This window comes from Mirounga angustirostris, unplaced genomic scaffold (genome assembly GCF_029215605.1).
Source record: "Mirounga angustirostris isolate CCGP_5_RB_7025 unplaced genomic scaffold, mMirAng1.0.hap1 SCAF_8, whole genome shotgun sequence".
Taxonomy (NCBI): Eukaryota; Metazoa; Chordata; class Mammalia; order Carnivora; family Phocidae; genus Mirounga; species Mirounga angustirostris.
Genome location: NW_026991716.1, coordinates 119,869,028 through 120,157,385, shown reverse-complemented (window position 1 = coordinate 120,157,385; position 288,358 = coordinate 119,869,028). Strand labels below are relative to the sequence as shown.

Genomic DNA, 288,358 nt, shown 5'->3' with positions numbered 1-288,358 from the left:
TAATAGTACTTTAAGAGTCATACTAGTTTCTTTTTAACAATTGTAAAATATTTCTCATTCTCTTTTAAATACTTCTTTTTTGAGATTTTATTTATTTGAGAGAAACAGAGAGAGAAAGAGCATGAGCAGAGAGAGGGGCAGAGGGAGAGGGAGAAGCAGACTCCCCGCTGAGCGGGGAGACCAATGCGGGGCTCGATCCCAGGACCCTGAGATCATGACCCAAGCTGAAGACAGATGCTTAACCAACTGAGCCACCCAGGTGCCCCTGAATATTTTCTTTTCAAGAGAGAATGGAGTCAAATATGGATAGTTTGTGAGATATATAAAGAAACTGCTGGTTAATTAATTGAGAATGAAATTTTAAGGAGACTTGTTTGAAAATCAAACATGACCTTCCTGAAATATCCTTCCTTGGGGATTGTCCAATCAACATTTAAAGATCAGCAGCTGGAGCTCCAGCAGCAGATACACTTTTGTCACCAGCCAGACCCCAAGACCTGAACTCCACTACTCACCTGCTTACACCCACCAGCCTTTGTCCCACATTTTTCCTTAAGCTCTTCTTTCCAGCTTATCTCTTAACTAAGGCAAAGACCTGAGGAGCATAGCATCCTGTGATAGAAACCAAAATACCCCTCAAGCAATAACGACTACCTGGATGAAGAGCTCTGGGGTCTAGACCACCGAGACCAGTTGGAGCTCAACCCCTGACTCACACCTGCACAGACAGACCATGGACTGACCCAGGGAGTGACTGATAGTTACCTTTACCTCATTATAATACTAAAATGTCCACCCAACGAGAAGCACAGGCCTCATTTACATAGCATACAATGTATGTCTAGGTGTGTTTCCTTAAGGCACATGCACATCTCTACATAAGGATGATAGGCTCCCCTATCTAAATATTCAATGAAAAAAATGAAAGTAACCCATTCACCCTTGCTTGGGGAGTCATGGCTTTGGAAGTTATGCTCTATGAGCTCTATATTCGCTGCAAATAAGGTTCCCTTTGTGCAACGACTCCACCTGGTGTAGTTTCTACCTGTGACTAACCAAGGAGTGAACTCACATTAGTTTGGTTACACTTTCAGCAGCAGCCTTCATCGACAGGTAGCAAGACCTGGCAGAATTAAACAGACCATCCTTATCATCTTTAGGTGGAATGAGATGGTATAAGATATTCTGGACTCATTAATAGAATCTGTGGGAATAATATAATACTTGACCTTGAAAAACAGTGAAACAGTCACAGTGTGCCCTTGATGCAACCCTACCTGAATGATAAAATTCATTCATTCACCCATTCATTTATTCAGCAAACACTGAGTCTGCATTCCATGCCAGATGCTGAGAAGGACAAGCTCTTTTCTGCTCTCACAAAGTTTAATGGGGGGAAACCCAATAAACAGGTAAATCAATTAAAAATTATGATTAAAAATTGAAAAATAAATGTTGTAAAGGTATAAACAGCAAGTCACTTGAAGGACTAGTAAGAGCGAAACAGCCCTGCACACAGTAAGAAGGAATTCAAGCAGAGAGAAGGCTCTGGATGAGGCTGGAGAGTAAGGAGGTCATGGCCTGGTTATACAGGACTTCTTTTCTCTTCAGCCTGAACCCCCTCTGCTACCCCGTGCCAGTTCATGTTCACCCAGGACACCTTGCGCAGGACCCAAACCAAACCCTTGCCTTACTGTCCCCTGTGGGAAAGCTCCTCTGCTCCTGTCGTGTCTGTGTGGGTGTGTGTGTGTCTGTCTTGAGTGTGTGTTTGGGGGCTTGTGTTGCTAGCGTAATTCAGGCTTTTTAATTAAGTTCACTATTTTTTTTTTTCTCTTACAGCTAGAAACTTAATTTTCAAGAAAACTGCATGGGAAATAACTCTTGAGTATTGCTTGTCTGGGAAGTCCAAACCTATTGACAGTGTGGAAGCTGCCCTCGTGAGACCTATGAATCCTCTGGTTTGCTGACTTCTGGGGGTAAGCGGGGGTCGGGTGGGGCATAGGAGTTCCATAGCAGGGGCTTAAAAGGCTGTGATGCATGTCAGCGAGTTAGGGAGCCTCTCAGGGGAACCTATGTAAAAAGTCAGCTGACGGCTCTGACGTGGGCAGGCCAGGTCCGAGGACCCACACGGGGGCCTGCGGGACCAGCCAACAGGGTCCTTGGCTTCGCACAGGATGGAAATCAAACGCAAGCCAACAGGATGTGAGAGCAGGGTTTACTGAGGATATAGACAGAGCACAGACAGGTGGAGCGTCGGGGAGACTCAGAAAGGAAAGGAACATGAGTCTCATCTTTGTTCAGGGTCTGGGATTCTTATTGAAGATGGTGGTCTGGTGTACGTGTCCCCTTAGGCATCCAGGAACCACCCAGAACAAAGAGGAGGGCCCAGGTGTCATTCCTCGGAGCCGAGAATGACTTGTATGGTCATTCTCACCTGGCCCTTCCTTAAATGGTATCTATTCTGAAGAAATCACTAATTCCTTGCCCCTTACAAGGAGGACATATACTATTTGCATTATGAGGCATGTGTAAAGTGGGGTGAGGTACAGGTCCTAGCAAGAATAGAAGCAGAAAAAGGAGAAAAAGTAGATTTTTGTGGAGTCTGTCCCTTTCCCTGTCTCAGTACACCTTTTTTTTTTTTTTTTTTAAGATTTTATTGATTTATTTGAGACAGACAGAGAGCATGAGTCGGGGGAGAGGGAGAATGAGATTCCTCAAGGGCGCCTGGGTGGCTCAGATGGTTAAGCGTCTGCCTTTGGCTCAGGTCATGATCTTAGGGTCCTGGGATCGAGTCCCGCATCGGGCTCCCTGCTCCTTGGGAGCCTGCTTCTCGCTCTGCCTCTCTCTCTCTCATGAATAAATAAATAAAATCTTAAAAAAAAAAAATACTATTAAAAAAAAAAGAAGAAGGAAAAAAAAAGAATGAGACTCCTCCCCGAGCAGGGAACCCAATGCAGGGCTGGATCCCAGGACCCGGGGATCATGACCTGAGCTGAAGGCAGACGTAACCGACTGTGCCACACAGGTGCCCCTTCAGTACACCTTTTAAGCTTTGAAGTTCTCAACTTTTTAAACCGTATCTACTTTTAAAAAACATAAAAATATCATATACTCTGTTATGGGTTGAATTGTGCCCCACACCCATATGTTGAAGTCCTAATCCTCAGTGTCTGTGGGTGTGTCCTTATTTAGAAATGGAGTCTTTGCAAATGATCAAGTTAAGATGAGGTCACTAAGGTGGACCCTAATCCAACATGACTGTATCCTTATAAAAAGGGGAAATTTGGACAGACACATGTCACACAGGAACTAGGAAGATGACATATGAAGATGAAGATGGAAGTCAGAGTGATGCATCTACAAGTCCAGAAATGCCAAAGATGGCCAGCAAACCACCAGAAACAAGGTGAGAGGCCAGGAACAGGTTCTCCCTCAAAAGGAACCAAACCTGCTGATACATCAATCTTGGACTTCTAGCCCCTAGAACTAAAATCAATGGATTTTCGTTGTTTTAAGCCATCCAGTATGTGGTACTTGGTTTTGGTAGCCCTAGCACACTAATATACCCTCTTATAAGCCTATTCAAAATTTCAAGATAAATGGAAAAGTAACTTCCTGTGAATCTATAATTATTTTAAAATAAAAACCTAAAAAATGGAAAATCATGACTAAAAGCAATAAAATATTGAATATGCTTTAAAAAATATTTTTGTAGTCCATCCATTCCCAGAGATTCTGATATTAATCATGATAAGTGGTTATCCCACCTTCACACTGCACAGTTGAGAATCACTGTTCTACTGTCTCTGAGTTATATAGGAGAAGGCTTGGGTGCTGCCAGACCTCCTCCCAGACCCAGAGGAGACCTCCATCAAGGTATGATATTGGGGGAAAGTAGTGGAATTCTATACAGTGCCCTCTCTGAAACCTCTACCTGATGATGTCCATAAAATATTTCATTAGCAGACTGGACAACTATGTCTACCCTTGGGCATGGGTATCTTGAAGACCACTAATGTAACAGAGGAATGGGAACCAGGAATATCTTTATACCATCTTGGCCCCATCCGAGCTTGTCATAGGGTGCGGGGAATTCATCTTGTCTAGGAACTAAAGTTTAGACACAGTATTAGTTTCCTAGGGAAGCTGTAACAAAGTACCATAGACTAGGTGGCTTAAAACAATACAAACAATACAAATGTATTTCCTCAAAGTTCTGGAGGCTAGAAGTCTAAAATCAAGGTGTTGGCAGAGTTGCCTCTCGTAGTCTGAAGCTTACATGGTGTTCTCCCAGTGTGACTGTGTTTATGTCCAAATATTTCCTGTGTAATAAGAACACCAATCATGTAAGATTAGGACCAACGATGATAACCTCATCTTAATCATCTGCAAAGACCCCATTTCCAAATAAGGTCATATTGACAGATATTGGGGGTTAGGACTGAAACGTATTTTGGCCAGGGGGACATAATTCAACTCATAATAGGTACCAAATTGACACTCCATACTGTGAGAGACTAAAATCAGTAAAATTCTCAGGTAAGGACCTGATCCAGCTGTTCCAACTACTCAAACGTTGGAAGAAGCTGCCATGAGGCTACTGTCTGTGGGCTCCCCCTGCTGGAAGAGTCAATGATGTAGTTAAACCTCTCTAATCTAGCTGCATTTACACCTGTGTCTCTACGTAAAATTAGCTAATAATTCTCCTTTCTTGTTCAGTCCTTGAAATCAAGGTTACATTATTCTCATAAAATGAACTGGGGGATTGTCTCTATTTCACTATTCTCTGGAATATTCTATATAAGATGGAAATTCTGTTCTGTTTCTTGAAGATTCAGTAGAATTTGCTTATAAAACCATTTTGGCCTCATGTGATTAGTTTTGTTTATAGGTAGATTTTTTTAAACTATTAATTGATATTCTCTCTCTTTCCTTCCCTCTCTCCCTGTGTGTGTGTCTGTCTGCCTCTCTCTCATTTCCTGTCTTCTTTCCAGTGAACTTAATTTTTTACATTTCCGTTTATTCTTCAACTCTTTTGGAGGTCTTACCTTATATTCCTATTACTTTACCTTTACTTCACCTTCTCTTAAATTTTATCATGCCATGGTAGGTTAGGGGGAGCTTGATATACGTAACTGCCCTTCAAATTTGAAACCCCGATGAATGACTGCATGTTACCAGAGCCTAGACATTATTACACAACTTCTGTACCCAGAACTGTTTGATGACATAAAGGCAGCATGAAACCATAAAAACTAATTATGTTGAAATTTGAGAAACTGAGGTATAAGAGGCTTGGTAAACATTGCTTTACCTTCAACAGGCAGAACTTTATTGCCTAATACAAGCATGTCTGTGAAGCACTGAGGGAGACTTGAGAAGCTCACTGAATATCTGTCTAATGTTCTGTTATGCTTAGAGTTTATGACAGTAAAATGTAACTAGTACACAGTTTATTAGTCAAAGTTCTCATTTTTTAAAAAAGATTTTATTTATTTATTTGAGAGAGAGCAAAACTGAGAGAGATCACAGAGGGAGAAAGAGCAGAGAGCCTGATGCAGGGCTCAATCCCAGGACCCTGAGATCATGACCTGAAGGCAGACGCTTAACCGACTGAGCTGCCCAGGCACCCCAAAGTCCTCATTTTCATCAAGACCTAGAATCAGTCCTCTGCAGAACTACTTTGCCTGTGGATACTTTACAAAATCTAAATTAATTACTATCTTAGACCTCATATTTGACAGTAAAAGTACTTGGAATACTGACACTCTAAAAACTGCCCCCCATCTTACATATAACTATTTCTAGTGTACCTTGTTTTTAACTCCACAAATAGACATTGCTATTTGTTTTTCAGACTGACTTAATTACAATCTTCTTCATATTTTATTTCATTTTTTATCTTGCATTTCAAATTCCTGGGGGCATGAATCTTCTTGTTTGTTGTATTTGCTGGCTCTCACCCATTGTAGCTTGTTTCCCTGTTTGTTTTGCAACTTTTCTTGTATGTCAGGGAATTTCTTTTAACAGGTTTTATTCTGTTGGAATCCCATTCAGCCCAGATTGTAGGAGAGTGCCTCCAAGGGAGTTGTGTGTTTTTCTCTTCTTTGACTTGAGACCAATTCTTATGTTAATTTCTGGATTGGGAGGTTCATGTACCACACAACAAGCAAAGAAGCAAGTTATGGCAGACATAAGAACTTAACATGTGATAAAGAAACCCTTACAAATTAGATGAGAAGAAAGGTTTTTTTTTTTAAGTAAGGCTGGAGACAAAAAGTACAATAAAGAGGGTATGCAAATTAAAACAAAACTATCTGGGGCGGGGGGGAGGTGTCCCAGGATGGAATGCAAAATATGACAAAACTATCTGACTACATTACAAATATATGAAACCACCTCACTGAAAGAAGTTGGGAGTGGGAGGTGGGGAGAATTGACCTCAAACTTTGGAAATTAATGGAGTCTATAAAACTAAAGGCAAAGGAAACTATACATAGTGCTATACTCTAGTTGATAATGTTGCTTCCCACAGAGTTTGATTCAACAACTCTGCTACTGCTGTATAGGAATACTGGATTTGAAAAATTAAGTAAATGGATGGTAAGCAGTGGGAGCCTGATTTCTGACTGCTGGAGTGAGAGGCAGCAAGGGGAGGTGGGTGCCTAGAATGATCCATGTGGTAATGGATTAACATTGGAGATCTCAGTATGCATTCTTTTTTTGTTTAGCTTCATACAGATACAGATGGTTAGAAATATGCATAGATAGATATGTATATAAATATATATATATACAGATTAGCATACACACATATATGTCCTCACACTCCACTGAGAGGTCCCAGAAGCAACAATATCCTCGTAGCAACAAATATACCTAGCACCCAGATCTTGCTTTCTAATATTATTCTCCAACAAAAGGGAAAAGGATTCCTTGGCGAAGTGACTGATTCTAAGACCAGAGCAGGAAATATAAAAGATGGGCCTGGAACATTCAGTAAAGCCATAAAGAAAAGACGTGATAACAGACACACACACACACACACACACACAGAGTGATGAAGGTATGTCAAAAAAGCACAGGAGCCAACAAAAAGAGCTCCCAATGGCCAATAATTTGTGCAAAAAAATAAAGTATTATTAGATTATAAATCGAAGTATAAAATAAATGTTCATGCGTTCATGTTAACATATGTAAATGATTTAATACAGAAATAAGTGGGGGGAGGAAGACAAATATTCCATGCAGAAAAATTCCAACTTATGTAGCCACTCCACCCTCAAGGTAGGAGCATAAAACCCCACTCCTCAGATGTGGACTTTCTTTGCATAGTGACTCCCTTCCAAAGAACACAGTATGGAAAGGGGGAAAAAAGTAACCTTATAGTAGAGAAACGTGACAAAATCTACCTCAGCGAGGTGACCAAGGTCAGCCTCAACAGTGATAAGTCATGTTAATAATATGTATTACTGATACAATGTGATGAAAGCGGCACCTTACCTTTGTAACTTTCCTCCCCAAAACCCATAACCCCAGTCTAATCATGAGAATAGTACCAGATAAATCCCAATAGGGGGACATTCTATAAAACACCTGACCAGTTCTCAAATCTGTCAATATCATCAAAAACAAGGAAATTCGAAGAAACTATAACAGCCACACAGAATATAAGGAGACAATGACTAAATGTAACATGGTATCCTGGACAGAATCCTGGAACAGAAAAAAGACATTAAGTAGAAACTAAGGAGATCTGAATAAAGTATAGATTTTCACTAATAATAATATATCAGGATTGGTTCATTAGTTTTGATGAATGTACTATATTAATATAAGATGGTAATAATAGGGGAAACTGGATATGAGGTTTATGAGAACTCTCTATACTATCTTTGCAACTTTTCTGTAAATTGAAACTTGTTCTAAAATATATAGTCAATTTTTCATAAGGTAATGCTGCAGTAAACTTCCTTTGCCAAAAAAATGCTGGGAAATCTTAAAATCTAAAAAAAAAATTATGTATGTATATATTTGCCTTCCTGCAATATTGTTCCAAAATAAAGATGATGTTAACATTTTTAGCACTTAAAAAATATGCTGGAAAATTTATTTAAAAATTTTTAAGTCAGGGTGCCTGGGTGGCTCAGTTAGTTAAGCGACTGCCTTTGGCTCAGGTCATGATCTCGGGTTCCTGGAATTGAGCCCTGAGTCTCCCTGCTCAGCAGGGAGTCTGCTTCTCCCTCTCCCTCTGCCTCCTCCTTCCTGCTCATGCTCTGTCTCTGCCTCTCTCTTTCTCTCTCAAATAAATAAATAAAATCTAAAAAATTTTTTTTAATTTTTTTTATTTTTAAAGATTTTTATTTATTTATTTGACAGAGAGAGACACAGCAAGAGAGGGAACACAAGCAGGGGGAGTGGGAGAGGGAGAAGCAGGCTCCCCGCAGAGCAGGGAGCCCGATGTGGGACTCGATCCCAGGACCCTGGGATCATGACCTGAGCTGAAGGCAGTCGCTTAACCAACTGAGCCACCCAGGTGCCCTAAAAAAATTTTTTTAAGCAAGTCCACACCTCATACCATTTACCAAACTAAAATTTAAAATTCAGTATCACAAATAGACAATTAAAAGGAAAATATGTGATAGAACTATTTTGCAATGATTATGACAAAAAGGAAATAGCCTTAATTTCTAAGTTCATAATTTTTCAAAAGAAAAACACCAAAAATCCCAAAAGACAAATAGAAGCATTAAACAGACAATTCACAAGGAAAGAAATATAATAGCTACTATATATTTAACAAAACATTTTACCTTCATCACTGAAATAATCAGTAATTGTCAAAGCATAATGCTGAGCACAAAGAATTCTTTGTACAATTCTCTTCACTTTTGTATATGTTTACAATTTTTTCATAGCATAAAGTTAGATTAAAAGTTTCACCTTAACAAAAATGATGGCATATTTTGATAGGTACCATATCTATGAAATGGCATAGAGTTTTATGTGTTTAATAAAATCCAATTGTGAGATGCTATACTAAAATATTACATTGATACTCAGCTAATGGAAATGTAGGTTTGCAAAACCTTCATGGAAAGCAGTTTCATCATAGATATATGTATGTATGTATGTCATATATATGTCATATATGAGACATATATATGTATAATATATACATAACTTTTTATTTTAATTCTAGTTAGTCAACATACAATGTTTTATTAGTTTCAGGTGTAGAACACAGTGATTCAACAATTCCATACATCACCTGGTGCTCATGACTACACAGTGCCCTCCCTAATCCCCATCACCTATTTCACCATCCCCCCACACACTTCCCCTCTGGTAACCACCAGTTTGTTCTCTATAGTTAAGAATCTGTTTCTTGGTTTCTCTCTCTCTTTTTCCCCTTTTGCTCATTTGTTTTGTTTCTTAAATTCCACATTAAGTGAGTTCATATGGTATTTGTTTTTCTCTGACTTATTTTGCTTAGCATTATACTCTCTAGCTCCATCTATGTTGTTGCCAAAGGCAAGACTTTATTCTTTTTTATGGCTGAGTAATATTCTATCTTCTTTACCCATTCATCAATCAATGGGCACCGTGGGCTGCTTCCATATCTTGGCTATTGTAAATAATGATACTATAAGCACAGGGGTGCATGTATTCCTTTTAATTAATGTTTTTGTATTCTTTGGGTAAATACCCAGTAGTGTGATTGCCGGATAGTAGGGTAGTTCTATTTTTAATTTTTTGGGGAACCCCTATACTGTTTTCGAGTGGCTGCATCAGTTTGCATTCCCACCAACAGTGCAAGAGTGTTCCTTTTCCTCCACATCCTCCCCAACACTTGCTATTGCTTGCATTTTGATTTTAGCCACTCTGACAGGTGTGAGGTGATATCTCATTGTGGTTTTGATTTGCATTTCCCTGATGGTGTGTGATATATCTTTTTTAAAGATTTTATTTATTTATTTGAGAGAGAGAGCAAGCAAAGAGGGAGAGGGAGAAGCAGAATCCCTGCTGAGCAGAGAGCCCCATGCGGGGCTCGATCCTAGGACCCTGAGATCATGACCTGAGCTGAAGGAAGACGCTTAACTGACTGAGCCACCCAGGTGCCCCATTATTTATCTTTTTAAAATAAATGTATTTGTTATGTATATTCATGCACACACACCAACTTAAAAAGTTCTTCTAGGTTAAGATTGCAGGCTGAGCACATGTTTATCACCATTTCATCCCAAATCTTATTGAATTCTATAAAAGATATATGGAAAAAATACATGAAAGAGTACTATTAGCTATCCAGAAATTTTGAAGAATTTCTGGAAGACAGAGAGCAAATAAGATCAAGTTGACAAAGAAACTGCAATAAAGACATGTAACTCAAAACAAAAATTACATCAGAGGAGGCCACCTCTCTCTAAAACCTTAGTGGAAAACTAACAGAACTCCAAACTTGTGATGAGCACTGGGTGTTATATGCTAACTAATGAATCGTTGAATACTACATCAAAAACTAATGATGTGCTATATGTTGGCTAACCAAATATAATGAAAAAGATTTTTCTAAATATTAAAAAAAAAAAAAAGAAAGAAAGAATTCCAAGCTTGGAGTAAGAAAAGGTAGTGAGCTGGAATAAATCTTGGGGCAATCATCATGGTAATTAATTAAAACCTTGGAACATCTAAGCCAGCCTCCTAAATATGTATTTCTCTTCCTTTCTTACAATTGTAATAGAATTTGGAGGAGGATCTTAAAATGATTCTGATTTTTAGCTAGAGAAAAAAATGAGTGAGATTAACTTTTAAAAATAAAAATCAGTGGTAATCTGAAGACACTAGACTTTCCAGCTATTAAAATATATCTAATGAGACTTGGCTTGGTATAAGAATAAACAGATCCCAAGAGATCAATGTACAAAAGAGCTTATCAAGAATGTCTCTGGTCGGGACGCCTGGGTGGCTCAGTCGGTTAAGCGTCTGCCTTCGGCTCAGGTCATGATCCCAGGGTCCTGGGATCGAGTCCCGCATCGGGCTCCCTGCTCCGTGGGGAGCCTGCTTCTCCCTCTGCCTCTGTCTCTCTCTCTGTCTCTCATGAATAAATAAATAAAATCTTAAAAAAAAAAAAAAGAATGTCTCTGGTCATTATGTAGACATTAAAATTCAAGTTCTTAATCTGATCATACCTTAATCTAGCCTGTGAGTTTTAACTTGTGCTTTTACTGCTTTTAGTCTTTGGCATTTAGGAATTTCTCATTCTTCCTTGTGAACACAAGAAAGCATTAAAAAATTTATCTGAGGAGCACCTGGCTGGCTCAGTTGGTAGAGCACTTGACTCTTGATCTCAGGTTCTGAGTTCGGGCCTCACAATGGGCGTGGAGTCTACTTTACATATGAAAAAAAAATGTTAAAAAAGTATTTATCTGAATCCATTCTAAGAGGTGAAAAATGAGTTTATAACTCCTTTCCCCGGGAGAGAAGCCAAACAGCCAACTGAAGATTGAATCTCCTAATTCGACTCTTAACTTTCTCAGGGAGTAAGGAGCTTGTATCCTAATTTGGGTCAGAACTTCACCTCTGAGTGACACAATCAACTGTAGCTTGAGTGACAAAGTCACATATGGGAACATGGCCGCTCCCACTATGACCTTAAAATCTAGTGAGTAAAGAAGAGACATTCCCAAAAAGGCAAGAAGTAAAACAGTGGTGCAAAGCCATTTGTAAAACTTAGAGTTAAGTTGAAATAATTGTTCGTAATGTGATTAAGAAAATAGAGCTTAATAATGATTATCAGGAAATAAAAGTCCAGATAATTGAAGTAAGAGATGGTTTTATTTGTTTGGAAGGGAGATTATATATATTAATTACTTTTTGATAGAAAAGTATAAGCTAGATCTCCTGTATTTCATGACTGCTTTATAAACAATTATTGTAAACAATTATTACATTTGCAACTTTAAAAGATAATGAGGACAAAAATGGCCCAAATCTATGATGTATTTATTTTGCTGTTAAGAATCTATATCCTAAGAAATAATTTGAAATGTCAACAGACATATGCACAAAAGGTTATTATAGTTATTTATTTAAAGCATAAAAAATTGAAAATAAGTTAAATTCCCAGCTATGGAGAAATTATTTTAAATAACTCTTGATATATTCACAGAATGTATGCTATCAAACCATTAAAAATGATGTTTACAGAGCATTGTCACTAATGAAAAAAATTCTTAGACTTAAGAAAAACTAAATATGAAATTGTATAAGCTCAAAGAAGTAAAAAAAGAGTATTGTATGATAAAAAAAAAAAAAACACATCAAAATTCTAGTTAGAGAGGCCCTCAGAGGAATAAAGAATATCAGCAATTCTTGGGGCTTGTTGGGGTTTTTATCCAAAGGAAGAAATAGGTGAGAAGTTAGCCTGCACGAAATGACACATCCAGGCACAAAATAGACAGCCGAGAATATCTCTGGCCTTACGTAGACATCAAAAGTCAGATTCTTGGGCCTGTACTAAGTCCTATAATACCTCCCCTATCTAAGGCTGTCATCGTTTTAACTTGTACATTTTCTACTCTTGGGTTAACTTTACCAAAATGACCTATTTAAGAAGTAGGAGGATGTGAAGGCTTTCAGTGTTTTGCTCATTTTTGCCCCCACTCGCTCCTGGCTTTCTCTGACTGGATGGAGCTCTACACCATCAGAAGGGATGCTCCCAACACGAGATGAGGACTGTGGTGCCATAAGAAGACCAAGGTGGTGGCAACATCTTCCCACTGCTTTTTCTCAATGATGTTGACGTGTCGGGCCAAGGCAACTGCCAGGTGCATAAATGAAAACTCAAAGGACAGATGTGTGACTTGATGAGTTTGGTAGCACAAAAGAGAACATTTGGACCACTAGTCCAGTGACTTTTCTCAAGAGGGGTTCTATGAGAAAATGAAGCCCTGCAGAAACTGATTGGAGTGACTATTCTCAATTATCCCCCAAGGACTAGTGCCATTGCAGACACAAAGTTAATTCGGTGTGTATACTGAAGGCTTTAAAGCTTGATCCTCTCATGAAATCGTAGTTGAGAGAAGTTGGGGAGAATAGCTGAAATAGACTGCACTTCTCCCAAGCAGAATGTGCTGCTTTCACTGAGCAATTCGATGTTTCAATCTGCTAAATCCTGGGCAGCCAAAATTACAGGACAAATAACCAACCTCTTTTATTATCTGGGTTATGACTTCAGGAAATCTTGTGGTCTAAAAATTTTAATGGCCCAGGTTTGTATTAGTTTGCTCAAGTGGCCATAAAAAAGGACCACAAACTGGGTGGTTTAAAGAGCAGACATTTATGGTCTCATGGTTTTGGATGCTAGAAGTCTGAAGGAAGGTGTTGGCAGGGATGGTTCCTTCTGAGCACTGGGAGGGAGGGAGCTGGTCCAGACCTCTCTCCTTGGCTTGTAGATGGCCATCTATCTTCAGGGTCACATGGCATTCTCTCTGTATGGTTATCTGTGTCCAAATTTCACCTCCTTATAATGACACCAGTCATGTTGGATTAGGGCCTACCCCAATGACCTCATTTGAATTTGATTGTCTCTGTAAAAACCCTACCTCAAAATGAGGTCACATTCTGAGAGACTGGGGGGTTGGGACTTCATATGAATTTGAGGGGGACACAAGTCAGCCCATAATAAGGTTGTATCGGCAACTATTCGATTTAACTGCTCAGTATCCGTTGTACTTTCTTCCTGAACTGAAATCTTTACAGTAATCACCATTAGTTCTACAGAGAGGGTGGCATATAATACAACCTGAACAATCAGAAAAACTACATCTCCATGGCATTATTACTGGTTCAGAGATAGGCATGTAACTCAAATCAAGCCAATTAATGTTCTCACTGGGACTTTCACTGAAACAACCAGGAAAGATTGCAGCTGCTGAGGACTGTGTAAGCCTCACTGCTGGTGGCCATCATCGGTGGCACATGGAAAGACAGTGCCTGAGAATAAAGTCAACCAACTGGGTGCATGGCACTCTGCCCAGATCATTGCTTCAGAACTGGAACATTTATTTCCCCAGTTGCTTAGAATATTGGCAAATGACGGCTCTCAGCTGAGCTGCTCTCCATGACATGCCTTCAGCCAAATAGCCATCTGGCCCAAATGACTGCATAATGTGGGGGTGAGGGTTTATAAAGGCCCAGACCCTTTCCTTCCAAGCAAAGCAGTCCTAGGGAGTCATCCAGAGCTATCCATAGAATCAGCTGCCTCCTTCTGCTCAATCCTGCACTCTTTACTCTTCTCAAACATGTTTATACCAAGAACACTCCCCCCAAAACTTCCCACATACAAATTTTTATCTCAAACCTATGATGCCAAACACAGAGGAAAGCAGTGCTACAGGACCCTGATTACCTTGTTTGAGGCCACAGATTCAACTCTCAGATCTCTTGAGTATATGAACTAATAAATTTCCTTTTTTATTGAAGCTATTGAGTTTTGGTTTCCTGTCACTTTCACCCAAAAGAGACTTGATGAATTATAACACCTTGGATACAAGTGTCAGAAATGATCTAGTGTGATCAGGAGAGGAATGCATATAAGTTCATTCAGCAGAAATTCTGGAGCGTCTACATGTCTGCCCTGTGCCAGGTTCTGTTCTAGGCTCTGGGGACACAGAAGTAGGTAATTCAACGTCTCTGCTCTCAGAAGGCTTACGTTTCAGTGGGGAGAAGAGAAAATAAGCAACTGAGAAAATAAACATTGAGGGGATTTTAAGTAAAGGCTACCCATCCAGAGTTGGCCGTGGGGGACTGGAGCGCTAAGAGATTGGCTCTACCAGATTGGATGGCGTTATATTCGAGTAGAAGAGGCCATTCCCAGGTTTGGACCTATGCTGCAATGTCTCTCTGGAGAATCATCCACAGGGACTGCTAGTAGGGGGCCTGGCAATCAACATGCTACCCCCCCGTGCTACCTTTGACCAAGGCCTAACTAGGCAATTCGGGAGACTGCTATAGCAGATTTTGACCTTCTGAGAACTTTTTCTCCATCAACTTCACCCCATTTCTGCCTTTCTCAGATCATTCTAAGTGCCTTAAGTAAATGATTTCATTTAGCACTCAAAACCACCTTGTGAGGATTACTACTTTCACTGATATAGAAGAACTTCAACTCACAGAGAGGATAAGTAATTTCTCCAAGGTCAAACCTCTACTGAGTGATCTGAGCCCAGGCAGTCTGATTCTGGAAACCTCAGTAGGCCCTTGGAAAGTCTGCATGACTTGATAATTCGTGGCCCAGGGTTCATACCCGTCAGGCTGCCTGTCAGACCTATCTCTGGGTCTGCATTTCTCAGCAAGGTCAAAAATCATGAGAAAAGGATTACCATTTACTGGGCACCTACCTTGTTCCAAATACTTGACATGGATAAGGTCATTTCATCTTAAAAAACAAACAGCCCTGCAAGGTTGCCATCACTATCCCTATTTTAGACATGAGGAGATAATGCCAGGGTAGGTAAAAAATGTGCCCACCTCTCCACCTAGTACTAGAGATGGATCTGGCTGATTCCAAAATACATGCTCTATTATGATTACAATGGCACATACTACTTCTCCAAAGAGATCGTCTTCTGGATACATTGAGGGTTAGTTGTTTACTTTGAATCAGTTTCCTCGGAACTGATTGTTATTGATGATGTTATTGAAACATCTTAACAGGATTCTTTCCTTTGGAAACTGAGGATACAAAGAAATCAACTGATAGGAAGCCAGGCTACACATGGATTTGCCAAGCTTTTAACGTGGACATACACTGGTATCAATAAAATACACAGGAGTGACTTGCCCGCAGTTACCACATGCTTTCATACTCATTTCCAGCCACAGGTCAGTGGGGACACAGCCTCAGTCCCAGTCATTGTCCTCAGCCTTTCCCTCTCCTGGGTTGTATTCTGTCTCTTGTGGTAGTCATGACTTTGCAAGATTCTCCCCGAATTCCCTTGGGCTTTTTGGCTTTCCTCAGGCAACCATGCTTACATCAATGCTTTTATACCTCCTCTCACTGCTGGTGTTCACGTCCATTCATCCATAATACTAACCCCTCCACTGAGTGCACTGACGTCTCTGTGAAGTCCCAAAGGTAGGACTCCTGGTTTCATCTGTGATTCTTTGTCCTTCATTCCACCTTCTCCAAATTGTGACTTCCCTCTGCTCAGTAGGCCCCAGAAACAATCTTCCAAGGGAAGACACCTTGGCTCTAGGACCACAACCTTTTTCTGTCTTTCTTTAGCCTCTGGTGCATTCTTATCATGAGCCTCAGTGGGCACCTGCTTTTTCCGCTGGCTGTCACTATGACTCACTCGACTTCTCAGCTCTCAGGGTTCCTGTTGTCCTCTAGAATCTTGGGTCCCTGCTCACACCTTCCTGGGAAGAGCAATTTCTACCATCCCTGTGGTTTCTGGAGGGGAGGATTAAGTCCCTAAGGAATATTTGACTCCTTTCTCTATAGTTGCTTCCTGGATCCCTTTTGAAATGATCTCTCTTCTTCCACAGCTTCAGGGCAAGGACAAAAAGATTTTTACTTAATATGCAGACCTTGCAACCAGTCCTCTAACTGCTATTCCTGCAGAAAGCCCTTTTCAATACTTAAAAAATTCTGTTACTTTTTCATGCTCTGCCCTTTGCATATGGGTTACACATTTGTCACAATATTATAAACTGTTAAATATCTTCCAATATATTTAATGTAATGACACTGTACTAAAAGAGCTGATGCTGCTCTTTAAGCATCTAAGTTAACTACAAAATATAGACTTAAACTTTGGGGCTGATAGTAAACACCATTTTCTCATTATTTTATCATGAGATATTTATAAGTGCTCTGATAATAACAGATTGATGTATACTTATTCTTAATGCTATTTCCTCCAAAAACCAACCCTTTAAAATTTTAAACACAATTCCAGTCCATTAAAATGTTACACTGTAGTTTGTAATCATTCTGTGAGAATAAAAGAAATGGTTCATGTTTAATGAGAATGTACTTTTTTATTATTATTATGTTATGTTAATCACCATACATTACATCATTAGTTTTTGATGTAGTGTTCCATGATTCATTGTTTGCGTATAACACCCAGGGCTCAATGCAGAACGTGCCCTCCTTAATACCCAATCACCAGGCTAACCCATCCCCCCACCCCCCTCCCCTCTAAAACCCTCAGCTTGTTTTTCAGAGTCCATAGTCTCTCATGGTTCATCTCCCCCTCCCATTTCCCCCCTTCATTCTTCCCCTCATGCTATCTTCTTTTTTTTTTTTTTTAAAGATTTTATTTATTTGTTTGACAGAGAGAGACACAGCGAGAGAGGAAACACAAGCAGGGGGAGGGGGAAAGGGAGAAGCAGGCTCCCCGCAGAGCAGGGAGCCCGATGCGGGACTCGATCCCAGGACCCTGGGATCATGACCTGAGCTGAAGGCAGTCGCTTAACCAACTGAGCCACCCAGGCGCCCCTGCTATCTTCTTTTTTTTTTTTTAACATATAATGTATTATTCATTTCAGAGGTACAGGTGTGTGATTCAACAGTCTTACACAATTCACAGCGCTCCCCATAGCACTATGTGCCACGTTCTGCACCAAGCACCTTATAGACATTATCTCATTTACTCCCTCAACAACTCTAAGAAGCTGGTATGATCATAATAATCTCTAAAAAGCTAGTTGAAGTTCAGAGGAGTTAAATAACTTTAACAGAGTCCCAGAACGAGGTCACAGGAGCTTGGCTCCAAAGTCCAAACCTAAGCTATCAAGTGACCTTGCCTCCCAAAACTAAGTAAGGAAAAAATGTGTGTGTGCGTGTGTGTGTTAAGAGAGAGACACAGACACACACAGAGAAACACATATAGTAAGAAGTCCTTCTTCATCTTCATGCCCTTCTACCCCAGTCGGAGTCCCCTAGCTAGAGCCTCTACTGTGAATAGCAATGTCGCTGTTGCTAACACTCAGAACATTCCATTTATTTGACCGTAGAAGGGACATATCTCTTTTCTCTTTTGTGACTACTGGAAGGAATTTGCATTTCGTTCTCTCATGAAATAACCTCCTCAAAGCTTCCTTTACTTATGACTGGTATTTGCCCACAAATGGACTCAGAGCCAAATCAATGGACAGTGCTCAACATATGAAAAGTGTGCATGATGTTCTACGGTGCTATTTTGTTTGTTGTGACATTGCAGGTTTAAAAATAGGTTGGCATTTTTTGTTACAGAGAGCCTATCATTCATTTAGTTTTATAAGATTACAAGAAAATTTCTTGAGACGCAGTACTAACAATCAGGTCTGTTGTGATTATTTAACTGTGGTCCAGGAGAAACAAAACAGTGAATGAGCCAGATAATCCCTTAAGACCACACTGTGTTCAGGGTAAGGCGCCCAGGAAGTTGAATTAAGTTTTTCCATCTTTCAGCCTACAAAATTACCATTTGGTGCATTGCAACTTCAGGGTGACAAACAGGCAACCACTTCACCCAGATTTCATTGCAAAGAGGGTTGCAGTGTTAATAATAGCATTGTTAGTGAGTCATCCTGGCCATGGCGGCAGCAAGAGCAATCTTGCTACTGTATTTATTACATGGAGATGGTGTTATTAGGGCTACAAAAACCAGACATGGCACATGCATCTCATCATCCTGCCATTTATCTGGAAAGAAGTAAATGACTCCTGTTCCGTGCCACAGTAAGTCCAGAAAGTCCTGATTTGCCCCTAGACTGATGGTAAATGATAAGGCCTCTTTAATCTCTCTCCCATTTTGCTCATCCAGGGCAGGCTCCTCAGAATTGTGTGGGCACAGTCTGTACTGCCTGCCCTTGCCTACTGATGCACACTGACATTCACAAAGATTCCTTTCAAGGGCATAAGAGGGTTCTGGAGTTTTCCAGGGCCCAAGTCTTCATAGCTCCCACCTAGCAAGAATTCATAATTCCCATTGACCAATGACCACCATGTGCTTCCCGTCCTTCTCTTTTCCAAATGATAATATTAACTGAAGTTACCCTGTTTCTTCCACTCCGTTGTATTTTGGGCCTAAGTGGAGGGAAGCACACTTTTCTATTCATTTGTGGTCAACAAGCCTAAAGATCTACCTGCAGCCTGACTGGAGAGGATTGCACATGACCCAGAGCTCTTGGATTTTGAACCAGTTGTAGTTACTGAAAGGGAGTTTGAATTGTCCCCTATAGGGAAGGAGTAAATATGTTCAGTGAGTAGAAAGAAAAGTATGCATGTGTAGAAGGCAAGTGGGGAGAACTACGGCCAAGACTGTCTACCAAATCCATTTCTCCCTTTAATGATAGAACTTCAAGTTCCAGGGAGCATAGGACTACCAAGGTATAAAATATATCTCTCAGCAGCCCACACAGTTTGTGTCATCCTATTACTAAATTTGGGGACAACAAAATGTGGATAGAAGTAATTTATGCCTCTTTAGAATGGTATCCCCCAAAAGGAAGCCATGTGTGCTCTCCTCCCCTTCCCCCTCTTTCCGCCATGTGGGAGATGAGGCGCTCTGGGAAGGAGAAGACACTTATTGGGTATGGCAGAGCCTCCCACTAGCCCTGACCTCATTAGTTCTCGAATGTTAGGTGACAGAGTTATACTGTTGTCTTATTCAGGCCACTGTATATTTAAGTTGCTTTGTTATCAAAGTTTATCTTGTATTCTAATATTTGTAGTTTACTAGACCAATGTAGAAGCAAATACAAAAGTTAATTACTAGCAGAACTGATGGCAAAATCTGACAAAACTAGAAATAAAAATTAGAAAAAAATTAAAATTAGAACCACATGCAATAATCGTCATCATTACACTGATTGTAGTGGTACAAATAATGGCATATTGTTACCAATAGTTGTAGATGTTACCACTACAACCCCTGGGGTCTTGCATTTCTGTGCATCTGTGGTCAACCCTAGGGCATCTTTATCTCCATCTCTTCCCTCTTCTCAGATTCTGGTGTCCTCATGATCTTTCCATTGACCCCTTCTCCGAACACATTAGTATAAAGGGCGAATAGAAAACAACTCACATATAGTGTGTATTTTCTCTATACCTAACGCTGTACATGATCATCATTATTTCTCAGATGAGAAAGGTGAAATTCAGAAATATTTATTAATTTCTCTTAAAGTCACTTATCTAGTAACTGTTGGGACCTGGCTGAAAATCAGTCCCTCTCACTATAAAACTTAAAGGTGTACAGTTATACAAGACTCTATTGGTGTAGTTTCAGGTGTCTCTGAGTTGGACAGAGAAGTGGGTTTCCTACATGTGTTCTGTGTGGAGCCACTGAATCGTGGTATGGAAATATTCACACACTTCTGAAAGCACATTGATACTTTCACTCCTTTGGGGGCTTTTAATGATGCCAATATAATGCAAGTGACTACGGTGGCTTTTTTCTTGCATTAATGATTAACCACTCTTGGTATTTTCCAATATATTATGAAGTCTCTTTCCTTTAGGAGTATCTAGTCCATTGCTTTCCATCCTGAAGATTTATTGAAGAAAGCATGACATCCTAATGAAATCAATATCATCGGGGTGTCTGGGTTGCTCAGTCATTAAACGTCTGCCTTTGGCTCAGGTCATGATCCCACGGTCCTGGGATCGAGCCCTGCATCGGGTTCCCTGCTCAGCGGGAGGCCCGCTTCTCCCTCTCCCACTCCCCCTGCTTGTATTCTCTTTCTCGCTGTGTCTCTCTCTGTCAAATAAATAAATAAAATCTTCAAAAAAAAAAAGAAATCAATATCATCATAGCCCAGTCTTAACAGAAACTTAACAAAACATAACAGAATATATCAGAAAATAAAATACCAGACTATATTGCTCACAATATAGGTGAGCATTATTTTGTGAAAATATTGTATTGGTATATATTATATATTTTATTTATTTATTTATTTATTTATTTATTTATTTATTTATTTATTTGACAGAGAAAGGGAGAGAGCAGAAGCAGGGAGATCAGCAGGCGGAGGGAGAAGGAGAAGCAGGCTCCCACTAAGCAGAGCCCAAAGTGGGGCTCGATCCCAGGACCGTGGGATCATGAGTTCAGCTGAAGGCCGATGCTTAACCAACGGAGCCACCCAGGTGCCCTGGGAGAGAGATTCCTAGCACCACAGACTGGGTGGTATTGGCACAGCCACGTTCTCTCTGAAGGCTCTAGAGGAGAATCCTTCATTGCCTCCTCCTAGCTTCTGGTGGTTGCTGGCGATCCTTGGTTGTTCTTGACTTGCAGCTGTATAGCTCCAAGTTCTGTCCCGGTCTTCACATGACCTTCTTTCCTGGGCTTGTGTTTGTCTCTGTATCTCTTCTGTATTTATAAGGACACCAGTCGTATATAGATGAAGGGTCCAGCCTAATCCAGCATGACCTCATCCTAACTTATTACATCTGTAACAGCCCTACTTCCTTTTTTTAAAGATTATATTTATTTATTTGACAGAGAGAGAGAGAGAGCAAGAGCAGGAACACAAGCAGGGGGAGAGGGAGAGGGAGAACAGGCTTCCCACCGAGCGGATCATGACCTGAGCCGAAGGCAGATGCTTAACGACTGAGCCACCCAGGTGCCCCACAGCCCTACTTCCAAACCAGGTCACATCCTAAAATTCCAGGTGAACATGAATTCAGAGGGGACACTATTCATCCCAGTAGAATATGTATGTGTGTGTGTGTGTGTGTGTGTACTGGGCCAATTTTTTTAAAAATGTATTTCTTCCTGTGGATCATGATCACAAATATAAAATTATCTGATCCTAGTTGGAGGGCATATGGCATCTGCTTATCACAATGCTGGCAAATACATACCGAACACCTAAGTCCTATGGGGATGCAAAGCAGAGGAGAGGAAATGATGTGTGCAGCCTAGGAAAGCGCTCAAGACAAAGCCCACTCTCACTCTTATTTGACAATAGATGTGTGGTTGTCTGGATCCGTGAGTGGAGCTCATCACAAAACTATGGAATCAATGTTTTAAATTCTTTTAATGATGGTCTTTACTATGTGTTGGTGAACATCACGAGTGGTAATTATTTTGCAGCCCCTCTAGTGATCATAATAAGCTGGGTTTGAGCTAGTCACCTGGAAACGAGTTTCTTGAGCTTTCTGATAATACTTGACGGACTTTAAGGATCAACTTAGCCATAGTGTGAAAATGAGAGACTCCAACTGTATATTATTATGAAACCCACACAACTCAGGACTAGAAATTCACTGTAAAACGTAAGTTTCAGGCATTCAATGAGCAACCCACGTATTTCTTTTTTTAAAATCTATCTCACATATCAAGTTCTCCTAAGCTAAAAAAACTTCCAATATACTGCTGGTAGAGTTAGAAATTAATTGGGAAAGAGCTAAAGGAACTATAACAAGGGGCGCCTGGGTGGCTCAGTTGGTTAAGCGACTGCCTTCGGCTCAGGTCATGATCCTGGAGTCCCTGGATCGAGTCCCGCATCGGGATCTCTGCTCGGCAGGGAGCCTGCTTCTCCCTCTGACCCTCCCCCCTCTCATGTGCTCTCTCTCTCTCTCTCTCTCTCTCTCTCATTCTCTCTGTCTCAAATAAATAAATAAAATCTTTAAAAAAAAAAAAGGAACTATAACAAAATGATAACATTACATTTTGGTGAATCAAATGGGGACTCTTCTCATAATATTCTCTACATTTTCTTGTAGTTAAAAGCATCTCTTTCTTACTCTTTTGAAGTAATCAGTTGTGCCAAAGAGTGTTATTGTGTTTATTCAGACCTGGAAGACTCAAGGGGTGGTTGCTGGGTTCCATTTTCAGAGCCCCTGACTCCCTTCCATGGACAACTGGCCAAGCTCTTCCTGACCCATTCTCTTGTTCTTGAATGGCACACACAGTCTTCAATTTCACTAGAAAACTTTGGCCTTGAGTCTCTATTGTTGGATGGCTCTACTCCAGCCATTTGTCGGTCACTCTGGTTATGCCTCATGGCCTGAGAATGTCTTCAAACTAGCCAGCCCCTAAAAGAGCTCTTCACAATACCACCACCTTCTAGAAAAAGTGTGGTGCCTGGGGGCTAACCCGGCTCTGGGGGTGGGGTAGGGCCTTAGGAGCCAGGTGTGTGTTGTGTATAGCCCACCCACGTGGGGCCTGGAGCCCAGAAGGGCCTGAAGGACCAGCTATCCTGAATGACAGTGGTCTTCAAATTACATTTTGCTCCACACCCTAAAAACCTTATGTGTTGACACAAAGATTTTCTAAAACTGTGCATCCCTTCACACATTTTAAAGCTGATTCCAGGAGTGCTTGTTATTGCAAGGTTTAATAGCTGCACAGAATAAAATTTCCAGTTTGCATCAAATATTGATACATTTGTTAACACTGTTACATCACTCTTTTAAAAGTAGCCAAAGGGATCTAAATATCCTAGCCATTTGATACCCACAAATATCTTGTTTTTAAAACATCTGAACAAGAAGTTCCTTTTAGCAGTCAGAAATTTTAGTTTGCTCCTGGCTAACTCCATTCTACTTCCTCCACATAAATTTATCCAAATGTAATATCATTCTAAGCCTCAAAGTCTTTTATAGATCACCATATTATCTTATCTGCAACATAAATGTGTATATAAATTGAACATTTTTTTGCTTTATGTGCCCATAATGCTCTAAATGTTAAAATTTTCCATCATTATACTTACTAGTACACAGCTGATCAAAACAACATCGATATGCTGACACTTTTGATAGATAATTATTAAACATAAAAGAATTTTTTTGTTGGAAATGCATCTCTTAATAAGATGGATGAGGCTGCGTTTTAAAAATTAGTTCATATATTCATCTGTGAATAGTATTATTGCTGGTATGAGAAAGATTTGGTATCTCTCTTTTCCTATTTTTCATTTTTGTAAATGTAGGGACTAAGAAATCTTGTTTAGAAATAAGTATGGGGGTAGAAAAGGTTTTGCTGAAACAAAGTCACTTAATTTTTTGAATTCTTTCTAAGTTTTATGTCAAATATCAACTACTGATTTGTCGTTAAATTATTTTCCATGTTCTATCAAATAACAACTTGATTATGCTTGCCTTCAATTTTGTTGTAAGAAAAGAATTGAAAACCACCTGGCTTGCCACCAGATTTTTATCCAGATATCAGCACTTTCACCAAGAAAGCTTTGCCAAGACTTATCAAATGACTATTAATTATATATGTTACTTTTGACTTAGAGGAATTTTCTAAAATAAAATACTCAAAAGGATTGGGAACCTAAAACTTCTTTAACAGTATATCTTTGCATAGTCATAATTAATAATAAAAATATTTTTATCTTATCACATGTTTTAAATATATTTTTGTCCAAATTTTGATGAGCTAAAGCAACAGATTGAGCTCACTGAATTTGGGGGAAATGTTCACCATCTAACCAACTGCCAAAATCAGTCATATCACATACAATCTCTTTCTTCAGAAACCTGACTTCAGTTATCAATTCAGATAAATATGTTAATATGGATTTTAAGGAATATCATGAAAATTCTTTTTTTTTTTAATCAAGAAAATTCTTGAGGGGGCACCTGGGTGGCTCAGTCATTAAGCGTCTGCCTTCGGCTCAGGTCATGATCCCAGGGTCCTGGGATCGAGCCCCACATTGGACTCCCTGCTCAGCAGGAAGCCTGTTTCTCCCTCTCCCACTCTCCCTGCTTGTGTTCCCTCTCTCGCTGTCTGTCAAATAAATAAATAAAATCTTTAAAAAAAAATAATAGTCTTTAAAAAAGAAAAGAAAATTCTTGAGAAATAAATAGGTGTAGTCCATCTTACAAAATAGATTGCTAAAAGTAGTTGAGATTATAAACATGTAGTGGTAATAGAATTAATTTCTCATTTTTGCAATAAATTATAAAACAAGTAACACATTTCTCATGACAAATCGGTAGTCAAGTGATGGAATATGACATTCTAGCTCAGTAGAAGTATGTCTTTCTCTTAAAGTAGGAGAGGAGAGGCCAAAAGGAAGAACCCTGATAAACATGCCAGCCAGTTCTGAGGAAGATCAATTTCAAACAAAGAGTGTGCTTAGGAAGTGAGAACCTGGACATTGATTCCCTGAAAACTATCTATGCTCATAGGCCCCTTGGAAAGTTTTCTCCACCTAGGAGCCCCCCAGTGTGAAGACAACTGCTATTAAGAACCAAATAACCAATCTGATTTAACACCGAAAGGAACCAGGCATATAATCAGTAACAGTTATGATGATGAGAAAGGCCAACTGCTATATATAAGACAAGGACTCCCAAAATTATCATCAGTCATGCTTTTTCATGATTTTGAGATGTCAGCTGAATAGTGCAGCTGGATGACTCACAGTCACCTCAAACACAACACATCCCTAACTGAACTCATTGTCTCTCCACTCAGGCCTGCTACTCATCGTGCATCGCCTGTCTCAGAGCATAAAACCAGCATCCACCTACATACCCGTGGAGGGGTGCCTGGCTGGCTCATTCGGTTAAGCATCTGCCTTCGGCTCAGGTCATGATCCTGGGGTCCTGGGATCTAGCTCCCTGCTCAGTGGAGAGTCTGCTTTTCCCACTCCCCCTGTTTATGCTCTCTCTGTCTCTCTCTCTGTCAAATAAGTAAATAAAATATTTTTTTAAAAATCACCTGTGAAAAACACCTCTGTTGTTCGCTCAATACCCATTTTTCACTAACAGAACCACTGTTGAGTTCAGAAAGGAAATATACCCAGTTTAAAAACTCCCTTGCAACTAAGGGTAGCTATCCAAACGAGTTCTGACTAACGCATATTATAAACACAGGGATGGGACCTCCAGGAAAGCTCTTTAACAAGGGACAGACTCAGCCTTTTGTCCTTCACCCTTCTTCTTCATCCAATCTGATCCATAGGTGTGATGTGCAGAGTAGCTCATGCTTCTTGCAGTAACAATACGATGACACCGTGAAGACTGAGGCCCATGCTAAAGTTGGTGGAGCAGAAAGCTAGGAGGACCCTCCCCCCAGCCACATCACAGCCTGCAGAACTGCAGTAGACTGCACTGTCTTCTTAGCCAAACAGCAATCTTGACATCTGAACGAACACAGAAACCTGGATCATTTTCCAATGCTCCTTTTCCCTCCCTCCCCACACCCATCTGGTGTCCAAGCCCTGATGATTTTATCTCCCTCACATCTCTATCATTCCCTTTTTCTCTGGCCCTACACCACTGCCTAGTTCAAGCCCTTGCCTTTTGGTTTGTCCATTTCCCTGAGGCAATGTTTTCTTGTTAGAGTCTCAACTTGCCACCAAAGGTTTAAATGGCCTCTGTTGGTGGGAGAATGAAGCACCAACTTCTTCAAATGAAACACGAGGTCCTAGGATATGATCTGACTCTTGCTTGCCCTGCTAGATTAATTTCTGACTTTGTCTCTTCCACTCTTCACCCCAGACAAACTGAGCGACACTAAGTTGTCCATTGTTTTCAGACCTTTTCTCTCTGCCCACTTACTTTTCAAATAACCTTCCTCCCTCATGAAGACATCATGGCAGACATCTATTCTTCTTTAACATTCAATTCATATCCCTCTTGAAGGTTTTCCCTGATTTCACCCCTCCCTTGCTAAAGCACATAAAGGACTTAATAAAATTTGATTTAATAATCACCTTATTCTTATCTGAGAAATGGGAATTTAAAATGCTACAAGCTCTATAAGATTGTAGAAAAATTGCTTTTTATATGAAATATGTATTGTATATAAGTATATAATATATAATAAATACATAAACATACATATTTTAATATGTATGTTTTATATTTATAACACATAATAGATATATTTTTGAAATCTATATATATTTAATCCAAACTATACCCTAAATTAATCCTGTTACAGCTAACATAATTGTTTACAGATTTCATAGCTTTGTCGAAGTTAGTATCATCACAAAAGCTAGTGGTAAAATGGAATTATCCCAGAACTTTCTAAAAATGCCATGCCTAGCAGTGTCATTATTTTGTATGTCTTATTAGCGTCATGGTTTATTTTGAATAGTGAAAGGTGCCTGGGTAGTTACCTGTCTCATTAATTTGGTTTATGTAGGGTCTAATCACAGCTCCATCAATATGTCAGCATTTAATAAATATTTGGGGATGATAATTGAATACTAACAATGGGAGTTGTTCATCTGATCATCTTAATACAGGCAGCATCATGACTTAGGTGTTGATTATGTACTCAGACTTGAGAAGAAAGAATGATGCCCAGCTTTATGTTTGACTATATTAAGATAAGCAGAGTCTGAAACATCTGGCCAGTCTTTGTTTCCCTATAATATGCAGTAATTGGCAACTATTTTAAAAGGTCCTCTGTACAGTGCTGGAAACCCTGGTATGATAGACACATCCAGAAAGAGGATTGGACTTGAGAAACTATTTCCTTAGTTTTGCTGGGCATTTCTTTTTAATCATCCTATAATTAACTCAATTGAAAAAAGTGGCAGGGCCTGATGCTCCAGGAATGTGATGTCAAATACATAGAGGGAAGGCATCTATCCATACCCCTCAGGACACAGTGTGCAACTGAGTCTGGGGAGATCGCTTCAGAAAGGGCTCGCCCTTACTGTTTTACCCAGAATGACCCTTTCCACCTTCTTGTCCCCAAACACAGCACCAGTTCAGTGTGTCCCCATTCTCATTCTCCCCACCAAGCACAGTCCCCTGCTTTTAATTCAGATCAAGTGTTTCCCAGGGGGCGAGATTGGCACACTGTGATTCAGGGCGCATGGAGAGGGAACTAGAAAGAAGTGGATAGAGGTAAGGAGGAGGGGGTCAGGAAGGAGTTAAAAGAGAGACTTCTTGCTAAATCCCTCCTCCCCATTTACTTCCTTTAGGAAGAGAAGTGACTATCAAAGAGAAGGGGCTAGAGAAGGAAGGGAAACTGCTCCTGGCTCACCTCCTCCACTCGTGGCCTTCAGGTCTGCATCCCAAGGCTCCTGGCACCACTATCTTAGAGCCCTGGCCCCAGCGGAGCTCACCGGTAGTGCTGGGACTCTCCTGGCCACCCCAGGCGCAGGCATGGGGGCCCTCACCAGGAGAATGGAGGCAGAGAAGACGTGCTTTCACTGAGTTGTTGGTAAGAAAACTTGCTGCCAGGATGACAGTAAGGAGAGAGACAGACAGACGGAGGAAGGAAACAGAGAAAGAAAAAGGAAGGAGAGGAGAAGAAGGGAGGGAGGGAGGGCAGATGGGTAGAAGAAAGGGAGAGAGAAGAGATGGAGACAAGAAGGAGAGGCAAGTAGACGGGCAAAGAAGGGGAGGAAGGATGGTGACCTCTCTCTCCCTGCCCTCCAAGAGGGCTTCTTCCTGCAGCCATAACGGGAGAGAATCTGGAAACTACGGTGGAGGAGGGGGAGGGCACAACAGCCTGGAGGATGTATATTCTTAGCCAGAGGAAGAGAGAAACAAAGGGCCAACTGACAGACGCCTGGTCTGTTCTGGAGCCCCCAGCAAGGAGTCACAGAGGATCTCTCTGACAAGAGCCACACTGGTAACACGACAGTGAGGCCAGCCAGGGAGGGGCTCTGGCACCTGGGGAGCATAAGCCAGGGGCTACCATTACTTGGCTCCCGAAAATTCCATTTGTATGAAGTTGAAAAACAGGCAAAACTAATTTATGGCGATTGCTGTCAGAAACCTGGTTCCTTGAGGGAGTAATATTCCCTGAGAAGGGACCTGAGGGAAACTCCTGGGGCGGCAATGTTTTATATCTTGATACCTGTGTGTGTGTGTGTGTGTGTGTGTAAAAATTCATGGAGCTGTACACATAAGACGTGTGCTTTATCAGATATTCTAGAAAAATCAAAGGCAAAATAAATCAATGTATTTTCATTTTTAAAATTAATCTGTTTAATCAAAATTTCTAAGGTAAGAGCAATTCCAGTGTTTCCCGGATATTGTAAGAACCAGGAAGGTGGGGGTCATTTCATGCAAGATGCTTGAGGAACACAGCAACCTATAACAGAAGCAATGCCTGGGGAAGGGAAGAGGGAGCCCTTGTTCCTCAAAGCGTGGTCTGGGGCCAGCAATAAGCGTATCACCTGGGAGCTTAACAGACTTCCATGTGGTTCATATGCTCCAAATGGAAAATAGAAGCCCTGATAGAGGGCGCCTGGGTGGCTCAGTTGGTTAAGCAACTGCCTTCGGCTCAGGTCATGATCCTGGGGTCCCGGGATCGAGTCCCACATCGGGCTCCCTGCTCAGCAGGGGGTCTGCTTCTCCCTCTGACCCTTCCCCCTTCTCATGCTCTCTCTCTCAAATAAATAAATAAAATCTTTAAAAAAAAAAAAAAAAGAAGCCCTTGATAGAGACAACAATAAGGCTGTTTCACGCTCTTCTTCTTTTTTTTAAGATTATTTATTTATTTATTTATTTGACAGAGAGAGAGAGAGAGAGAGAGAGCACAGGCAGAGGGAGAGGGAAAAGCAGGCTCCCCACCAAGCAGGGAGCCCGACATGGGGCTCAATCCCTCCCAGGACCCTGGGATCATGACCTGAGCCGAAGGCAGACGCTTAACGACTGAGCCACCCAGCGCCCCTAATTATAAACTTCTTGAGGACAACGTGGAGTAGTGATGAAGAGCTACTTCCTAGCTGAGTCCCTTTGGGAAGTTACTAGATTCCCTTAAGCCTCAGAATATAAAGTGAGAAGAATGGGATTATTATGATTAATACCTATTTCGTGGGTGTTGTGAAGATTAAATAAAATAATGTATGTAAAATGCTTAGAATATTGCTAAATATATAGTAAAAGAATAAGAAATGTTAGCTATTACTATCACCTTCATCCATGGTGCATGAGATGAAGGACATTTATTGATTTATTCAACAAATGTTTATTGCATGCCTACTACATGGCAGGTACTGTTTTAAGCACTGAGGATGCAACCCTGAACTAAATAGACAAAAAAAAAAAAAAAAAAAAAAACACCTTCCTTATTAAAAAATTATTTTAATCCCTGCCTTGTTGGGATTTCTGCTCTAGCATGAAAGGAGGTGATAGTGTAGCAGAAGAGAATGTGAACAGAAGGAAATGGGCCACTCTCGGGCGATCTCCTAATTGAGTCCTAGGGTGTCTGGTATCACCATGCACTGATTTTTCCTTCAGATGGGCTGTGACCACAGTTAGGAAAAGAGGTATGCCACGATATTTTCACACCTGCCCTGGAGACAGCCTACACCAGTGAAAGAGAAAATGTAGCACCTGCAAATCTCTTGCTTAAAACTCTTTTTAAAGAAATTCTTGTTCTTTTGATACTTGTGCCTCTATAAATAAGTTGGGAAGAAACATCTCCATCTGCACTTTGAACAAAGGAAAATTATGACAAGATGTCATATGGGTCCATGATTTCTCCTCCAGGGAGGTGATAACAGAGGTCATAACCCTCCCCTCTTTGCTGGAATAGGTGCCCAAAAGAGCACAATGAGGGGCATCTGGGTGGCTCAGTCGTTAAGTGTCTGCCTTCAGCTCAGGTCATGATCCCAGGGTCCTGGGATCGAGCCCCATGTCGGGCTCCCTGCTCAGCAGGGAGCCTGCTTCTCCCTCTCCCTCTGACTGCCAGTCCCCCTGCTTCTACTCTATCTCTTGCTGTGTGTCTCTCTGTCAAATAAATAAATAAAATCTTAAAAAAATAAAAGAGGGCACAATGACCTTGTGGTCACCCTCTGTCTAAAGGAGCAGCTGTCCTAGGGTTCTGGCCTCTCAAAGCCCTCCACTTTCAGCTGAGGCCTGATAGCAATGCAAATATTACCTGAACATTTAGCATTTGATTTGATGTGAGAATAAAAGAAGAAAAACCTTCTCACAGCTCACTCACTTGGTGTTCTTCAGTTTTTGTCCTATTGTACTTCAAAAGAAACCATAATCTATCCCAAAATAGAGAGTTGTCTTGAATTTTGGCAGATCCTAAAAGAGAGGCTAGGGAGTTCCTTGGGGGAGGTTTGTTTTTTTGTTTTTTGTTTTTTGTTTTTTCCTATTCTTTCCCTTTCTTCCTCTTCCAGAACACGAGTCACTGTATAAAAAGTCACTGAAAGCACTTGAACCTGTTTAGAAAATTATTCTGGGCCTCAGACCTTCATCGTCAGGCTTCTTTTCCTCCCTTCTCGTGTTGTCCCATTTATTGTTGGGTTGAGCTGAGCCTTGGTGACGGTGACACTCCTAAACAGCAGAGAGTAGTCAGGCTTGGAATATAAATAATCCAGAGGCAGCCATGCTTTTGCCTCGTTAGGGATCTAAGATTATGGGCCAGAATTCAGGATTCAAGTAGCTCCCAGTGTCAGCATCTCTGAAGTATAGGGATTGATATGTTCAACCCAGGGTCAGCTTGGAGTCACCCACATACCCAGATTTCGTGACCTCTTCTTAGAAACCCAGTGCTATAGAGGTGTTTGCTTCCTTAGCCCCAGGCTTACCAGCTCTTTGCTTGCTCCTCTTTCTGTCTGAAGCTGCTCTATCAAGCTTTGCAATCAAGTCTTGCTGAATCACGACACCTCGACACCTCGTACTTCCTAGTATTTGATAACAGAAGTGAAAGTAAGACTCTTGTCATAATGTAATATTTTCATGGGAATTTTAACTTTTAGGACATTTTCCTTAATGTCACCAACACAAAACAAGTAGCTGCCGTTTGTTAAAAGTTTTATCAAGCTATGTGTTTAAACAGTGTAGCTCAAACTTTTTGAACCATAGCACATTTAAGTAAGGGTGATGCCCCCAAGTACCAGCAAATAGTCTCATTTTCCAGTAGGAGAAAAAGTAAGTGATAAACTATCGTTTTACAAGCACATGTTGTAGATTTTATGTACACATCTTCTCTAGCATTAGATTGTTCATATGTCAAAGCCCAGTTTTAGATAAAATTGTGGGCCACAAATACCATTGCCTCAAATATGTGTCACCACAGAACAATGTTCCGCTCGTCAAAAGTTTCTGAATAACAGAAGTAAAACAAATAAATCGCCGAAGTAGCAATTAGTAAAAGTTTACTGTGCATACACCAAAGAGACAGTTTGCCAAACAGGGAGCATTCAAACCAAAACATGGAATGAACCTCAGGAATATATGGCTACGAGACTGCTAATATAATGAGAAAGCAACGATTGTTCATTTTTCACAGGGATTGGTTATACTATTAGAATCAGAATTAAAATAATATTAGGATTTTCTTAAATGATAGGGAATGGGCTAGTGGTTACCTCATATCAATTTTGAAAAACACTTTAAGTTTTGTTGTGATTTCCAGGGGCATTTGCAAGAAACGACCCAGGTCAAGCTGGTCTTGCAAAATAAGCTAAACTAAGCTTCGTTTGGATGACGAAACTGGTTTTCATCTCCTCAGCGAATTTTCAGTGCTGGTCTCGGTATATTTTTTATTTTAACACAATTAAAAAAAAAAAAAAACGAAACAAACAAGATGTTTTAACATAAAAAACAAACAAATTGGGACGCCTGGGTGGCTCAGTCTGTTAAGCGGCTGCTTTCGGCCCAGGTCATGATCCCAGGGTCCTGGGATTGAGTCCCACATCAGGCTCCTCGCTCAGCGGGGAGCCTGCTTCTCCCTCTCTGTCCCTCTGCTTGTGCTCTCTCTGTCAAATAAAATCTTTAAAAAAAAACAACAACAAATTTATAATAATGAAGCCAAATTCACAGTTTGTCATCAAGTAGCCAGAATGGGAGCAATTGGAAATCATAATCAAGGCAATAAAACACTGATGATACACCATTAAACAAAATGGCCCTTCAAACAAGCATGGGAATTCCAACTATCATTCCGCAAGTGCAATATGAGCTCTGTGGCATGTGTGCTACTGGGTGCCAACCAGACTTGTCCGTCTGTCAGTCGAAAAGTCAGAAAATTGGGGCATTTGGCTTTATGTCCTGAGTCGCCCTGCAAGCAGAGATGAATCATCACCTGGAATGCTTCAATGTGTACAACAAAGTGCGGATAACCCTAACGTCACATGACTGTGGTGGACTGACCAAGAGAGATGTGAAACTGGCCAAGTTTATTGAAAAAGCAGCTGCTTCTGTGTGATCTCTTCCAAAATGCATGTCAAACCCAGTGCACATCTTAGCCATCATGTATGTGGAAGGCAGTTCACATGAACAAATTCAGTTGTCAATTTAAGCTCCCCTTTTGAACAGTCTTTTTTTTTTTTTCTTAAGAGAGAGAGAGCACAAGCAGGGGGAGAGGCAGAGGGAGAGGGAGAAGCAGACCACCCCCGCTGAGCAGGGAGCCCGATGTGGGGCTCGATCCCAGGCCCTGGGATCATGACCTGAGCCGAAGGCAGACGTTTAATGACTGAGCCACCCGGGCGTCCCTGAACAGTCTTTTGTACAATGAGTGCTCACTTATAAAATGATTTAAACTTGAAAAAAAAAAAAAAAAACTCAGGCTACTGAGTCAACTCTAATATGCATTATGTTTGGCTTACAAATAACTACGTTTAGCAACCCTTAGTTTTCTTAGCAGGTTACTCTACTAGTAAGCATCTCTTAGCCCTATATAAAATGAAAGTCACTTGTCCTTAAGCACCAAAGAGATACTTGGCATATTTAGACCAGTTTGAGGCTCCTCAAGAGGACCCTGCAGTGGACCTCACTTTGAAAATTATGGTACTAACCTAGAATATGCAAACAGCTGTTCCTTTAGGCCATGTGTGCTGCCCACTGTATTGGTTCTACTGGTGTCTCTGCCCCATAGCCCCTGCATAAGCCCCCCTTTGTTGTTCTACTGTCTACTCTGAACTTTGTCATTCCTTCTCCCTCTCCCCAGAGGTTGGGGTCTCTCCAAAAGTCCAAACTTATTGTTATTCCAAAATAAAAGTTCTCCAAACTTTTACCCAAATCTACCATTCCCTGCTCTTGCTCTTTAATCACCTTGGGGATGTTTTACTCAACAACAGCCTCTTCAGCCAGGCCCACTTACAGTGGAAACTTCTATAGGCTGCAGCTCTCTGGGAAGATGGCAACCATCCTGTCCCCATCCTCCATTCCCCCGCAACATCGCAAGCTCTTGTGTATATAGGGCTCTAGTTCCCAAATGTGCACAAGCCTAAGACTAGATTGTTCTGGATGCATTTCAAAACTTTTCAATTTTGGCTTAGTCTTTCAAAGTCTCATTTTTATTTCTCTAATTATGAAACATATTCTAAAAATCCAGCAATGAAATGAAGGGTTTGTTATTTCATAAAATGCAGGAGCCATGTGTTACCTTTCTGTGAGAAAGTACTCATTTATCATTCAAACACTGTATAATAAAAGCTGCCAAAATGCTGATTAAAAAAAAAATGATAGCACACTGCCAAATCAAAGAACTGTAACTGCCAACCCATATTCTTTCTTATTATTTTAAGCTGTAAGTGACCATGAGACATGAGCATTCTCCTGATGCTCAGAACAACAACCAAGTTCTTCTGCTAAATTCATCATCCAGCCAGCCTTTCACTCATCCATTCATTCAACAACTATTTATTAAGCACCTATTATGTGCCAGCACTGTTCTAGGTACTGTTGATTCATCAATGAACAAAAAGACAAAGTCACCATAGGATGGACAAAGGTATGATGTGTGATGGGAATTCACCAAAAGAAAAACTATCATTTGTAAATTTGTCTCTGGATTTAGTCCTCTGACTTTCACTAAGCCTTGTTACCTCCCCTTGAAGTCTGATGCAGTGAGATCTTGACCTTGACCACTTCCCTGTTTGCATTAAGTCATCCTTGATGCTCAGGTTACTTTCACTACAGCATGAAAACAAATAGTGATAACAATTACAACTCCAATAACAATGTCCCTGCCAAGACAAATAATAGCAACAACATTTACTGAGCAATTACTATATTTTAGACATTGAATTCTCACAATAATCCTGACTTAGGTATTATTATTATTATTATTTATTATTATTATTATTATTATTATTTCTCCAATTTTACAGATGAGAAGAGATGAAGGCTGGGATTTGCCCCCCACTCCGAGCCAAGGATCAAGTTCTTTGATTTGCTGAACGCCTCCTGGCTGCAATAGTGAGTCCTGAACTCTGTGGTTGACTCCATCTCCAAAAATATCTCACCTTTATCATGGGTTCTGGGCACTAATGCTCTTTGCGTTTCTGCAGCCAGCTGTCAGCAAGATCCTTCTCTGCTGATTACAACATCTACAAACAATAAATATTGAATATATGTGTAAACTGCTTACTATTCTAATCAAATAGTGCATTCCACAAAGTTAATTTGGCACCTATTTAATGAGACACATAATTGTTATTGAGTTGTTTAATTAGGTAAAGTTGTTCCAATAAATTCTGTAATCAGTCCCTAAGTAATTATGTTATGTTTTCTACTCTCATTTTTTAATTTTGCAAGATCTCCCATTTCTTGATATGATGTGCTATTTCTACTCCTTTTCTTCTTATACTTCCTCTTCTTCTGTTTCTTCAGAACATACTCACATGAAATAAAATATGATAAGCCTAGATTGTACTCCCAGGGTCCTAAATCCCACATTTTTCAGGGATGAGCTCTTTCTGGGCTTCTCCTGGTACCCCACACCTCCTTTCCTGATCATCTCTGCCTGGATGATCTGGAAGCTGAAGGATTCAGAAACAGCAAGAATCAGGCAAAACTTGCCTGGAGAAGGGTACAGATGAATTATATGCTGGAAAATTGGCATGACAGTGACCTCCAACACAGCTGATGACAAAGTAGAGCTAAAAATGAACTCTCGTTTCCTACATCTTAGATCTGAGAGTCATAGAGCAAAAAAGATTAGAGAAAATAATTTAGGAATAAAAAAAATTGAGAGATTTTCCAGCTAAATATGGAAAATTTATCAGTTTTTAAATATTCTCTTACTCTTGAACCTATTCTTAACTGCAACAAATAAGTGAAAAAAAGCCTCAAATTCACAAGGACAAAGAGAATGTGAGAGGATACAATAGCTGATGAGCAAGATTAATAATCTTTGGAGGTTGGAAAGCAGACAGAAGAATGATAATAGATTTGAGAAAGCTGCCACCTAAGCACCTATGGATTGGGATACTGGTAGGAATTGAGCCAAGCCACTTCCACAGAGCCCTGGAAAGGCTCTGAACATGGTTCTTCCTGGGAATCCTTAAGGCAGAAATGAAATATGTAACTGAAATTAGGGAGAGAAATTGATCACCTATACACTGAGCTGGTAGGCCTTTTCCATGAACCCAGAAAACTATCCATCCTCCCCAATATATAGAGACCAAGGAAAATGGAGAGGAAGTATCTCTATACCAGAGAACCCCAGGTATGGCAGGAAGCAGAGTTGAAAACAGAAGAATAAATAAAGTTTGCTGATTGAAGAGTTGGACCCTCAGCCTATTCCCTTACTCTCTTTCCAGAATGCTGGTGCCTATGAGACACATCCAGGCAGAAAATAGCTGAATTCTTCTTGGGAGAAACCAAATGGCTTCAGGTGGGGGGAACCCTACAATGTTGATGTTTAGGATTTTTACAGTGAAAACTTGCCTACCATCTGATTACCATATAGCAAAGCTCACTAGTATAAGCTGGCAAAAACTGCCCATCATTCCAAAGACTCCTGTAATATTAATAGAGAGTCAAAGATCTAAGCTGTTTGAGGGAATACTCCAGCAAAAACACACAAAAATAGAGATACAAACAAATTGAAAAAGGACCTCAGTTGAAAGAGACAATACAGAAAGGAGAAGAAAACATCAGTGAAACCACAATTAATATCCTTAGGGAGATGAGACATGAAACAGGAGCAGAATGCTATTCTTTAAAAAAAAAAATTGGAGAGGTGCCTGGCTGGCTCAGTCTGTTGAGAGTCTGACTCTTGATTTCTGCTCAGGTCATGATCTTAGGGTTGTGAGATCGAGCCCCCCCCCCAACCCTCTACTCCCGTGGGGCTCAGTGTTCAGCAGGGAGTCTGCTTGAGTTTCTCTCCCTCTACCCCACTCCCCATTCAAGCATGCATGCCCATGGGCACGTGCTCTCTCTCTCTCTCTCTCAAATAAATAAATAGGGGTGCCTGGGTGGCATAGTCAGTTAAGCTTCTGACTCTTGGTTTCAGCTCAGGTTGTGATCTCAAGGACTGGGATCGAGCCCCATGTCCAGCTCCATGCTCAGCATGGAGTCTGCTTGGTACTCTCTCTCCTTCCCTCCCCCCGTCAAATAAATAAATAGATCTTTAAAAAAATAAAAAAACTTGGAAGTTATAAAAAAAAGAATTTTAACTGTTAGTTTTAAATAATAAAGCAAAGTAAATCTAGAAAAGAGAATGAAAAGAGACAAAAGATAGGAAGAAATCATTAGAAAATCAGAGTACCAATTCAGAAGTGCCCAACATTTGGAGTACTTGGGTGGTTTAGTCAGTTAAGTGTCTGACTCTTGATTTTGGCTCAGGTCATTATCTCAGGGTCATGGGATCAAGCCCCACATCAGGCTCCATGCTCAGCGGGGAGTCTGCTTGAGATTCTCTCCTTCTGCCCCTCTCTCCCACTCGCTTGCTCCCACTCTCTCTCTAAAATAAATAAATCTTAAAAAAAAAAAGTGCCCAACATTCAACTAAAAAGAGTTCTAGAAAGAAACAAAACAGAGGAAATGAAGGGAAAGAAATATCAAAAAAAAATAACACAAGAAAACTTCCTCAAACAAAAAAACCTAAGTTTCCAGATTGAAAGTGTCAGTCCAATGCCCAAAGTAAAAGGTAAAAAAATTATCCATACCAAGGTACAACACAGCAAAACTTTAGCTAGAAGTAAAAAGATCATAAAAGTTTCCATAATAAGGAAAGTCAAATAAAAATGATGAGGAATTAGGATGTCACCTGACTTCACAACAACAACACTGGAAGTTACAAACTACTGATGCTACTTTTCAACTTGGAGCTCCATTCTCTCTCTCTCTCTCTCTCTCGCTCTCCCCCCAGAGGGCCATGTCATCCTAGGAATTTTTGGCACTTATTGTTTGATGGGGAGGAAAGACTTAGAATGAAATCAATGAAACTGATATCACAGAAGTCAGAATGGAGAAAAAGAAAGAAACAAAACAAAACAGGATCTTGGAGACATCATTGATTTGCTTGATCAAGCCATCCCTAAAGCCCTGCCTCCCTCTAAGCATTGTGTTACATGTGCCAGGTAGTTGCTCTTTGGCCATCTATGACCTACCCCCAGAAATCACTAGCATTACTTCCACTGCATTCTACTTGTTGAAGTAGTCACAACCCTATCCAGGTTCAAGGGGAGGAAATGTAGAACTACCACTGACTCTGAGAAATGAAGATAATGAGGAGTAAACCCTGAGGCTCAAATGCAGGCTTTCTTGATATACCATATGTGCTTATTGTACTACAAAATCATCCCTAACCTGTGGGCAGAGTACCTATAAGAAGCCACAGAGCTAGCTCAAGGAGTCCAGGAGACCATAGAGCACCAAGCATTTTCTGTAAATAGATGCTATGCCTTGTATACATAATAAATGTACTATTATCTTTAAAGTACAAGCACTACTCTTATGATTAATAATATACAAACTCTTAAAACTTTTGCTGAAGTCATAGTAGCTTTTCATATTTTGTATGTTTTGCATCATGTATTTTCTTTAAAAAAAAAAAAGGATTTTATTTATTTATTTGAGAGAAAGAGTGAAAGAGAATGCACACACGCATGAGCTCCACTGAGCAGGGAACCTGATGTGGGGCTCGATCCCAGGACTCCGGGATCATAACCTGAGCCAAAGGCAGACGCTCAACTGATTGAGCCACCCAGGTGCCCCTGTATTATGTATTTTCTTAATCACGGACTCTAAAAGTACAACTAGTGTGTGAAGGAAATATTTTTATGCTTAAAAGTGGTGGCCATATCCTCCAAATTGGAAAGTACTGTCTTCACATTCTATCATAAATCACAGAGAATCTCTGAGGAAATTGTTAGAACGGGATCACATTGCTTCCGAGATCCACAGGCACATCTCAGGAAGCTCAATGCCCAGACCTTGTTATAAGCAGTACCTCTGAACTACATGTCCGCCCACCCCTGCCCACCTATTGAGCTAGTCATAACAGGACCAGGGAAGTGCAGCTGACCAAATCAATTTCTGAGCTGGCCAATGACCTATGGGGTAGACTGGCACAAGAGGTTCTGACAGCTAAGGGCAGACTGAGCTAGTCAGATTCATCCTATTAAGCACATTAATTTACACATGGAGACATACAGCACATGAGACAGCTAGCGGCAAGAACAGACACTAGTAAATCAAAGTAATGAGGGAGCAAAGTAAAAGTTAAGTAGAAGCTATGAATTAGAGAAAAGACAGAGGATGAGGAAGCTAATTGGAAGCAGGAGGAGAAGCCAATAGAAAGTGGCTCCATGAACACAGCTGAGTGGTATTAGCAGGAGAGCTGGAAGGCAGCCCAGCAGGGATTCTTCCTGAGAGCTGCCCATTGGAATCAGTCTGGGAGATGCTTCCTCATGGAAATGCTTGCACCCATCTGGATCTACTGAATCAAAATCCCTGGAGCACTGAGATGTTGAAAAACTACAGAAGCTATTCTGTCTTAGGAGTCCCTGTCTCCAGAAACCCCCCGCCTCGGCACATTTCACTGTCTTGGATTTCAGTGAGCAGCTTTATCTTCCTAATTGCCGGGTGTAAATCCTGATAGTTAATCCCTGTTAACTAGCTAAGTTTGTCCCCATTCCTTCTAACCAAAAATGCCTCACTAAAACACTCACTAAATTCTCCCTAATGCTCACTAAAAGCAAAGGAGAACTATGGAAAACAAATTTTTTTTTTTAAAGAAACCTTTTTTTTTGAGGCTGTAGAGATAAACAAAAACCACAAAAAAGGGGTTGTCATAAGGAATTGTCTTCAGGAAAAATATGGTCATTTTTGATATCAGAAAAGGCTTCTGAGGAGTGAGTTTTCTTTGAAGAGATATTTATATCTTTTGTTAAGAAAGAGGAAATTCTAAGACTATTTGATTATAAATAAATTAAAGATACATGTCTCTCTTGACTTTTTCTAGATATATGAGGCTATAAATTAATGAGTCCAATATCACATGCCACACAATAAAGTGGGCTTGTTCCTTTGCCATCACATATGTTTGTATTTTGTCTGTCAGTCCATAGGCTTTTCTCTTCTTATTGTCTGGAACCAGAGGAAGCAGCTCAGACGCCAGGGAAATATGGGATGTTGGTGTTCAATTACCACAAATTCCTCAAGTCAGGAGTTCTGTGACTTATTTCAAACCATGTCTCCAGGACACAAGGAGTGCTTGGATTTCTTATGATGAGAAATTAAGGAAATTTGCAAAAGTGGTCACTTTCATCAATTTTTTAAATTAATAGTCATTCGCTGTAAAGATGATCAGCTATAACTATAGATTGTTTTGTATAATCACAATATACAAAATAGCACTGTTAGGTAACTTACAAATTAAAGTCACTTCATAATTAGTGATACTTATCACATTATTTTATATAAGTTTTTTTTTTACAATTCTTTATAATTCACCATTTTTAAGACATGCACTTAGAATTGTTTCTTCTGTCTTAAGAGTTCAGAATAATGCCCCAATTTTTTCCAGTCTCACAATATTCCTTTCCTTCCTTACCTTAAACTACTTGCCTTTCTTTTCCTTCGTAACCACTCCCCCAGGAAAGCCCTTCTCAAACATTCTGCTGCTTTAAGACAAACTTCACTTCATCCCAGTTTCCCCCTGGAACAATTCATCATGAGTATACCTGTCTCCTATAATCATCTACCCAAAGCTTCTTCTATATTTAATAAAAAATTGTGTAAATCATTTCTTTCTCTTTGAAGACTAGAATCAGATTTTACTTATTCTTATTTTGCTTTGCTTTAATAATCCCTAATGCCTAGCACAGTGACTTGGAAAAAGTAGATGCTATGCATTTTTGTTGCATGAAGAAATGCTTGTGTACAACTGTTCATAATTTCTAACTCCCACCCACCTATAGCCAATGACACTCATTACTGAGACAATTAACTGGAATGTAGTTTATGGTCAAGAAATACTATTTTCACTGTGAAGCTGGCTTCAAAGAAATCAAATTTATGTTTTTGAATTTTTAAGGCCATGATCCAAATAAGAGAGAACTATCCAAATATGAAGTCATTACAAAGGAATTGACCATCTCAAATCTAAAGGAAAATATGTAAAACTGTATCATGGGGCGCCTGGGTGGCTCAGTCGTTGGGCGTCTGCCTTCGGCTCAGTCATGATCCCAGGGTCTTGGGATTGAGCCCTGCATCCAGCTCCCTGCTCAGTGGGAGGCCTGATTCTCCCTCTCCCACTCCCCCTGCTTGTATTCCTGCTCTCACTATCTCTCTCTGCCAAATAAATAAATAAAATCTTTAAAAAAAAAAAACAAACTATATCATGGATTTCAGTAGTAGATAAGAATGCTATGGTGTCAGTTTTCTCAAAATGACTAAACAATCACACAGATATATCTTTTCTGGGAAATTTATCAAATTCTAAATCATTATGGTTTGCAACTTTTGTTTGCAACTTTGAAACTTCATTTGATACTCAGCAAGAAGACACTAAACAAAATGACAGATTGAGTGACTAGTTCAATTTACTTCTGCAGATTTTTTTAATGAAGTCTTTGATTATATGAGGTCAGCCTCCTCTCCAAAAAGCTCTGTCAGACAGGAGTTTCCCCAATTGCTTTCCTCTAAAGCTTGCTTCAATTTCTTAGCCCAGGCTCTTACAAATCCTGTAGATTATAGGTCTTTTGTGTTTTCCAAGTGCCTGGTAATAAAAATGTCAAGTTAATGATAATAATAAAGGCAGAATTATGGTTATTGTACATACCAAAATTGAGATGAAATTAATCTTGAACCATAGTTCTCAAGCCTGTTTATACTCCTGAACCTTCACCAAGTTCCAGAACCAAATCCTCACCTGCTTACTATACATTTCCACACTAACCACCTCAAGTTCACCATGCCCAAATGAAACTCTAAAACCAGGCCTCCTGCTCCATCCAATTTCTGTCTCTGTTAACAAATTATTCTCAGTCACTGATCCCACATCTGGTGTGGCTTTTAACCAGACCTTTCCCTTTATCTTTTATTTTCTGCCATGCACTTCAAGGATTCATCCTTCAAAAGGTCGCATGTATGTATAGTGACCTTATGTTGTTCCTATATACCCAGCAACTTTTTTTTTTTAAGGGAACTACCCCTTTCCTATTTGAGGTGAGGCTGTGAAGCACAGTACCTACCCCATCCTCACTTGAAAAGAAGCTTGTGACCTAGGCCTGTTAATTCACCATACCTTATTCCTACAGCAAATGTTATTGGTCAAAGAGGTAGGTTTATGCTGCAGGTGGGGCCAGAGCTCCTCTCCCAGAATTCATAAGTAGGTGTACAAATTCTCTTTCCATTAGGGTTGCTAATCTAGGAGTATGAGAATTTGCAACTACCAGCAGGCATCTTCCTGGCTATAGGCAGGAAGCCTATTTAAAGTAGAAAGAGGGGGCACCTGGGTGGCTCAGATGGTTAAGTGTCTGCCTTCAGCTCAGATCATGTTCCCAGGGTCCTGATTTTGAGCCCCACATTGGGCTCCCTGCTTAGCAAGGAGTCTGCTTCTCCCTCTCAGAGGAAGTGAAGCGCTCCCTTACTCTCTCTGTCAAATAAATAAATAAAATCCTTAAAAAGAAATAATAAAGTAGAAAGAGAATGAGATCAAACCACAGAAGGCATCAGTGCCTATATGGAAAGCCAGAGAGTTTTGATATTGTTTGAATCCCTAGAGCCAGCCATGCCTGAAGTCCATCCCATCCTGGTACTTGCCAGTTAGATGATTCTGACCTGCCCATTTCTAGCTAGGTGAACTTGGACAAGCTATTTAACTTCTCTGTGAATCTCTTTCCTCATCTATAGAATGGGAGAAAATACTAATACCTACCTCACAGGGTTATATGAGGATCAGCATAGCAAATGCTCAATAAATGTTAGCAATGACTATGAAGTGCCAGTGAATACTATCATTGTTTAGTCTAGTTGGAATTGGGGTCTTGTCACAATTGAAAGGGCATTGATGAGAGTTTCAGCTTCTTTAAAAATGCACTTGGAGAGGAGCAAGATGGTGGAGGAGTAGGAGACCTAAATTTCATCTGGTCCCAGGAATTCAGCTAGTTAGGGATCAAACCATTCTGAACACCTATGAACTCAACAGGAGATCTAAGAAAAGAATAGCAGCAACTCTCTGAACAGAAAGGCAACCACTTTCTGGAAGGTAGGACATGCGGAGAAGTGAATCGAGGTGATAATCGGGAAGATAGATGGCAGGGGAGGAGGCCTCCATCAGCCACTACCAGCAAGTGATAGAGCCCCAGAGCACAAAATTGGAACTTTTAGAAGTCGGCTCCACTGAGGGACGTTGCTCCAGTGGCTAAGCAGGGGGGTGGAACTCTCGCTGGGATAGTGTGGTCTCAGAACCCTCGGGGTCACAGAAAGACCAGGGGTGCCTGAGTGCAGCAGAGCTCCCAGGTATGGGAGTGGGGAAGCTTGCTACAGAGACAGAGCTGAAGCGCGGGCTCTCAGCTCGGGGTTGCCATAAACCGTGATCCTCGGCACAGTTGGGCCACTGCTCCTCCAGCAGGGACCCAACAAGCGGCAGATCTGGGGAGACGCCCCTTCTTCCCCCAGACCAGCGGTGTGGGAGTGCATCGCAGGGATCTGCTGGGTTTGGAGACTCCACACGGGATCAGGTGCCAGAGATAGAAATGCTCGGTCCCAGGCCGGGTGAGCATGGAGTGCGGCCAGAGATGGGGAGATGGGAGTGACTGACTGCTTTTCTCTGGGGGCTCACTGAGGAGCAGGGTCCCGAGTTCTCGGCTCCTCTGGGGCGGAGATCGGGAGGCCGCCATTTTCACTCTCAACCTCCAAAGCTGTACCGAAAGCTTGCAGGGAAGAAAAGCTCCCCAGAGCAAACCTGACCAGATTACTTAGCCCGGCCCCTGGCAAGGGCGGCGCAGTTCCACCTCCGGCAAAGACATTTGGGAACCACAACAACAGGCCCCTCCCCCCGAAGATCAGCAAGAACAGCCGGCCAAGACCAAGTTTACCCATCAATGAGAATGGCAGAACACCAGCACTAGGGGAATTACGCACATAGAATTCATGACTTTTTTCCCTCTGATTCTTTAGTCTTTCAAAGTTAATTTTTTTTAATTTTCTTTTTTTCTTTTTCTTTTTCTATTTTTTTTTTGAATTTTTCTTTTTCCCTTTTTCAACCAATGTGTCTTATCAATCCCTTTTTAAAAAATCTTTTTTATTTTTCATTTTTAGAGTCATATTCTATCCCTTCATAGTAGTTGAACTTATTTTTGGTATATATATGTAAGTTGTCCTCTCTTAAAAATTTTGGGATACAGTTTCTTCTAGCAGACCAAAGTATGCCCTAAATCTCTAGTGTATGGCTTTGTTCTAGTCTTCTGCCTGATCACATTCTCTCCCTTTTTTTTTTTTAATTCCTCTTCTTTCTTTTTTCAACCAACTTCCTGTCTTATCAATTCCTTTTTATAAAATCTTTTATAATCTTCATCTCTACAGTCATATCCCATCCCTTCATTGTATTTACCATTATTTTTGTACATATATAAGCTTTTCTTTCTTTAAAATATTGGGAGGCCCTTCCTTCTAACACACCAAACTATGCCCAAAATCTAGTGTGTGGCACTGATCTACACACCAGCCTGATCATATTTGATCATATTCTTTTTTTTTTTTTTTATCTTTTTTTTTTTTCTTTTTTCTTTCTTTCCCTTTCTTTTCCCCTGGTTTCAGGTCTCTTCTGATTTGTTTAGTGTATATTTTTCTGGGGTCGTTGTTACCCTGTTAGCATTTTGTTCTCTCATTCATCTATTGGCCTCTGGACAAAATGACAAGATGGAAAAAAATCACCTCAAAAAAAAAGAACAAGAGGCAGTACCAATTGCCAGGGACCTAATCAATACAGACATTAGTAAGATGTCGGAACTAGAGTTCAGAGTGACGATTTTAAGATACTAGCTGGGCTTGAAAAAGGTATGGAAGGTATTAGAGAAACCCTCTTTGGAGAAATAAAAGAACTAAAATCTAAGCAAGTCAAAATCAAAAAGGCTATTAATGAGGTGCAATCAAAAATGGAGTCTCTAACTGCTAGGATAAATGAGGCAGAAGAGAGAATTAGTGATATGGAAGACCAAATGATGGAGAATAAAGAAGCTGAGAAAAAGAGAGAGAAACAACTACTGGATCACGAGGGCAGAATTCAAGAGATAAGTGATACCATAAGATGAAACAACATTAGAATAATTGGGATCCCAGAAGAAGAAGAAAGAGAGAGAGGGGCAGAAGGTATATTGGAGCAAATTATAGCAGAGAACTTCCCTAAACTGGGGAAGGAAACAGGCATCAAAATCCGGGAGGAACAGAGAAACCCCCTCAAAATCAATAAATATAGGTCAACACCCCAACATCTAATAGTAAAACTCCCAAGTCTCAGAGACAAAGAGAAAATCCTAAAAACAACTCAGGACAAGAGGTCTGTAACCTACAATGGTAAAAACATTAGATTGGCAACAGACCTATCCACAGAGACCTGGCAGGCCAGAAAGGACTGGCAGGATATATTCAGAGCACTAAATGAGAAAAATATGCAGCCAAGAATACTATATCCACCTAGGCTGTCATTGAAAATAGAGAGATTAAAAGCTTCCAGGACAAACAAAAACTAAAAGAATTTGCAAACACAAAACTAGCCCTACAGGAAATATTGAAAGGGGTCCTCTAAGCAAAGAGAGAGCCTAAAAGTAACATAGACCAGAAAGGAACACAGACAATATACAGTAACAGTCACCTTACAAGCAATACAATGGCACTAAATTCGTATATTTCAATAGTTACCCTGAATGTAAATGGGCTAAATGCCCCAATCAAAAGACACAGGCTATCAGATTGGATAAAAAAAAAAAGACCCATCGATATGCGGTCTCCAAGAGACTCATTTTAGATCCAAAGACACCTCCAGATTTAAAGTGAGGGGGTGGAAAACCATTTACCATGCTAATGGACACCAAAAGAAAGCTGACGTGGCAATCCTTACATCAGACAAATTAGATTTTAAATGAAAGACTATAATAAGAGATGAGGAAGGACACTATACCATACTTAAAGGGTCCATCCAACAAGAAGATCTAACAATTGTAAATATCTATGCCCCTAACATGGGAGCAGCCAATTATATAAGCCAATTAATAACAAAAGCAAAGAAACACATCAACAATACAATAATAATAGGGGATTTTAACACCCCCCTCACTGAAATGGACAGATCATCTAAGCAAAAGATCAATAAGGAAATAAAGACTTTAAATGACACACTGGACCAAATGCACTTCACAGATATATTTAGAACATTCCATCCCAAAGCAACAGAATATACATTCTTCTCTAGTGCACATGGAATGTTCTCCAGAATAGATCACATCCTAGGTCATAAATCAGGTCTCAGCCGGTACCAAAAGATTGGGATCATTCCCTGCCTATTTTCAGACTACAATGCTTTGAAACTAGAACTCAATCACAAGAGGAAAGTAGGAAAGAACTCAAATACATGGAGGCTAAAGACCATCCTACTAAAGAATAAATGGATCAAGCAGGAAATTAAAGAAGAATTTAAAAAATGCATGGAAACCTATGAAAATGAAAACACAACTGTTCAAAGTCCTTGGGATGCAGGAAAGGCAGTCCTAAGAGGAAACTATACAGCAATACAAGCCTTTCTCAAGAAACAAGAAAGGTCTCAAATACACAACCTAACCCTACACCTAAAGGAGCTGGAGAAAGAACAGCAAATAAAGCCTAAACCCAGCAGGAGAAGAGAAATAATAAAGATCAGAGCAGAAATCAATGAAATAGAAACCAAAAGAACAGTAGAACAGATCAACAAAACTAGGAGCTGGTTCTTTGAAAGAATTAAGATTGATAAACCCCTGGCCAGATTTATCAAAAAGAAAAAGAAATGACCCAAATAAATAAAATCATGAATGAAAGAGGAGAGATCACAACCAACACCAAAGAAATACAAACAATTATAAGAACATATTATGAGCAACTCTATGCCAGCAAATTAGATAACCTGGAAGAGATGGATGCATTCCTAGAGATGTATCAACTACCAAAACTGAACCAGGATGAAATAGAAAACCTGAACAGACCTATAACCACTAAGGAAATTGAAGCAGTCATCAAAAATCTCCCAAAAAACAAAAGCCCAGGGCCAGATGGCTTCCCAGGGGAATTCTACCAAACATTTCAAGAAGAATTAATACCTATTCTTCTGAAACTCTTCCAAAAAATAGAAACGGAAGGAAAACTTCTAAACTCATTTTATGAGGCCAGCATTACCTTGATCCCAAAACCAGACAAAGACCCCATCAAAAAGGAGAATTACAGACCAATATCCCTGATGAACAGGGATGCAAAAATTCTCACCAAAATACTAGCCAATAGGATCCAACAGTACATTAAAGGGATTATTCACCATGACCAAGTGGGATTTATCCCTGGGCTGCAAGGTTGGTTCAACATCTGCAAATCAATCAATGTGATACAATACATTAACAAAAGAAAGAACAAGAATCATATGATCCTCTCAATAGATGCAGAAAAAGCTTTTGACAAAGTACAGCATCCTTTCTTGATCAAAACTCTTCAGAGTATAGGGATAGAGGGTACATACCTCAATATCATAAGAGCCATCTATGAAAAACCTACAGCAAATATTATTCTCAATGGGGAAAAACTGAGAGCTTTCCCCCTAAGGTCAGGAACGCGGCAGGGATGTCCACTATCACCACTGCTATTCAACATAGTATTGGAAGTCCTAGCCACAGCAATCAGACAACAAAAAGAAATCAAAGGCATCCAAATTGGCAAAGAAGAAGTCAAACTCTCACTCTTTGCAGATGATATGATACTTTATGTGGAAAACCCAAAAGACTCCACCCCAAAACTGCTAGAACTCATACAGGAATTCAGTAAAGTGGCAGGATATAAAATCAATGCACAGAAGTCAGTGGCATTCCTATACACCAACAAGAAGACAGAAGAAAGAGAAATTAAGGAGTCGAACCCATTTACAGTTGCACCCAAAACCATAAGATACCTAGGCATAAATCTAACCAAAGAGACAAAGGATCTGTACTCAGAAAACTATAAAATACTCATGAAAGAAATTGAGGAAGACACAAAGAAATGGAAAAACATTCCATGCTCATGGATTGGAAGAACAAATATTGTGAAGATGTCAATGCTACCTAGAGCAATCTACACATTCAATGCAATCCCCATCAAAATACCATCCACTTTTTTCAAAGAAATGGAACAAATAATCCTAAAATTTGTATGGAACCAGAAAAGACCCTGAATAGCCAGAGGAATATTGAAAAAGAAAAGCAAAGCCAGCGGCATCACAATTCCGGACTTCAAGCTCTATTACAAAGCTGTCATCATCAAGACAGCATGGTACTGGCACAAAAACAGACACATAGATCAATGGAACAGAATAGAGAGCCCAGAAATGGACCCTCAACTCTATGGTCAACTCATCTTCGACAAAGCAGGAAAGAATGTCCAATGGAACAAAGACAGTCTCTTCAACAAATGGTGTTGGGAAAATTGGATAGCCACATGCAGAAGAATGAAACTGGACCATTTCCTTACACCACACACAAAAATAGACTCCAAATGGTTGAAAGACTTCAATGTGAGACAGGAGTCCATCCAAATCCTAAAGGAGAACACAGGCAGCAACCTCTTTGACCTCAGCCGAAGCAACTTCTTCCTAGAAACATCGCCAAAGGCAAGGGAAGCAAGGGCAAAAATGAACTATTGGGACTTCATCAAGATAAAAAGCTTTTGCAAAGCAAAGGAAACAGTCAACAAAACCAAAAGACAACCGACAGAATGGGAGAAGATATTTGCAAATGACATATCAGATAAAGGGCTAGTATCCAAAATCTATAAAGAACTCATCAAACTCAACACCCAAAGAACAAAGAATCCAATCAAGAAATGGGCAGAAGACATGAACAGACATTTTTCCAAAGAAGACATCCAAATGACCAACAGACACATGAAAAAGTGCTCAATATCGCTCAGCATCAGGGAAATCCAAATCAAAACCTCAATGAGATACCACCTCACTCCAGTCAGAATGGCTAAAATTAACAAGTCAGGAAACGACAGATGTTGGCGGGGATGCGGAGAAAGGGGAACCCTCCTCCACTGTTGGTGGGAATGCAAGCTGGTGCAGCCACTCTGGAAAACTGTATGGAGGTTCCTCAAAAAGTTGAAAATAGAGCTACCATATGATCCAGCAATTGCACTACTGGGTATTTACCCCAAAGATACAAAAGTAGGGATCTGAAGGGCTACGTGCACCCCGATGTTTATAGCAGCAATGTCCACAATAGCCAAACTGTGGAAAGAGCCAAGATGTCCATCGACAGATGAATGGATAAAGAAGAGGTGGTATATATATACAATGGGATATTATGCAGCCATCAAAAGGAATGAGATCTTGCCATTTGCAACGACGTGGATGGAACTGGAGGGTATTATGTTGAGTGAAATAAGTCAAACAGAGAAAGACATGTACCATATGATATCACTGATATGAGGAATTCTTAATCGCAGGAAACAAACTGAGTGTTGCTGGAGTGGGGGGTGGGGTGGGAGGGATGGGGTGACTGGGTGATGGACACTGGGGAGGGTATCTGCTCTGGTAAGCGCTGTGAATTGTGCAAGACTGTTGAATCTCAGATCTGTACCTCTGAAACAAATAATGCAGTATATGTTAAGAAAAAAAAAAAAAGAAGAAGAAGAAGAAGGTAGCGGGAGGGGAAGAATGAAGCGGGGGAAATCGGAGGGGTAGACGAACCATGAGAGATGATAGACTCTGAAAAACAAACTGAGGGTTCTAGAGGGGAGGGGGGTGGGAGGATGGGTTAGCCTGGTGGTGGGTATTGAGGAGGGCACATTCTGCATGGAGCACTGGGTGTTGTGCACAAACAATGAATCATGGAACACTTCATCTAAAACTAATGATGTAATGTATGGGGATTAACATAAGAATAAAATAAAAAAAAAATAAAGTAGAAAAAAAAAAAAGAGCTAGTATCCAAGATCTATAAAGAACTTATCAAACTCAACAGCCAAAGAACAAATGATCCAATCAAGAAATGGGCAAAAGACATGAACAGATATTTTTCCAGAGAAGACATCCAAATGACCAACAGACACATGAAAAAGTGCTCAACATTGCTCGGCATCAGGGAAATCGAAATCAAAACCTCAATGAGATACCACCTCACACCGGTTAGAATGGCTAAAATTAACCAGTCAGGAAACGACAGATGTTGGCAGGGATGTGGAGAAAGGGGAACCCTCCTACACTGTTGGTGGCAATGCAAGCTGGTGCAGCCACTCTGGAAAACAGTATGGAGGTTCCTCAAAAAGTTAAAAATAGAGCTGCCCTATGACCCAGCAATTGCACTACTGGGTATTTACTCCAGAGATACAAATGTAGTGATCCGAAAGGGTGTGTGCACCCCGATGTTTATAACAGCAATGTCCACAATAGCCAAACTATGGAAAGAGCTAAGATGTCCATCAACAGATGAATGGAAAAGAAGATGTGGTATATATATATATATATACAATGGAATATTATGCAGCCATCAAAAGGAATGAAATCTTGCCATTTGCAACGACGTGGATGGAGCTGGAGGGTATTATGCTGAGCGAAATAAGTCAATCAGATAAAGACATGTATCATATGACCTCACTGATATGAGGAATTCTTAATCTCAGGAAACAAACTGAGGGTTGCTGGAGTGGTGGGGGGTGGGAGGGATGGAGTGGCTGGGTGATAGACATTGGGGAGGGTATGTGTTATGATGAGTGCTGTGAATTGTGTAAGACTGATGAATAACAGACCTGTACCTCTGAAACAAATAATACATTATATGTTAAAAACAAAACGAAAAAGAAGATAGTAGGAAGGGAAAAATGAAGGTGGGGAAATCGGTGGGGGAGATGAACCATGAGAGACTATGCACTCTGAGAAACAAACTGAGGGTTCTAGAGGGGAGGGGGGTGGGGGATGGATTAGCCTGGTGATGGGTATTAAAAAGGGCACATACTGAATGGAGCACTCGGTGTTATACACAAACAATCATGGAACACTACATCAAAAACTAATGATGTAATATATGGTGATTAACATAATTAAAAAAAAATGCACTCGGAGTCCATCCTTCCTCTGCTTTTCCATTATCCCCAACCCCGTGGATTCTTGAGCAACGTTTTAGCTGACTCTTCTGACTGCGTCTTTGCCCTCTAAAGTCTTCCCTAGTCCCCAGTGCCAGAGCCACCTTCACGAAACATCACTTCATCATGCAACTTCCCTGCTCCAATTTCTGTTCAGACTCCTCTCCGTGGTTCCCCAGGGTCCACCTTATTTATCCAATCTGAATCACCTCTCTCCCTAACATTCCTGTCAATCTGAAGTCCGACCTTTCACAAGAGTGAGCCTTGCTAATTCGTGTCCCCCTGTCTTAACCTTGCCTGAGTCATCACCCTGATCCATCCCATCTTTTTCCTTGATGAATAATCAGCTCCAATCATGCAAATTCTAACTCTTCTATGATACCTTTTCCAACTACCACGGTTTTCACAGATTTTACCCTCCTTGAGATTCTGTATCATTTTCGATTCTGTACCGGAGGCTGCAACTTGCATTTATAGACATTTCTGTATTGTTTCAGGTGGACCCAACTAATCCCATTAGATAGTGAAATTTTGAGGTTACATTTCTTTTGGCATGTCCCCTAACTCAGTGGTAAGCACATAACAGACACCAAATATTTTTTTATAGGGCCCAATCATAACACATCCCTACTTTTAAAATTCTGTAGTTTTAAGGAAATTTTTTCTTCAAATTATGATAACTTTTATTGCAGTTATCTAATCTGGATGCAAAAACTTCTAAGAGGCATATAAATCTTAAGTGACAAAAAGTAAGGCAATCAGACAATTTTAACATAGTTACATGTTTTTATTACATAAACATTACAATATTCCTTGTGGGAGCTGGTCTTCAGTTTTGCCTCTTGCTTTTATGGAATGTCAAATATCTGTAGAAATTGTCTAAGAATGATTTATGAAACACCCTTGCACCCCTACCAAAAAAGCCTCAATGCCTACATTTTTCCAATCAGATTCCTGAGGGAAAAAAATAGGTTTTGTTTATTTGACAGTGTAATACATAAATTTTCTTTCAAGGTATTAAAAAAAAGACAGACTTTTAAAATAAGAGTCTCCTTTTGTTTACAAAGTTCTATAAAAATACATTAAGTATGCTTGTGTTTGTCCCTTGACTTAACATTCCAGTTGACCAGAAACAAAAAATAACAATAAACAAAGATATGCAAACCACATTAATCCTGCAGCAATATAATGTCCACATCATCATGAACACCTTGCAAAAGTAGCTCTCCTGGGTACGTAACAATCTTTCTTCGTTTTGCAGCTTTGAGAGTTCCCACCAATGCTTCAAAGAGGTTGGCACATTTGTCGTCTCGGAAGAGGACCCCAAATTTTACGCTTAACTTCCCATCAGCATCTAATTTGAGAAAATACAATGTTAGCCAATGCAAAGTCTTGCCCCCATATATGGTAGATTTATGTAATCTTTAAAAAACATCTAACTATAAGTTAACCAAGATTACAATTTAACAGTTCACACTCATAAATTCAATGTCATCTCTTGCCAGACCCAAAAGTGATGAAATAATACCATGTGCTGTACACCTCCTAGCCTTAGGATCATCTGGACCAAGACTAGGAGTGAACTAAAACCCACTTACAAAAAGTGAATGTGTTACAGTGTTATTACTGTGGACCAATTCCCCTCTGGCTACATTTTGATTTTTTTTTTAAAGATTTATTTATCAGTTTGAGTCAGAGAGAGTGTGTGCGCATGCTGCACCCACGCATGAGTGGGAGGAGAGGCAGAGGGAGAGAATCCTTCAGCAGACTACCTGCTGAATGCAGAGCCAAAGAAGTGGGGCTCCATCCCAGGACTCTGAGACCATGACCTGAGCTGAAACCAAGAGGCAGACACTTAACTGATTGAGCCAGCCAGGTACCCCTACATTTTGATTTTTTATTTGTGGTGTTGTTGAATCAATAAAAAAATAACAAATATAAGAAAAAGTTTGGGTCGGGAGCAGTGTTTCTCTAAGTGTGTTCTAAACACACTCAGAGCCCCAGGGAGGGACTGGTGACCTTAAAAATGAAGTTATTTGTATTTACCAGATCCGTAGATTATACAGATTGGAGACCAATTTTTAATATAATTGTTAAAAATTAAGGTAAGCCCTAAAAAGAAATGAACCATCAAGCTACAAAAAGACATGGTGGAACCTTAAATATGTATTACTAAGAAAAATAAGGCAATCTGAAAAGGCTATGTGCTGTATGATTCCAACCATAGGACATTCTGGAAAAAGCAAAACTATGGAAAAAGATAAAACTAAATAAAAAGATCAGTGGGTTTCAGGGCTTGGGGTAGGGGAGAGATGAATAGGCAGAACATAGAGGATTTTTAGAGCAGTGAGTATACTCTGTATGATACTATAATGATTGATACATGTCATTAAATATTATCCAATCCCATAGAATGTACAACACTAAGCGTGAACTATAAACTATGAACTGTGGTTGATGATGTATCCATGTAGATGATTAATTGTAATAAAAGTGCAATTCCACTGGGGGATGTTGATAATGGGGGAGGCTATGCAGGTGTGGGGATAGCAGGTATACAGGAAATCTCTGTACTTTCTCCTCAATTTTATTGTATTCTAAAACTGCTATAAAAAGTAAGTCTTTTTTAAAAAAATAAGATAAACAAAAGGTGGCTCTTTGATTAAAAATCAATCAACTGGAAACTTGGAGATAAGAATAATATGAAACACCTCCCCATTGTTGGTTGATTGCTTTGACCTACCTGCTAAACTCCTGACTCCCTTCGTTCAGCACTGCTCCACATTCTCCCCTCCGATAGCTGTGCCTGCTCTCAAGGACATGGCCATCACAGTGAGGGAGACTATTCCTTGGCCAAGGGTTCTTGAGTTCCCATGAGAACTTCTAACCTGAGACTTAGTATATTCCTACTGTGAGTGCAGCACTGTGCTGGGCAAGTAGAGGGAAGGATAGAATCACTTTCTAGTTTCAAAGAAATGGCTTCAGTTCCCACGAGGAAGTAAGAAATATACACATAATAAATAAAGCAATAGGACAAAGCAGTACGTGACTGGATGTCTAGTAAGTAGCCAAGACAGGACATCCTACAGTTTGGAGAAGGGTAAGATGACTCTGGGCTAGAATGGGAAGGGAAGACTTCCAGAAGGAGGCAGCACTGGTGCTGGCTTTTAAAGGGAGTGTAATATGGAGCTTTTCTTTTCTTTTTTTTTTTTTTTAAAGATTTTATTTATTTATTTGAGAGAGAGAGTGAGAAACAGCATGAGAGGGGAGAGGGTCAGAGGGAGAAGCAGGCTCCCCGCTGAGCCGGGAGCCCAATGCGGGACTCGACCCCAGGACTCTGGGATCATGACCTGAGCCGAAGGCAGTCGCTTAACCAACTAAGCCACCCAGGCGCCCTAGAGCTTTTCATTTTTTTAAAAAGTCTTATTTTAATTTGAGAGAGAGAGAGTGGGGGGGAGGGGCAGAGGGAGAGAATCTTCACGCAGACTCCCTGCTGAGTGCAGAGCCAGAAATGGGGCTTGATCCCAGGACCCATGAAATCATGATCTGAGCCAAAACCAAGAGTTGGATGCTCAACCAACTGAGCCACCCAGGTGTCCCCAGGTTACGTTTTTTAAAGGCACAAAAGGCAGAAACCTGGATATAATCTTGGAGTTCTGCCCACTCCTCCTCAATCTCATAAGTGATTCCATTTCTTTTGTATCTTCTGTTGCTCTAGCCTCTTCTCCATGGACAATTAATTTCTTGGTTTAGGCTGGAACTGATTCTCATGCGGATAACTGCAAGACTCCTTGCCATCCTCCCTTTCTGCATTTTTGTCCCCCAATACATCCTCCATATTGGTGCAGAATAAAATATGTGAAAGAAACCTTTAAGATGCAAATCGGTTTGATAGTCTTCTTTTTTTTTTAATAAACTCTACCCCCAAGTTGGGGCTTAAACTCACGACCCCGAGATCAAGAGTCACACGCTCCACAGACTAAGCCAGCAAGGCGCCCCTGATTGATACTCTTCTACTCCAATCTTTCAGTGGCTCCCTACCACCTTCAAATAGTGATGCCCTTGGCGTTCCAGATAAGACCCTTCATCCTCTGGCCCTTGCATTCCTCTCTTGCCTGGTCTCCTGCCATATCGTTCTATGCACCTTTTGATCCAGTCAAAATCAAACCACTTGCTATTACCCAAGGTGACATGAGAGATCCTGCCCTGGCAGTTTTGCCCATGTTGAGCCATCTGCCCAGCATCCCAGAGCCCTTTCTCTAGCTAATTCTTTTTCTTCAAGAATGGGCTCAAATGTCACCTTTTCTGAGAAGTGCTCTGTGATTCCCTCAGTCAAGTTAATAACTTCTTATAAAATTAAGTATATATCAAAGCACTCACCATCAATTACAGTAATAATAGTTAATATGTATTGAGTCCTTGCTATGCTCCTAGACCTGTTCAATGCATTTTATAGTAATTAAAACTCCCTTAATCCTTATTTCATGGAAGATAAGGCACAATTCATTTCAAGAAGCACCATTATTTTATGTTCCAATTAAACTGCCAATTTAATTATAGCACAACATGGATTATAAAATGCATTCTTATTTTAGAGATGTTAAAGCTTGGGGAAAAAAGTGTCTTCGAATCATTGAAATAGAGTATTATTATCCAAATAAGGAAACCAAGGCATAAAAGTGGTTAGTAATGTGCCCAAGGTCACACAGTAAGTGGCAGGGGAGCTGGGATTCATTCCTAGAGAGCCTGACTCCAGAGCCCATGCTCTTAACTACTTCCCCATATGTGCTTCTAGCTCATTTGTCTGTCTTCCTGCTACCTAAAGAGGCCCATGGGGCTGAGATGGAATTTTGTTTATTTTCATATGTCCAGCACTTGAGCACAAAGACAGCACTCAAGAAATATTTGTTGAATGAAAGAATTTAAATCTCCAAATAATCTTTATCCACTTATTTTTTTTCCACTGGATGAAAAATGAAAGACTTTAAAGAATTTCATTTTAAAAGAAATAGTAAATAGGTTAACTAACTAGAATTAAGTAAAAATTGGGCGGAAAAATAAAAGAAGTAGATAAAACTAAATTTATCAATTTCCAGCTTCACCTAATACATTATATTTAGATTAGTCTAAAAATGATTCACCTAAATCATAATTTACAAAATTATCCCAGACATAACTTACATAATTAAACATAATCTGTCCATAGATAACCTATCTCCATAGATGCTTTCCAGCTCAAGAAGTCATTTATTTCCAGGAACAGGTAAATGAAGGAGGCTTAGGGAAGCTGCAAAGTTCAAAACGTTTCATCCTTACAGAAATTATGGTAATTACTGTGTAGTCTTCTAGTTTGTAAAGCTGCTAATTCTGAAGTGCAAGTAGAATAATAACTGTTCTAGGGTAAAGGTCAGAATTTTATTTTATTTTATTTATTTATTTATTTTAAAGATTTTATTTATTTTGACAGAGAGAGACACAGCGAGAGAGGGAACACAAGTGGGGGAAGTGGGAGAGGGAGAAGCAGGCTTCCCTCTGAGAAGGGAGCCTGATGCGGGGCTCGATCCCAGGACCCTGGGATCATGACCTGAGCCGAAGGCAGACGCTTAACGACTGAGCCACCCAGGCGCCCCATAAGGTCAGAATTTTAAATGCAATTGAATCTGACCAATAAACACTAGGCTAACATGGAGGCAGATCTAGGAGAGAGGAAAATCCTACAGATCATTTGAAATACATCCTTAATATCTTTAACAATCTAAACAATAGTACTACTCCCAAGAGCATGACCTCACGGAGCTCCAAAGAAATTGGAAAGGTAGAAATGAGGAACACGGGTTTCTTTCACTACTGAAAATAAGATTCACAGGGTGCCTGGGTGGTTCAGTCAGTTCGACATCTGCCTCTCGCTCAGGTCATGATCCCCCAGGGTCCTGGGATCGAGTCCCGCATCGGGCTCTGCTCGGTGGGGAGTCTGCTTCTCCCTCTCCCTGCTTGTGCTCATGCGCTCTCTCTTTCTCTCTCTCTCAAATAAATAAAATCTTAAAAAAAAAAAAAAAGAAAAGATTCACAACAACAATGGAGAACTACTACAGGGGACATTTGATACTAATGGCTCAATGGAATTTTCCAAGTATGTCTTATTTCAAGTGATTTGTGATTCAAAAGCACACTGAGCTGTAAGAAAATTCAAGCTATAATGACAAAACAACTCTTACGAGGTACTTTTTAAAGCTGTTTTTCACTTACAATGATGTAATTTTATTTAATTTTTTTATATGATGTAATTTTAAAACTTTGAGTTCCATTATCCTAGTTGTTGCTGAATATGTCTATTGCTCTTACAATTTTCAGAATGTTCCTGAACTCCTGTATATCTTATCTGAGATGTACAAATACCTGAAGCTAAAACATAATAGTTACTTTCATTACAACTTGGAAAAGGACACTAATACTACCAATTTCACATGGCACTAATTTCACAGTAGCTGCTTGTATGTTGCTGAAGAAAAAGCTGATTTAAAAAAAAACCACGTAGGGGTGCCTGTGTGGCTCAGTCAGCTAAGTGTCTGACTCTTGATTTCAGCTCAGATCATGATCTCAGGGTCATGGGATCAAGTCCCGAGTTCAGCTCCGTGCTCAGCGGGGAGTCTGCTTGAGATTCTCTCCCTCTGTCCCTTCCCCAGCTTGTGCACTCTCTCTTTCTCTCCCCCTCTCTCTAAAATAAATCACGGGCACCTGGGTGGCCCAGTCGGTTAAGCATCTGCCTTCAGCTCAGGTCATGATCCTAGGGTCCTGGGATCGAGCCCCACATCGGGCTCCCTGCTCAGTGGGGAATCTGCTTCTCCCTCTCCCTCTGCCTGGCACTCTGCCTACTTGCGTTCTCTCTCTCTCTCTCTCTGTGTCAAATAAATAAATAAGGTCTTCAAAAAAATAAAATAAATCTTTAAAAAAACACTATGTAAAGGATATGGTTTCTTTTAGTTACATGTACATAAATACCTGGTTATACAAAACTTAAGAATTTGGAGAAAATAAAGACAATTTGAGTCCCTAGTCATTTGGAAGTTTGTAAGATGGTGGCAAGATAAAGCAGAAGAAATGAATTTTAATACTGTGACAACTAAAAATTTGAACATGATTCACTCACCATTCAATGCAGCCAGATTAAAGAAGCACAGTAATTTTCTTTCTATTAAAGGGATGATGGAATATCTCAACCATTCCTTGCATCAGAATCACAATACCCCAAAGGCTTTGTCTCCAGAAATCTCTCTATGGCTGAGGGCAGAGCTGCTATAACCATGTCCTGAAGTCCTGGGTGACCCCTTCCTAGGCTTCTACCAAAAAAGCTGGTCCTACCTGCTCTGAGGTAAACTCAGAATACTGTGGCTGTGTTAGAATACTTACTTTTTGAACCCAGACGATGAATTTCCTCCACTAAGAGGTTAATTTCGTGATCCACGTTCATTGCTGCCTGAGGGAGAAAAAAAATGCTATATTATTACCATTTCTATAATCCCACTAAGCACATCTTGCCAAATGCAAGGGCCATTTCTTTTCTTTCTTTCCTTCTTTCTTTCTTTCTTTCTTTCTTTCTTTCTTTCTTTCTTTCTTTCTTTCTTTCTTTCAGATTTTATTTATTTATTTGACAGAGAAAGAGAGTGAGAGAGCACAAGCAGGGGGAGCGGCAGGCAGAGGGAGAGGGAGAATCAGGCTCTCCGCTGAGCAGCAAGCCCGATGTGGGGCTCGATCCCAGGACCCTGTGATCATGACCTGAGCCAAAGGCAGCCACTTAACCAACTGAGCCACCCAGGCACCCCTCTTTTTTTTCCCCATGTTGCATTTGTCATTGTTAATTTACCACATCCCTCTTCCTAAAAATACTTGTGTGATGTACATGACACTGGAGTACCGCTACTTCCCCTCTGTCTTTATAATTGCCCCTTTGTGCTGACCCCACTCTTATACTACATAGGATAGTGGGGAGAAGCAGCACCCACTATTAAACTCTAAGCCCATCCTCATGATGCTCTGCTCTGCACCAAAAACACAAAGGTGAGTGACACAGGACCTGCCCTCAGGAAACTCACTGTCCAGAAGCAGAGAAAGACCTAGAATGAATAATGGCAATGTAACAGCATTCTTTGAGTGGTGGGTCCAAGGCATTATGGGACCTCAAAGGAAGAAGCCACCAAAGACTTTGTAGAGGTCACTGGAGAGATGTGGACTAGGGAGACAGTTGGCAAAGGGTGCTCTATGAGTGGGGAAGAGTGCATGCAAAAGCACAGAAGCAAAGGAGGAAAAGCATGGGCACGTTTGAGGCAGGCTCTAAGCTAGAAGCTGGAGGACCAAGATAAAGGAACACACTCCCAACCCTCCCAGAGCCTGTGGTCTAGTGGGGAAAGCAGACCAATACAGGGCAATTTTAATATTGTTAGGTGTGATGATGCCTGTGGGTCACACACAGGGCATCGGGTCCTTCCCTGGGCAGTGTCCAGTGGAGAGCTGGTGGCAAGGACCATTCATCTCAGATAAGGAAGAGGCCAGGACTAACAGGAGCTGTGACACCTACTTTGGTTCACTAGGTCTTCTCCAGCCTGGGTTCCGCACACCATCATGGCCTCCTCCACCCTCCACCCTTGAACTCTGGGCTGCAGCTACATGGAGCTTCTTTCTATTCCTCAAACGCCCCTGGCTCTCCCACCTCCAACCTTCACACATACTGTGTCTTTGACCCAGACTGTTGCTATTCTTCTTTCTCGCAGCTAACTCCCACACATCCAGTCCCAGCTTAGATATGACTACCTCCAGGAAGCCTTCCCTGAAACCTGGTGGAGGAGCCCTCCCCCATAGCATTGTGCACCCTCTCCATTTCAGATGGCTGGAATTACCAGTTTCTTGGCTTTCACCACAAGATGGAAAAGACCCTCGATGCAGGAATCTGACTGTCATGTTCATCAGTTTCTTGGCTTTCACCACAAGATGGTAAAGACCCTCGATGCAGGAATCTGACTGTCATGTTCACTGCCACCTGGCACCAAGAGTACCAACTCAATAAATACTGGGTTCAAACTGAAAGGACAAGGGCATGAAGGGGAATGAAACACCGCCTGTGGAAACTGTCACCATGGAGTTGCTGATTTGGAGCAAGAGTGTTCAGAGACAGAAAAGGGAGGTAAAGGGACGTGGCAAACACCTACAGAAGGGGGGGCGGGCAAGAAATAGGGAAAGAGCAGCTGGTTGTGGAGGAGAGAACTCCAACCATGCAGGGTCAAAGAAGTAAAGGCAGTAAAGAGAGTTTCTTTAAGAAGGCAGGAACTCAGGGGAAACAGAACATGAGAGAAAGTAGGGGCCACTGGCAGATTATGCATCAATTCAGTCTGTTTTCCAAACAAAGAAGGGACTAAAAAAGTGGGGTTGTATGAATGGTTTACTTTGGAGTGACGATTCGGAAGAAACAATTGTATCCAGACAGATTGTAACTAATTCCTGGTAACTTTGAAAAACAAGAATGAAATCTATGTTTAAGTGATATTGATTAGTACCCCAGGTTTTCTATCAGCTCATAACTAAAAGCACCACTACTACCTGCTACATCATTTGTGTGAATATTATCATTTAAGAAGTGTCTATTGCGGGGCGCCGGGGTGGCTCAGTCGTTAAGCGTCTGCCTTCAGCTCAGGTCATGATTCCAGGATCCTGGGATCGAGCCCCACATCGGGCTCCCTGCTCTGCAGGAAGCCTGCTTCTCCCTCTCCCACTCCCCCTGCTTGTGTTCCCTCTCTCGCTGTGTCTCTGTCAAATAAATAAGTAAAATCTTAAAAAAAAAAAAAAGTGTCTATTGCAGCAGTCGCTCTTTCTGCCCATGTGTCCCGTCCCCGTGCTTTAATAAAACCACCTTTTTGCACACAAAAAAAAGTGTTTATTGCAATAAAATGCAACATCTTGGGTAATGCATCTACATAAAATTCAGTATCAAAAATTATAGTTTCCAAATATTGAGAGCTTTGTGTTGGTGAAATTATATCTATAACATTATATTCAATTCGAGATAATTTGAGGGATGCTAAAAAGTTGAAATATAATCAGAAGATACAACAGAAAGATAGGCCATGAAAATAATGGTAGAAAAAACCCTGGAGATGTTAGTGTGGTGGACAGCAGTCATTTTTGCCTACCTAGCACCCATTCCCCATTCCAGCTAGAGCAGTCTAATTTTTGTTTGGGTCCCGTTTTTCCTTCCTTGTTCTAAACCAATGGAATTTGGTAGAGCCTCACCCTAAAGCCCAGGAGTGGGTCAGAGCCAGAATAATTGATCTGGGGCATAAGGTCAGTAATCCCATCCTAAACAATGAGATTCAGCCCAGGGATTTTGCCAGATCAGTAAAACAACACCCTCCCACTAGGTTCTAAGATGTAAGTTTAGAGCCCCTAATGTAAACTGTGACCATGTGAAAACAGCCTGTCAGGAATAATGTTGACATTAAGAAAAGCCCAGGCATGTTACGATCACTGAGCCTATATACGACCCTGGACTTTCCAGTTGCATGAACCAATCAATCTTTCCTGGTTTTGCTTGTGCTGGTTTGATTGAGTTTCTGTCACTTGTACTCTAAGGAATCTTGATCCATAAAGTCAGCCTAGAGAAGACCTGCGACCATTTTTTAACATTAAAGTTTCTTTTAGGTATTTATGTGATAGTGTTGTTTCATGCTGCTTTATTGGGTAGGATAGATAGATGTAATAGGAAGATTTGGGAGCCATGTAAGAAAAAAATGTCCTAACAGTCAAAACTCTCTAACAATGAATAAAGTTTGCACCTGTTACTGACAACACTGATGCAAGTAGTATGGATCTGTGAGGGTTAGTGATCACGGAAATTAGCCCAAACGGAAGGGAGAATGAAATGTCCAAGGGGACTAACGTCCTCACCAATTCTCAGGTTTTCTGATTTCCTCCCACTCTGAACATTTATCTCTTTAACACTGCCCTCCCCACAATCAGCAGGACACTTCAGACCTAGCTCTTGTTTATTAATGAGACTCAAAGAGGAAATCCCACTATTACGTAGTGTGAATACCTGCATCATATTAAGCAGATGTATGGAGATCCAATTTAAAGAAAGGAAGGCAACCGGCATTTCTTTATAATTAATTACACACGAGACTCCTTATCTATGTCCTAAGAAACCTTGCAAAGTATGTATTATTTAAACCCATTTTATAGGGGCACCGGGTGGCTCAGTTGGTTAAGCGTCTGCCTTCAGCTCGGGTCATGATCCCAGGGTCCTGGGATGGAGCCCCACATCGGGCTCCCTGCTCAGCGGGGAGTCTGCTTCTCCCTCAGCCCCTCTACCTCCACCCCTGCCCCCCACCTGTGCTCTCTCTCTCTCTCAAATGTATAAATAAAAATCTTTTTAAAAGGGGCGGGGCGCCTGGGTGGCTCAGTCAGTTAAGCGTCTGCCTTCAGCTCAGGTCATGATCTCAGGGTCCTGGGATCGAGCCCCACATTGGGACTCCTTGCTCAGCCAGGAGCCTGCTGCTCCCCCTGCTTGTGCTCTTGCTCTCTGTAAAATAAATAAATAACATCTTTAAAATAAAATCTTAAACAAAAAACATTTTATGGATGATGAAACTGGCTCAGAGGGACTCCCCACAATTAAATGCTGTTTCTACAACATCATTCTATTTTTTTCTTTTCCTCTTCATCTTCTTCCCGGTCATTATGCAAAGTGTGCTAAATATAATAGTGAGTTGTGTTTGTTTGGAATATTACATGCTGAGTGCGTACTAAGGCAGAACACTTACAAAGCAAGAAAGGCTCCCTGCCCAGACCCCTACAAGTAGGAAAACAACAGCCTTAGGAACTATTGCTAGCACACAAAATTTGGCATGATTTATTTATTTTATTATTTAGCGGGGACAAAGCGGGGGAATACTCGCTGTTACACAATCCTTGAGGCCCATCACATTCTATAAGGACAGAAGGCTGGGACCGGAGTGAGCAGCAAGATCAAGAACAATGAAGAGAGGCCATCAGCAGAGCAAGTGTGAAGGGGAAGAAAGAGATTTTCTGCGGGAGCTCCAGGCAAGGCGGTGGCAGATGTTAGTCGGGTCCTCTAACTGTGTCAGAATCTAATTAGGCATTGTGCGTGGGAATCACAAAGAAAGCGGAAGGTCGGAGGATTGGGCCGTATGCCGAAATGCTCCACCATCAAAATACACTTGAGAATATATTAAAGGACCTTTTTATAGTTTCTGTTTTGTTTAGTTTAAGTTTAGAGGCAATACATGGAGATGCCCTAATGTTCGAGGAATAAAGCCTGCTGGAGTGGGAACGCCTGGGAATCAGCAGCCAGCCCTACATCCACGCCCCGGCGCTGGCCACGTTTTTCAGCGGTGCTTCGCAATCCGGGACTAGCAGCTGGTGTGGGTCAAGGGATGACTTGGGTTCCTTCCTGCCTGCCCGCTGGCGCGCACACGCTCCATATTTGGTCATCGCCGCTCCAAGTTTGGGAGCTGGCCCGGAAGGGGTCCCAAGCTCCTGTCCCTTGCAGGCCGTCACACGGTCACCACCCGCACCAGTGCAGGTTGGGGAGCGCGGGACTCGGGGGGTGGCGGGGCCGCACGGCGGGCTCCAGGGTAGCCCCCGAGGGGAGGGCCGCGTCCCGGAAGCCTTTGTCTCTGCCAGCGCCGCCCGCCCGCGCTCCCCGGTGGCCGGTGCGCCCCGGCGAGCCGCGAAAGCCAGCGCCCCAACCGGGCGACGGAAACGGACCCCGCCCGGGGCTCCCCGAGCCCCTCGGGTCTCTCACCACCCCCGCCCGCCACCCCCACGGTCTGGAGCGTAGGGGCCGCACCCCACCGCCCGCGCCGCAGAGTCCCCGGCGCGGGGGCCACCGCAGTCCTCGGGGCCGCCTCTCCCCTCGCTCCCGGCCCTTCCCCGCCCGGCGCTGCAGAACGCGCCCCCGCGCCGCCTGCAGGGGCAAAGCCGACGAGCCGCACCGCGGAGGGAACCTTCGCGCGCAGCCAGTTTCCCCGCAGCCCCGGGCCGGCACCGTGTCACGTGAGCCGATGCGGAAGTCGGCGGGGAAGCGGGGGCGTGGGGGCGCGCCCACCCGGTCCCCGGCGCCGGGTCTCAGCCCAGTTCCGAGCACAGTCTCCACGCGCCTCGGCCCCTCCCAGCCCCATCTCCCCACCCGCAGCCCCCGATCGCGCGTCCGCCTGGCCTCCCCCGGACACCTCCGTCCGTCGTTTATACCTGCCTGTCCCCTCCCCGAGAGACCCACTCACCTACACTCACCTATCCGCCTCTTTTTCTTTTCCGAGGAAAAGCTGGTGCAGCGTCGGGCCGGACCCGGTTATCTTCTTCAACACACCGGGGAGGAAGAGACTGAGGAAGGAAGTGGCCGAGGCAGAAGAGAAAGGCTGGTGAGGAGGAGGGGGGTGGGAGGTAAGAGTTCAAGCGCTCGAGAAAGGGGCCGCCCACACTCCCAGGGACAAGCCTCTGCGGAGGAAACTCCCCGGAGGAGATGCCCGGGACGGGGGCAGACTCCAGACAGGTGGCCGGGCGCCCGAGGCTTCTAGGAATACGGACTCGAACTTCGACTGCTGCCAGCTTTCCCCTACGCCACTCGGTGCCGATGATCCCCAACCCCCGCATCTGATCCTGGGCATAGATTTCCTGCCAGGATCTCTCTCCTAACGTAAGAAATAAAGCGCCCCCAATGTGATGACTGCCGGGATCTAGAAGGAACGTAACATTGGTTCTGTGTGCCAGGAGCAGGGGTCTCCAGAAAACTACGAACATGGCAGCGGCATAGACTGATGGGCGAGGCGGGGGCGGGGGGGGGGGGGAGCATTCTTAAAATCCAACTTGTTCTATTGCAAAGAAATTTTACTAGGACAGTGCTAGTTCTTGATCCTGAGTGAATCTTCCTTCTTTTCTTCATTCATTATTTCCTACATTTAACTGCATAGTTCAATCGATGTATTTATATTCCCTTTATTTTAGTCACTGTTGTTTTACTCAGTGTCTGTTTTACTCGCGCGCCAAAGAGAGAAAGAGAGATGCGTGCTATACCCAGAATCCCTTATAAAAAGGAAACGGGGGCTCTGCTGAAATGACCCAAACTATTCCTAAGGCAAAGGTTGCACAAATAACCCAAAAGAGCACCCCCCACCGCCCCCCATGCCCCCCCAATGGCTGATTAGATCATGTGATCATGTGACCCAAGAGCACACAATCTATAAACTGGCCATCATCCTAGAAGGTGACCTGGAGCAAACAATCCTCACCAAATAGGGACTCTGATAATTAAGTAAGCCAATCAGATTCTCCCTTGGAAATTGAAAGGGGAGAGCAAAGAACGAGCTATTCCATAGAAAGGCTGAAGCTGAGAGAGGGCTTGAGGCTGGAGTAGAGAGAATGGGCCTCCCGAAAGCAAAACCCTGGAGTAAGCAGAAAGCCCCTGGGATGAAGTAGAAGGTGGGTGGGGGCAGAAATGGTAGAAGCAAACTCTAAGAGAAGCTGAGACCCAGTGATGGAATAAGAGCAACAAACACCTGCTCTCCAGGGGGATATGAGTATCCAGGTCCCTAAGGCTGCACTGGATCCGTCCACTTTCCAAACTGTATTCTAGTTACCCTTTCATAGTAAACACCCACCACTCTGGGCATCACTTTGAATGAGTCTCTGTTCCCTACCACCAAAAGATTCTGATTCAGCCTAGGTTTCCCATGTCAGATGAAGTATAAAGTGACTCTGAGATCCTTTGGGGCCTATCTTTCTCTCACAAAGTTCAGAAGTTACACTTTAATATCTTTCAAAGTCTACATAATACAAAATTATAATTCAAGAAATGAACATGTTTAGCAATTCTCCAAGCAGAACCTGGCTGTTTGGCCTGTGGCAGTGATCACAGTTCTCCATTTGGATAATATCCAATGAAATGAATAATCAGTCCATAGTGTGCTACCCCTGTTATGACTAAGTAATTAGTGTTTCGCAGTACTCTACCAATGGGCAAAAAAAGGAAACATTTCACCTAAACAAGGAAAAGTCCCTATTCATATAAAAATGGATAGAGTGTTTGAAAATAATTTGTTTATACATATGCTACACTAAGGGTAACATAATTCATGTGAATCTATAAGGAATTACAATTCAAGAAAGTTGTTTTTGATGAAAAATATTAAAATGTCAATTCATATTTTTCGTACCCAATTCCTATTCTTTCAGTTTCTTTTTTTTAAAGATTTATTTATTTATTTATTTATTTGAAAGAGAGAGAATGAGAGAGAGAGAGAGAGAGCACATCGGGGGGGAGGGTCAGAGGGAGAAGCAGACTCCCTGCTGAGCAGGGAGCCTGATGCGGGACTCGATCCCGGGACTCCAGGATCATGACCTGAGCCGAAGGCAGTCGCTTAACCAAGTGAGCCACCCAGGCGCCCCTCTTTCAGTTTCTATACAGACTTTTGCCATCTTTCCTTCTTCTCTTAGGAATGTTATCATCATGTAGCCAAACAGTGTGGAATTTTTAACTTAAAAAGCAAAAAAAAAAAAAAAAATCTTAACTTAAAAAGCAAAAAGTAAAGTTTATTAAATGGTTAAGAAGTATTTATTAAATATCAAGGATATGCCAACAACAGTGTGTCAGTATTGGCGGGTACAAAGTAGCCTACAGCATGATTTTTGTCAAAAAGAACTTTCAGTAAGGTACATAGGAAGTATTAAGACAATCCTTATCCACTTATTTAATTGCAGAATATAGACCAACACTGTCCAATAGAAATATAATCATGAGCCACATATGTAAGTTAAAATTTTTTATTAGCCACATTAAAAAAAGTAAAATTAATTTTAATAATATGTTCTAACCCAGTATATCCAAAATACTATCATTACCACCTGTAAAACTTATTAATGAGATATTATACATTCTTTGTTTTGTACTAAGCCTTTGGCATCGTCTGCAGTATATTTTACAATTACAGCACATTTCAGGTGCTCAGTAGCCTTATATGGCTGGCGGCTACTGTATTAGTCAGTGCAGCTATAGACAATTCCAGAATAAAGCATGACATACATGCTAATAATTTTACTTACTAAATTACATGATCCTGGAATAAGAAAAATTATAACATTATATTTAAAGGTTCATGACAAATTGAGGTATTCATTTTAAAAACATAATTGTCTTCTTTGTAATGAATACAAAGCAATATTTGTAAGAATGGTGGGGGTGGTGATAATGTTCTGCTTCTTGATCTGTTCACTGGTTAAACAGATGTTTTGTTTTGAGAATTCACTAAGCTGGACACTTAATTTTTTTTCTTGTGACTATGTTCTTTCTTAAAAAAAACATTAAAAAATATATAAAGAATAGAGGATCTTGACCAAGCAAGGCCTATTCCAGGAATGTAAGGATTATTCAACAACATTCAAAAATTTAGAAGTCCCCTAGGGCTAAGAGTCTTTAAGTTTTATCTTACTCTGTAAAGTGAGATTCCTCAGTTGGATCTGTCATTCTAGTTCAAATTGTCATCACCTTGTGCTCATGTTAGTGTTAAAGATGGCAGTACTATTAATGATGATTGCATGTCTTGGGCATTAATTCTGGATCCAGTTGTGGTACTGTTTGAGTACTTTGGGTGACACAAAGAAGTAAAAGTAAAACCTGTGCCCTCAAGAAATAATGAAAAAGGATTATATATCATAATCAAGTGAGATTTATTCCAGGAATGCAAAATTGGCTCAACAAATGGAAAATTATCAATGCAATACATTAATAGAATAAAGGGAAAAATCCACATAATCTTCTCAGTAGATGAAAAAGAGCTTTTGATAAAACACAGTACTCTTCTGCAATAAAAACCTCCAACAAACTAGGAAAAGAAGGGAATTTCCTCAACCTAATAATAATAAGGGCAACTACAAAAACTCAAAGCTAGCATCATACTTAATTGTGAAAAACTGAAAGCATGTCCCCTAAGATCAGGAACAGGACAAGAACATCTGCTAAAAAATTCACAAATAAAGGGGCGCCTGGGTGGCTCAGTTGGTTAAGCGTCTGCCTTCCGCTCAGGTCATGATCCCAGGGTCCTGGGATCAAGCCCTGCATGGGGCTCCCTGCTCAGCGGAGAGCCTGATTCTCCCTCTCCCTTTGCCCGCTGCTCTGCTTACTTGTGCTCTCTCTCTCTGTGTCAAATAAATAAAATCTTTAAAAAAAAAAAAAAAGAATTCACAAAAAAAGCTTTTAGAGACAATAAGCCAGTTCAGCAAGGTTGCAGGATATATCAATATATAAAAATCAGTTGTATTTCCTTTTTTAAGACATTTTTTCTTTTTTTTAAGATTTTATTTATTTATTTGAGATAGAGAGAGAGACTGAGAGCACGGGCAAGAGGGAGGGGAAGAGAGACAAGCAGACTCCCCACTGAGCAGGGAGCCCTAGGACGCAGGACTCAATCCCAGGACCCTGAGATCATGACCTGAGCCTAAGGCAGAAGCTTAACCAACCGAGCCACCCAGGCGCCCCATTCAGTTGTATTTCTATATACTAGCAATGAATAATCTGAAAATGAAACTGAGAAATAAATTCTGTTTATAACAACGTGAAAAAAATAAAATTCTTAGGAATAAGTTTAAAGAAGTACAAGACTTGTACACTTGTACAAAATATTGTTGAGAGAAAAAACTTTAAAAGTCTAAGTAAATGGAAAACCATCCTGTGTTCATAGGTTAGAAGGCTTAATATTGTGAAGATGGCAATATTTCCCCAAATGATCTACAGATTGAAGGCAATCCCTATCAAAATTCTAACTTTTTTTTGACAAGCCGATCCTAAAATTCATAGAAATGAAAGGGATCCAGAGAGCCAAAAGAATCTTGAAAAAGAAGATCAGAGTTGGAGGACTTACATACCCTGATTTGAAAGCTTGCTACAAACCGATGGTAAGTAATGTAAAACCTACTACAAAGGTACAGTAAGTGGTACTAAGATATATAGAAAATGGAATAGAATTTACAGTCCAGTAATAAACTCATCCTATGGTCAATTGATTCTTTTTATAAGGGTGCCAAGACCATTCAATGGGGGAAAGAATGGTATTTTCAACAAATGGTGCTGGAACACTGGATATGCATAAGGAAAATAATTAATTGGATCCCTATTTCATATAATATGCAAAAACTTAAAATGGATCAAAGACATAGATGTAGGAGAGGAAACTATAAATCTGTTAGAAGACATAGGTGTAAACTGTCATGACCTTGGATCAGGCAACATTTTCTTATATATGACACCAAAAGCACAAGCAACCAAAGGAAAAATAGATAACCTGAATTTCATAAAATTTAAAAATGTCCATGCATCAAAAGACAGCATCAAAAGTAAAATCTGGGACAGCCCTAGTCAATTTAGGACAACTGGTCACCCTATCCATAATTCACCTTTCTCCTTTGTAGATTTGTTACATTTGGTTTTCAGTTCTTCCACTTTCTTTTTCCTGAGTCTTTGTTGCAGCTCCAGTAAGGGAGAGGCTACATTATCCTTTATTGAGCCTGGGCCAAATGGTCTGTGTTGCCAGCTGAGAGTTAAAATTTCAAGATCATTGAACTTAGTCACAAGAGGTTAAATGCAGATTGCAAAGAGCAGCCAGACAGGCAGCTGTGGTGATCACAGTGGTGTCAGGTGGCAAGGTGGGCACTGAGAAATGTAATTTCTAGACCAAATGTCCAAGGTATTGTCTGAGGGTTACAAAGGCCTGGAGTGGAAGAGGTTAATGCCACAAAGCATGACAGTGGTAGTTAATCTCGCTACACGTTAGAATCACTTGCCAACCTTTAAGAAGTAGTGCCCAGGACCTACTTAAACTAATTAAGTCATAATCTCTGAGACGTGTATGTTTCAAGGTCCTGAGGTAATTCCGATGTGCAGTCAAGGTTGAGAACCACTGGTCTAGTCAAGCCTGTGAAGCCAGCAGCCAGAGAAATCTTGTGGCAGCATTGCTCTAAGGAATTCCAAGGGACTTCTGCTTTTCAGCTGCTGCAGCTACTAATGTCTTTTTAGTCGATCCCACAGAATGTAAAGGGTCTGTTCTAGTCTCTGCCCACAGTCTCCCTCATTCTTGTTGACCGTGGTAGGGGCACTTTCCTAGGATGAGCGGAGAAAAATCTGATAGTGAGGCAAGGTATCTGTTCTAGGCCTTCTACTTTTCTGACAAGAAACCCAAATTCTTACCCCAAAATGATTAATCCTCTAGTTTATTCACAATTCCTCCCCTCAATCCTCAATCCTGCTGCTTGCTTGAGCTTTTGTTTTCATTTTTTCTCAATAAATTTCTTCAAGGACCACTTCAAACTTGCCCCTGCTATGCCTCACCATCCACCATTTATTTTACTACTTGTAATCTGGCTTCTGCCTTCACTTTTTTACTAAAGCTACACTCTCTAGTCTAAGGTCACTAATGACTCCCAACTGGCAAACACAATGACCTGTTCCCAGCTCTCACTGTCATGTGGGTCTCTGTAGCACTTGGCATTGCCACCAATCCCTTTGGTCGTGATCATTACCCAATAAGGGAGAGTAAATGGCTCAGGTGCACCACCTGCTTGAAGTCTAGGCTGCTGGAAATCAGGAAGAAGTGGACCCCTCAGAGTGGATGCCAGGGAGCAAGCAGGAGGTGGGGGCATGAAGGAAACAGGGTCAACCGAGTTCTCCTGGGAAGGAAGTGATATTCTAATGAGTCCAAAAGAAGCACAACTAAAGCGGTTTGGAGTCAGAGTTCTGATCCAGAGGTTGCAACCAGGAGAGAAGATGATACATGGTTGTGTACCTAGCACAGAGAACACTAAATGAACATTTACAGAGCAGAACTAGATCTCCACCCTATCCCTTCACTATACACTGAACCAGATGCAGGAACTGAAGCAGATCTTGCCACTGGGTCCAGCACTGGTGATTGAGGGGAGGAATCAGAGCAGGAAAGTCAGGGCCTGGGGGGGTGGGGGGGGGAGGAAATCAGAGGTCAGACTCCCAATGTGCACATGCAAAAGCTCTCAGCGGGATGTCAGCAAATAGTGCCAAGCTGATGGGCACTCTCCCCTTCTGACGGGACTCTGGGAGAGGCTGGAGTAGACAGCCTCAACTTCCTCTAATCAGTGATGTGAGAGAAGCGGGACCACCGGCAAACGCTAGCATGCAGGGAAGCACAGAAAGGCTGGGGAAGGAAGAACAGCGCACCAGCTCAGACACTTGCCAGCATCACGGATGGTCAAAGAGCTACCTCAATGCTCCTCCTGTCGCCATTTCTTCCTTCTGTAACTCTTTCACCGGCCCCTTTTTACTGCCCTGGGGCTCTACACTTGTCTTCTCATTCCCCTCCAACCCCAGTCTAGCCCACACCCCTCTGGTAGTTCTCTGTATGGAGGTCTCAGACCCCCCAGCCCAACCAGCCTCTCTGTGTCAGAATCTCTAGGGGAGAGAGCTTGTTGGATATACAGAATCTCAGACTTACTGAAACTACATTGGCATCACAGTCAAGTCTGGGATGCCATGCTGTGGTCCATCCTTCACCCTCCTGCCAGGTTAACTTTCTTCAAGTACAGCTTTAATCTGTTACTTAAACCCTTCAGAGTTTCCTGATGGTCTAGCATATTGAGTATACACTTTTCACCATGCCCTTTAAAACCTTCCACAACTTGGCCTCTACTACCTTCCAGATTCCTGACCACCCAAAACATCTGTGAAAACCATGAATCAGTCAAATTGAACTCCATCCTTTTCCTGCACCTGGTCCAGAGTATAGGGTGGGGATGAGATGCAGATTAGTTTTGTTCTGTAAATGTGCAGTTTGCACTTCCTGTGTGCTTTGGCATACAGCCTTGCACCTCTTCTCTCCCTGGCCTGAAACCACCAAATCCCCACTTTCTTACCTTTGCTCAGATCGTTCCCTTTGCCTGATGAGTCTCCCCTCCTGGTCCCCCATGATATCTTTGTCTACTGAATTCCAAGACCTTGAATGCCTGCTCTCGAACAAAATTCCATGTGTGGCTTAAGGCAGAGGTGACCCAGTCACCAGTCTGGCTCCAGTCCTGACTTTGTGCATCCTTGGGAGTGGAACTATGTTCTAAGTGCCTCAGTTTCCTAATCCAAAAATTAGTGAGACTAAAACGAACTTGCTGGATTGTTGTAATGATTAAATAAAATTGTGTCTCTTTTAAGCATCCCTCTTCATCACAAAAGGATTTGACGGGAAATGAACTACTATAGGAAACATGCCCAGCCTTCATTCCAATCCCCTCTGCCCCAAATGTGTCATATCCCCCTTTGAGAGTCCTCCAGCACTTTGCACATCTTTTAGGACCGTTATCTCATTCCACCTTATGAAATGCAAATATCACATCATCTTCGAAATTTAATAAAATCAATTCAGGTGCACTACTCCAATCCAGGGCTCTGCCTTATATTTTTGCAAATTCTCAGGATGTACGTTCTGCTTTCTGCTGGTTCTGAGTTCTCTAACCCTAATTACATCTCACATTTCATGGATGTTCAAAAAAAAGACATGGAAGAGCTCATTCCTTTAATTCACCACAAACACACCCAATTCCCTCCCACCTCCCCAACCAACATTTGGCATTAGGTGACGAATGTCAGGGCAGCTATAATTTACAACATGATGTGAAATTTTTTTAAAGATTTTATTTATTTATTTGACAGAGAGAGAGCACAAGCAGGGGGAGTGGCAGGCAGAGGGAAAGGGAGAAGCAGGCTCCCCGCTGAGCAAGGAGCCAGATGTGGGGCTCGATCCCAGGACCCTGGGATCATGATCTGAGCCAAAGACAGACGCTTAACCGACTGAGCCACCCAGGCACCCCTGATGTGAATTTTTTAAAAATACAAAGTTTATTAAAAATAGATTGCAAATGAAATACAGTAGGAATGGAGTTTTGATGTTTTTTCCATAGTAATACATAGTTGTAAATGCACTTTTACCTGGTTGTCCAAGGATGGCCAAATCCACTTGTTTATGGGTTTTACAACCCCACATACAAATATCCCTGCATGTAGATATTTACATGTATTTGCATATGCTTATGTGTATTTGTTATTTTCTGTCTAGCAACAGAGTAACAATTCATCTACATCTTTTTCTTTAAAGAAAGTGTGGGTTGGGGTGCCTGGCTGGCTCAGTCGGGAGAGCATGAGACTCTTGACCTCAGGGTTATGAGTTCAAGCCCCACATTGGGCGTGGATCCTACTTTAAAAAAAAAAAAAAAAAGGGAAGTGTAGGTTTAGGCCCCATAAAGCTGCCAGTATTCTCAAGATAAAGTTTAAGGATAGAAGCAATTTATATTAAAGTAAAGCAGGCTATTTATAATGGAATATGAGATATCATGTTTAAAAGTCCCTTCAGTGCCCTGTCTCTGGAATTGCTCACTGGCCCCTCTCCCTGCAACTCCAGCCTCCTACCTCCTGCCAGGCACTGTCCTCACATCTCCCTGTCTGTGTGCCAAGGTCTTCTCAGGCTCCAGAACCTCCAGTTTCCTCCTTTATTATGCAGGGCAGGTTAGTTTCTAATCCAAACTCCAAAGTCTTCTGAATGTGCTCTGCTGAAAAAAGCACCTTCTTCGACCCTTGAGCAGCTTGGAAGACCTGAAAGAGGCTTTAGAATTTGCCTCTGTTTGTCTTTCTTCTTTCTTTTTCTTCTTCTCTTTGTTTATCTCCTCCTTTCTTTCTTCCTTTTTTTTTTTCTTTTTTTTGTCTCTCTCCACCATGAATCTCTATCCATGAAACTAAGCTCACAGCAATTTCTTTTCTGTGATGTGAATTATGACAAAACCCTCTTAAGGAGACAAAAGATGCTACAGTCTATTGTTTTAAAAAGCATGTTTATTGAAATTTGTAGTGGAACTTGTACCATAGACATTCCCCCTTGGTAGACTATAAAGTTCTTGAAGGTGGACAGTGTCTTATTCATTTTGTATCCTTTGCAATGCTTGGCACCATGCCTGGCAAGGAGTGGGCACTCCACAATTGCTTAGTTGAATGGACTGGAGAGTTGACTACCTAACTCCTCTCAGGGCTATTTAAAATGAAAGATTAGATGTATAAACCAGTCATCTTAGCTAGAGTCTAGATCTTTTTCCAATTTCACTGAAATTTAAATAAGCTTCTAGGGAAGAGATAATTTAAAAAAATTGAGTACATACAACTATTTATGTATATATATCTTTTTTTTTTTTTAAGTAGGCTCCACACCCAACATGGGGCTTGAACTCACAACCCTGAGATCAAGAGTCAGATGCTCTATTGACTGAATCAGTCAGGTACCCCTCAGCATTTATATTCTATTTCCACTGTCCTTTTATTGTGAAATTAATGTCTAGTCTCTACCTTCAGGATCAGCACCTCTGGATCATGTTCAATTGAGATAAGCTACTAAAATGTAAAAATTGGTTGAATACATTTTTAATGGGTAAAGGGAAAGTTTCATTGATATAGTTTACAGCATCATGTGAATTTTAAATGTTATTAATTATATGGAAAAATTCTTCATAATATCTACCTTTTCACTGTCAATTACTAGTGTTTGTCATATACATTTATTAAATCTTCCTGAGAAAAATTTCAGAGAAATGTGATTTGATGTTTTGTCAATATAAATTTAAAAGATCTAGCTACGAGTAAATGTTAAGTCTTTTTGGCAGTTGTTTCATATATTTAGTTGAGGAATGAAACAACAAAAATGTGTGCAGAACACACCTACACCACATTTGCTCCTTTCTTGTCTTAGCAGGTGTTGATGAAACTGTGATGCTCTAAATAAAAGAATTATCCAATAAATAGAGATACCTTTCTAGGACTAATCCCAATCTCTTCATTGACTTCTTAGGAACTCAGAATGTGGTTTTTATTGCCACAAATTTCCTTAAAGTAGCTAATTACTTCCTTGCACTTATAAAGTCTGATGGAGTTTGACAGGTTATGTCACTCAAGCATTTAGATTTTGATTTAAAAATCCAAACATCCAGATGTTTCTAGATAGGCTTCTCTTCTGAGTAGTTAAGTGGCTTTAGGGTGCTCCTCCAAGTTTGATACGTATCAGGAAGACTGGCTAATGTTAACCAAGTGCTGTGTATAGAAGACTGTCTTTGAAATATCAATATTATTATGTAGTAGGAACTGTAACTGTAAAAAAGTTAGATTAGTTACCCACCTAGAGGCATCTACAATTTGCAGACAGATAACCGTACTTGCAAAATCAGATTGGTTTTTACCAAGTGGCTTTTATAAGGATAGAAATAAAGGCAAAACAATATGGATTTTCCTAGAGGTTATCGAATTCCTGGAACCACAATAGGAATTCAAAGCTTATGAGAGAAAAGAAAGCAAGGTATGTTACAGTAATGAAAGACTTTAATGTTAATATTTTGTCACTTCAGTTATATTTGCCATTGGTAACTTTAACCATTAAACAAACATTTATTGAGTATCTACTATGAACTTGATTGATCATTCTTATCTCTAACAGGAATTTTCAGGCTGCTATCTGGGACCATTCATTCTGTTGAAGATATGTCTACTAGATAATTTTTTTAAAAGATTTTATTTATTTATTTGACAGAGAGAGACACAGCGAGAGAGGAAACACAAGCAGTGGGAGTGGGAGAGGGAGAAGCAGATTCCCTGTGGAGCCAGGAGCCCAAAGTGGGGCTCGATCCCAGCACCCTGGGATCATAACCTGAGCTGAAGGCAGACATTTAATGACTGAGCCACCCAGGTGCCCCTAGATAATGTTTGAGCTAAGATAATATAAGTCTCTTATGAAACTCTCCCTTTTCCATATTCTGCAATGGTCTTCAGAAGCTTCTGTTTATAGTTGTTAAACTATTGTTCTGTTCCCCCTGAGTAGAGAGCCTCTGATCGTTAGCTAAATCCAGGCTTATTTTCAAACCAGTTAAGAGCAGAGAGGCCTTCTGTACACACAGGGTAGCAGCTATCAGTGTGGTAAGATTTGAGATCAGATACTAAGAAGACTGGTTGCCAACCCTTGTCAAAGCACCTGTTTGCATTTCTACAGGCAAAGGATTGGAACGTGGCCCTGTTAGGAAGGTCACTTTGTTATCAGTGAAACATTGGTATTATTTTGTGATAATTCTTGTTTTCAGTTAATGTTATTCTGCTTTTTAATGATCCTAACTGTTATGTGTATGATTAATTAGAAATGACTTTTAATTAAGTATATCATTATTAATTTAGTGTGTATCAGTATATATTTACACCGATTTAATTTCAGGCTCCATAATTTTCTACTAAGCCATTGCCGAATGACATATGATTTTGAAAATACCTGAAACTTGCCGTATGGTAACATTTACTTAACATTTACTGCTCCCATTGCAGCTCTCCTGTTTATGCTGGGTGGTATCAGGTGTGGACAGGGAGAATGGCTGTTTGGTCACTGAGCCTAGGCAAGGGGCCTCTCCAGTGAAAATCAGGGGTCCTGAGACTTGTGACTATTGTGACCTTAAACACCACCCCTCTTGGCAGTCCTTTCTGTTTGCTCACCCTGCTTTTCTGAGCAATGGCCCAAAGCCTTCTAGGCTGCTTCTCTAGGATCAACTCCCAAGCTCACAAGGAGCCCTCCAATAAGCTCTGCTCATTGGAAAATCCCTCCTCCCCTACTCTCTGTTTCCCTCCAGAGCATTGTCTTCCTTCAAGACACTGTCTTCTTCTGTGGCATTTTCACAATAGACTTGATCATTTTTGAAATTAATATGTTAATTAAAAACTGAAAATTTAGCTCTCTTTGAGAGCAGGGAAAGCTTAACTTCAAATCTTCCATGGAGGTGAGGTGAAATGTTTGCATTTCATCTTTCAAGGGCAGATAAGGAGGGGAAAACAAGGCTTTCATAGTAAGCAGCCTTAAAGTTCACAAACTACTGCAAAATGTTCACATAAAAGGGGATCAAAGGCCATTAGAGGAGAACCAGACATCCTCAAACTGGGAACACAGCCAACTTGAGACTGAGAGGTGGAGTGTGGGGGTGGGGAGGTGCACAGATAGAAAGTTCAACACAGGGAACAGGAAAATTTTAAGATGTGTATATTTGTCTCCTCCGCTAGACTATAAATTTCTCAATGGCAACATTCTGTTCTTAGTATCTAGTACAGTTATTAACAGATAGTAGATGCTCAATAAACGTTGGCTTGAAGTGAACTGAACTTACCAAACTGTTTTCATGACAGGAATTTATAGGTACTGTGCAAAGCCCCCAGATTGTCTTAAAAGCCCCACACATCCCAGACAACCTTTAGAGGGTTAGAGACATATTGAAACCTTAAATAAATGCATGTCAGAAGAGAATAGAAAAGTATGGAAAGGCTGAGATAAAGGGGCTGGGTGAGATGCATAGGGAACTCAGTGCATAACAACTATAATTTGAAGAGTAACTACAAAAAGAAAAATTAGCAAACAGTCAGATTACAAATGTATGAGCATGGGACAAAGAGATATTTGAGGACTGCTGTTTTGTTAGTTAACATCATACAGTTGTAATAGTGAAACCTGTACTCAAAACATAAGCAGCTTCAAATTGACTTTACTAATCTTAAAATTTGACCACAAGTACGATCTATATGCAGATATGATACAGAACCAGAACTTGAACTGCATAGTTAAAATCACCTATGCATGACGTTGAAGTATGTGCGTTAAATATGCTTCCACAGTAGAGTCTGAATGACTACCATCTAATCGATTTGTGAATGAAGGCTGCCTTTCTATTCACTTTGAGTCCTGTACATAGAAATTTTTTCTTATGAACTATGAAATAAAACATTTTATTTACCTATTTTTAAGCAATCTCTATACCCAATGTGGGGCTTAAATTCATGACCCTAACATCAAGAGTCACATGCTCTTCCAACAGAGCCAGCCAGGGGCCCCTTGAATTAAAACTGAGAAGAAAAAAAAAAAAAAAAAAAAAAGAATACATGTCAATGAAGGTCCTAGGAAAATGGAACGAAAGACAAATATAAAGGGAACAGGCAGAAAATGCCTGGCTGTAAAAAATAAAGTAAGTGGCGACTCTCTTTTCCAAAGCTAGTCACAACAAATAATTCCTTTAATTTAACTCTAGTTGGTCTAATTGGAGCATCGTAGGAACATCAGGTACTAGTCTTATTTCCAAAAACCCCCAACTTTTTCTTAAAATGATGAAGGCAACGGAGCAGGAATTACAAAAAGGAAAACGTCAGGTAGATTCTGGAGTCTGGCTGGTATGAAGAATCAGATGCCGCTCTCAGCTAAGTTCAGCCTGGTCAACACAAGAATTTGTAGCAATTTTGTTGTTGTTTTAAAGTGATTGTGGTGGGGCGCCTGGGTGGCTCAGTTGGTTAAGCGACTGCCTTCGGCTCAGGTCATGATCCTGGAGTCCCTGGATCGAGTCCCGCATCGGGCTCCCTGCTCAGCAAGGAGCCTGCTTCTCCCTCTAACCCTCCCCCCTCTCATGTACTCTCGCTCTCTCAAATAAATAAATAAATCTTAAAAAAAATAATAATAATAAAGTGATTGTGGTAAGGACACTGAACATGAGTTCTACCCGCTTCAACTTTGTAAGTGCATAATGTAGTGTTCGGTGCACACATGTTGTACAGCAGATCGCTAGAACGAATTCATCCTGTGTGACTCTCTCCCACCCTTCTCCTTTTTCTTACTTTCACTTACCTTGCCTTCAACATACCACCAGTTCCAGCCTCCATTGCCCCATCTCAGGTGACCTAATTTGAAATGTCATCACTTTTTTTTTAACGATTTATCCATTTATTATTCCAGAAAGAGAGAGAGAGCCTGGGGTGGAGGGGGGAGGCAGAGGGAGAGGGAGAGAGAGAAAGAATCTCAAGCAGACTTGAGATTGGAGCTCAACTCAGGGCTTGATCTCACAAGCCCAAGATCACAACTGGAGCTGAAACCAAGAGTTGGACGGTTAACTGAATGAGCCACCCAGGCGCCCTGAAATGTCATCACTTTTATCTTAACTCTCACTTGTCCTCTTCTGTCACAGAATTCATAATCACCCCAGAACTCCCCCTAAAGGAGAGGCCCACAGCACCTAAGACTAACTTGACTTCACTTTTCATCACTCCAAGTCTGTATAGGGCAACTGTTATGTATAGCCTAAGAGTATTCTATTTCTGTCTCCTAGGCCATCCACTACATTGTATTATTACTGTTTACTCCTAGTGAATGTCACTGTTACTAAGCTTTTTTTTTTTTAAAGATTTTATTTATTTATTTGAGAGAGAGAGAGCACAAGACGGGGGGAGGGTCAGAGAGAGAAGCAGACTCCCCGCTAAGCAGGGAGCCCAATGTGGGACTCGATCCTGGGACTCCGGGATCATGACCTGAGCCAAAGGCAGTCGCTTAACCCACTGAGCCACTCAGGCGCCCTAAGCTTCTTACCCCTTTAAAGGCAAGAAATGTTTTCTTCAAATCCTCAAACTTAGCATGCTTCTGACATAGAGTAAATATTTAATAATTGATGAATGACAGGGAGGGAGGAGGGAGAAAAAAAACAAGAGGAAAAGGAAGGAAGGAGGAAGAAAGAAGTTAGTTAATTGGTTGGGGAATTCTGTTCATAAAAAAGAAGACTGTGATACTGAATTTGTGGAAACCAATTATTCATAGACACGCTGACAACAAAATCGTTGTCACTGCTCCTCGGCCTGGTCCCTTGAAATGAGCTGGCTAGTTAGGGAACACCTCTTGAATGGGGTGGGAGGATCCAACTTTCACATAAGCCAGGTATGTTCTAGCCTTCAGAGTAAGGTAGAAAATTAAAGCAACTTTTTTTAAGGGTTCCAAATTTTACAAATACAATCATCAACAATAAACACTAAACCCAACCAAGCAAATAGACAAAAAACTTCATTTTGGTGATCAGGTAATTTCAGGGAAACATTTGGTTTTGACTCCTTAGCTGCATTTCTCTGTTTTGCTTCTCTTTGTACGTACAATGGTTATTTTAATGATTACCTTCCTCATAAATAATCCTTTGAAAATTATTGTCTTTGAGTGAATGAACTGGTTTATTGACTTACTTTGGTAAAATAGCTTTCTGTCTTTAAATCAAAATATTGTTCTAGAAAACATGGGTGTTGTGAATCTTGGAACCCCTGAGATTGAATTTTAGTGTGCTTATCAACTTCTTGTTGCATTGACCTTTGATGGGTTTCTTTATCATACACCACAGAAAGTAACATACAGTTAATTTATAGTTCTTAGCTGAAATAAACTTAACTTGGTAAAACCAGCTTTGCTACTGACCAAGTAGTACATTTCATGATAAAAACTTTTAAAGTTTTTTTTTTAAAGACACTAAATCTATTTTTAAATTACCCAAGAAACAAATTAAACTTACCTTTTATCCCAAAACTTAATTATGTTCTGCCTTTAAAATAGTCACAAAAGACCCATTAAAAAGACTGATGTCAATTTTAAAATCTCAATGCAATGGATACATTTCTGAGAAAAAGAATTTACTTAATAAGAAAAAGAAGATCTCAATAGGCCAATGATCCAGGAAGAAACTGATAAGTTGGCAAAGAAACACCACGCAAAAATGTCAAATGGTTTTATAGGTGATGATTCCTACGGTAAAGAGAAAGACTATCCAGTTAATTTGGAGATAAATATAATCTTGATAGGGAAGTGACAATATAGTATCATGCCAACAATAGAAAGATGAGAGATTGAGTGAAAGAGAGAGAGAAATCCAATCTAAAGTAAATCCACTGATTTCCTCCCTTCAGAGGGGGAGACGAACCATAAGAGACTATGGACTCCGAGAAACAAAATGAGGGTTCTAGAGGGGAGGGGGATGGGGGGATGGGTTAGCCTGGTGATGGGTATTAAAGAGGGCACGTATTGAATGGAGCTGGGTGTTATACTCAAGCAATGAATCATGGAACACGACATCAAAAACTAATGATGTAATGTATGGTGACTAACATAACAATAAAAAGAAATAAAATCAATTAAAAAAAGTATCACAATACAACAAAGGATTTCACACATCCAGATGTTAGTTCAGTAAGCTGTTTATGGCCTTACCATAGGAAGATTTTGCTTTCAATCCATTTGTGAAAGGTTGATTAAACAAGAATAAGTAGTGTAAAAATAAATAAAGTAAATCCACTGGTTAGTTGTGTTCGTTTTTTGTCAGTTATAGTATATATGGTTTTCAAAGACAAATCATTTTACCTGGCATATTCATTATAATGAAAAACATTGGGCTCTTCCATCAAAAGGTAGGATATAATTCTCTCATTAAATCAGGGCTGGCCTTCATGACTCACCTATGATCAATAGAATGTATTGAAATGATGCTGAAAGATTTCTGCCTTGATCTCTTGGGACACTTGCTCTTCAGATGCTCTCTTAAAACCCACCCATCATGCTGTAAGAAGCCAAGCAAATGGAGTAGCCCTCAATGGGCTCCCAGACAACAGGCAGCATTAACCACTACCCATATGAGTGAGTCATCTTGGACATTTAGCCCAGTCAAGCCTTCAGATGACTGCACATAGATCACAAAAGCTAACTGCCTAGTCAAGCCCTCCCCAAATCTCTGACCCACAAAGTCATGTTTTGTGTCACTCAGTTTGGGGGTAATATGTTATACAACAACAGATAATCAAGCCATCTGCCTAAGACCAGAGTCTCAGTTCTAAGAAACAATCTATCCACCCCTACTCCCCCCGCCATCATGCCCCCACCAAGTTTCTGTATGGACAAGTGGAGCCAGTGGGAGGGCTGGTGAATGACAGAGGCCACCAATACAGAGACTTAATGATTAGAGTTAAAGGCTACAAGTGATTTTGTGATACCGGACTAATGCCCTAAAAGGCCAGACTGGACCAGCTATGAGGATACCTCCACACAGACTTGGGGACCAGGCCACACCAGCCACCTTGCAGGGGAACCAGAGGATAGCAGAGACTCCAGCTTGCAGATTTAAGGCCCCTTCGCTCTCAGTTAAGAAATCATGCGAGCTATCTCCATCCCCTACCCTCATATACCCCTCCCATGACATCTGGGAGAAGAGCAGGGAAAAGGGGAAGAAATGCAAAGGGCTGAGCATTTAAGTGAAACACTGAACCACTTAAATGATTACGCTTTAACAGAGAGATCCTGAGATATGATAACTGGCAAAATTAAGTTAAACTCTATGCTGCTACTGAGGAAGATTATATTCATTAGAGGAAATTAAAAAGCCACTTGTGTTTAAAATGTCTGATCCCACTGTACTTATGTACCTGTATAGAAATAATTATTTTTTTAAAAAGATAAGTAGATTTGAAGCACTAAATGCTTACTAGCTGTAACACTTGTTCAATGTACCCAAATCACTAGATACAGGTTGGGTTCTCTTTATCTAGAGGGTTTACAGGGTAGTAACAACTTAAAGACTAGGAGAAAATGAATGATAATGAATGATAATGTTTTAAATAATTATTTATATCTTAATAAAAGAGACGCCCTCTGGTTGTTTAAATTACTTAAACAACGAGCAAGAACAAAATTTAAAACAATCCAGATTTTATTTTTCAAAGATTTTATTCACTTGAGAGAGGGTGCGCGTGCGCAAGCGCGCAAGCTAGCGCGAGAGCGTGGGCGGGCATAAGTGGGTGGGAAGAGCAGATGGAGAGGGAGGAGCCTCCTGGCCGCTGAGCAGGGAGCCTGAGGCGGAGCTGGATCCCAGCGCCCTGGGATCATGACCTGAGCCCAAGGCAGATGCTTAAGGTACTGAGCCACCCAGGTGCCCCCAAAAACAATCCAGATTTTAATTGATCATGTTTGCCATTGATAAGAGCTGATAATAGTTGTTAAATACCTGTTGGATAACAACCTTTTATATTCATTCTTTCTTATTCTTACACTGGCCAACTAAATCATCCCATTTTACAGAAGAAGACTCTGAGGCTGAGAGAGATTAAACCTGCCCTAGATTACAAGGCTAATAATTGCCAGAATCAGGGCTCAAAACCAGGTGTGTTTGACCTCAAACTAGGACCACGGTGTTTCTATCACAACTTGATACCTTCCTATTGCTACAGCCATTAAGATTTGTACTCATTTTACACAGTTTTAGTTTTTAAGATTGCACAGAGATGACCTCTAAGCATCCTTAGAAAATGAAATATTGACAACAGTAAAGCATGACATAGGGTTTAAATGGAAAAAAATTTCACAAAGCAGAAACACTGTAGCTCTTAAGCACCATGAACAGTTATGGAATGCATGACACTGTAAAATATTTTCATGGTATGGTGATGGAAGTCAACAGAAACTAAAAAAGGGTGTGGAAATAAAATAAAAGACGGATTATTTTGTTTTACTTTTGTTAAATTAATAGTTCAAAAAGTTGATGTGTTTGGAGACAACCCCACCCAAGTGCAGAGTTTTTACTTTAGAAAAGGCTACTAATGGGGGTGCCTAGGTGGCTCAGTCAGTTAAGAGTCTGACTCTTAATTTCCGCTCTGGTCATTATATCAGGGTCCTTGGATCCAGCCCTGCTTCGGGCTCCAAGCTCAGCGCAGAGTCTGCTTAAGATTCTCTCTCTCCCTCTGCCTCTCCCTCTGCTCAGCTCTCTCTTTCTCTCTCTCAAATAAATAAGTAAATAAATCTTAAAAAAAGAAAAAGAAAATGCTACTAGTGGAAAGCAACATGTGTTTGGTATGTTTCATGACTGCCTCTAAGTGCTTTAGTATTACAAAGAATAGGGAAAACCATTTTGATCTTTTCTATGCTAGAAATTCATAATATTGAGAAAACACTAAACTGAGAATGTTTACAAAAGAAACTTGGGGAAAAGTGCCCTCCATAGAGTAAGTAATAAGTATTTGTTGGGTTGATTTTTATTTAGAGAAAAGTGCTTTTTCATTTTTGGCTAATCTCTTCTGAGAATTCTATTTATATAAAGAATAGATTTATTTTTGCTGTGCCAACAATTTTGTATAGCTTTCTATGCCTTTGCTTCTGATTAACCTCATGCTAATATGAAATCTTAAATTTCTTTGATATTTTCTATCTCATGATGGAAACACTGATTTACAGCTGCAACATCCAAAAAAATAATCATTTTATGATTCCCTTCTAGTTAGGTAATGAAAATACATCCCATTGGTAATAAAGTACAAGATTGCCTTAAGTGGTCTCTGGAGGATACAGTTGTGTTTTTCCAGTCTGTTAATCTGATTATATCATCTATATTGCTGACTCCAAAAAAGGGAAAAGAAATAAGGTTCAAATTAAGTTAAGAGAAAAGGACAACTCTTTTTACAAATACAATCTTGAATGGAAAAGACTTGCTACAAAGGATTATAAAGAAATAGGCATACAATGGCAAATAAAGGGATGAATTATACATACACACACATATATAATATATATATAATATGTAGTAATGTATAATGCATCCATTCAATTGATATACTTGAATATATAAGTAGTAATGTGTACATATAATATAATGTATGTCTATATATATATATATATACACACATAACCCATCCCTTTATTTGATGTTGTATGTTTGTATGTCTATCATTTTGTGTGTATTTTATTTTTAAAAAGATTTATTTATTTATTTTAGAGGGAGAGAGAGCATGAGCAGGAGGGGCAGAGGGAGAGGGAGAGAGAATCCCAAGCAGACTACATGCTGAGCTCAGAGCCCAATGCAGGGCTCAATCTCATGATCCTACAATCGTGACCCTGCAAATCACCACCTGAGCCAAAACCTTGAGTCATCTTAACCCACTGTGCCACCCAGGCGTCCACATTTTGTGTCTATTTTAAACAAATGGTGTCAGGAATATTCACCCAAATGTTAATAGAAGTTGCCTGCAGATGGCAGAATTCCAGGCAATTTTAATTTTTTTTTCTTCATTCTGTCCTGAGTTGTTTTTTTTTTTCACAAGTGTGTATATTTTTACAAAAACAATAAGAGATTTTTCCAAAACAAAAACCCAGAAATTTTGATTACAGATAGTAAACTACTTTCCACTCCAGATTCTACATCAATCAAACAAGAAGCACACACTGAATCGGCTGTGTGCCCAGCACAGAGATGCGGTACCATGTTTGCTTCCAATCCCTGGTCTTTCTTCATGAGTTCCACAGCCAATTCAGCAGCAACATTTCTTAGCAAGTTACTATCCTCATGTCTTCCCAAAACATCATTTTTAGTTTTTATAGAAACAAAAACCGGGGCATGTGGGTGGCTCAGGTGGTTAAGAGTCTGCCTTTGGCTCAGGTCATGATCCTGGAGTCCCAGGATCGAGCCCCACATCAGTCTCTGTGCTCAGCTGGTGGAGAGTCTGCTTCTCCCTCTCCCTCTGCCCCTCCCCGCCCCACGCACACAAGTGTGTGCGCACATGCTCTCTCTCTCTCTCAAATAAATAAAATCTTAAAAAAAAAGAAACACCATCTTCCTGTTTTCATAATTAATTTGCTTATGTAACATTTAATCCAATTATAACAATTACAATAATAAGTACAACAGGTTGGTAAGCACTAATTAAAACTCCACTTAATAGGAGCAGAAGTATGTGGGTGGCTTAAGCTAGTTTCCCCAGGAGACACACTGAAATGAAGATTTGGGTACAGGAAGTTCATTGATAATTGTTGTCAGGAACAGCACACATACAGAAGGGAAGTGGAAAAAGCCCATAATTGGACAGAGGGAGATCTGCAATGTGCTAACAGTCCAGGGGCCAGCCAATTCCTGGAGGAGCTCTGGAGCCGAGGTGGCTCTTCACGTTGTCTCAAAACAATGCCAGGACCGGGGCGCCTGGCTGGCTCAGTCGTTCAGCGTCTGCCTTCGGCTCAGGTCATGACCCCGGGGTCCTGGGATCGAGTCCTGCATCGGCTCCTTGCTCAGCGGGGAGCCTGCTTCTCCCTCTCCCTCTGCCTGTTTGTGCGTGCTCGCTCTCTCTCCCTCAAATAAATAAATAAAATCTTAAAAACAAAAAATAATGCAAGGACCTTTAGGCTCCTATATCCACTAACTAAAGTCCCACCCCAGGACTTGGGGGTCACCTTAGGTGAGGAATCTTCCCTCTCCCAAGGGCCATTCCTGGCGAGGGATTCAGCTGTGAGCCCCTGACTCCCCAATATTCCTAACAGTTGAAAGAACAGTGTCTCAGTCCTGTGGGGTGGTAAATCTGGGGAGCATGCCCCAGCAACCACCACAGTCCATACTGACACCACTCATTACTTCATGTAATGTAATTCTCCATAGGGGAACGATTCTTTTTTTTTTTTTTTAATTTATTTATTAGAGAGAGAGAGAGTGAGAGAGAGAGCACAAGAGGGGGTAGGGTTAGAGGGAGAAGCAGACTCCCTGCTGAGCAGGGAGCCCAATGTGGGACTCGATTCTGGGACTCCGGAATCATGACCTGAGCCGAAGGCAGTCACTTAACCAACTGAGCCACCCAGGCGCCCCCATAGGGGAACAATTCTTACAGGTGTTGTTTCCCGTAAAGTTTTACAAGAGCAAAGTTAATGGAGCAAACTCTATCTGCCACCATTGCAGCTCATTCCAAGGCCACATCTGATATTCATTGTCTCTTCTCTACTTCTCATTCTAGATTCCTCTTGACCTCCGCTAACACCTCTGCACCCCCAGGTGTCTTAACCTCGTTAAGGTGACACAGACCTTCATCTCTAAGTGGTCTGAGTCCCCTGTCACCATACCCTTCTTGGACCGTGGAAGTTACACTTGTCCATTTATCACTAAAACTGAACAGAAGAGTACCAGGAGATACCCCAGTGCTTCTGGGTGTGAAACATATTCTTTCCTACTTCAGTTGTGTAAAATACGCACTGTTTTCTTCTGATTAGTAGGTTCAATTAACCTCCTAGTATGTTGATTCTTTTCTTTTCTACTAATCTATTGGCAGGAGGTGCCCTAAGTGACCGGACAGCATTTATAGCTCCAAGTTTGGTGGGACTCATAATAAGCTTCCTCGTGGAGGCACTCCCCTTTGAGAACCAAGACCTCCAGATGCTCAAAACCTAGAATTGAGAGGATGAGAAGTGCAAACTCCCCCAAGTAGGTTGCTGAGGGCAAAGGCAAATGGGGGCCAGTTGGACTTCTACCCGTTGGTTTCATATCCCATGTAGTCAGGCTACCTTCTGGAGATGTGGTAGTATAGCAGGCCATTGATTTAGTGTGCATACTGCGTCCTGGAGTACAAGGTTCCATATTTACATAGTATTATCTCCAAGCTGACACATCAACTGCACTTCAAAAGGCCATTCTATACTCTCTGACATCAGCAGCTTCTGGATGATGTGGTGTGTGAGGAGTCCAGTGGATCCTATAGTAATGCACTTGTATTACTGGAAAGTGAGTATCTCAGTCTGAAGTGATGTTACATAGATTCTAGGTTGGTGATAAAAATGCTTAGACTCTCAGATAGCATTGCCAGCTGAGGCTCTGTAGACAGAAAAGCAAATTTATGTCCAGAATATGTTTGATTCCAGTAAAGATCAATCAACTTGTCACCAAGTGTCTGATCGGTCTCCCCTGAGGGATGATGCTGCATCAGAAGTGGAACTTGGTGCTGAGCTGACACCAAGCTGAGCTGAGCTGAACTCAACTCTTGCTGGCAGGTGGACATTTGACCTTGGTAAGTGGAAACCCATCACGTGGGGCCCATGCATGCCTTCCACTGCTGCCATAGTAGCTGTTCGGTTCCCGAGCCAGTGTGGCAACACCAGGGTGGCTGCTTGCCGAGGTCACCTGGCATCAACTAGCCAGGCCATTTTGTCCACTGGGGTGTCACGTGCCTCCTCCACAGTGGATGTTTTCCGGTGGGCGTCAGCACAAAATACAAAGATATTCACACTTCACGCCCCTTCCATAGGTTCAACCACATGCTTTTCCCTTAGACCGCCTCCTTCCTGATCTTCCAAACTGCTTTCTTCCACATCCCTGCCCTATCAGCTTAACCATTTGCCACTCTTCATGGGTTTAATGTATATTCTTATCTTGGGCAATCTCTCTTACACAAAGTTAATGACGAGGTGCACTAAATGAAACTCTCTCCAATGGATTTCCCCTCACTAACGTCTTTTACGATCACCCCTGAGTTGGACTAACAATCCTATTCTGTGAAAAATAAAAAGGCAAGCCACAGACTGTAGAAAATACCAGCAAATAATGTATCTGACTAAGGCTTGTATCAAAAATGTACAAAGAATTTTCAAAACTCGACAATAAGAAAACAAACAACCCAATAAAAAACGGGAGAAGTCTTAAATAGACACTTCACCAGAGAAGATATTCAGATGGCAAATATGCACATGAGAAATGCTCAATATCATTCGTCACTGGGGAAATGCAACTTAAAATCACAGTGAGAAACCACTACGCACTCATTAGAATGATGTTAGAATAGTTTGTGAGGATATAGAGAAATTAAAATCTGTACATTGTTTGTGGGAAGGCAAAGTAGCATAGCCATTTTGGAAAAGAGTTGGGCATCTTTTAAAGTTAAACATAGGGGCACCTGGGTGGCTCAGTTGTTAATCATCTGCCTTCGGCTCAGGTCATGATTCCAGGGTCCTGGGATCGAACCCCACATCGGGCTCCCTGCTCGGGGGGAAGCCTGCTTCTCCCTCTCCCACTCCCCCTGCTTGTGTTCCCTCTCTCGCCGTGTCCCTCTCTGTCAAATAAATAAATAAAAATTAAAAAAAATAAAGTTAAACATATACTTACCATATGACCCAACAATTCCACTCCCAGATATTTACCCAAGAAGAAAATGAAGACTTAAGTTTGCACAAAAAATTTACGTACATGTTTACAGCATCTTTATTAATAATCACCTAAAATTGGAAACACCCAAATGTCCTTCACTTGGTGAATAGATGAACAAACTATAATTATTCATACAACAGAATACTATTCAGCAATTTTTAAAAAATGAACCATTATAGAAGCAAGAACATGGAAGAATCTGAAATGCATTATGTTACGTGAAAAAATCAGATTCAAAAGGCTACCCACCACATAATTCCATATAGGACATTCTGGAAGAGGCGGAAGTGTAGAAGTAGAAAACAAATCAGTGGTTGCCAGGGGCTGAGGGTGGAGGCAGAGGTGAGTAAAAAGGGGCAGCACAAAGGAATTTTGGGGGGATCACAGAGTGGCCCTGCATCTTGATGTTGGTGGTGGGTCACGACTATATGCATTTGTCAAAAGTCATAGAACTGTATACCAGAAACAATGGATTTTATTGTATACAGTTTATTTTAAAAAGCCTAGAGATTTTGGGGTGCCTGGGTGGCTCAGTCGTTAAGTATCTGCCTTTGGCTCAGGTCATAATCCCAGGGTCCTGGGATCGAGCCCAGCATCAGGCGCCCTGCTTGGCGGAAAGCCTGCTTCTTCCTCTCCCACTCCCCCTGCCTGTGTTCCCTCTCTCGCTGTGTCTCTGTCAAATAAATAAATAAAATCTTTAAAAAAAATAAAAAATAAAAGCCTAGAGATTTCCAGTTAAATATCAGTTGATGCATTTGCTGGCAATAATCAACTATTTGATCTTTCCCTGAAAACCAGCATCTTTAAATTTATAGCTATATAATATAGACCATCTGTTTTAAAATAGCTTTCTTATGATGTCACTTTTTAAAATTGATATGTCTAGAAATGTATACTAGGAAAAAAATTAGACGACCTCAAAGAGCATGTGTTAAATTGTATTTTTTTTTCCCCTTTCATAGCTGGAAACACACAATTAAGGGACAGATATAGAGAGAAATCTCTTTCATTTGTGAAACTGTCAAACTCTCCAGCACCAAACCCACCCAGAATACAGCAGGAGGCTGAGAACACAGCCTCCCCGCCGAGCAGGGCCCCCTGTGTTTATGAGCGCCTGACTCTGTGGGGAGTACGTGTCTGGGGGGACTCTCACACAACCACCGGGCTCCTCACAAGGTGAATGATGTTAGGACTCCTTCACGAGCCTGGGGACTGGGTCTGGGGCTGAGACACTGGTTGCTGGCAATAGGGCCCATTTCGTTGCTTCTTAGTAAACCCTTACGGGGGGGGGGGGGGGGGCTTGACCTTGTTCATGTGGTACAGGTGCCCTTTTGTCCTCTGCTTGTTCTTGCTCATCAACAGGAAAAGTCCCACTCTGTATCCTATTACATTAGGAAGGCCTCACAGAGCAATGGGACCACAGAAAGAGTCCTCCTCAACATCCCGTAACTCCCATGTTGTGGCCAATTCAAGGTTAGCATTTGGCAAGGGTAGGGGGGAAGGGCAATGCATGAGGGAATCCAGGGCGCTAGTTGGGTGTCCTTGACGTGACATGACTATGAGGTCCCTAGATGGATGATCTCAAGGACAAGATCATGCAGTTTGTTTTACACTGGCCCAAGATGCTCAAAGTACACCTTGAATGCATGAAATATGTGTTGGGATTGGGAGAGAAGAACCTGCAGGTGATAAGGACCGGGTTTATTCAAGGCACGGGAAGTGAGAGTAAAAGAAGAGCACCTTATGGACTGAGAAGGAAATCTTAGAATCCCAGAACTTGGAATGGAGACAATCCTGTAAGTATTTTAGGTTGCTAAAGAGGAGTAGGTTTGGAGGTTGCTGGAGTTAAGGGAGCCAAATCAGGAGATCAGGGTACTGATTGGCTCATCACAGCATTAGTTCATTTGTTCATTCATTCATACAACAAATAGCTCTTGGTGAGCATTTGTGCCAGATATTAGGCGTTGGAGCCATGGCAATGAGCAAATGTTTTCTGGTAAATACAGGGATGGTAGTTGGGGAGACTTAATAAGCAAGTAAGAAAAGCTCTGTAAGACAGCAATTTCAGAGTTGAGATTTCCTAGATTTTGAATCCCAGATCCAGGCACTTAATAACAATGTGACTTATAAGTTATTTAACTGATTTGTGCCTCAGTTTCCTCATTTGTCCAATAAAAATACTAAGTGCCTACTTCATAGGATTGTTGTGATTAATGTGGTAATTAGCGTAAAGTTTTAGAACAGTGCCTGAAACATAGTAAGCACTCAATAACTATTAGATATTAAAAATGTAAACAGATGTATACTTTATGTCAGGTAGTGAAAAGGACTATAAAGAAAAATAATTCAGAGAGGGGGATAGAGCATGGTGGTAGGGCTGTTTTGGATCAGCTGTTGAGAGGAAGTTCTCTCTGGAGAAGAGACATATGAACAAGGACCTCAATGGTATGAGAGAACAAGCCACACAAAGGTCTGTGGGAAGAGTATTTCAGGTAGCAGGAACAAAGGCCCTGGGGCAGGAAAGACCTTTAAGGCCTAGGAAAGGTGGTGGAGAAAAATATGCTGAAGACAATTTTTTTTTTTAAGATTTTATTAATTTATTTGCGGGGGCAGAGGGAGGGGGAGAAGCAGACTCCCCGCTGAGCAGGTAGCCCAATGCCAGGCTCGATTCTGGGACTCCGAGATCATGACCTGAGCCAAAGGCAGCCGCTTAACCGATTGCACTACTCAGGCCCTCTGCTGAAGACAATTGTGATCCAATCCCTACCCCATTGTGCTCCTTCTATCTACACCTTTGGAAGACAAGCCGTCTGTGAGGCTCTGGTCACCTACAGCAGATCCTCTGTACAGGTATGTGAGATGTCTATGTGACAACTGAAAGTTTTAGAGATAGAGCAACTTCAGCTTAATGGCATGTCGTGTATGTATATATATCTACCATATCTATCTATCTATCTATCTATCTATCTATCTATCTATCTATCTATATGGCATGTCGTGTATATGTATATATATCTACCTAAAATGCTACTGGTCAAGGTAGAAAGTATTTACAGCTCCATGGTCATATGTCTCTGTGTGTGTATCTATCTATCTATATTTTAAACAAAGGTAAAAAATTATTTAAAATAAAATATTTTAAAGAAAAGTAATAAAGGTAATAAATTCCTATAACTATGTATTAACATCCCATTAAGACCTGGAGTAAAGGAGTAAAATGAATAAAAATTGACACTAAGTGGCACAAATAAGACTATAAATAGCTTCATGTGAATTAAGATTTTTGTCTCCAAATGAGATAGGGCAGGTTTTGCTGCCAAAGTGCTGAAAAAAAAAAAAATTGGGGGGTTTTCAGTGCTTTTTGATTCTGGAATTACAAGTAAAGGATTGGGAACCTGTAATTTCCTCGCAGGCGGCAGCGCGCCGAGCCCAGCCGGGCCCCCCCGTTTACAGGATCAGAACTCTAGGGAGCAAAAGGCAGAAGACAAAATAAAGACCCAAATGGAAAAATCTGTGTCACAAACAACCTTAGCTACTGTTTTTGAAGTATTTCCTATTTGCTAAGTATAAACTCTTCAGATGTTCTACTTGAGCCATCTTACACCTCTCCTCTCTCAGGTAGGTGCCGATCAGAAGAGTGCATGATTTTTGTAAAGGAGGAAGTTTAGAGTGGCAAGGAGCCCCTGAGGTCAGCCCAGGGCCCACACGGGGTTGCACAGTTGATAGTATATATTTATGGTGCTATGTTCCCGGTGACCAGGACGACCTTGTACATAGAAGAAAACTTTGCCAGTTTTTCCCTCTATTCGGCAAATTTTGTTTCTCAGGTAAACATGTTTTGGAACAAGAGTGGGAGTTAAGCCTCAATGTTAGTGTCAGTATGAGAGTTCCCAGATAGATTGAATCTTCATAGCTCTTTGGAGCACGTAGAAATACTGCATTTATTCTCAGTAACATCTGACATCTAGAAGGTACAGATACAATAGTAACCTGAACAATGTTCCTCTTTCAGTGAATGTTTATTAAACCTTTAGTGTCAGAAGCTTTGAAACAATCTAAACAGCAACGGTTGTGTTAAGTTGTCTTGGTGTTAAAATGAGCTGCTGCTGTGGACCCCTAGTTCTCACGTCCGCGGGGCCCCAGCTCCTCCTCCCGGGGCTGGGGGCCGCTCGGCCCTCCGCCGCGGGGCTCCGGCCACCAGGGGGCGCTGCGGCCCCCTCTCCCGGGAGCGGCCGAGCCCGCCCGGTGGGTGTTTCTCTCCCTCTCGTGCTCTCTCCTCCCGGCCTCACATCCGGGTCTGGAGCGCGGCCGCCGCTGTCAGTGTTGGTGCGGGCGCGTCGGGGGCCGGGCCGGGGCGCAGTAAATGGCGGCGGAGGGAGGCGGAGCGGCGGCCACGCGCAGCTCAGAGCCCCCGAAACTTTAGACGCGAAGCCCCACAACTTTCCGGGAAGTGCCGCCGCTCCGGGGGCGTGGACGGAAGGGGAAGCCGAGGCGGGAAGTCTGGGGGGAAGCGGCGGGGAACCGGGCAGACTCGAACCCGCGGCGGGGGCGGGGGCGGAGTCCGCCCGTGCCTCGCGCCGCCTCGGCCCCCGCCTCCTTCCGCACGCCCTCCCCTCGGCCGCGGAGCCGGAGCCGGAGCCGGAGCCGGAGCCGCGCGCCGAGCCGAGCCCGGCACTGCGCGGGGCCTCGCAGGCGGCGGCGCGCCGAGCCCAGCCGGGCCCCCTCCTCGCGACCTCCGGGCCCTGTTGCTCGGGCGCCCCCCGCGCGCGTGAGGCCGGGGTTGGGGCTCCCCGCGGCTTCGCGGCGCGAGGAGGAAGCCGGGTCGCGCGCAGCCCCCGCCGTCCCAGGGTCGTGGGGCCAGGTCCCGGGTCTTGCATGCGGGGCGCGGCGGGGCGGGGCGGCCGCGAGCCGGAGGCGAAGATGGAAGGCTTAACGCTGAGCGATGCGGAGCAGAAATACTACTCGGATCTCTTCTCCTACTGCGACATCGAGAGCACCAAGAAGGTGGCGGCCAACGGGCGGGTGCTGGAGCTATTCCGGGCCGCGCAGCTGCCCAACGACGTGGTCCTCCAGGTAACGCCGCCGCCCTCGCCTCTGGACGCGTCCCGGGCTCTGCCGGACGCAGACCGGTCGCTTCCCGGCGGCTCCGGCCTCCAGCTGCCCGTCTCCGGGGGTGGGGGGTGGGGTGGGCGCTGTTTTCAGCAGCGCCGGCGGTGGGCTTGTGCCCCCGGGCTGGGGCCGCAGGTGCCCGGGCGGCCCGGATTCGCGCCGCGGTCGAGGGGGAGGGGTCGCTGTTAGAGGACAAAAGTCATGCAGGGATACGGTGGGGGTTGGGGGGCGGAGGTCTGTGTATTAATCTCCGAAGAGCCTGAGCCCAGTATCTCTCGGCTGCGCCTCAGAATCTGTTTTTCAGTACTGGAGGAGCAACTTCAGATGAAGGATCTTGGATTGCGACCATGTCTTTGAGTCCTAGATCCTGGTATATAACATAACTCTTCGGATCCTGCGGGGTAGTAAAGTTATCGGTATAGGTAAAAAGACGCCACAAAGTGGGTTTTGTAGGAATCGAAGAAGCAGTTTTCTTAAGGAAGCTTGAATTCTTGGGGAGATCAAAAATTTGAATTTATAGCTAGTAGTTTGCAAGTAGATATGTATGAAAAGAACTTGTAATTAACTATAGAACCTGTGGCTGATGTAAACTGGACAGTTTTCGATTGGCATTCGGTACCATTTGGTGGAACTCGTGGGTTCGGGTTGGGAGGTAAGTACTGAGTAGCTGAAGTCAAACGTGCGTATTTGCCTCAGATCTGTAGCACTAGAGGAGCACGCCCAGTAAATTTTAAGCTTTCTCTATCACATCTGTTTTTAAAATAGGTTTCCTAGAAGTTCTTATCTAATGTATGTGGGGAACATTATTGGTACTCTGTTTAATGATTCAGAGTTGCTAGTCTGTCTGAACAGCGTATCAGGAGCAGGTTTTAAGCTTTCATCTTTATGATGATCCAAGCCACTTACCCACATCTCCAAAACTTAAAGCCATATGCGTGGGTATAATGTAGTATACTGCAGAGAGCACTGAATCAGGAGTTTTGAGGCCTGGGTCTTTAACCCCGTTTTGTTGTTCACTAGCAGTGGGACTTTGGCCCAGGCACTTCCACTCTTCAAGTGTAAATGTGCTCATCTAAAGAATGAGAGTCAGGTTCCTTCTAACAAAAATTCTGGAAGTATAAAAATGTCCACAAAGGTCTCTGTTTTAGAAGTTGCCTGTGCATTAGCTATGACTAAGTTGAACGAGTTCTGTCTTTTTGCATAATCTTGTGTGTTTTACATTGCTTTTTTAAAAATCTTGGGAGGAAAAGTTGGGTGTCTTAGATATGAAGAGCTAGGAGTCTCAAATTCATGCTGTTGTAAAGGGACAAAAATTAAATATTTTAGGCTTTGCTGGCCACAAACAGTGTCTCTCCAATATTCTTTGTTTTTGCCACCCTTTAAAAATGTAAAAACCGTTCTTAACTCAGGGGATATGAAACAGGGCCTATAGTTTGCTGACCCTGGCCAAGGAATGGTGGTGGCAGCGTGGGGTCCCATGCTCACCTCATATGGCTTTGGAGTTAGACTTTTAGAGGTCTGGTCATAACATGCTCATTAATGCTGTTGCCCTTTTTTGTAGCAATAGCAAAACATACTTTCAAGTCATTTAGGAACTACAATTAAGGCAGAACTTCCCAAGTTTTATTTCGGTTTATGTTTTTGGGGTGGGGGGAGATGAAATAAACTGACTTTCATATTTTTTTTTTCTTTTGGTGCCGGAAGACTTTCGGACTTTTAGTGTATTTTTTAGGATAGACAAATGAGCATTAATTAACCTTTGCTTGAAATATGTTTAATCAAGTTATTTTTACGTTTTGCTCAGTTTTATTAACATTCAAAAATAAATTTCGGTTGCCTTTCAGTATAAAGAAAGGGCTTAAATAGAAATATTCAGGATTCAGTTACAAGTTAGAAGCTGTCGGAGCTTGCTGAAGCAGAACTCTTACAGTAATATGTACCAAATAGTATTTTGGGTATCTTGAAGGCTGTTTACATAAAAATCGGTCTAAGACATAAAATGTGAGACAAAAAGGAACTACAGATTTAGTTCTCTTAAGAGAGTTTGGGATTGTCTGAAAACACAGCCACCTGTTGCTTTCTAAGTGGGAAACATTTGGGTCAACTCGAATATATTGAGTTAGCTACTTAACTGGCGTAGGCATTTGCAGGGCATCGAAAGAGGAGTAAGAATCTCTCCAGGACTTTGTAAACTATAGGGATACACATGTGTAACATAAAGCACCATGTGAATGTGTAGGAGAGGGTTAGGGTTGACTTAATTGAGATGGACTTTAAATTAGTTTGGAGGGAGGGCAGTGGGATGGAGGACTTCCTGACAGAAAAAAAGACATGACAAAAGGTAGAAAGTGTAGGAGCCTTTTCAAGTAGTAGCAGATTGTTAGGTTTTGCTGAAGCTGAAGTATGTCTTGGGGACAATGGAACATAGAGTTAGAAAGAGACCACATTATATTAAGAAAGACCCTAAAGAAAACACAGAAGATTTCATATTTCAGTAGGCAATGGAGACTCATTGTTGGTTTTTGACCTAGAGTGAGGAAGAGGAGAGTTGGGGGAAACAGGCTAGTGCGGTGGTCTGGAACAGATGCTGGGTAATGGGCATCCAAACCCGGGTGACAGCTGTAGAATAGGAAACAGATCTGGATGAACAGGTCAGGTCTGAGTTACTGAAGGGCTGCTGGGTAGACACTATGTGAGGTGCTTTGTTGGATAATGTTTAGTTGAGGCCAGATTATCAAGGCTGGGTGGAGAGCTTTGAACTAATTGTAAAGGTAACAGGGAGGTGTAGTTTAAGAGAAATGACTCATAAAAGCTGTGCTTTACAAGACCTTTAGGAGATCAGTGCAACAGGAGTTAGAGGGAAGAAGCTGGAGATGAATTTGGGGACCCATTCTCTGTTGCATGTATGAAGTGGTGAGGAACTGGGTCATGGTGCTCAGAGGCAGGAGTGGGGGGCATCATGTGGGAAGGATGATTTTGCCTCCCCGGGGGTGTTTGGCACTGTCTGGAAACCTTTTTCGTTGTCATAACTTGCAGGGAAGGAGCAGTTCTACTGGCATCTAGGGGAGAGAGGCCAGCGATGCCGCTAAACATCCTGCAATGCACAGGACAGCCCCTACAACAAAGATTTATCTGGGCCCAAATGTCAGTCAGTGGTGCTGAGATTGAGAAATCCTCACCGGACTCTGGCGGTAACAGCGGGACCAAAAATGAGGCTAGAAATTATGAAGGTAGACTTGATGGGCCTGGGTTACCTGGTGATATTTACATGAGGGAAGAACAGAGCAAGGATTGGTCTCTCTTGGACACCACTCACCACTTAGAAAAGGGGCAGGAAGAGAGCCCAATTTTTAAAAAGATACTGGTGAGTTTGATTTCTGGCATTTTGAGATGGCAGTGGAAGTCTCTAGGAGATAGTTGGAAACTCATGGACATTTGTCCACACCGAGTACTTGTTATGACAGTGAAATTCAGTTATTTGGGTCTCTTCCTCTGCCTTTCTCACCTAAGTATCTCAGGGGTAGGGGAGGCCAGCTTCTTACACTGGGAGCGTGCATGTACACATCAGGGCTTTGACTGATTTAGTAGTTTTCAGCATTTGTTAATGAAAGTCATGAGAAGGCTGAGTCATCTGGGGAAATGAGTAGAGAGAACAAAGAACACAGGGCCCAGAACTGAAGGAGGAAGGAGCTGGTATATATTGAGTGCGTGTTATGTTCCTTTTACTGGGAAGTCATCTTCATGCAAGAACTCACTTGATCCTTACAAGAACCCGGTGAAGTGGGTGTTGTTTTTATTTATTAACTAGGAATGTGATAGGCAGAGAAGTTAAATAATTTGTTAGTGAATAAAGCATCTCTCCTTTACCATTATTCCTTGCTACCTTTCAGCTTTTTCCTACTTTCACTCTTCATGTGATTGGTTTGCCCATAGTTCTTCTGAAGAATAGAGATTTAAGATTGTTTGATTTTGAGTTATGTATGGATTTCCTTCATTGCATAGTGAATAGTTTTATGTATGATGCTGCCTTGAGACACAGCCACTTAAGAGAAATAGGAAGATTCTTGTAGTTGATATCCTGTGCACACAGAGACACTTACATTACAACTGTCAGACAGGCATCTTAAAGTATACTCATTACACTGGTTTTGGAATAGTAGAGTAAGACTTTTGCTGAGTTTAAGGGTTTGTTTTTGGAGACAGTGTGTCAGTAGACAAAGTGAATGAGCTAAAGCTTTATGGAATTATGCTCCACAACAGAGAGGAACAGGACTGGGTGGAGAAAAATTTGGCTCATAGGATCTAATCATGAGGAATTTTGCTCTTTGCTGAGCAAAAAATATTTATTGGCTTAAAAATCAGAAGTAATTTTTTTTTAAGATTACGGAAGGTATGCTACTACACTAATGATTATGTTTTCTTAGCTTTTACTTAAAGCCTCTATTTTGGGAAATGTTTAAAACTTCATATAGACTTTGAGTGCATAATAGCTTGATAAAAGGTTCTAGTACTAACAGTTCTTTCATTGAAGGTTATAACCAGTGTACCTCTACTCACCCCTAAAAGCTTGGATCTGTTAGGTCATTGGTGTTGAACAACATCTCAGTAGAATATTTGAATAACAAGTTAATTTAATGGGTGAAAAATGACAACAATGAAATATAAACCATTTTGTCTTTCTCTTGAATTTGTTCAATTATAATCTCATTAGTGATAATATTAAAATAGGGAAGCAGAGCCTCATTTGTTCATTGAAAGTTATAAATTTAATACAAGTAAATGTCAGGTTTGTTATTCTGGAGTAGTAATTTCTTTTTTATTTGTCATTTCTGAATCACTAAAATAATTACAACAAACTACAAAACTAATCTTGCCTTAATCAAACATTTTCTATACACAGTTGAAAAACATATCATACTGTTTGTGAGAGAAGTCATACTTAATGGCTTTCATATTTACTTTTTTTATTTATTTGAGAGAGAGAATGAGACAGAGAGAGCACATGAGAGGGGGGAGGGTCAGAGGGAGAAGCAGACTCCCTGCTGAGCAAGGAGCCCGATATGGGACTCGATCCCGGGACTCCAGGATCATGACCTGAGCCGAAGGCAGTTGCTTAACCAACTGAGCCACCCAGGCGCCCATTTCATATTTACTTTTTAAATTTCTTTTTCCTATATCATATCATACTAGTTTTAGTCTTTTGTTTTTCTTTTTAAATTAATGACCTAGAGTTAGAGTCTCAGTATTTGGGGAACTCATGCTCAGCATTTTGATGGAGCTGTAAGAGAGAGACTGGTAATAAGGAGCACTAAACATGGGAGGCAAGTTTCAGTCCTGTCTTTAGCTAGCCTTGTGACCTTGAACAGATCACCTAATGTCTTGGATTTTCGTTCTCACAGCCTGAAGTGATTGGATTGGGTTTTTCAAATAAATGTGTTAATAGTGTCGAAATGGCCCCTCTAGCCAGCCACACTTAAGAGCATAGCACAGTCTTGAAATTAGTTGCTTCACAGTTTTAACACATTGATTTGTAACATTCTTTTGGAGATTTGAGGAGAACTTCAGCCTGGAATGCTGAAGTGACTCTCTCTCTCTCTACACACACACACACGCACACACACACACACACACGCAGGAACTAATGAAAGGGCTGTAAGGTCTGTGGTTCCTAATTCTTCAGATATTTGGCAGTGAAAATTTGAAATGGGTGATAAGACGTGGCATTTCTCATCTTTTCCTTCATATATGTTTCATTTTCTGTAGCCTTTCCTGTGATAGATATATCTTTATTCATCTTTTCCCTCCTTTACTTCTATATAAAGAATCTATGTCTGACGGGTTTCATATATAGGCATGACATAAAAGTCAGGATGTAATAAGAACTTTGGCTCAGAAATCTTTTTTTAAGTTCATACCATCCACTAAGTTTCATTGAGATTTAGTAAATTATAGGACTTAGGCCTTTAAAAAATACTATATAAAATAACTATATTTTAAGATTTTATTTATTTGAGAGAACGAGAGAGAACGCGAGCAGTGGGGAAAGACAGAGGGAGAGGGAGAAGCACACTCCCTGCTGTGCAGGGAGCCCGATGCGGAGCTCGATCCAGGATCCAGGATCATGACGTGAGCTGAAGGCAGACACTTAACTGACTGAGCCATTCAGGCACCCCCCAAAATACTGTATCTTTTCTTCATTTTGTTTCAAGAACTAACTTTATGTTGAATTTGAGTCTACCTTGTTAAATGATGAAGCCAGAATTTATTAGATTGTGTATCTTCTAACTCTTTTGGATTGCAGTTTCCTTTGAAATTCTGGTGCACATACTAGACATCTGCTTAGAAAACACAGTTCACAAAATTGTGCATATAGTTTGAGGTTGCTAGCCTTCCTCCAATTTAGTCAGGCTCATCCCATGGACCTCTACATTAAGAAAGTTTTGAGGAAGAGCAGACCTGTGAAGTGCTAAACATAATGTCTTTCTTAAGTTAGTTTTGTATATTTTCATGAATACTTCTTGATGGCTACAATTTATATTCAGGCAAGTATGTGTATGTGTGTATATATATGTGTGTGTGTGTGTGTATGTGTGTGTGTGTGGTAAAAAATCAGAAATCTTTCCTGCCTTCATAGGTTATGTTAATGTTAAGAAGGAAAAGAACTGTGTACATTGAGAATCATTGCAGACTCCAAGGACCTACTTAGTTGTAAGGGAAGGTTCCTCTGAGAAGACATGGACAGAGATAAGGGAGCGAGAATGAGATGTTTCACAAAGAGGGAAAGCATGTGAAGGGCCTGAAGCTTGAAGAGCTTAATGTGTTTGAGGAAATGAAAAGCTGGAGCACCTTGTTGGGGGGGATGGACATGGTAGGGACCACATACTGCAGGACCTTGTACATAGCAGTAAGGAGTTTGGATTTGAAAAAATGAACAGTTTTTAGTAAGGGAATAGCATCATCTGAATTACGTTTTTTAAAGATTACCCTGCCATGTAGAGAAGAGATTACCAGGGCAAACAGAAACAGATTGGCCAGTGGATATGCAGTAGCTCAGAGAGGAGATAATAATGGCTTAGATTAGTGAGGTGGCAGTGGGATTGAGAAGAGTGGACATATTTGAGATATTTTGAGGCAACAAAAATAGGAGGACATGATAATGGATTGGATATGGAACATAAGGGAGAAGGGAGAACTCAAAAGATATTGCTGGAAGTCACCATTATTGGATGGCTGAAGAGGTTTTGTTTTGTTTTGTTTTGTTTTTGCTTTTGTCAGTCATAGGTTCTCAGAATCCTGTAAGATTGTCAGGTAGGCCTCTACCAGGGAGGATCAAAGATACTTGGCTTGGAGATGTCAGTTTCAAGATTATAAATGTATTATTAGTGATACTTAAAAGCCATGAAAACAGATGAAATTAGGGAGGAAGAGAAGGAAGAGACTATAGAGAGGAAAGAAGGATTGACTAGAAATAGAACCCTGAGGAGTGCAGCATATTTCTAAGTTGGGTAAACTGGAAGGCCTCTAGGAAGGAGGCTAAGAAGGACAGTCAGAGTGGTTATAGGGAAATTGGGAATGTATATTGGATGATGTCATGGATCCTAAGTAATGCAAGTATTTCAAGAAAAGAATAGTTAACTGTATTGAGTTTGGCTGAGAAGTTGAGAAGATGTGGGCAGAAATATGGCCATTGGTTTGGTAGTCTAAAGGTCATCAGTAACTTTGATGAGCCAGTTCATGGACTGGCAGAGGTGGAAGCCAGATTTGAGTGACTTGAGGGATACCTGAAGGCCCAGGAATTAGAGATAGGGTGTATAGATAGCTTTTTAAAGAAGTTTGCAGATGAAAGGAAATAGACATGGGGTAGAAGCTAGAGGTATATGAGGATATAAAGGAAGCCTTTTTTTTTGTTTATTTTTTGAGTATAAAAAATACTGCAGCATGATTTTAGTTGTTAGGATTAACAAGGGAAGAAAGGAGGATGAGGAGAGAGGGTATTGAAAAAGCAAGATTGTTCAGAATCCTGACTGGACAAGATGGTCTTAACAGAAGAGGGATCCCTTCCTCAATTTTGAAAGGGGAGAAGAAGGAAGAACCTGGATATAGAACCAAGTAGGTACATAGATTCAGTGGAGGAAAGTTAGGATATCCTAGCCTAACAGTTTCTACTTTTTTTTTTTTACAAACTGAGGCAAGATGAACAGTTTAGTAGTGGGAACAATCTGAATATGGAAGTAACAAAAAATCTATTTACAGTAGGCTCAACAAGAATAAATATTTAGGAATAAATTTAACAAAAGATGAGGCACCTAGCTGGCTCAGTTGGTACAGCATGCAACTCTTGATCTTGGGGTTGTAAGTTCCCTAGAGGAGCCAAAACAATTTTGAAAACAAATAAAATAGAAGATTTGCCCTACCTAATTTTAAAATTTACTATAATCTACAGTAATCAAGACAGTGTGATTGGTATAAGACTAATAAGCATGAGGGACGCCTGGGTGGCTCAGTCGGTTAAGCGTCTGCCTTCGGCTTGGGTCATGATCCCAGGGTCCTGGGATCAAGTCCTACGTCTGGCTCCTTGCTCAGTGGGGAGCCTGCTTCTCCTCTGCCTGCCTCTCTCTCTCTCTCCCCCTCTCTCTGACAAATAAATAAAAATATTTTTAAAAAATGAAGTTGTTGCCCATCAGGAAAAAATTAAAAGAAAAGACTAAGCATGAAAATTAATAGAACAGAAATGAGAGTCTAGAAATGAACCCTTAACATTTTATGATCACCTGGTTATTGAAAAAGTGCCAGGACAGTTTAATGGGAGAAGGGTAGTCTTCAACAAATGGTGCTGGGACAGTTAGATATCTGTATGTTTAAAAAAAATGGACTTGGACATATTATTGTATCTACTTCACACCATACACAAAAATTATCTCAAAGTAGATCATAGACTTAATTATAAAATCTAAAAGTAAAAAAAAAAAAAATCTAAAACTAAGAATTCTAGGAGACAGAGAAAATCTTTATGACCTTGTGTTAGGCAGAGTTCTTAGGTGACACCAAAAGCATGAGTCATAAAAGAAAATACAAATTAGACTTCATTAAAATGCTTAAAAACTTTAGCACTTCAGAGGTTACTTAAGAAGTAAAAAGACAAGCCACAGATTGGCAGAAAGTAGTTGCGTATTACAAACATGGTAAAGGTCTTTAATCTAGAATATATATAAAAAAATTTTACTACCCAGTTATAAAGAAAAAAGCCCAATAAAAAATGAGCAAAAGATTTTAATAGGTATTTCACCAAAGGAGACAGTATGAATGGCCAATAAGCATATGAAAAGGTGTTCAACATTATTAGTCATTAAGGAAATGCAGATTAAACCACAATGATGCTGTCACACATCCACTGGAATGAGTATAATTAAAAAGACTGACATTACATGGTGTTGTGGAGAAACTGGAGCCCTTATACACTGCTCTTGGAAATGTAAATGGTATAGCCATTTTGGAAAACAGTTTGGCTGTTTCTTAAAAAGTTACACATAAGCTTATTTATTTATTTATTTTTAAAGATTTATTTATTTGAGACAGACAGAATGAGAGAGACAGAGCACATGAGAGGGGGGGAGGGTCAGAGGGAGAAGCAGGCTCCTTGCCGAGCAGGGAGCCCGATGAGGGACTCGATCCCGGGACTCCAGGATCATGACCTGAGCCGAAGGCAGTCGCTTAACCAACTGAGCCACCCAGGCGCCCTACACATAAGCTTATCATATGAATTAGCAATTCCACTCCTGGGGATCTACCCAAAAGAAATGAAAATGTGTACACACGAAGAATTGTAAATGTCTGTTAGTAGCATTATTTACAGCAGTCAAAAATTGGAAAACAATCCAGCTGTCCATCAAATGGTTAATGGATACACAAAATATGGTATATCCATACAGTGAAATACAGTTCTGTAACAAAAAGGAACAAATTACAAAATACTACAACAAAGATGAATGTCAAAAACATGATAAGTGATAGAAGCCAGATACAAAAGAGTACATATTGTGTGGTTGCATTTATACGAAATGTCTAGAAAAGGCTTATCTATACAGAATAGTGGTTACCTGAGGCCAGGGTAGGAGTGGAAACACTGGAGGAAAACATTTGGGGTGATGGTAAAGTTCTAACATTGGATTGTGGTGATGATGCATGACTCTATGAATTTTCTAAAAATTCGGTGAATCATATACTTACCATGGTTAGATTTTATAGTATATAAATTATACCTCAAAACTATAAATGTTTTTGAAAACAGTTTTGCAGGGTGAGGGGAATGTATGAAATAGTCATCTTGGAGGATGTGAAGGTGAGTGTGGTAGAGAATAAAGGACCCTCTACTATCTGTATAATATAGTTCTAATTAGAAAACCTCAATATCAATATCACTTATATAATCTGACATTTGTCAAGGGCCTTATGTTCTGGATATCATATGAAAGGTGATATATTGGGCGCCTGGGTGGCTCAGATGGTTAAGCGTCTGCCTTCGGCTCAGGTCATGATCTCAGGGTCCTGGGATTGAGTCCCGCATCGGGCTTCCTGCTCCTTGGGAGCCTGCTTCTCCCTCTGCCTCTCTCTCTCTGTCTCTCATGAATAAATAAATAAAATCTTTAAAAAAAAAAAAAAAAGAAAGGTGATATATTGATAATTATGTGTAGAAGAGACTGCTATATGAAGATCATTACAACCAAGTATATTTACATGAAGCACCAGTACTGGAATAATAATTTTGTCTTACATTTATTCACTGCTTTCTGTGTGCTGGCTCTGCCTGCCTTATATGTACTAGATTTTTTTTTTTTTAAGATTTTATTTATTCATTTGAGAGAGAATGAGATAGAGAGAGCATGAGAGGGGGAGGGTCAGAGGGAGAAGCAGACTCCCTGCCGAGCAGGGAGCCTGATGCGGGACTCGATCCTGGGACTCCAGGATCATGACCTGAGCCGAAGGCAGTCGCCCAACCAACTGAGCCACCCAGGCGCCCCTGTACTAGATTTTTTAATGTGTACATTATTTAATTGGTTTAGAAGGAGCTGAAAAAATTGTGATTTAGAATGAATTAAGACCAGTTTCACATGATATGATGAGCTGTGTTATACACAGCTGATGAATTATTGAACACTACCTCTGAAACTAATGATGTACTATATGTTGGCTAATTGAATTTAAATTAAAAAAAAAAACAGTTTCTGTTGACTTTAGGTGGTATGGTGAACTTATATACACTTAGTTCAGATATCTTAATTAATTTTTTGGAAAAATCACAGAAATGTAATGCCTCAAAAATAATCTGAGTTTGAAATAATCATGCCTGATAAGTAGTAATTTAATCAAGTAGTAGTTTTAGTCTACAGGAAGGACTACTTCTGGTTGTCCTCTATTAAAATAATCACTGTCGGGACTCTTGGTTTCCACTCAGGTCATGATCTCAGGGTCCTGGGATGGAGTCCTGCCTCTGGCTGGTGCTCAGTACAGAGTCTGCTTAAGATTCTCTCTTCCTCTCCCACTGCCCCTCACGGCCCTCTCCCAGCACGGGCGCACATGCGCATTCTCTCCCTCTCTCTCTCTCTCAAATAAGTAAATCTTAAAAAAATTAAGAAATAATCACTGTCACCATCATGAATCTTTGTAAGCGAAAAGTTTTTTTTTTAAGATTTTATTTATCTATTTATCTATCTATCTATCTATCTATCTATCCATCCGAGAGAGAGAGAGCGCGCATGCAGGGGGAACTGCAGGCAGAGGGAGAAGCAGACTCCTGGCTGAGCAGGGAGCCCGATGTGGAACTCAGTCCCAGCACCCTGGGATCATGACCTGAGCCGAAAGCAAATGCTTAACCAACTGAGCCACCCAGGTGTTCCAAGCTAAAAGCTTCTAATGTTACTTTGAAGCACTGATTTGGTGTCTTTGTGTTTCTGAATTGTTGTATCCAGTCTGAGTTTGCATAGGTAGATCTGGGACTCAGTCCTCACAATTATATGCATATACTGCCTTGGATAAAAAGTAGCTAACAGCACTGATCTAAGAGTGATTACTGCTAAGAGTAATTATTGCTTCTTGTCCATGGATTATGTCAAATGTTGTATGTGGAAATAGAAACCTCTGTATCCTTAAAAAAAGAAATCATTGTCTAGAAACTAAGTATAATTGATTTTTCTTCGTGTCTCATTTATGACTAGAAGGATTAGAGGTTTGCTTAAACTCACGTGTTTATTGATATTGTATTTTTTAATAGTTGATTTATAAGAATTCATATTTGGAGCACGTGAGTGGCTCAGCTGGTTAAGCGTCCAGCTCTTGATTTCAGCTCAGGTCGTGATCTAAGGGTTGTAGAATGGAGCCCCCCTTTGGGCTCTGTGCTGGGCGTGGAGCCTGCTTAAGATTCTTTCTTACTCTCCTGTCTGCCCCCCTCCTTCTCTCTCTCCCTCTCTTAAAAAAAAAAAGAAAAAGAAGAATTTGGTTTTTTTAGAGCACTTAATTATATTCCATAGAAAAATATTTGATTATAACACCCTTATAATATTCTATGTTAACAGGTATTGAGTACAGTATAATCAAAATAGGAATGTGACAGTTCTAGATCTCTACTTGGTACTTATTAACTCTCTTGCCCTGAACAGGTAACTTAACCTCTCTTGAAGACTCCCATTTCCTCGTTTGTAGATTGAGGATATTACCAGATAACACCAGAAGTTTATAATACCAAAGTGAAGTGTAAACATCTAGCAAAGTGCCTGGTTCTAAGAGGGTGATCAAATAAGTTTCATTCAGTCAAGCTCTGCTTATATAAGAAAACTTATAATTTATAGGATCTTGGCTTTAATAGTGAAAATCTTTCCATATTCTAAGCCTAGATTTATATCTTTTATTATTTTTGTTGCGTGAAATTAATAATAACTGCCCCCAATCCTTTGATCCTATCAGTGATGCCGTTGGTTTCACCCTTTTACTATGGAATTAGAGGATTTGTCCTTCTGAAATGAAGTATACCACCAAAAGGCTATAATAAAGGATGATTTTAAGGTTTTGAACTTATGTAGCTTGCAGAATGGCGATAACCATTAATAGAAAGTGTGAGGAAGATTCTATAGTTTTGTGGGGAGACATTGTGCTGAATTTTGGATGTGGTCAGTGAGATGCCATGTTCCGTCCATCTCTGTTAGCAAGATTCAGTGGGCATTTCAGAGCTTGAGAGTAGCAGCGGGGTGGCCTTAAAGCTTGTGCAGACTTGATGGTGGTTTCTAAATGAGCCATTCACTAAAAATGAAGATTGCAAACTTCAGTGTATTTGAAATGTTCTTTCACGGTAAATGGTAAATTGCACTTTTGCCATAGAGGTTTAGGTATTTTCACTTAAGACCTCAGAGTTTTTCTGAAATATTCTAGAGACCGTTAACAAAGCAAGGTGCATGTGGAAGTATAATTTTTGCCTGAAATTAGTGTAGCCTCCAAAAAGTTGAGCCTTGGATGTTGAACCCAGAAGCATTTGCACATTTAATGTAAGGGGTTTGCTAGCTATTTGCAGGCAGTCCCCAAAGTCATCCACACATGGTGTGATTGCATTTTGGCTGAGGAATGAGTCTTGGAGCTAGAATAGTCTAGCCTACCAGTTGCCATCAGCATCTCTTTGCAGCTTTGTGGTTCTTATTTAACACAAGATCTCATTTAATCCTTATAATAAGCCTGCCAGGTATTGTTATTCCCATTTCATTAATAAGAAAATATATGTTTTTATGATACTCTAGAATTAGTGAATTCTTTTTTTTTTTTAAGATTTTTTATTTATTTTTTTGACAGAGAGAGACACAGCAAGAGCAGGAACACAAGCAGGGGGAGTGGGAGAGGGAGAAGCAGGCTTCCCGCAGAGCAGGGAGCCCGATGTGGGACTCGATCCCAGGACCCTGGGATCATGACCTGAGCTGAAGGCAGACGCTTAATGACTGAGCCACCCAGGCGCCCCTAGAATTAGTGAATTCTTGAAGATTTGTGAACAGATTCCTTGAAGGTCAGTAACCCTGTAGCTGTAGCATCGCTATACCATTTTACTTAGGGGATGGTTCTATTGAATCCTGTTCTCCGTGTATTCAAAACATTTTTTTTCCAATTTAATATTCCATAATAACATATTCATTAATTCAGCAGTCACTATTAAACACATGCATCAATGTATGCAGCCAGGGCACTGAATATATAGAGATGAGTGAAGGAGACTTGGTTCCTACCCTTCTGGTAAACTTAAATCTTTTCTCCTAAGCTCCAGCAATCTAGCAGGGTAACTGTTCCTACCAGGTTCATGACCGTATCCCAGACACATTTTGGGGTAAATATTTGTTGAGTGAATATTTGTTGAATGAGTGAGGATAAATTTATCTTTTTTCTTCAGAAGTATGTTTGCTTATCACTAACTTTAATACTGTAATGATAATAAAATAGTAACAGTGTAACAAAGGCCGTTGTGTAGTGCCTACTATGTGCCCGCTCCTGTTTTGCCCCTTTACTAGTATTCATTCAGTCAGTTCTCAGTGTGGATACAGTTTATTATCTCTGTTTTTAAAATGAAGACACGAAGAGGGTAGGTAACTTCTCCAAGATCCCACAGCTAGTAAATGGTAGAGTTGGGATTTAAGTAGTCCTGTTTTTAACCACTGTGTTTTACTTCCTAGGTATTGCTTAGTTTGCTAAGTATATTAATGTTATTAAAATAAAGGGATCTAATTCAGAAGTATTTTTATGTAAAACTTTTATATAAAGACAAAGAACATTCTAACAGATTGTTAAACCGAACTGTTTTATTTGCTAAAGCAAAGTTAGTCAAGATCTCCTCTAGGAAATCTGGGTAACATTCATTCATCTGACTTGTTTGAGGTCCTGCTTATTAGCACCAGAGGACTGAAACTTGGGAGAAAGTTCATGGAAACGTGGTTTGGATCTCTTTAACATAGAGGCTGCAGCTTATGCCATAGATAGAGATCAGCCAGGATGACTTTGTTGAGTAAAAGAAAGGTAACAAGAGGAAGCCTGAAGTAGCTGCTTGGGGTTTTGGAGGGAAATGAGCAGAGAAGCAAGGAAAGAAAGAGTGTGTCATGGAAAAGAGTTGTCTGTCACATGTTACAGTACTCAGTATTGGGTTTCACAGAGCTGTAAGAGTGGAAGTCAGATGACTTGCTGACAAGTTTGTATATTACTTTCAAAAATATTTTTTAATTTAGACTTTTGGTTAACTCTGACCAGATTTTTCTTACACATTCTCCACATTGTTACTGAGATTTTATTTATTCTTCCTTTGTATCCAGAACAAATCCCTCTCATGATGAGTTCATTTCTATATTGAGATATATGCAAACTAACTCATTTTTTAAAGTCCTTTGGTTTTGGGCGCCTGGGTGGCTCAGTCGGTTAAGCGTCTGCCTTCAGCTCGGGTCATGATCCCAGGGTCCTGTTTCTCCCTCTGCCCTCCCCCCTGCTTGTACTTTCTCTTTCTCTCTCACTGACTCTCTCGCTTGCTCTCCAATAAATAATAATAATAATAATAATAATAAAGTCATTTGGTTTCCTTTATGATCTTTATCCCAGACATAACATTTATCTAAATAATCTGAGTCATCAAGAACATCTTTGTAATGTTATATTGTCTTTCATGGAATTAGAGATTATTTGAAATAATAATTCAAAAACTTTATAATATACCACTCGTGCTTTGTTTTGTTTTATTTTGACATCTTCTTACTTTTCCCTAATTATCCCAACGAGATAACCCTCCTCCTATGATTTTTTCCCACACTGTTCTGTATGTTAGCACTTGTATACAACTTGTATACAGCCTTCTGTTCATGTGTATGTTTTCCTTGATAGGTGGCAAGCAACTTGAAGGCAAATATTAACTTATCCTTGTTTGTTTCCTTCATATCTCTGTTCATGATAGGCACCCAAAACCTATTGGACTGGTTAATTGGCACTTCAGGCCTTCATTCCTCATCAGTACATTGATGGGTCTTTAGCCTAACATCATCATTTTATCATACTACTTTAAAAATTCCAAACAAGGACGCCTGGGTGGCTCAGTCGCTTAAGTGTCTGCCTTCAGCTCAGGTCATGATCCCGGGGTCCTGTGATCGAGCCCCGCATCAGGCTCCTTGCTCAGCAGGGAATCTGCTTCTCCCTCTGCCTGAAGCTCCCCCTGCTTATGCGCTCTTGCTCTCTGACAAATAAATAAATAAAGTCTTTTAAAAAAAATTCCGAACGACAGTGTATGAGCCTCTTTGAACACTATGAAAACTCTGAGACAAGATTGTGTAGATCTTTCAATTAGACTGAGTGTGCTAGTTAATACTTTTGAAGTTGTTCAGGTGACTCTAATCAGATATAGTGAGCATGCATACTAGTAACTTCTTTAAGGCACTGTACCTCAAGGCTGTTCTCTTAATTCTTAAGGATGATCATGGTTCACTTCAGTACTAAAGTCACGAGTTTCTCTGTCCTTCAGAGGCATAATTTCTAATTTTTGAATTTGACAATAAGCAGGAAGTGGGAGACAATCTAAATAAGGAAATAGGTCAGTAGTTTCTAATTTAATTTAGTTGACACTTTGGGAGGGAAAGCATAGCATTCTCATAAAATGCCTGGCCTGGCAACAGAGCTATCAAATCTGAGTAGTCCTGTCTACCAGCCTTAAAGTTACCTACCAACTCACCCCCACGTCTCACAATCTTGTTTCTGATTATTCTCTTAACATAGACTGTGTGTTCCCACCCAACAAATCTGTTTTCTGTTTCTCAGTTACTTGTTCTTCATCAGCTTCTCATCATGCTGCTTTATCTGCAGTACCCTCCCCCAACTTCCATCCTCCCCCTTTTTCAGAACATGAGTTAGCTTTTGTAGACTTTGGAAGTCTAATTTGAACAACCTCACCCTCACCCTGAGACTTTAATTTGTTTCCTACCCATACTTTTGTATGTGTTTCACACTAGGTTGCTTTTTGTTCATTTATGTCATTGTATAGCTGCTTTTCCAGTAGATTTACATCTTGACGATATTGTAAGCAAACTGAATAAAATTCAGGTTTCTTTTCTTTCGTGACCTCATGATGTAGAGCAGCAAAAGCACATAGTAGATGTTTAGAAAACATAGCCAGCTTTTTTGGGTAAGCCAGTTGCTTAGCCCTGCTTATTGCTGTGCATTCATATACGTGATTGGGATGATGAATTAAGGCAAGTCTGGACTCCTCACTGAGGGAAGTGAAAAGTGGGGGTGGTGAAGCTTGCAGCCTTGGATGTTCCTCTGCCAGCACTATGGGTACTCTCTCTGCCCGCCCCAGTCAACATTCTGGGCATGAGAAGAGAAGAGGGGGAGGTGGCAAGAACAGGAACAAATAGCACAGAATTCTCTGAGGTCTGACTTGGGTGCTTTGCTGACCGACATTGCCAGTTTCCCCCTTCATCCCTTTCATAACCCTCCCCCCCCAATTTCTTTTTTTATAGCAGTGACTGTAAGTAGTTTAACGAGAAACAAAACTAGGAATTGGTGGGCAGTTAAAGAAAGAAATTATGGTAGAATCTGGATATCTTGGCACCACAGCATATACTTTCTTTTATAAAATAGAATAAAGCACAACTTCTGTCGAGTTCCAGTGTACCTGGCTGAAAGTGGAAGACCACAGACCCACTTAAAGATGAGGGTGCGAGGCATACTTACACGGTATCACACACAGATAGCACATTCCGTAGCACAGGCCACTGAGACTTGTGCCACGTCAAAATGATAGGTTATACCATCTGTCATGGTCTGTATAAATCTCACAGGAATAATGGAAATTGCTAATGTGAAGCCTTTGAAACATAAGGGCTTACTGTTTTCTCTGCTTCCCTGCAAAAATCTAAGGATTTAATAGCCAGAGGAAGGGAGTTTGTGATTGGCTTTTCTGTTACTACCCACAGTTTTGAACCCCTGGAGTTAGAAATCTTTTACTTTCCTCATCACATTTCTGCAGATTCCCCCTAAGACTTGATCCTAGAGTGAATTCAAACATCCTGTTTCTCATTTGCATGTAACAAATGGCCAAAGTAGCATTGTCATAGTTACTAATTGTATTGTATCATGGCTATTTTCTACATAGTGCTCTTTTTTGCTTCCTGTATTCATTTGACCCTGCACACCCATGGACCTGCCTTCCCTATTTTTCTTCTTCCTTTTACTGCCAAATAACAGATGACCCAGATTTCTTCTCTACTGCCTGATACTCTTCTTAACCACTAGTAGTCTAACTTTTGTATTACCCCCATTCTCCCTTCTTTTAAAAAAGGATATTTTTTTTTTTTTTTTTTTTTTTTTAAGAGGTGGGGAAGGGCTGAGGGAGAAGAATCTTAAGCAGGCTCCACGCCCCACGCGCTTGGAACCGACCTGGGGCTTGACTCGCGGGGCTCGATCTCATGACCTGAAATCATGACCTGAGCAGAAATCAAGAGTCAGATGCCTAACTGACTGAGCCACCCAGGTACCCCTAAAAAAGGATATTCTTGAAGTTCACTTTTATCCTAGTCACCAAATTCTTAAGTCTTACTCTATTTTACCATTTCCTTGCAATTGACACTGAATTACTTCTTGGTGGATATTCTTTTTTTTTTTTTGCTCCCCCTGATCCTGAATTATTCTGTTATTATGTCTTTAGCATCCTGACTATCTTCCTACCGTGTCTCTTTCTCTTGTTCAGAATTAGCTTTGACTCCCCCTTTCCTTATGTTCAACATTTGAGATCTTTCAGATTTTCTCTTTGAAAGGTGTCAACTAATCATTCTTTTCTGTCTTTCGCATTACCCATCTGAGCTCTTACCAGCTTATTGCTCAACTACCGCAGTAGCCTCCTAAATCGTAACTAGCTTTTCTGTAATTGTTAAAGAATAGATAAGTGAGTTGCTAAAAAATTATATGACACTCTTCAAAAATGCTCAGTAAAAATTAGTCACATTCAGAGCCCTCCCCCTTGAGTTCTGTCCAGTTTGCTACCTCGCCACCATTGCAGTCTCTGCTTTGACCCATTGGTGGCACTGCCCCTCCCCCAGGCCCTGAAATGAGAATGCCCATCTTGTTTAGACTTAGCAAAAACGTGTCCGTTCTTTAAGGTCCAGATCCGGCTTCCTTCCTCCACCCCCCATAATAATATTTTCAACCCGTAGTAGTAGTCCCTCTGTAATTCTTACAGTATCAAGTCCTAATTATGTAGCATCTGTTATGAGCCAGATGTTGAGCTTTTTGGCATATGATTAATTTTAACTTAGAGGACAGGCGTTATTTCCGTTTTATAGCTGAGGAACCTGGGGCTTCAGAGGTTATATGCTCAACAGGAACTGGGATTCAAATCCAGCTCCATTTGATGACAAAACTTTGTATTTAAGACGCCAGCCATTTTGATGTGTAAAATTACAGCCTTATATCATGGCTTATATTTTTCAATCGTGTGTTGTGTTTACAACTAGGTCAGAAGTTCCTTGAGATTGGGGGATGTGTGTTAGAACTTTGTGTGCTTCCCAGGGCCCACTGTGTACTTTAGAGAACATTTTGATGAGGTGTTCCTATAGTGCTACTAATTATAATAACCAGTCTGCCTTCTTTTTGTGTTAGAGCATTCTCTAAAATGTGAGTATAAGAAAGACTGCAGGCATGGCTGCATACTTGGTTTAAGGGAGGCAGTAGAAAACCTTTGTTCTTCCTAAAGTGTGGGATATGCACCCAACAAGATGTGAAAGCACACAGTAAGAAAGCTGTTCCTTTTTCAGTTGTTTTCCAGGTCTGATGAAGCAGAAATTTCATTTTGGTACTCGTAAGTCTTTAACACCTTTTTAACACCTTTTCTAACAGGTTACTCTCTTACAGGCAGACCTTGATGGAGCCCCAAGCGTATTTTGCAGACAGTGTTATTTAGCTGAAATTAAATAGCAGTTTTGTTTTCCTTGAACTTGTTACTGTTTCTGTTATCTTCTGTTTATTTCAAGTGATACTTATTTTTTATTTATATTGTGATACAAGTTCCTTTTAAATTAGTGTATTAAGGGGTGCCTGTGGCTCAGTTGGTTAAGTGTCTGACTCTTGGTTTGGGCTCAGGTCATGATCTCAGGGTTTTGGGATCGAGCCCTGAGTTGGGCTCCATGTTCAGCATGGAGTCTGCTTAAGGATTCTGCCCTTCTCCCTCTGCCTTTCTCCCCACTAGGAGTCTCTTTAAAATAAATAAATATTAAAAAAAAAAAAAAAGTATTAACTTTTCTTAAGTCCCAATGTAATGAAGAAATATTAAGAACTTAACACAAATAGCCCATGGATGGTGGAGTCTGTGAAGGTGGTGTGCGGATGCCTCAAGTTTGGGAAATAGTGGCTTAATGGAAGAAGCCATAATTCAGAATTTCTCAAAGCTAGATTTATATTTTGGCCCTGCTGATTTTTAGTCTGTGATCTTGGGCAAGAACTTTATCTTTGTCCATTTTGATTTGTAAAATGAATATAACAATACCCACTTTTTAGGGTTGTTTGAGGTGGTTTGATATATTATCAATTTTGTTATTTTGTTTAGTAGTTATTTCCTCATTTAGTCAACTAAAAATCTTTGATAGAATTTTAAAGACATAGTTTAATTCTTAGGATTTCTTACTCTCAAGCAATTACTTAACTACTGTGGGCTTAGTTTCCCTGGGCATGAGTATTAATAATAAAGCACTTGCCTCATAGGATTGTTTTGAGGACTAAATTAATTCATAAAATACTTAGAGTAGTACTTGGTATACTTAGAGTAGTGCTAGATAGCTGTTAGCTGCTATTATTTTTATTTCCTTTGAAAGGGTATAGCATCTTGGAAGATCCTGAGAACTTTTTTCTTTGTTCTTATCATTCTGACTGGGGGATGGAAGGTGTTTTGTGAGGTTTGTATATGTTTATTAAAGATCTGTTGAGTATAAAGCATTGTTGCACTGGGACGGTGGTACACTGGCAAGGAAGAATAAGGAGGTCTTTAGCAAAACTACTCTGAGCTGCCTATACCCTAAAATGATTGCAGCATGCAGTTAAACTCCAACAGAAGACTTAATACCCCAAGGAACTGAAGAGATGAATGTTCAGTCATTGTGAATTTCTGTATGTTACAGCATTTTCTAATTAAGTAAAATGCCACAGAACATTTGAGAGATATATATATATAATTTATCACTATTTCTTTAAGGTAGTGTCATGGGTTCATATTAGTTTCATGGTTATATTTGCTACCATTCTTGTTTTGCATTTTTTATCTATTTTATAAAATACACCTGGTTTTAGGACAAGTAGTGTTTTTAAATTCTGTGGGTTAGTTATGTTAAGATGTTGGTTGTAAAGCAGATGTGGTAAGCCAAATCATTTCCCTATTTTTTTTTCTTTTTTTCCCCCCTTATTTTTCTTGAGTATTTCGATTGGTACTCTTCTGAGAGGGGAAAATTGACCCTAAGACATAATACAAAACTAGAGTACAGAAAGTTTTCATTATCAAATATTTAATCCAAAAATATGATAAAACTCTCATTTACAAAATAAAAATACTGATGCTTGATTTTACACCAGATGTTGTTCCTTTGGAGCTAGATTTACAGGGCAGGTTTTAGCAAGTCACTTAATTATTTCCACTTAAATCCCCCGTTCAAGCAGTGAATTTAACTCCTTGTATTTTTGCTCATCATAACAACTCATATTTAAATATACATCTGTGTCATTTTTTAAAGGTGGCCATAGCTAGAAATCTTTGGTACTTTAGCAGAAATAGATTTTTAAAAATTAGATGTTTTCAGAGAGTAGTTTATGTTGTAATTATAGACCTGATATGAAATTTGTATTCAGAGAAATAATATTTGTACTAGAAGGGATCTTAGAGCTAGAATCCAAACCATTCTTTTGTTTTGGAGGAAGGTTGCGATATATTATGTAACTTACCTATATTCACCTAACAAGCAGTTATTAACACTTGATTCTGTGGCCTACCCACCAAAAAACGAGAAACTCTTGTTTTATGATGTAACATAGCAAAGCTCTGGTATAATTCACTTTATTATGTGAATTTACCACTGGGCAAACGTTATCCTTTATAAAATAATGTAGTGGTTAAGAGCATGGGTTTCCATCCATGTTCTGTCAGCTTGCTGTGTGTCCTTCAGCAAGCTTCCCCGGGTGTCAGTTTTCTCATCTGTAAAACTGTACCTACCTCATGGAGTTGTGAGGATGATTATATTGGTTAATGTGTTACTGAGTGTGGATGGGTACTTGACATTTATGTATATACGCTATTAGTGTTAGCTTATTATAATCATCATCATTTTTGTTATCATCCTTATCCTGTAACAACCTGCAATAGCCCGTGGCACAGGGTAGAGCATTATTGTGAGTGGAATAAATGGTTTCTGTTTATCACAAGTAACAGCAAGTTCCCAGGCCCATGTTTGCTGACGCCTGACCGGTGGTGAAGAAGAATTACATCACAGGTGCTTAACCCTGTTCGCTCAGACTTTGCTCACAGACTGCAGACACTTCTGAGCTCTACTCTGTTCTGTGTGTTTATGAAGAATAATGGGCCCGCATAATGGGCCCCCAGTCCTCCCAGTAAAAGAGCAGTAGTAGTAACAGAGTGCTATAGGTAAGAATGCATTGTGGCATCTTCAGCTTCCCCACTTAATTTAACTTTTCTGTGCTTTCGTTTTCTCATGTAAAATAGGGATAAAAGGCCCTGTCTTTCAGGAATAAAAGTTCCCTTTATGGAGACTGAATGAGCTAATTTGTAAAGTTCCTAGAATGACACCTGCCCACGCTGTTTAAATGTTTAACTTTTATTATTTTTTTTAGATTTGGTAAATCAGGAGTTGCTGTGGCTCTAGAATAGTCCACTAGACCTTCTTGTAAGAAAACAGGGGTTCGATGACTAGTAACAATTCCTGAAAAATATTACTCCTTAATCAAAAATTAGTATTTAATACAGCATATCATTAGGAAGTGTTGGCTTTTCCTATCACCTTATGCGTCTTACTGGTTAAACGGGATCATTTATCTTTAAAATGTTTTAGAAGGGCAGTTATAAGTCTGGGTTTGCTTGAGACAGTCTGACTCATGCCTCTTGTCCAAGTATAAATAGTACCCCCCTTTCACTCTTGCAGATGGCCCAGGTTGGATGTACATTTTATAGTTACTCTGAGTATAGTTTACTGGCTGGATTTATTTTGCTAGACTATTCCCATGCCCCAGTAATATGTTCTAAAGGCATGCAGTATTTTAAGCTTAAGTTTTAGATGTTTTATGGTATTTTTCAAAACCATTTTTGCATTTTTGTTGTTTTTCTCCTTACCTTTAGTCTGTGTTTTAGTTTCTTTTATTCTTTTAAGTTTTTTTGTTGTTGATGTAGAAAATACAAAAAAATATTTTAATTGGGAATTTGGAACTTGAACTACCAATGAACTTTATAGGCAGTCATACTATTTTTCATATCAGACTCATGTTTAAAGGCTATCAGAAGTCTTTTATTTGTTTAGATAACTCATGACTGTGATACTGATTATAAGCTGTAAAATATTTATTGGTCTATATGTACTGCTGTTATCATAGTAGAACTGTTAACGGGAGTGTATGTGGCCCAAAGCAAGTAAAATTTATAGTTAAGGAATTAGGAGTCAGACATTGCTAAAAAGAATCTCTTTAATTATCTGTATTATTCAGAAGTTCAAATTAAGAACTTCATAAAATTTAAGAAATCTGGGGTGCCTGGGTGGCTTAATCAGTTAAGTGTCTGATGATTTCAGCTCAAGTTGTAATCTCCAGGTTGTGAGATGGAGCCTGGTGCCTGGAGCCTGCTTGAGATTCTCTCCCTGTTCCTCTGCCCCTCCACCCCATCTCCCTCTTTAAAAAAAATTTTTTTTTTAATCTAAGTCCTCTTTTCTTTTTAAAAAGATTTTATTTATTTGAGACAGAGGGAGCATGAGCTGGGTGAGGGGCAGAGGGAGAAACAGACTCCCCGCCAAGTAGGGAGCCCGACGTGGGGCTCGATCCTGGGACTCTGGGATCATGACCTGAGACAAAGGCAGACGCTTAACCGACTGAGCCACCCACGCACCCCTCAGTCCTCTTTTCTGTTGACTGTTTAACTCAACACATTCTTTATGGTTCCTTGCTTTAGCAAGTAGGATAAAATCTGCCTTCCAAATATGAATAAGCTTCTAGGTCCTATAGCAGTAATCTGTTATAGTGTGTTCTTTTGATAAATTTCTATGATAATATTAGTAGGTGAAAAAGCATATATATTTAAACTTTTTCTAATGAAAAGTTACAGGAGACATTTATAGTTCTTCTTTGTATTGAAAAGTATACCTTTTGCAAATGTAGAAAGGGAATTAATATTTATCCAGTACTTATCTGATATTTCAGTGCCTGATATATAATAAGGGCTCAAGAAAAGACTGATATACTTCTTATTTTTGAGGTGGTCTGTAAAGTATTGTGTGCCATTGTCAACACAACAGTGTGTAGACAGTTTTTTTATTTTACCTAAGGGCATACTATTGGGGAAAGACTCCGAGAACTCATACTTAAGATGATAGAAAAGTGGCTGAAATACGAAATGGAAGTTATGCATGAAAGTACAAGTGACAGAAAAGAATCAAGAGAATGTGTATTTATTTACAGAATAAGGTAAAATCATAGCAGGAGAAAGCAAAGAAGCAATGTGGTCTTGAAGCTTAAGTTTGAAGTCAAAGAACATTTGAGTTGTATAAGCAGAGCAGTAAGCACTAACGGTTTTGGATAAGAAAGTAATGTAGCGAAAGTGAGATGAGGTATTTGCTCTAATACAACTGCTAAGTATCGCAGAAAGGTTGGTAAGATTGCATTTCACTTTAGACCTGAGTTTACTAGGGAATTGGCAGTGGAGTTGGTCACAAAGTGTTAGCTAAAGTCTTTTAGGAATGCAAACATGCTTCATGAGTTTAGTAATGGATATGACTTACTTGTTAGTTGGACTGGCTGTGTATTTAAATTGCTTTTATAACAAAGGAAAATACTAGGTATTAGTGTGTCCACATAGTTTGTAAACAAACTAAACATACTCTGTGTGGACAGCAGTGTTTGAAAGGAAGTCAAGTCATAATGGAATGACTGGGCTTTGATGTATGCCCCTATCTTCTTTGCCATTGACTTTTTTACCTTTTCTGCTAGCCACAATGTACTATAGTGGTGAAGGGGATGTGCACATGTGATGGATCATGTGTAATGCAGAAAGCAAACAGTGTTTACTATTAGAAAATATTTAACTTTTAAAGAAATGATAAAAATGATCTTTCCACACATACACACACACACAAAAGATTTAATACAAATGAAGACTAACAGAATGAATTTGGTAAATCAGGAGGGTGTGGACACCATGAGGGAGAAGTTCCCTTCAGCCCTAAGTGCATGGTACAATGCCGGATCTTGCCTTGGTTCCAGTATGACTAAGTCATACTCTCTGCCCCCAAGGAGCTTAGTAGAGGGAGGGGATATCAGAAGTGTTTGGTGGTTAACATAATTACACAGATAACTCAAGTAATTCAGATGGTAGAAGCTGGAGTACAAGTACAAAGAAAAAGTCATTCGCTTATGGAGTAGTAGGAAGGATGGGAAATGTTACAGGAAGGAGGAGGCTCTTACAGTGTTTGTGAGGGAAGGGGTATAATTTTAATAGGCAGACATGGGTGATCTGGTGAAAGAAGAGCAAAAGCATGAAGATAGGGTAGTCCAGTCTAGATTGGCTAAAGTAAGACTGGGAAAGAATTTTGGGGCTATGTTATGTGGAGAGTCTTGAAAACTGGACTTAGAAGTTTGTTCTTTTAAATATAATAAACATTATTTGGAGCTATATTTTAGGATTGTTAATCTGGTAGCCTTGTGCGTGGGAATGGACAGAGATTGCAGCAAAGTTGAGTAAAAAAAAAAAAAAAAATTCATTTATTCTCCCAGCTAACAAACATATTGATACTTGTACATCAGGAGTTGTTCTAGGTGCTGGGAATGTAAGAGGTCTTCCTTATTCTCTGGAGTCTAATTCTTCTGGGAGATGTTGACAATAAATAAGTAAACAGTAGGGTGCTCTAGAAAGGTCTCTAAGATTAAGACACTTGAGCTGAGACCTGACTGGCAGAAGCCAGCCGAGCAAAAATCTGAGGGCTAAACATACAGCGGGTACAGCAAGTGCAAAGTCCCTGAAGCAGGAACAAGCAGTCTTAATTTACTGAAAGAAAAGAGGAAGAGGTGTTTCAGAATTCTTGTATTATTTATACTGTGGGAATGAGTGTGTAAGAACTGTACCTGACAGACCAGTGAAGGATGAGATAACACATTTTCTTAGAATTAATTTCCCTTGGTTACTCTTCAGTTGTCTCAGTACCTTGAGTCACTTTGCCAGATAACAAGATCTTATATAAAACCATTACATAACGATTCATTAATGGCCTGAGAATATTTTTCTCTGCATTCAGAATCTTAGGCAGCTTGAAGCACTCCAGGACCATTATATAAGCAGGACAGGTTAATACATAATAATGCCTGTGTGTGTGGTTATCATTCATGAAATTTGGTCTCACTTTTTTTCTACTCTGCTTGCTGGGGACCTGAAGGGACATTATTGCAGGTTTGCTTTTTATTTTATGCCATTTTCCTAGTGTTAACTGTAGAGCACCCTTTGGGACAGAACATGTAAATAGGTGGTCCACATATTTTAGTCAGTCAGCATATGTTTAAAAAATTAAGGGGATTCTACGTTAGCATCTAAAAATGAGAACATATTATAGAAAATTCCAGATTTCCAGCTTCAGAAAAATCTGAAGATGGAATCATTTGGCAGATATTCTTCTATAATAGCAGTTAGCTAGAGCTTAATAGCAGTTTCCTTCACACCTGCTCTCCTTAGTTCACTACGTCCCCCCACCTGGCCAGTGTCACTAATTGATGCTGCTTGCTTGCACCTGTAGACATTGTGTTTTCAGTGGCTATTCTAGGGCAAGGGGGTAGATAGCATTGCCAGCAAAGCAAGAGGTCCTCCTATCACTGTTCTCTGTTTTTACTCTCTAGAAGAGGGTGTGCTCTGTAATAGCATTTCTCAAAGTTTGGTCTGCAGACCCCTGGTGTGTGAGGTAAAAATTATTTTCATACTAATAGTAAGCTGTTTTCTGCCCTTTTTTTTTTCCCCGTGTTGACATTGGCATTGATAGTGCAAAGTAGTGGCAGGTAAAACTGTTGGTTCTTTAGCACAGATCAGTGCATTTACCAAATTTACTAGTATTGTGTTCTTTACTGCTGTGCAGTAAAGAAGCCAGTTTCACTTAAGAATGTTTCTTGTATAGAAAAAAATTAATTTTATTAAGTCTTAACCCTTGAGCATATGTCTTTTAATATTTTGTGTGAGGAAATGGTAAGTGTGCATAAAGCACTTCTCCTGAATACTAAAGTATGATGATTGTCTTGAGGGAAAGTACTTCTTTTATTTGAGTTGTGAGCTGTACTGTTTTTTTCATGAAACACCATTTTTCTTGAAGGAACATCTAGCTTGGATAATGGGCATATATTTTCTAGCAAATGAAGAAAGTGTGCCTGTCACTTAAAACAACTGAAGCTTTTTATTACTAATGGTGAAACTTAAGCTTTCTGACAAAAATTAGGATTTTGAAAAGCTTTAGTCTACAACTATGTGCTTGACTGCTTCCCAGTATTTAATGACTTTTCTGATGAAATTGATGGTGATACATTAATAATGTGATTTTTAAAATATTTTATAAATGTGTCAACATTTGGAAAGTCTCCATAACTCAATGAACTAATAGTTTACTAATGACCAATGCAGGATGCAGTGCACCTGGTACACCAATGCATTTTAATGTAGGGTATGCAAAAAGGTTTATTGATATGGCTTTGTATTCCATATTGCAACTAAACTTTAAGCAATTACCATTTGTTGAGTTTTGGTGTAGTATCAAAACATAAAATCAGAATTATCTGACAAGACTATATAAATCTATGTCTTCTAAGGTTTTCCAATACATATCCCTTTTAAGTGAGAGTGTTCTCTTATATTTAAAACAAAGCAGAAGAGGAGCAAGATGGAGGAGGAGTAGGAGACCTAATTTTGTTTGGTCCCAGGAATTCACCTAGATAGGGATCAAACCATTCTGAACACCTACGAACTCAACAGGGGATCGAAGAAAAGAATAGCAGCAACTCTCTGAACAGAAAAGCGACCACTTTCTGGAAGGTAGGATGTGCGGAGAAGTGAATCGAGGCGATATTCGGGAAGATAGATGGTGGGGGAAGGGGCCTCCATCAGCTGCTACCAGCAAGTGATAGAGCCCCGGAGCACAAAATCGGAACTTTTAGAAGTCGGCTCCACTGAGGGACGTTGCTCCAGTGGCTAAGCAGGGGGGTGGAACCCTCGCTGGGACAGTGTGGTCTCAGGACCCTCGGGGTCACAGAAAGACCGGCGGTGCCTGAGTGCGGCAGAGCTCCCAGGTATCGGAGCGGGGAAGCCGGCTGCAGAGACAGAGCCGAGGAGTGGGCTCTCAGCTCGGAGTTGCCATAAACAGTGATCCGCGGCACAGTTGGGCCACTGCTCTTCCAGCAGGGACCCAACTAGCAGCACATCCGGGGAGACTCCCCTTCCTCCCCAGGAGGAGCAGCATGGGAGCACACCGCCAGGATCTGCTGGGTTTGGAGACTGCACACGGGATCGGGTGCCAGAGATAGAAACGCTTGGTCCCAGGCCGGGTGAGCACGGAGTGCGGCCGGAGATGGGGAGATGGGAGTGACTGACTGCTTCTCTCTGGGGAGTGGGGCCCCGAGTTCTCAGCTACTCCAGGGTGGAGATTGGGAGGCCACCATTTTCACTCTCGTCCTCCAAAGCTGTACGGAAAGCTTGCAGGGAAGAAAAGCTCCCGAGAGCAAACCTGACCAGATTACTTAGCCCGGCCCCTGGCAAGGGCGGGGCAGTTCCGCCTCCAGCAAAGATATTTGGGAACCACGGCAACAGGTCCCTCCCCCAGAAGATCAGCAAGAACAGCCCGCCAAGACCAAGTTTACTGATCAATGAGAACTGCAGAACACCAGCACTAGGGGAATACAGCACATACAATTCATGGTTTTTTCCCCATGATTCTTTAATCTTTCAAGTTAATTTTTTAAATTTTTTTCTTTTTGAATTTTTCTTTTTCCCTTTTTCAACCAACATCTTATCCATCCCTTTTTTAAAAATCTTTTTTATTTTTCATTTTTAGAGTCATATTCTATCCCTTCATTGTAGTTAACCTTATTTTTGGTATATATATAAGTTGTTCTCTCTTTAAAATTTTGGGATACAGTTTTTTCTAACAGACCAAAATATACCCTAAATCTCTAGTGTATGGCTTAGTTCTAGTCTCCTGCCTGATCACATTCTCTCTCTCTTTTTTTTTTAATTTCTCTTTCTTTTTTCAACCAACTTCTTATCAATTCCTTTTATAAAATCTTTTCTAATTTTCGTCTTTACAGTCATATTCCATCCCTTCATCATATTTACCCTTATTTTTGTACATGTATAAGTTTTTATTTCTTTAAAATTTTGGGAGGCACTTTCTTCTAACAGACCAAACTATGCCCATAATCTAGTGTGTGGCACTGATCTATGTACCAGCCTGATCATATATGATCATGTTCTTTTTTTCTTTCTTTCTTTCCCTTTCTTTTCCCCTGGTTTCAGGTCTCTTCTGATTTGTTTAGTGTATCTTTTTCTGGGGTCGTTGTTACCCTGTTAACATTTTGTTCTCTCATTCATCTGTTCTCCTCTGGACAAAATGACAAGATGGAAAAAATCCCCTCAAAAAAAAGAACAAGAGGCAGTACCGACTGCCACGGACCTAATCAATACAGACATTAGTAAGACGTTGGAACTAGAGTTCAGAATGACGATTATGAAGGATACTAGCTGGGCTTGAAAAAAGCATGGAAGATACTAGAGAAACCCTTTCCAGAGAAATCAAAGAATTGAAATCTAACCAAGTCAATCAAAAAGGCTATTAATGAGGTGCAATCAAATACGGAGGCTCTAACTGCTAGGATAAGTGAGGCAGAAGAGAGAATTAGTGATATAGAAGACCAAATGATGGAGAATAAAGAAGCTGAGAAAAAGAGAAACAACTACTGGATCACGAGGGCAGAATTCGAGAGATAAGTGATACCAAAGGACGAAATAAAATTAGAATAATTGGGATCCCAGAAGAAGAAAAATGAGAGAGAGGGGCAGAAGGTATATTGGAGCAAATTATAGCAGAGAACTTCCCTAATTTGGGGGAGGAAACAAGCATCAAAATCCAGGAGGCACAGAGAACCCCCCCTCAAAATCAATAAAAATAGGTCAACACCCCAACGTCTAATAGTAAAACTTACAAGTCTCAGAGGCAAAGAGAAAATCCTGAAAGCAGCTTGGGGCAAGAGATCTGTAACCTACAATGGTAAAAACATTAGATTGGCAACAGACCTATCCACAGAGACCTGGCAGGCCAGAAAGGACTGGCATGATGTATTTAGAGCACTAAATGAGAAAAATATGCAGCCAAGAATACTATATCCAGCTAGGCTGTCATTGAAAATAGAAGGAGAGATAAAAAGCTTCCAGGACAAACAAAAACTAAAAGAATTTGCAAACACAAAACCAGCACTACAAGAAATCTTGAAAGGGGACCTCTAAGCAAAGAGAGAGCCTAAAAGTAACATAGACCAGAAAGGAACACAGACAATATACAGTAACAGTCACTTTACAGGCAATACAATGGCAGTAAATTCATATCTTTCAATAGTTACCCTGAATGTAAATGGGCTAAATGCCCCAATCAAAAGACACAGGCTATCAGATTGGATAAAAAAAACAAGACCCATCGATATGCGGTCTGCAAGAGACTCATTTTAGATCCAAAGACACCTCCAGATTTAAAGTGAGGGGCTGGAAAACCATTTACCATGCTAATGGACACCAAAAGAAAGCTGGGGTGGCAATCCTTATATCAGACAAATTAGATTTTAAACCAAAGACTGTAATAAGAGATGAGAAAGGACACTACATCATACTTAAAGGGTCTCTCCAACAAGAAGATCTAACAATTGTAAATGTCTATGACCCTAACATGGGAGCAGCCAATTATATAAGCCAATTAATAACAAAAACAAAGAAACACATTGACTACAATACAATAATAATAGGGGATTTTAACACCCCCCTCACTGAAATGGACAGATCATCTAAGCAAAAGATCAACAAGGAAATAAAGACTTTAAATGACACACTGGACCAAATGGACTTCACAGATATATTCAGAACATTCCATCCCAAAGCAACAAGACACATTCTTCTCTAGTGCTTATGGAACATTCTCCAGAATAGATCACATCCTGGGTCACAAATCAGGTCTCAGCCAGTACCAAAAGATTGGGATCATTCCCTGCATATTTTCAGACCACAGTGCTTTGAAACTAGAACTCAATCACAAGAGGAAAGTCGGAAGGAACTCAAATACATGGAGGCTAAAGAGCATCCTACTGAAAAATGAATAGGTCAACCAGGAAATTAAAGAAGAATTTAAAAAATTCATGAAAACCAATGAAAATGAAAACACAACTGTTCAAAATCTTTGGTGCAGCAAAGGCGGTCCTAAGAGGAAAATATATAGCAATACAAGCCTTTCTCAAGAAACAAGAAAGGTCTCAAATACACAACCTAACTCTATACCTGAAGGAGCTGGAGAAAGAACAGCAAATAAAACCTAAACCCAGCAGGAGAAGAGAAATAATAAAGATCAGAGCAGAAATCAATGATAGAAACCAAAAGAACAGTAGAACAGATCAACAAAACTAGGAGCTGGTTCTTTGAAAGAATTAATAAGATTGATAAGCCCCTGGCCAGACTTATCAAAAAGAAAAATGACCCAAATAAATAAAATCATGAATGAAAGAGGAGAGATCACAACTAACACCAAAGAAATACAAACAATTATAAGAACATATTATGAGCAACTCTATGCCAGCCAATTAGATAATCTGGAAGAAATGGATACATTCCTGGAGATGTATAAACTACCAAAACTGAACGAGGAAGAAATAGAAAACCTGAACAGACCCATAACCACTAAGGAAATTGAAGCAGTAATCAAAAATCTCCCAACAAACAAGAGCCCAGGGCCAGATGGCTTCCCAGGGGAATTCTACCAAACATTTAAAGAAGAATTAATACCTATTCTTCTGAAACTGTTCCAGAAAATAGAATTGGAAGGAAAACTTCCAAATCATTTTATGAGGCCAGCATTATCTTGATCCCAAAATCAGACAAAGACCCCATCAAAAAGGAGAAGTACAGACCAATATCCCTGATGAACATGGATGCAAAAATTCTCACCAAAATACTAGTGAAAGGATCCAACAGTACATTAAAAGTATTATTAACCACGACCAAGTGGGATTTATTCCTGGGCTGCAAGGTTGGTTCAATATCTGCAAATCAATCAATGTGATACAATACATTAATAAAAGAAGGAACAAGAACCATATGATCCTCTTAATAGATGCAGAAAAAGCATTTGACAAACTACAGCATCCTTTCTTGATCAAAACTCTTCAGAGTGTAAGGATAGAGGGTACATACTTCAATATGATAAAAGCCATCTATGAGGGGCTCCTGGGTGGCTCAGTCATTAAGCGTCTGCCTTCAGCTCAGGTCATGATCCCAGGGTCCTGGGATCGAGCCCTGCATTGGGCTCCCCACTTGGCGGGGAGCCTGCTTCTCCCTCTCCCTCTCCCTCTGCCTACCATTCCCCCTACTTCTGCTCTCTCTCTCTCTCTGTGTCAAATAAATAAAATCTTTAAAAAAAAAAAAAGCCATCTATGAAAAACGCACAGCCAATATCATTCTCAGTGGGGAAAAACTGAAGCTTTCCCCCTAAGGTCAGGAACATGGCCGGGATGTCCACTATCACCACTGCTATTCAACATAGTGCTAGAAGTCCTAGCCTCAGCAATCAAACAACAAAAAGAAATAAAAGGCATCAGAATTGGCAAAGAAGAAGTCAAACTCTCTTTGCAGATGATATGATACTTTATGTGGAAAACCCAAGACACCACCCCAAAACTGCTTGAACTCATACAGGAATTCAGTAAAGTGGCAGGATATAAAATCAATGCACAGAAATCAGTTACATTCCTATACACCAACAACAAGACAGAAGAAAGAGAAATTAAGGAGTCGATCCCATTTACAATTGCACGCAAAACCATAAGATACCTAGGAATAAATCTAACCAAAGAGGCAAAGGATCTGTACTGAGAAAACTATAAAATACTCATGAAAGAAATTGAGGAAGACACAAAGAAATGGAAAAACATTCCATGCTCATGGATTGGAAGAACAAATATTGTGAAGATGTCAATGCTACCTAGAGCAGTCTACACATTCAATGCAATCCCTATCAAAATACCATCCACTTTTTTCAAAGAAATGGAACAAATAATCCTAAAATTTGTATGGAACCAGAAAAGACCCTGAATAGCCAGAGGAATGTTGAAAAAGAAAAGCAAAGCTGGTGGCATCACAATTCCAGACTTAAGCTCTATTACAAAGGCGTAATCATCAAGACAGTATGGTACTGGCACAAAAACAGACACATAGATCAGTGGAACAGAAGAGAGAGTCCAGAAATGGACCCTCAACTCTATGGTCAACTCATCTTCAACAAAGCAGGAAAGAATGTCCAGTGGAAAAAAGACAGTCTCTTCAACAAATGGTGTTGGGAAAATTGGACAGCCACATGCAGAAGAATGAAAGTGGACTGTTTCCTTACACCACACACAAGAATAAACTCAAAATGGCTGAAAGACCTCCATGTGTGAGACAGGAGTCCATCGAAATCCTAGAGGAGAGCACAGGCAGCAAACTCTGCAACCTCAGCTGCAGCAACTTCTTCCTAGAAACATCACCAAAGGCAAGGGAAATGGGCAAAATGAACTACTGGGACTTCATCGAGATAAAATCTTTTGCACAGCAAAGGAAACAGTCAACAAAACCAAAAGACAACCAACAGAATGGGAGAAGATATTTGCAAATGACATATCAGATAAAGGGCTAGTATCCAAAATCTATAAAGAACTTATCAAACTCAACACCCAAAGAACAACTAGTCCAATCAAGAAATGGGCAGAAGACATGAACAGACATTTTTCCAAAGAAGACATCCAAATGGCCAACAGACACATGAAAAAGTGCTCAACATTGCTCAACATCAGGGAAATCCAAATCAAAACCTCAATGAAATACCACCTCACACCGGTCAGAATGGCTAAAATTAATAAGTCAGGAAACGACAGATGTTGGCGGGGATGTGGAGAAAGGGGAACCCTCCTACACTGTTGGTGGCAATGCAAGCTGGTGCAGCCACTCTGGAAAACCGTATGGAGGTTCTTCAAAAAATTGAAAATAGAGCTACCATACGACCCAGCAATTGCACTACTGGGTATATATCCCAAAGATACATATGTAGTGATCTGAAGGGGTACGTGTACCCCAGTGTTTATAGCAGCAATATCCACAATAGCCATGATATTATGGCTATTGTGGAAATTGGAAAGAGCCAATATATCCATCAACAGATGAATGGATAAAGAGGATGTGGTATATATATACAATGGAATATTATGCAGCCATCAAAACCCCCGAAATCTTGCCATTTGCAACAATGTGGATGGAACTAGAGGGTATTATGCTAAGCAAAATAAGTCTATCAGAGAAAGACATGTATCATGTGATCTCACTGATATGAGGAATTCTTAATCTCAGGAAACAAACTGAGGGTTGCTGGAGTGGTGGAGGGTGGGAGGGTTGGAGTGGCTGGGTGATAGATATTGTGGAGGGTATGTGCTATGGTGAGCGCTGTGAATTATGTAAGACTGATGAATCACAGACCTGTACCTCTGAAACAAATAATACATTACATGTTGAAAAAAGAAGAGAGTAGGAAGGGAAAAATGAAGGGGGGAAATCGGTGGGGGAGACGAACCATGAGAGACTGTGGACTCTGAGAAACAAACTGAGGGTTCTAGAGGGGAGGGGGTGGGGGGATGGGTTAGCCTGGTGATGGGTATTAAAGAGGGCATGTATTGAATGGAGCACTGGGTGTTATACGCAAACAATGAATCATGGAATACTACATCAAAAACTAATGGTGTAATGTATGGTGATTAACATAATAAAATTAAAAAATAAATAAATAAAACAAAGCAACATAATGGAATGAATCAAATGTGAGGCAGGTACGAGAATCTTCACCTAAACTGGACATTATACGTATATATGAAACAACTCTTTTCACTCAGTTTTTGATTTTTTGTTTTTTAAAGATCTTATTTATTTTTGAGAGAGAGCGAGCTCCAGAGTGGTGGGAGGGGCAGAGGGAGAAGCAGACTTCCAGCTGAGCAGGTAGCCGGACGACACGGGACTCGATCCCAGGACACCGGGATCATGACCCAAGCTGAAGGCAGATGCCTAACCCACTGAGCCACCCAGGTGCCCTTTGTTTTTGTTTTTAAATGTAAGCTCTATGCCCATCGTGGGGCTTGAACTCATGACCCCAGGATCATGAGTCATATGCTCTATCTACTGAGCCAGCCAGGCACCGCTTCACTCAGTTTTCTTTAATTTTGGAAAATAGTTATTTTCATAAAATTTTGTGTTACATGTAATGGGATGGATTTTTATTTTTAAATGAATTTATAGATACATATTTTTAAATTTCCCAGTTTCAATTCTAATATGGTAAATATCAATAAATAGAACCTACAGAAACAAAAGCATTGGGGAAGTCCTCAGTACTTCTTATTTATTTAAAGTATTTTTTTCTCAATAACTTTTTAAAGCATGTGTAAGTGATCCTGAGACCAAAAAAATGTGAAAATTACTGCTCTAGGGTCTACAACATTGATTCCCAAAGTGTTTTATACCAACAACCAGTAGTTCTGAAACATTTTAATAGAATCTAAACCAAAAAGGGGTTTATTTCTAGGCTATAGGATTTTTTTTTTTTTAGTGCCTCTTATGGTCAAAAACTGCATTGTGTAGTCTCCGCAGGGGCTGTAATATCTCTCAACTTACTCAGCTGCAGAGTCTTTAGCTTGACTGGTGTTCTTTGGAATACATTTTTGCGATCTGAAGGAACTACTGCTCCATAAGCATGCCAGTGTTAAGAGTTCTGTTTAGCTATGCCTTGGAGACAGCTGGGAACAGAGAGCTTTGGGCTTAGACTAATAAGGCTTTGAATCCTGGCTCTGCCACTTATTAGCCTCAGTTTCCTTTCCTATTAACTGGGGATAATGGTAGCCAGCATTAGAGGATTGTTCTGATCATTAAGTATGATAACAAGTAAACAGCCTTCCTAATCATAGGTTCTGAGTATAATTGTTCCCTACTTTCTTTTAATTTCTCTAGTGAATGTGAATCTTCATTACAGATATTCCCATGTTAGTAAAGCTAATGAGTCAGAGAGGTGTAGGAACTAGTCTAACAAGTTAGTGGAACAAGAAAATGACACTGATTGGTAGCCAGTGTAGTGCATACGTGTAGACCAAGCTGCCTGGGCTTTTAAGCCAGCAAAGAGAGTCAGCTTTGCCACTGATTCAGTCCCATTTAACTTTTCATTTTAAAACCGAAAGCAGTGGAGTCACCTCATTTTTAACCTGATAATGACTAGAAAGGGAGGATCTTTTTTTTTTCCTTAAAGATTTTATTTATGTATTTGAGAGAGCGTGAAAGAGCATGAGCAGGGGGAGGGGTAGAAGGAGAAGCAGGCTCCCACTGAATGCGGGGCTCCATCCCAGGACCCCAGGATCATGACCTGAGCCAGCTGAACCACCCAGGTGCGCTAAAGGGAGGCTCTTATTTTCTATTATATTTTATTGTACAGTTGACCCTTGGACAATATGGGATTGAATTGAGTGGGCTCACTTGCAGATTTTTTTCGATAGACACAGACACAGTACTATAAATGTATTTTCTCTCTTCCTTATGATTTTCTTAGTAACATTTTCCTTTCTCTAGCTTACTTTATTGTAAAAATGCAGAGTATAATACATTTAACATACAAAATATGTGTTAATCGACTTTGTTATTGATAAGGCTTCTGGTCAACAGTAGATTTTAAGTTTTGGGGAAGTAGAAGTTTAAGTGTATTTTTTACTGCATGGGGGTTTGGCTCCCCTAATCCCTGTGTTGTTCAAGAGTTAACTGTATTAAACATGCATAAAATTTCATCTTGGAGAGAATTATAGACAGCTTGCTAGGATGCTTCTCCATATTACGTAGTTTCAATATAGTCTCATTCTGTTTTTTTGAGTTCTTATATTTTGTTACTCAGCTCATGGATTCAAGCTCAAATATGTAATTTGGCATCTACTTTGATCTTTTTTCATTTCAAATAAATAACTTTTATACACATTCATTGTTGTTAGCATTCCTGTACTTCATGCTCTGAGCCTAGGATTAAAGAGCCTCTCTTACGCATTTAAACTACTCTTTTGTCACTGTATTCTAGGCACTCTGGGCTATAAGGCATGCTTTAGAAGCTAGTGAGGGTACTTGCCCTGAGGAAGCCAACATTATCCTGGGAAAAGGACAGTGTACACCATGTCTTGGTGAAAGATTAAAGGCATAACTTCGAATTATAGCTCTGCCCTTTTGGGCCCTCTGGCCTTAGTTACTTGGCCAGTCTGATTCTTTCTTCCTTTGTAAAATGATAATACCAATTCTCCACATTATTTTTAGGATTAGATGGGAACACTTTGAGTAATTAGGATTGTGGTTAGCATTATGTGTTCTCAATAAATGTTAACGCCCCTCCCCTACCAACTAATGTACCATCACCACCATAGTTATATATCTGGAAGTAAAAAAATAATACTTGTGTACTTCGTTCTTTGGTGAGCTCTTTGAGTTACTATTAAAGAACTATTCATACTTGTTTTTATACAGTTTTAAAAGGTTCTGTTTCTAAGCCATGGCGTGCAAGGCAGAAAGCCAACAACTAGAAAGGCTGCTGATAGAGTAAATGAAAGAGCTTGGCAACAAGGAAAAAGTCACAAATCATTAAAAAGAACAGAATAAAGCAAAAACTCTGAATAGCGTTAGTCCATTAGGTGAAGAAAAACATTCCACTTTTTCTTAGGGGCTTTGAATATATAACTGCAATATAGTACAGTATACTAATTTGTTTATAAAATCTATGTTGTTGAAAATATGAGTCTGCTTATTATGTCTTTCAAATATATATTCTTTTGGTTTTCATCAAAATAATATCTGCATAGGATTAAAAAGAAATCAGGGATTGTAAGGGCTTTATGAAAAGAGCAACAATTTCTCTCCTTCCCCTTTCCTATACTTCATCTTGGTTTCAAGGAGGTTGATGCTGATGGGTTTCGCCTCCAGTAAATTGTGATTTTTCTGTATTTGCCTTCTGTTGGTCTCTAGTTTTGGGGGCAGCAGTTTGCTCTGTGACCTGACTTTTCTTACAGATCTAAGAAGAGTTCTTGGTTTTTCAGTTTGTTCAGCTTTTTGCTTGTTAGGACAGAGTGTTGACTTCTAAGCTTCTTATGTACTAGACCAGAAACCAGAAGTCCATGCCCTTTTCCCTTCAGCTTTCTTATCCTTCTCTCTTTGAACTTGTTAGCTATACTTTTACATATTTAGTATTGAGAACATTTGCACCTTGTTCTAAAACCATAATTCTTAATTGTTTAATACGTTCTAACTTACTGAATCTAAAAGTTGTTTAGATTGTTATCTAAAACCAAAGTGTGTTTACATTATGAAGATATAAATATTTATACTGCAGATACAGTACTATGATATAGTAATATGATAATTTTTTTTAAAGATTTTATTTATTAATTTGACAGAGGGAGAGAGAGAGTGAGCACATAAGCAAGGGGAAGGGCAGGCAGAGGGAGAGCAAGAAGGAGGCTCCCTGCTGAGCAGGGAGCCTGGCAGGGGACTTCATCCCAGGACCCTGGGATCATGACCTGAGCCAAAGGTAGACACTTAAACCAACTGAGCCACCCAGGCGCCCCAGTACTATGATTATTCTTATACAGCTTTCCCTTACCAAATTTTCTCAGCTGTCTTCCCCAGCCCCACCCCCCTGCCGCCTCCCCGCCCGCCGCCCCCCCCCAGCACTGTTTGCCTTTGTATCCATTCCTTCCCCTTTATTTTTTTCTGAAATCTTCCTGGAGCTTTCTGTCATTTTGCTCTAATCTGAACTGCTTGCTCTCCAGGTCATTTGCATAGCTGTCATCCTGCAGCCTTATTTCCCTGCTTTCTTGGTGCGTATCTGCTTTTTCCTGGATACTCTGTCTCTAAATTTTGCTGAATAACATCCTCAAATATTTTCTCAAGAAAGAGTTCATAGCAGATAAATTTTATTTAGATCTGCATCTACGAAAGTGTCTGTTCTTTCCATCATCTTCATGCTAGATTGGATACAGAATTCTAGGTTGAAAATAATTTTTCCTTAGAACCTTGAGGGTGTTGCTTTATTGTTTTCTGATTCAGTGTTACTGATGAGAAGTCTGATTCTAGTCCATTTAGTAAAATTTCTTCTTAGTGATCAGTACCTGTCCCCCTTCTCCACTTCCCTTACACATATATCTGGATGCTCTTAGGATCTTTGTTTTATCCTTGCTGTTCTGAAGCTCCACAGTAATGTGTTTAGGAATTCTTTAACCCATTGTGTTGAGCCCTCAGTAGACTCTCTCAACCTGAAATCTTGTGTCTTTAGATTTGGGGAAAATCTTTTGTTCTATAGTTATTACTCTTCTATTCTCTCTGCATTTTTTGTAGACCTCATTTTAATAAAAATTTTGGCTTTCCAAATTAATTGTTTTTCTCTCATATTTTCTAATTCACCTTGCCCCTTCCTACTTCTGGAGAAATTTTTCTCTATCTTCTAGTATTTCCATTGAACTTCATGTATTTGCAGACACTTGTTCTTTGGTTGTTCCTTTTTCATAATATCCTGTTCTTTTTATGGATGCATTACTGTGTTAAATCTGTCAGAGGATACTCACTAGAGTATTTTTAAGTGCTCTTTCTTTCCTGAATTATATCTTTCCCTCAGAATTTTTTCCTCTTTTTAAATTTGACAGTTTTCTTCCATTATGTAGGTTTTCCTCAGCTGCTTATTGATCTTTGGTAACCTGTTTACATTTAATGCACCAATAGAATAACTGAGCTCTGTGTTCTTGCATTTAGCTCCTTGAAAGGCTGCCTTCCTTTGGGAGGAGTGGGCCAGATGCTGACTCTTACTGGATTGCTAAATGCTAGAAACAGGAGCTTTTCTCTGCGGCAACAACCCCTGTCCTTATCAGCTGACTAGTACTTCCCTACATTTCTTTCTTCAGAGATATAACTTCCGGTTTTTTGTTTATATTCGGAGGGTAAAGTCTGGTTGCTAATATTCTGTGAGCAGCTGTAGAGATAGGGATCTTCATCTCTGTCCCAATCTCACCCTTAGTCATACCTGGCATTTCTAGGTGAGTCCCTGATTTTGCGGGACAAATTGATTCTTCTCCGTAGGTATTCTTGGCACTAATTTCTTCCACCTACTTTATTAGGCATGACTCCATCTGCTTTCTGATTGCTAACATTTGTTGAGATTTCCTGCCTGCTCATTGTTTCCCCTTCTATTTATTTTTGTGGCTTTCTTCCCTTACTGTCATTTTAATAAGATTCCTGAAAGGAGAGGAGGTAATTTCCTGTGCTCAGTGTATTGTCTTAAACAAGAACTTCAAAATACTTCTGAAGGCTTGAAAGCATCCTATGTTTTAGAAGACTTTTCATCAAAAATTATAATAAAACCCACTTTGGGGCTTAAAGGCATTAACTCTTGGCTCTCAGGAAAATGCGGTTTTCAAGAATGACTTAGTCTCTGAAGTCTCTGAATAAAGTACATTATGATCAGGGTGGTAAATAAAAAGTAATAATTATATCGTGGACCAGATACTTTTGTGTTTTATTAAATACAGCCTCATTGAATGTTCACAGCAATCATAAGAGGTAGTATATTATTTTCCCCAGTTTACATAGGAGGAAACTCAGACACAGTAAAGTAATATAACTTGCTCAAGTACTATATAAATGATACAGAATGATTCCCTAACCACGTTGATCTCTATAGGTATTAAAATGAACTATAATCTAGTTTATCTTTTCTTCTGGAAGTTAGTGGCTTTTTGATAAGTATTATGGAACAGAGTATTCAGGAAAAAAGTCAATACTGACTTATGTAGGATTGATATCCTTGTGAAGCCAATATAATGAAAACTTCACCTCTCTCTGTTTAGTCTTAGACCACATAGCCACAATTCTTGGCTGGCCAGTAAGATGATACAGTTTTTTTGGAGTACTTGACTATTACATTTTAAAGTATATTCCATTTCTAGAAATTTGTCCTACAGTTCTACAAGTGCACAAAGATAGATGCTTGGGAATGTTTATGGCATTACTTGTAATAGAAAGCTAGAAAAACCTAAGTCTCCATCAGTAGGGGATTGGTTAATTTGTAATAGGTATGTCCATGCATGGAATGCTATGTAAAAAAAATGAAAGAGACCTATGCTGATATAAAAAGATCTTCAAGTAATATTGTTGAAAAAGTCATATACAGCATGACCCTATATATGTAAAAAGTATATGTTAGGTATGTGTGCTTATATGTTTGAATACATGTGGAAAAGATGGAAAGAACATATGAAAAGAATTGTTATTCTGATGGGGATTGTAGGAACTTTTCCTTTTTTTTTTTAAAGATTTTATTTATTTATTTGAGAGAGAATGAGAGAGAGCACATGAGAGGGAGGAGGGTCAGAGGGAGAAGCACACTCCCTGCCGAGCAGGGAGCCCGATGCGGGACTCGATCCAGGGACTCCAGGATCATGACCTGAGCCGAAGGCAGTCGCTTAACCAACTGAGCCACCCAGGCGCCCGAACTTTTAACTCCATATCCTTAAGTACCATTTTACTTATTTTACCATAAACATGTACATTTTATAATGTTATGAAAATAAAGCTTAATGGTTTTCGGTAGCTGTTGGTAGTATACCAGCAACACTAGCTGACCCTGGATTTCCTAGGCAAATTACAGTCTAATGGAAGAGGTCTGGGAATCCATATCCTAACAAGGGCTTTCAGCGATTCTCAACATTAGGCAGCTGTGCAAGCGTGCTCAAAGATATGCATGATTTAGACTAAGAGCAAGTTACCATAGAGAGGCAATTAAAAGAGTGAGACTACTTTGGATAATGCTGAACTAATAATAAATTTCAAAATTTGGAAGTGATAAATGATTTTCTAGGAAATTATCAAACATTTTAGAGATAGACAACCTAGTTTATCCCACCTGACCTGGAAGAAACTGAGACACACATCAGAGATATTGCTCAGCCCATGTCATAGGTGAATTCTTCCAAATCTTGATGGAACATATAGTTCCAAATATAAAGTATTTCGGAGCAGAGAGAAAAAAAGTAAAACTTGTTAGCTGTGTTTACAAAGCCAACATAGCATCATTTCCAAACCTTTCAGATATAGGGGTTTTGGGGTTTTTGTTTTTTTGTGTTTTTTGGGGCCAATCATTTTAAGATTGTGGTTAAATTTTATAAATATTATTTGAAATAGTGGTATACACTATGACTAAATGGAATTCATTTTAGGGATCAAAGGATGGTTTGATGTTAGGAATTCTATTAGTAGAATTATGAATAATAATAGACTAAGGAGAAAAATTACGATCTTTTAGTTTTCTGCCCAAGAGTGCACACAATAAAATTAACGTCTGTTTGTGGTTTTTGAAAACACAAAACCCCAAACAAAACTCTTAGACCAGTGGAACTAGCTGAATAGTTTTCTTCCTTTTTAAAAATATTTCATTCATTCATTTATTGAGAGAGAGGGCTCGCACTAGTGAGGATAGGGGCAGAGGGAGAGGGAGAGAGAATCTTAAGTAGGCACCACACCCAGCGCAAAGCCCCACCCACCTGAGGCTCCATCTCATGACCTGAGATCATGACCTGAGCGGAAATGACCTGAGCAGAAATCAAGAGTTGGATGCTTAACTGACTGAGCCACCCAGACTCCCCATAACTGAGTAGTTTCTTAACAAGGGTGTTGTAGAGTGTTAGCCAGTATCATGCTTAATGGTAAAACACTAGAAGTGATCTTTTTTTTTTTAAAGATTTTATTTATTTATTTGACAGAGACACAGCGAGAGAGGGAACACAAGCAGGGGGAGTGGGAGAGGGAGAAGCAGGCTTCCCTCCGAGCAGAGAGCCCAATGCGGGGCTCAATCCCAGGACCCTGGGACCATGACCTGAGCCGAAGGCAGAAGCTTAACGACTGAGCCACCCAGTCGCCCCTAGAAGTGATCTTGTTAAAGTTAGGAAAAAGATGAAAAATAAATTGCCATTCCAATTAAAATCTCAATTTATTTTGATAAATGATTCTAAAGATTATTTGGAGGAATAAGTATTATGATTAATAGTCCAGAAAATTCTAAACAAGAAGAAAAACAGGGCTGGGCTAATAACTCTATCAGATATTTATTTATTTATTTTATTATTTATTTTTAAAAGATTTTATTTATTTGAGAGAGAGAATGAGAGCACAGAGGTGGGAGGGGCAGAGGGAGAGGGAGAAGCAGGCTCCTCACCTGGCAGGGAGCCTGATGCAGGTGGATCCCAGGACCCTGAGATCATGACCTGAGCCGAAGGCAGACACTTAACCAACTGGTGCCCCTGTATCACATATTTGAATATTATAAAAGCTAAAGTAAGAAATAGCTATATGAAACTGTATAACACAGGCAGTCAAAAAACTACATGTAAGTGTGTGAGTAGCCTTTTCAGGTTACTGGAGAAAAGATGAAAAAAAAAAAAACATTCAGTGGGAGAATAAATTTCAATAATCTTTTTGAAAGGCATTTGGCAAATCATACCTCCTGATACTGTTTTATCAGGGATCATTTTTATAAGTGTGTATGTTATAGCTCCTTTCCTCCTCTGCTGTTTTCAAGGGCTTGTGGCCTCTCTAATTGGGGTAGCTTGGAAAGATAGTCATCAATGACACATATGCCTGACTTGGGCCACAAAGTGAGTTTTGTAGGTGATGTAGCCAGGATTAGTTATAGAGAAATAACTGCAAATATTTTGCCTTTGAGCCCTTCTATCTCCCTTTTCAAAATCTCATTTCCCTTTCCCGACAGGGCAGCTTAAAATTTTATGTCTGAAACAGTAGAAAAATAGTATCCCTCCTTGCTTTTCTACCCTCCACTTCCCCCACACACACTACCCCCCCCCACCCCCCCCAGCCCCTTGGAAAGAGCTTTGGGTTTAGAATCAAAGGAGCTGGCTTCTTGAGCCAGTTCTTCCACTGACTGGCTCTGAGACTTAGGAGAAACAAGATTACCCTTCTAAACTTAACTTTCTTTGAGAGCCAAGCATTCTAACTTGTCTTTCCACTTATATTCCTCATGTTTCTTCCTTAATCCATTGCAAATGAGATTTTACCCTGCTGCATCTCTACCAGTGCTCAAGCAGCAAAAACCTCCTACTTGCAAAATACAAGAGTGTCTTTTCTTTCCTTTTTGATTTGGCCCCACTAATTCTTTTGTTTGGAAATTACTTATCAGTTTTCTGACTAATATAAAATATTTTTGGTAGTAAATATAGACTCATGTAAAGAAAACCTAGAAACATCCCTTAATCTTAGTACCCAGAAATAATCACTGGCATATTCATTACTATTTATATGTACATATCTTAATAAAATTGGGATTATACTGCTTTGTATCTTGCTTTTTATTTTCATAACTTTAATATTGTAAGCAGTGAGTTTTAAATGTACGGTTTTCTCATTATATAGTTATTTCATAATCAACTGTATCTGTTTGTTCTTGTGTTAACTTTAGGTTGCTTCTTACCGTGAACACCTTTGTACATGAATTTGTATGTGCAATAATGATTTTCTTCAAGGCTTGCTCCCCCACCTTCCAGAACCTCTTTCCATCCTTGATTTCCTCCTTCTGCTGGTACTTTTTCCCACTGCTTCTTTCATAGGCTCCTTTTTACACCTTCCCTTAGGTTTTGGTGTTTTCCGCAGTTCCCTTTCCCTGCTCTGGGCTTGTAGGCATCTCATTTACTCCCTCAGCTTTAGTTATCACCTATTGTCTGTTCCCCAGCGTGCCCCCTTCTTCTGAACACCCCCCTGCATTTCTTCCTGGTCCCTGGGCATCTCCTCCTGACTGATAGCTGGACATATAACAAGGATAAACCAACTACCTGTGGTTTCTTTTGAGGTCTTCCCTTTATCAAACATAGATACAGGGCATATAGGTTTGTTTTATAAGCAAAAGTATCTAAGATATGTAGTGATCCTTTACAGGGTGCCAAGTGGGCAGAAAAGAATCCTGGAAAGGGGCAGTAATCATAACAAAATGCCTGCGTATCTTTCAAGGCTATATGGCCTTCTTAACTCTTGCCCTCATTTTCCTCCTAGTTCCGTAATGTGAATCTGGCCTCTTTATCCTCCTTGCCCTTTTAAATTTACACTGAAGTGGTGCCCCTTAGTGGCAGAATCAGGAACTTCCTCCATTGCTGATCAATCACAAAAAATGACTGTCGTCTTGTGCGAGTAAACGAATGGTTATTGTGACTGTGATACATTGCTTAACTGGTGGTGGGTGCTTTTTTGCAATTCTAGTAAATACTTCTGACTTATTACCATAACATCTAGGCATACCCTAATCTTTGAGTGTTTCAAGAAAAAGAAAATAGACAAATATGCTCCCTTTTCACAGGAATTTGTATCTTTTGAGAAGGTGAGACAAGGATACTTGGTGTTTATTTTATTTTAAGATTATAATGTGTGTACAGTAGACATTACTCCAGCTTTTGGAGTTGTAATTTAATCTCATAACCAAAAATTCTCTTTTCTAGTCTGATACGTACTTGTTGTAGCCAGTTTAGAAATACTTGTCAAATGACTGGAATGATCGATGCAGCTCCTTGAAGACCTTCATGCTTCAAAAGCACAAAGCAAACAAAAATTGTTTTAAGGAAAAGTAGTATAGCCACATTAATTACAATCTGGGAAATAAGAGGAAAAGCCCTATTCTTAATCTCCTCTAACAAAATTGCTGATAGATTTGTATATATCTGATTTTTTTCAAATTTGTGTTTATGTGGTTAAAATTACGTATCCTGCTTTCTTCCACGTAATATGTCATTTTATGACTAGTACTTTAAATGGCTGCATAATAATCTATTAGTTGCAGGAACTTTTGACCCTGTTGTATGCACAGTGTTGTGAAAAGTGGATGGTACCTTGTTTCTGAAAAATAGGACTCAAGAAAAAATAGTTATTCTAATAAAATAAAATTGCTTTATCACATGGATTTTACTAAGTAGGAGAACCATGACCTTCTTAATTTAAGGTCAGTGCCTTTTTATTTTCACTTACAAACCTGAAACCTGAGGAAGTTGGTTGTCAGTTGAGAGTAATACACCATGTGTCAGCCATGTATTTTGGAGAAGTTATAAACAGAAGTTAAATACCTGCTTATTTGGAGAATTATTGTCATGAAACTTTTCTTTCTTTTATAGATTATGGAGCTTTGTGGTGCAACAAGGCTTGGTTATTTTGGAAGAAGTCAGTTCTATATCGCTTTGAAACTTATAGCTGTTGCCCAGTCTGGTTTCCCTTTAAGAGTGGAAAGTATAAATACAGGTAAATATGGAATATATTAGTAGCTGAAATGAAAATAGACTTCTGATCACAAATGAAATAAAGTTAGTAGAATTGTTGAGTCTTCTGATATTTTAGTGGCATTTGTGACCGTAAGTGTCATGGCTTTATTCTTACTATGCTTTTTTCATTTGTGAATATTAGAAAAATCTCTTTCTTAAACCTGTTCTGGTATGTGTGTACTTAATACGTATTTGATGATAATATAAAAATTGTTAAAAGTGGTGATTTTTCAGAATTAATTCACTAATAGTTGCTTAGGAAGAGTTTAGGGGCATAATTTTATCAAAGTAAATGATGAATTATAGTGACTGACCACCTTCTTATATGCCTTCCTTATATTCTTCTTTTCTAATAAGTATAAAACTACATAATACTTCGTGGTTTTTTTTGTTTGGGAAGGCTGTGCATTTGAAATTAGACAATGTTAAAATATTGGCAGACTAAAACCTATGTACAGACAGCTGAGTACCTTGTAAGTGTCACCTAGGATAATTAGTTTTTCTGTGATTGGGAGGCTTATTGATGCTGAAGTCAGTGGAAATTCTATAAAGGTAGGCACTTAAATGCAGAGAGTTCTGTGGTTGTCATAGGGAAAAGAGGAAAGAGAAAACTTGAGGTTTTCTGTAATGTTAGAATTTTTATAGTTTTAAGCACCAAGTTCAGTTTATTAGTCAGTGTGAGGTTTTCATTGTGGACCTCTGTTTTGCCACACATCATTCTTCTAGAACTGAGAGTTTACATTCTTTTCAGGTAATTTTGAATTCTTTTATATAAATACTGAATAAGCTTAGTAGTTCCCCTCCTTAGTATGGAGATTCAAGAGAGATGCAGATAGTCATAGTGGAGGGAAGTGTACTTTCTATTAAAAATTCTGCTCCTGTGTGTGTTGCCTAGTCTAAAAGTATGAGCTATGACTGACCTGCAAAGAAGTTCTCGGTCTTCTTTCTTCTCTGTTTATTTGAATGTAGGATATCTGCCTGTAGAAATGTCACAAGCCAGACTAAAGTGGATAGCTATCATGCCTTGTACTGTGATGTTGGTAGGGGGACAGTAAAATATTTTCAGGACTTTGTGCCATGAAATGTCTAGATTAATCTAGTCTCAATCTAGTGACATATTCTCTGCTTTACTTACAGCTCTAACATCTTAAGAGAATCAGTATGAGTAGAAAAGAAATAGCCTAGGCTTTCAGGTCACACTGCCCTGAGTTCAGACCGTCAGTTACTGTCAGTGACCTTGGCATCTTGTTGCCTCGGTTGCAAGCATAGAGTCAGACAGGACATTTATTATAGCTATTGTTAGTGCCTTTAGAAGGACAGTTTAGTGTTACTACTACTTTCTAGGTTAGAGTCTCCCTAAACAGTCTAAGGGAGGTCTAAATATAGTGATAAACATAGGTGTCTGCTGTGTCTGTATTCATTTTTGTAAAAATTCCTTCTGATATCTAATCCATATTGCAGTTTTAATGAGTGCTCTTTTTCATTTTAAAGTAATAATTATTTCTGTGGTTAACAGTAAAGGACCTTCCCCTGCCAAGATTTGTTGCTTCAAAGAATGAACAGGAATCTCGCCATGCAGCCTCATATTCTTCAGATTCTGAAAATCAAGGGTCTTATTCTGGTGTAATTCCTCCACCACCTGGCAGGGGACAAGTGAAAAAAGGATCTGTAAGCCATGATACTGTCCAGCCTCGTACATCTGCAGATCAGCAGGTAATCCTGTGCCTGAACTTGTTATCAGTTGATGGCCTGTGTAGATGTTTACACTAAAGCATTTATTGAGAGCTTTATTAATGAACATGTTACCTTAAAAAAATTTAAGTCTTAATAATACTCTTTCTAGGAACCTGCATCCCCCGTAGTTTCACCCCAGCAGTCCCCACCAACTTCTCCACACACATGGAGGAAGCACAGCCGTCACCCCAGTGGGGGAAATAGCGAGAGGCCTCTTACAGGACCTGGGCCATTTTGGTCTCCCTTTGGTGAAGCACAATCAGGTATTTGGAAATTCTTTAGAAGTGACGGTTATATATTAAGGGTGGTAAATTGAAGGAAACTTGGTAATATTCCTTTAAGAGTTGCCTCCAAGGCAATTTTTAATTATAAATTAAGTATCTTAATTAGAAGCAAAAGCCAACTATGAACGTTTGTAAACAGATACATCACTTTGAACAATGGTAATTGCATTTACATATACATATGAGGCTTAGACAAAAGTTTATAGATACCAGATTCTCTGAAGGGGAAACAAATAAATGATGATTTCCCAGAATATAAGGTATATATTGTGTTAGTTCCAGTTATTGACAAGGAAAGCACAATAACAATTTAAAAGGTTTAAATGAGGTATAATTTTAAGCTGACCAAAGAGATTCACCTGGGAAATCGTTAACATTTCTTTGAAGTCGAAGTTAGAGTTTAAAGAAAACATTTATAATATGTGTATGGAGAGTTATAGTAAAAACCTGGTAACTGTTTTTTCTCCGGAAGTGAGCCAACACGTGTACCCATTCTCCTTTTAGGTTCTTCTGCTGGTGACGCCGTGTGGTCAGGGCATTCTCCACCTCCACCGCAAGAAACCTGGGTCAGTTTTGCAGATACTCCACCAACCAGTACTCTTTTAACCATGCATCCTGCTTCTGTCCAGGTGTGACATTTTATTGGTATTGCATTTTTATTTGCTTCATTCAGAGTATTGCTGCAGTCACTTTTTTTTTTTTTTTTTGCTATTGTGAATTTTGTAAATGCAAGTTCACTCTTTATAGAACACGGAATTCTGCTCGGTGTCTTAAAGTCTGTTATCATTGGAATGTTTCACTAAAAGTTTTGGCTGATTTTCTTTCTAATTGTTCAACGAAGTTTTGAAAGTTTTCTGCCCCTAGGAATATATTTGCCTGGCTTTCTTAGCACATTTTTCGTAACTTTCTGTTGCTTACATATTGCTATCATTCTACACACTTAATATAACCATTGTGCAGAAACATTCAGTAATCTGATTATAACAAATATGTGGTTTGCTGATGACTTTGTGAAGACTTCTTATATTTTAAACATCCACAAAAAGTAAGTTTTAATTTCAAAGATAAATAACCTAGCAATCTTTGTCCGTATAATCATATAGATAGATACTGTACTGAGGAAAAAAATGTTTCATTACAGGACCAGACAACAGTACGAACTGTAGCATCAGCTACAACTGCCAATGAAATTCGTAGGCAATCCAGTAGTTATGATGATCCCTGGAAAATAACAGATGAACAAAGACAGTATTATGTAAATCAGTTTAAAACCATTCAGCCTGATCTAAACGGATTTATTCCAGGTGAGTTGTTAAAAACAGAAATTCTTCTGGATGGGACAGGACAAAGTCTCAGTTTCATAATTTCAAAGACATGGTTTTATTGGTCAGAGATTATAAAAGATAATTCTCAAATTGTTTGTCTAAAAAGAGTTTATAATCACTGGAGAAAAAAACATGACATACACATATTAAGGTTACCTTGTTTCCAATGAAAAAAGCCTTAAGACTCTTAACGTCACATTTTATTCTTGGGTCTGTAAGTTCAGAATAACATTAAACAACACTGTTTTAATATTTCAGGATCTGCAGCTAAAGAGTTTTTTACAAAATCAAAACTTCCTATTCTTGAACTTTCTCACATTTGGTAAGTGTGGTGTATCACTTCAGTTGGGTAATATGGGTTGTTTCAAAGGAGTTTCCAGCAGGTAGATTTTTGAATCTTAAAAAATAAACTATTAGAGTAACCTTTTCAAGAATGTTCTCAAAGAACTCAGTATTGCCTTAAAATGGTCAGCTTCTGTCTCACTCTCTGGAAAAGAAATAAGTGATGCCAGTACAGTAGTTCTTCAAAAAGTGCTAAAATTCTTTCAGCTGTAGCCGCTATTTCTCGTTGGTAGCATAATGCATGGAATAAAAGCTAGTTGGTTCATCCATGGTTATATGTAACCCATTTGGTTTTTAACAAGCTTATATCTATTATGTATTACCTACACCATTCGCTCTACCTATACCTGTACTAAGCCATGAGCTTAAGAACAGTGCTTATCTCCCACTTAAATCCAAACTAAGACTCGGGATAGCTGCTACGTAGTTGGAATTAGTCAGTCAAAACAAATTACAATCACAAATTACTTTTTAAAAACAATTATCAGATAAACATAGATGTTATTTCTACTTTAAATTATTTCATTAGTAGGATTTTTAGTAGCATAGAGTGCTATGGTAGAAGGAAGATAGATAATGCCTAAACTGAAAAATGAAGAACTAGCAATATATACATGCTATTTATAGTGGAAGGCGTTAAATACAAGAGTGGTTGCTTCTGCATCTAGAAAGTGCAGGAATGGGGGGCTGTTTTGTTTTGTTTTGTTTTTTTAATATCAAGCCTTGTAATTCTGTTGGGTGCTTTAAAGTGGATACGTGTAGACCTTTGATAACAGCAAAAACAAAGGTTTTTAAAATTTCAGTGACTTATTAAATAAGCCTGCCTTTAAACTAAATCCTGTTACTTAAAAATGCATATGGATTAAGGGTCATTTTTTGGTGATCTTATTTATTTAGGCTGTTTTTTAGCATTTTATTATAAGAATTTCAAGCATTCAGAAAAGTTGAGGGAATTGTGCCTTGAACACCCATATGACCACTGCCTAGATTCTGCAGCTGAACAGTGTGCTGTATTTGCTTTATTACACCTCTTCCCATCTATGGGATTTTTTAAAATTAATGATTGCACTTTTTCTGGAAAAGGGTTTCTTTTGCTTCTTTTTTGAGACATAAAGGGATCCAAAGCAGGTGATTATATTTATAGTAAGTTTGTCTTCTAGGGAACTTTCAGACTTTGATAAAGATGGAGCATTGACACTGGATGAGTTTTGTGCTGCTTTTCATCTGGTAGTTGCTAGGAAGAATGGCTATGACTTACCAGAAAAACTCCCTGAAAGCCTAATGCCCAAACTGATTGATTTGGAGGACTCAGCAGGTAAGATCGGGAGCTGAAGGGACCTGGTTGCAGGCCTTGATAAACACACCACTTGATTCTTTTTTTTTTTTTAAGATTTTATTTAGTTGAGAGAGAGAGAGTGCAAGTGTAGAGGTTGAGGGAGATAATCTCAAGCAGATTCTGTGCTGACTGCAAAGCCCATTGCAGGGCCAGTCCCACGACCCCAAGATGATGACCTGAACCAAAACCAGGAGTCGGATGCTCAACCAACTGAGCCATCCAGGCGCCTCAACACGATTCTTAAAGCAAAATCAAGATAGTTGTTAAAACTTAAGAACATCGACATTTCATCAAGAGCAAGTAGATTTGCCTTCAGAGTATGCTGTAGAGGCTCACCTTGGATTAATGGTTTGTTTTATTTAGTCAATTTTAATAGGTTTTATTTTCTTTTTTAAAGATTGTAAGAGAGACAGAGCACAAGAAGGGGGAGCGGGAGGCAGAGGGAGAAACAGGCTCCCAATGCGGTACTCGATCCTGGAACCTGGGATCATGACCTGAGCGGAAGGCAGATGCTTAACCGACTGAGCCACCTAGACATCCCTATTTTTAAAGAGATAAATAATATATGCCACTATTTCACTTTAACTTTTGACCGGCATTTCAGTATCTGGTTATTTGCCACCCCTTAAGTTGCATTATATATTGTCTGGGGCAGGCAAGGTAGCCTGTCTGCATTATCAACATTTTTCCATTGAATACATCTTAATTCGTTGAAGGACGATGCCCGGTTTATCGTAAGACCAATGCAATCTGCAGGCATTTTCCTTTCAAAAGCCCAACTCTTTTCTTCTGACTGTAAAGAAATCTGGAAATTTTATGTTTGATTATAGGTAGTGCTATTTTTGTTACCATGTTTACAAGAATGCTTTTGTAATGCCCATATTTCTGGTAGCTTTCTTTAAAAGGAAATAAGAATATAAGAGGTAAAGAAATGAGTAAAATTCAGAATGAATAAAAGGAAATCTTAACATTAAATTCTTAATGAGCATAATTAAAAATTATTGTTTTCAGTTTTCTTATCTCAGTTTTCTTTTGGATGTTATGATGGAAGGAATTTTATACTTTTAAAGGAAAAGTTAAAACAGAATTTGGTTCTCAAAAGGGCATTTATCTATTAGGCAGTGTCTCTTTAACCCAGAAAGGCACATGATCTGACCTTATTGCCTAAATTATACAGAAGGAATCACATGCATGTTATTAATGTCATGAAAAGAACAGTATCCTTGGTGTTAGGAATCTGAGTCGGCTTCTAGTTTTGCTAATTATTCCTGTGACCTTGGGCAAGTTCTGACCATTTATTCTATTTTTTTCCTTCTGTTTCTCCACCTGAAATGTGGATTTGATGCCATTCAGGACCTGAATTGTACACTGACTTTTTATCAATGAATAAGTTCATTAAAAACTTTAGCATTGATTTAATGTTTTTTAGAACATTATCCTATGAGAATCCTAGGTTTTTTCTGATCATTTCAGGTAGTTATTAGGTAACCTCTAACTTGAGCTGAAAGCTAAGTATTTTTGTTGGTAATTTTGCTTCACAGTAATTTAATTTACCTAATTAAGAAATAAATGAAAAGAATTTTGTCTAGCTTATTTGGTAGTAGCCAAAGCAGAAGAAATTTAGTAGCTACATATTTGGTATTTCGTTTTAAAAATTGGGCCTTGTATCTGGAATTTTTGTGTGACTTTAATACTTTGAAAACTGATAGCATACTAATACAAGAAAATAAGTCAAGTTTTCTGTTATGTTATTCTCTAGAGACTTGTCTGAACCTGTTATCTGTTGCATTCAGATTGGTAAATCTGGCTATTGCATGTAGTCAGTGGAATTTCTTTTTTGCTTTTTTGTTTTGTTTTGTTTTTAAAGATTTTATTTATTTGAGAGAGAGAGCTCATGAGTGGGGGGAGAGGGGAAAAGGGAGAGGGAGAAGCAGACTTCCGGATGAACAGGGAGCCAGCTGCCTGGGCTCCTGGTTTCTATCCCAGGACCCTAAGATCATGACCTGAGCCAAAGGCAGACACTTTAACTGGCTAAGCCACCTAGGCACCCCATTGTTTTTTTTTTAAACTGGATCTTTTTTTTTTTTAAAGGTTTTATTTATTTATTCATGAGAGACAGAGAGAGAGAGGCAGAAGGAGAAGCAGGCTCCCAAGGAGCAGGGAGCCCGATGTGGGACTCGATCCCAGGATCCTGGGATCATGACCTGAGCCAAAGGCAGACGCTTAACCATCTGAGCCACCCAGGTGCCCTGTTTTTTGTTTTTAATTTAAATAAATTCTGGTTCTTCCTAAACTTGATCTACTGCCTGAATTTTAAGGCTCATGACTGAGGAATTTCTTTTTTGGGCATTTGTTTTTTTATACCTGTTAAATCTGTTTAGCAAAGAGACACTGGTTTTTTGCCTGCATTTATCTGTACACTATTGCTCTAATTATAGGTTTCAAAGAATCAAATAGTTTTTTCCCATTCCAACATAATATTATATGGTTTTCTGATCAAATTTATTATAAACGTTTGGCTACACAATATTAAATTCAGATCTGCTTTGCCTACTTATAAATGATAAATTTGGAATTCTGTTAATTTTGGGGTGGGAAAAACTGATTAATCTTTTTTCACCTACATCTAATAAGCCTGAGATTCATAGTACACAACGTCCTTTGAATATAGAAATTGTTGTGTGACACTGTGGATCCATCAGTATCCACAAAAATAATTTAAAATAGGTATGTTTTTAGAAGTTCACTTTAGAAGTTTTAGACATTAAAAGGGAAATACCCAAACAGTTTCTTTTGGCTGATCTGAGAATATATCATATTCTCAAAGCCTCTCTTTGGAGGCTTTCGGACTGACAGGCAAAGGTTAGTTTCTGTTTTCTCTGATCTCTTGTAACATCTCCTACATGCTGCTTATTATGGCACACACATCATACCGAATCCTGTTCTTCTTTTTCCTCATTCTACTGCCTCACTGAGCTCTTTAAAAAAAAAAAAAGGAAATGCATCATACTCATGGTAGTATCCTAAGGACATAGCACTTTGCCAGGCATGTACTAAGTTGGTCAGGAAATAAATACTGAGTGAATTAATGCTAAGTGTGTGCCACTTTTAAAGTACAATATTTTTTAACACATTTCTGTCTTTGAAATATAGCTGTTACTCTAAGTTTGTGATGTTGGAACATACTAAAATATTAGCTCTACAGGTATTCTGTATTTGCAATTTAAATAACTTATCAAAAAATAAATAATGAACAGTGGTGACTTGAGTTCCAGCCACTTGGAGCAACCAAGCTAAGCTTTCTGTAGGCATGCAAACATGGCTTTGGGGACATATGGTAATTTTTCCAAAATCATTTGACCAGGTTTACGGGATTAAATAGCAGATAAAACAGAATAACTAGTGATCATAGGTAGAGTGCTTATTTGGGCCTGAATTAAAATACTTATTATTTAACATCAGCACTGAATTTGGCCGCTAGAGTAAATACAGAGGGAAACTTTTGTTTTTATTGTCTTACCAAAAAAGCATCCAAAAATTCATCTATGGAAACACCTTTCTGAAGCTGTTACTCAGGGAAGAATGTTCATCTTCTAAGAATGGTTATCTACTTAAAAAAAAAAAGATTAAAGTGACCTGCTAACCTTCCACAACACTGTATCTTAAAAGGACAAAACCAAACACACTGCAATGCTGTATACCTTCAACTCAATCCCCAGAGATTCTTCTTGGGAGCACAGTTGCTATTTGACATACAGCTTTTGTGATTATTTGGTAAGTCTCTCTTTAAACTAGCCTGGAGGATCCAAGGCGAGTAGTAACCAAATCAGTCTTGTTTATTATATCTCAGCACCTAGCAGGGTGCAAGCTGAGTATATAAGTAGGCGTTCGCATTTTTGAAATGACTAAATGGCTGAGCCACTTGTTTTTAAAACTGTTTCCTGTCTTCATAACACACTACCCATGGCAGTTCAGTAATATCTGCTTGAGATGCTCAGAGCCAGAGAGGAATTGTTCCCTAGTCCTCCGTCATCAGTTCTTCACATAGTAAATTTGAGCATGTGTCATTGTTGCTGATATGGTACATGGCATGGATCCCCAAACTCCTAGCAGTACTTCTAATAGAACTATTTTTAAAAGCCATAGACTTTTTATGAGTAGTTTACAAAAAATCCATATTTGAGACTAGCTTGATGCTAAATCACTGTTGAGTTTTCTGTTCATCCAGAAACTTTTAACATAAAAAAGCCAACACAAATAATACATGCAGATAACTGTTTTCACGAAGTACAATCACACTATATAGCCTTAATTTTTTTATAGTGTTGAACATCTTTATACTTTGTCACCTATAGGACTGTCACGTTCTTTATCATACAGTGTATCCCATAATATAGATGCGCCTTAATTTAAGCAGTGTCTTGATGGATTTTTGGGTAGTTTCTTAACTTTAACTTTAAAACAGCACTGTAAGAAAAAAAATACATATATCTTTATTTTATATAAAGAATTCTAAGTCTTTATTTTTGAAAATTCACTCTTCCAAGTGCCTTTAGTTGAGAGGAAAAATAATGAAAATATGCACTGCTAATATTCATCATCAACTTTACACTTAAGGAACCACACACACACACACACACACACAAACATTCTTAACACTGGTTTCATTTCTTTCCAGATAGTTGGGTGTTGTAGCTGAAAAATCAGGACAATTATAAATATTGGCAAAAATGCACCATTTAATGAATTGGTCAAAATAATTAGAACTCCTCAAATTCCTGGCAAAGATATTAACAAGACTAGGTAGTATTTGAAGGAGAAAATTTCTACAAGGATGACCCAATAGGGGCTTTAAAAGACTATGGTTTACATATCAGGGGATTCATAATAGTCCTTGGGAATAACTACTGATGCTTTTAATTATTTTTTGTAAAAAGGACAAATTTTGTATTTTTTCTTTACAATGTGCTGCAAAACTCAAAAGTGAAGTGAAGGACATCTGTCTTCCTCTGTTAGAAAGAGAACTCCATGGAAATAAATGGGAGCTTTGTCATCTTTCTCAATATTGTATCTTTATTTACTGTGTTTAGGTACAGGCCCTCTGTTAAATGCTCACTGATTGAATTCTTATTTTTATTAATTTTGCCACTAAATTATACCCCAAAATTGTAACGTCTTTTATTCTTTGGTCTTTATACTCAGTTTTACAATTTTCTGTGTAAAGTTTTAAAAACAAAGCCTTAATTAAGTTATTTTTCATTATGAAATTCTAATTATCTTAAGTGGATTAACGTTAAGTGGGCTTTTTCCATTTTAAGCTGTACTTGGGTAATGAGACTCTATCTGTAGATAATAATCTTTAGTATAGTAGCTGAGTCAAATAATAGTTCCCATAAAATGCTGACCAATACTGCAAAAAAAAAAAAGTTAACAGGCTACAATTTAATTAGGATCTTGGGTGAATGTTTTCTTTCAAACCTTGTTACATATATTTACCTTCACTTTTTTAAAAAAAATCCTTGAAATAAAATTGAGAAACTTCTGCGTAGACTGTATAAAGTTCTGCTTACTCAATAAGTTTCCGTTTTGTGGAGTGTTGAAAATTAAAATTAATTTTGCATATAGAATGTAGTTTTTGATGGATGTGATACCATTCAAAACAAAGCATATCTTAAATTCTTTAATTTCTTTTTGGATTTTCATTGCTTATCCCAATCTTTTTTTTTTTTTTAAGATTTATTTATTTGAGAGAGAGAGACAGAATGAGTGCCTGAGAGAGAGAGAGCAAGCATGAGGGTGGAGAAAGGGAGAGGGAGAGGTAGTGCTTGACTCCCCACTGAGCAGGGAGCCTGACCCAAGGGCTCGATCTCAGGACCCCGAGATCATGACCTGAGCCCCTGAAATGAAGGCAGATGCTTAACTGACTGAGTCACCCAGGCACCCCTGCTTATCCCTATCTTTTAAGTATAAATGAAAAAGGTACCGTTAGTAGTTTTCCTTGAAGACTTAAAATTTATCCACATCTGTTTATTTTTTATTTTAAGAACTTTTTGGGTAAGCATAGTATTCACATTTCAAATAAAACACGTAGTTGCTTTTGCTTTTTATAAAGCTATTAAATGAGTTAGCAACTTTGGTTGAGGCTTCATGATTGAAGAATTCTTCCTAGATGTATTTTGCTACTTGAAAGCAAAATAAGTTTTAAACTGTAAGACTTTAGGGAGTGTATATATTTCTATAAGATTAGTAATAGCTGGCAGTCATTTTTGAAACAATGCTAGCATGTTGAGTATAATACTGAAAAAATAAACCTAGAATAAAACTGATGCTCTTTAAGAAAAAGGTTGTTCAGCAGGTACACTATACTAAACTGAATCTGGCAACTTTTCAGAATCTTTGGAGGCTAGAAGGATGAAAACTACTGACAGTGTTTTTATTTTATAGTGTGATCCTGAAAATGCATTGTGCACTCCTTTAATATTACCATTTCTAACTTTAAATGTAGATTGATAGTATGTCATTGTGATCACACTGGGTTGTGTCTTCCAGACACACTTTTATTCATGGAGATACTTTTTGCATAAAAGCCCTTTCAGGGTTTACATTAACAAATAATTTAGGCTCATGCTCTTCTTTTTCAGCCCTGATGCTCTGATGATGTCAGGGGCAGAGCAGAACCGTCAGGAGGGAGGCAGGGTTGACACAGTGTTCCAGCAGGAGGCTAGGTTGGAACACTGAATAAGGTAAGAGTAAAACTACACCCCTGCCTCCATAAGGATACAGTTTCAAAGACTAACTGCTGTGGGTGGGCATGAAGCTCTTTGTTGGAGTTTATAGGGAGCCAGGTTGAAGGAGGTGCAGTTTATTTACACACCTGATTCTTCTCCTCGGACTCATGACTATTAGGACATTACCTTTCTAGAACATAGGCTCTTTTTCTACTACCATTTGTTGTTCTATATGTGAAGCAGGAAAGAAGCAATGTGTAATTTTGTGAATTTATTCCAGAAATAATTTTTGGATCTCCTAGGACAGTTATTTTTCAAACTTTTAGTCTTAGGACCCCTTTACATTCTTAAAAATTATTGTGGACCACAAAGAGCCTCTGTTTACGTGGATTAGATCTATCAATAGTTACCCTATTTAAAAAAATAGTTACCCTATTAGAAATTAAAACTGATAAATTTTATGCTTTATTTTAAAATAATAATAGTAAACTTTTTACATATTAACAGATAATTTTAAGAAAATAACTATTCTCCAAAATTAAAAAATAATCATTATAAAAAGGGTGACATTGTTTTACATGTTTGCAAATCTTTTAGTATCTCGGTTAATAGAAGACAGCTAGATTCTCATGTTTAGTCCTGCATTCAGTCTGTTAGATGGGTTATTTTGTTTGAAGTGTATCAGGATTTGGCAAACTAAGTGCTGAGGACCAAATCCAGTCCCCTTAGTACGGCCCACAGATGGAGTGGTGGTAGTTGTGTTGTTTTTAATCAATGGGGGGAAAAAACAGTATTTCATGACACATGAGAATTCTATGAAATGCAAATTTAATTTCCATAAATGAAATTGTGTTCCCTAAATGGAACACAAACCAAGCTCATTCCTTCCCGAATTATTGATGGCTGCTTTTGCACTGCGACAGTTGAATAGTCGCAGCAGAGACCATATAGGCAGCCTGCAAAGCCTCAAACATGTACTATCTGGCCCTTTGTAGAAAAAGGTTGCCAGTCTCTAGTACATGAAGGAAATGTGGCCTCAATGGTAAAAGGGAGGACTCTTTTCAGATAATTACAGATATTCTTTGGTATTACCCCCAAACTCAACAGATGGTAATTTCTTAAACGTTGATTGCGTTGTGAAAGCTGAAAGCATATTAATGAATTGTTTGTACTGTTACATTAAAATCCATAGGTCTGTCTTGCACTTTGAATATACTTTGAATGAATCTTTTACCCCATGCATGATTTTGTAACATAGTGCATTGATTGCTTGTAAAATATCAGTTCATTGAATTATATAAATCTTTGAAACATTGGGACATTTTATTATAAAATATCAAAAACATTTTTGTTAATATAACCTATCTTCTCAAAGAAGTATTGGGAAGTTCTTGAGAGTATGGACATGCCTACACATTTTCCAAAATTCCTATTTTCGCTGAAAGCTCAAACTTTGTCATTTATAACAAGTACTGAAGACATTTGGTTTCCTTGAAATAACAGGCTCACTAAATTCATTTTTGAGAAAATGCCTGCCTAATACCCAAGTCTGAATAATTATAGTTTATCAGCTGTTCTTTCAAGAAAAATGGGTGTTCCATGAAAAAAGTGGCCTGTTCAGCTGACAGTTGAATCACACAAGTATCTTTCCTTGAGACAACCATGATCCTTGCTGTGAAGCAGTGCTTTATATATATTTCCCCTTTTTGCCATACAGAGTATTAAGAGGATGTGTTTTCAGAGTTGAGGTTTAATAAAAATAATTTTTACTGTGATAATTGTGAGCATTCTTCAGTGAAGTTGCCATGCATGTTTTTTATTTTAACTGGAATGTGTGGGGGTGAAGAACATAGCAACTAATATATTTTGGCGCCACTGCCTTGATTCTTGCTGATAAGCCAGAAGTTTTACCCACCACTGCTTTTGCATCCTTGTAGGTGCCAACACAGAAAAAAAGCATTATTATCATTACAGAAGCCACTTTGACTTTTCAGACCCCCCTAAAAGAGTCTTCGGGACCCCAGGAATCCATGGACCACAGTTTGAGAACTGCTACTCTAGGAAAATAACTCTTAGCTAATGATGAAGTGTAATTATTTGGGTGAATCGTGGTTTACTTCTCAGCTTCAAGAAGCTGGACCCACTGCAACTTTGTACCAGTGAATTAGAGGTTCCCACAATCTACCCCAAATTGTAACTGCCCTGAGGTGGGTGGGGTACTTTCTGATCCTAGATTTAAAAGTGGAAGACTGACAGGAGAAAGGTCTGGAAAGCCAAACCAGGGCCCCAGTTTGCCCTAAGGTGACATTTGAATCTTAATCAATAGTCTGACTTTAATTAGGTTCTTTTGAAAATTAGTTTTTTTATGTAGTTAATACTATTTTAATTCTATTTTTCTTCATATGAATACCTGCTTTGGGTAATCTCTTACAGACATTTCTTCATTCACCACCTTCAGTTCACTTTCAGTAAACATCGTCAAATTTATAGCCATTATCTTCCTTTTCTTAACTTCCTTTCTCTTGGTTATCATAGAAAAAAAATCCATAATTTTCATTCACAGTGAAAACCACAAGCTACCCCCATGAGGGATTTACTGCTGCTATTTATTGTAAATAATTTTTTCATTAGTCTTTCTCTAAGAGTCTTAATTGACTATTATCGGAAGCATCGGTTCTATACCACTCTGACGCATTTATTGAGAAAGGGGTTGGATTAAGGAAAAAAGAGCAACTGTTCTTGATCTTAGAAAACAAAAATTTATCAAGATACGATGCTGGACTGTAAATTAGAACTCACAGTGTGATAGGACTATGAAGAAGTTATGTCAGGATAAGTAGATGGGGGAAGTATTTTGAGATAGACATGTTAACACAAATAGGGCAAAGAGAAATTTTGAGAACTTTTTCAAAATACCAATAAGTAATTTTTGTTTTAGGAAAGTAGCAGTAAAGGAGAATGAATTTAAAATGAAGGAGAACCTGGAAGGAACTCAGATAAATACTTGAGTGCACAGTATGTATTAGGTCCTAGTATGTGTTAAGCACTGACATGTAAAGAATTTACTTATGAATGGCTTGAAATGTAAAAACCTTTACAGTGCTAAATTATTATATGGCTATCTATTTAGGAATTTTAAGTACAGTGCCAACATTTAACGGCAAATGTCTTTCTTTCTGATGGAGAAACTTAGGTGCTATTTTATTCAACTTGCCCATGGTCAAACAGTGGGATAGTAACAGATTTAAGAATCATATTTTTGACACAGGTTTTCAATAGATTAGGTATTCCCCATTAGTTTGGCAGTTTATGTGATTTCCAGACTGGGGTTGTATTCCAGGCCATGTAAAATTTGGGAAGAGTGGATTGAGAATTTACTTACCATTAAAATTCCTTCTGTTTTTACATTGTAATGATAAAAGTTGGCTCATTCACTTTGCTCTTTGTCCATGCCTGGGACTCTTCCTTTCCTTTTGCTGTCTGCCTTGCCAATAGTCTGCTGCTTTTTGGTAACGGGAGATTTGTAGAGAAAATGTGAGTGAATTAGTTATAAATCAGCTGTTCCCAAATTATATTCCAAGGGAATATGGAGGGATTTTGATTGATAAAAAAGGTTTGTGTTTGGGGAAAAACTGATTTAAGTAAAGTTTATTTGCTCTAGGACATCACAAGTCTTCGATATACAGATATGCATGAGGATCCAAAAGGGAATTGGAGTATCCCCACATTTATTTGAACAGAAAGCCTAATTTTTTAAAGCACCTAATGATTAATTCCATGAAATACACTTTGGGAACTGGTATAAGATTATTAGAAAATGATTCAAAGCATGTGCTGTATTGCATTATTGTTACGTGTAACACTCTTTTTCTATTTATGCCTAATTGGATTTTATTTTCATGGAAAGCTATGGTTTCAAGTAGACAGTAAGTAACAGGAATAAGTATTGCGTGATTGTTTGATTGTTAAAATGTTTATTTGGGGAACAGAAGAAAAGGAAAGTCAGACTATAAATTACTACTTGTGAAAATGTTCTGTTAGCTTTTTTTTATAAGTAAATATTTTAAATTAAAATATATTGTTTATAGAGAATTTCTCTATTTTTAAATTGCAGACGTTGGGGATCAGCCAGGTGAGGTAGGTTATTCAGGCTCTCCTGCAGAAGCACCTCCAAGCAAGTCTCCATCAATGCCGTCACTAAACCAGACTTGGCCTGAGTTGAATCAGAGCAGTGAGGTTAGCAGAGCTTCCCTTTTCTTTACTAACTTAAATTGTTTTAAGGTAAGAAGTTCTAGACAGAGTAATTTCAGCATATAACTTTTGGTATGCATGCATAATTGAGAGAACATACCCAATATGACTGTGATAAATGTTTATAATTATGTGACTGAGGTTTTCAAAGTACTTTTTCATAATAAATACTGTCGTTTGGTTTCCAGCACTCATTGCTGCTAAAATCTTGTGAGTTAGATGGGGCAGACACACGAAGTCAATAAAAAGGGGTGGATATCTTGGCCAAAATATCTCATAGCCAATGAGGGACTAGAGCTAAGCTTTAAACACAGATCCTTTGACATTCAGTCAACTACGGTGCCCACCATATCACACTGCCTTCTCATTCCTGTAAGCAAGGTATGTGATAATACATTTGGAATCTTAGCATTGGAAGTGGTGTGTGAGAAGTCACTAATCCAGCTTTCCACGTGAAAAATGCATTTTATACAACCCAGGCTATTTATAATAATTTAGTTCTTTTTTTTTTTTTTTTTTTGGCAATACAAAATGGAATGATTTCACTGTTAAATGGGTGGTTAAAGAAAAGTTGTGTAAGACCAAGCACAGCATGCAAAATGAAATTTGAGATGAATACACTGCTCCCCTATCACTTTGGAACTCCATTATAGAAATCAGTAGAAGTAGGGCCGCTCTGATTAGAAAGAGATTGCCTGAGGCCCCCAGGCTGTTAAACCTTAGTGCTCTGTAGAACTCCTATGAAAACCCCTGTTCAGGCCGTTAGAGCAGTTTTGTGAACAAGTTACTTCTTTCCTTATAGTTTTTAATATCACCTTTATAGTGCTACAAATCTAAAAGTTTGTTGACTTCTAGGAAAAAATTCTAAGCTTGCTATACTTTCCATGTATTTTAAAGGCTGAAAAGCACTGGAGTAAGGCAACACTAGTTAATTTTGGACAGTTGAAAAGCAGAGAAGTAACTGGCCAGTTTAAAGTACTTGCTGTTGCTTTAGGACATGATCACAGATACTGGTGTCTGAGACATTATGACATACTTACAAAACAACCATTTAAGTGTTTTCTTAGAGGGAAGAGTTAAGCTTTAAAAGAATTTACTAGTAGAGAGGCTTTATAGAGAGTAGGATCAGTTTTCTTAATATCACTAATTTTTGCTGCATTTTTTCATTTGTTAATTTCATTTGTTAATTTCATTTCATTTTTTAAAAGCACTATCAGATTAAGAATATTTATATTCCCTTGATATCAGTTCATAAATAAAAGCAACTCTAAGAAGCAGCTCAATTCCAAAGCCCATCTTCATTCTAAGTAAAATTGCGATGTGATCATTCAAGCCTAGGAATGGCTTCCCTTCCAAATTCTGATTCCAGTAGTTGCATTTTCCCTTGAAATATTCCTAGCAAGTTTCATTTTGTAGTACTTGCTAAAAAAGTCATGAATGTCATAATATTTTTTTACTGTATGTGGAAAACCAGAATGTTAATAAAACTAACATTGATTTTGAGACCTTTCAACAATATTTATAAAAAAATACCTACTTAGGTTATGGCATTTACATTATATTTTAACTTTCTACCACAAAGCACTAACACTCTTTCAGCAAATACTTATTCAGCGCCTGTGAATATGGAGCCGGCACTGGATAACACTAATAATAATGCCTAACATCTATCGAGCACCTTTGATGTGCCAGCGCTGCTCAGAAAGCTCCTTACACATATTAACTCCTTACATCTTTGCCACAATCCCATGATCTCAGCATTATTAGTCTCGTGTTACAGATGGTGAAACTGACAGACAGGTCAGATGACTTGCCTAAGGTTGTCCAGCATAACTAGGGTTCCAGCAGTCTGGTTGCAGAGCGTGTGCTCTTAGCCATTATACTGAAGTTACAAAGATCAGGGTGTCTCTGCTCTCCAGGTAACTTACGTATAGTCTTAGAAAACCGGGTAGAGCTTCATGCCACCAAATAGGATAGGTAATACCTTCTTTTTGGCAAAAATCTTCTACATCTAAGCTTTTCTCCACAATTAAATAATTAGGATTTTAAAAATTCCTTCTGTGCCCCTGCAACAATAATTACTGAGGAAACTAATTGTACTAACATCACGATGAAAGTGAATTATTGTGGGTTTTCTTTAAGAATCACTTTGAATGCATCAGTGTTAGGTTGCTGAAAGATTGTATTATCTATTTTTGTAAATAATTTTCATCACGTTTGCTAATACTTAATTTCTACATGTCTTCTCAAATTGAATATCACTATTTTAAATAGTAAGTCGAACTTTGAAGCATAAAAATGTATATTTTTCCACACTGAATTATAGAAAGGATTTTGGTTAATGGAGTAGGTGTGTCTGTGTGTAAACATTTGTATGTATATATTGTATATGTGTAGATGTTTTTCCTTCTTCAGAGGATAACTGATAATTCTTAAGCAAATTTTAATGATAATTTTAATGCAATTTTAACATAAAATCTTACGCTGTTTTATTACTAAGATTTTCAAAACAAATGGAATTTACTAAAATTCATATTGACTTATCACTCCACCTGTTTTAAGAGGTGTGCTATTTGTGTACCTCTTGTAGAGGAGTAGTATTTCATATCAAAATCAGTCTTCTCTATGTAACACATACTCAGATGCTTGATTTGCTCTCATTGTGGCCGCATTCTGATTTTTCTGGCATGGGGTGTGGGGATGGTGCCTGACGGGCAGCTCTGTCTTGTGGTCCGGCATGGCCCTGTGCGCAGTGCTCATGGCAGGGGCTGACTTGCTACAGATTGACATAAGCTCAAACATATATTAATTCCAAAAACCTTTTCATTTTATCTAAATTATGTTTTATTAAGTATCTAGACACATGTATGAAATATGTGCACGTCCATAATAGAATCATCTTTCAGGGGTCGCACTGGCAAGTCGCACTGACTTGCTTTGTTTTGACCAAAACTTTGGTATGCAGGATTCATTAGCATCGCCAAATCAGTACATTAACGTTAGAATTTTGAAAGAAGGACTTGAAGTAATTCTTTCTCTAGTCAAGACAAACCCCTTTACATTTTTACTTTGTTACCATTTATACCACTTAGGCTCTGTTCCTATATTATGTTTTAAGTTTTAATTCTGTGAGACTTGGAATCTCTTCCATTGAGATTGTGGTAAATTGTTATTATACGTTTGAATGTGAAGCTGCTCACCTTACATTATAAGATGACCCAGCTTAGATAAGTATAACATGTTTATGGAAAAATAGAAATTATGGAATTTTGTCAGGCCTTTGAAACACAACTTGCAGTGCAACCTCTGAATTACTTTGCTAAATCTTCTCCAATGATCTTTTACTCCATCTTTCTCATCATGCTGACTTGTCTCTCCTCTGTCTGTTCAGCAGTGGGAGACATTTAGTGAACGCTCTTCAAGCTCACAAACTCTGACCCAATTTGATTCTAACATTGCACCAGCTGATCCTGTAAGTCAATCACTTAGCTTGCTTGTTTGAAATTAATTTTATTAACCCAAATTTCCATTCATTATGGTTTTTAGCTGATATGCATGATTGAGTGGAGTGCTTAGAGGGAAATGGTGGCAGGCTTTTCAATTTTTGTGTGCTTAATGGTGGAAAGAACATTTTTTTTAATCATTTTTTGTATTTTCTAGTTATTTTGATGAGAGAAAACTGTATGTTTTTAAAATCTAGTATATGTGTCTAAGGAAGCATTTTGTGAAAAGTGATTAAGCTGACCTTGTTTTCATTTGCTAATTAAGTGTATGTTCTGGTAAACATATACTGTGTATCTCAGTGCGGTGACACTTAGTAAATACTATTTTATTTGTATGCTTACACATCATGTAATATGTACTTTGTATGTAAATATGCAATGTCATCTTTCATTTTAACAGTCCAGATGGAATGGCTTTGACTTAATTAGTATGTTGAGTTCTGTTAGAGAATCAAGTTCCTCAAAAAAATAGTTGTTGGTCACAGATTCCCATTGTGCAAGAGAGCCTCTGTCTTGTCTTCCTGTGGCTCACTGTGTTGCTTTGAAAATGCTACAAAGTTCACATCTTGATTTAAAAAATAAATTCTGTCCCCACAGAATTAATTTCACATAGGCCCTACCCATCCCTCAAATTATTTGAAAACTTTAAAACCTTAGCTATTAATCATCCTTCTCACTCTTCACTCCTGCTCTTCCTTTTATTTTTTTTTTTTCTCTTAAAGAGGAGGACATGCTGATAGGCACCTTTCAAAAGAAAAGAAGAAGTAAGTAGGAAGGGAAGAAGAGAGTAAGGGTAGGATTTTTTAAAAAAATGAGTGAAAAGATACGGAGAAAGTGACACAAGGCATTCTTTTTAGATGTTTCTGATCAAAGAGCCATTAATTTTGAGTCAGATAAGGTAATGGCCTTATTTGATTGTGGATTTGGGAGAAATGGCATGTAAAGATAGTAGTTCATCTTCAGTAGTTTAAATTAATGGATCTTATCTGTGCTTTATAATTTTAAAGAGTTATCTGTGAAATAGGATGCCCTTACGTTGAATTCAACCAGATAAAGTATGGAACTGTTTTAAGTATCTATTTCATAGTTTGTTAATTATTTATGGGCCAATTAATATGTAGATTATCTGTGCCCTTTGCTTTTCTTATTGCTACTTTGAGGGCAATCTTAATTGCTTTAATCTTTGGTTTCAACCTGAAAATTAAGGAGGAATAAAAAAGCAAAACGTGATTTCTGCTTCTTATTAGTAGTTTCAGTTAAGGTCTCTTGGGAAGTGACAGGTGCTATAAGCTAAAAGAAAGTTTACCTTTGCTCTAAGGTTTATTTCTCCATATTATTATTATCTCCTACTTACATAGTCACGTTAATTTTATTTAAAATACTTAATAAAAGTGCTTTATTGGAAAGGCAAGTTTGATGTAGGAATACAGAATTGCTCTGTTTTATTCTCCAACCCTTAAGAGAGGGTGAAAATAATCATTCATAGTATTAATGATTTTTTTGTCAGGCCAGGAAAGAATATTATATATAAAAATATAAAACTCAGAGGCAAAATAAATTGACTTGTGACTGGCAGGAAATGCCAGGAAATATTTGACTTCATCATAGTGATGTTCTTCCAACGTCTTAGAAAAAATATCCAAATTTGTGAATTCTGACTCTAGTGTTTAAAATGATATGGCTCAGTACTTTCTTTTGTTATCTCTAGTGTGGCAGGAGGCTATAGGAAATTAAAAATGGTTAATTGCTGTTTTAAACCTAAATTTAGATCTCTAAACTTGATAAAGTTGGCAGTCTTAAATATTTGTAATCTGGTGCTTAGAAATATCTTTTTTCTTTTATAGTGATAAACTTAAATCTTAACTTTGTTCCCCAACTAGTGATGTCCCTTTAAACTTGCCATTAGGAGAATGCCTGCTACCACTGAGGATCTAAGTTCTTATCCTTCACTTAATACTTACCTGGCAAACTACCTTCTACAGAACACAGCCTATACCCATAATCCCAAATGATCCTTTGCAAGTCTTCTATAAATAATTATAAGTGTGTAAATAAGGTCCATACAGATTAGAAGGGAACCACCTAAAGAAAAATGCCACTGCAGTTCTGATACGAATTTACATACCTTACAGTGTTGAAAATATTTAATGGAATATTTTTAAAAAGCTAAAATTTGATAATTAGGCATTTGCTCAGTAAAGTGAAAGTCTAGGAAAAGCCCCATACTTTTCTGTAGCACTTAAGAGACATCTGTATCACACAGTAAAGTGACCTCACATACAAACTGAGATGGGTAGTAACTAGGCTCCCAGAATTGTAATGAAATTGAGTTTCTGATATCTCATTTCTAGAAACTTGATTGCTTTTGTCTGCTTATCGTTAATAGCCTCTGGTAGAATCTGCTTCTACTACTAAATTCTAGACTGATGAGAAGTGTAATGCACTAGTCTTTGCCATGATTTATGCCTGGTCTTGAGTGCTATAGAACTTCTGAGTAATTCAGGGTATAAGAAGGAAGTTAGTTTGATTACTGATTATAGCCAGCCAACTCATCTGGTTTGGTGGAGCCCCCTTTCTAAGTGCCTGCGATACTCTCTAGGAGTATAAAAATGTCAAAAAAATTCTACTCTTAAGTAGACCACAGCTTAATCATGATAAGTTGATGGTTGTAATATAGCTGATTGTGATAATTGTATATAGCTGTGAACAAAATTGTGGGCAGAGAACTGTGGGCTAGCTCAGCCCAGTGTATTTGGGAAAGTTCTCACAAAAGAGGTTATGTTTGTATGCTGAGTTTTGAAAGAAACTGTGAATTGGCAGAAATGTACAAGGGCATTCCAAGCAGAGAGAATATCACAGGCAGGATCTTTTAATGTGCTGGGAGTATAGAGTAAACATGTGGATGGGGGGATGATGGGGCTAGGGAGTGTGGTTGAAACCAGACTGGGAAGATCTTTGTGTGCTAAACCAAGGATCTGAACTTTATCTCATAGCCAGCCAGGAGTGCCATGACAAGATGGGGGTGAGAAAGAGGCACTTGGGAAAGATCACTCAGGCAACAGACAATGTGAAGGATCGATGGGATCAAGAGAGAGCAAGATGATGAGTGACACAGAAATGAGAAGTAGAGAGGCTGGACTCAGGCAGGATAATGGGATTTAAGGCAAGAAAATACAATAGATGAGCATAATACAGTCAATAAAGTATACATAAATCAGATGCCCAAATATATGACCTAAATGTGCCATGAGTGATTAGGAATGGGTTTCCTAAAGGTGATGAGGTGATTTGAATAGGTAGAAGACACTGGGCAGAGCCTGCTCGCCAGTCTTTATACTTTTTTCTCTATTTTTAAATTAGAGGATGCTAGTTTGGAGCATCTGATGGCTCAGGACTCAGAAGCATGTTGGCATTCATGGTTCTTCATTTGGATGTCAAAATGTTTAGAGTCAAAGCTCTCTATCCTACTGCAGTTCACAATCACAAATGGAGCTTCGTAAATATATACTAGTTGGAGGGTAGGCCTGTCATCTGTGTAATGCTCTGCAAGGAATTGCCTTGTCCTGCTAGCAGCTGGATCTGCTGGACTAAAACTGTTGCAGGCTCACAGCAACCAGTGGTTGTATGTCTGAAGTATGTGATACAAAATTGATTTGCTGGCACAGAAACTTAGGCAAATTATTTGGAGAATGAATAGAAGAACATTCATGATTTTCTTTTCTTGGAGTCATTATCATGCGTCCCATGTATTGTACTGGAAATATATGAAAAGGTTACTTCATAGTTCCAACTGTTAAAAGTTTTATATACCTGATCTTATATACACAGAAAATATATATTAGATGAATATTATGAGTTAAAACATCTACTAAATTTTTTTTGCATGTATTTTCCTAGCTTGTTTTGGGTTTGGAATAAGAGTTTGTTGTCTCATGAATTATTTTTTCTCCTTTGATCTTGCCTTATAAGGTTAAATTTTGATTCTTATGGCATTTATTTCTGCCACTAAAATTGTGAGTTAAGAAAGTAGTAGTTATTCCTAAAGCCGTGGTTTTTATAACCATAAATACAACAAAGAACCTCTTAAGTATATTGTTAAAAATATTTTCCTGAGAGTAACTCATTATTTTGTGAGAAATCTCAACTTTTATCCAGTTATAATATTCATCTTTATAACTAATTTTAGAGTTATAGGGGAAATGTTAGAGCTCTTTCCACAATCTCGCTGGTGTGGGGCAGAAAATTACTGTGAATGGATCTATCAGTATAATTGCAACAAAGAATTCATTTGTTATAAATTGGTTGAATGTAGAGATGATGAGAGTAAGCCAGGGAGACCTGTCAAACAAGAGACAGTATGCTGGAACGGAACTTCCTCGAGCAGAGGCTTGGGTGTTACCTGCTACTCTCAACCAAAAATGGTGTCTGACTTAAACTGAAAAGTCACTATCCTTCACACTGAATTATAAGCATAACTCGTAACTAGATATTTGAAATTGAAGGATCTCAAGTTCAGTGTTACAAAACGTGAACTGACACCTCGTAGAAGGAGCGGAGCCCCCTTGGCAGTACTGGTCTGTTGCTGCTAAGCCAAATGCCGGATCCTATTCTGGTTCCTCCCCTGTGGGTCTCAGCTCCCAGGGCCAGGCCTGCCCGTGGCCCCAGGGGCACCTTTCTCATTTTGTTCTCTTTCGGAGAGGCTTGTGTTTGTCCTCTCTTCTTACTTTGCTGTTTGCATTCTTTTCAAAAAGTCTGTACTACCAATTTCCTTACTCCTCTTACTAGACTTGCCACTCATGAAGTTTAGGAACATCAGATGTATTCCAGTCATGACAAGGTTTAAGAAAAACACTAAGAGTAGGAGTCTTAACTTATGCCTCTTTAAAAATGCATGCCTTTGTGGAAGTTTTCAACAGCTCTGTAAAACTAATCTGTAGACACTATGTATCATGCCGGCTGTTACAATATAGCAAGCACTGTTACCTTTGTTTTATATAGGAAAAAGTAAATGTCAGATTTTTTTCAGCAGTTTAGGGAAGAAGAGTTCATTCAGTCTGTTAGTCTTTGGGTTCTCATGAAATAGTTCGCTTTAACCTCAAAGGTTCAGATTTGTATAATTTGATGAGATCATCTCACACTTGGCCTTTGAATATTGTCTTCACCTGTAGGTAGTTTTATAGATCTTTTTTCACTCAAAGCTTTAACCACTCAGAAGTTAAAATGCACTTTTTATAAAAGAAATCAGATTATTAGGCACACATGGTGAACTTGATTTTTTACATGTGATTCTAAAACTTGTAATTAAGAAACTTATTTTCATGCTTGCCTTAGCATAAATAAGAAAGTCTATTTAAAGTGTTGTTAGTTTTTATTATTTCATGGTATCGGCTTGGCATTTTTAATGCAAAGTCTGTATTTCCTCCCATTTGTCTCTAGGATACCGCTATTGTTCATCCAGTTCCCATTCGTATGACTCCAAGCAAAATCCACATGCAGGAAATGGAACTGAAAAGAGCTGGCAGTGGTAAGGAAGCTGTTGCTGGGTTGTATTTTAGATTAGTGTCAAACTGAAATACACAATTATTCTTTGAGGGCTCAGATTTCTTTTATAATTGTTTATTTTTTAACGGTACTTTCTACTAGTTCACATATATATGTTTGGTTGTATGTATTGTTCAATTTATATTACAGTTTCAAAAAGGAAACTGTTGAGGGGTGCCTGAATGGTTCAGTCGGTTGGGCACCCAACTCTTGATTTTGGCTCAGGTCATGATCTCAGGGTCCTGGGATCCAGCCAGCCCTGTGTTGGCTTCTGAGCTCAGTGGGGAGTCTGCTTGAGGATTCTCTCTCTCTCTCTCTCCCTCTCCCCCTGCATGTGCTCTCTCTCTCCTTCTCTCAAATAAATCTTTTAAAATTTTTTAAGAAAAGGGAAACTGTTGAATTTATGTTCTAAAGTTTAAAAATAAGGACACTTGGGAATGCGACTTTTCTAATACTCTGTAGGTTGTAGTTTTTTTAAGATTTTATTTATTTATTTTAGAGTGCCTGTAAGCAGAGGGTGGGGAGGAGCAGAAGGAAAGGGAAAGAGGATCTTAAGCAGGCTCCACGCCCCATGCAGGGCTTCATCTCAAGACCTTGAGATCATGACCGGAGCCAAAATCAAGAGTCAGTCGCTTAGCTGACTGAGTCACCCACATGCCTCTACCCTGTGGGTTTTTATGATAACTGCTGTGAACTTACATTAAAGTATGTTCAGATCTTAACTGAAGAGGTATATGTTAAAATAAATTTTGGCTTTGAAATTGTTTTGCTTAAATTCTTGAAGTTTCTCATTTTAGATTAAATGTTTTAGTTACAGGTATATTTTCTCAGAAGTATATTTATTTTCTGTATAAGTCAACATTATAAATTACTTATTTTACAACCATTTGTGTGGTATTTTAAGCAATTACTCTGAAGGGATAAAATTAATAAAGTATGAACATGCAAGTTGACTTTTTTGTCATAACCTATTTTCTGTTATGGCAGAAAACAAAATTCTATATGAACAAGCTTATATTTTTATTAAAAATGCTATTTTGTGTTATATCTCATGAGGTTTACCTGCTACTTCTTTGGAATACATAAATGAAGTCTTATACTCTGAAGTTTATGAATTTATTAATTCAGTTCTTGTATTTTTAACTGTTAATTCTCTACTAGATCATACTAATCCCACTAGCCCATTACTTGTGAAACCATCTGACCTGTCAGAGGAAAGTAAGATAAATTCATCGGTGAAATTTGCTTCTGGAAATACTGTAGGTAAGTGAAAAATAGCATTACAGTTTCCATTTGAAGTTGATTAAGTCTGGATTTAGAATAATTCAAATGTATAGCTATTTCATATTACCTTTACTGAATAAAGTAGAGATTAGTCAACCCTTTTAAATGCCCTACCCTCTGTATGAGTAAATGGTTGCTTATTGCCACCTGGACCTGCTTCTGTTTGCCATCCCTCTCAGTTAACCACATTTAGTCCATGGACTTCCCACTTGCTCCTTTGTCTCACAAGAAATTGTGTGTACATTCATTTATTCAGCCTATGTTAAAGGAATAGTATGTGGCAGGCTCTGTTCTAGACACTGGGGATTCATTCAGCCCTTAAAACAGAAAAAAATCTTTGCCCTTATGGAGCTTACATTCAGTAGGGGATGTAAGAGGGAAAAAAAATCTTAACTCCTGTCTTAGGAGATAATTAACACATTGGATAAGAATAAAGCTGGGAGGGGCCCCTGGGTGGCTCAGTCATTAAGCATCTGCCTTCGGTTCAGGTCATGATCCCAGGGTCCTGGGATCGAGCACCGCATCGGGCTCCCTGCTCTGCGGGGAGCCTGCTTCTCCCTCTCCCACTCCCCCTGCTTGTGTTCCCTCTCTCGCTGTGTCTCTCTCTGTCAAATAAATAAATAAAATCTTTAAAAAAAAAAAAAATCTGGGAAAGAGAAGAGGGAATGACATTTTAAATAAGGTGGTCAAAGAAGACCTTACCAAAAGATGACATTTGGGTTAAAACTTGAAGGAGATGAGGGATTCAACTATGAATATCTGAAGGAAGGACGTTTAAGGCACAGGAAACAGCATATGTGAAGCTCTGATTTAGAGAACTGCCTTCTGCTGGAAACAGCAGGCGGACACCTGGAATAGAATCAGTCAGCATATTTGGCAGGCAGAAGTAGCAAGTGGTAGAGGAGTAATGAGGGAGCAGTGTAAGAGTAACTTTTCCTGAATGAGATAAAAAGCCATTAGGAGGTTTTGAATGGAGAAGTGATGTGGTCTGACCTTCCTTTTTTTTTTTTTTAATGAGGATCACTATGCTGTATTGGTAATAGGCCTGAAGAAAGCAAGAGTCAAAACAGGAAAGACCGGTTAAAAAACAATTAGAATAACACAGGCAAGAGAAGAGGACGGTGTGGCCTAGGGTGATAGCAGTAGAAGTGCGCTTCTCAGCACTTCTGAGAAGTGGTCAGATTCTGGCCATATTTTTTCAGAAAGAGCAGAGGACTTGTTTGCCTGTGTGATACAGGATGGGAGTGGGAGGTCATGGGCGATTCAGGGAATTTTGGTCTGAGCCACTGGGAATTGAGGAAGGCTGTGGTAACAGTAGTTTGTTGGGGGAAAAACAGAAGTTGAGTTTTGGACATCTCAGGTTTGAGATGCCTGTTGGTACATCCAAATGGAAATACATTAGTTTTAGCATCCTTCCTGTACCAATTAAACAATTCAGTTATTTGCTACGAAAAAGGAAAGTGAGACATTTTGAAATGAAGCCAAACCAAATAACCAGTCCCTCCAATTTATAATCCTTGAAAGTAAGTAGCAGTGTTCCTTCACACTGTCCCTCAGTTTCTGTTTTAAAATTTGTCATTGCGTCACAACCATTAGTTTGCCTCTGGGACTCTGCTCCTTTATAAGATTTTGAGGATTTGGAAATGATATTTTCTCAGGTGAAAAATGGGGAACATCTGGCTAATCTCGGAAGTTTTATTATTGTCTAAGCATATTTTTATTCCTGTGTTTACTTCTCTAGATTATAACTTGTTTGTGTGTAGTATTTCATTGTGTAAATGTGCCATGATTTATATGTAATTTTTCACATTTAATAACACTAGGGTGAACTGTTAATCTCTTAGCCAGTCTTTAAATATCTCTGATTTGAAATAATAGTCACTATATTTGTTTAGAGTATATAGAGTAAAAAGTGAGTAAAAGACTATTATTAAATAGGATATATTCCATTTATCAGCAGATGGGTACAGTAGTTCAGACTCTTTTACTTCAGACCCAGAACAGATTGGAAACAATGTAACTCATCAAAGGTCAGTATTTCTGTCAATAAAAAGTATATTAAAATATCTTGTTACATTTTAATATTAAGAATTATTTTAGAACCAAGTATGAATTATTTTCCTCTATTCTTCAGTTCTCTGAAGGCTTTTAGGTTACCTATTGATTTACATAGAAGGGGAATAATTTTGATTCTTTTCCAACTTTAATAGGAAAGCAAGAGGAGCCCTTATTGTTCCCATGGTATTCTGTGGAAGGCCTAAAAAGAGCTATAGTAGCATTAGCCCTTTAATACAGTCCTGTTTGTAGGTAAACAGTTGAGAGTCTAAGTAATAAATGTACAGATTTCCTTGTATAGCCTTATGGCAAGTGCCCACAGAATTCTGTGCTTTAAAATGCCATCTGGAAGCACACACCCTAGTGTTGGGCTACCTACCTACCCTAAAGATCTGCATTGCATATAACTTCTCAGGCACAAATAAAAAAGGTATGGGATAGGGTGAAGGTGGCAAGGGATTTGTCTGCAAGGGCTTAACCATCCACTAAAAATTGTGTGCAGGACAGAGCATCTTTTTCCCCTCATCTTTATACGTGCTAAGTATCCTTTTGCCATGGGCTTGGAGAATATAGAGAGAGACTAGTAATATAGAATCTCGGAAGAACCTCCAGAGTCAAAGACTGCTTCTTTGTATAATTATTTCTCTTCGGTCATCTTGGATTTTATTTTCCTTTTTATCCCTATAAGTGAGGATCAGATTCCCAGAGTCCATGAGACTCTTTTCAGATTACAGAAGACTTTAGTGGCAAAAAGGTGAATCTTAGGGGTGCCTGGGTGGCGCAGTCGTTAAGCGTCTCCCAGGGTCCTGGGATCGAGCCCCGCATCGGGCTCCCTGCTCCACGGGAAGCCTGCTTCTCCCTCTCCCACTCCCCCTGCTTGTGTTCCCTGTCTCTCTGTCAAATAAATAAATAAAATCTTAAAAAAAAAAAAAAAAAAACGAATCTCTAGGGCGGGTCCAGCATGAGCACAGCCAGCACTATAATGAAATTGCCTGTGGGGATGCAGGAATGGGCACCTCAAGTAGCTGAGCCAGATTCTATTTCAGCTTACCAAACTTCAAACTTTAAATAAGGTGAAAGCTAACCATGTCTGAAAGTAAAGTTTCCCTTTTTTGAAACTGGTTTTTCAAACTAATATTATCTTTAATTGAGCAGGAAAATGTTACTAGGTTTCTGTCTACCTTGAATTCATGTTAATAACTTTTTTTCAAATTTCTTGAAATTTTAAAAAATGTATAATTATGCTTCATAAAAAGATTACTTGCCATATTACATAATTACTTGTTTAATGCATATCATAAACAGTCCTGTCCTTATTCATTGTAATACTTATATACCTACTTGAGAAAATATCACACCTATAAGATCCTTTGCTACTTAGCCAAGTTTGAACACTTTAAAAAGAAAAAACCTCCAGTACCGGTAGCATGACCAGTTGTAACAGGGTGAATTTTATAGGTCTCATTCAGGAACGTCGCCTGATAATACTGCACCACCACCTCCCCCTCCAAGGCCTCAGCCTTCTCATTCCAGATCATCCTCTTTAGATATGAATCGGACCTTTGCAGTCACCACAGGTAGGGGTTAAAGAACCATAATATCTATTATCGTTTGATTTTAAAGTTCATTAAAGAGCACAACATTTTATTTTCTCTCACTGTGTCTTATTTTTCAGTTAACTGAAGAAAAATTTTGAGTTTAAAAGGTGTCAGATGAGAGGAATTTTTTTTTTTCTTAATGTGTTTGAGTGAAAATGATAAAGATGGGAACCTGAGAGATGCCACAAGAGATTTTAAAACAACCATGTGGAGAGATCAAGGAGGGAAAGGTGATAGGTCTTCAGTTAGCTGACAGAAGACTCATAACTTCAAGGTTTTAATTTTTATATAACTGGTTTTATTGTTATTGTTAATAAATGATGATCAAAATAGAAAAGTTAGGAGCAGAGGGTGATGATGTTTTCTGTTTTTGGACATTACAGGTTTGGAATGATGAGGAAAAGGGGCTGTAGTAGTAGGCCACTGGACGTGTGGGCTAAGAAAGATTGTATTATTTGAGAATCATTTACATAGAAATGATTGAGTAAAGTATTAAATGCAAAGAGAAAATTTGGAAGTCTGCATATTTTATAGCTGAAGAACATTCAGAAATAGAAGAAAGCAAAGAATGTTTAGTGTTATGGAAACAAGCATGTCAAGAGTGCCTTGTGCAATACAACAAGAGAAATGAGGTCTGAGATAGAGTGCCTGCATGGCTCAGTCGGTTCAGCGTCCAGCTCTTGATCTCAGCTCAGGTCTGGATATCAGGGTCATGAGTTCAAGCCCCACATTGGGCTCCACGCTGGGTGTGGAGCCTACAAAATAAAATAACTCCCTAAAAAAAAAAAAAAAGGAAAGATACGAGGTCTGAGAAAAGGCCATGAGGCTTGGTCATTAGGTCATATCTAGATAGTTTTACAAGATAATAAATGCCTTCCAATACTTATCAAGCATTCTTAGAAGTCTTTATCATTTGATCACATTCACTCAGCCAGTTTGTTCTACTAGAGAAGTATGTATTTACTAAGACGACGACTTGTGTATTTACTTAGGACAACAACAGGCTGGAGTTGTTGCCCATCCTCCTGCAGTGCCTCCAAGACCACAGCCCTCACAGGTAATTCTCCAACGTATTCATTACTGAACAATTGTATTTGTCTATCAAGGTTTGCTTCTGTTTAGAATTATTTTGAAGATCAGGAATTACCTACTTGTCATTCTTAATGAGCAGTTTATTCAGGGAAGCTAAGTTTTATTTTGAAAGTCAAGAATAATGATTATTTTTTGAAAGAAACTTAAAAGTGGACCAAATGATAATGTCTTGATAACGGAAGGTTTAGTGGAGAGAACAGTGGGTTGGGAGATAGGAGATGTCCCTGTGTGTCCTGGGTCTCGCAGAGGCTCCATGCCCTTGCTGCATCTCCCTGGAGATATTACTCCGTCAGTAAAGGAAATGTAAGATGACCTCTTCATCCCTGGCAGGTTGAAATTGTTTCCATCTGGTATGTTCTAAGACAGATTCTGGATTATAGCTGATAGTTTTATGTGACTGGCCGACTACCTTTTACATGAATGAATTTGTTTGATTTTTCTGAGTTAGATTCTTACAATGAAGTTAGTTATTTGAAGTTAAAAAGATGGTTTCTTAATCATAAAAGATACTGAAATTTGAATATTTCATTTATCTAAAGTACCAACGAAAATACTTATATTGGGTTGAACTGTGAAACCCAGTGAGTTGGTCACTTGACTCAAGAACCAGTCCAGTGGGGAAGATAGACCTGTAAACAACAATTATAATAGGAGGGCTGTGCTAGATGTATTTATGAAGTGCTTCAGCACAGCTTGACTAACTAGTAAAGTCAAGAATCACATTGGAAAGGTGTAAGTAAAATGAAGGAAGTGAGACTTTAAGCAGAGACTTGAGAGATCGGAGAGAGGGTACTCCAGTCAGAAGGAATGACATGGTCTGGCATGTTCCAGGGAACAGGAGTTGGTTCAGTACCACTGGAGTGATGGGGAATGAGACTGAAGAGGTGGAAAAGGGGCAAAGTATCTCTGTATCGTACTAAGGACAGAATTCTTACAGGAGAGAGAATGTTTAAAGGGTGTAAGCAGGGAAGAGACTGCAGATTTATTCCTATAGCATCCTGTACTTGCATTGTCATCAAATTCCTCACACTGTGTCTCAAGTCCTTGTGTACTTGTCTCTTACCCTGCACTGCATGGTCTGCTTCATTAGGGCATCAGCCTTATTTGTTCATTCACTATTATTCCCATAGTGCTTGGTCAAAAGTTACATACTCACCTGTGTTTTTGGATTGAAGATTTTAGAAGGATCGCTCTGGCAAGGGAGTGGAGGACGAACTGAAGGGAAGTACACTGAAATGTTGGGAGGATAGTTAGAGCAGTGGTTTTCACACTTTAAATGAACCTTTTTAGAAACATAATGAAACGTTTTTTAAAAAAATAACTTGTTAAAAGCACAAACTATTGTGCAGTAGCCTAATTCAGAAAAATGTGGATGAAGTGGAGAGTTTAGAGAGTAGGGCCAGACCCTCCCTCTCCTTTGATGTACTTTCTTTGCAATATGAATTTTGTAAAAGTATCTTTCTTATTGAAGGTTTGTCATCTTAATTTTTTGAGTGTCTCAGCATTCCACTTAACGATTTTTAGAGCTAGATGCTACCGTCGCTCATCTCCCTGAATTTACAGATAACAAAGCATCTCTACAGTATATTTTCAAAGAAGAAGGTCGCTGACAGTGATAGACTAACAAAATGTGTGTTCCTCCATCCTAACCCATCATGTAGGCTCCTGGTCCCGTAGTGCATCGCCCAGTGGATGCCGATGGCCTAATCACTCACACTAGTACCTCACCTCAGCAGATACCAGAGCAACCAAATTTTGCAGATTTCAGCCAATTCGAAGTATTTGCTGCATCAAACGTCAATGAAGAACAAGATGATGAAGCCGAGAAACATCCAGAGGTCTTGCCGGTCAGTTTTCGAGGGCTTATCTAATTTTCTGCTGGGAAACTCTTCCCACATTATGTTCATAAGCAGGTCTATCAACAGAGGAAGCTCTAAAAGAGCAGATGTTAGAGTGGACATCAGTGAGTAATAAGAGAATTCATATCCCCCTGGTTAGGTCTGTGCTTCTTAAGTACTTAATTGGCCCTAGATACCTGCTGGTTACAATATAATGCCTAATAAGAATCAGAATCTGGGTGGGAGTTAGCTGTCTCGGGAAAAGACACAAACACAACCATCCGGGCATGGCTAACACACTGCCCGGGGGCTTGCATCTGATGTGTGATTTGGTGAAGATTTCCTAGCTACACTCCATGCATATGATAGTAAGTCACTTGAGTTAGTCCTGCAGACTACGGGCTGCCAGATTCCATCTTTGCAGACAGTGTTCTGGAAGACGCTGTTCAGTTCTTGTGGCAAGAACTTCTACTAGCTGCTTCTTCCAACCTGAAACTTTCTGCCTAGCCCTGGGGCCACTTGGGGTATGGCCTGAGCCACCAGGAAGGCAGGGGAGGACCTGAGGGGAAGCACAGGTGTGCACAGGGTGCTGGTACTCATGCCCCTGTGGGGGACGTATCCCCTCCCCAACCCACAAGAACTTTCCAAACAGTGCTGGGCTGCATCCTCAGCCCTCCCCTGCTCTCTCTCCTTCTACAGTAGAGAATGGTCATTTTATGGGGTTTTTCCACATTCCTTATTATCAGAATGAATATTTTCTTAACATTTTACTCTCTGATTTGTTAACATATGTATTTATGCATAATTATATACTGCTTATGTATAATTAGGAGCGATAATATATTCATCTCTAGGTTGAAAAAGCTTCTGATCCTGCAAGTTCTCTTCGAGTTGCCAAAACAGATAGTAAAATTGAAGAAAAGACAGCTGCTAGTGTTCCCGCCAATGTGGTACGTGAAGTCTTCTATAATATTGATTATTTTGTACATATAAAAAGTTATATGATATCACTTTTAGTTTGTAAGATTTTAAAGATGACGAAAATCTTAGAAATGAGGTTAACTGCAGAGCATCTAAGCCTCTAACTGTAATATATTTGGTCTGTCTCAGAACAGGGTCTGCCTATTTAAAAACTCTAGGAGATGCTAGTCTGTCATCTAGTATATGCCATAGGTTCTCAGAATTTATCTGCTGATGACATTCTTCCACATACAGAAAATACGCTTTCCTTATTGGTCAAATTCCATTTGTTTTATTGCAGTCTTCAGTGTCATAGAGAAAAATTGCCAACCCTCTAAGGGTGTTATACTCTGTGTTCTTTTTTTTTTTTTACTGTCTTGGGGATAATTTTCCCCCAACATTTTATTATGAAAATGTTTAAACATACAGTCAAGTTGAGAGAATTTTACGTTGTATACATCAATACACCCACACCTTGACTGTACCATTAATATTTTACTATACTTGCATTATCACATACCTGTCCATCCGTCTGTCTGCATCAATCCTTCTTACCTATTTTTGCATTTTAAAGTAAATTACAGATATTTGCATGTTTTTCCATTGAAAGAAAAGTTTTGGTAGTTTTTTTTTCCTGTTATCACCCAGACATTTCCAATAGTTACTACAGCATGTGTTTCTGAGAGTGCTTAAATTCTACTTTCTGGACACTTTATTTTTTACTATATTTCTGTGATATTTTTTAATAGTGAATTTTATTTTTGTCAGCTCACAGCAACAAATTAAAAATAGCACTTAACCAAAGATATGGCAGTTGTCATTTTTATTTATTAACAGATCAAATGAAGTTATGGTAAATACCAAAATACCATATTTGAATCTGTTGAGGGAAGATTCACAGTTTCCAACAAAATGTCCACTCATATTCAAGAGTTACAATTATTGTGCATCTTAGTTGTTTTTAAAGCATTGCCTAGCTTTCTACTTCTTTATTAATTGTTTTATTAAGATGACATATTTTAGTATTTTTGAATAGGGAATCCTATGATGATAATGGATGCATATTTCTGGAGACTCCTCTCCCCCCTCTTTTTTTTAAGATTATTTGAGAGAGAGAAGAACACGAGTTGGGGGAGGGTCAAAGGGACAGGGAGAAGCAGGTTCCCCACTGAGTGGGGAACGCAATGCAGAGCCCAATCCCAGGACCTCCTGAGATCATGACCTGAGCCAAAGTCAGATGCTTAACCTACTGAGCCACCCAGGCGCCCCTGGAGACACCCTTTTATATTTATTAAACAGTATATATATTGAACATCTTTCTTGTTAATATTTAAATCGTGAATATTACAGTTTTGAGTCAGATTTAGGCCTCAAGGAGCGTATGTTAAAGTGTCTGGTTAGGTACATTTCACAGTTGTGATGTCAACCAGGAACACCCTTTCGCATTGAAATTTTAACTTAGCTGTGTTACAAATACATAAATTGTTTTAAAGTGGGACAGGTGACTTTTAAATTTTGGAGAATAAGCAGTTTAAAGAAAGCAAATGATGTTGGTAAAGTGCTGAGTAACCGTGACTGTCTTGAAGACATGCTCATTGTTAACGGACCTCTTCTCTTGTAGAGCAAAGGCACCACACCTCTTGCTCCACCACCTAAACCTGTTCGAAGAAGATTGAAATCAGAAGATGAATTAAGGCCAGAAGTTGATGAACACACACAAAAGACAGGTGTCTTAGCTGCTGTGCTTGCATCACAACCTTCTATTCCTAGGTAATCAGAGCTGTTCCTAAACAAACGTAATGACTAGGAGCAAAAAGTACAGCACTTAACGTATCAAAATGAAATTATGGTCAGACTAGCTCTCTAGTTGAGCAGAGGTTCTTAGCTGCTCCTCTTTGAGAGTTTTCTCTTTTATGAATAGGTATAATATTCTCCCCCACTTTTCCCCTTTCCATTATCAGGTTCAGTTCCAATTTCATTTTAACAACCTAACGCAAACCCTAGAGCAGATTTTTTTTTTATTATGTTCAGTTAGCCACCATGTAGTACATCATTAGTTTTTGATGTAGTGTTCAATGATTCAGTAGTCTAGAGCAGAATTTTAAAAAAATTAATAGTGTAGAGTAACACTAAGATTTTAACTATGGTTGTCATAGACCAAGAATTGGCCAACAAGGGCTCCTGGACCAAATTCATCCCATGGCCTGTTTTTGTAAGGCCGAGAGCTAAAAATGACTTTTACATTTGTGTAAAAAAGAGAAGGGAGAGAGAAAGAAGAGAAAAAGACACCAAAAGCAAGAATATGCTGCAGAAATCATATGGCCCACAAATTAAAATATTTACTCTGTGGTTGTTGATAGAAAATGGTTGCTGATGCCTGCTCTGGACTAACTAAAACTCAGGTGATTCTACAGAAGAAGAAAGGAAACAATAACAATACTACTTAAGCTTCTGAAGCTTAGATACTTTTGGTTGACCGTTGAAACTGAGCAAGTGAGGTTGAGCTATGCTATTAAGGCAAAAGATGCTCCCTCTACTTTCTGGATTTAGAGGGCAGGGAAGAATGGAGAGAATTTAAAGATAAGAAATGACAGTCATGTTTTCTTGCCCTCTTTATCTTCTCAGGTCTGTTGGGAAAGATAAGAAAGCAATTCAGGCATCAATTAGACGCAATAAGGAAACCAACACAGTTTTGGCCAGATTGAATAGTGAATTGCAGCAACAATTAAAGGTATTCTGAATCTTTACTTGGGAAGTTCCATGGACTCAGAACATCTCAGTTAACTGGAACTTAGAAATGATCCAGCAACTGTTAGCTAGTATGAAACTTCCTGGGTAGCAAGAGAAATGTGTATCTAAAATGTTCTTTACACCTTTGAATCTTTGTATATTAAAAGGAATTTTGTATACTCAATTCTGATCTGTCTTGCCATGTATATATATATGGCATCACTGTTCCTATAATGTTCCTGAACTTTCATAATGAAACCCAAGAGAGGAAATGTTGTGACCTCGGGTACCTCCAAGATCATATACGTGGTTCTCTACACTCTTATTTAATTCTAAGATGATTTGACTATTGTTAGTTTATCCTTTTATCGAAGACTACTCAGATTCTATTAAAGGGAGTTGAACAGGTCTAAAGAAGATGGGGACAGTTGAGATTTTGCATGTGAAAAAGGAAAAACAAGCCTTAAGTAGAAATGGTGCTTATGGCCAATGTGTACTCCCATCATTTATACGTGAGAAGAATAGGTTTGTTTTTCTTTCTTACTACTATGATTTCTTTGAATCTCTACAAATAAAAATTAGCCAGAATCATTTATGGTTTACCAACATTATTAAGCATTCATATGTTGTAAACCAGTGGCCCTCACATCTTAATGTGTATACAGTTAATCAGGGGTTGCCTTAAAATGCAAATTCTGATTCATATTAGGTATGGAGTGGGACCTGAGAATTCTGCATTTCTCGTAAGCTTCCATATGATGGAATGCTGCTGGACTTTTGGTCCAACTTTGAGTAGCAAGGGTGTAAATGACGAAAATGAGGGGAAAAGAGTCTGTGAAGTGTAAAATAAATGCAGAGTTAGTTTGTTCCCATAACATTCTGTTTGTATCCCTCATCTAGCTTTTATCACACTATCTGGAATTATTATCTGTCTCTGTCACATTTGGTTCTCTGTCCTAATAAAATGAACTCACTGAGAGCAAATCATCATTTTTTCTATTCAGGGTGACCATATATATGTTGTCCAAACCAAAATACTTTTGAGAGAAAAGAGAGAGGGATGTGTTACGTTCAGGCAGGACATCAGAAGTCAGCTGGGGCTTCCTAGATAAATTCATAACCATCTTGTTTCTATCCCCAAAACCTAGCACATGTTAGGATTTGCTAAATATATGTGAATGAATGATATTTTTGTATAGCTCTTTGATCAAAGAAGATATTTGTAGTCATTCTATGATCATGAATATGGTCTGTTGTAAAGGAAGAATGTAAAACTAAGGAAAGCTTGCTAGAACCATACCTTGACAATGAAAATTTTGTTGGCACATATTTTTTTGAAGAACTAAAGCCGCCTATAGAAACATGTATGTAGGAGCTATTTTAAAAATCACCTTTCTCATTATCTTGAACGAACAGAAAATAGGAAGTATGATATGAAATAGCAAGAGGTAGTTCTGGTTAAAACACAATACTATCAGCATGTCCAAGAAAAAAAAGAAAGTAGGTGAGTTAGGATTCACTGGCTATGTGAAAAGACTGCTCAAAATCAACAGTGATTAAAAATTCTGATTGCAAAATAAATTTATTCTTTGTGAAACCAAAACTCAAATGAGATTTAGGAGTTGTCATGACCAGATATAATCACCGGGAAAAAGAATCTGTGTTAATTGATTCATCTATTACTGCAGGAGGTAGGCTTTATGCAAAATGCATGCATTAATAGCATCATTTGCAAATATTGGCTTTTCTAATAATTAAACAAGAAACATTTTATTACCCTGATTTATTTAATAAGAAAAAGATTTTAATTAAGATCATATTTTAATACTACCTACACATAAACTACTTTCTAAGTGAAGTATCCTTTTAAAATATGACTCCTTTCGTCGTCTTAACAAATTTAAATTGTGTTCTTGATGCTGAGTTGTTCTTAGATGTGCCTTCATTTTTATATACTTTGAAACATAACTTAACTTTGCATCTTTTTCAGGATGTTCTTGAAGAGAGAATTTCTCTGGAAGTTCAACTGGAACAGCTTCGACCATTCTCTCACCTATAAGCCAATTGCCGTTAACTGTGAACATACCCATTTTTAAGCAGTTTTGGGTTCAAGCCAATTTGGAGACCCAAACGTTCAGCTCACTGCTTAATTCAACATTAAATTTTATGATTCTGTTTTGCCCTCTATGTTCACCTGTATTTAAGTATCTTTTATTTTTTAATTTCAACAATAAAAGGGTCAGGATGACTTTTCCTGGAGGATATATTGTGTTTGTTGGCACAGCCCACCCTTCTTACGCCATAGCATCAGGAATACATGACAGTGTCCAGTATACTTACGTGGCCAGAACCTCACACTGATTTGATTTACAGAATGGCCTTGCTATTCATATCTCAAGCACAGACTGAAATATTTGCAAAAGGAGACCAAATTAAATAGTCAATTTGTCTTTTAGGTTTAATATTTTACATTAAAAAAAATCTATATTTTGTAGAAATCTTTAAAGTGAGCTTCCTAGTTAATTTTTGATTTGAAGGGACTATATTGGATGAGGCATTCTTTAACCATAATCTGCATTCCCCAGGAGTCACGTGGTACTTTCAGGCTCTTCCATGTCAACTTGGGTGTCAGATTTTATAATTTTCCCGGTGAAAATTGAGCAATTTCACCGGTAACCTAAAAACTTTGTGTGTGAAATTTTAACTCAGCAGTCATGTAAACTTAGGAAATGGCTGTGAAGTCAGGTCTTAATTGTCCCCCAGAAGCAAAGGGAGATGTTGAAACCACAAACAACATGAGTACTGTCCACACTCAAACACCATTTTTTGCCTGGTTTATGCACTTAATTCTCAATTAGAGATTTATGCTTATCAGTCGCTACAGAGATTATTCTCAAGTAATAATGTTTTAAAACTTCTGAGGGCATTAATTATTCGCGGAATAAATGGAAATTCCTTGATATTTCTAGTTTACCTTCAGCTATCTTGTCATTCAATCTTTGGCCATAGAGACTGGTTTTTCCTATTAACAGAGCTTCTGAAGTGTGCCCTATTCAGGATGATAAAATGTCTTAGGATTTGTTTCATATTATATGATATATACATTTTGATAACATATGTAAATTTGCATTCACTGCTAATAGCAGATATTCCCTTTAATGGTTTAGTGTGTCTGTGGATCATAGATGTTAAGCTGCATGGATAATACCGTAACAGAATCAAAGTGTGATTTTACACTAATAAAACAGCACAATATTTTAATTTCTCTACATTTTTTAACAAGAATTTAAATTTTTAAGAGTTAGAAGAAATTTATGTTTGTTATTGAAAAAAGAAAATGTTTAAAATAGCCCAGTTCACAATCCTAGACTCTACTAGATTTTTACTATCTTAAAGGAGAACATGAAACAAAAAGGAAACTGACAACTGAAAGCTTCCAAGATCAATATCTACTTCAAGTAAAAAATACTACTACTACTGCAATACATCAGCAGAAATTTCCAAGTGCCTAACAGATTATGGCTTCAGTTTGTTAAATAATTAAATGAAGGTTTTAAAGGTACAGAAAACTACCGAACATGTGTTTTGCTGTTTCTCTTCAAACAGAATTGTCTTGATTTCTTTCTTTCTTTTTTTTTTTTAAGATCCTTTATTTATTTATTTGAGAGAGAGATCACGAGCAGCAGGGAGGGGTAGAGGGAGAAGCAGGCTCCCTGCTCAAAGGAGAAACTGCTTCTCCCTCTCCCCCTGCCTGCCACTCTGCCTACTTGTGCTCTCTCTCTATCAAATAAATAAATAAAATCTTTAAAAAAAAAAAGTGTTTTGTTTGTTTTTTTTCCCAACAGCCTTCTAATTTAACAGTGTCTAATTTAACTTTTTAAAACCTCTTACTTGGAAGATCTAAAAATTTTAATTTTGCAACCAAGAAACACTTAAAAATCACAGAAAACTTTTTAGTAACCTTTGTAGTGGTTTATTTTTAATGCTCTCTGGAGAGTACATTCATATTAAGGGCATATGTGACAGGTTTTTGAGTAAATTGCCATTTATATTATACAATTTTAAAATCAGTAATTATGGGCGCCTGGGTGGCTCAGTTGGTTAAGCGACTGCCTTGGGCTCAGGTCATGATCCTGGAGTCCAGGGATCAAGTCCCGCATTGGGCTCTCTGCTCGGCAGGGAGTCTGCTTCTCCCTCTGCCCCTCCCCCTCTCATGCTCGCTCTCTCTCTCTCTCTCATTCTCTCTCTCAAATAAATAAATAAAATCTTTAAAAAAAAAATCAGTAATTATATCATGAAAATTTATAAAGATATGATAGGTAAGTCAACAAAATATTTCTCTAGACCGATCACTTAAGAAACATTTTTTTATTCTGACGTTTTCATTAGATCATAAAACAAAACTTTAAATACACAATTATCCTTGTTCTGTCAAATTAATCTAAACAATAGTGTCTGTGAAAAATAACTACCAAAAGAAGTGCTGCAAAATTTTGGACTCAATTTGTTTGTACTTTACATTTCTTCACATAGTTGAACACAGACGATAAAGCTTAGAAGTTAGGAGGGACTTTATGGGTCGTCCTAGTTCATTCTCCCATCATCCATGACAAATCATCATTCTGCTTCCTACGGATCTTCTGGAACAGAAAATACATTGTCTTTGCCAGGGAGAATAAGCGCCCATAATGTTTTCTCACTTCTCCATACTACTTTTGATTGCACTTTGGAGTACTGACAACCATAGGAATTTATCATCCTCAACCTCTGTAGCACAAATCCATTCACGTTTTGGACCATGAAGAATAAATGCATTCTTGATATCTGTAAAAATATTTGAGGTCTACTAATTAATCTTGGCAGGTCACAATCAAAAGGAAAAAAAATGTTTTAAAATTCAAGAATTGACCAAGTCATCTTTAGGAACTTCATGAAAACTAAAAAGGGATTCCAATATGAGTCCAGTTTAGAATATAACTTCCTAAAAATACTGAATAATTCAAATATAACCTAAAAAATCTTATCTTTGTGATTGTTTAATTAGCAGGGTTTTTAAAAATTATTTTAGAGAGAGTACAAGCAAGGAGAGGGGCAGGCAGAGGGAGAGGGACTGCTCAGCAGGGAGCCTGATGTGGGGCTCGGTCCCAGGACCCTGGGATCATGACCCGAGCTGAAGGCAGACACTTAACCACCTGAGCCACCCAGGCACCCAAATTAGTTATTTTTAAAGACTCGTAGATGGTAGATGATGTCATGTTCTTTAACTCCTTGTCTCGGCCACTCCTGAAGGACTGGAACCGGTAAAGGTCTGCACTAAGAGTTGGTGCAGGTAAAGATGCTGAGAGCTAGGCCTGGACCACCTTGTCGGAAGTAAGCCAACTATGTAGCTGAGTGCCAGCTGTCTAGCAGGTTACATAACGATGTTATGAGACAGCACAGCTGACTAACAGGAGACTAAAAGCAGATGTCCTACCCTCTTTAACCATTCCCGGTGATTATAGATTACTAACCCATGTCACCGGAGTTTGTTTTCTAGGTGGAAATATTTATTTTCACCTTTGGTGTTCATTTTTTTCTCAGGCTCAGATTTAAAATGAGGCTAAAACTAAAGGGGAGCAGCCCTTTTTTAAGGGTGAGTTCTTTATCTAAGTCCTTCGTTCCAGCTTTAACCGTAAGTCCTGCCTTGACATGCGATGAAGAGTATTGGAACGAGAGGTATTCCATTCAGATTGTCTGGCCTAACAGAAACTGAGAAAAGAGAAGGATCCTTTTAAGCTTGGGAAGTAGCGTGTAGGATAATAACTAAAAATAGGCATGGTAGTTTTAAGTAGGATTTCTTTTTGTAACAGACGAGAGTTCTATTGAGGTTATTAATGAGTGAAATGTCTGTTACTAAACATCCTTGGCAAGTCTGTCAATTTCAGAAGAAGTGTCAACTTGAATATGAATTTAAGGAAGAAAAGGTACATAGATTTGTAATAATCACTTAATCTTAGTGGAATGGAAACGGCATATAAAAATCTAAAATATAGTAACATCTGTAGACAGTATAGCCCTAGTAAAATGGAAGAGTGATAGGTAAAAGTATAAAATTGTAACATTTACAAGCAGTAGTGAGTAGTGGCTCTCCTGTCAGATTGCTTCAAAGAACTCAGGATGATGTGGGTTCATGCCTCCCTTTATGATTTTTGAAAGTTGTTTTCCTAATATGTAGGGTGCATGTCTGACAACACCAGCATTCCTTTCCTTTGCTATTTCCGATAGGTGCAAAGTTTACATTAATGAAATCCTAAAATACTCGAACTATTTGCAAACTTGCAAATGAAAATTCTAGTCCTTTTCCTACTTTATAATAGTTAATGAGCATTATATAATATAGCTTTCTAAAGGTCTTCAACTCTTGGAAGAAAAAGAATACATACATTTGGAATCTGGAATATCCTCTACAAGTAACCTATGAAGGGCCACTGATGCAATGAACTGGTAGGTTGATTTTGAAGTCCTCTCAAATGGAGTATGAGATGTGCCCCGGCTAGAAACAAGCAGTGCATCGTTGAAGAGGAAAAGACTGAGGTCACGGGTGTGTTCATAGAGCCTGTGTTAAAGTGGAGAAGGGTTACATGGACATACTTTGTTACACAAGTCACCATCTTTGCATTGATAAGCCAATAGTTGAGGCCTTTGCCCACTACAGACAGGTTGGAATGGCTCATTGGAGTTCTCAGTGGTTTTTCTCCTGGTGTGAATACTCCCTCTGTCTCTCAGCCCACTGCTGTGTGTGGGCCTCAAGGTTCCTGGTGGAATGGTTTGAACTTACCCACTGGACAAGCTGTGGGGGAAAGAGACATTGAACTTTTCCTCCTTTACAACATGAATTATGCTAGAGCTGTGTTAAACCAAGTGTGGTATTTTGTATCTGATGTATTTGGGCAATCTGGGGAAAGTAAGTTTGGTTTGGTTTGGTTTCATCTTCAGTGTAACAGGTTGGGGTAGAGAAAAGCACAAGAACCAATATGGCCCAAGGTATCTTAAGTACAAAGCAGGGAAAAGAAAAGCATTTAACTGAAGGTTGAAGGAACTAGGTAGGAAATTAGAATTTTTCTAATTTTGGTTGGAGGGAAATCAACAGATAATACACTTCATCAGTATGAAAGGTGAGAAGTAGCTCTTCATTTTCACTGAGATTGCTATGATGGTCAACTGAGGCATGTTTATCAGCAGGCAAAATGTCGTGCCCTCAACCTCCATCGATTACCCTCTAGGCTGCTGTGTAGCTGGAGCCGGGTCTCCTGCTTGATAGGCGCCAATGTACTCTAGTATGGGTTTGCTTGTGTGAGTACTCACCAGGCAGTCAGGCAACATGTTGGGGAGGAGCTAGGGGAGCCCTCCCCGACCCCCTGCAGTGTCCTCAACCCCCCTCCCCCCACACCAGGAGTGGCTAAGTGAAGCTAGCTCAGTGGTTTTTGTTTGTTTGTTTGTTTTAAAGATTTTATTTATTTATTTGCGAGAGAGAGAATGAGAGAGAGCACATGAGAGGGGGGAGGGCCAGAGGGAGAAGCAGACTCCCCGCCGAGCAGGGAGCCCGATGCGGGACTCGATCCAGGGACTCCAGGATCATGACCTGAGCCGAAGGCAGCCGCTTAACCAACTGAGCCACCCAGGCGCCCGCTAGCTCAGTGTTTTATTGTAGGGTAACCAAACATTTTTTCTCTAGAAGCATCAAGCAACCCTCAGTTACTCTAAGGAAGGGAGTCCATTTACTAGCTTGATGAACAGAGGAAGTCTCATTTTTTATCTTCACTATCTTTGTTTATTTTTTAAATTGTCAATTTAAATCTACATAAACTTTTACATAAATGCTAAAGTGGCATCAATCCATACCACCGGCTTTATTAAGTGTCCTTTTTTGTTTCACTTTTTCTTTTTGCTTGGCTCCCTCCTCCCTGCACTCAGGCCACCCAAGTTACCAAACTAGTAACTGTCTGTCCTTGTTTTCTTACTTGCTCAGGTAATCACACACATATGTACATGTATACACATCTATTTACAGGTAGGTTGCCATTATTTTACAAAAATGGTAACGTCCACACTTTTTTTTCTGCTTTTCTCGCTTAGCAGTGGAAATCACTTCAAGTTAACTGGTATGGCTTTATTTATTTTTTAAGATTCTTTTATTTGAAAGCGAGAACGTGATGGGAGGGGCAGAGAGAGAGAGAATCTCCAGCAGACCCTACACTGTGCATGGAGTTTGATGCAGGGCTTGATCCCAGGACCCTGAGATCATGACCTGAGCTGAAATCAAGAGTCAGATGCTTAACCGACTGAGCCACCCAGGTGCTGCTTTAATTTATTCTTTTTTAGTGGCCAAATAATACTTTATGGTGTGTGTAGATCATCATTTATTCAACTCTTCCCATTTTGATGCCCACTGGGTTTGTTTACGGGCTTGGGTCTCTTTCCTCCCTTCTCCCTTTCTCTCTCCTTCCTTTAATTAGTTCTTTATGGCCACTATGGGCAATGTTCGAATAAACTGATCTTTATCTATAATCAAATCCCTTACACGTGTTGTTATTTCTATCAGATAGGCTTCTGGGGGGTAGGACTGATTGGTCAAATGTTTTATGTATTTTTATCAAAAACCTCCAGATGACTATCCTTAAAACCTGCCATAATTACCATTTAGAGTCCACTTTATGTATGATAATGGCTCTGACTTGTACATAGTACAAACTCTAATGTCCCTCTAAATTACCTGGAGATTTTTTTTTAAATGCAAATTTTGATGCAGTAGAACTAGAGTAGCCTGAGGTTTTCTGCATCTCTAATAGCTCCCTGACAATGCTGATGTGCAGACCACATTTTGAGGAGTGAGGCATTTAAATCATCTGTTACAACCATGTCATGCTAGGCAAAGGACTGGATCCAGGACTTAAACGTTTTTGAGGAGTACTATATTTCAGGTTCAGCTATTCGGAGCAGGTACCAGCTGTGTTAGGTGTGTGGATAATTAGAAAGGCAGTGGTCACCCAGCCTCTACAGCCACCTTTTCCTTTTTCGTGCATTTCCTTCCCATCTCTATGTGGTTATGATTTAGGCTGGAAGGAGTGGGATGCTTCACATATACTGACATCTTGCAAGAAACAATATTCTAGATCAAGTTGATAGGGTATTCTGACAAAAATGGTGCATACAGAACTAGGGATGAGAAAGAAAGGCAGCAAGAAGGGAGATATTTCAATCTGTGTGTAATGGTCTATATGTGTAAATGGCCACTCCCGTCCATATTCTTGCCCTTTTTTGGCAATTTTACCACATTACTTATGAGAACAATTATTTCTCCTATCATACCAGTTTAGAAAAATGTTCAAAGCTATAATAAAATATTGCTGTTTTATCTGAATTATCAGAGAATGTGCATACAGGTTTGCTTTAGAGAAGTGGTTTTGAAAGGTAAAGAATAATTTTTTTTCTTTTGGAAGGTGTAACAGAGTAGAGGTAAATCAAAGAATCCCAGTTTTGTGACCCACGCAGAGCAAGCGGGTGGTTGGCCCAGGGAAGGGCAGATTAACTCAAAGTTGAGGCCACTTGTAATCAGAGGACAGGAGCAGGGGAAGAGGCTTGAAAACACACAGAGGTTTTCATTATTTCGATCTGATTATGAGAATGCTATCTAAAATAAATCTAAGTTCTATCTAGAAAAATGGTTTTCAAAAGCCATTTACTAAGTTAAGCCCCTCCAGGGGCTCCTGGGTGATTCAGTCAATTAAACGTCGCACTCTTGATTTTGGCTCAGATCATGATCTCAGGGTTGTGGTATTCAGCCCTGCGTCAGGCTCAGCGTGGAGTTCGCTTGTCCCTCTCCCTCTGTTCCTCCCACTGCTCACTCTCTCTCTCTCTCTCTCTCTCTCCCTCTCTAAAATGAGTGGATAAAAATCTTTTAAATAAATCCCCTCGAGATCTCCAACAATTTTCATCCAAAGACAAGGAACACCAGAACCTTTTTTTAAAAAATTAATAATTCCTCTACATATGTAAAAGTAAGTAATTTCACCTCTCATATTGACATAATAGAGCAACTGAAGTGGAAACTATGGATCCTAATAAGGTTTCAGAAAGCTACTTCTGCTCATTCAAAAGAACCAACTCCAAGGGTAGAGTTTTTTTTCCCTGAACTTGGTCGGATAGGATTTCTTTTCTTGTTCAGAAATAGGTCAAATAACTCAACAAAATGTAATAGGTCTATTATAGTTTAAATTCCTAACATCATTCTAGAAGTGTTTTATTGTTGTTTATTGTATCAGACTGCCAAAATGATGAAGTACCCAACTTCTATAAATACATAAAACCTTGAAAGGAATTTTACAACGTTAGGCATGAGCAGACAACAGCAAGCCATAGGTTCTCTGAGCTGCCCTGAGCCAAAACTGTAGCTCCTAAACATCCACACTCTGACCTAAGGAGTACAGTGGCTTTCGGAGTTGCCAGGCTAAGAGTCAATTCAGAGCCAGAGTCCAGTATCCCTGGGAGGCTGCCCCGGTAACCAACTGTAGGTCCCTTTGGGTAAGGCAAAAAGAAAGTTTACAGTATGCATTTTTGGCAGTGGAATAGGGTTTTTCCTCAAGAGGACTTGGTCTGAGAAGTGGATGTCTCCCTTTGGTGATTCAAGGCCATGCCACTGTTCACCAGTCCTAGAGGGCTCCACCTTTTGTCGCCTCTGCATCGAGTGAGGAAAGGAGGAACAACAACAAAAGCCTATTTAAAAACCAGCAGGCTGAAAGTCACATCAATGAGAACTGGTGTTTCTGGAAGAACGATATTAATAGAAGTTCCAAATTATGTAATATATTATCAAAGCTTAACATATCCCCAAATTCTGTGGGCTATATTAACAGAGGGACAAATACGTTCAAATTTCCCAGCTCTAAATGACCCTATGACTTCATCTCTACCCCAGAGGAAATTTTTTCATTTACAGTGCAAATATTGACTTGTTTTTTTCCGTGTCACAGCTCTTGTTTATTAGTAATGTGTTTAGTACTTGCTGCTCGGTTGGTAAATTTATTATGAGGAAGTCTCAGTTCATCTTTCCACCTGCTGGTCTAATCAGTAGATAGAGCACTGAGACTTGGTTTTGAATTTCAGACCAGAACTTATTCTGTGGCCTCAGACAACTTACTTAAATCCAGATTCCCACCCATAACATGGTTCCAGACCTACTTGCCTCAGCAAGTGATTGTAATGAGTGTATCAAATGAGGGAATGTAAAGAATATGGTAGGGGCCCCTGGCTGGCTCAGTTGGAAGAGCATGTAACTCTTGACCTCGGGGTTGTGAGTTTGAGCCCCACGGTGGGTGTAGAAATTATTACAATAAATAAATAAGTAAAAAGCATTAATAAAAAATATGGTAAATTATAAAGCCTTATACTCATGTTAGTCAGCATTTTATGTATAAATATAAGCAGAGTTTTCTCTGAGTAGAAATCCCTAATGGAAGTCATAGGAGTGGGATTTCTTGAGTTTTATCTGACTTTCCAAAATGATAGAAAACAAAGTTGCAGACTAAAAATTCTATAATACCTTTTCAAATATGAACCTATCTTGCATTTACTTAATTTTAAATGTTAATGTAAAGTTCCATTTACATTTACTGCTTGACAAATCACTGAGATTTTAACATAAATGTACCTCATAATTAGAGTGTAAAATAATTTAGTATTCTCCCATGATCCTCAAATTGTTAAGTGTATTCTCTGTTGTCCAAATACTGAAGTCAAGCCTAAATTCTAATAACTGAGCCATCTGGCTTCTGGTTGGACATGTAAAGAGCTTGCAAGTCCTAACTTCCATCCTCACAACAAAAAAGAAGCTGAAAAACTTCAACAGCTCTTCTTTGATCCATCAGAGAATTACGGTCACAAGGTAAACCAGAACCCCAAAAGCTGGAGAGACACACTGAACAGAGAAACACAGCTTACTGGAGGCAGAAACTCCCTGCTGGAGCAGTGAACTAGTTTTAAGATATTAAGAACCCCTAGAAGCCTAGCCTTAGGGGAACATTCTCTCCCCACTTGCATGAATTTAAAATTTGCATGTGTTTTACTTCCAGGAGCCCCACCAGGTTCTCACTGTGAAGATCAAAGAAAAATGTCTTCATTCTTCCTGATTTCAGACCAGAAAGTGGGGGGGAGGTAACTTTTTTTGAAATGTGACTGAAGAGTTCTCTTCTCCTTACCAAAGGACTTCCCTCAAGAGAAACTATTTTACCAGAATCTAACCAATATGGGGGAGGGGAAACACCTACCTCCAGCCCCTTCCAGGCTTCCTGCCTTTTAGAGGTACAAAAATGAAAGGAAACAAAACAACAAACAAAAATGACTGAAAAAACACTGTGAAAGTCCTAGCTCAGGGCACAGCTCACTAAAAAACTAAGACCCAACCATGAAACTATAGAACTCTTCCCTTCTCCTTCCTTCCCCTTTGATATCACATCAATAAGAATTCCTTATAATGACCAGTGATCACAGCTAAAAAGAACTAGAAGCCTCAAACCCTATTTAAGGGATCTCTAGGGAAACTCAGTGACAACAGGGGGGACAAAAAAGAACACCAAAATAAATTGTAGCCTCTGACACCACAGATACAACAAACAGTAAACACAGGCTAACATCTAGCCCTATAAACATAAAACCTCACACTGAAGACCCATTTACCTCAGTTCCTTTTACCTAATACATTATGTCTAGCTTTCAGCAAAAAATTAAAAGTCATGCTAAGAGGAAAGAGAACAGTTTGATAAAGCAAACATCAGAACCAGACTTATATGGCAGGGATGTTTTTGGAATTATTAGACAAGGAATTTAAAATATTTATAATAAATAAGTCAAGGACTCTAATGAAAAAAGTAGACAACATGCAACAAAAGAACAAATTGGTAATAAAAACAAAGAAATGAAAACTCTAAGAAAGAATGAAAAAGAAACTGTAGAAATTAAAAACACTGAAATGGAAATGAATAATGCCTTTGATGTGCTCAATAGCAGACTGGACATAGCCGAGGGAAGAATCAATGAGCCTGAAGATACATCAATAGAAGCTTACCAAATTGAAAAGCAAAGAGAAAAAAATGACTGAAAAAGAAAGGAACAGGTTACCCAAAAAATGTGTACATCTGTCTAATGGGAGTATCACACGGAGAACAAAGAGAAAGAAACAAAAAAAATACTTGAAGTGATAATGGCTGAGAATTTTCTAAAATTATTGACAGATTCCAAACCACAGATCCAGGAAGCTTAGAGAATACCAAGCAGGGTGAATACCAAAAAATCTACACCTAGGGCATATTACATTCAAACTCCAGAAAATCAAAGATAAAATCTTAAAAGAACCCAAAGAACAAAAACAAAACAAAACCCTACCAAAGAAGAACAAGAATAAGAATTACATTGGATGTCTCCTCAGAAACCAGGCAAGCTAGAAGAGAGTAGAGTAGAATAAATGTTGAAAGAAAAGAACCCAGCAACCCAGAATTCTGTAGCCAACAAAATTATCCTTCAAGTGAAAGAGAAATAAAGACTCTCAGACAAAAATCGAGGAAATTCATTGCCAGTAAACCTGCTTAGCAAGAAATGTTAAAAGAAATTCTTTAGAGAAAAGGTAAATTATGTAGGTCAGAAACTCAGACTTACATAAAAGGAGAGTGTTACCTTTATGAATACATGAAGGTAAAATAAATTCTAATAATAAAAAACTGGAATAATCCCTAGCATGTCTCCTACCACACCAGCGTGTTTAGAATTGCTGGTTTGATAAGTAGTTTCCTTCCATCACTGCAGTTCATTTCTGTTGCTTTTGAACAAAAACAACAAAACAAAGAAAACAAAAAACACTGTGATCGTGAGAAAAATAACACAATTACATGATTTGATTTTCATTTAGAACCACTCTAGGCAAGAATAGAGGTGAAAGCTTTGGATTTCTTCCAATCACGCCCCTGACTTACACCTTTGGGAAACATTCATTGAAATATTCATTGAAATAAGAGGCAAATCAATTTTTATTTCTTTTATTGGAGTTGGAAGAATTAAAGGAGTTGATTTCTCTCCATTTGGTTACTATTTGTTGAGTTGTCATCTTTGCCATTAATACTGAGAACACAGTTCTGCAAATAATTTTCCAACATAGGTATCAGCAAATTATGGCCCCACCACTTGTTTTGTAAATAAAGTTTTACTGTAACTCAGCCATGCTCCCTCATTTATGCACTGTATTGTTTATGCAGATTGTATCATTCATGTGTTGTATCATTATGTTGCTGTTTTTATGCTATAATGATGAATTTAGTAGTTGCCACAAAAATCATCTGGCCAACAAGACCTAGGATATTTACGATCTGACCCTTTCCAGAAAAAAGTTTGCCCATCCTTGTTCTAAAAGAGGAAAGGAGATGCTAGCTTATGGGAATTGGCACCCTCCCATCTTTTGGTCTTAACACTACTGTAAGCACTGTGCAAAACAGATATGGTAAGACCTCAATATAATGATGGTCTCTTGGTGAAACCTTTTTAATACTAACCTCAATAACTACCAAGATAATTAACTGGTCTTCTCTTTTGTTATAGGTGAGCAGATCACTAACGTGATACCCACAACTCTTGGATTTCCTTTCAGTAGGAAAGTGACCAACCTCAGAATTCCTGCTACTCTGCAGTTTGTGGTTCTGGCAGAGATAACGTATTTTCTCCCATTCTATCCAGTAGCTGCCTGGAATGTGAGTATGGTAATAAAGCACCTTATAGTACTGCAGGGGAATGTATGTTTAAGTTTTCGGTCCAATACAAATATTTGTTGCAGACTTGTGTCAAACACTGTACCGGATCCCAGGTACAAGATGAGCAAGACATAGTCACAGCCATAGGATAGTTAAGTGTTTACCTTAAAGAGAAACTTACTGCCTCATCACAGCAGTGAAGTTGGGCTACATCTTGGACCCTAATCAGATATCTGTTTTCTTCTGATAGAGTCTATGAAACCAAAAACAAAATTAGAAACATTCATAAATTTGTAGAAAATAAAAAGTCCACTACTGCAGAACTGTTTTATACCCCAGAAGCTGTGTTGAGTAAAACTCAGTTTAATTATGAAAAAATGAATGTTTTTATTATTGACAGAAGAGGTTTTCTTTAGAAAGACCACAGAATTCATGTGAAAACTATATTTGAAGGTGTTGTATAATTTTTAAAACTACTGAAATTACTGTTTTATTTATAAATGCTTTAAAAGCTTTCCTAGTATTTAAAAAAAAAAAAGAGGGGATGGGAGCAGGTAAGAAGGGATTTATGAAGAAAAGGAAGTGAATGGATTGTTAAAAATTCAGAAGTTAGACACTTTTACCAATCTAGCCATGAGATGATCACTTAGTGTGAACAGTGATCCAGAGATAAGTTCAGACTCTGTGAGTTGCAAGATTTTGGACTTTTGGTAATCCAATCAACTCCACTCTCCCTACCAAAATGTGCAGATCTAAATTCTAACAAAACAGCTCCATCTTGTTTCCCCAATTTGACCAAATAAAAATGTTTCCAATCAATTGGCACTTTAATTCAACATAATTCATATATCGAGCTCCTACTATACGCTAAACATCAGAGGACAAGTAAGTCGTAGCTCATGCCTGATGGAGTTCTCAGTCTTATGAACTAAGGGTCATAAAAAAGTGTGACAGAGATGTTCAGGGTGCTGCAGGATACCCAAGATGGGGGTGGGGGGACTCACAGCTGGAGATGTTGGGGAAACTTTACAAGGAAGATGATGATTGAACTGGATTTTTAAAGGATGAATAGTTTATCCAGTGGAGTGGGAAAGGAAGGCAATTTCAGAGAAGGAAAGCGTGGGCAAAGGTCAAATGTGTAGAGAAAGGCTAACATTATTGGAGCACTATGAGTAGATTTGTGTGATTTGATCATGAAGTGGTAGGCAAGGCAGTGAGAGAGAAGGTAGACTGGGACCAGATGATATTCTATAGGTAACAACCAACAGAGGACTCCTAAGATTTTTTTCAGATATCCTCAGGGCACAGAATCCTACACCAGGCATTATGTACAGGAAGATATAAAACAATAGAAGACATGGCCCCTTTCCCCAAAGGAGGTCATGTTCACAGAAGCACCAGTCAAGGAGCTAAGACTGTAGAAAAGTAATGGGATGGGGTCAAGTCCCCTTGTGCCTCTTCTCATTATGCACCCTTACAACTAGGCAGGATGTGAAATGTGGAAGCTTGCCAGCACATGGCACGTGGCGGGCATTCAACAGACGTCAGCGGAATCAAAATCTGCATGTCTCCTTTTGCCAGTAACTTGAGGTTATATTCATGAGCATGAGATGTAGTGAGCATGTCAGAATACGTACCGGGCATCCCCAGACGATTCTCTGTATTTCTGACAGCTGATCTTTCATACTGATGTTTTGCTTCATCTAGTAAACAAAGGGATTTTAGGCAAACAAAAATTGTGAAGTTTTTATACATAAAAATAGATTAAAATATTTTATGGCACTTGATACAGGGCTCAGTATTTTGATAAACTTTAGAAAATCTCAGTTTCGTGTCCCCAGTGTTCTAAAAACAAAGAGGCAAGTGACAAGACTGTATTCACAAAGTATCTTCAGGGCAAAATAAGTTTTCAGTTCACATTCAGCCTGGATGCCCATGTAATATGCACATCACAACAATATTTTCAGAACGATAGTACTGTCTTCCAAGATGCTGAATTCTTTCAGAGAATAATTATGATTGCTATACTTACCGAGGCAGATAAGTTAACAATTTTACTTTTTTTCTTTTAGTTATCTAGAAAAATCAATCCAAATATTCAATTCTTCAAACTTTCATATTAATAAAAGTTTTATGGCACTTATCCAGATCTCTGAAAACATTCTCTCTCATGTTGTTTGGCTCAGAATAGAGCCTCTTAGTGCTCAAAATCAGAGCCCAATGATTTCACATTAAAAGGAGGAAAGACTTTGAAGAACACCACGAAAGGATAAGGTATTTCAGGATCTTTGAGTCAGTACCACAAAGCATTGTAACATTTGTAAAAGACACGAACTCTTATCAGCAACCAACCTGATCTATATAACTTTTATATTTTTTGAGTCGGTCAATTGCAGTGGTCACGTCCCCACGGTCAGCGTGTTCTGCGGGAGTGTGAAGCCTCAGTGCGTAGAGAAGATTAACATATTCTTCAAATCTTCGTGATGGGTACAAAAGCAGCTCCGGGAGGCTGTATGAGGCAGGGAAAAGGAAACCCTGGTCGCTCTCTGAAGGTCAAAGTGTGCCCTGTCCTTGGGGCGCCCCACTGTGCACTCCCTCAGAACTTACCTCAGCATTTTGGTCACAATGGTCTTATCATGTCTCTTCAGGAAAGCTCGGAATGCTGGTATCATTTCTCTGCACTAAAGGTGAGCATTATGTCAAAATTTTGCTGTATAATATGGCTGAAGAGACTTCTGTTCCACCAGACAAGCATGGTCTATGATGCACTCAAAGCAGAAGGGGCAACAACTACATCTAACCAAAGCATGACTAGTACTTTCGGTGCTTACTAGTCTACTAAGTACAGTGTATTAATTATATCATAAGGTAACCCTATTCCGTGAACTTAATCAGTATAGACAAAATAGACTTTGCAACCAGGTAGGCCTGGATTAACGTTAAAATTCTAATTTAATTCTATCTAATTCTATGTGACCCTGTCAAGTTATTTAACTTCTCTGAGCCTCAGCTCTTGCATGGATTACCTTACCTAACTCTTGTGGTGATGAGGGGGAAAATCCTATCCATAAAGTGCTTGCCAGGCAGTAAATGCTATCTCCACAGTAATAAGCTATTAATAGTATCCACTGTAATACTGTTGTTAACTATGTTTTCCGTAGTAACATCATAAAGGGGCTCCACTGTGCTAAATATCTGTTTTAAAATGTGTTCATTCATCACCATTAGAGCCCTCAGGAAGTGACCTCATTTTTCTCAGTACATACGTGCCTCAAAGATGCCAGAAATGCATCAAATATTCACTGGGTGTACTTATTAACAGCTAATGTTTACTGACTATTTATCTGCACACCCCATGCCAGTGAAATAGATATCATTATTATCCCTAACTATAACAATTTTGGTATCAATTTATGATATCACGTGACACGTTGGTCCCATCCTTGTCCTAAAGGTTGGTTCTCTGAAACTGCCTTATTCATGCAACTTTCACATAATCCAGTTGTCTGGCAGTATTTAAGCTCCCTCCATGAGGCAAGAATGATACTACAAAGGGAGAGGTCTGAGGTCAGGACGTGTCCAGAGGCCTCCCAGCCCCCAGGCCTTGCTCTCAGGGCCTCAGTACGGACAGGTGGACGCAGCCAAAGTGAATATAGGAGACACTAGCAGAAGTGCAAGGGACCGTCTTCTGCTGCCCTTTTGATGTAAATTGAAGAGGAAAGAAAGAGAGAGCTCACTGCCATCAGAAGACAGCCGGCAAGAGCAGCGAGTGACGCAGAAGGGAGCTGAATATTCCAGCCCACACTGCATACAGCTTAGGTCACGAAGGGAAAAATTGTTTATCATGAACTCTCAAAGGAATTCAAGACAAAGAAATCCTTAGTTCATGGTGAGCTTTCACAAATGAGTGTCCTTATTCCAAGAAACATATGGATTATTAATTCCTTTTCTCTGGAAAAGAGTCAAACTTGTCAAGGCCACAGAGCAGTGAGTTGGCAGAGCAGAATCAGGGTTCTCAGTGTTGTTTCTCCCTCGCTGTGAAACATTTTTCTGTAACTGAACCACAGAGTATCTGGGGCAGCTAGATGAAAGCCCGGCCATTTGCATGATTAGTTCAGTCCAACAACCAGTCCCTGGGTCCTGTGTATCAAGCACTGTGTTAACCCTTAGTGATACACAAATAAGTAAGTCAGGGGCCCCGTCCTCAAAGAGCTCCCAGTCAGCTGGAAGCTAAGAGTAGGGAAGAAGTCTTTCCTGTTAATCCTAGTCCTTTGGATTGCACACAAAACTTCCTTTCAAGCTCAGAAAGTCTCATTCATGCCTGGATGGTAACTCAATCATTACCTTCTCCATAGTTCTCAGAACAACCGGGTAATTGTTGAAGAAATTGGTGTATGTGTTCAACCGGCTTCCAAACTTGAGGAATATTTCTCCCACGCAGTGGGCTGGGCCCCATTCCTGCAGTCTGTCTCTCAGGTTGTCTAGAAACTGCCTGCCATAGGAGAAAAGCATGCCTGTGAAATACTGGCCGGGGATAACCTAGAAACTTAAAAAATAAAAATAAATTAGTTGTCATTAGTGCAGCCTGGCAGGGCTTTTGTCACATCTGTTTGCCTTGACACAGAGAGGGCAGATTTGCCCAGAAAGGAGGAGGGGCAGGGGTGTGAGGAAGTAGGTTGACTCCAGTGGAATCTCGCCTCTTCCTCTTAATCCCCCAAGTGGGAGCCCTAGGCTGGCCTCCACAGTGCTGTCCCCTGACTGTCCCACTCCATGTGGCCAGCCAGGCAGGCGGGGAAGGTTTCTTCGAGTCCCCAGAGGAGAGTGCTCCACTCGCTTCGAATGCCTACCTCCCGATTGGCCCTCTGCTGCAGACCTAGCGTTGTTCATCGTTCAGCCGTCACAGGCCTCGAAGCTGGGAAAAGGCCTAGTTTAATCCCCTCCTTTTGTAGCAGCTGGGGCCCAGTGGGGGTGAGGAGCTTCCGAGTTACCCGGAGAGTTACTGGCGGAGCGGCTCAGTCTGTGTCGTCCGCACACATGATCACTTTCCTGTGTCGACGGGCATACTTGAAACTGTACTGTCATTCAGCTGGCCCCCAGCCCGGTTCCCTAAGCCCAGTATCCTAGTGACCCGATCCCATGAAACCCTTTGTTTTCGTTCCCTTCGCTCAGCCAGACCCTGCTGATCAAGAACGGTGCCCGACAGCTCTCCTTCCTCTTGCCTTTGTGTGAACAGTACACGCAACACAGGACCCCCAGGCCCCGAGCTCCACTCCTGGAACCGGGGCGTGGAAATGAGGCAGGGGCAAGCCCCTGGGCACGGTGGTGGCAAGAGCCCTCTCCCGTGAGACGATCAGGGGCTCCGGGAAGGGGCTCCTCGGCACAACGTTTGAAACAGTTAGGTGTGGGTTCTTCCGACGGCATAATGCATATTTGAAAAAATACCTCTTCAGAGTTTACCTGTTGAGATTTAAAATCTGCAAAATATCAGAGAAAATGATGTGGATGCTTGCAGCACTGAGAATCGCTCTGTTGGATGACAACGCTGCTTTCAGGGGCGTTACATAGACGTCTCTCACAATTTCCAGCATCTGCACGTATTTTCTCTCGCTCTCCAAGAGTTCCCCGACAACTCTCGATCGCTTTTCAGCTGAGTCCATCTGGAGCTTTCTCTCCTGTAGAAAGGCATTAAGAACTCATAGGGAAAGCAGAATGACCCCCGGTTTACAGCCTCAAAGAGCCTGAAAGTCAAAGAAGGTAGAGAAATGACCGGCTCAACAGTCAGGCAGTGACTCTGTGAGAGTCCCTCTTTGGGATTTGCGCTAAACACGGTTGAAGGGGACCTTGACAGGGGACTGTGGTGGACCCTGCTGGCCACTGCTTGACACACTGGAACCAATGAGGCCCTCACATCAGGCCAGCCTCATGCCCTAGCAGAGATGGGGCTTTTAGTCTTGGATCTTGAGGAGGGCAGATTGAGGCCCGATGTTTATCCGTCTATCCACCCCAATACGTATTCAGTGACATGGGCTTGGTGCTGACTACACAGTGGTAGGAGGACAGTCTTGCCTTCATGGGAATGACGGTCCACTGTGGAAGCCTTTGGGTTGCCCACTCTTGATTGCTATTTCTTCTTCCTCAGTGTTTTACAGATTGATTTATAGTGTTTTATTGATTATCCTGCAGACAGAAGAACTGAAATGAGCTAGCCCTCTCCTCATCAACTAATCTGCTTCTCACAGGCATTTATGAAACCCTAAACTCAAGCTCTTCTTTCCACATTTAGGAAAAAGGACCCTAACATGGAACTGTGAATGCATTCGGCTAGGTGGCTAAAGGTCCTGTTTTCTATATTTCAAAGTCCTGTTTTATCCTTTAATGCAGAGGGAAAAATCATACACTGGTGTAAAGAAGCTCCTCACCCTATTATTATGTATGCTATGGAGACACATGGAGAAATGAATTTTCAGTACTGGGACTAGGTAATTCTTTTTCTTTATCTGTATTTTTCAAAGGTTGAAAAACGAGTGTCTAGAATGAATATCTAGAAAACAATTATAATATTTAAATTTAAAAATTTTAATGGCCTTGTATTTGAGCTTAGAACTATTAATACTCTTAGAACAAAATTTCTTCTTTTCCCTTCAGCCCTAAATATGCCCCATAGTGCCCCAAATAAAATATGACAATACTAAGTGTAACACCATGTGACCTTCACCCAAAACAAATCAACCATGACTTCATGAGCTAAAATTAAAATGTAAAAGTAATTTAAGAGAAAAAACAGAAAACTCACTCTATGAAATACTATAAACACACTGTTCTTGGTTAAGTTTTACCTAATGTGTTAAAAAAAAAATACATTTGTATCCCACCTGGCTGCTGGCTTGGAGCCCAAATTACATTTTTATGCATAAATTTTTTTTAAATATTGGAGTTTTCCAATGTTTATAATCATTTTGAATTAAGGTTTCAGTTGTCAAACCTTTCGTTGTTATCTTCAAACCAATGTCAGGTGTTATGACCGCCAGTGAGACGAGACATTATCATATTCACGGCCCGACCTAAACCCCCTCGTCCTTGGTGATTCCTGGGGGTGGATCTGAGGGTGTGCGGGCGCCCAGGCCGCGAGGTCCACACCTGCACTGCACGCAGCAGGTGGATTTGCCTAGCGTGTGGAGGGGCTGGGAAGGAGCCCCAGGACTGAGCTTCAGACCTGGGGCTTCAGGTATCTTTCTCCCCTGGCTGTCTGACCTTAGGGAAGTCATTTAAAGTGTTCTAACTTGAGTTCCTCATCTACAAAATGTGGTTGCTAATGTCTACCTGAAAGGATTCTGAAAACGAAAATACGATGATGAATTCACGAACGTGTTAGGGCCAGACAGGACCACGCCTCTGCTGGTCTGCGCTACCCTTTGCAAACAGAAAGTTATATTGATCATACTCAGCCTTTGAAATCAGACCACCAGTTGGTGGGTCAGACCCTTTATGTGCATGGGCCATTTCTTTAAATTCTGTCCTCATGTCACATTAGAAAATCAGAGTAGCACCAAGATGGCTCTTGTTCCCAAGATGTTACATTTCCATCCTCTTGGTTTGACTTCTTTTCAGACCTGGGCTTACTCAAAAAAGAAAAATCTACCCGTTGGATTCCCCCCTCAATTATATTTAGAGGTTTGTGTTTTTTTTATTTCCCTTAAGGGAAACTTTCAAGAAAAAAAGGACTAACCAGAATAAAGACTGAAGCCTTTTTTTTTTTTTTTTTTTTTTGGTCAAGAGCAAAACAAATGGAAAATTCTTACTGTGTAGTGATTGGCTTACCAGCTTAACCAGCATCTCCAAATTTGGATCGTTTTTGCTGAGACTTGATTTTGTATCCTGAGGGTTGTCTTCTAGAACATTTCTTTCCTGAGGATTCAAGGCAGACTTGATTATCTGGGGGCAGGCCTTGGGCTGTCTGAATGCCCAGTGGGTGCTGTGCCCACAGGAGGTCTCCAGTAGCTGTCTGCCCTCAGCCTCAACCACACGGTACCCCGCACACAATGAACAAAGCACTTGACACATGTGATGCCTCTCTTAAATTAAATTTTATGTTAAAAAATAATAATAACCTTTCGCTTCCTAAGAACTGCATGATACTTGAGAAATGAAATTCAGGACAGCCCCCTTTTCCCCCTGGGAGGCAGGGGACTGACACTCAAGGAATCCCACACATTCCAGGCTTCTGCCTCATTCTGCTCTGTCCCTTGTCAGCTGAGGGCAAATGGCTCATCTTACTTTTGAAACTGCCAGAAGAAAAAGCTCACAGCACTTTGTAAAATCCACCCCTTTTTTTATCTAATGAAAATGGGTCAGAAACAGTTCACATGCTCTCTCTAGACCTATTTCCACATTTAAATATAGCTTATTCTTTCTTCACTTTCCTTGTGAGTTGTTCTTGTGGCTTCCATATAAATTAGCACATTAGAAAAAAATAGTCCTGGGGCGCCTGGGTGGCTCAGTCGGTTAAGCCACTGACTCTTGGTTTCCGCTCAGGTCATGATCTCAGGGTCGTGAGATGGAGCCCCATGTCAGGCTCTGTGCTGGGCATGGAGCCTGCTTAAGATTTTCTCTCTCCTCTCTCTCTCTTTCCCCCCACTCCTCCGCTCTCTCTCTCAAAAAAAAAAGTCCCACCTGCTGCTTACAGGGTCCATTCTAACAATGGAACAATGGCCCCGCGTTTGTGGTGAGAGCGGATGGATGATGCCTGCTCACCACGGCTGCCTTTTCCAGTCGAAGATAAAACTACTCATGGGAACCCCTTGAGAGCTAAGGGTGAGACTGGAAGAAAAACGTCAATTTATAACCAAGACGTTTTTGTTCTGCCTTGCTCTCCTCAGGCCGAATGGAATTTTTATTTTGTATCTGCAGCCGTTCTTTTTTTTTTTTTTAAGATTTTATTTATTTATTTGATACAGAGAGAATGAGAGAGAGAGAGCACATGAGAGGGAGGAGGGTCAGAGGGAGAAGCAGACTCCCCGCCGAGCAGGGAGCCCGATGCGGGACTCGATCCCGGGACTCCAGGATCGTGACCTGAGCCGAAGGCAGTCGCCCAACCGACTGAGCCACCCAGGCGCCCTCTGCAGCCGTTCTTTATGGCTGCCTGAAGCCTTTGTATGGGAGGCGCGGTCCCCGGCGCGGCGGGCTGGCTTCTCCCCGGTTTGCAGGAGGCCCCCCCTGAGCTGCAGCACTTGGCCCCTGCCCCAGTCCTCGCACCGTTTCTCTTCCCTTCCCCATTTCTGGCTGCCCCGATCAGCCTGGCACGCCCCGAGGCTCGTGCTGGGGGCAGGGGGCGGCGGGGATCTACTGTGAATTTTGACGAAACCGTTCAGAGTTTCTAAGAAGGGGGCACACTCTCTTCTTTCAGAATCGGTACTAGTGCTGGTTATTTGTGGACACCTGGGAACTTCAAGCAGGCAGTGGCAACACTGGCAGTTCTACAGCTAGGAAGAACTTCTCCTACAGGTGGAAGGGGCTGCAGACATAAAACGAAAATTAAATTCAAACTGGCCCAAGACGGAGAGAACGCAAACCGCACTGCATTACGTTACGATTCAGGGGCTGGCGCGGCCCCCTGGGCCACCCCGGTTATGGGGAGCCTGCCCACTCACCCCGGGGCTTCCGCTCACCTCTGGCTCAGCAACAGCCATTTTTATTAGAGATAAACTTTTATTTGTGGATAGGAAATGGATTTGGCAAGGTAATTTTGTTTGAATCTAAAAATACCAAGTTTTCTCATTGCATACCATCCATCTAGTTTTTGGAAATTGTACAGACTTTTTTTTTTTCCCCCAAGGGAGGGCGGGGAGGGGCGCAGGGAGCCAGAGAGAGAGAATCTCAAGCAGGCTCCAGCCCAGCGCGGAGCTCGATCTCACCACCCTGAGATCACGACCTGAGCCGAAATCGAGTCAGATGCTTCACCGACTGAGCCTCGCGGGAGCCCCTAGACTATTTTCAGGTTAAGATGCCATCCTTTATTTTGTTTTCAGGTATGAATTCAGAGGAAGTAACAGGAGCAACCGACTTGGCACATTTGTAAGGGAACTCTTATTGTGGGTTGGGGGGCTTTGCCTTTGTCTCTCTCCGTGACATACGAAGGAGCCCTCTGATTACATGGTAGGAATTTTCCTACCTTGCCTGCCTTTTCCAGATACATCCTAGTTATAGCTGATGCTTCTCCCAGAAGACACTCAGCTCCCGAATTAGGGGCCAGAAATAGTTGTGCAAATGACAGGTAGAGCTCGGGGACAACTCTGATTCTGGCTGTGGCCTGTCACCGTGTTGTACAGTGTCAGTGTTAACAGTCCAGCTACACCAAGCCAGGAGTGAGTACTGATAGGGCCGTAGTGGGTGGGTAGGATCTGACTGGACAGCTGGTAGGTAGGTAGACAGACAGACACACATACACAGCTATCTGTATGTGCATATATGGGCAGAGTCTGGGCCTTCTGGAGGGAGGGTGAGCCCTGTCTGGTCGTGCCTTCAGACACAGCTCTGTGTGTGTCTCTGGTCCCGGATTTGGCAGGCAAGCCCTTTGACTGGATCCCCCTATGGAAGGGTCTTTAAAACAATTCTCCCAGCAGAAGCCATTACTTTCCATTCCTAGGGCTGTGAGGTTGTGTGCCCTTCAGGACAAATATCTAGCGTTTATTTATTTATTTTTAAAGATTTTATTTGACAGAGAGACAGAGCGAGAGAGGGAACACAAGCAGGGAGGGTGGGAGAGGGAGAAGCAGGCCTCCTGCCGAGCAGGGAGCACGATGTGAGGCTCCATCCCAGGACCCTGGGATCCTGACCTGAGCCGAAGGCAGACGCTTAATGACTGAGCCACCCAGGCGCCCCGATACCTACCGTTTAAAAAATAAACTCCAATGTGTGGAGAAACTCAGTTTCTCTATTCTATCCTAATTCGGCACCTATGTTTAAGCTATAGTTTTTCTTCCTGAAAGTCCCTGATTTTGTTTCATGGGCTTTGTGCACAAGCTCGTAAGTGTTAAACGATAGAAAACCAAGTAAGAAATCTAATACATATTTTTTTCTAATTTGATTTTTTTTTTTTTAAAGAAATTCCTAGGCATTAAGGAGCCTTTCACTTCTGTGGATTTACTACAGGTGGGTGATGTCACACTAGTAGGCCTGCTTTCCAGCAGTGAGGCAACTTAAAGCCCAAACATTCTATATTAATTTATTCAAGTGATTAGATGTTTAGGTCAATAGCAGGTTGGAAAGACTTGATTCCATGTGGATCTTATTTGCCAGAAGAAAGAACCCAAGTGTCTTTGAGAGGAAATGCTCCCAGTGACCATTCTTTTAGGTGTCAGAGTTTCCAGAAGTGGTTCTCGCCAATTGTCAGGTTTTCAAATGGAAAAGAAACACTTCAGAGGAGGAAGTGCTGATCATTTTTGTCCCCCTTTGCTTCCTTCAGGTTTCCTTGCTTCAAAGAGGAACATTTCTGGGGTCTGTGTGTCTGGGGGTGGAAGAACTCCAGTAAGGTTTCCAGGGAGTCGGTAATGATGCAGACGTTGTGGGGGCTTCAGAAGAATTTGGATCCCGTGTGATGTGGTTGCATGCTGGGCATCCCCTTTAGGGAAGCAAGGGAAAGCTGGTGGTTCTAGAGCCCCGAGAGCTGTTTTTCAAAGGCTTTCACAGACTGAAGGCTAGATGGAGATAACATCCACCTTTTTGGGAGACTAATCCCCACGAATCTCAAAAGATAACAGCTGCCATAATAAGGCAAAAAGCCTCTGAGAAGCAGAAAGGGACTCTCAATTAAATACCCACTTTAGCGTGACCATTCCCTCCTACGCATCCTGCTAAGAGGCACCAGTCAATCCGTGTCATCTGTTTCTGTGCAGGCTTATCTACCTCAGAGCAGTGACTGCGTCTTATTTTGTTGTCTATTTCCAGGGTACAACACAGTGCCTTGCACGTGCTTCATTCCTGTAAATATTTAGGAAACTGAACTGAGAAGATGGGAGGGCGTAGCTAACCTCTAACTGAGAAATTTTCTGTGATGATTAATTTTGTGTCAATTTGACTGGGCCATGGGGTGCCCAGACATTTGGTCAAATTACTCTGGCTGTGTCTGTGAGGGTGTTTTTTGATGAGATTAACACTGAAATAGGTAGACTGAGTATGCAGCTTGCAATCCCTAATGTGGGTGGGCTTCACCCAATTAGTTGAAGGTCTGTAGAACGAAAAGCCTGGACCTCCCTCAAGTAACAGAGAGTTCGTCCTGCCTGATAGCCTTCAAACTGGGACATTGGCTTTTTCCTGCCTTTGGACTTGAACTGAAACATCAGCTCTTCCTGGGTCTTGAGCTTGCCAGATTTTGGACTAGAATGTACCACTGGCTCTCCTGGGTATCTCCAGCTTGTAGACTCACCCTGCAGATCTTATGACTTCTCAGCCTCCATAATTATGTGAGCCAATTCCTTATAACAAATCTCTCTGTGTGTATATATCTATATTACACATGTATATATGGATCCTAGTAGTGTATATATACATACACATATAAGTAGTATACTATACGATGTATATAGTATACTATATGCTATATAATATTATATAACAGTATAATTAATACAATATAGTATAGTATATGGTATGTATATAGTATACTATACATAGTATACCAGAACGAATAGGATACATATATATATATATAAATGATCCTATTCGTTCGGATTCTCTGGAGAACCCTGACTGGTGCATGGTCCGCGAGTTTCCTGAACTGAGGCATGAGGCAAGGGGCATGAGGCAAGCAGGGCTCTGTCTTAAAAAGGGCTTAGAAGTCCCTGGAAATGTGTTAGGACTCTTCTTGGAAAGGAAGCCCGTGCTTGGGAAAAATAAGTCACTTTGGCAGGGAGGCCGGTTAAAGCGGGGGTCCTTCTCTGGTAACGTCCGAGGGGTGGCCCCGCATACCTGCAGGCCTGTCATGCTGCTGGGCAAGTCTGCAGCTGCGGCAGAGGGGACCCTGCCACCAGCAGCCCTCCTTGTTCGCCCTCCCCTGCGCTGTGCTATCTTCTAAAGAAGTGTGATCAGAGGCTTCCAGAATATCAGGTTAATAGGGCAACAAATTATTTGTCTGCTTGATGGAACTCACAGGTCTCCTCCTACTAATAGTTTCCATGGCGGTGGGGGTGGCGTCCCCAAGCCTTTGATCATCCAAGAGGTGATTTTTCTATGAGCGTCCCCTGATTCGGAAATGACATTTGCACAGAAACCAGCTCTCTGAATGACAAGGCAATTTTCAGTGTTTCCCGAATCCCGATTATTTCACAGAACCAAGGATGGCTGGATTCTGAACATACTACTGGCACAATTATTCTTGTTCGCTTGGAGGACTGGTTTAAAACCCACTTTTCGTTTTCCTTTTATGAACTGGAATCTCAACTAAGAAAAGAAGAACACGGCCGTGTTTCCCCCCAAAAGTGTCATGGGCTGCACATGAAAACACTGTCTCTCTCGAGGGAGCCGGGGCTCCACCGAGGGAGCGGCACAGGGCGAGGGGCCGACTACCCCGCCCCCGCCCCGCCCCGAGTGGCACTACCCCAGTCGGCGAGGTGGCTTCTGCCCTCAGGTGGCTTGAAGGCCACTCTTGCCAGGAATCTACAAAGCACCCTTTTTTTATCATAGCCCATGGAAGAGAAGTTCTTAGGAGAGATGACAAGGTGAAGGCTTTCCAGGTAGGATGATCCTTCTTGTTTATGGATTTCTTAACCACAGGTGTCTAACCACACAGTGAATTAATGGCATAAAACTGCCCCTATCACTTTACCTGCGGAGGTAAACCGAGTGCGGCCTTTGGATCACGTTTTGTCAGAATAACGTTGTCTTCAAAATCCTTGCTCCCTTTACCACATTTCTTCAGCAGAAAATCTGACAAAAACTCCAGAGGTCTGTCCTAAAAAAAACCCACCCCCCCAAACCAAAAGACAAAAGAATTTCCAGTTAAAACATTCACCTGGAAAACAGGTCAATACAGGTGCAGCAGAAGAGAGAATATATTTTTAGTAGCGTTTTCTTCTTTCTACCTAATTAAAAGTCTAGAAAACTAAGTAAGTATTATTCAATTAAAGTCTGTAAACGGGACTTTGTAGTTAATCCCTGTTCTCTTATTGTCACAATCCAATTAGGATGCCAAGGTCTTGTGGGGAAGGTCTCAAGATCTTCAGAACCAAAGTGTCCCAAAGTTGCCCACGTCAGTCTCGAGGCCAGATGAGGAACGGGGACATGAGGGAGCCTGCTTTCTCTGGGGGGATAGAAGCATGGGAGAGGCCTTGCAGCAGGATGACTGCACAGAACAGCCTAGGACACCCCCACATTTGGTTCCCTCTCAGGCTAGAGGTTTGAGCACCAGCGAAATTACATCATACAAGATCATTTTAAAATAATTCGGTTGGGAGTAAGTACACTGAACCTACACCAAACACGTTTAGTAATTCTTTGGTCTTTCAGGAGACAGTGCAGGACCTTTCAAGACCTCGGGTCATCCCTGTGAACATCCCTGTTCATTTTACTCCCTGGGCTGACGATGGGTAGCTAGAACAGTGAGGAGCTGGGTCTTCAGAGAAGACAAATCATGGCCAACTGCAGCTTCTCAGACTCCGCCCTGTGCTCAGCTAACTCTGGAGATGCCTGCTGCTCACCCAGGCAGCCAACTTGAAACCAGAGCAGACCCCTGGTAGATAAAGGACATGTACAAAGATGATGTTAAATTCATCCACAAGGTAGAATCACTACAGTGGAAGAGAAGGATTGAGAATCTTTCCGTGGAGAACTAAAGACCTTATGTAGCATCAGGTATGTTACTATCATCCCTATTCCTATCCTGTTCTCCACTTCCCCGGAACAGAGCTGCAGAGTTCATGGTCCTAGAGCCTTGCCATACGGGGTCCCGTATACTGTCTCTCCTCACTATTTCCTGATGCGTCGACTGACTTTTCTGGGAGAGTAGCCAAGATTGGTTTCTGAAAAAAATGCTTCTACATGCTTCCCCCATGCCTGTCCCCAACTAACTTATTGATTTGCTTATTTGTGTTTTTTTGTGTTCTCTTTCCCTTCCTCTCTCAACTAGCCTTTTTTGCCCTTCATCATTTTCTGGTTTCATGCTTTCTTGGTTTTCCTATCATACTATTAATTGTTTAAACTGTTGAGTAATGTTTATGTGAAACATAAAGCCACTAATATGTTGTTTAAGGAAGTCACTTCTGACTGAAATTAATCACAAGACGGAAAACAGCGCACAATGTAAATACGTTTTAAATAACCTAGAAAATTTTCCCATTTGTCTATTTTTTAAAAAAGATTTTTTATATATATATACATATATATATATATTTATTTATTTATTTATTTATTTATTTGAGAGAGAGAGAGAGGGAGAAGCAGGCTCCCGGCTGCCCATGCGGGGCTCCATCCCAGGACCCTGGGATCATAACCTGAGCTGAAGGCAGATACTTAAGCGACTGAGCCGCCCAGGTGCCCTTATATTTGTCTATTTTGTGTACCTAATACATCTTGGGCCCAGAATCTCTCAGTGGCTGTTTTTACAACCTGATGTAATTCTCAGAGGAATTGTGTCTCCCAAGGGATAAACTGGTTAAAAAAAAAATCAGTGCAAACTAAAAACGTAAAGTGTTAGGTTTTTAAAGTTTGCTTTCTTCAAAGAAACACTCACAGAATTATCTTTTGTAAGTTCCATCAATCCATCTGCCAGAGCTTGTGCAATTTCTCGGTTATTCAGAATGCTAGCCATACTCGTGTGGTCAAAAGTAAGCTGCCCTGTAAGTACATAAGGCCATATGCCTTGTAATTAATTGATGTAAGAGATGTGAGCAAGAAGAAAACAACTCATTCCTCACAGTTGCTTTTTAGTGGATTAAAAAATGTGAAGCATAAAAATTAAAATTCTATTATGCCATGGGGATTATCCACCATGATAAAATATAAATTGAGCAAGCGTAACTAAATGTAAAGCATATTAAAAAGTACCCGCCCTGGTGAAGCTGATATTAAATAGAATCTATAAATTGGACAATAAGGAGAAAACAGGTGAAAATAAACCTTATAAGTTTAAATTTTAGATTCTCATTCCCACCAAAACTTCCTCCTCACACCCCTGTATTTTTGAGTTCAAGACTTAGTTTACAGCAAACAACATACAACCATAATTACAGACATCTTTTTATATTTTTAATATTTTGAACAATGTGCATTTATATGCAAATAATTTTATTCCATCTAACTTCTCATTTCTTACAAATATCATCAAAAATACTTCTTTCTTGAAAAAGCTAATTTTTCTACTTTTCTCTTTGGTCCTTAATATCTATGAAAAAAAACGAGAAATAATTTCTCCCTGTTTATAGCCTTATAACCTTTTTAAAATATTGGTTGAACATCTACTAAATGTGGTCAAGCAGATAGTACATAAAACCAAGAAGACAGCTCCCTGTTTTGGAGACATTTATGTAAAGTGATGTAGGACATACATTGACATAAAATATCTACATGCATACTTATGTGCTATTGCTCTTGTGTAGACAGTAATTGTCTGGGACCTTAATAAGAAGCAGGGTAGGGAGGGAAGAAGGAAGTAAGACATAACTAAATAATGACTTGATTGCGAGGGTATTTTAGTCAGATGGGAAGCGTTAGGGATAAATTGAATAGGTAGTTAAAGATGGGGGTGGTGGTCATTTACCCAGATGATAAATAAACAAAACAAACAAACAATTTCATTTTAAAGAATGGACTGATTTAGGGGAAGATCTGGTTGCCACAGAAAATGGCTTCCAAGACTCTATTGTGATAGATTAGTCATGAGTAGGGAGTGCAAATGGAATGATAAATTCAGTGATGTCCAAGAGGCTCAGCAGAGGTCTGCAGAGCCCACCACCAAATTGAATATTTTATCTAGAAAATACATAGAACACAATCGTAGAACAACTTAAGTAATGGGTGTTATGTCTAAGAGGAGCTTAACTTTTAGACCAAATTGTGGTGGGAAGAAGGGCAGAGCCCTCTGGCTTAGCAAACACTCAGTGAGTTTTGTCTAGGTAAACCACTGACGGGCATAGGATTAGTAAAACACTACTATTTAAAAGGAATAGCTTCAGCATTTTGAAGATGAATATATTTTTTGTCAGTGGATAGTCCTTACATTTGAAAGGAGATATGGAAAACAAAGGAAAGAAAGTTTTACTGAACAGGTATAGAAGCCCGCTTTTGCTTGAGCCGTTCCTGACCTTGTATTCACCCTAGATAGGGAAGGACCTTCATAATGAACCTACAACAGAAGCATCAAGAGTTCTTACCTATTATCCTGGCACTGATGTTCTTTTGCAACTCCTTGAAGAGAGGACTTAACTGTTTCCTTACTGATTTCAAGGTGTCTTCCAGACAATCCGTGAAACTGGACCACATCTGCAGCTTTGACTCACTGAAGTAGATGGAACAGGGAGCCCTTTCCCACGGTCTTCCCAGCCAATCACTAAGAACTGACATGATTTTCTCCTTTTATTATTGTGGACTGGAGCTCAGATGAAGAATTCTTATTTATGGTACAACAAAAACTTAGCTGTATTTACAGCAGACTTATTCTCCTTTCTCATTAGAAGACTAAGAGAAACACCCATTAGCTGCTTTCAAAGGTAAAATTAGAAGCTTAAGGACACAATGAATAATTTCAAATGCCTATCTCTTCTTTGACAGATAAGGTTGACATGTTACATTTGAAATCAAAATTAAATAGCTGCTGGATTTGTATATCAGGAAGCAGAGTAGGCAAGAATGTGCTGCTTTTTCTTTACATCCTAAAATGAACATACAAGAAAACCCCACTCTGCCTGGTCTCCCCACCATGTCATCCAAAGTCATCTTGGGCTAGCCAACCCTGTGGCTTCCTTACATCACGTCAAGCTGCTCTCTCTCTCTAAATATCTCTACATGACTGTAGGGGTGCTTAAGGATGTTCTCTCCTTGAAAGTCAATTACTGAATGATGCTGGGGCATGTTAAATCTGATTTTCTGTCCTCAATGGATAGATAGCCTTATTTGATTCCCCTCCCCTCATTTTTATTGATAAACATGTGCAACTCTTTATAACATGCTTTTCTAGAAGAAAACTAAGAAGAAGAGAGGGAAAAGGAAGATGAACAGAAGGAAGAGGAGACACAGGAGGAGAAAAGGAAGAAGAGCCGCCCCATAAAGAACAGTGTTTGCACCCTGCTCCCTGCTGCAAGGCTGCCATCCTATCTGCACAAAGCCCAGTGTGCTTTCTATCACTTGGTAATGTAGCTATAGAACTTAAATTAACAAGTGACTTCTGCTACAAAAATCTAGCAGGTCAACGTGCTTTTTTGTAGATACATGGAGTCTTTTCCCTTACAGGTTTCCAATCATGCCAGTTCTCCGCAGGCTTGAAAGTCCCTTGGCATTTGGGATTAGAGACGTCATGTTTTATATGGTTTCTACATGGCCCCAAACCCCGTGTAATAGGAGGCCAGGGAGTTTTAAAGGGGAAAATGGTTCTTGTTACTTTAGCAGAGCACTGTGGTACTCTTGTTGGTCAGCCAGTGTTACATTTGCATTTAATATCTGCAGCTTCAGTATCTAAATGAAACTTTCCTTTCAGGTGTATATTTTATCTTTGTTTTTCCTCTCAGATAATGCAGTTGAATTGGAACCTGAGCAATCCCCTTCACCATCTCTTTATAGCTGCAATTCTTATTTCCAAAGGAACCCATATTGATTCTGTCTCACTAAGAAGAATTATTCTTGGTACTTGTTATTTCTCTAGATCAGCAACTATACATCTTTAACTATTAAAAATGATGTTTTCAACAGAGTTTGTGTACATGATGGTTTGAAGCAAATATTTGTAATAAATAATCCCTTTCTAAGCACTTGAAAGGGCACTGGACCATGGAAAATGACATAGTTTGGGTAGTGACAGCATTCCTTTCGAGAGGGAATGGAAGACAGTCATCGACATGGGCCAGAACCAGTATTATTAGCTGGGCTTTGCCTTTTGGTGACCCCGGAGTTGAGGATGTTCCTGGGCACTGTGGTCAGCCCCCATATACACTTACTGTGTTGGTAAGAGCCAGTTGCAATTCCAGTGGGGGCAGTAAAGAACGTGCCAGTTAGTTGAGACAACTGGGAAAGAACTTCCATTCCTGCCTCTGCAGAGTCAAAAATACTTTCATTAGTTTACTCACAGGTTTTGCCTTGGAACAGTTAAGTACCGCTTAGGAGCGCTAAGCTGGCCAAGAAAGGTCCCTAGCATTTCTCATCTTCGATTCAAATCCCTCATGGAACAGTCCGTAAGCACTTTCTAGCTCACCTCTAAGTGCTGAAGTCCAAACATTTAGTTAATGAGGACTAAACAACAGGGTGGAGAGACAGGGCAGGAAGGTTGACCTGGTGTTTATTTTCAAAGTTGGAATACTCAGGCCAAAGACAGAGAAAAATCTAATATATTTTCTAAACTAGTCTGACTCAAAGGAGAAGTCTCATTGTAAAAGGACAGATGTAGAACTGTTGAAACTGTTAAATACGATGGTCAAAATTTAGTGTGGTATTAATTTCACCCCTTCTTCAGTGACACAGCATAAAGATTGGATTCAGCATATAGAAGGAATTAGTGTGAATGAAACTAATATATTGGATTATGTATTTTAATTCTTTGTGGTCTAAGAATAAACAATTACTCCAAATTGGTTGGAACAAGATGGCGGTGGTTGAAAGGTTGGGATGTCTCTCATTTACTGGGGGTCTAATCTTTTAATTGGAATGGATCAATGAAATCAAATAGAGTCCACAGATATACCTACATATATGTAGTCAATTGATTTCAACAAAGATGCAAATGGAACACACTGTGAAAAGATAATCTTTACAAGGAATGGTGCTGGAAAAATTAGATATCCATACCTTAAAAAAACATGAAACTTCAACCCATACTTTTAAAACTATATAAAACAAACAAATAAATCAATGGATCAGAAATCTAAAAGTCAAAACTGTAAATAATTTAGAAGAAATTCTTTATTTCTAAAATAAAGAAAATCTTGTGAACTTTAGTCAGATAGTGTTCAGATATGACACTGAAGGTATAACCTATAAAAGAAAAAAAATAGATAAATTTGACTTCACAAAAATTAAGAACTTCATCTCAAAAGGGACTGTTCAGGGAAGGAAAAGATAAGTCACAGACTGGGAGAAAATATTTGTAAATCACTTTTCTAGAATACATAAAGAGTTCTCAATAAGAAAAGAAACAACCTAATTTTAAACGTGAGCAAAAGATTCAAACAGACACTGCACCAAGGAAGACCAATGAATGGCAAGTAAGTGCATGAAAAGATGTTCAGCATCATCAGTCATGAGGAAAATGCAAATTAAAACCACAATGAGATACTAATGCACACCCACTCGCACGGCTAACATTAAGAAGACCACGTACCCAATATGGGGGTACTGCGCAACTAGAGTTCTCATACATTGCTAGTGGAAATGTAAAATTGTACAACCACTCCGGAAAACAGTTTCGCCAGTGTTTAAAAAGTTAACACCTATCATATGACCCAGGCATTCCACTCCTAGGTATTTATCCAAGAGAAATAAAAGCATATGTTCACACATAGGTTCATAGCAGCTTTCTAGGTTAAGACCCGGGAACTGGAAAGAACTCCAATATCTATCAACAAGTGACTGAATAAACAAACTGTGGTATATACATACAGTGCAATAATTCCCAGCAATAAAAAAACAATGAGCCATTGATACAAGCATCAAACGGGTGGATCTAAAGTAATTCTTCTGAGTGAAAGAAGCCTGACAAAAAAGAATGCAAGCCGTGTATGATTCCATTTATAGAAAATTCTATAAAATACTAACTAATGCATTGTGAAAGAAAGGAGATCAGCAGTTAATTCAGGATGGGGATGGGGAGAAGCAGGAGGAAAAAATTGCAGAGTGGCATGAGGAACATTTTGGGGGTGGTGAATATGTTCATTATCTTGATTATTTTATGGTTTCACAGGGTATGTATACCTATGTCAAAATTTATCCAGGTGCACGCTTTAAATATGTACAGTTTATTTTACGTCATTTACACCTTGATAAAGCTGCTTCAGAAATTTTTAAATTTTATTTATTTTATTATTTAGAAAGAGAATGTGAGTGAGCAGGGGGAGGGGCTGAGGGGGGGAGAGAGAGAGAATCTGGAGCGGACCCCTGCTGAGCAGCAGCGGTAACACCTGGGAACTTGTTAGAAATGAAAATTCTCAGCCCACACGCCAGACCTAGTGAGTAAGAAATGCTAGGACGAGACCCCGCAGTGAGTACTTTAATATGCCTTCTAGGTGACTCAGATACATACTAACATTTGAGAACCACGGTATAGTCAGTACATAGGTGTATCTAGGTTGAGTGTCTACAGGTGAGGGCAACTTATGGTCTCTTTTTTAGCACAGGAGCTGGTACTACATGTGTTCCTGATTTGATAGGAATGACCCAATAAAGAGGGAGGGGTGAGGCTGTCGGAGAGAACTGAGCGTGGGAATGTGGTCGTGAGGAGGTGAAAGGCGGTGGGATGCTTGATCTCTGATTTGAGCAGAGCTGCTTCTTCCACCGTGACAGAAGGGAAGACAGAGAATAAAGGTACGAGGTGGGGTAGGTGGTGGATTTGGTGGTGGGAGGGAAGTTTGGGGAGTAAAAGGTGAGGTCAACAGCTGAGAGAGAGGTTCTTGAAAGATGGAGGAAGGAAGAGAAGGGATGATAGAGTCATCTCAGGGAGTGGGAAAGGAATTTTCCAAGGGAAGGTGGTAGGATTGCTTGTCAGTGCCACAGCCCCATTTGATACTTAGGGCAGCAAAGTCAGGTTAGATGAATAAGAAAAGCCATAGTACTGTTTTCAACACAGCTGCTTCAGTGCAGACAGGCATAGAGAATGCAGGTGATGGTGTTTACGGAGTGCTGACATTTAGCCCGAGAATTCAGATTCTTTGCAAGAGAGTAATGATAATAACGAACCATTAAATCCAAGTTTAACAAAGAAGGAACCGAGGATGAAGGCAGGGTGACAGAGAGTGGAAAAGTGGGAGTGTCTTGAGGCAAAGAGCTGATAGAATAGGAGTATTTGGAGCATGGTGTTTGGAATATTAGGTGCATGTTTTGGAAGTGGTACTCAGAAAAATGCTGGAGATCAAGCTCAGAGACCATACAGCTACTGGGGATGACAAGCTCCCGAGTGAGGCCTGAGGTGGCAGAAAAGAGATTTTTGGACTGAGAAGCTGGGGCCTTTCGTCTGAATCAGGGTCTTGACGGCTTCTCCAGGTGGAAATTGCATTTGATGAGGAGTTTGGGGATGATTTGGGGGCCAAAATGGTGGTGAGAAACCTACTGTTGAGTGCCATCAAGTTTCACTTGAGACAGTTTTTATGTCACCAAATCTATTGTTTTTTTCCCCTTATTCTAGATCCCTTTCAACGCCTTACTTTCCCAAATCCTTTCTTTTTCTTCTACTCCAGTTAAAAAATTTGCTTTGTGGGGCGCCTGGCTGGCTCAGTTGGTGGAGCATTTGACTCTTGATCTCAGGGTTGTAAGTTTGAGCCCCTCGTTGGGTGTAGAGATTACTTAAAAAAATGAAATCTTAAAAAAAAAATTGCTTTGCTCTCATTATAAAAGTAATACTAGTTCATTACAGAAAATAGGGACATATAAGAGATAAAAGGAAAAAAGATAAAAGGAAAGAAAAGTCACTTATCCAACTGTTGTTTACACCTTGGTATACATCCTTCCAAACTCTTTTCTATACACTGCCACCCTCCCCCATACACACACAGGATTTAAACGAAGGAATCACACCATCCATATTCTAATTTCAAAAGTAGGAAATCTGAAAAACACATCTGGAGATAGATGCTGTTAATTGTGTTATATTTCTTCTTAGATTTTTCTATGCATATTTTCTATAGTTAAGATTACATAATTGTCATAACTGTAAAAAAAAATTTTTTTTACGATATTCTGTAATTTGTTTTCTTTTAAACCACTTCCCATACTTCTGTTTTTCCCTTTCCCCTGGTTGAAGCCTGCCAGAGGCATACTTGGCCTGTGTGCATAGCTCAGTGAAATCCGAGGATTAGAACGAACTTTAAAACTCACAGTTCCCTAAGGGATGGGAAAAAGAAACTGAGAAAATTTAATTTTATACTCCCTCTGCCTTCCTCTGCTTGGCATTAAAAAAAAAAAAAAAAACCATGAATGCAGAGCTTTTAACAGATGTCTAAAAAGTGAATTTGTCTTAATGTTTCTAGAGTTTCTCTTCAAGTACTGAAATCAACTTTGAATTATAGTGACTGATACTAGACAGATGGGCACTTAAAATTGTATCAGTAACCTCCGGGATCAGCAACCAGTCTCCTCTTTACCAAGCACTTTGTCTGTTTTTAATATTCAAATATTATTTAAGTATTTATATCATTTATTTTTATCATGAGTATTTTTATAAGTGTATTTATTATAAGTATTTACATTACTTTGATACAAGTCCTGTAAGGTAAGGTACTATCATCCTAACTTTCATATGCGGAAACAGAGGTCCACAAACTTGCCTAAAGCCACACAGCTCAAGTGGCATGAGTGGGATTCAAGCCCAAGGTCCCTGGTCACCAAGTTCATGCTCATTCCTTCCAGGTTCAGAACACAGCAGGGAGGCTTTTCTCAGACCAACTGATGATGGTTTCAGGCATTTTCCCCTGTATTGCGGTGGCTGGTTTTACTGTGTTTTCCAGAAGAGCTACAAATAATATCCGTGGCTGGCTCATGTCACTAGTGACCTTATTCTGCAGGGACAGGTTACACGGACCACTAACGCCAGCTCTTTTCCCCCTAAATACATGAGTATGTGAGGTGTTAGGGAAAAGGGAGAAAGAGTAAAGTGTGACTGAATCATTTCAAATATTCACAAAATATCACTGAGGTAGGCATGACCACTGCCTTTCCAAACTGACCTGATGCTCCAAGGGGTACAAAGAGGTCCACGTGACCCCCTTCTTCTTCAGGGGCCACAAAGCTTCCTAGTTTCTCCCAGAAGTCTCTCACTTCAGGCCTCAATAAATTTTTAGTACCAATTTTGTAACCTGAGGAAGAACTCAAAATGTCATATTAGCTTGTAACATTATCATGAACAGAAACTCGAAGCACTCTGTGAAAATGTAACCATATTTCAAAAAGCCAGTGTCTGCTCGTAAGACTCCCGATCTGGAGGACGCCCCTGCTCCAGCACTGGGCCATATCAAGGCCACAAAAGGACGTCAACATGGCCACACTCTCCTTCACGTTCTGGATTTATTGGACACTGCGCACCTAGATTTAGGACCTTGTCTCTCTGCCTCCACTGTGCAGCCGTGTGCATTACCAGGCTCACAGCAGGGCTCGGGGTAGATGGCCGGCCAAGTCCTGGGATTTTTGCCACCAAGTTGCACAGTAATAATTCAGTCTTCTGTTCTGAATGACTCCAGAAGATGGTAACCATCACTGAAACTCTCACTTCCTGGGAATTCTGTATGATGGACACGTGAATCTGGCATGTGTCCAGACCCATTTCCAAAGGAGTCCTGGAGACTCTGAATTCTTAACTCCCAGTAAGGAAGTGAAAACAAAGTCAGGCAAGCATCCCAACATTTCACTTCTTTCCATCGAGAAGTCTAGATTCAGAATGGAAGGACCTCTTCAGATGACTGGAGGAAGAGATTTCATTTTGTTGTTGGTTTTAAGGCAAAAGCTCTTGGTGAAACACCAAAATTACATAGAGGGAAAATTTAGTTGTCAGGTACTTTGTTATGTTACTACTGATTTTAAAAAGAATATGACATGGGGCACCTGGGTGGCTCAGTCAGTTAAGCATTCAACTCTTGATTTCCGTTCAGGTCTTGATCTCAGGGTCATGAGATCCAGCCCTGCATCTGGCTCTGTGATGGGCATGAGCCTGCTTAAGATTCTCTCTCTCTCTCTCCCCCCCTCTTAAATAAATAAATAAATAAGAAAACAAGGAAAAAGGCAGAGTTTGGAAATCTTTCTCATCTGCAGAACAAAAAGTCTGAGATGTTAGAAAACCCTAACAGGTACTTCTACTCTATAGGGGGTAAACCTACTACACTACAGTATAAATTTGTAATTGATACCTCTCCATCATTTAGAGGAAAGCTACCATGTAATTAATCATAAATGTAAAAATGTAAACCCCAACGAGTAGCTATGCTTTACTTTTGGGGGATATATAAAATTAGATGTGGAACACAACTTGTTCCAGGCATAGGCAAACTCAATAAGAAAAGACAAAAAAAAAAAAAAAAAGGCAAAGATAAATCAAAAGTAGTTTATTTTAGTTGATAAAATTTACCAAAACTATTCCAAGCATGCTGAGTTCTAGCTGTTAACACGCCTTCTTGCTCAACTAGAGACCCCAACAGTTAAAACCAGAAATAGACAAGACTGCTTAACTCATGCTTCAACTAAAACACATTATGTGTATTTCTTATTGTACTTTCTTGAGACATTGATGAGATGTTTTGCAATGACTGGAACATTCCAATCAGGCCAGAAAAGCCCTGATAATAATGGAATGCCTAGAAGACCACACCCCACACCCACATGTCCGCTTCCCTGTCTGTGATCCTGGGCTGAACACATACTGACCCCCCACTCATGATCACGTGCTCCCTGCCTGCTCCCTGGCACATTCCCCCTGAACTTGTCTCTATAAAACCCCAGTGTCCATCTTGCAGGTGGAGAGGCCAGTTGGGAAGGCTTGAGCCTGCTAGCTCCCCTGGCTACTGGCACCCAAAATACATTTTTTCCTTTCTTTTTTCCAAACCCTTGTCTCATGAGTGATTGGCTTCTCTTGCCATGAGTTTATCTGAGTTTGTTGGGCAATAGTGACAAACCCAGCCAGGAGCTAAGCTTTCCATTTGTACAGCCCTTTTGGGATTCCCCTAGATGGAGCAGTTGGCCCCGGCAGAGCATCAGGCTCCCTGCTCATTTCCTGAGTTAGCAGCTGGGACAGGTCCCCGGGTAACATGGCCACAGAGGTAGTAGTTTGATGGGGGATTCAGGTACCCACTGTGCCATTTAAGGGTTCCCTGCCAGATGGATCCTTGACCATCTTATTCCCTTTCTTCCCTCATCTCACAGAGATGGAAGATTTCATGCTAGTAAATCTTAAAACCGTTCTATTTTAGGTATAACAAGGAAAGATGTAAGTTATAGTATAAAGAAGAATAGAACTGAAACTTTTTTTTTTTAGATTTTATTTATTTGCGAGACAGAGAATGAGAGACAGAGAGCATGAGAGGGAGGAGGGGTCAGAGGGAGAAGCAGACTCCCTGCTGAGCAGGGAGCCCGATGTGGGACTCGATCCCAGGACTCCAGGATCATGACCTGAGCCGAAGGCAGTCACTTAACCAACTGAGCCACCCAGGCGCCCTGAAACTTTAATTCTAAAACGTTCATCATCTCCTTCCCTCTGAGAAGGATAACCATTGACATTTTTAAAAGATGACCCATAATAAGTTAATGATATCAGCCCATCCTTTTCTTTGCGGTATAAGCCATTTGGAAGTATGAAAAAATGCTGTTCGTGCACACCAATTTATAGATCTTGGGTTTTGCTATTACAATTGCTACACTTTCATCAAACTTAAAAACTTTTGTGCATGAAAGAACATAATAAACAGAGTAAAAGGCAGCATACAGAATGGGAGAAAATATTTGCAAATCATATCTGATAAGATTAATATCTAGACTATATAAAGAATGCCTACAACTCAATAAAGAATAGCAAATAAACCCATCAGAAAATGGGCAAAGGACTTCAATAGATATATATAAAGAAGATATACCAATAGCCAATAAGCATATGAAAAATGCTCAACATCACTAATCAGTAGACAAACGCAAATCAGAGCCATAATGAATATCATCTTAAACCCATTAAGATAGTTACTATCAACTAAAAACAAACAAAAACACAGAATATAACAAATGTTGGTGAGGATGTGAAGAAATTGGAGCCCTTGTGCACTGTTGGTGGGAGTATAAAATGGTGCAGCCACATGGAAAATAGTATAGAGGTTCCTCAAAAAATTAAAAATAAAATTACCATGTAATTCTGCAATCCCATGTATGGCTATATATCCAAAGGAATTTAAAGTAGAATCTCAAAGAGATATCTGCACACTCATGTTCGTAACAGTGCTATTCACAATAGCCAAGAGGTGGAAGCAACCTAAATGGCCATCAGCAAATGAAAGGATAAACAAAATGTGGTCTATACATATAAGGAATATCATTCAGCCTTAAAAAGTGAAGGAAAGCCTGTCATAAGCTACCACGTGGATGAAACTTGATGACATTATGTTAAGTGAAATAACCACAAAGTTAAATACTGTATGATTTCACTTATATAAGATATGTAAAGTAGTCAAATTGATAAAAACAGAAAGTAGAAGGGGCTGGAATAAGAGGGAAAACAAAAGTTCTTGTTTAATGGTGTGCTGGTTAATTTTACATGTCAACTTGACTGGGCCACGGGTGCTCAGATATTTGGACAAACATCATTTTGGGTGTGTCTGTGAGAGTGGAAATGAGATTAATGTTTGAACAGGCAGACTGAATAAAGCAGATTACTATTCCCAGTGTGGGTGGGCCTCACCCAATCAGTTGAAGGCCTGAATAGAACAAAAAGGCTGACCCTCCCTTCAATAAGAGGGAACTCCTCCTGTATGACTGCTTTGAGCTGGGATATCAACTCTGTTAGCAAATTGAAACTTAAATAGTGCTCTGAAATTCATACACGTGGACAAACACCACATTGGTGCAAAGTTGGTTGTTTCCAATCTCCAGGCTTACCTTGGAGTAAATTGATTTCTCTGCTGTCTCCATCACTAAATATCCCCATACTCTGTACCTTCTGTCCATCCAGAGCCTTCTCTATGAGATAAAGCAGGCTCTCCAAGGTTAAGCCGCTATGTTCGTACACCACAGAAATGATACCTGTCTTAATGCTGTCCACCACCATCTAGAAAATGAAACCAAAGCCCATTATTTTAGAATATTTATTAATAAAATAAATACAGTGGGTATGTAATCTGCTGTGATTTTTAAACACTTTTTTCCAGAAATTATAGAAAGAGGAAGATAAGCTTTATCATTCGTTGGCTTCTTTTTCAATGATTTTCTTTTCTAATTATAAGAGGAGAAAATTAAGTACACTTCTAACTCCGGCACAGATAAATACTATTAACAAGTTAAATTATTTTCTTCCAGCCTTTTTATCTTTGTACATACCCATGAAGAGACATATATGCAACTCTTAAAAAATAATCAAGTTGAGATCATATGATTTTGCAATGGCCTTTTAAAATAGATTTAAAGTTTTCCTCTTAATCATGAATTTCTGAATTATCAATATTGATTGATTAAATATTTGCCATTTAAGTAAATATGAAATGTGCTTTGAACTCAGCAACCAAATGGACTTTTCATTGTGATAAAGTTAATTCATTAGCAGCAGACAAGTTGGAAAGTCATTAAAGTCGATGATTTTTTTTTTCTCCCAAACCTCATGCCACTTTCTGAAGGTCACAGTTCAAACTGAGCAGAGGACTACCACATGGTTATGTTCTACTTTTTGCTTAAACAGCCATCACATTCATAATAAAATAAGTAATCATGGCATAGACTTATGTAAAGAAGACAAATAGGAGAATAGACTTACTTTGAACTAGATTTTTCACCCCTACTCTGTCACTGGTTATCCTTTGTGCCCAGCCTGATGCCCATTATTAAACATTAGGGACTCTATTTGGGGCCCACATGGAGATCAAAACTCTGATCTTGCTTTCATGTGGATCCATGAAGCTGGCCAGTTGTAAATGATCAGAGTCAATTTCTAGGTGCCCAGAAAGAATACTGAATTCATATCTTGAAAGCAACCATTTTGTTACAAATAGGAATTTTTTAAAAAACTTTCTAAGTAGGCCAATGATTGTAACCTACTGAATGTCATCCTTTACGTATGTCCCTCTTTGTGTGTCATATATACATATATACACACATATCTATAAAAATAGAGGTTTCCTATGTCTTCTTTGTGCTTCCTTTATTTTTCTTATTATATTAAAATTATATAACTTATTATAGAAAGAACATAATTTAATGACACCCTCCTTTAATAGCCCACAAAATAGGATTTCTGACATTTTTCTTTTGAGAAATGATGGTTATATGATAGTATTTAATTCCTTGGGCAAAGAGGTTTTAAAATAATCCTAATCACCTTGCTCTTTTTGGGGATAAGTGCAACAAGTTCAGTTCAATAAGGATTCACTGGAGTTTTAGCCTTTAATGCTTTTTTTAAAAGTAATTTTGATTTATGGTTATCTTTATTGCTTCTGATTTTTAAAAGTGCTTTGGGTATGTAAATTTCCACTTAGATCATTTTCCTTTTAGAAAAGAAATCATTTTCATACACATGGTGGTCAAAAGATTGCTATACATCTTCTCATGTAGATGGAAAAAAAAAAAAAAAAAAACCCGATTCAGAAAAGGACAGGCCTCCCAACATACTCCGTACCTCGCATGCAGGAATCCGAGATGATATTAATAAGAAGTGGGGCTGGGAAGCATATGAAGAACTGTTATCATTTTTATGAACTCCATGCCAAGTTTTCTTCAATAAGAAAGGGTAGGAATGGCTTCCAGAAACATTGCTTCTATAGGGAAAAGAAGGAAATAAGTGAAATTTAAATTTCCTATTAGTTGGATTTTGATAACTGAGTACCAACCTGTTGTCTGGGCATCAGTTATACTGAACAAGGCACGTGGCCTTTGGACCTCAGTCTCTCCCTGCAGTTTTTGGGGACAGCGGCAAATGGGGCTCCTGGGTCAGGTGGGGCTGGGGCTGGCCTCTGGGTCTCTCCTCCTCTGTCCATGGGGTACTAGAAAGGTCTCCTGGAACTTATTTAGCTTTTGTTGGGTACTTAAAATGAATGTAGTGACATACTTAGGGGTTCAAAATGACATTTTAAAAAGGAACAGCTGAGAGATTTAAAATTTCCTAGATCATCTGGTCCTCAGAGCTTTCTAAATAATACCTCCATTCTCTTACCCTTACCCCCATATTCCCATTTGGATATGCTTACTCCATGAAAAACATTTCTGAAAAAAAATGTTACTTTTGCTCAATAACTTTGCATAGAAAATGTACTACATCCCAGCCTCTTTGCAGGGCCGAGAATATTTGAAATGTAAAATTTGAATGTTACAGATTTCCCTCTTCAGAAAACATGTCAAAGACCACTGCTCTGGAAGATTAAAGAGTTAGTTCTATTGCTATGTCGTAGGATATGAGTCAGCTAATTATACAAGCTCCCTGCGTGTTAGCTAAATTATTCTAGAATGAATTTTTGGTATCATGGGATGGTCTTGAGCCTTCAGGAGATGGAGGTTTGCTTACCGCTTGGGCAAAGCTTCTAAGGATGCCAAAACAAGCTGTTTCTCCAAAGCTTCATGTAGTCCCACTCGATCCCTCAGAGCCTGGGAGAGACGTGGCTGGGGTTTGGATTTTAACGATCTAGAGCAGCATGTTCCGCTCACCCAAGGGGGTCGAACTTTGAATAACTCCTCTGAAAAACAAACAGCAGCAGGCTACGTTGTTTACTTCTTGCTTCTCTCCGCCAAGTCTACGTAGACAAAGGCATCAAAAATAAAGCTGTACCAGGGCACTATTCCAAATGGCAATAATTATAGCCCTTTTTACAGACTCTGTTTGGATTTCTTATCCTCTCAGCACTGGGGTTCCAAGTTACCAGTCATGTCAGGTCAGGAAACAAAGCTCAGAGAACAAGCAGCTCTTTTCTTGTGGAAACCAGTTAATCGATTTACAGGCTTCACATCCATTTCTGCCCTTCTTCTTGGCTTCAAGTAATCTCCCATTTGTTATGATCTCACAGAGGGTGAGTCAGTGAAAAAAAGATGGCAGGACTCAAATCACTTGTTCTGTTGTGCACTGTGCAAATCAGAAGGCTTCGCTGAGAGGGGCTCTTATCCCTCTTCCCTTCCCACTTTTCTTCTTTTAATGCCATTCTTCCTGCTTCCAGTCCCAGTTTCACTTCTCCCCTCTGTTGCTAATCCCAGTTCTTCTGTCCTGAACCTACTTATTTGCTTTTGCCTGTGTTCATAGTTACCTCTCTTTGTTTGTTTTTCATCTCATAAACCTGAGATTTACCAGAGCAATAATGGAGGCACTGATACTTGACTTTCTGTATTTCATCTGAAATCTTTTTTTCTTATTCATTAACCTGAAACATAGTAGGGGGTAGGGGAAGAGCTTGTCTGGAGTATACTTTAGAGCATGCCACCCACACACTTCCAGAAAGACCTAGCTATCGTCCTCTGTGGGAATCTGTATGTAAATCCATTTGTTTCTACAATAGTTGGGTAAGATATCGTTTTAAAATGATACTCACTCTTACGTAGTGCAATTTTCTCCCAAATTATTTTTCTTAAGCACTTTTCTCTTTGTCTCTCCTGCAGCTCCTCATCTTCTGGTTTGGGTTCGTTCAGGGTCCCATAGATAGCAGTGGCTTCCCTAGGTATTAGCCAATCTAAGCTGGACACACAAGCAATGTAATGATGCTTCCAAGCACCATACTCATTATCTGTTGGCGTATAGGGCAGAAACCACCCGAACCTAATGCATTTAGGCATCCATAAGCAGTCCTACAGAAAAAGAAATGAGAAATATAAACTGCAAGAAATTTTTAAGGCCCATTTCCTAGTAATAATGTTTCCGGGTACGCAGATAATTTTTCTTTACATTGGGATTTCTGGTGCAGCTGACTTGTTATCTAAATTTGACACTAACAAATAAGAAGCATACCTCACTCCATACAAAAATAGTCTTTGATGACAATATATGTTATATATGAATATATGTATTAGCCATCTTTGTACACGTGCTCCCATAGCATTTGGTTAACCCTAGATTCTGAGAATTCTGCTACTAGCAACAGTGTATCCGTTTGTTTCACACCAAACCTCCCACTGGGAACACCTTTGGTTGAACCATGTGATATTGCCAATATGCAAACAGCTTTGATATATGGAAACAGCAAATTTCATGTGGTTTAATTGAATTAAGCCTCTAGACAAAATACCATAAAACAATTATTTGAAGGCATATAGAGCTACCAATGCACTAAGGGCTCATGTGCCCATGACCCCAGAGAGAAGGGAAACCCAAGAGGGAAGGCCAATATCTGGCATGACTTTTCACTTCAAGGCATTTGACAGTTCCAAAGTCAAGCTCAGGCTGAGAAGCAGAGCAGAAAGTTACAGCTGAATGACATGGAAGCTAAAAAGAATTTTATGCATTCTCACAAGGAAGAGAGGAAACAAATTTAAATTCAGCGCCCACTAAGGGGAAAAGCCCTAGTAATCACACCAGGCCATCCTCTGAGATCGCTATCAGTGAGGGTCAGGAATTAGACAAACTCTCACAAAGACCGAAACTAGTTTTAAAATCTCTCCTTCTCTGATTGGATTTAAGTGATCTATTCCTAGCCTAACCAAATGCCAGAAGCAAAAGCAAATTCTCTCGGGAGGAAGGAAACATCATCCAGAGGCTCAAATTATTGCATCAAAATTTTATATCCAATATCTGGTACTCAATCAAAAATACCAGGCACATAAAAGGATAACAATTGTTTCTCTTTTTGTCTTTTATTATTAAGTAGAGAGAGACCCTCAGGAGAGCCATACGTTATAATTGTTAGGCATGAAACTAAAAAACAAACAACCCTATAATTAATGTCTAAGAAGTTAATTATCTAGGTGAGAAATTTTGGCAAAATAATCAAATCAACATTCTAGAACTGAAAAATATAATAACTGACATTTAAAACTCAATGGACCAGTTTAAAAGCAAATTAGAATCCAGCTAAAGAGATAATTAGTAAACAAAAAGCTAGAAGCAAAATCCAGGCAGAAACACTGAAGGCCAAAATGATGGAAAAGACACAGAAGAGAACATGAAACTTGTGGGAGATGGTGAATCAGTCTAACATGTAAGTACTGGAATCCCACAAGAAAAAGAGCGAAAATGGGGCAGAAGCAATATATAAGGAAATAGACTGTGAGAACTTTTCAAAACTGATAGACATTAAATCTCAGATTCAAAAATCACCAAAAAACTCAAAACAGGAGAAACACACACACACACACACACACTTCTGGGTACATCATAATAAAATTGTGGAAAATAGAAGACAAGACAGAAAAAAAAGAATCCTAAAAGCAGCTAGAGAAAATAAAAATATTACCATTAAAGGAACAACAATAAAACTTCCTACTTCTCAAAAAAAAAAAAGGTTATGGAAGCCAGAGAACAACAGGAAAATTTCAATGTTCTATAAAATTAATTGCCAACCTAGCGTTCAAATTCCCTGTGAAAATATCCTTCAAGTATAAAGGTAAAATCAAGATATTTTCAGACAAAAATAAGAGAATTTGTCAGCAGCAAGTTGCACTAGAAGAAATATTCAAGAGAATTCAAAAGGAAAATGAGCCCAAATGGAAACTCAGATATACAGGAAGATATGAAGAGCAACAGAAAAAGTAAATATGTGGTTACTTATAAGTAAATATTAACTATATCAAATAATAGTCTTGTGAGGTGTATATATATACATATATATATACACATATAAATTTAAATGTGTATTTTGTGTGTGTGTATGAAATTAAAATATTTAACAGCATTGAAACTGGGTGGGGAGGGGATTGAGGGGAGTAAATAGAGTTAAAGGGTCCTAAGCTCCTTGCATTATCTCAGAAGTGGTTAAAAAAAAAAAAAAAAAAAGGCCTGGATGAGTGCTGTAATTTCTAATATAGCCATGAGAGAACTGCTAAATAATTTATAATTAACAATCTAAAAAACACTTAAGTACTCCAAAAGACAAAGAGAAACAAAACAAAACACGTGGAACAAACAAAAAATACATAGTAAAATGGTGGACTTAAGCTTAAATATATCCATATGTACACAAATGTAAATAGAAAAATTACCCCAGCTAAAAGAGAAAGATTGGGAAGGAAGCTACCCCGATTGCCACATGACAGAATACAGTGGTATCTGGGCCCTATTACTGAGAAGTGACAAGTAGTAAACCTGTTCAGTTAGAAACTTCCAGGGCCAGCTGACTTGTGCAGATGCACACAAATCTTTTGGATTCAGAAAGGAAAAGATATAGAGAGAAATGAAGCGTGGTAACACTGTAGAGAAATCCACTTTGGCCACTTGCGTCCTTTCTGAAAACCAGTCTTGGACAAACCTAAAAAGAAAGACACAGAAATGTAGTTCAGAACACTAGTGTCTAAAACCGACAAAAAATCCAGTATAAATATTGGTCCTTGTTCTTTCTAGAATCTTCTAACTATATTAAAAAAATGAAATCCTAAATAACATAGGGCTAGATTTTTTAAAATACTGTATCTACTTTCACTGATCCATTCTAAAGAGGAAATGAATAATAAAAATATCTAAAATCCACAGGAAAAAAATCTGAAATAAACAGTTATTTAAGCTGTAAGTGTGGGTTTTCTTTTTTAACCCCAAATTCAATAAATCAGCAAGTCCTGTCAGCTCTACAAATACGTATCCCCAAATCCAACCACCTCTCCACGTCCACTGCTGTCACTCTGGGCAAAGCATGTCCACCTCGTCCCTGCACAACTGCAACAGCCCCTCCCGATGGTCTCCCTGCTTCTGCTCCTCTTCCCAGAGCCCATTCTCTACACAGCAGACCAAGTGGTTTTTTTAAAAAATGTAGATTAGATAACGTCACTCACGCAAGTAAAACCCTATGACTTCCCGGTGCAATTAGAATAAAAATCTATAGTAGCCACATCACACTTAGTGGCGAAATATTAATTCCTTCCCCTTAACATCAGGATCAAAGCAAGAATGTTCACTCTCACCACTTCAATTTAACAGATACTGGAGGTCTCAGCCATTTCAACAAAGCAGGAAAAAAGTAAAAAATATACATATTGGAATGGAAGCAGTGAAACTGTCTCAATTCATGTATGTGGAATTTACAAAACAATGATTAAGAACAACTCAGAAATCTACAAAGCAACCATTTAAATTGTTGAACTTATTAGTATAAAATTGTGATGATTTTCTTTTATCTTTTTCATGTTTATGGGATCGATAGCAATATTCCCTTTTTCATTCCTGATATTGGCAATTTGTGTTTTCTCTTTTTTGCCTGGTCTCTATTCATTTTCTAGTTTATTAATTTCCACTCTTATCATTTCTTTCCTTCCACTCAGTTTGGAAGTGATTTGCTATTTTTTTCTAGTTATTTAAGGTGGAAATTTAGATAATTACTTTAAACCCTTTTTCCCTTTTCTAATACAAGAAATTAAATGATATATTTTCCTCTAAGCTGTGCTTTAGCTGCATCCCACCCATTTAGATGTGTTGTATTTTCATTGTCATTCAATTTGAAATATTCGAATTTCCTTTGTGATTTCTTCTTTGGCCACAGGTTATTTATAAGTGAGTTAATTTCCAAATATCTGGGGATTTTCTAGATATTTTATATTTTTTAACTTCAAATTTTATCGCATTGTTGTTAAAAACTATTCTTAATTAGATTTTAACAGTTTTGAAATGTACTGAGTCTTATTTTTTGGACTAGGATATTATGTATCTTGGTAAAAATTATTTTGCTCATAAAAAAACATATATTTGGAAGTTGTTGGGTTTAGTTTTCTGTAAATATTAAGTCAAGGTGGTTGAAAAGATTGCTCAGCTCTATATTCTTACTGATTTTTTGTTTAATTGTTCTATTATAATTCAGTCAGTTTTGTTTCATGTAATTTGAAACTCTATTATTTGGTACATACATATGTATAATTGTTATGACTTCTTGATGAATTGATCCTTTTCTCTTTAGAAAATGTCCCTCTCTATCTTTCTGTTAATGTTCCTTGTCTTGAAGTCCATTTTGTCTGATATTAATATTGCCATCCTACTTTTATATGCTTAGTATTTGTATGGTATATTTTCTCCTATTTTTATACTTTTAACCAATCGATGTCTTTATATTTACAATGTATCCTTTGTGGTCAGTATACAGTTAGATCTTGTTTTTTGTTTTTGTTTTAAAGCTCATTTGACCATCACTGCCTTTTATTTGAGGGTTTAGTCCACTTATATTTAATATAATTATTGATGATGGTTGAATCCAGGTCTTGATTTTGTTACCAGTTTTTTGTTTTTCCCATTTGTTTTATGAAAATTTATTCTTCCTCTCCCACTTGGTTTAAGATAATGAATTTTTTGTATTCCATTTCAATTCCTTTATTGGCTTTTAAGCATACCTCTTGCATTATGCAATTAAGTTGCTGCTAGAAAGTGCAATATGCACCCTTAGCATTTCATAGTCTATTTAGAGTGAATATTCATATAAAATTAAAGAACAGTGCAATGGTATAGTTCTTGCCATCCTTTATGCTTTTGTCACAATACTGCACCTACTTATAAGCCCCATAATACAATGGTTTTGCTTTAAACAGTCATATATCTTTAAAATAACTTTAAAATTTTGTTTTTCCACACATTACCATTTCCTTGTAAATCCAAGTTTCCATCTGGTATCAATTTCCTTAGCCTGAAGAATGTCTTTTAGCATTTCTTTACTGCACATCTTCTGACAACAAATTTTATCAGTTTCCTGTTATCTGAAAATATCTTTATTTCACCTTAATATCTGTAGTACTATTATGACATGCATTAATCAATTTTAATAATTATCATCTTGTAGCCAGTCTGGTTTTTGCTATATCATCTTCTCCTCCTTCTCCTCCTCCTCTCCCTCCTCCTCCTTTTTCTTCCTCCTTCACTCCCATTTTATTTTAAAGCAAATCTAAGACATCATATCACTGCATTCATCCCACCCACTTAGATGTGTTGTATTTTCATTATTATTCAGTTTGAAATATTCTAATTTCCCTTGTGATTTCTTCTTTGATAATTCAGTGTGCCTCAATAAACAATAAGAGCATTTTTAAAAAACATATACTATAACCATCATCATGCCTCAACAAATTCAACAATAATTTCTTAATGTGGTATCTATTTTAAAATTTTTTAAAGATTTATTTATTTATTTTGAAAGAGCAGGAGAGAGAGAGCATGTGCACATAGGGGGAGGAGCAGAGAGAGAGGGGAAGCATACTCCCCGCTGAGCATGGAGCTTGACTTGTGGCACCATTTTACCAATCAGACACCACGACCTGAGCCAAAACCAAGATTCAGTTGCTCAGCTGCTCAACTGACTGAGCCACTGAGGACCTGCTGTGATATCTATTTTTTTTTTAAGATTTTATTTATTTATTTGACAGAGAGAGACAAAGCGAGAGAGAGAACACAAGCAGGGGGAGTGGGAGAGGGAGAAGCTGGCTTCCCGTGGAGCAGGGAGCCCGATGTGGGACTCGATCCCAGGACCCTGGGATCATGACCTGAGCTGAAGGCAGTCGCTTAACCAACTGAGCCACCCAGGTGCCCTGTGATATCTATTTTAAAAACTTTTTAAAAATATGGCATCCATTAAGAAAACCTTTTTTTAAAGATTTTATTTATTTGAGAGAGAGAGAGAGAGAGAGTATGAGCAGGGAGGAGGGGTAGAGGGAGAAGCAGGTTCCCCACTGAGCAAGGAGCCCGATGCGGGACTTGATCCCAGGACCCTGGGATCATGACCTGAGCCGAAGGCAGATGCTTACTGAGCCACCCAGGTGCCCCCATTAAGAAAACTTCTTACATTACTCTGCATATGCCACCTAAGTACAAATGGATCTTGAATGAATAGAAAATCCAAGCCTCCACCAAAATGATCATCTTGGGGGTCATATAGGTCTTAGAGCAAAGAGACATTTTATGGCCCATGAAAGATGCACTGCTGTCCCTGTAGCTACCAACTACAAAAAAAAGAGATACTTAATACCTGATTGCCCTCTTTAGATATTGACAATAAACATCTGTTATAGTCCCAATATAGTCCCAAACCACCAAATAAGTCATCATATTTGAATAAGAATCACTAGAACAAAAAAGTTTGGAAGTAATCCATGTGTTGGTAAGTCAAACTCTTCCCTGGAACTGCTACTCTCCTCCAAACTCGGTAAAATTACAGAGGTTTGTGGCCAATCTCACAGCTGGTTGGAAACTTTGGCAATAAGTATTTACCCAAACTCTTTTATCTCAAGCCATTGGGACTACAGAGCTATTTGTCACTGCTAAGTGATTACTGTTGCCCTATTACTAGGTCCTGATGGACGCTGATAAACTCACTGAAAGAAAAGCCATGTCTCTGAATAGCTCTCATTCTGCAATGTGTCTTCTCTGACTTTCTCTGACCTCTAAATGCATAACCTAAATTCCCACAGGTGGGTCAATCCCCAGAAAGTTCTAATGTGAAATGAAAATGACACCTCCAATTAGGGACAAAAAAGAGCTTAGTTACCTTCATAAACAAGTTGCTGAACACCCATGAGACCCAGAGACAGTCTTCACCACTAATTTACCCAAACTGCTGGCCTAACTGGGGCCTCATCTATAAATCTTGGGAGAAGGAAAAATTCTATCTTGCAACAGAACACCAATTAATAATACATGTGGCAGCAATTAAGAAGTTAGAAAATGAGCACTTGGCAGCTATCACAGTAATAATTACGTCAGAAGAGTCATCAATGGAGACTAAAACTAGTGGGTGAAAATATGATGAGGAACAGGGTATTTGCATAGATTCCAATACTTTTAAATTAATTTAAAATTAATCACTCAAAGTCTTTTTAGTTACTTATTAATTATTAACAAAATAATAATGAATCATCTTAACCAAATGATAAGTCAACATCATGAGCCATGGGACTAATCGACATAGTATGCCCTCAATGTGATCTGCTGAGAACACAGTGTCCCTTCTGTGTTATTCCTGACAAGAATGCATAACCTGAATGCAATCTTAAGGATGTATCAGCCAACCACAAACTGAAGGTCATTCAACAAAGTAAGTCTGTACTCTTCAAAAATGTTAAGTAACAAAAGACAAGGAAAAACTTAGGAACATCAAGGTGGATATAGAAACATGAAACTAAATACCCTGGATTGGATTCTGGACTGGGAAAGAAAGGATGATTATAAAGGATGTTGTTGGAATAATCAGGAATACTCAAATGGAGTCTGTGGATCAGATCATAGTACTGTATCAATGCTGATTTATTGATATTGGAGGATGTACTTTGATTTTTCAGCAGAATGTCCTTGTTTTTTTCGGAAACACATACTGCTTAGGGTTAATGGGGCATCATGTTTGCAACATATTCTCCTATGATTCAGAATAACAAGGCAAAAATGGTAAAGTGTGAACAGTTGAGGAATCCAAGTGAAAAGTATAAAGGAATTATTTGCACTATTTTTGGAATTTTTATACAAGTTAAAATTTATTGCAAAATAAAGGTTTTTTTGTTTTGTTTTTTAAGATTTTATTTATTTATTTGACAGAGAGAGACAAAGCGAGAGAGGGAACACAAGCAAGGGGAGTGGGAGAGGGAGAAGCAGGCTCCCTGCAGAGCAGGGAGCCCGATGCGGGACTCAATCCCAGGACCCTGGGATCATGACGTGAGCTGAAGGCAGTCGCTTAACCAACTGAGCCACCCAGGCGCCCTTGTTTTTTGTTTTTAAAGAAAAGGCTACCTGCTTCGTTTGCAAGGTTCAATGACTGCCTATTACTTTGTTTCTACTCCCCTGACTTTATTTTAGGTCACTGCTCTTTCTTGATCCCTGTCCATGCAGCTTTATCACACCTGAGATAAAACAGAGTGGTTTAAAATGAACCTACTGGATCTCACTCATATGTGGAATTTAAGCAAGAAAACAGGGGCACGTGGGTGGCTCAGTCGGTTAAGTGTCTGACTCTTGGTTTCTGCTTGGGTCGAGGTCTCAGGGTTGTGGGATCGAGCCCTACATTGGGCTTCACACTCAGCACAGTCTGCTTGGGTTTCTCTCTCCCTTTTCCTCTCCCTCTGCCCCTCCCCCCACTTTCTCTCTCTAAAATAAAGAAAGAAAACAGATGAACATATGAGAAGGGGGAGAAGAAAAAAAGGAGAGAGGGAGTGACTCTTAAGGATAGAGAACAAACCAAGGGTTGATGGAAGGAGGCGTGAGGGATGGGTTTGATGGGGGATGGGTATTAAGGAGGGCACTTGTGATGAGCACTGGGTGTTGTACATAAGAGACGAATCACTGAATTCTACTCCAGAAACCAATATTGGGCTGTATGTTAACAAAATTTAAATAAAAATAAATAAAATGAACCTGTTGGCATGCAGTCGGTGGAAACTGTGTGTGTGTGTGTGTGTGTGTGTGTGTGTGTGTAAGCAGAGGGCAAAGAGTGGAGCTGTGTATGTCCTGACAGCATATAGTAGCCACAGACAAAAGTATCACAAGGGGATCCTCTCATTGTTAACCGATTAACATTCAAACTGAATGAGGCTGTGACACCAAGAACAGTTAATCCCGGTGGGTGCCTGACCTAACTCCCCAGGGTCCCAGGCAGGCTTCTCAATCCTTTCACTGGCACTTGGGGGACAATATGCTCCCATTTAGAATTATAAAACAGATCCAAAACAAAAATGTTTTCTGCCTCCTTTTCAAAGATGGGTCTCAGTATCATTGAGTATTCATTCCCATCCCACAGCATCCACTGTTCCATCCCAGCCAAGCAAAGGAGAAGAACTAAATCTGAGTTACTTTTTATTTATTTATTTATTTTTACTTTTATTTTTATTTATTATTACTTTTTATTTTTTATTTATTTATTTAATTTTTAAAGGATTTTATTTTTAAGCAATCTGTACACCCAGCATGGGGCCTGAACTCAACAACCCCGAGATCAACAGTCGTAGACTCTACCACCTGAGCCAGCCAGCCACTCCAAGAATACTTTTTAAAGTGGACCTCAATTATACATGTTTTATATTTGTTCCTCATCTGCACTGCTACAGGGACACATTCAAATATAATGAATCTTAAGCAAGAAAGAAGGACAATGCTTCAGTCACATAAAAAAAAAATCCGTACCCAAGCGACAGAACTAGGGTAGTTTGCCGTAATGACATTGTGGCTCATTGCATTTTAGTTAATGTTACAAAGTAAGAAATCTGTGAAGAGAAATAAAAACATGTAAGGAGACAATGAACAAAATGTGCTTTGCTCCTTTATTGTGACAAGGATAGCTTCATTTAAATAATGCACGACACTACTTTGCAGTGTTCTACTGAATGTACAATGTGTACTTTGCAAAAATAACAAGGCTTAGTAATACGGAACTTGAATCTAATTCTCGGCTCTTAAATTCCTGATAAAAACTAGAAAGAAGCTCCCCAAATTGTGATGAAAATGACCAGGAGGAGAGCTTGCAGAGGTGGCCTGGAGAGGGGCCAGTCGAGTCGGCAGAGGTCCCTGCTTTCTTGTCACCTGGGCAGCCCCCGTGGTCTTGTCTGGTGGCTTTACACACACTGTCTGGCGTGGCCGGGGCCTGAAGTGGGTGGGTTGCCACACAGATGCTAGTATCGCACAGAATAATGACTAGGTTTGGGGTATAAGACGAGTGGAGAACCATGTGCTGATGTCTTCAGTGAAGGAGAGAGCAAGGCTGGGTGGGGGGAAAGCAACAAGGAAGGGTGATTGAAGGGTGTCTTTAAAAAGATTTTAAAATAATTTGTATGTTCTGACTCATAGTTACATGGCTGCACATAAGCATAAAAAGAAGGTTCTATCTGGGTGGTGCGATTATGGGTGATTGGTATTTTCCTCTTTTTGCCTATTCACATTTTCCAGTGCTTCCACAAAAGCCTGATATTATTACTGAATAGATAGAGAAGGTCCTAGACTTCCACATGTGTCATCCTGGCCAGGTGGCTCACTCACTCTCCAAGTCTCTGCTTGTCTGACCTCCTAGGCATCCTTCAGACTCCAGCCTAAATGTCAGATCCTCAGGGAAGGCGGTGGCCCTGATCCCCTGGACTGGGTGAGGTCGCCTTACTTTTACTTTGTCACTTAGCACAATCGTAGCTATTTATTTGATATCTATTGGGCTGGCCAGGACTGCTTGGATTGTGGGAAATAAAGGATAATACATGTACACAGACTTGTCATTGTTATAAAAGTGCTGTATGACTTCCCATGTATGATCCATATGGTAAAACTTATGGCCAGTGAAGCAATATGGTGCCGGGGAAGGAGCAAGAAATTGTAACTGGAACCAGCATGGTAGATCAGTTATGTGGCTAGTGGAAAGCTATTTTTGCAACAATATAGGTAACCATATAAGGTAATGATAGTGGAATTTTAGGGGTACTGACAGAATCCCCCCACGTCCCCACCAGGCTGTTTCTGTTGCCCAAATACCTGCCTGTAGGAGGGGGCTACCACGACCCCCCCCCCCAGCTCTGCCTCCTTGTTGTCTTCTCCTGTCCTTTGCTGAAACCTGTATCCTTCACACTCCATGCGCACTATAATGTAATCTAAGCATGAGTTTTGTGTTTCCCTTCTTGCTGACCCTCAAGCTCAATCCGTTTGGGGGCTCACTCACTATTTAGTCTTTCTCATCCACTGGGCTACAATCTGTGAAAGAAGGCATGGTGGCTGGCTTGTTTGCTGCCCTGCCCCCAGCACCTGGTATGGTGCTTCTAACTCGGGGGGCGGGGGGGGGGGGGCGAAATAAATATGTGTAAGTTAGAATGAAGAATGAAAAAAAATAATAAAAATAAAATTTCACTGCTTATATTAAATTTCTGTTCATTCTAACAATGACCACCACTGAGTGGCCCAAAGCAGTACACATTTATTTTCCCAGAGTTCTGGAGGTCAGAAGTCTGAAGCCAGTTACACTGGGCTAGGTGTGGGCAGGGCTGGCTCCCTCTGGAGGCTTGGAGGGCAGAATCTGCCTCCTTGTCCCATTCAGGTTCTGGAAGCTGCCTGCCCTCCTCAGCTCATGGCCCCTTCTTTCATCTTCAAAGCCAGTTGCGCAGCATCTTCACATGGCCCCATCTCTCCCACTGCTCCCGACATCACATTGTCTTCTGACTGTCGTGCCTCTTGCATCCCTTTTAAGGACCGTTGTGATTGTGCTGAGCCCCAGTGATGCAGGATAATGTCCCCGTCTCAAAATCCTTAATCACATCTGCAAAATGCCTTTGCCCTGTAAGGTAGCATCTGCAGTTTGCAGGGATGAGGGCATGGGCATGCCTGGGGGCTACTATTGAGTCTACCGCACTGCTCTAACTCCCAAGACATGGAAATGCTCCCAATATTTACAGTGGTAAATAGCAAGGGAGAGGCATCGACATTCCCTTGTCCTATTTTAGGACAAGGGTGGTTCCACTAAAGTATGAACTTCAGAGGGCAGAAACCTTTTACACTCTGTTTAGTGTTGAAACCTAGGCACCCTGAATTGTGCTTGGCACATGGTAGGCACTCAGTAAACATTTGTTGAATGCTCGGTGAACAGACAGCACTCTTACGACACCCATTATTTACTTCCCCTTCTTTAGGTAAAATAACCTCACTTTCTACATGGTGGTCCATGTGGTTCTATAGAAGATGACTCTATCCCTGGCTCTAAAAAAGCATATGATCAAGGCTAATTCAATTCATCTGGGTCAATCTCCTGGCCACAGCAATTGGCAGAAGTGGGCATGGACCGAGACTAGTCCAACCAGAGTGAAGCTCAAAGAAATTATTTTTATTTCTGTACACAACTGAGGAAACATAATTATGAAGCCATGACTGCCAAAGGCAGTCAGAGCAGGAGAACAGAAAGAATCAAGCCATGGGCTTTATTACTGAACCTCGGAATTGAGCTTCAACTGCTGCCAAACCTACTCTGGATTTTTCAATTATATAAGAGGGAAACATTTCCTTTATTATGTGTGTTAAGCTTAGGGTTACTTACAATGATACATTTGAAAACCACTACACATCAGTGCCAGGGGAAGATGAAAAAGGCATCTACAGAAACTGAGCAGGTAATTCTGTTTAATTGAGAATAGAAGGATCAGGGCACAGGCAGTCTGTGCTCCTGCCTCTGAGAAAGAGTAGAATCGAGAGATGGAAGAAGCCTTGGGACCTTCAGGTCACCCAGGCCTTGTGTCTTACCCTTAGCCGTGTTCCACATCACTCTGGGAATGGAGGAAAAAGCCACTTTTCCAGCCCCATCCTGATGAGTTGAGCCAAAATCTCTATGGGTGGGGCTCAGAGTCTGTGTTTTTATGAATTCCAAGTGATTCTAATGGGCCCAGCCCTTCTCAGCGTCGGTGAATTTGACTTCACAAGGCAGATCTTGATGCTCAGGCCAAGTCAAGTACAAAGCACTGAATGTATGTATGGTGGTCTTAGGAGTAGGTAGAGATCCTTTTTGAGGCCCTGAGCTAACTAAATACTGAGACCGCTGCATGAGAGTCTAATAGGCTCTCTCCTGTGTGTAAAGAACATCAGTTGACTGCTAAATGCATTTTGTTTTTCTAAATGTAGCTGATTCGCAGCTAAATTCTGGAGAGTTGATATGATCAGAGAAGGTATGACTAGATAAATAGACCATTTTAAACCCATTTATCTTCCTTTCACTTAAGCAATGAGGAAAATCAGGGCAGCTCCAGGGTTAGTGAATTCAAGGACTCATGATGTCATCAAGGGCCGAGGATCTTGCGTACTTTCACTTTGCCTCCTCGGTAGTTTGCTCTGGTCCTTAGGCTTGTCCCGAGGTGATTTCCAAATGACTCCTGTGAGGATTGATCTTCATAGGACAGAAATCCCAGGATGAAAAAGGGCACATCCCTTCCTCGAGCCCCTATTTAAGTCCCTTTGAGAGTGAAGAAAATTCTTCCAGAAGCTCTCTAGTGGCCACTCTCTATGTTGCCTTGGGCAGAATTAGTATCTACATGCCCTTTCGTAATCCAGACACCACCAAGGGGATGGAATCATCCTGATTCTGTCCAAGCCTGACTCACCCTTGGTAGGGCAGTGACAAGCCCTCTCTGAGACACATTCTGCCTGGGGGAAAAGGGCTTCTGTCAGGAACATGAAGAGACAGAGAATGGTGTGGGCAGGTGGGTAATCAACAGTGTGCCCACTAAACAGGCACTGAAGAAAGAAAAAGAAAGATCTATCTAGCTGCCTAAGCGTCCAATCTACCCAACCTTTACAGACGCCTGCCGCCTTTACTTCAGAGCTCTTATTTGTCTCTGTCCTTGCTCCCCTTTACCCTTGAGATAACGACTTGCAGGTATTTCTTAAATGGGTAAATGTGGTTTTACTATCTGGTAGTGTAACTCTTACTCTTTTTTTCTTTACATGTATACTTTTCTTAGGGGTTGCTCTCCATTTTCTTTCCTGGATTAGCTTTAGAATCCATTTCCCAAGTCCATAAAAATATCCTATTTGGGAATTTATACTAGGAGGTTAATTTAGAGAGAATTGGCATCTTTAAACATGGCACCTCTACCTATTCAGGGTTGTTGTTGTTTTTAACTATCCTTTAACACAAACTTATAATTTCCTTCGTAAAGGTCTTGCACTTCTCTTTTTAGTTTTATGCAACAGACATAGGGAAGCAGAGCTGAGAGAAGGCGGGGTGGGCAGAGGGGCGCAGGCAGGCCCGCCAGCCCGGGGAACATTGTTTAAATCCAAGGATCTAGCCTGGCCTGAAGCTAGACAAATCTTAAGTCAATACATTCCCATTTCTTCTTAAGCTGGTTTGAATTCCACTCCTGTTATTTGCTCTTGAAAGCATTCTGACCATGACATCAAAAGTAACACACGGAGGGAACAGGAGGAAAGATGACCAACACCAAGTGTTTACTGTGCATTCTACTTCTGCTTCTGCCCGTCACCCTCTGGACATTTATTTCCTAAAGAGATTCTTAAATACAGAACAGAGACAAATGTTCTCTTAAAACTTTTCTCCATTTTCCAGTGATGTACCTGTGAATTTGACTCCTCCTATGCAGAGAAGTCGTGGTAGCTAAAGGATTCTTGGTCGCTGAGGAAGCTAATATCATGTACTTTATCAATGGCTGGTAGTATTAATTAGCAGGGCCGCTGCATTTGGGAAGTTGTGCAATGAACAACTTCAAGAGGGGCCATTGACACAGATGAGAGTGTGACTCGCCACCCTTGGGTATTGTTACTGTGCATAATTCCTTTTGGAATTGTTTTATAGAAGTCTCGAGTCAATTAATTAACATAAAGTCTTGAATGAAGCAAAATATCAATAATCTCCCATATTTGGGAACTTGTAATATCTTGAAAAGTTTCTTCCTCCCAGAGAGCTACACATGAAAATTTTTTTCCGATTTTGTTGTTGTTGTTGTTATTCTTGTCATTAGGAGTATTTTAGACATCATCCATCCAGCGAGCATTCACTGAGTGGCTTTATGTCCCTGCTATGGCTCTAAGAGGGACACAAGGAAGCACCAGAAAAAAGTTCTTGCCCTCACAGAGCCGGAGTATAGTGGAACAGGCAGACAGAAAATCAACAAGTGCTGTACAGAACAGAATATGGGGTGGCGTGAAGTGCTGGAAAAACAAGTTAAACATTATAAAGTGTGGCACCATCCCTGTAGAGAACGGTATCCCTTTCAAAATGGGAAGTGAGACTCTCAAGTGCACAGGCTTTGCCTAGCATAAGCCAGTGACCTTCCCACCGTCCACTCTCCCTCTGTCCCCATTCCCACCCGATAAAACAGCTCTGGCCTTTGGCTTCCTCCTTTTCTTTTAAACTCAAGCATTTTCCTTCTTCGCTTCATCCATCTCTAAATAAACTGCCCCAATGACAAATTATGGTTGTCTGTGACCATCTGATCTGTGTGAAAGGACAGAAGCATGTCCAAAATACGGGGCTGAGGAGAGCGAAGAGTCAGGATGACCCAGATTTCCAGACTCATCTTGAATATTTAGGAACCCAGGGTGCGTTCGAATACGGCCCTCTGTGGTCCACTGCCTCCACATGCAAATATTCCCCTTTCAGGTGGGTGCTCGGGAACTCAGCATGATACAGCTGCTCTGTATTCAAAATTAGCCCAGAGGCATATGGTCTCTGAAAAATGTGTACACCAGATTTCCTCACCGTTCACAACTGAGATGGACATCCTCCCCTGAGCTCTCCCCGGGGCTGCTTGGAAAGAGTGGCTGGGGATTCTCTCTTAAGTGTACATCGATCGGTAGATTTTCCTGCCCCGCCCCCCCCATTTCTAGTTGGCTGTGATGGAGACAGATGACAAGAGCTAATCCTTCATGGTTCCATGATCTCCCTCTCCCCTGACACACACACACACACACACACACACACACACACACACTCGAGCAGACAGTCCATCTGTGTCTTGGGCTTACAGTTGCATGAGTGTTGCCCCAGGGACCTACCAGGGAAAGCTACAGGTTTGAACAGCTCCAGCCCTGGAATCAAAGGCCTTCGTGGGGGGCGTTGCCTGTTGCTGGGCCTGGGCAGTTGGAAACCGGTCCCACCAGTGTGGCTAGGAGACCAACGAAAACTCCTCATGGGTTTCTCGGAGTGACACACAAACAGCCAGTTTCCTTTAGGGAGTCAGGAAAGTCAGCCGGGTCAAGGGGCAGGGGGATGACACTAGTGGAGTCATTTAGACATGTGGCCATAGAAGCATAATGTGCTGGGGGAAATGTCATCTTAGACGTTTGTAAAAATTGCTGGGAGTGAAAGACGCACAGAGAAGCCCTTCCCAGGAGAGGGCCCGTCAAAGTCAAGGTGAGGAAGAGCTTGCCAGAGCTATGGTTTAAGAAGCTGAACCCTTGAAAAATGTCTTAAATATCATAAAACCCCATTTAAGAAATCTTAAAGCTTTGTACTCTATCATTCAATAACCTTTACTAGTGCTCAATAAACCTTGCTTTGCTCCCCACCAAAATAATAATAATAAATTAAAAAAAATAAATCTTAATAATATGGAATATAGGACAGAAAAGAAAAATCTTAGGTATTGGAATATATCTCATGGAGATTAAGAAGAAACCTTCAAAGAAAACTGTGACAACACAGTCCCAACCAAACCACAATATCTTAGTTAAGCTTTGTAACTATAACTGCCTGAATTAAAATGAAATTATTCAGAAATTATAAGACAAAACATCTAAACAATGACTTCTCTGCCTTGAAAACACAGATTGCACAAATACAGTCTAGCTTAGATAGAAAGATTTCAGACATTCAAGTAATGCTGAATTCTCTCATGTATTCACCTTATTCAGGGATGGAGGAACAGGGACTATAGGAATAAATAGGTTTCAAAAGAAATGTTTAATAATTAAAAGTTGATTGCACTGTCACTATTTGACCCAGCAATTCCATTCCTGGGTACAGACCTAAAAGAAATAAAGACATCCATATAGCAAAACCTATACACACAGATGTTCGTAGCAGCTTATTCACAGTAGCCAAAATGTGGAAACAACCCAAATGCCCAACAACTTAGGAATGGATAAATAAAATATGGTATATCCATATCATGGACTATTACTTAACAATAAAGAAGAAAGAAGTACTAATACATGTTACAAAATGGATGAACCTTGAGAACATTGTTTTAAAAAAAAGGAAAGCACAGGCCCCAAATGGTGTCATTAGACCGAGTTGCCAAACCAGGCTTAATACAATCTAATTGCAGTTTCAACCTCCCCCACAAATGGGGCCTTTACCGGTCATTCAGGAACATTTTTCTTTCCATCTCACCCAGGTCCTTTCCATCCCCCAAAGAAAGATGAGGTAATCTGCATGATAAGACACGTTGCTTTTCCCCCTAGCAAACAGCCTTGTTTGGAACAATCCTTTTCTTTTGCTAACTTTCTTGCTCCCACCCTCCATCCATAAAAACTTTCCTTCCATTATGTTTTGTATAACTTCTCAGAGTGCAGCTCTACTTGCTAGATGGGGTGTTTCCCGATTTATGAATGATTTATTTATTTATTTAATAATGATGTTTATTGCATATTTTTTATGAAGGCTTTGGATACTTGAGAACATTTTTTTAAAGATTTTATTTATTTTTGAAAGTGAGAGAAGAGAGCATGAGCAGGGGGGAGGAGCAGAGGGAGAGAGAGAAGCAGACTCCCTGCGGAGCAGGGAGCCTGATTCGGGGCTTGATCCCAGGACCCTGAGAGCATGACCTGAGCCAAAGGCAGACATTTCACCGACTGAGCCACCCAGGTGCCCTCATGAACCATTTAATAAAGCCAATTCGATCTTTACATATACTTGGTTGCCTTTTGTTATTTAACGAAATTATAATACATGAGACAAGCCAGTCACAAAAGACCACATACTGTAAGACTGCATTTATTTGAAAAGTCCAGAAAAGGCAAATTTATAGAAACAGAAAGTAGATTAGAGGTTACCCAGTGCTGGGGATGGAGATGCAGAGTTACGTCTAATGGGTAGCAGGTTTCTTTTTGGGGTGATGAAAATGTTCTAAACTTAGATTGTGGTAATAGTTGCACAGTTCTGTAAATACCACGAACTTTGTACCTTTTAAATGATGAATTTTATTGTATGTGAATTATATCTCAATAAAGGTGTTTAAAAGAAATTTGCACTAACTTTAAAAAATAAAATGAGTTGGGCTTTTGGATTTAATAAAAATCAAGCACAACTCAAATTGGATTAGACTATCAGTAAATGGTTTCTGTAGATGTTGGCAGGAGAGAAGTCATGGCTGACCCAAAGAGATGGAGAGGAAGTTGTAGAAGAAAGACTTAATCCAGACTTGGCAGAATGAACTAATTGATGTTCAACAACAAACCACCACTAGAAATTAGAGCTGGGTTCAGGATGTCAGCTCTAGAGACTAGAAATTGACATACAACTTCTAAAAGCATCAGTCCAGACTATGGAATAATAGCTTCATGCAACTACGGTGTATAGCTCTCTGCAGACTTATAGCTGTTACAGAACAAAGCAAAGTAATTCCACCGAACGGATTAGTTCCATATCCTTGTGCCACAGTAAGAATTCAGGTACCAGACAAAGGATACAATTTCCAGTGACAAAAATGTCAGGCCTAATGTTAATGAGCCTCAAAATATACCACAAGATCTCTAATGACCTCCAGTGGTTACAGCTAAAATTGCGTGGTTTATGATACATGAGACTAGAACATGATGTACCACAAGCAATTATGGATGTGGGTTTTGGTCTGTTATTTTATCTTGAAAACTGTAAAGTTGGAGTAAAAGGAAACCTAGCCAATGACTACTATAAAAAGTTCCCTTCCCTGATTTTTAAGCATTGACGAAAGAGCCTATTTTTCGGTGGCCTGTCTTTGCAGCCTCTTTCAACACAGCCAGGAAGGTGTGTCTCCCTCCAGTGACTTGGTGACTCCATCAGGGGCAGTCTTTTAACAACCCACCATGCACCCCCGGATGCAGGAGAAAGCAGACAAGGGAGAAGGTGAGCAAGCACGTAGGAGAGATGTAATGGCTGACTGAAAGAGACGGGCGAGAGGAAGTGTGAAAAAGAGTGGAAGGCAGGTATTGCCAACTAAAATAAGCCAATTTGGTTTTGCACAACTCCTGATACTTTCTGGAAGCTACCTAAGAACTTCAATGGTTAGCCTCTCCCAACAACCTCACTGCCAGGTTGCAGTGAAAACAACTAACCCCAAATGATGCCATACCTAGAGTTTCCCCAAACAAACCTAGCCAACAAGCCCCAACCACTTCATACAGTCTCCTCCGTGGGCTTGATGAAGTCCCAGCTCTCTGTCCTTTGGGCGAAAGGTTTACTCAATTGAGAAAGTATGGTGTTCCAGAAACAGGATTCTACTATTACCTTCCTTGAGAGCCTCAGGCTACCCCAAATCCCCAGACTGACAACACCATTTGCTTGGGGATAAAGCCTTACAAGCACCTGCTACAGGGCTGGCTGGATTCTTCAACCAGGTCCAGGCATGTTGGAGGGCTCTCTGGAACATTTTCCGTCCCACATCTGAATACCTTTAATTTCACCAAAGAGAGTGCATTTCTAACATTCATCTGACCCATGAACGAGTTACTGGCTGTTTTGATAATAACTAATGTCTGATATTTGCTATGCTCATTAGCAAAGTATCTTGTAATAACTGAGACGTTGTGACCTTTCCAACACAATGCTAGCTAACCACCCTTGGAGTATTAATTCATGATCAAAACACTAGCTGTTCTTGCATGCAATTTCAACTAACACTTTCAAATAGCACACCATTTCTGCTGGAGTATTTGAAAGCAAATGACAGACACTCTAGGAGGCCACGGTAAGAATAAGAACAGGACCCACTGGCAATCATGGCCACCGTCAAACAAGTCTTGTGCATATTCCTAATGTTGCAACCATGGTCATTCCTTGGGTACTTTTCAGATCCATCCATTCGTGTAACAATTATTTATGGACTGCCTATGCGCCAGATAGCTACTTGAAATATATTGTCCATCTGTCTGATGGTTCTGAGGAGAATCCAATATACTAAGGGAATGTTAAAAATTCACTGGCTGAAGCTTCTGAGGTTTGCAAAAACCAAACATCCCACTATGGTAGGAAGGTGTTAAAGCCCCCAAGGTTCTGTTTCATCCTCAAGGAGGAAGCAGCACTAGAAGATTCTGTTTATAAACCTTAAAATACCAATTGTTTTATTTGTTCCTCTTGGGGGGGGGGGGGGAAGAAACCCTAGAATGTTATATAAACATTTTACTATATTTTATTTCCTTTAAGAACCAATGATAATTGCATCCTTAGGCTACATTTACCTTAACTGTGATTTGGTGCATCGTAAAAAAATCGTGAATAAGAATTCTTGACGTTGCTTGCTTGTCCAGAGGTCAAACCAATGACTTATAAGAGCAACTCTTTCCTGAAAGAGCTGTAAAGGGGAGAAAATATCATTTTCCTGTAGAGTTCAGTCTATTCTTAGTTGCTAACCAATCCTTCAGCAATCTCGCAACCTCACAGCTAATATTTGCACAGCACGTTACAGTTCACAAAGCACTTTTCACTACGTAGTAGGGGTCTCTTCCCTCAGCTTAAGCTGCTTTTATCTGGGGATAGAGACAAGCCCAGGCTTGTTGGGTGGGCTGGTGGGAAAGGCTGGCCAGGGGATATGATTACAGTGGGGCCTTAGGAGGGCCCCTTTGGAAAACAAAGAGGTAATGAATCCTGGCTCTTGTTTCTACTTAAACGAATGTGGCCTGGGGAAACAGATTCCAAACATTTCATCTTGAAAACACATACAGGCTACACTTGAATTGTGAAAACAGGACCATTTGAAGTAGGTATGATTTTACTAACCCATGGTCCTACATCTTCATAGTTCCCACCAAAACCAAAGTCAATAAATATTGCTAAGTAGCCATTGTTAGACATGTCTCTAAGGAATAGATACACCAAGGACCAGGGTCCCCCCAAACCTGGGTTTCAGTCCAGCTTTGCTCAGATGACATATACAAACCCACTGTCTTTCTTACTAGGTCAGGCTTGGGCCCTAGCCCGGCTAGTCTCCTTCCCTTGGGAACAGGCCTGAACCACGCAAGCGCTGTGGGCCTTCTCCATTAAGGGCTGGCAGAGCTGCCTAAGCTTAAGCCATTCAGTGACTACTTACTGACTACATTTCAAAAGAGTGGGCATCCCCAGGCCATCAAACTGAACTGTTGGCATGGGAAGGAAGAGAGAATTAAAGAAATATGCAGAGAATTAATCACACATTAATACTCTCCACACCAAGCACCACCAAAAGCACCTCCCCTTGTCTCCTCCCCCAGCATACTCTGTATTCTGGAGGTTTCTATTTTGTCCCTGGAGGTACAGAGGAAAAGGGAGGCAGACCTTGAGTCTCCCCATAAAGTAGGAGTTGGAGACTGGGGTGAGAAGAGACTGTTTGGGGGGCAGACAAATGCTGGTTTATTTTTGTTTGAAGTGACTCCAAAACTAAATTCTTTAGAGGTTTCGTTGTTGTGTTATATGGCAACATGAGACCCAATATATCACAGTAAAATTGACCTTACAAATTAAACTTGTTTTGTTCTAGAGCATGTAATTTACCTGTCTATTTAATGATTTGTTGCTGAAAGGTGTCCAGGCACTGAATCTTGTGTGGAAGCACTCCATTTCCAAGGTTTTTCTAGAAGAATCCCCAGCTGACATCTCAGCAAATTATTTTCTTCCAGCCCTAAGAAATATAGGTTCATTTCAATAGATGCTTAATGAAGATCACCTAGAAATATCCAGTATATTAATGTTGTCCTTATAGGAATTATATAATTGCAGCCATTCATTTACATCTCTATATTTATAGAGATAAAATTACAGCAAATCATATATATACATCTCCATGGAGGATAATCCATACAAATATGCACAGGGAGTTCATGAACTCCAAGTCATTGCAATTTACTCTGTCCTCATCTGTTGGCACCCAAATATGAATCTAAACCAGAGTTGTTTTTCACTTTGCTGGGAAAATGACTCAGAAATTGGAACGATTCTTTACCAGCCAGGAATACTGACTTTTTCTTCCCTGGAAAGCAATAATCTGAAGGGCTTAAAAAGGGCACTCCACCTGCCTATCTTTTTAGGACACAAAGAGGACATAGAGAACAAACCTAGGCTGATGTATTAGTCATCCATTGCTGTGTAACAAATGATCCCAAAATTTAATAGCACAAAACAAAAAAAAAAACCTTATTATCTCGGAGTTCCCGTGGGTCAGGAATCTATGCATAGCATAGTGGAGTACCTAATCAGTCCGCTAGGGCTGCCATAACTAAATATCACAAACTGAGTGCCTTGAACCACAAAAATTTATTTTCTCACAATTCTGGAAGCTAAAAGTCCAAGATCAAGGTGCTGTCAGGGCTGGGGTCTGGTGGGACCTCTCTGCCTGGCTTGTCCACAACCACCTTCTCTCTGTGTTCTTACAAGGCCTTTCTTCTGTGCACAAACCAGGTGGGATGGGTGGGGGGGTAGAGAGAGAGATCTTTCGTGTCTCTTCCTCTCCTTATAAAAATATCAGTCCTATTGGACTGAGGTCCCACCCTTATAACCTCACTTAACTTTCATTACCTCTTTATAGACTCTGTCTCCAAATATGGTTACATTGGAGGTTAGGGCTTCAACATGAAATTTGGGGGGGGGGGAACCCAATTAAGGCCATAACAGGTACTTCTGCTTCAGAGTTTCTCATAAGGCTGCAGTCAAGATGTTGGCTAGGACTCCAAGCTCATTTGAAGGATTTGAAGCTCTTTCATGTGGTTATTAGCAGGATTCAGTTGCTCATGGTTTTAACCAAAGGATGTTGATAAAGTGAAGATGTGTGACTTCTGGGCCTAAGCCTTAAGAAGATTTGCAGTTTGTCTTTTTGTAGTCTTAGGATGTAGCAGCCATGTAAATAAGCATGGGCTAGATTATAGCATAATGAGAGACCATATGGAGAAACAGAGGTTGAGCCAGCCCAAAGCTGTTTCAGCCAACCCAGTCAAAGCACCAGATGTGTGAATGACACCATCTTGAGTATTCTGTTCCAACTGAGCTCCCAAGTGACTACAACCATATGAATGACCCCAGACTATAACAGGCAGCAGAAAAAATGTCCAGGTGAGGCCAGAAAACCCAAAGAATCATGAAAGATAATGATTTCTGTTTCAAGCTACCTAGAATTTGTTATCCACAGACCGACAGAGCCATGTGCTGGTGAGCATCCAGAATAGTCACATACAGCTGGTGAATATGCAAATTGGTGTAAGTACTTTGAAAAATGGTTTGGCATTATTTGCTAAAGTTGAACATGTGCATACAATTGATTCAACAGAAAAACATGAACATGTGGACGAAATATATCCACAAGCACATTCACAGTTACATTGGATAGCTCTAAACTGGAAACAGTGCAATCATTCACCAGCAGCCGAATGGATAAATATATTGTCATATATCCATGTGCTAGAATGCTGGATATCAATGAACAATCTGCCACTACACACAACAATATGTGTGAATCACACACATAAGACATTAAACAAAGAAGCTGGAAATAATGGACTACATTTTATATGGTTTAATTTACACAAAGTCCTACATGACAGCGTTAGAAGTCAAGATAGTGTTACCCTTGGGGAGGAAAGAGAGGGTATGACTGGGAGGGACATGAGACGTGACTCTGGGATACAGGTCCTGATCTAGCAGTAGGAACCCAGAAGAGTTCACTTTACGATTCATTGAATTCTACACTTATGATTTGCATATTTTTCTACATCTTCTATTTTGATCAAGAAGCTTTAAAAAAGGATATCATTTATTGGGGCACCTGGGTAGCTCAATCAATTGAGCATCCAACTCTTGATTTTGGCTCAGGTCATGATCTCAGTGTTGTGAGATTGAGCCCTGCCTTGGCTCTGTGCTGGGCATGGAGCTTGCTTAAGATTCTCTCTTTCTCTCTCTCTCTCTCTCTGCCCCTCCCCCCAAACTCGCTTTTGCTCTCTCTCTCAAAAGGAAAAAAGATATCACTTATAAAACACCAAACGCTATTAAGTATCTAGAAAAAAATAAAAGTACAAACTTTATGAGTAAAATTATAAAATTTGGGGGGCCTGGGTGGCTCAGCTGGCTAAGCACAACACTTGATTTCAGCTCAGCCAAATATATTAGTCATCTCAGGGTCGTGAGTTCAAGGACCAATCTCTACTAAAAAAAAAAAAAAGTTAAAATTATAAAATTTTCTTGAACATTTCTAAAGAACCTAAATAAATGGAGAGATATGTTTTATTCATGAATTAGAGAATTCAGAATGAAGAGATTAATTTCCTCAAACAGATCCACAAATTCAATGCAATTTCAATAAAAAAAAATCCTAAGAGATATTGTGGTACGTGTGTGTAACTTGAAAAACTGATTCTAAGATATTTATGGAAGTTTTAAAGGGCCAAAAATAGTCAGGTCAGTCTGGAAGAACCAGGGAGGGAGATGTGTTTCTAGATATAAAAACTCACTATAAAGCTGGAGCAACAACATGACGTGGCATTATTATGGAGACAAATATCTAATCCAGGGGAATGGAAGAAAGTCCAAAATAGACTCTTGTATACATGGGTACTTGTTGAGCATAAGTCAAAGAAGAGATGGATTTTTCCATTTATAGAAAACAGAGCATCTGTTTAAAAAAAGAAGAAATTGGACCTCTTTCCCACACTGTACACACACACATCAACTATCTGAAGGCTTTTTATGTATAAAATCAATTACACATGGTTTGTGAATCCCCAGAAGACAAAATTAACAACAATGTATGATGTCAGAGAGACAAGATTTTGGATCATCCTAAGTGGGAAAATAATCACTTCAGTGGCGTTAGCTATCTCAGGAGGCTATGTCCATTACCAGTGATATTAAAACACGAATTGGATGACCACTTGTCGGTGAAATTCTAGCTGGGATTCCAGCATCAGAAATGTCTCAGTTTCCAAGCAATCCTCTTTTGCTATAAATTCCAAGAAGAGAGAGAACAATGTGGCCCAGAGTAGCTGAAGAAATTTTATGGTGGAGCCAGAAGATTTTGAGAATAAGACAAACATTTGCAGGTCCTCTATTCTTACCACACTTGAGAGAGATGAAAGCGTGTTTTAAAAATGAATATGTTGGAAAGGCATGTACCAGATTAGGAACTATTTTATTTTATTTTATTTTTTTAAAAAGATTTTATTTATTTATTTGAGAGAGAATGAGAGAGAGAGCACATGAGAGGGGGGAGGGTCAGAGGGAGAAGCAGACCCCCCCGCCGAGCAGGGAGCCCGATGCGGGACTCGATCCCGCGACTCCAGGATCATGACCTGAGCCGAAGGCAGTCGCTTAACCAACTGAGCCACCCAGGCGCCCCTATTTTATTTTATTTTTAAGATTTTATTTATTTATTTTAGAGAGAGAGAGAGAGAGAGAGAGAGCGGGGGAGGGGCAGATGGAGAGGGAGAGAGAGAATCTCAAGCAGACTCTCCCTGAGGTGGGACCCTGACCCGGGGCTCGATCCCACAACCCTGAGATCATGAGCCGAAATCAAGAGTTGGATGCTTAACCAACTGAGGCACCCAGGCACCCCGGAATAATTTTGGAAATATTACAGAGAGTAGCATGACAACGCTGAATTTGGATCCCTGCTCTGGCTCTCCTTTCCCCCAAGTGAAGCTTTACAAATAATTTAGCCTCTGAGCCTCAGTTTCCTCATGTGTAAAGCAAAGCAATGAAATGCTGTGCCTTGGCAAACTACAGTATAATAATGTGTTGTTCAGATAAAAACCTCATGGCAATGTGGGAAATTAAATACCTCCTTCTGAATCAACATTAAATCAAAACAAATCCTTAGTTTCCTAAGATGCCCAGCTGTTGTTATGTGAAATCCCTCCAAGAGCCAACATAAGGAGTTTTGATTTAGCAAGTTCTTAAAAGTGTTATTATCCTCTGTGTTAAAGGATTACTGAGTTACATAATGAGCAGAACATTACAGAAAGAATAGTCACTGTCTCTGCTGGTGGGCTTAAATATCTGAATACAGTACATCATATATAGATAGAGATATAAATATAGAGATAGAGATACAAATACAGAGATAGATAGGGATATAAATTTCCACGAGATTATTTGCATTCTTCTAAGATGTCAATTTTGCTGATTAGTTATTCAACCCAGGGAGAAATGGCATGTTGGCAAGCACTACTTCTTTAAATTGAATGATTTTTTTTCATATTCCAGCATTTTATATTTCTCTAAATAGTAGCTCCATAAAATATTAATAGGCACTTCTCAGAAAAACAGGATCCATGGTTAAATATGCTTAGGAAATGATTGATTGAACAAAATTAAACAAGTTTCTTTTTTATAAGATGTTTTGGAAACCTTAATATGTTGATACTCATTGTGAATCTCTAAGAGGAGGAAATAATAAGCAGCATTCCGCTTGTTCATTCTTACAGGAGCCTATCATAATGTGTATTGGCTATGTGATATGGTTATCATGGTGGTTATCTAATGCTGTGTAACAAAGAGTCCCAAAACTTAGTGGCTTAAAATAACAAACATTTATTATTCCACAGTTTCTGTGTCAGGAGTCAAGGCATGGCTTGACTGGGTCCGTTGGCTCACAGTCTGACAACCAAGTTTCAGTTGGGGTTATGGTCATCCAAAAGTTGGACCGGGGAAGGATTCACTTCAAGACTCATGTAAGTGGTTGTTGGCAAGATTCAGTTCCAGACTACTGGAACAGGATCCCAGTTCCTTGCAGGCTGTTGGCTGGAGGATTCCCTCCCATGTGAGCTTCATAACTTATTAGCTTATAAAATGGCAGCTGGTTTCCACCCAGGTGAACAAGTGAAACGGCAAGACAGGGCAGGCAAGATGGAAGTTGGACTCTTTGTGTAACATAATCTCAGAAGCATTACACCATCACTTTTTGATTAGTCAGAACATAGGTCAGCACATGTGGCTGGCAGCCCATATTCAGCCTGCCAACCACTTTTGTAAATAATTGGAATACAGCTAATCACATTTATTTACATATTGTCTATGGTTACTTTTATACTGTAACAGGAAGAATTGAGTAATTAGGGAGAGACCATATAGCCCACAAAGCCAAAAATATTTACTACCTGACCCTTTACAGAAAAAGTTTGGCAACCCCTGCATTAGAAACAAGTCTAGCCCACACTCAAGGGGAGGGGATTCACAAGGGCATGGATATCAGGAAGCTGGAGTCATTGGGAGCCATTTTAGAACCTGCCTACCACATAATGCCTGCATTGATTTGGCACTTGGCAAGTATTTGTTGAATGAGTAGATGAGTAATTGTTCACACTCCCTAATTTTCCAAGTTCAAGGGCTGAAAAGCGAGTTACAAGCTAAGAAAAAGCCAGATTCCTTCACTGATTATTAGGATTTGACACCTTTGTCAAAACTGTGACTATCAACTTGTGTAGATCTTATTAGTAATTTCCATCATGATATTAAATGAGGTGGATGATAAAATAACCTTAGAACTGAATTAATACGTATATCTGACAGGTTATTCTTTCACAACATCAGCAAATCGGGGGAAAGGGAAGTATTTTAGGGTGCTCATTTGGGATGTGAATTCTGGGGCAAGAATACTTCTTGTGAACTATGTTTACAATATGGTGGTCCCCAATATCTTCTATTACCAAGAGCAATTCAAAACCTAAGTGTACAAAACCAAATTCTCATCCATTCTTCATCTTTTCCCTGTGCCCTTTCTCCAAGAGCCAAAATACTATACCATGAAGTTCTTCCTTGATCATTTAGGATTTCTCTTGTTCTTACACAAAGCAGCGAGTCACACCTAGAAAAGTAAAGGTCCAGCCGCTGCCTTGCTTATGGCCCAGGTGTCCACTGAATTGAGGCCCCAGTGTGGGTGACACCAACTAGATAGATACCTCTTTCTTTTCTTTTTTTTTTTATTTATTTGAGAGAGAGAATGAGATAGAGAGAGCATGAGAGTGGGGAGGGTCAGAGGGAGAAGCAGACTCCCTGCCGAGCAGGGAGCCCGATGCAGGACTCGATCCCGGGACTCCAGGATCATGACCTGAGCCGAAGGCAGTCGCTCAACCAGCTGAGCCACCCAGGCGCCCCAGATACCTCTTTCTTACATGACCCTGGAAAACAAGGGCTCTAAATGTTTCTGAAGTGTGTTCCAAGAAGGGAATGAAGTAGGAGACCCCAATCTGTGGTTCTTCTCATTTAGAACTAGATCTATTGCTAACAGAACTAGATCTAACATACATACTGTTACAAAATCAAAGTGGGGAGGGAGCCACGTAATAAATGCTGTACTTCTCTTAATTTGTGTTTGAGTGGTTACTCTGACCTGCACTGTGCTAGTAAATCACTTCCCCACACACTAGCTCCTTCACTCCTCACCTTCACCCTGGGAGTTAGATTACAGAGGAGAAAAGCAGGCTAAAGAAAATCATCTGAGGTCAGACAGGGAATAATTAGTTATCAAGTTTAAAAATTATACTGGATCCTCCCTAAAGAGTGAGTGTAACTTAAATTGGATGTATGACTGCTATGGGTTAATTTGGAAATACAATTTCTTTTGCATGGCTGACCACACAACTGGCTATTGAGGAAATCAGCAACTGACACTAGCTCTTCTTTGCTTAGCAAAAATAAAAAAGGGGGGGCGGTGGGCGAGGTGGGGAGGAGCCTATTGTGTGACAACCAAAACCAGTTTGAGGGTTGAGATGGCTGGGCAATTGCCAGTCCATAGAGAGAGCTAAATTGTCACTGGGTTAAAGCAGAATCCTACTGTCATTAACTGTTTCCTCAGGTGATTTCTTACACAGGTGGAGACACGTAAATTAGGCTAGTCCTGCTCCACGGTAGGAGACAAAACGACTTGAAGGGAAATTAGAAACAAAACATTGTTCCCTGCCACAGAGGTACCTACATTTGTGTTCTCTTATGATCCACACATGCAAGTTGTACCATGATTCATTTATTCTCTACAGTTTAATCCCTTAAGCATGTTCTATATTTTCAACATTTCAGAGGCTATGCAAAGTCAAACTTTTAAATTATGTACCTGACAATTACTTCCCTGAGAAACTTTTAGATTCTATGCACTGAAAAAAAATTCTATAGAAAGTCTTCCTCTTGCAGCATGAAGAAGGAATAAACTACTAGGAGTGAAGGAAGAAACCCCAGTTTAACCCCTTAAATATGCCTTTCAAGAGTTATCTGGGGGGTACCTGGGTGGGCTGGGACTAGCTTGGGTCTGCTTGAGATTCTCTCTTTTTCAAATAAATAAATCAGTAAAATCTTTATAAAATTATCTGGTTCTAAAGATTGCAAAAAAGAACCAGAGTATAAGAAAAATTTGTGTGATTAGTGAAAAACAAATAAAAGACTAGTTCCGATAAGTTAAATGTCTGTATTCAGGACCTGTAGAAACATGACTTATTTTAAACATGAACTGGCCTATAATTTTTTTTTAATGCACAAATAAGTAATGGATAGTGGAAGTGATGGCATGTTTTGGGGAAATCTGCACTATTGATAGTACAGGAGGTGTAAGAAATGCCATGGTGTGAGCCCAAACTGGACATGATCAAATGCTGGACTGGCTGACTGACAAGTAAAACTATAAAATTAGAGCTGCAACAAGAAGCAGCTATTTAAACTCGTTCAGGAAAAATAAACAGGGCTGTTCTAAAACTTTCAAGTCCCTAATCCCTACTTTCTCCTTCTGAAATAAGTTTTAGAGCATGAATTTTGAGGTTCCCCAGGTGCACAAATGCCAAGATGGGCCTGAAAACAGTGGCCTGGGTTGTGCTGAACTTTGATACAGATGATGTCAGGATATTCTGTTCTGATATTTATGGTAAGAATTATTAATAAGCGCAGCATGAGTTTTAAAAAGAAAGATATAGAAAAAAAGATGTCTTTAATTATTTGTTCTGTTCATCAAATCTTAGCATAGTAATAACTCCTAGAGCGACACAACCCTAACCAGGGCCCGTATTCACCGCAGGTCTGTAGTTCCCCTTCACGCCCCGCGCCCCCCCTCCCCGCCCCCCTCCCCCCTCCCCGCCCCCCGCCCCCCCTCCCCACTCCCCCCTCCCCCCTCCCCCCTCCCCACTCCCCACACCGCTGGGACTCCATGGTTGGAAAGAGGGTGAGAACTGGCAGAAAGAGGGAAGGAGCTGGTGTGAGCCAGTCTGGGGTCGAATGAAAATCCGTGTTTCCCAAAGTGCTCAATAACTTCATTTCTATCCCTAATGAATGCTCTGGAGGAGGTTCAGTTGCCTTGCCACCGCCCAACTCAAACCTGCGCAGACTGATTTTGTTTCTCCGCAGAGCCACTGCAGGCAGGGTTTTTTGGATAATTGTGGGGCTGCGGAGGTTCTCAAGGTCATGTGGCGTGGGGGCGGGGGGGGCGGAATGGCAGTGCCCGCCTCAGTGCGGCTCAGGGTCTTCCGGGCTTGCGTGGGGAAGCTAAGCCGGCCCGGGCGCTGCGTCCATGGGGTCCCAAGCAAAAGATGCGCGGCCCAGAAGCAAGGGCTTTACCTCCCGGAGGTGGCCGAGGGGCCGGGCCTGGAGCGGCTGCCTCCTCTTCGGACCGCCGAGTGAAATGCAGGGCTTTGAGCACGCGGCCGCAGCGGGGCGCGGTCTCCATGGGGACGGACAACAACCCCTCCCCCGCAGACCCGTGCATCAGCGCCGGCGGCGTCGGGACTGCGGGACCCGCGCGCGCCTCCCCCGCCTCCCCCGCCGCAGGGCCCAGCAGCCGGTCTCCCGCCAGGCTGGGGTCCCGGCTCCTTCGCCGTCCCCCAGGGAGCCTAGGGTGGGACCCCTGAGGGCTTCGAGCAGAGGGGCCGACGCCAGGCAGCGGGACCCCAGCCAAGAGGAGATGATGGGACACTGAAGCCAGCAATATTAAAGCCCTGTGATGGGAAAGGTGGGGTTTATCTTCAGCAAATCCTCGGACTATTTTGATACTTGTTAACAATTTTAGCGTTCTGCAGGAGGAACCAAAATCAAAGTAAACAAGTTTAAGGGATCTGGAAGTAACACAAAAAAAGGATAAATGGTTTGCTCTGGTAGTATTTTTCTTTTTAATCATCCGTCATTAAAATTTGTCTACAAGGAGTATACAACATCTACATAATAAATTTTATTCTAAAAGTTTTTTTTTTAAAGATTTTATTTATTTGAGAGAGAGAGAGAGAGTGCAGGAGCAGAGGGAGAGGGAGAAGCGGACTGCCCCCTGACCGACTGAGCCACCGAGGTGCCCCTCTTCTAAAAGTTTTATTTTAATTCAGGCACCTTTTTTTTTTTTCTGTTGCCTTTAATATGTTTAAGTTGTGTGAAAGGGTACAAATGAGATAAACTAAAGTTTTATTACCTGAGGCCCACATGGGGCCCCTTGACACAAAGGACAAATGAACCAAATGAATAAACAAGGTCAATCTGATGCTCTGTCACTAATCCACAGGAAACAGCTTTTGCTTTACTCTGTCTCAGGACCCATCCAAGAAAAACATGTCACATGGCAAAATTTCCTTTTGCTCTGTTGGGTTCTAGAATGCTGTTTCCCCACCCTGGAATCCCTGTCCTCTCAACCCAAGTGAAAAGTTTGGAAGGTTGTATTTAATGTTCTGCTAATTTTCTCATTTTTAAAAGGGGTATCAAAAAGACCCATTAGATAAGTTGGTCAAAATTCTTTGAACTCAGAATGCCAAAAATTACTAAAATCGAGATTTATATCTTTCAATGGGTTTCAGCCTCCCACCAAATTAGATGCTTGTTTCTCTATCCTGGAAACAAGGAAGAAGCATGGGCCTCTTCTAAAATGTGAAGGCAACTGAGGTATGATTGAATAAACAAAATGTGGCATATCCACACAATGGGGTATGATCTGGTCATGAAAATGAATGAAGTACTGAGCCATGCTACAACACGGATAAACCCTGAAACCTTGAAAATATTAAGTAAAAGAAGCCAATCATAAAAAATCATGTGTGATTCCATTTATACAAAATGTCCAGAATGGGCAAACCCATAGACAGCAAGTAGATTACTGGTTGCCAATGGCTGGGGGGTTTGAGAAATGCGGAGTGACTGCCAATGGGTTTCATTTTGGAAAGATGGAAGTGAGGAAAATGTTCTACAATTAGATTATGGTGACAGGTGCACAACTGTGAATCCAGTAAAAACCACTGAGCTGTACACTTTAAAAGGTGTATTTTATGGGGTATGAGTTAATTATTTCAAAAAAGCTGTGTAAAATGGGAAATTAAACTAATGTTTGCTGTACACTGTTGGTGTTAGCTGTTGTGATAAGCAACTTATACTTTTCTCCTTTCTCCTCATAATCACTACTACTACGAGCTGGTTATTAATTTCATTTTCTGGATGAAAAACAAAAGTTAAACCCAAAGAAGTAAATGTGCATGAATAGAAAGCTAAAGGGCAGGATGGGGATTCAAATCAAGGTCTGACTTTAAAGCCCATGCTCTTTTCATGACTGACACCAACACTGAAATGTGCACAAGGTGCAAAACCTGGAAGAAAATTACAGAACCCAAAATTTTATAAACACAGTGTACTTTTGAGGATTGAATTCTTGTATTCCCAGATTGAAGACTACAGGTTTCTTCAAAATAAAACAATAAAGACTAATTTAAAACAATCACTTTATTAAAAATAGCAAATTTCACAAATACTCATTTACCAGTTTGTTGGCACTGGCCACTGGAAAACACACCAGTGTGTGTACTGATTGTCTAACGTAAACTGAAGCGGGGCTGCCCCAAGAAGCCTGTGCATCATCAACTTATAATCAACATGGGAATAAGTTTGGTGAGCTCAGGAAGGATAAACCTTCAGCCCTATTAATAACATTTTGCTCAATGCATTTCAAGTATAACCCCTGTAAGGCAACAACAGAAAGCACAGCAGCACAACCTCTGCATCACATTTCCTGATTAAGCCTTCAACAAGGCCTAGGCTCCAGTTATGGCAAATAACAGCAAGGCAAATTCACTAAAAGCAGGAGTGAAATCAGTCATTGCACTGGCACTTTAATTACGTCATTCCTTATTGTGGAAGATGATTCTGCTATTGGATTCAGCTGGAAAAGTAAAGAATGCTGCTCATCTTCAAGCCATGAGAAAGCGACCACATGTCATTTTAGCTGGTAGAAGTATTTGGAACATCTTGGGCATCTGCCAAATGTAGTTTTTGTCTGAGTTCATCAGTTAAGAAGATTTTCATTCTGTAATGAGTACTTCTTTTAAATCATGGGAAATTACACTCAGGAGGAGCTGAGAGAGAGAGGTATTAAAATAAAGGAAATATGTTTAAAGGGAAAGTGCCTATGTCGCTGAGAAACCTGGATGTGATAAGACAATTTTTAAATATCGTGAAGCAATTATATTATATCCAGAATTTGAAGACTTAAAAACAGTCACTAAATCAAGATTATGTTTCAGGTTCTAATACAGCACAGAATTATTTTAATGTGGCAAGAATGATTTTCATGGTAAGGAACTGGTGAGAGGCAAATATGAAAACTTACCAGATTAAAAAACAATCATTTGAGAGGACACCACTTTATCATCCTTGGGAAAACAATTTCTTTGTAAAAGTCAAAAACAGAATCATCATAGGTCTAAAACTTTTCCTATAATCCTCTGAATTATTTTTTTAAACAAGATTTTATTCATTTATTTGTCAGAGAGAGAGTGAGCAAAAGCAGGGGGAGTGGCAGGTAGAGGGAGAAGCAGGCTCCCCACTGAGTAAGGAGCCTGATGTGGGACTCGACCCCAGGACCCCAGGATCATGACCTGAACCAAAGGCAGATGCTCAACCGACTGAGCCACCCAGGAGTCCCCCTCTAAATGATTCTTTAAGAAGATTGGAAACAGGTTGGAATTCCTGTTTAAGTTGTGTGAAAGGGTACAAATGAGATAAAGTTTTATTACCTGAGGCCCACATGGGGCCCCTTGACACAAAGGACAAATGAACCAAATGAATAAACATGGTAAATCTTATTGGTCAATAAGGTCAATATTATTCCCTTTCCTTATCATCATTGCCTTTCATTTTCCTTTTTCATCTCTCTGTATGATCCACCTGCTATCCATTTTTTCAAGACCCAATTCAAACAATGCTATGGATACACTGAGAACAACTAAATGCTAGCAATACACATACAGCAGAGGTTGCTAAATTATACAGACATGAGTATTGCCATCAAAGACATTGTCCAGTTGGAAGGCTGAGATTTAACGTATACAAAAATCAACAGATAATGAAGTAGAATGCTAGCTCAAGGTACAAATAAAATGCTTTATGGAAGTGGTCAGCTTTGGTGTTATTTGATAAGGGAAAGGGGGAGACCAGAGCAACTCTAGGTAGGAAGTACAACCTGAACAAAGGCATTAAGATGAGCATGAACATGATGTGTTCTTAGATATCCAGAGAACCAGCCTAGTGGTAATGAAAAATAATGTAAAATACAAGAGGATATGTAGGTTGAGATCATACTACTGAGAGCCTTTAGAAAGTCTGAAATGGGGGTGCCTGGGTGGCTCAGTTGTTAAGCGTCTGCCTTCGGCTCAGGTCATGATCCCAGGGTCCTGGGATCGAGCCCTGCATCGGGCTCCCTGCTCAGCAGCGGGGAGCTTGCTTCTCCCTTTCCTACTCCCCCTGCTTGTGTTCCTTCTCTCGCTGTGTCTCTGTCAAATAAATAAATAAAATGTTTAAAAAAAAAAGAAAGTCTGACATGGTGAAAAACTTGGTCTGAAATAGGAATGGCAAGATGAGAGTGATATTTTTAGGAAGAATAATTTAGTGGTATTGTCTAAAGTCTACAGCAGCACTGTCCAAAAGAAATTTAATGCACATCACAGATACAATTTTTAAAATATATTTAATTTACACTAATATATCAGAAAACTATCATTTCAGCATATAATCATTATAAAAATATTGAGATATTTTACATTCTTTTTTCCATATTAAATCTTTGAGGTCAGGTATACAAATTATAGTTCTAGCACATTCCAGCCCATATTAGCTGCATTTCACGTGCTCAGGAGCCACATGGCTCGTGGCTGCCATATTAGTGCAGCTCTGGAGCTGGAACAGAAGAAATTTGAAAGGTTATGGGATAAAGTTATGAGGGTAAGGAATGAAGGAAGGATAAAAGACCGAGCTGATGGTGCCTGACAACTAACTGTGATTAAGAAGTGGCAAATAATTTCCTGCCCACGTCCAGGCTCAATGGCAGATAGTGCCATGACTGAGTAGCAATGTCTGCCATAGTCACAGAAGGAATTTAAATAATCTTGGAGACTGAAATAACAGAGGCAACTGATGACAGAGAGGGAAGGTAGGAGGGAAATTCTGAATAGAGAGAGAACAGTTATTACAAATGAGGAAACTAGAGTTGCCAAACTTTGCTCAAGGTTACACACATGCTTACCAAGATTTGAAACCAAGCAATTCAAAGCCCATGCTCTTGTATTCTATCATGTAATCTTGTTCAACCGTGGTGATTGAATCAGGCAAAGTGGTAAATCAACCTAAATGTTTAACAAAAACTCAGAGGATAGGAGATACTGATGTGTCATACACATAGAAAGAATATAAAGCATAGAATACAAAGCTCAGAATGGATATAAGGAAAAGAAAAAAGAACTAGGAACTAATACTAAGAGAAGCCTCGTAATTAACTCATATCTAATCCTCAAATTTAAGTCCTTCTTGGCAATGATATTTTACGTTAATGTCTCTCACAGTTTATGTCGCTTCTCAAAACTTTATTTTCTTCATCTGTAAAATGATAAGTATAATACCACCTACTTACAAGAGTAGGACCAAAGAAGAAAATGCATGTAAAGCCCTTCATAAAATACTTGGCAAGTAGTAAGGACTCAAATAAGATTAATGATTGTTATTACTAGATTTGTATATACCTCTCTATTTCTTCATTGTTGCTACTGCATAATTTAGCAATTAATAACAGTATATGTTATTAACAATAATAGCAATTTATATATATATATTCTACAGTTTGGAAAATTTCATATACACTTCATTACATGTAGCAATTACCCCATATTACAGAGGACACTCTGAGATACTAAACAATTTACCCAAAGTTAATTATCAAAACCAAATTTCAAAAATCAAATCTCTTGACTCTACAACCAGTATCTTTTTAAGTATCTCATTATTTAGTCCAAAGGGACTAAACTCTCAAATTATTTTATAGGCAGGATCATTTCTTATTGTTCTTATAATCTCACACTGTACCTAGGACTATGTGCAAAAATACATTTTGAAAAGTTCCTGAAATAATTGCTCCAAACTGAAATGTCAAAGCCTGAATATTTTACATGTGCCTTGGTGATTTCCTTTAAGCTAATCCTATAATACACTTTATATGCATCTAAAGTGTTCTATGTAATGATAGTAAATTTTTTTTTTAATGATTTTATTTATTTGACAGAGAGAGACACAGCGAGAGAGGGAACACAAGCAGGGGGAGTGGGAGAGGGAGAAGCAGGTTTCCCGCAGAGCAGGGAGCCCAATGCGGGGCTTGATCCCAGGACCCTGGGATCATGACCTGAGCCGAAGGCAGATGCTTAGTCACTGACCCACCCAGGTGCCCCTGTAATGACAGTAAATTAAGTATGGCATTTTATGTCTGCATATCCAACTGCTATTTAACTTAAGAATCCAAGGTTCAAAATAATTTCTATGGCAATAGCCTAATCCTCAATTCTCCTGATTAATTTTTTTTAAATTTGTTTTTAAAAATCCAAAAACAATACAAAGCAAAGCAGAACAAACCAGAAACACAAAATGGCAGCATACAAAAACAACTAAAAGTTCCATTTGGAAACCAAAGGGGAAGAGAAATGGCCCCAGTAAATAACAGTAGGTGCCTTTGTTTACTTGATTGAGCTATTCACCAGAAGTTACAACTTGTAAACTTTTCACTGTTGATATTAGGCAAAAGGATACATGGAAGAATTCAGTTCTTCTAACTGTAACACAAAGAAACAAATTTAATTTTAATTTTTATAAGAAAAATATCTTAAGTAGATGACTGTTTACACATTTTAAAATAACCTATTTTTCATGTAAGCTTTCTTTAAATGAAAAAATAAAATATTGAAAAAACTTTCCAAAAATTTCCAGGCTGGGAAATTCACTTATACAAAATAATTATAAAGTACCTTTAGCATTTATTAAACACAAATATGAGAAGAGACTGAAACCAGATAATAAAAACCGGAGTTTTATAAGGATTCTTAAAACCATGAATAATTGTAATCATCTTTATTAATAGTTTAAAAAAAGTTGCCATTTTAATGATTAAAATCTTTAAAACCTTTGTTTTAAAGATTTCACATTTCATTCAGTTTTCAGGATGAGGCAGAAATAATCACACCTATTTTACAGAGGAAAAAATCAAAGTTACAGAAATATTAACTAAATTTACAAAGTTATACAGATATAACCAGAATGCAAACCCCAGACTAAACAAAGGCTTTCTGGTTTCAAATTCAGTGTTCTCACCATACCACAGTCATTTTCCTAAATGTACTGCAAAACAAACTTGCATTTATTTATTAAGAGGGACTAGTAAAAGGAAATACTGGTAAGACTGAACACAGTAGATGTGAAATAAAATACACAGGCTTGAAACTTTAAAAGTATGGGCATATCATTTCCCACACATTTACTTATTCAAAGGATAAAGAGAAGCAACAGAAATGAAACCTTTTTGTCATTAGTGAATATGGAAACTATGCTGAAACTAAAGTATCAATTTTTCTTCATGTTTAAAGAGATAAATTTCATTAACACCTTTCAGTTTAAGAATCAGACGTAGTGTTATAGATGGGATTATGTCCTCCCAAAACTCATACATTTTAGTCCTAATCCTCCATACCTCAGAATGTGAGTGTATTTGGAGACAGGATCTTACAAAGATGCAGTAAGTTAAAATGAGGTCATTAGGGTGGGCCCTAATCCTGTATGATTGCTATCTTTACAAGAAGAGGAAATTTGGACATGGGCACCCACTTATAAAAGGTGAATACCATGTAAAGATGAAGATGGCCATCTACAAGCCTAGGAGAGAGGCCTCAGAAGAGACCAACCCTGATGACATCTTTTATCTCCATCTTTGGGCCTCCAGAACTGTGAATAAACTTCAGGTGTAGCCAGTCTACAGCACGTTGTCATGGCAGCTTTAGCGAGCTAACACACATAGCAATGTACTAAATTACCTTAAACACCAAATACAGTTCTGTATTTAGAAATAAGTAACCACCTGAGTGAATAACACAAAATGTATTAATCATGTCATGATCTTCTATGTATTAAGATCTTATCATATATGTACAGAAGTGAATCTTTCACTTTTAGATTTGCCAGCATTCTCAGAATATATGCTCAGACGTAAATATGGCAATTTCTTTGAAATACATTTCTTTTAAAAAAAATAGTAGAATACAACATGTGTGAAACTTGAAAATACTACACTAAGTGAAAGAACCCAGTCATAAGAAGCCACATATTGTGTGATTCTCTTTATATGAAATATCCAGAATAGGCAAATCCATACAGTTAGAGAGTAGATTAGTGGCTGCTAAGGGATGAAGAGAAGGGAGAATTGAGAGGTAAAGGGTTTCTTTTGTGGGTGATGAACATGTTCTGGAATTAGACAGTGGTGATATCTGCAAAATACTGTGAATGTACCAAAAACCACTAAACGGTATACTTTAAAATGATTAAAACGATGAACTTTATTTCAATAAAAAATTTTTATGAAAGGAATAAAGAAAAAGAATTACACTCACGTCAGACAGAAGCCTGTCCAGATTGGAGTCACTGGCTGTTTTTCTCTTATCCTCAGGAAGTTCCTCTAACTCTCCATAGAGCTCCAAATTCAAGCGAGCTAATTTCTCCTGCATTCCCCGAACATGTTCCATCTGTTCAATGGAACATTCATTTCCTGAGGGAACATCCCAGAACGTTAATAAAGATTAGGACAGTTCAAACTAACTGCCTTGAGGAAAAACTTTTAAATTCAAGGTGTTCACAAGAAATTAGCTTTCTTTCTGTTGTAAATTGCACTGTTAATGACTGAATATTTTCTGTGTATAATCACAAATCAAATCCTGTTTTCACAGGAAAACAATGATAATCTAAGAAATGACTGTGGGCACTAAGAAAATCAGATAGGAAAGATTTTCTGTAAAAAACAAAATCAACGGGGCACCTGGCTGGCTCAGTCAGTGCAGCCTGCGACTCTTGGTCTCAGGGTTACGAGTACAAACCCCATGGTGGGGGTGGACATTGCTTGAAAGTAAAATCTTTTAAAAATTAAAAACAAAACAAAACCCCCAAAACCAAAAATCATCCCTTAGGAAAAGAAAATTCTTTTTTTTCAATAGTAGTATCATTTCTAGAAGCAACAGCATCATCTAATCATGTTCAATTTGACAAATGCCATTTGAACTGAGTGACCTAACATTTTATAATAAGTGAACTTGAGAGTCTTGTAAGAACGTCAACCATGAATCATTTTTGCCACCAATTATATATGCCTCCTTTAAGAAATATAAATGAAAATATTTATGAAGAATGTTATGATGCATGAGAAACATTGTAATATTTTCAATTGTATACTCATTAGTGCAAGACAGCTTAATTGCTAAAGGACAGATCTTACATTATTTATTGACCAGAGTTCTCTGAGGTGGCATTATCTGCTCAGGGCAGCTAATATATACACAGTACATGATAAATTACATATTTTCATACAGTTAAGTATAGCCTCTACAACCTCTTTTTTTTTTTTTAAGATTTATTTTTTTAAGTAATTTCTATACCCAACGTGGAGCTTGAACCCACAACCCTGAGATCGAGAGCCACATGCTCCACTGACTGAGCCAGCCAGGTGCCCCTTGTCTCTACAACCTCCTGATACTAAAATATTTTTCTAAAAAACCTTGGTTTTCTCAAAGGTATACTACAGCTCAGCTAAAGTTGAAGTATCTTGACTCAATTAGAATTTATGTAAATTACACTATAATTTCCTCCAGCTAGCTCTGTATCTTCATAAATCGACAATATTAAATTATGTTGACTACTGATAATTTTGAAGCTAGTTACAGCTTTTTAAAAGTCATCCTTTCCTCACAGAAAATATCTCGTATTTCCTTTGTTTTTCAACAATTAGTAGTGATCTGGAAGGTCAAGTGGAAGAAATACCCCAAGAGAGGGGTGTGTGTATGTGTGTGTGTGTGTACATATGTATATACTGGCAGAAATATAAATGTATCAATACACAACATATATAGATAGAGAAAAGGGGGGGGACAATACAGAGTAAAAATATAAAGAAGCAGAAATCATAAGGGATCCAGGTGATCTAACATGAGAACAACAGAAGCTCCAAAAGGATAAAAAGGAACAGATGGAGGAGAAATCAATTAACAATAGAAAAAAATGTTCCTTCAGATGAAAATGAGTCGGTAGATATGAAGGACTCACTGATTCCCAGGCAGGATTAATGAGAAGAGTTAAAGAACAAAACTTTCAAACATGGACCCTTCTAGTTTCATCAGCAATTTATGAAAGAACTCTTCTCTGAATTCCACCAGTAATAGGTATTACCAGTCTTTTAATTTTGCCAGTCTGTTCGTATGAGGTGATATTTGTTTTATTACTATTGCATGTGTGTTTGTTAAGCAAGTGAATTGCACTTTTCAGGACCTTTACCCAGTTTTATATGTGGTTATTTACCCTTGTGCTGGTGGTAGTGACTTCAAAAAACCAGCATCTATGTTGATGACATTTATGCATATGTGTGAGATTCTGTATGTATGCATTCGATAATTTTCAAATTGCTTTATAAAAAATACAGGACAATTTTATCAGATAAGACTTATAAAGTAAGTTGCAAGCTGAATACAAAAACTCTGACTATATACTTTGTGAACTCATATCCAAAAATATCTACTTGTTTTAATGGAACAATCAGTTAACTGTTCTCTATCTTCATGGAAGAACAGGAAAATTGGATTCTTTTAAATTCAAAAGTGAGGAATGGTGGGCAAGAATTAAGTTTAGGCTTAAAAGTGTAAAGAAAAATGATCTTGAGACTTTCCCAAACTAAAACATTAAGTCTAAAATATTTAACTGATGAAGAATATTCCTTTTATTTGTTACTTTCAGGAGAGTTATTCCGTAATAGTAATCCTACTTTAACATTTCAACCAACCTTCCCATCTTAAAAAAACTTTTTCCTGGAGCCTGAGTGGCTCAGTTGGTTAAACGTCTGACTCTTGATTTTGGTTCAGGTCCTTGGGGTTGTGAGATCGAGCCCTGAGTGGGACTCCATGCTGGGCATGGAGCCTGCTTAAGATTCTCTCTCTCCCTCTCCCTCTGCCCTTCCCAACTCTCTCTCAAAAATAAATAAATAAATAAATAAATAAATAAATAAATAAATAACCCTTTTTCCTGAAATTTTAGAAAACAAATTATAATCCATGACAAATGAAATCTAGGATGATTGCATTTTATGCCTCTGGACTCTTTTTTTTTTTTTAATAAAAGAAAATGATACTTTTAAAATGAATGGCAAAACAAATTCAGAAAACAGGATGCAAACATCTTGAAGAGAAAAACAAAGGGGAAATATCTATGGCTTGCCGAACGCTTGAAGTTTTCCAGAGTGGAAATCATTCAAAAGGCTGAGAAGCCCTCTCTCCATCTCCTGAACGTCTGAGACATCGGTGAGAAAAGAGTGCTGAATGGGAGCTGGCTGTGCACCTTTTCCTTCTCCACCCTGAGGTCTGGTCTTTTCTTTCATCACTCTGCAAAGACAATGCAATAAAAACATTAATTGCATACGATTATCTTTTAAAAAGAGAGAATTATACATATATATTATATATTATCTTGCTTTCCAAATATCTAATACTACAGAATACTCACATACATGCAGCAGTATTATATATCACATTTAAATTTGTTGCTCCTGTTTCCTTTAGAGCCTCAAGACAAATGATGTTCACCAAATATTAATAACGTGTAGTTCTAGGTGGTAGAATTTTAGTGTTTTAAATTTCTTCTTTGAACTTTTCCTGTGTTTGAATTTTTACAATAAATACAAATCATTTCTATGACAACAATGAAGCCACCCTTTTTTAAAAAGTAAAATTACCAAAGCACTCTCAGCTTAGTTAAAAAAAAAAACAACAAACCTGTATATTTTGTTCCCTTTTCCGGCTAATGCATCAACTGTGTCCATAAGTTTTCTCATTCTATTTTAGTAGGAGACAAAGTAAGGGCCTTCAAACCAATCATTCATTCTGCATGTTCTAATCCCTACACACTGTTACCTTCATAACGTTTTTTCTAAATTACATATAATATGTGCCTCAACTGTTTTAAAAGTTAAGCCAAGAGAAAAAAAGTGTTAAAGAATTACTGGATTTAGTATTTACTTTGATAGCATGTTGCTGTGATAATATGAAAGAAAAAAAATTTACCTTTTTAACTTTGGTCGCTGTGAAGTTGACTGTGATGCAGGATTTGAAAACCCTGTGCTTTTACTAACTGGAATGGAATTTTTTTTGGCATTAACAACCTGAGTAGAGTGGGCACTGAAAGACTTAGGACTCCTCCTCTTCACTTTCCGCTCCTCCATTGTTCTAAGTTCCTTATTGCACCAAGGCCAGCTTCTTATGACCTAAGGAAATACAGCAAAATTATACATACATGCTAGAATATACAAAAATGAAAGGGGCTTAAAGACCCATTTCATAGGCTGATAGCAATATATCAAGAATTTATTCACTCATCCCACAAATATTGACTCTATTCCACCTGCCAGGTACTATTCTGGATATTGGGAAGAAGGTAGTGAACATGACAAAGTTCCTGTCCTCAAAAAGCCTACATTATAGAAGGGGAACAATACATAAAAAATGAACAAAATAGCCATGTGATATTCTCAGTCTGACTCAAGCTCTAGGTGGTCTTTAGATCTCCCTGCTTAAATTTATTCTTAGAAGAACCAACCAGATTCAAACAGATGTATAACTGAAAGGGGTATCTGCATTTTAACTAATAACTAGAAACCTTATTTCAACCACCAAGCAGAAACTCAGTCTCTGCCTAAGGATAAAACTGATCCTAGTTCCTTGATCAACTTAAGTTCCATAAAATTAAATTTGTTTCATGATTATTTTGAGTATACTTTCTCTACCTATTTCCAAGGATACATGAAACTGTATTATATATGTTTAGGTTTGCTAGTATCAAAAAAGTTACACTATGAAGTTCCAGCTGGCCCTTCCATAGAGAACACAAGTCCAATATTCCCCCCTTACTTCATGTATTAATCAGCTCTATTTTCCTAACAGCCATCTATCAAAAAATACCCTTCTACATTTTCTTTTTACTTCTGCATACTATTAAATTCTTTTTTTTTTTAAAGATTTTATTTATTTATTTGAGAGAGAGAATGAGAGAGAGCACATGAGAAGGGGGAGGGTCAGAGGGAGAAGCAGACCCCCTGCTGAGCAGGGAGCCCGACGCAGGACTCCATCCCGGGACTCCAGGATCATGACCTGAGCCGAAGGCAGTCGCGTAACCAACTGAGCCACCCAGGTGCCCCATGCATACTATTAAATTCTTAATTATATTGTTTCCCGTGTCATGAGATGAGAAATTTACATGGCTATTTACCTCATCAGACTGTAAAGTGCCTTAGCAGTATTAGCCCTTTCTGTGTACACTGTGTTGAATCTAACCATGCTATGACCATTCCCAAAGATTCGAATCCACTGATTACACTCCTAACATAATTGAGAATTTTAATGAAAACAGATTTTTTGCCCTTGTCTAAACTTGGTGCCACTAGCACTGGAATTTAAACCATTTCAGCTCGGTTGGCTCAGGCTGACTCTAGACAATCACAACTGGAACTATGATACTTCCAGAGAAGAAAAGGTTTTAAAGGAAAAGCTCTAATGACCAGTCTTTAATCCTAGATACAAAATATAAATTCATTCAAATCCTGGCTAACAATTTTTCCTTTAGTAATAGAACAGACATTTTGGCGTTGTTTCAGCATGCAACACAAATTAAATGGAATTTTAATAAGCAACTGAATAGAGACAATGGGATATCAGTTCTCCAAAGAGGTAAGGATCTGTATAAACTGGTGTTACACATAAACACATTAACCTTCGAATTTAAGGATGCTAATGCACATTTGGTGATATAAGAACAAGAAAAAAAAAACCCTAGGAAGTAAAGTAATGCAAATAAACCAATAGTGGCTTAAACTATGATGTACTGAAGGGCCAGGGCCTGAAATTTATCCGTTTTTGGAAGGCAAATCTCTGCCACAAGAGAACCGAAATCTTTCCTGTACACCACGTAGCAAGGAAGCTTTTAAAGAAGGCCTTCGCAGACTGCTCATAGTTACTCACACACTGGTTTTGATTGCCAGGAACCCACAGCTTCCAAACAGGACCACTAGGAGTCCCTCTTGACTTCACCTCATTCCCTTTCCCCAATCAGCCGACACGGTGACCCTTCAGCTCTCCGAATTGAAGTGGCCAGAGTGGGTGGTGGAAGGGGCCTAACAGGGACACTGCGGGAGCGCTTTTCCTTCCACTTCCTACCTGGGGAAGGAGAGGATCGGGGTCCTCTTCCTCAACCTGCAAAGACCCCGGAGGCTCCGAAGCCACCGGCGCAGCTGCAGCCGCCGACAATACTGCTGCAACTTAAGCCGGGATCACATCCCGGACCCAGCTCCTCCACGGCAACTTTTGTTTACGGAAGTGATGTAAGGAGGCGGAGCCTCAGTGCCCCTGGCGGGAGCCTCGCCTCTTCCTGCCCCACCAGTGCGGCTCCCGTCTCCGCCCTTGGTACCTCATTGCTTCCACTCTCCTGCCCTCAACTGTACTTTAGGCGGACGTGGAAAGGGAGACTCATAGTTGGGCTTTTATTTTGGGTTCTGTGGCCCAGACGCACAGAGGGCTAAGGGACGGCGGTAGAGGCAGGAACGGGAAACTCAGTGCCCTTTCCGGAAGCTGCCCCGCCCCCTCGGTGAGTGTCAGTTCCCACGCACTACAATTCCCAGCATGCTATTCGAGCAAGCCCGGAGGCGGAACCGGAGTGTCGCCATAGCAACTGAATCAACTACCTCCCCGGGACGTCTCAAGGTAAACCAACTTTAGCTTGGAAGGCAGCGTGAAAAACCGTGATTCTGTCTAGGGACCCGGGCCAAGCCCCTAAATGAGATTTTATTACTATTAAAAGCTACTCTGTTCAGGCTCTAGACATACTACACTCACTACAGTGTACGAGGTAGGTGTTAATATTCCCCGTTTTAGAGATGAGGACTCTGACACTCGGAAAGGCTTAATAAATCCATGTCTCTCTGTCACCAGGACAGTTCTTCCATTATACATATTTCTTCTGGAGAAGGAATTGTGGATTGTGAGAGATGGACTCTCCTAAATGAGGGGAGAAATCCATGTTTCATTCCCTAGTCTGGATATTATTTACCGTGTGGTGTTAGAGTTGGGGAGGTTTTAGGTTTGTGGATCTTTAGAGACTCTGGATAGTTTTAGGTTTATAGATCTTGTAGATAGTACCACATATTTCTCCTGAATTTGCTACTGAGGAAACTCTATCTAGATATTGATATCAATATATCAATGCTAGAGAGGCAGAGTAAAGGAGAAGCCAAGTATTCTAGTTTGGGATGTTTTGCCACCACCACTCCCTCCATTTTTAAAAATTTGGAAATGTTTAAAAAAAAAAAAACCAGAATGAACATTCATGTATACCATCAGAATGGTAGGATGTTGCATTTTGTCATTTTATATTTTTAAATGAAAGAAATAGAACATTACAGATTAAGTGGGTGCCCCTATTCCCTGTACCACTCTACTTCCCTTCTGAGAGGCAACTATAATCTTAAATTTGATAAGCAGCTTGTTAATCTAGGTTTGCTTTCACTATTACTATGTGTTTATAAGCAATATACAGAATGGCTGGGCTTTTGAAGTTTTACACGAATATTTTGTGTATTGATCTACAACTTGGCTTTTTCATTCAACTCTGTTTTTGAGATCTATCCACATCGATACATATGGCTAGACTTCTTTTGTTTTGGCTATAGAGTATTCTTTCAAAAAGTTTCCCACACATTATTTGGTAATTCCTCTAGTGATGGATAAATTTAGGTTGTTTCCCATTTCTCACCATTACAAACAATGTTGTAGGGTACAATCTTCTCGGTATCTTTTCTCAATGTCTCTTAACTAATCTCTGAATTATTTTATCTGTATGAGCAGAGCTTGCAAACTGGTGATTCATATGCTATTCTAATTTTTTCAAATTGGTTGCTAACAGTTAAAGTGGAAGGAATACAATAAATGGATGTCATCTCATTCATTTGGCATTCTAATCAAAATGGGAACATCTGAGCACACTAGATCTGCACTGTAACCTGGCATCAATAGGTCAAGCTGCCAAGTGACTCTTTCCTTTGGATCATTTCAATTGCTTTCTAGTTTTTCTCTAAGTCCTTCTGCCTTTAGTACTCATCTGAGGCCGGTGGTATTTACATTTGCAACCCCTAATATAATGTAGGGACACAAGAAGGTATCCTTACAAATGTACATATTTCAGGTCTTCAGAGTTCTGTATTGAGTCCCTTTTTTGGCAAGAGACTGTTGTAGGAGGTCAGAGGGCATCTATGAACCAGATGGATAAGAGTCCTATAGTGAGAGATCTTATAGTCTTGATAAAGGAGATTAACAACAAATTAGAAAACAAACAAGAGAGTTTCAGTTAGTGAAAAGTGCTCTGAAATAACAGCTTAAGATCATAGGGTGTTACTGTAAGGTGTGGGGTACTGAAGAGGGAGTGTCAGGGAAGGCCCTTCTGAAAAAGCAACTTTAAGGGTTGAGATACGAATGAAGATATGAATGTATTTTACTGCTAGCTGCTTTGGAAAAACAAACAAGGAGCCAGCCATGGAATGATCTGGAGGAAGAACATCCTTGGGCAAAATATATGGTTAAACCACAGGTCTTTAGGCACAAATGAGCTTGGCATGTTTGAGGAAGCAAGAGGTCTGTGTGGCAGATTGTACTGATTAAGAGATAGCGTGCATGAGATAGAGCCACAGAGGTACAATTTGGAGTGTGATATCTTTTAATTTTTATTTTTTAAAAATTAGTTTTATTTGATTTAAATTCAATTAACTAACATATAGTGTATTGGGTGCCTGGGTGGCTCAGTTGGTTAAGCGACTGCCTTCGGCTCAGGTCATGATCCTGGAGTCCCAGGATCGAGTCCTGCATTGGGCTCCCTGCTCAGCAGGGAGTCTGCTTCTCCCTCTGACCCTCCCCCCTCTCATGTGCTCTCTCTCTCTCATTCTCTCTCTCTCTCTCTCTCTCTCAAATAAATAAATAAAATCTTAAACAAAACAAAACATATAGTGTATTATTAGTTTCAGAGGTAGAGTTCAGTAATTCATCAGTTATATATAACACCCAGTGCTCATTACATCAGGTCCTTCCTTAATGTCCATCACCCAGTTACCCCATCCCCCCACCCCTCCCCTCCAGCAACCCTCAGTTTGTTTCCTGAGATTAAGAGTCTCTTATGGTTTGTCTCCCTCTCTGATTTCATCTTGTTTTATTTTTCCCTCCCTTCCCCTATGCTCCTCTGTTTTGTATCTTAAATTCCACATAGGAGTGAAATCATGTGATAAATGGCTTTCTCTGGTTGACTTATTTCATTTAGCATAATACCCTCTGTTCCATTCATGTTGTTGCAGATGGTAAGATTTCATTTTTTTTTTGATGGCTGAATTGTATTCCATTGTATATATATATACACATCACATCTTCTTTATCCATTCATCTGTCGATGGACATCTGGGCTCTTTCCATAGTTTGGCTATTGTGAGCATTGCTGCTATAAACATTGGGGTTCAGGTGCCCCTTCAGATCACTATGCTTGCATCTTTTGGGTAAATAGTAGTACAATTACCCAATAGTAGTACAATTGGGTAAAAAGTAGTACAAGTACAAAAGTCATAGGGTAGCTCTATTTTTAACTTTTTGACGACTGCCATACTCTTTTCCAGAGTGGCTGTACCAGCTTGGAGTGTGATTTCTTTTACCTGAAATCTAGAGTTCTTGCCTAAGAGAAATTTTGTTCTTTGAGATTTACTAGAATTTCCTTTAAGCTGCAAAAATCCCTCCTTTGGGATTACTGTTAAATGGACTTCTTGTATAAATTATGCTAATAAGATACCTTCTTCCTAAGGACAACATTTAAAGGATAAGAGCTTTGATCAACAACACTCTCTAGCCCCACCACTAATATACTCTGTAGCATAGGTAGGCAAGGAGGAGTGCTATTGGTGAATCTCCTGGTAGTGACGGTGATGCCAACATACCGGTTCACAGGCTCTGGACATAATAAGCCAGAATCTCTTGGGAACTCAGGAATCTCTCATTTTTAAAAAATTATTTTTCTTATGGAAAATTTCAAACGTGTATCAAAGAAAGCAGAATAGTACAATGAACCCATCGTACCCATTATCCACCTATTGACTCATGACCAATCTTGTTTCACTTAAACCCCACCCCCAGATTTTCTCCTCTTCTCTATTATATTGAAGCAAATCCCAGACATCATTTAATCCATAGTATTTCAGTATTGATCCCTAAAAGATAGAAAAAAACATAACCATAATATCACTATTATTCCAACAGTAATAATTGCTTAATATTATTAAACATCCAGTCAGTGTTCAAATTTGCAATAGCATCGTAAATGTCATCAGTTTTTTTTCACATTTCATTTGAATCAGGAATTTTTTTTTGGAAGTCCTCAGGTGATGAATGGGTTTGGAAGCCAATGTTTTACATCCTCATTTCCTAATTTCTTTACATACAAACATGCATTGTCCTTCCCCTTGAGAAGGTCACATTCTAAAGGAAAAGGCAGGTATCTCAACCCAAAGCAAATGGCTGTTCTACCTCAGTGCCTGGAAAAGAGTCATCCCCTTGTTGTCCCTATGGTTCTTATAGGGAAGAGGTTTTGTTTTGTTTTCATTTGGAAGCCTATTCATCATTTGCCAAGTGTTCCTTCCCCTACTTTTCCTGCCATACCAGAATGCATAGGCCAGGATAGGTCAGGCTCAATGCTGCTTTGCATGCTTGGCTCTGGAAACAGCTAAGCCCTAAAACAAATGAGCTCGCCATATTCACAAAACTGAAAGAATGCCAGGGTATACTGGTCTACTCTAAGATGTACATGTTAGGCATTAGTGAAGGGCTCAAGAATAAACACAGAGATGCTTATAATTGTATTTTACTGCTAGCTGCTTTGGGAAAAAACAAAACAAAACAAGGAGTAAACAGCAGACCTGAAAAATTACAAAGACCTAGACATTTACAGAATTCTCACATATATGGTCTTTGATTTATTTGTCTTCTTCATTAGACCATAAGTTCCTTGAGGGCAGATATCATGTTTTTATTTTGTATCTTAAGCACATTGCATAGAATGTGACATAAAGTAGATACTCAGTTAATGTGTGTGTTGTGAATTGATGAAGTTCTCTAATTTTATTTCTGAAAGGAAAGTGATTTCCACAATTCCTCTTTAAACTCCAGAGTCCAAAGATCTAGGCCCAGTCTCAGTGCCAATCAGATAACATCACTAATGCCCAGGAAAATGCTCTTTTTTAGGTGGGCAATTTGTGTTTTGGTATACCAGCCTTCATACCAAGGAGATCTGATGAAGAAACTAATCCAAAAGTTTTGGGAAATTGTTAATTGAGTAATTATTTTTCAACTTAATATTTGGGATAGTTTTAGTTTATGATTTTCCAAAATTAAGGTTTTAATGCAATTTCACATTCACACTTCCTTTTTATGGTCAAGAGTAGTTAATAGGATTAGGGAATGGTTATCAGCAAGATACCAGCAAGAGGACAATTCATCTTTCCAATATCTTTTCTCCAAGTTCTTGTCCTAGGAACACTCCAACTTTAGAAGATGGCTTGTGTTATAGGCTGAACCAGAAAACAAAGTATACCATGGACCAGCAAATTAGCTGTACTGCATGACAACCCTTCCATCCAGTTTTCTCTCTTTTGTTGAATTTTAATTTAAGTGTAGCAGTATTACCAAAGAGTACCACAAGACTGGTAAAAAATGCTTGTAGGGATAGCTTACAGTACAGAAGAGAAAGTAGAAGATGGGGATAGAGGTAAGGAGGCAAGGAGGAAGGGAAGAGTAGAAGGGACCCTCATAGCACTTTGTTTATATTTCTAACAAGGAAATTTTAAAATGTTATTTAAAACCTAAATTGCTACCACTCTGTCTTTTAAAAGTTGTCATAATTCTTGTCAAGGAGAAATAAATTTTATATAGGGGGAAAGGGGGGATGAAGCTCTAGGCAGATGGCCCATTGTGTGTCATAATATAGCAATGATAGTTGGATATACACAGGAGGGCAGGAGTCTGAGTTTCGGGATATGAAACTGAGAAAGTTGAATTGTTCTATATAGTAAAGTGGGAAGAATTGTTCACTGTGGTAAGGGGTAGGGGTTGGGAAATGCTGAGAAAAAGGACAGCAAAGAAGGGAGCAGAGTGAGAAAGGAGAGTCAAAGTGGTGGGAAGGAGAGGACTTTAAAAAGATCAATCAAGTCTGTTGTCCAATTTGTAATTGTTAGTGTTGCTGTAGTTACACACACACACACACACACACACCTTCCATGCTTCCAAATTTCAGGATAAATCCCCTTCAAGCTCAAAGCTTGAATGAATTAATCATTATGAAAATCAAGGAAAAAGCATTGTATTCTCCATCTTTGGGAAATTTACAGACAACAAGAGCAATATGTGTGTAACAATAAAGTGATCTGTAAATGGCACCATGTCAGGTGAAGCAGGAGCTTAGAGTGCAAGGTGATGGGGAAAATTAAATCATAGTCTATGTTATAATCTTAGAAAGAATGAGAGAGATGAGTTTTCCACTCCATAAAGACAAGTATTCAATTTTGCTTCACTCTTTTTTTTAAAGATTTTATTTATTTATTTATTTTAGAGAGAGAGAGCATGAGTGGGGGAAGGGGCAAAGGGAGAAGGAGAGAATCTGAAACAGACTCCATGCTGGCCCCAAACCTGTCACGGGGCTGGATATCACGACCCTGAGATCATGACCTGAGCCAAAACCAGGAGTCGGTTGCCCAACTGACTGAGCCACCAGGCACCCCTCAATTTTGCTTCACTCTTAAAGCGTAAGGGGTACATGGGATGACACCTGATAATATGCTGGTGCCTTCTACTAGTCTTAGCTACTCAAGGAATGAACTAGGTTTTATACATTTTTATATTACCAAAGCCTAGCATAGTGTCTGGCATACAATAGAAGATTAGAAAATATTCATTAAATTAATGAATAAATGAGGAAAAATTAGACCCATATGATGGCAAGTGGCAGAATGGCATTATTATTAAATCAAGTGTCACCGTTAACTCAGATTACTTTCAAGAATTAGAATTTAGATTGAGTCTTTGTCATACCTGCCTCTGATCTCCAGGTGGCAGTATTATCTCATATTAAATTGTTTTGAGACCAGATTCCATTTAACTTTTGAGACCATAAATTAATTAAAATAAAAACCCAATTCTTAGTTTATTTCTGTAATTGTACAGAGCCAAAGAAGAAATAAAATATAACTACATGAGATTATGGCCTTTTCTTCCAGTTGCAATACATGAGAATTACTGGTAGTTCCCTAATTCAAGCAGTTTCCAAAACATTGATGGTAAATACAAATTTGGGTACTTTGTTTACAAAACACATGTATTCCTTCAAGGTATGAAAATGTGTGTGGGGGGGGATAAAATGAGTGAGCAATAATATGTCTAGAAATAAATCATTTCCCAACAAATAGGGTGATGAGATTAAATGCAAGATGGTCAGTTAAATGTGAATTTCAAATACACAAAGAATACTTTATTTGTATAAGTCCTGTGCAGTATTTGGGACATCCTGATACTAAATATTCCTTGTCTATCTGAAAATCACCTTCAACTGGTCATCCTGCATTTTTCTTTGCTAAATCTGGCAATTGTACTAACAAATATTCTGTTGTTTTTAATTCCAAAATAAGCAGAACTTCACCAGGTCTGCAGGACACAGTGGTGTTTCCTTATTTGGAGAGATGGAAAGGAAGTAGCTGGTAGGATCGGCTTCCTTGTCCAACCTTCTGCTCCTGTGCAGAGCAGAGTTCTTTAGCTGAGTAGCTTATTTTCAGGAAACTGACCCTTCAGGCAAGTGCAGACAGTATAGTCTAAAGAGGTTATTTTATACAAACACGGTGTTTTTTAGCATTTGTGAATCTGGTTGTAAAAGCCAAGCTCTGTGAATAAGCAAGGAGATCCTTGGATCCCTTCACCTCTGATTTATACTTTTCGGAGGTACCTGATGCATACCTAATGTATACCAGTTATATCAATAGAAATAGATGAATTATTTATGGAATAAACCCTATTTCAAAAAAGTAAAGAATTCTCTGGTAAATTAAATCATATGTCATAGTTTTATGCACATTTGCATTTTTAAAAAGTATTTATTTGAGAGAGAAAGCTCTAAAATACGCACGTGTGCGCACGAGCCAGGGAAGGGACAGAGGGAGAAAGAGAGAATCTCCAGCAGATCCCCACTGAGTGTAGAGCCCAACATGGGGCTCGATCTCAGGACTCTGAGGTCATGACCTGAGCCGAAATCGAGTGGACTGCTTAACTGACTGAGCCACCCAGGGGCCCCACACATTGGCATTTTTAATGTAAGCATTCCCTATCTTCCAGATAAAATGTGGTTCAAAACTTCATTTGCAAATATTTCTGAATTCAAAATAAGCTTTCCAGAGAAACATTATGGTATTAATCAGATCTTCAGGTTACCTAGTAAAAGTTTATTTAATTGGTTATATGACTGAAACACTATTGGTAGTTAAATTCTCTCTAAAGCTTAAAGTAATAAAAGTATTTTACTTTATTTTATTTTAAGATTTTATTCATCCATTTTTTAAAAAGATTTTATTTATTTGACAGAGAGAGATACAGCGAGAGAGGGAACACAAGCAGGGCGAGTGGGAGAGGGAGAAGCAGGCTTCCCGCTGAGCCGGGAGCCCGATGTGGGACTCGATCCCAGGACCCTGGGATCATGACCTGAGCCGAAGGCAGACGCTTAACCGACTGAGCCACCCAGGCATCCCAAAAAAGTATTTTAAAGAGCAAGAAATTGAAAATGTTTTTAAAATATTGAATATTCATATTTGAGGAAATACCAATGACCCATGTTTATCTTACTCTTGCTCTGTGCCAGAAGCCATTCTAAAGACTTTAAATGGACTAACTCATTTAACCCTCATAATAACCCTAGGAGGTAGATTCCATTATGATCCCACTTCACAGATGAGGAAACTGGGACAAAGGATAAATAGTTGCCCGAAGTCACACAGCTACTGAATAGAACTGGGATTGAGGCAGCCTGCGGCCACCTTAACCACTGTCCACCACAGCTGCATTAACTTCGAATAAAGAGTTAAGGGAATTGTCTGAGAAGATTTTGAAGGCGACACCTATCTGATCACTGTCTAGGATAGTACACAGTATCGTTCACTGAGCCTGGAACAGTTCAGAGTGAATGGTGGGTCTTAATTTCGATGCAGTATGAATACTACTTTGGTGCTTACCAACCATAATGAAGGATGTCAGAAAGAGGAAGAAAGGTTTCCCTGAGGTAACTGGATGAGAGTTAATGAGAAGTGGCAGTGGATTGAAGGGTACATCTATGTGGGGTATGAGAAAGAGATTTTGGGGGTGGAAATCAGTTATCAAGCCGAGACCTGACTGGAAGAATGAGGAGGAGGAGAATCTGACTTTGCATGAATCGGGAAGGAGAGGTGGGGGGGATATTGCCCTGTATTATTGTTAATTCTCTCTAACTCGCTTAGATTTGGGATTACCTGGGTGGTTCTTGTGCCCCCCATTTGTGGCAGTAGTGGACTTGCCAAGGCTCCTGCTCTAGGTGGTGGTCTTCCACGTGCTGAAGGCAGACTCAAACTTCCCTTCCCAGTTGGTTGCCTTTAGACACTCTGTCTACCCTTTACCCTTCCCAAAGAGATACGAGATAGTGAGAGTGGAGGGGAAGAGCCCTGAACTTACTATTTAGGGAGCAGGGTTCTGACCCTCCTTCCTAACTAGTTCTCTAACCTTTGGCCTCTGTTTCCTAAGCTGTGAAAATGGTGATGATTTTACCCACTTCGTGATGTAAGCACCTGGCAAATATTAGCTCTGGTCCCATTTAATCTTCACGACCGTATGAGGGTTCATTCCCATTTTCCAGATGTGGAAACGGAGGCTCAGAGAGGTGAAAGCCCTTGTTTGAGAGTACACAAGGGCTAACAGTGGAGATGGGCACCCCTGTGGTTTAGCGCTGACGCTGCTGATCTTGCCTTTGCTGTGCAGCCTGCAGCAGAAAAGGAAGTCAGTGGAATGAAATGGTTTACAGTGTTTTCCGGAGCAAAAGTTTTAAAAGCCTTTTACTACTGCAGTCCTGATAAATAGGAAAAAAATAAGTAAAACCTAGAAATGTATTTCCCTAGGATAACAAAAATGGAAAGGTTTTTTAACAGAAGATATGTTTATGCACATTCAAGAAAGCTTTCAAATTATGATTAAGTATACACTTGCAGCATTCATTCATTATAATGATTTTTATTTGAAAAATTATTCTCTACTGCATGGGTAATGCAAACTTATTCAGCATGTATTTACTGAGCGTCCACTCTATGCCATGTATTTTCTAGGCTAAGTGAACAATACAGACAAAAATCCCCGTTTTCATGGAGCTTGTATTCAAATGTGAGCATGGCCAATTATGTATGAATTAACCAAATCATCGTTACAGAATAGAAAGGGATGAGTGTTAGGGGAAGAGATTGAGCTGGGAAAGGGAGTAGTGTTGTGGGTGGGTGGTTGCAGTTTTGGATGGGGCGTTCCAGGAAGGCCCTAATTGCGCAGGTGAGTTTTGAGCAAAGACTTGAAGGAAGGGAGGAAATGGATCTTGAGAATACCTGGGGTCAGAGCAGAGGAGGGACCAGCACCATGGTGTAAGATGGGAGTATGCCCTGTGTGTGAAAACCAGTAGAGGCCAGGCTGGCTGGAGGGGGATGAGCGAGAGAAAGGGCAAGAAGTGGTGGGGGTGAAGAGACAAGGCTATATGGGCGCAGGGTGGGGAGGGCTATGTGGATTACATGGGGCCTTGCAGGCTATTTTAAGGCTTTTTCTCTTTGAGAAGTGGAAGCACCTGGAGAGTTTTGAGCGGAAGAGTGACATGATCAGGTCCATATTTTGATAGATCACTATATCATATTGCTGTTGGGGATAGACTGTAGAAGGTAAAGGGGAGAAGCAGGGAAGCCAATTTGGAGAGCATTGAGGTGATCCACAGGAGAGATGATGGTGCCTGGACCAGGGAGGCAGCTGCTACGGAGGTGAGAAGTGGTCAAAACCCAGATGAGTTTTGAAGGTAAAACTAACAAGGTTTACTGAGAGATTGGGTGGGGCTGTGAGAAATAGTCAGGAATGGCCCCCAAGTTTTTAGCCTGAGCAACTGCAAGAAGGATTTTCCATAGACTAAGATGGGAAGACTTGTGTGTTAGAAGTGTATGGGAGGGAGCAGGAAGTTCACTTATAGTTGTGTTATGCTTGAAATGATGTTTAGACATCCAAGTGGAGATGTTGAATAAACATTGTATATTTGTCTGGAGCCCAGATCTTGCCTGCAAATATAAATTTGTCAAGCATATTATTGGTATTTAAAACTATGAAGTTCTATGAGATCACCAAAAAAATGCAGGCAGAGAAAACTACTAAGGACTGAGCTCTGGGAAAAAGGAGGAACAGCAAAATTAGAAAATGGAAACAGAAAAGACTAGAAAAGGAGAAAATGAAAAATATCTACAGAATGTGTACCATTCACCTTTTGGCACGTTTCATTCCAGATTTTTTTTCCTTGTATGTATATGGCTACCTTTTCTAAAAGTTAGTCTTAGAAATGTATTCTAAAATATCACTTTATAGATCTCTTTAAAAATAAATTTTGAGTAGATTAATGTATATATGTGGTATTCAAGTAAAAGGTAGTGAACGTTTTATAATGAAAAGGAACTCTCCTTTCCAGAGACAACCTGTGTTATTGGTTCCATCTCATTCATGTATAAGCATATGAATATATGTGTGTGTCTGTGTATACAGACGTGTTTCCCACCCCTCACAGATAGGCTATGCACATTGTTTGTGACTTCCTTTTTTCACCTAACAATGTATCTTAGATTTTGTTCCATATTGACTATACAGAGCTGCCACTTTCTTTTTTTTTTTTTTTTAATTTTTTTTTAAAGATCTTTTTTTATTTATTTGACAGAGAGAGATACAGCGAGAGAGGGAACACAAGCAGCGGGAGTGGGAGAGGGAGAAGCAGGCTTCCCGCGGAGCAGGGAGCCTGATGCGGGGCGAGCTGCCACTTTCTAAATATTGTAGTATATTAAGAGTTGATTAATATGATAGCTACCCAGACTTTTCTAGTCAAACCTGTCAAGTGAACATGCCCTGAGGGGCCCCGCACACACACTCGAGGGTCAGGCTGAGCTTTCGGTCTGTCTGTCCTTTTATCCTGTTTTTCCTTCTGACCATTCAGTTCTTGGTTTCTTCTTTTTCTCCTTATGGAAACCTATCTACCAGGAATTGCATCCTCCCACAGTTTTTCTTGTTTTCTTTTTTGTCCTGAGAAAACATAGCTGTTCATTCCCTAAATATGTAAGCATTTCCTACCTCTTTGGAATATAATGTGAGTTAGGGGACAGAGTCTACAGGAGCTCATGCCTAACGGGAAATGCAGGCTTGTAAACAATGCCACGTGATACATGTGATGACATAGATATGAATGGAATGCTTTGGAAGCATGGGGAGTAGAAGGGGGAAAGGGGAGACTAACCTGGCATAAAAGGTATAAGACAGATAAGCAGAAGTACAATATATATGGCCAGACAAAATGGTTTCTGTCCTCGGGCCTAAGATAAGCAACAAATTCCCTGGCCTGGGTGAGCAGGTCCTGTATGACCTGGCTCTAAGGTGTTTACCTTCTTTCCTTCAGACCCTACTTGCTGTTCTCTGTCCTTCGAGGCACTTCCATAACTCTGCTCTCACACATTCTGTTTCCTTAGCCTCGAATGGCCTTCCATATCTTCCACCCCTCCAGAGTCCAGTATTCTTCGTGGTAGCATCATCATGAGAATGAGAATAGCCAAATAAGCAGTACAAATCATCTTAGTAGCTAAAACCTGTTATGCACAAATTTACAGTCTCATTTAATCCTTTTGACAACTGTATGAGACAGGTACTGTGCTAGCTCTATTTTAAAATGGGGATATTAAGGGTAAAAGATATTAAGTAGACTACCGAAGTCACACAATTAGTCAGTAGTGCAGCTAGGATTCATACCTAGCTCTAGCTAATCCTAGAGCCCACCTCTTAACTTCTGTTGCTGCTCAGAATTAACTCTTTAGTAAAATAATTCGGCAACTTAAATATCTTAAACAAAACTTTCTTCATCAGTACGCCAGTAACATTATCTCCTCACTTACTGTACAATTACTTTTTACTTTTATTTTTCTAAATAGCAAAAGTTATGTCTATCACAGAGAATTTAAAAATGCAAATAAGGTTAGAAGAATAAGGAAATTATTACCCATAGTCCCACATTCTGGGGGAAAAAACAATTTTAATCAACAGAGTTCATCCTGTACGATTCCATTTATATGGATTCTGGAAAAGGCAAAGGGAAAAACAATGGTTGCCAGAGGTTGGGCTACAAAGGGCATTAGGGCTGATAGAAATGTCCTGTATCTTTTTTTTTTTTTAAAGATTTTATTTATTTATTTATTTGAGAGAGAGAGAATGAGAGAGAGAGAGAGAGCGCACACATGAGAGGGGGGAGGGTCAGAGGGAGAAGCAGACCCCCTGCCGAGCAGGGAGCCCGATGCGGGACTCAATCCAGGGACTCCAGGATCATGACCTGAGCCGAAGGCAGTCGCTTAACCAACTGAGCCACCCAGGCGTCCCTGAAATGTCCTGTATCTTGATTATGGTGGTTGTTACATGACTATGTATATTAAGATTAACAGAACTATACACTAAAAAAAGTACATTTTACTGTATGTAAATTATACCTCAATAAATCTGACTGAAAAAAAGTAGCACCTTGAGGTATAGCTTTCCTCACTTTTTCCTAGCATATATAATAAATATATATCTTGAAAACTGATTTAGTTTTTATTAATATGCTTTTGAGAACATTTTAGATTTACAGAAAAATTGCAAAGTTCTCAAAGCACCCCTCACGTTATTAACATGTTCCATTAATTGATACGTTTGTTGTAGTTAATGAGCCAGCATTGATACACTTATTTTAACTAAAGTTCACAGATTATTCAGATAACCTTAGTCTTTACCTAGTGTTCTCCTTCTGTTGCAGGATCCCATCCAGGGTATTATATTTATTTGTCATGTCGCCTGAGACTCCTCTTGGTTCTGACAGTTTCTCAGACTTCCTTGCTTTGATGACCTTGACAGATTTAAAGTACTGGTCAGAGATACTGTAAGATGTCTCACTGTTGGAATTTATCTGATTTTTTTCTCATGATTAGACTGGAGTTACGGGTTTTGCAGAGGAAGACCACGGGGACTAAATGCCATTTTTATCACATTGGTGTGATACTTTATCACCTACTTTCCACTCAAAAATATATCAAAAACATATTTTTATTCACTTCATAAATCTGTAGCTGTCTTAATGGTGATAGCAATATTCTGTTGTATGCATGTGGCAAAATTCATTTAACCAATCACCTCTTGTTGGCCCCTACAGTATTTTACCATTACAACAAGTGCTTCACTATGTATATTTGTGCAAACAACTTTGCAGACTTGTCTGGTGATCTCCTTAGGGTGAATCTTGAGCTCTGAGGATCTGCTGAGGTGAACTGTATTCACTTGCTGTTGTTGTTGTTGTTGTTGTTGTTTAAGGTTTTTGGCCCATAGTACCACATGTCCTCCAGAAAACTTGTTACGAATTCCAGCTTCTAGCAATGGTGTTTCAGTGCTCTGTGTCCTTACCTTCTAGCTAATGCTGGGTATTATTCTTTTCAACCTTTGTCAGTTGTAGTCGAAAATGTATCATGTTGCATTGTATTTGTTTTCCTGTTGGTGTCTTCTGCCAGACAAGGAGCTCCTAAAGGAAAAAGACTATATCCTATTCATTTTCTGATACCCACAGTCTAAATTACAGCCTGAAAGAAACAGGAACGCCGCAGAAGGGAGGGCGGAGGGCGGGCTGGAATCCATCCGCGACTGTGTGATCTGACAAGAGAATCCATGCTAAGGAGAGTGTTTTCACCATCACTGGGTGCAATTGTATACTCTGGGCCAATGCCCTGTATACATTATGTAACCTAAAGGCGTGGCTCTAATAGTGTGAGCTCAGACCAAGTAGGAGAGAAATCAACACTAGACCGAAAGAGGGTAAACAGGATCTTGCTGTTTTCCTCAAATAACAAGTGTGATGGCTGGGTATTTATTTTACCAACTCTGAAAAGGAGGATCACCTGATAGTTCCTTTAAGCTGTAATGCCATTAATATATTCCCATATCACAGCTTTTTGAAAAAAAAATATATTTGTGAGTTCCAGATCTTTTTCTTTTAGTCGGTACCTTATGTATCAGTCATAACTGCCAAAAATTTTATTATTCTTTTCTTCTATACACTTCTCTAATATTTTATTTACATTCTTCCTTGTAAAACATTGAATTTCTCCCCCTTTTCATACTCTGCTCTTCCCAATTCTCGGGGTCACTTATAAATGTATTATATAACCATACTGATAAATGCTATTATTTCAATTTGTCACTGGAAGAGGACACTATAGTAAAAGAAAAGGGAACATTTTTTTCATATTAAATATTTTTAGTTTTGTTTTCTAATTTTGTACGGTTGACTCACTACTTATTAGCCTCTGAAAAAAGAAAAATGTTTTCAAGCTCTGTTTGTAACTCAGCAGACTTTTATGATTAAATTTTTCAATTTTAGTGGGAGATTTTCTCAAGGTGATGCTATTTGGAGTATACCTCACATCTAAGAATTTCCATATGTTGTTTGCAGAGACTTCCCCACCCTTTCCAGTTATCACTTAAACTCTCCCAGGATGTAGGAGTGCCCCTCCAATCTATGCTACAAACTGTGGGGCCAAATTGTAAGATGGGATGAGAGAGAGAGAGAGAGATCATAACATATATTAGGACACAATGAAGGGAAATTCAAAGATCCAGACAAGTTCCTGGAATAAGAAATGCTACAGTATTAAAATTAACTTTACACTTTGGATCTTTTTGTGAACGATAATCTCTTAGTAGCTAAATCTATCAGCAGAGAAAAATAATTGATGCTATTTTTTCTAAGTAATCTCTACGTCCAATGTGGGGCTTGAACTCAGGACCCCAGATGAAGAGTCACATGCTCTACCAACCGAATCAGCCAGGTGCCCCTAGTTGATGCTATTTTATTACATAAAAGAGAGAGGTTTACAAGATGGTGACAAAATATCTAAAACAAGTACTCTATAGTGAAACAAACCTAAGCATTGCTCCTTTCTGTTTATTAGTTTATCATAAAATTATTTTTCCTTTATATACACGTGGAGGTATAGGCATTTAAGTTGAATGCTTTAAAAATATGCCTTTAGTTTTATCTCCTGTCCTTAGCTATTGTCACATTAATTGTCTTGGTTGGATGACATAGAAATTATATTCAATAATTCCTTTCATGAAAACATTATCAATAATTATGGTATTTGAAAAGGTAATAGTCTTTGAGTTAAATTAGTTGATACTTTAATAGCATATTTTTGTTGCTATGGATAGATTATATTTATTATTCAACTAACAGTGCTTAAACAACTTTACTCTTAACTCCTGTAATCTAGAATTTAGAATTAAGTTAAGATAAATAGAAGCCAGAAGAACAGAAGGTGGGAAACATTGAGGAAATTAAACGTCATTTAAATTATCAACATTTGTTTACCTGAGACTGTAACTGAGGGAGAAGGAAGAGGATCAGAATTGAGTTACAAGAAGTAGCTTCATACCGTTTCTATCTTTAAAGGATCAAACTTGATAAGGATTCTAGAATGTTTCCTTGACAATATGAGGAAAGGCAATGTGGGCTCTAAGTCTCCTCTGTCACACTAGAGTTTAGGCATTTGGCTGGTAATCATCAGACATTTAGGGAAACTAAAATGAACATATCGGACTGAATCCCATGACTTTAATTCCAGAAAGTTAAATCTTTTAGAATAGACAGAATAGACAGAATAATCTATTCTGCATTAAACCTTTCATATATGAAGTTAGACATAGAGATTTCCCAATAAAGTATTTTAGAAGTTTCCTAGACCCTATTAAGGTCTTTGGCAGAGAAGCCTGCAGAATGATGTCAGCCTAGTCAAATGTTTTGATAAAACAAGACCTTTGGATGGAGTGATAAATTTAGCCATATAAATCAGTCAAGATTTTTTGAACAACTGTGCAAACTAAATATGGCAGAGGCAGCCTTGCCCACATTAACAATAAGAAAACAGTATTAGTGTTCTCTGTTCCCATCAGGTTTCTGCCCTGCTCAGAAGCCGTCTGTCTATCCCTACTTCTTAGAGAAGCAGCTCTCCAAATCTGTGCCATGGAACACTGGCATTCTGTAAGACAGTAACAGATCTTACTGAAAAATAGAGATGCCTGCTGAAAAACTTTTTTCTAAAATGTATTTTAAATTCTGTATATGTAAGAAAACTTCTGAACACCTCTACGAAATTATTAGCATGGGATAATCTTTGTTTAAGAATTAGAGTGCCAACTTCTGTGCAACCAAAGTCACTTTTAAAAAGTTAAAAAACCATAGAGACTGAAGTTACATGCCACACGTGTAACAGACAAAAGATCGGATCCAGAATATATAAAACATGTGGACAAAAGATACGAACAGGTAATTCACAAAGGAGAAAATCAAAATGATCAACAAATACGTGATGTTCAAATTACCAGTAATCGGGTGAATGAAAACTAAAATTAAAATAAATACCATTGAATACTGAGACTCACAAAAACTGAAAAGTCTGACAATGTTGGGTGTTGCCAAGAATGTGAAACAGGAGTCTCACACTGCACACGGGAATGTAGTAAATACCACTTTGGAGAGTTGACTGGCAATATATCTGGCAAATTAACGATGTGCTTAACGCATGGTCCAGTAGTTCTACTTCTTTTCTTTTCTTTTTTTTCCAGTAGTTCTACTTCTAAGTACACTCACAGACGTGTTACTTCTAGGTACAGTCACACACAGTGTTCATTGCAACAACAAGAATGAGAAGCAATATACATGTATAAATATGCCTAAATTGGAGAATGGATATACCGGGAAATATTCATTCATTGATGCAAGGAGTATTTATTGAGCACCTATGGTATGCCAGTGCTGTTCTGGGTATCAAGGATGCATCACTAAACAAACCAAAAATATCTGCTCTCACAGAACTTAAAATTCATTGAGGGGGAGGTTGTGGGTTGGGGAGGAGAGATAGGAAAAATATGATGTATGGGAGATAGTGAGATGTGTTACGGAGAAAAATAAAGCAGAGAAGGGAAGTGGGGGGAGTTCTTGGGTCTTCAGGAGAATCCTACAGTGCAGGTGGCATCTGAGTAAGCCCTGCACAGTTGAGGAAGTGAGCCATGGGAGGCGCGTCAGAGGCACAGGAGGCTACAAATGTGAACACCTCGATGCAGGTGGGCTCCTGGCGAGTTTGAGAGACAGCATTGGTGGGGACGGGGGTGGGTGAGGAGGTGGCCAGTGCCTAGAGCCAGGTAGGCCTGAGATCACTTTGAAGATTTTATTTATTTATTTGAGAGAGAGAGAGAGAGTGCGTGTGAGCACAAGCGGGGGAGGGGGAAAGGGAGAGGGACAAGCAGACTCCCCACTGAGCACGGAGCCCAATGCAGGGCTTGATCTCATGACCCTGAGATCATGACCTGAGCTGAAATCAAGAGTCAGAGGCTTAACTGCCTCAGCCACCCAGGCACCCCAGGCCTGAGATCACTTTGAAAACCACCACTGTCATCACTGGGGCACAGGTTTGGGGCACTCACAATACGCCCAGCACCACTCCAAGCTTTTTAACACATATATTGTTACTTAACACTCATACTCGTCTAAAGTCTGCTTTAGATATCCAGTCCCATTTCATAGATGAGGAAACTGAGTCATGAAGAGGATAACTTGATTTGGATCAGTAGATTATAGTGTGCTGACTCAAACCCAAGCAGATTAGCAGACTCTCTCAGCTGCCAGGCGGGCTGCCTCTTGCCTTTGTTCTGTCTGGTGCTGTGTGTCTTTCCCACCATCCTCAGCGATGCTTCAGGTCACCCACTGGCCTTGTTCACTGTCACTACCCTGAATTTTAGTCTCCTGTCTTCTGGAATCTGGGAAGAAATGGGATAGGACAGTGAACTTTTCCCTGGCCTTTCCATCCTTTCCATCTCCCCAGGACCAGCGCAGCAGGCTGTACCGGTCTGCGAGAACTTCCTGAGGAAGGGCTGGGGCAATTTCACAAGAGAGTTTCACAAGTTGGGCTTTTCAATTGATTCTCAAAAGGGAGGGCAAATTAGGACATAGGCCCTTACAAGAACGTACCCCTTACCACTTATCCCTATTCTCACCT

General features: G+C 39.6%; 4 protein-coding genes and 1 pseudogene across 13 annotated transcripts; 2 read left to right on the top strand and 3 right to left on the bottom strand.

Moving 5' to 3' along the window:
• Window positions 1-32,939: 32,939 nt before the first annotated feature.
• On the top strand, window positions 32,940-33,107 carry LOC123837217 (pterin-4-alpha-carbinolamine dehydratase 2-like; annotated as a pseudogene).
• Window positions 33,108-52,196: 19,089 nt separating this feature from the next.
• Window positions 52,197-65,158, bottom strand: ABRACL (ABRA C-terminal like). 2 transcript variants are annotated; one of them, XM_045865634.3, is made up of 3 exons: window positions 64,720-65,158; window positions 58,838-58,904; window positions 52,197-52,784 (listed from the first exon to the last, which is right to left on the bottom strand). In XM_045865634.3, exons 2-3 carry the CDS (start codon window positions 58,896-58,898, stop codon window positions 52,600-52,602), a joined length of 246 nt encoding a protein of 81 aa, XP_045721590.1. In that variant the 5' UTR covers window positions 58,899-58,904; window positions 64,720-65,158; the 3' UTR covers window positions 52,197-52,599. The 2 variants fall into 2 exon arrangements, with proteins under 2 accessions (XP_045721590.1, XP_045721589.1); XM_045865633.3 differs by having other exon boundaries at window positions 64,730-65,146.
• A 28,411-nt stretch (window positions 65,159-93,569) lies between these two features.
• On the top strand, window positions 93,570-180,131 carry REPS1 (RALBP1 associated Eps domain containing 1). Of its 9 annotated transcripts, none has more exons than XM_064598162.1 (21): window positions 93,571-94,339; window positions 141,128-141,251; window positions 142,788-142,984; window positions 143,115-143,268; window positions 143,794-143,855; window positions 144,431-144,593; window positions 144,873-144,936; window positions 146,117-146,271; window positions 148,384-148,536; window positions 157,135-157,256; window positions 160,663-160,743; window positions 166,211-166,298; window positions 167,477-167,578; window positions 169,557-169,629; window positions 171,113-171,231; window positions 172,245-172,309; window positions 174,006-174,191; window positions 175,037-175,132; window positions 176,764-176,912; window positions 177,768-177,873; window positions 179,863-180,131. In XM_064598162.1, the coding sequence occupies exons 1-21, from the start codon at window positions 94,142-94,144 to the stop codon at window positions 179,929-179,931; spliced, it is 2,526 nt and encodes an 841-aa protein (XP_064454232.1). In that variant the 5' UTR covers window positions 93,571-94,141; the 3' UTR covers window positions 179,932-180,131. The 9 variants fall into 9 exon arrangements, with proteins under 9 accessions (XP_064454233.1, XP_064454232.1, XP_064454231.1 ...); XM_064598161.1 differs by having other exon boundaries at window positions 143,794-143,918; window positions 169,560-169,629; XM_064598160.1 differs by having other exon boundaries at window positions 93,572-94,339; window positions 143,794-143,918.
• A 1,943-nt stretch (window positions 180,132-182,074) lies between these two features.
• Window positions 182,075-255,040, bottom strand: ECT2L (epithelial cell transforming 2 like). Its single transcript, XM_045865626.3, has 21 exons — window positions 254,941-255,040; window positions 245,920-246,046; window positions 244,632-244,744; window positions 226,926-227,088; window positions 224,224-224,476; window positions 223,212-223,380; window positions 222,330-222,468; window positions 220,604-220,772; window positions 216,706-216,834; window positions 211,777-211,869; window positions 210,001-210,183; window positions 208,362-208,465; window positions 200,459-200,545; window positions 198,098-198,312; window positions 196,985-197,132; window positions 195,248-195,321; window positions 194,993-195,149; window positions 194,278-194,343; window positions 192,805-192,893; window positions 184,295-184,467; window positions 182,075-182,696 (listed from the first exon to the last, which is right to left on the bottom strand). Exons 2-21 carry the CDS (start codon window positions 246,019-246,021, stop codon window positions 182,569-182,571), a joined length of 2,754 nt encoding a protein of 917 aa, XP_045721582.1. The 5' UTR covers window positions 246,022-246,046; window positions 254,941-255,040; the 3' UTR covers window positions 182,075-182,568.
• A 2,012-nt stretch (window positions 255,041-257,052) lies between these two features.
• On the bottom strand, window positions 257,053-269,260 carry CCDC28A (coiled-coil domain containing 28A). Its single transcript, XM_045865625.3, has 6 exons — window positions 269,106-269,260; window positions 266,961-267,160; window positions 266,119-266,282; window positions 263,259-263,413; window positions 261,412-261,434; window positions 257,053-257,620 (listed from the first exon to the last, which is right to left on the bottom strand). The coding sequence occupies exons 2-6, from the start codon at window positions 267,116-267,118 to the stop codon at window positions 257,566-257,568; spliced, it is 555 nt and encodes a 184-aa protein (XP_045721581.1). The 5' UTR covers window positions 267,119-267,160; window positions 269,106-269,260; the 3' UTR covers window positions 257,053-257,565.
• Between the last annotated feature and the right edge of the window lie 19,098 nt (window positions 269,261-288,358).

Bases quoted from the DNA above. Each gene is read 5' to 3' on its own strand.
- ABRACL (XM_045865634.3), bottom strand. From the start codon at position 58,898: ATGAACGTGGATCACGAAATTAACCTCTTAGTGGAGGAAATTCATCGT. The intron at 52,785-58,837 runs GTAAGTATTCTA...TTCTCAAATTAG, and splicing joins TCATCGTCTGGGTTCAAAAA to ATGCTGATGGGAAGTTAAGC.
- REPS1 (XM_064598160.1), top strand. From the start codon at position 94,142: ATGCGGGGCGCGGCGGGGCGGGGCGGCCGCGAGCCGGAGGCGAAGATG. The intron at 142,985-143,114 runs GTAATCCTGTGC...TACTCTTTCTAG, and splicing joins GTACATCTGCAGATCAGCAG to GAACCTGCATCCCCCGTAGT. The intron at 144,937-146,116 runs GTAAGTGTGGTG...TTTGTCTTCTAG, and splicing joins CTTGAACTTTCTCACATTTG to GGAACTTTCAGACTTTGATA.
- ECT2L (XM_045865626.3), bottom strand. From the start codon at position 246,021: ATGTCAGCTGGGGATTCTTCTAGAAAAACCTTGGAAATGGAGTGCTTC. The intron at 224,477-226,925 runs GTTTACTACTTG...CTTTTTCTGTAG, and splicing joins GGAAGTTTCTAACTGAACAG to GACTGCTTATGGATGCCTAA. The intron at 223,381-224,223 runs GTGAGTATCATT...TTTGTTTTTCAG, and splicing joins GAAAATTGCACTACGTAAGA to AGGAGTTATTCAAAGTTCGA.
- CCDC28A (XM_045865625.3), bottom strand. From the start codon at position 267,118: ATGGAGGAGCGGAAAGTGAAGAGGAGGAGTCCTAAGTCTTTCAGTGCC. The intron at 263,414-266,118 runs GCAAGCCATAGA...ATGTTCCCTCAG, and splicing joins TGGAAAACTTCAAGCGTTCG to GAAATGAATGTTCCATTGAA. The intron at 261,435-263,258 runs GTGAGTGTAATT...TTTGTGTTACAG, and splicing joins TGGACAGGCTTCTGTCTGAC to TTAGAAGAACTGAATTCTTC.